We start from the raw sequence: 246,633 nt of genomic DNA, 5'->3' as shown, positions 1-246,633 counted from the left end.
CTGCAATGTGCTTTTTGGTATTCTTTCTTCCTTGTGTGTTAGTTTTTGACCCACACTAACCATACAGCTAGGTTGCTCTTTTTTGGCACCGAAGCGTTCAAGATACTCTTATTTGCTTCATTTCTATCTTTCTCAAAGCCCATACATGGTCTACGACTAAGAGATTGCCCTAATTTCCACAGGGAAGTTCTTTTTTTTTTCATTTTAAATATATTATTTTGGAATCATTCATTTGCAAATGTTGATGGAAAATGTATTTGAATTTATATGTAATTTTTTGAAAATTTAAATAGGAAAAAAATCAATTTTTCAATTTTTTTTTTTAAATTTTAGGCTTCTTGCTAATGTTTTTTGTTTTGGATCGATATTTTTGTGATACATGTGGCGCTATAGGGACAACATTTTATCAAAATCAAATTTCAATTCGGCCTAGTACACAGTGCTGGTTTACGTTTTCAGTTGCTAGTTGGCTCGGGTTACTGTAGTTCAAATTACATAAAACTTTTTTTTACAACTGTTTTAACAGAAAAAGGAAAATATAAGAGGGTGTGCGACTTGAAAAATTGACTTTCGGTTTCTTTGAAACACCCTAACATACATATTATTGCGCTAAGATTTGCAATGTAACTTGCCATTATGTGACTGATAATATTCACTAGTTAACGTGGACATTTACTGGAGTTCAGACTTTCACAGTAACACATATATATCATTAATATGCATTTCATATTTTTCCAGGTGGTCAGATAAGCTTTGATTGTTTCCCTACTGGATGGGACAAAACATTTTGTCTGAAATACATACAGAAGGATGGCTATACAAAAATCCATTTCTTTGGTGACAAAACATTTCCAGGTGGCAATGACTATGAACTCTTCATTCATAAGGATGTCATCGGTCACTCTGTGACTTCTCCGGATGATACTATTGAACAAGTTAAATCACTTCTAGCAGAAATGGAGAAATAACTTACTGAGAGGTTGATATACTCACCACATTTCTTAAAGATTCGAATTTATGAAGACCATCTTGCAAGAATGAAAGAATATGTACTAGAGCAATTCAGCAAGTTGTGATCAAATCTTGATAGTTATGCTACTTATGCAATTTTTCTTTCTTTTTTTTGGGGGGGGGGGGGGAGACTATGTAATGTTTATATATTAGTTGACAACATTTAAAAAAGCAATTATGTAAATAAAATCTGGAAATTTATTTCATAAGACCAAATATCTTATTTTTTCTTTTTAACACGATAATCATTCCCTTAAAAAGGCAGGAAGCTTATTTTGTATACCTTCATAATTTTGCACAGACTTCTTTTTTAATTTTGATCACCTATAAAAATTACCATGAGTACAGGATAAAAGTAATGAGCAAAATTAAACTTATCCCCAAAATAGAGCCCAACATGAATGTATTTACTGTTGACCCTTGGCAAAAAATATCAATTTAACAACGTAAAATTGAGGAAAAGGCGAGTTTTTGCAGCTTTGCTAGGATTTGAAATTAAGTGGTCGGGAACTGCAAAAGCAGCCATTGGACCCAGGGGTGCCCACTTGGGGGGAGGGGGGTGTTTTGATAGGTATTTTTCTCATACCTTTGGGGGAGGGGTCTTAGCGATATTTAGTGGGGTGCACCCTTGCTCGGAACCGCAGAATATAAATTTTAGTGGTTTATGGGATCTGTGATGTTTCATTGCTGTTTTTCTTTCAAAATAGCAAAGGGTCATATTTTTTCGAAACTGTCAAATATTTTCACTTTTTTTTATTATAGTGTTGAAGTATTGTTTACAAAAGAAACTTTTACTGCATTACAACATTGTTTTAGCCACCCTATTCCCCCCCCCCCCCCCCACCAAAATAACTGAAGATTTAAGATTATGTTGCTGAATTTAAGTCGTATGGTGTTACAGAAAGAGGATCCCGGTTCATTCTTTTCCACAGTCACGCAGAACTGTTTGTTGAAAACTAACAATTGGTTTAATTTGCAGGAACATTTTGTTCGTTTTATGATTTTATTTTTTTTTTAAATTTTATTATTTAACAAGGATACAAAAATTGGCTAGGCCAGGTGCCCCAAACGGTGGTTCGCAGTGCTCTCCAACTAAAACGTTAAATATAATTCAGATTGAAGGATGAGTAACAATTTTTTAATTCAAAACAAAAGCACATTTATGAGGAATAAAAAAGTTCTTTCTCAAGCATATGCAGGACACAGCAGCCTCCTCCTCCTCGGAACTCTTGGAAGTAAACCAACTACACTTTAATTCTGGGTACATGATTAGGTTCATATTGTTACAAAACTATATTAAGTATAATACTAACATTGAGGCATATTTTTTGCAGCTGGGATATTATACTTCGACTATAACATTTGCTCCAAAATTTTCAAGACTCATGTTGTAGAAATTTGGTGATAATTTTTATTCCTAATTGAATTCCAAATAGAATTTTACTTCCATAACGCAAAATAATAATGTAAGAAATAAAAACCAGAAAAGAGCTTTGAAAAATATACCAATAATGAGTTCATCAATTTATGGGAAAAATGTGTATATATTAGAAAAAAAAAAAAAAAAAAAATAACTGTGTCAAATTTTTTTTCCCTTTTTTGCGCGCACGGGGGGGGGGGGGGGGGGGGGGCACGGAAGTCTGAAGTTTGGGAACCTCTTTGCTATGCAACAAGGTACTACAGCCAAACAATGTACCAGTGAGATTTTGTAATCATTGGGTAGCTGCAGATTTTGAATAATAATGATTTACTCTTTTTCTCAAGTCCTTTCACAAACCTTTTTTTTAAATTAACAGTTAGAATTTTAGATATGTTGGCAAAAGATACAGGGAATATCTGTTTTCAAGTAAATCAGGAATGGTATAACCAGGGGTTGAAATTCAAAAAATAAATAAGTCACTGGTCCAATATACCAGTGAGATTTTGTAATCACTGGTCCGTTGGGCTAGTGAGTGACTCATTTATTTTTATTCCTTTTTTAAATTTCTACCCCTGGCTTTACTATTCCTATTTTACTTGAAAACAAATGAAAAATTCCATGTATCTTTTGCCAACATATCTAAAATTAATTCAAACTGTTAAATTTTAATATTTTTTCTGAAAGGACTGGGGGGGGGGGGTGGAGTCTAAATCGTTATTGTTCAAAATTTGCAGCTGCCCTCTCCCTATTGGAAAGAAAGTGCTATTTATTTTTACAGCCATAAAATGGTAAGACATTGTAATACTGTTCAATGAGGTTTTTTATTTGAAAATTGTATCACTTTTTACAAAATAGTTAATTTTTTACATATTTCAAGCTTTGTTAACTCTTGGATAAAAATAATCCTTAAAAGAAAGAGTTTTTTTATCCTACCTGAATGGGTAGAAGTTTAGTAGTAATCTTTTACATAATTAACACTTCTTATCATTGTAGACCTCGTGATAACTGGGATATTGGAACGTAAAACAAAATGCTAGAAAATAAGCATTTAAGTGATTGTTTTTTTTCCCCCCAGTTCGCTTTTCTGACAAAAAAATCTTTGAGTAATCATTCTTTACGTAATTGAAAATTTTCTGAAACTATGAAGAAGCTCGACCCTTCTAAAAGCCTTGCCAGCCGCTGCTGTATAATATAAAGATTTTTATGTTGAGATTGAAACATAAAATTAAATTCAAAAACTCAGTCTGCGGACACCCTTTTAATGGACAAAAAGGTTTGTCCCGTTAGTGTCCACTCTAGAGAGGTTTTATTGTATAAACACAGAACTTCAAAAAAAGATCCAAGATTTAAAATTATGAAAGCTTTTTTATTTACATATTTAGTTACATGATATGATTTATTAAAAATATCTTCACACTCTCTTTAATTAGAAATCTATACTCTAGGAAATACCTGTTAAGTGCTTTAAAATATTTACAACATAACAAACAGGTATCAATCGTTTAAAGAGGTTCCCTGCAAAATAATGTGATAACAAACAAAAGATCATTCAAACAATCTTCCAAATGATGAACAGATTTTTCTAGCAAATTTCCGTTTCTGAAACAAACCAAAATTTTACAAGGGAAAATTTGCTAAGCAAATGCAAATAGAATAATTTTGCAAGGAATTAACACAAAAAGTGAATAAATAACAATTATTTTTAAAAAATCCTAGATTAAAATATTGCACAAACAAGTTTAAATGCTAGAAAGCTTTCAAAGAAGAACACATTTAACATATTTGAAATCTTTGAAAGAAATAATAATGATTGTTATTTTTCTGAACACAGAGTTTAAATATTTACATAAATACATAGTAGATAAAAGTAGGGTTTAAAAAATAAGGGTCATAATTTTATTATTTCTTACAATTTCCGTACATGATTTATTTTTTTAAACAAAAATGTCAAACGTACTATAGGCAGAGTATATTTTAAAATCATTTATGTTGCCTGTTTAATGCCGCCCCCCACCCCCCCCTGCACAAGTTTTTTCAATGATGACTCAAAAACATGCAAGTAAAAATTACTCTGGTACCGGTTTTGCGCTTAAGTAGTATTAAAGATGAATTGTAGCCTCATCTAGAGCTGACTGTTAGTAAAAATCAGGATTGTGACATGAACTTTCTACTCCCACAAATAGTTTTTTTCTTTTATAAATACTATTACCAGATAGGGTTAAAGTAGCATTCCATACATGGGTGTAAGATATTCCACATTTGGATGCCTTTTTGTCATAAAATGTTTGAGATTAAAAACAAAATGAATAAATACATTGGCAACTTAGCAATCATAAGATAAAATTAATACCAGGAACTTTTTGCTTGTAAAAATGCACCAAAAGCATTTGAATATGCACTTTTAGATCTTTATCGAAATTAAGATTCTGAGGGTACTTAGCGGGAAAAGATTAAAAATGTTGGGGGAACAAGTTGACCCACGTTTTCTTTAAAGTCACACTGCAAGCCGTTAAACATGAGTACATTTTCACCTTATAATTTTCTAACATTCAAATTTCACAAATTTTCTAAAAGATATTGATTTATCTTATATTTATAAAGTGATTTTGATATGAGTTTGAAGTTTTAAAAAAATACAAGCATTCCGAAGTATTGAAGATTTATTAAGAGCTAGTAGACTAAAATAGGTATTTAGTTTAGCACATCAGACTATTTTGTGCTAATCCTTGCTTTTTGTAATCAATTCAAAACAAATGCAAATAAAAAAAATTCTACTAAAATTATTGCTAATATACAAATAATTTTATCATTTGTTACAAGTTCTGCTGCCATATAAAGAAAAACTAACTAGATAGTTTTATACAATAATAAATAAAAGATCTTTATGTGGCGGCAGGTCACTTTCACACATTAAGACTAGTAAAAAGCAGTATATTAGCACTGAAATATAAGCAATTAAGTAGGAAATCGGCAACAAACTTAACCACATAACAAACAAGATACTGAAATATACATTCTTTCTGAACATTATGATATACATTTGTATAATACAACACATATGGATTTATTGGATGGCAAAATGATTTTGATATGGAATAAGATGTCATGTGAAATGCTGGTTTAAAAAAGGTCTGGCTGACCTTTAAAAAAAATATTTTCAGCAATTAAGAATTTTATAAGTATAATTATATCTTACTATCATACTTTCCTCTCTTACATGCCTCATATAAACTATCAACATAAAATTTAAAATAAAATTATACAGAATAATCTCACATTATTTTGTTTTGTACTTATATATTTTTTCTTTCAAAAGTAAAACATTTTTTAAGGATACTGCAGTATCTTTTTACACAACAGTCAATGAATTATCTTGAAATGCAAACAGGTTTCAACAAGAACAGAATGACTCAAAATTCTGAATTATACATGTATAAGCTCGTGTTTTTCTTTCTCATGGTTATTTGGCAAACAGCAATCCTGTTTTGTTTCTAGACCCTGATGTGTAAATAAGGGTCCTAATCACAAGGAAGAAACAACATTAGTTTAGTCATAAACTATGATGAATTATCATCTATGGATTCTATGCAACAAAAAACTTTGCCTTCCCACAAAGGCAGAACTTCATAGTCGTCTGTAATTTCTTCAAATACAACTCCTGTACCAAAATCATTGCTTGCTTTCTTGAAAAAATACCTGGATGAGAGAAAAACAACATAAAAACCATATCATGAAACTATTCAATAAGCATATTTAGTTTTCCCCAAAAACGACTGAAAAAAAAAAGAAAAAGAAAACTTTTACAGATGCATTTGTAAGTACAGTGAGAGTCAAATATTTGAATCAGTGGTTCCTTGAAACAGCCACTTTAATGAATCAAATTCTCAAAAACAGAACAAAAGCAAGCTTTAACAATGGAAAACGGCCGGATATTTGAATAACACGCCGTTTAAATGAATCAAGAGTACATGACTATTTCCCAGAAAAATGTAGTGTATCAGCAGTCTTTTTGAGCAATCACGATTGCTTATTGTTCTCACTTGACTGTCCTTGGCATTACGCTGATTTTATTTTCCCCCGCCTCCCTCTGCAGCACCACCGTTGGCTGGCAGCCTCACGATGCTGCTCCTCTAGCGAAAATTGTCTCCAGGTTGCGTCCATATCCTACACACAAACACATAAACATATACACACAACTACCCACACACATACACATACCAACCCACGCACAAACATACCCCCCCACACACACGCCCTCATGATTGCAAAAAACAGAATTTGAATTCAAGACTTCAAAATTCAAATCAATTTTACTTTTTTTTCTTCTTTTTTTTTGTACACAGTGAAAGAGGGGAAGGGAGACTCTGTTTTCTCGGGAAAAGTAACAAACAATAGTCAGAAGGGGAGAGACATGGTGTCAATGTGACCTCTGTGCTCTAGGCTTTATCACCGATGGGGTGAACATAGGAGCAACGAGGTACGATTTCTGGTACCTATGGTTAGAAGAGCCTAAATTTACTGCATATGTTTAGCAATCAACAACAGGTACAGTTTTCGAAGCAGATAAATTAAAGTTTGAATTTGGTAATTGCTTTTTCACACTGTTTTATAAGTTCTTTAAATACAGTGAAGCACTGTTTATACGTTTTTGGTTTTTGAAGGGACTGTATGAAAAAATCGTACAAACGAAAAAACGTATAATAGGTATAGGTTAATGTGTATTAGACTTTACAAGGACCAATTTTAAAAATGTATAATTGATAAAAACGTATAAAAGAGAAATGTATAAACAATGCTTCACTGTAGGTGAAGAATCAAAATGTTGAGTGAACAACATACTTTTAATAATACTTTATCTTGTTTGACTGAGAATTGAATAATTTCCCTTAAATTATATGTAAATTCCATAAGGAAAAAAATTACCCATTTTTGCTTTATTGAAACAAAAGCATCTTCTTTCTGAAAAAATTACATTAAGTATAAAGGACATAAAACTTCTATTTGGCAAAATTTTGCTGAAAAAAACACAAATCCAAAGTTTTAAATTTTGAAGTATTTGAAAGAACAAACTGGGGGGGGGGGGGGGGGGAACTTTAGAAATGATGCAAAAAATGTTTACATTTTTTAATGCCTTAAAAGCAATTGTTGCTAATTTTTTTTTTTCAAATCGTAATACAGTTGGCTCTCTGTTTAACGACTTTCAAGGGACCACAAAAATTCGTCCTTAAGTAGAAAGCGTCCTTAAATAGAATGCTTCCAACGCTACAGTGGACCATCTAGGACCGTGAAAAGCCGTCGTTAAATAGAGAAAGTTGTTAAATAGAGTGTTGTTAAACTGATAGCCAACTGTATATGGTAAGTCAGCTAACTTAAGGATTTGTTTTGCTTATTACCCATATAAACCAAATTTTGGATTCTTCAGATAGTCTTTAGTTTTAGTTAAACCAGATAAAAAATGTTGTACAGTACTTTTCTTTGAATTATGCATAAGAAAGCAAAATGAAACATATGCTTAGAATAAAATTTTGTTTTTCTTGAAAATACCTAATAAAAATTTACAACAGGATATATTCATGAAAGTGTATTATATTGTGAAATCTCCTAACATTACATCTGTAAATCAAGAATGATTAACAATCCATCAAAGATCAGGGAATGTGGGCAGGGTGATGGCAGTATCTACAAAAATGAGTTCTGAGATATTAGAAGAAATGCATTTTTGATTTCCCACTAACATTAGTAATGCTTTATTTTCGATGGAAACAATTTAAGCAGGTGTGTACAATAAAACAAAGGTAAGACAGATGACAAAAATTTGTAGATGCTGTCGTTTAACTGCCTAGGGCAGAATAGTAGCTAACTAGTGAAAGAAAAAAAGTGATAGAACAAATCTTGTATTTTTATTTTGAACCCTAAGTTTCTTATAAATAACTCAATCAATGAAATATTGTTTTAAAACCATACTGACTAAAATCACATTAAGCACTGTAACGCTAAATATCGATTAAGTTACCATAATTTTTCTTTTATAGTGATGCACTGAATAGCTGGAGAACATTCAATGTATTGCCTATTCGACATGCAAACCCAATAAACGATTTGGCCGAATACTTTTCAGCAACCCAGTTGTAAACAAATATGAATATTTGATAAATGATAAAGAAACCTTTTCTTGTATCATAAGAGAAAGTCATAGTAATATACCATATTACAACTAATATTAATTTCAAAGTAATAGTCTAAAAAAATTTAAAATATGTATTAAGCGTACATGAATATGTAAAGTCTGCTAACCAGGAAACATCACGATCAAGGAAATTCAAAAAAATTCCAAATTGGTGGCATTCGAAAGATCATTGGAAAACATGTTTATGGCACTGAAACTACGTGCCCTCGTGACCACGTTATCGAAATATGATGTCTTAAAAATTGCCGAAATTTTTAGTAAAGTCGCCAAATTTAGCGAGTTTTGTTCAGAAATGGAACAGGGTGGCGACAGGAACTGTGAAAAAAAGTTCCCTGACTTTTCCCTGATTTCCCTGATTAAGTTCACAAAATTTCCCTGATTTACGTTACCAATGATAATGGTTTTCTTTCTTTACTCTACTTGAAATCCATTGCATGTTTGTATAAAATGCAGTATTTTAAATGTTTTAAGTTATGTAAAGTTGTTGAACTAAAGATATATATTTTAAAAAAATGCTACTTTTTTTAATAAAATGGTTAAAAAAAAAGAATTTTTTGGGGGGGGGGGGGAGGAACAACCTACAATACAGCATATTAAATTTTTATACATGGAAAGATTATAGAAAATTTAAAAAAAAAAAAAATACTTTACTTCCAGAAACCACTTAGCATAAGAATTTTAAGAAACTATTAAAATTACTTTTAAAAACATGTGCATTTATGATAGAACTAAAAAGTAATTGAAATTATTTTGAACTAAGTTTTCAAACAGTATAATAATTGTTGCAAGAATAACAAGTAATAATGAAAGAATAGATGTAGTTATTCTTATATAACTAATTGACATATTTATGCAAAACAGATGAAACCATTTGACAACCATTCATAGGGAGCTTTTCTCTAATCAAGAACATAGGTTTTAATGAATGAATACAGTATTTTAACAATAAAAAAATAAAGATATTTACTTAAGTACACAAGTTAACTCTATTTCAAATTATTTCAGTATGTAACGAGAAAAAATCTTAGATTGCTTTTGTAACAAACAACTTTGAAATGCAAGGGAAAGAAAAAAAAAAAAAAAAAGCAATTAGTTAATTTTAAAATACATAAAAGAAGAATACAACTTGGTTATAAAATTAAAGAATCACTAAAGTCTGAAGGAAAGAAAACCTTTATAATCTGCAGTGACAACAAATAGTATAACGGCAAAAAACAAAGTTTTTTTAATTGAAAGTTCCAGTTTAGCAATTAAATTAAAAATGCGAAGAAGTAATAACTTTTAAGCTTTTACAGTATTAATTCAAAAAACAAAGCTTTCTTCTTGAAATCGTGATTAGAGTACGCTAATTACTTCAAGACAATGGAATAAAGGCAAAAAAGTTAAGGCATAATTGAAGGCTTCCTCTTTGCCTCTATAGTTGTTTATTTTACGTAGCATCGAAAGCGTAAAAGGAAATTTCAAGCTAGGTAAAATAAACAACCTAACAGACACAAAAACAATCTTAGGAGTTCATCCTGTGGTTAATAAGTAAGATTCAATACTTTAACGTTGAGGAAAAAAGATGCACAAATATGCGGCAGTGTATAATCGCACCTCATTAATTTTACTTTTTTTTGAACAGATAATTGGTGGAAAATGCGTAGGGAATTAAGATTACTTAATTTTGTAAAGCAAAAAAAAAAATTTTTTTTTCGTCCAAAAATTAATTTTCCCTGATTTTTTGTTATTTTTCCAAAATTCCCTGATATTTCCCTGACTTTTCCCTGATTAATAAAGTTCCCTGACTTTTCCCTGATCTCCCTGATCTGTCGCCACCCTGTGGAAGGTACGGCGCGAATTCAACATCTGCATCTGACAAGACATTTCACTTCCATATTTGGTCACCACCAAAGCGCGTGAGAAATATCGCATTAATTCTTTATTCGGGGTGACTACCATGGCGCGGGGTGTCGTGGCACAGACTGCGGCATTGAAATTTTTAGGGGCTTGTGTTCCGGGATATTAACATGCAACTGTATAGGGGAAAACGCCACAGCCCGAAATATTTGTTTTATTTTATTGTAAAAACAATGGAATTTTTTGTTACTCTTAAGACTGTCTGTTAAAAAACTGATGTTTAAAACTTTTATGCTTCTGCGGGTGAAATATTTCCACTGAAAGAGTTTATTCGATGATGAAACTGTTTTGAAAAAAATATGATAACCGTAGAGAAACGGTAAACACACTTTAAAGTCTTTTTTTTTTTTTGAAAAGTCATAAATCTAAGTCTTCAACAGTATCTAAATACGAAGAAAACAACATTTTTAAAGATTTCAAACCATGTTCTCAAATTAAAAAAAAAAAAAAACGATTTCTGTCAGTTATTTCCAGTGTGTTTTTCGTTATGTGTATCGTTTTCAAGTTATGTGTAAACACTCTAACAAGTCAAATAAAAAAAAAAACTGTATTGATTTTTATTTTGCTCGTATTTGAATTCCCTTTTAACGTGAAACATAATTGGTAAAAGTGACTTCAGTATTTTTAAAAATGACTAAATAACATGCAATATGATGTGCATTTACGTTATAGCGACTTTCAGTTGCAGTGACAGACTTTTTCGAACTACAGGGGTTGTTGTAATGAACGTCGACTATAAAATTTTTGATAAGAATCTGTTATGAAGTAATTTCCGACATCGTTAGTTTTGCTGTGCAAATTTTTGACACTTACTATCCGTTGTTTTCTTTTTTTTAGTTATTATTTTTTTCGATTTTAAATTAAACATTTTCGCTAGCAGTGGTCAGACAATAAAACTTCATGAATGATAATAACTTTTGAAAAAATAAATAAGAGCTGGGATACTACAATGCATGATCATGTTCTTTCAACATCAAAAACTATCCATTTTATTTTCAATATATAAGCTTTAATAAGCATGTTTTTTTTTTCTTATTCATATTAATTCTCGTACATAATTATTAATTACTTACAACACATTTCATTACAAGAGTACAAACTTAAATTAGTTAAGTAAAATACACTTGAAATGCACTTAAATTCTGAAATGCATTATTATCACGATTACAAAGTTAAATCCTACGTTCAATTTCGTTATAAAGTTGTAGCTCCTCTGGATAAAGCTCTCTAGTTTCCATTTCACAGGCTTCATAGTTACTTTTTAATTTTACCCACACAAGTAAAGGGTTAATTCGAAACATCGTTTACGCGCTTTGCAGATGACCAGAAATGGGAATGAGAGTCTTGCTAGACGCAGGCGATGAAATCACCTTATATTTTCCATTTCTTGCCAAGTCTTTAAATTTGGCGAATTTTCGTAAGATTTCGACAGACTTTGACCCCCCATATCTCAAAAACAAAAGGACGAGGGCACGCAATATTTGGGTCAAATTTTTTTCTAAAGATACTCTTTCGAATGCGACCATTTTAAACTTTTTTCATGATTACTGAACTCGTGATGTTTCCTGGTAAGAACTACTACTAAAAAAAACAGCAATTATGATCATTTCACAAAATATAAAGCTAATTGGTAATAATATATAAAGGTGACACTTGTACATTACAGTTTGCAGCATTATAATTTCTGAAGTTTTACACTATTGGAAATATTAAATGCTGTTTAAAAATAATCTAATTAAATTACTCATTGCAATCAGTATTTAATAATAGTAAATGATGGAGCAGGAACATTAGACAACAGGATTCTACAAGATTCTTACTTTATAACAGGTAACCACGATTATCAGCTGTAATCATGTACGAACTTCAGCAAATACTATATTTGCTTTTGGAATGATATATTTTCAATTATGTTAAACTAATTATTTTACTTTTAATGAATAAAGTTAGGATTATAAATGGAAATGCATTTAATTTTAAATTGGCAACAATAAAAATGCAAATATTATAGCTAAAAATTTTAATCAGATACTCGGTATTCGAGCGAATCTTTGGTCAGACTTTTAACCAAATATTGTGTATTTATACAGTACTCAATGCATCCGTATTTTTTTGTATCACCTAACATGTTAAGTGCATGCTCATTTGAATTTTCAGCGAATTCTAAACGATATTTAAATAATTAGGCACTTAAATATACTTGAACAGAATAGTGTTGAATAGTTAATTGCATACAAGAATTTATTGTTACCTAAAATTTCCTTTTTTGGACAAGAGAGATTTAAATTGTCGCAACGTTATGTTCTTCCCAGGCATCTTTGACAAATAAGGCACTGCACATCGACCATAACTGTAACCAATAACTGTAACTGTGTCACTCCAACTCGCACTACCTCCATCCATCGTAGCAGGATAAGATTTTCTACTTTGTTTCCTATAATCACAAATGAAAAACCAATATTAGTTGCGATTCTGTGTACAATATAACAAAAGTAAGACAGATGACAAAAATTTGTAGATGCTGCCGTTTAACTGCCCAGGGCAGAATAGCAGCTAACTAGTGAAAAAAAAAAAAGAGATAGAAAAATCTTGTTATTTTATTTTGAACCCTAAGGTACCATGGAAACCTGGAAGTCAATTCCTGTAGCTATTAAAACTAAATAGTGGTGGTATTTCTCCCCAAATGTTTATAAGCTATAATCAATGCAAAAAGGAAACTACAGTAAGAGAAAATACCTGAGGAGACTTATTTAAAAACAAAGATATTTGGATACTTATGGTGATTACCTTGTTTTCATAAAATATTGTTTTTCACTATTTATATATAATTATTGCTTTGACTAGTTTTTTGAAGTTAAATAATTATCCATGAAACACATTAAAAATTACCTAAGTGTGTATCCTTCTTCTGGTAATTCGCATGGCTTAGAAAATTTTGTTTTCGATGCATCATAGTAATTTCTACTATTAGAAGCACACCTGAAAAATAAATAAACAAAATGTATCCAACATATCTTTACATTGAAACATTTATTGTGAGACAAATTTTACAAAGCATGATCTAGCTTTTATTACTAAAGCTAGACACAACCATAGTAAGCAAAATATAAGCATACAAGTATTTCATTCTAATAGAATAATTATCTTTAAAAAACAGCTCATCTGCAGCATTCAGAGACTGCAGTTTCATTCTTATCAGAGATCACCAGTCTGGAACAGACAAACTAAGCTGGTAGCAGTAAAACTGTCATAGAAACTGAGATCATCAGCACACAAATAGCTAAATTAAATTCAGCACACCAGAGAGGACTCCCCAAGCATGATTTCCATCTGCCTCAGAATGTGAAGGTCAACACAGGGTAATAAGATAGATAAGCTATCACCCCCCAGCTGGGCAAAAAGCAGAACTACACTACAAGCATATGTCAGACAGTTCATCAAGCCAAACAGTATCTAGCCAAAATGTGGTAACTATTAATTTTTTCCTCATCTTATAGGTGCAGCATCTTCGGTGTGCTAAATTTGGCTACATGTGTGAAGATAATCCCAGCTTCTGTGAGATGTTTACAGCCTCTAGCCTGTATATGACCATTTCAGGCAAATGATCAGGGAATAAGAATAAAATTGCAATTTCTGGATGCCATACATATACTTTTTGGTATGCGCTTGTAGTCCTGATTCAGCCCTGGTTACTTAAATGGGAACGCTACTAGGCAAATCTGCAAATGTTTTTGTTTCATTGAATATAAGTAAATCGATTATTTCAGAAAGGGCATAAGTCCAATAGATTCCAGTAGGACTGATACCCTTTCTGAGATAATCGATTCAAGTATTGCTTTAATTTTTGGTATGTCTTACTAAAAATTTCTATTTTGTAACTATACATAGTATCCACAGTATTAGTTCTTCAAATGAGATACATTATGGCAGGGTTGCCAACCTTGGAGGAAATATTTGAGGAGCATCTGTGGTGATTTTGAGGAGCAATTGAAATTATGCAGAGCAGTTCACTATTTTGTCTAAAAATCAATAAAACCCCTTTACTAAAATTGTTTTAGAATTTTAATAATCGTGTTAAGCGTTAGCATAAAAATAATTATTCTTAAACTAATAAAACAGCTTTAAACACCATTTCAATCTTTGAATATAAGCATCTTTAATTTTCCATATTAACATGTTTGACGTGAGCGATAACTAGAAGTCCGATAACTCGAATATTACTATAACTCAAAGTTTTTATCAAGTCCTGACCCCTTTGTCTTTAATTCCATGCTAATTATTCTCAATAACTCAAAGTTAACCTCCTTTAACTAGAAGTTTTTTCCAAGATTAATGGAAATTAAATTTATTTCGAAAGAACGAAAACAAAAAAAAAAGAAAGAAGCGACCATGAGAGAATAATCATTTTACCTTCACTTGCAATTCCTGCACAATAGAACTTTAAAGCAAGAAGAGCATATGTTGAGCTCAGTGGTTGGAAGTAGTGCGCTACAAGTAGCGATGCTACTGTAGTATCTACATTTTTTGGTAATTTGTTGTGTAGCGCACTACTTTAAAAAAAAAGGAATGTAGTTTGCAGCGATTTCTAGAAACTACTTTTAAATAAACTTTTTTTTCTGGCTGCCGAGAATGTCCCCATGGATTATAGTTTTAAATTTCAAAGAGATTATTGTTCCAATGCTGTAAAAGCACTTATGCTGACTTCCGTCTGAAAGTGTGAACTAGCACTTGCAATGCTAGGTGAAAAAAAATATAGAAAAACTTTTTTTAGAAACTCGAAATTTCTGTTGATAAAACGTTGCCCCCCCCCCCCCCTATACCACACATGCACCAGAAAAACATTTACTGGAATTAAAAATCATTTAGGTATTCTACACTTGGCCTAAAATTTATAATTTTCTTCAAAACAATTGATTTTTTTCGATACATATTTTTTAAAAATGCAAGGTAAATTTGACAAAATTATCAAGCTGAAAAATATAAACAGTGAAGTAGGTAATTAGCATTAAATAGAAATTTTGCTCTCCTGCAATCCCCAAAACAGAATGCTACTAAATTTGCGACGTACATCGCAGAACAGATGCCTGAGCCGCAGAACAATTCTGTTCAAATGTGAGAGGAAAACTGACAAATTTTCTGCAGAAATTCTACAAATTTCAGCGAAATTTCTGCAGAAACCCCGGTGCCAAAAATCTGCAATTTCTTAAAATTAGAAATTTTTTTTTAAATTCTCGCAAATTACGATAATTTGGCGGAAAGCTCGCAATGTTGAATTCGATAAGTCCTTTGTAGAAGACTTTCCCAATCGATCTTCATCCAGTGCAATTTCGGCCATACACGTATGTTTTGGAAAACTGTCAACATTGAAACACGTCCATAGCCGGAAATTGCGTGTCTTCTTTGAGATTTCAATTCCTTTGCATCCAGAAAATATTTAAATTATTTAGAAAGTTTTGAAGTGTTTTATTATATGCAACTCAAACTCGACTCATTTTATTTATTATTTCAGTAATTTCTTTATTTAGTAATATTATTTTAATTGCTCCTTCATACCAAGTAAAATTTACCAAAAAAATGCAATTTGACCCCTAGGTTCGAATTTTTATAAAATTTTGTATCTTTGCTCTTTTTATGCATTTTAGAAAGCATATTTTTTTTTGGAGAATTTCAATTGGTTTAGGTTTGACACCTTGTTGAAGTTTTTTTGATTTTATAGTTTTCATGATCAACCAATTTTCCAAATTCAGTGCTCTATAATTAGTCATTTGGTTGAAATCTGTGATGTTTCTGGAAATATCTCATTTCCACAGAAATGAATAGCAACAATCCAGTTTAAAAAAAAAAACCCTACATGAAACGATTTCGATTTTTGGTACCCAATTTGTAGAAAATGTCACGTTTTTTCGCGTACAATGCTTGAAGTACTTGCTTTTACGTTGCAGAACATCGTAAAGTATTCTACTTTGGGACCTGCAATATTTAAGTCGCCCACATAGTATACTCAAAAATATGGGCTGTTTCAAGGTAACTTTTTCATATTAAATATATTATTTTTTTATTATTCATTTACAAATGTTAATCTAAAAATGTATTTGCTAATAATTTTTGAACTTGATATTTTATTTAAATTAATTTACAATTTTTTTATATAAATAGAAAAAAAATTAATGTTTTGAAGACAATTATAAATTTTTTAACTTGAATAAATGTTTTGTAGAACATGTGGAGGTATAGGGGCAACGTTTTATCAACAACAATTTTGTGTTTCTAAAAAAAGTTTGTTTTTTTCTTTTTCGATCTGGGCTAGCATACAAGTGCTGATTTACACTTTCAGACACAAGTCGGTATGGGTTACCGTTGTTCAAATTATATGAAACTTTTTTTCACAATTGTTTTGACATAAGAGAAAAAATATAAGAGGGTATGTGACTTAAAAAATCAACTTTCATTTTTTGTGGGACACCCTAGTCTGTATGCTCTTTATTTACATACTTATTTTTTGAAAAGTAGCGACTACATTTCAAAAGTAGTTTGTAGTTGCTACATTAAAAAAAAGGAGTTGTAGTTTGCTATAAAAAAATGTAGTTTTTCCAACCACTGGTTGAGCCAATGTGCAATAAAGGAGTTAGCTTGTTTTCTTTTGTTCTACTATAATGTTTACACTTTGACATGTTGCTGGACTACAAATTTGCTTTAAAGTGATTGTACCTTTATTCAAAGGCTGACCTAACTTAAGATGTGTTCCCCTTCCTTCTTTAGTTCGCAAGTATACTCTGTCAATGATATTTAAAGAAAAAGAGAAACTTCTAAAGTGGTAGAATAAAGGAATCCGAATTTGAAACAAATGAAGATGTGCACTTTCCCTGAAGTAGAATCAGCTCTATTCAAGTGGCTCCAGCAGTATCAAAATCAAAACCATGCTTTTGATTTTTTTCTTACAATATATTTAATTAAACTGTGCATATTGTGCTTAAAAACTTTTTAATTCTGTAATTTTGCCTGTAATATGTACATTTTTAATAAAGTATACCATGATTTTTAATATCAAAATATCGAAAATCGAGACTAAAGTTAAGTCGAACTTCTGATAAGTCTAAGTTTTTCGTCGGTCCCTTTACATTTGAGCTATTGCGAATTGACTGTATAAGCTTGAAAACTTTTAGTCTGGGAAATTTGGAGCAAAACAACTTCTTTGTGGAGCCGCGGAGTTTCGCCCTTTTTGCGGAGCAGTTGGCAACCCTGATTATGGTGTTATTACATTAAGTGGTTCACACATTACGATTATGGTGGTCATATACATTACGGTGAAAATTATGTATATTGAAAAGCTCAGATCTGCTTCATTTACCCTTACACTCAAAACACAAATGTTTTTCTTTTTTTTTTTAATCGAAAAAAGTAATGAATAATCATAGTCCATGATTAGTTACACAATTTAAACAAAATCTGTTCACTTACTTTAATTTCATTTTGTTTCGATTTTCTTCCTCTAGCCTCCTCCTTGCTTCAATCAAGGTAGTTTCAGGAGGAGGAAATGCAGACATATACATTTCTTGGGAAGGTACCATTGGCCAAGGGGTGCTACCACATTCTAAAGTTCCAGGCCGGGAACTGTTGTAGACAACAGCTTTGCGGCTAAAATTGGAGAAAGAAAATAGCAATGAATATCTATATAAGACTGTAGAAATAATTAACTGGCACTGAAAATTCAAAAGAGTAACGTATAATTCAAAACAATTAATGGAAATACACAGGGGGGGGGGGGGGTAAGACATAAAAATCCTAAAATGTAAAGTGAAACAGTGTTAATTTTAAACAGGGCTAAAGACATAAATCAATATGTGCAACAAGGTGGCCAAGTTTAAAATTCACGAATATGGGACAGGTTACCAGTGGTATGGCAATGGTTGGGGGCTTGGATACCTTCGAGTCCTTAGTGACTAATGTAAATGATGACATGCAAAAAAAAAAAAGGAAGAAATTGCACAGATTTGTCTTAATATGTTATCAGGCTGATTTGATAAAATGTTTTAGTCTCTTTTGACAAGTTTTGTCTCTCATAAAACTCATAGCTGAGTAACTGTTTTAAACATATAGCAACAAGCAATTGAAAGTTAATTAACTGAACAAAACCTATTTTGTGCTAATATTTAAGAAAAAGTTTTGTTTTGGATTCAATAATTGATAATCATTAGCTTCAAAGCTGACACAGCTTAATAACTAACAAAAAATTTTAAATTAAGAAAAAATCTTGAACATCAATTCTGTGTCAGTTTCTATTAATTTGATAAGTGGCAATTGTAACCATGTTATTTTCAGTTCATGTTCAGCAAAGCAACAAGGGCAGCAGCCTGCATGTTGCAGCCTTTTAAATGCCTCTTCACAGTGAAAGACAGCACAATATAAGCACAAAGAACACTGCATTTGCACAGTAACAAAAACTCTCGGCAAGAATACGGGACTTTTGCCATTCCATATTGAAGTTACAATGTCTCAAAATGCAGCACTAAGACGTTTGGCTACCCAGATGTGCAGTTAATGCAGCCATTTCTGAACAGTTTCTTAAGAAAAACCTAAATGCTCTTTGAAGTGTCACCATCTGAAAGTTTTTCTTATTATTCCACTTTACTCAATTTCAATTAAGAGAGTAGTTAAATATTGCAAAATAAAAAAAGAATTTCATAATGCTTACCTAGATCTGCTTAACACTGGTGAGGTAGATGAATTTCTCCAACTTAGTTCTTTGTCTAAATCAGTCCCCTTATTAGTTTCTAACCATTGCGTCACTCTAAAAAAAAATAATAATTAGATACATTTATGTATCTACATTATTTCAAATTAAAAATTATGCAAATCCTAAAAATTTTACTGACTAATCACAAAACAATTAGATCAAAATACATAGTTTATTAGAATTAAAGCATAGCTGGAAATTTCATGTAAATGGATTTTAAAAATAAAATTATAAAGTTCTTTAAAAGTAGGGATTATTTTTAATTAAGAAGGCCACAAAAAAAAAGTAACATTTATATAAAAGAATAACAAAATTGATTCAATTTTGCAGAAAAAGAGTGTCTGGAAGTTGACTCAGAACAGGCGAAAAAAAAAACTTAGCACCTTTTACTTGTAATAACTTTTTCTACTACAGTCAAACCCCTCTATAATGAACCCTCAACGGACTGTCTTGACAGATCGCTATAACTGGGGTTTGCTACATCTGATTTAAAAAAAGAAAATTGGAATTTGGTAAGATACTACAATAATACACATCTTAATCACACGATATTTCATTAGCAGTTACAGCAATAAAATAAAATATTAGTCATAACTAATAATTATATTTTACACAATAATAAGCAAACTAAAATTTACCCCTTTTTAACCGACTTCAAAAAGGAGGTGGTTATCAGTTCATACCGTATGTATGTTTTTTTTTTGTTTGTCCACTCATAGCGTCTCACCTAGTGAACCGATTTTGATGATTATCTTTATAATGGATAGGGGATGGCTCAACTTAGGTCCCATTACTTTGTTCGACCATATTTGTTCTTTAGAAAAAAGTTATGGGCAAAAAACAGTACATTTTATGAGAATTTCCCTATTAAATGATTAAAATGATATTGTAGCGAAGTTCGCACTTTTCATATGTGGATAACGTTGGCTCAGTGGTAGAATTCTCGCCTCCAACACGAGCGACCCGGGTTCAAATCCCGACTGGGACACAGTGAATTTTACTAGAATTTCGTTTCTACTGTTTCCCGTATTTTCTCGAATGTTCTATTAATTTCTGTATCTTTCCAAGTCTGGAAAGTTCCAGCACTTTCTCAAGTTGTATATAAGGAGATGTAACGTTCATTCGTGGTTCTGAATAAAGATCTCGAGTTGAGACTAACGAGTATTCGCTTCATTTGGCTTTCACACTGTCTTCGCTATCTTCATCTACGCGACAATATGAAACTCATACTTATAAAAGTTTGGTGCCATATAACATTAATAGTTATTGTAATGATAATTTTGAATAAAGGCTTTTCTAAAGCAATACAGTGATATAGAGCCGCACTTCTTACTAGGTAACTTCTTACTTTTACTGAAATATCTACATTTACACTAAAAAGAATGAAATAAAAAAATTTTGAAAAAAAAATAGAACCGACTTCAAAATTGCTCTAAAAAGTGAAAAATAATTTTATTCTTTAAACACTATCGATAATACTTTGAAACATAATTTTTGAAGTTGGCGCAAAAAGGATAGATAAAATCATTCACAGTCATAACTCAACTACAACTATAAATTTAACCAGGCCCAGTTTCTTCACTATCACATAAATTATGCATTGATGAAAACATATTTGAATAACGATATAAATGTTTCGTTCGTAGCTTTGGATGCTTTTCTGAAAAAAATATGAACGAAGCACGGTTACACTGGATTTTACGTTTTGTTTTTGCTCCAACTTCAAAAATTATGTTTAAAAGCATTATCGATGGTGTTTAAAGAATAAAATTATTTTTCACTTTTTAGAGCAATTTTGAAGTCGGTTCTATTTTTTTTTCAAAATTTTTTTTTATTTATTCATAGCATGGAAGAAAGATGTAATTTTTGGTTGAAAGCATTTGGATTTTATATACATGTCTTCAATTGCTTTATCAACTATTGCAAAAGAATCCGTAATATGCTTATCAATGTTTCCGGTAGCAAAAAAACTGTTCAAAAGATTAACTGCCGCTTTTGCATCCGAAATTGAAGGTCCTGGACTTTCCTCTGTTTCTACTCCAACATCAGAAGATGAGTCCACAGTCGAGTTGATGTTTTCATTTACGATTGATATAATATATTTAGTCTAAACTAGTAAACTTCTCTCTACAGACTTACTTCCTCTACAGAAAACGCTTTTCGTTTACTTATGCTAGCCATGGTTACTGTGAGGTTCACAGGATTATCAGCAATGGAAAGGGAACAAAAAATCAGAGAGAAAACACTTGAATGACCACTAATCTCATTATTCGATCAAAACTAGTTGAAAATTGAGGGCGCTTGAAAAGGAATTAGATTTCCCCCCTGTGAGAAAAGATGCTTTATCAAAGAACAATAAGGGAGGAATGTGGTTTAGACTGAGGTACTTCCACGAAAAAAGGGTGAGCATTGCAGAAGATGGTTAAGAATGCCGCTTGGACAAGTGATAAGAAAAGATAAAAATGTCTTAAAATTGTAGACATTTTTGGATTGTTATATCCGATATTCTACCGTTTGTGGATTGTTACAAGCAATTTTAATTGCATTAATGACATAGGGTTTCAATTCGGACCAGTTAAAAGGTTCATTACAACCGGGGGATTGCTATATCCCGGGTTCGACTGTATAGCTATAAAACATCCTTATTTCATGCTCTTTTTGAATATTTTTTCCTTTTTCCCCAACTTCTGATCTTTTGAACTAGCTTTTTGTTTCCAATGAACTTATAGTGTCTAGCTTAGCTCACCCATGGTCTCGTTTGCCATTTTCAGGGCTGCGGAGTTGGACGGGAAATAACGGTAGACCTTTAGACTATGATTCCTCCGAAATCAGACACGGCAAAACATCCAAACTAATCACAAGGATTGTTATCTTATGAGAAAAAAACAAAATTAAAAGCTGATTACTACTTACTTAGAAGTACTAGGAACAACAGACTTGCAAGCCATGCTTATTCCACTGTCCACACAACTACTGCTGGAGTCTGTCATAGAGGAGATCTTTCTATTTACATTGCTACGCTTTATCTGTTCTTTAAACCTCCTACTTTGTGCACTGTCAATGGGGCCAGAACTTCCCAAAGATGAAGGACCTCTATGACATATGGAGAGACTGTCATCAGAATAGTAGTCATTTGTGATACAGCTATCTTTTGAATGCGTATCATGATCCTGGAAGACCAAAAAAAAAATTTTTTTAATGAAGCAAATTATTTTTAAAAGCACAGTTTGGGCATTAATATTGAACTTATTTTATCTGCAACTGCATTGTGGAAAAGAATATTTTATCTTTTAATACCTGATAAGATGTTATTTACACAACCAGTTAAGGCAATAAGTAGCCAGTAATTAGCACTATGGTGAATTACAAATCAAGTTCCACCTGCACTTTCGACCTTACCACAAATTCTGCTTCTTGAAGCAATGTCAAAGAATTTCCCTTTGATTTTATTATCAATCATTTTCTTTCATGAACTGATTTCGGAAATGCTTAAGCTTTCTGAAAAAGTCTTCACAAATGGTTTTGAATGCACCCTGCAGATTTAATTTTGAATTTTTTGCACAGAGCACTGTTCTTACAAAAAAAAAGGAAACTTAAGACAAAGAAACTCACAGTAGTGGTCATAAATTGTGACATTTTGGCACTAGTTACATAATTCTATTGCAGATTTTTATGTACTTGGAATCAAGTTTGCTACGCATACTACCATGAGCACAACCAGAGGGGGCAGGGACAACTGTCCCTCCTCCCTCCCTAGAGGAGAACCTCTGATCCCAACACTTCTCTTAATTCAGTTTCAAGAAATTTCAGAACTTCAAAACTGCTGAACTCCCTTTTTCCTTTATTTTCTTGACCAGAAATAGCATAAAAAGATGTTTTTTGGGAGTTCAATTTTCAACTATTTCCAGAATCTGAACCTGTTTATTCTCCCTGCTTCCCTTCTGCAATGTCGCCAATGATATTTCAAAAATAACAACATTTTAATGCCAGGAGAACTCTGAACTTTCGGCCTCTTCTTCTAACACCACACAAGATAGTTAAAATTGTAATTTTAGAGCCTTGATATCGAGAAAATTCTAGTGATTGATTTCCCGGGAAGACAGATGTTTCTTAATTGTGTGATTCAGCTTTTCTTGAGAGAACCCATTACTCTACTGTCAAAAGGACGCAATTCAAACTTTTGGTAGTCAGAGGTGCAGAAAGGGGATCCACTCTACAGAGCCCCCCTTTTTTTATTGCCATATTGCCCATCCAAAGGTTGTAATGCATATAAGGCCTTTTTTCTCAATGAATATATGCAAGACACGAAATACTACTTTCATGCTATATACTGCCGTTTGCAGGTAAAGGGCAGTAACTGCATTTTTGTCATCTATTGTAGGTTATCTTTATTGTACAAGCTCGCTTATTTGGTTTTCACTAAAAAAAAAGCGCGAAAGAAACGTCTAATTCCAACATTTTCCTATTGTTAGTATTGAATCCACCACACATTTCTTCAAATATCTCAAAACTCATTTCTGCAGATACTGCTGTTTACCTGCACATAGCAGTCTAGTATAAAGCAATACATAAACATTCAAAGAAAAGCAAACAATGTTATTTATACATAAATAGTTAACTATCTTCTACATACCAATACAAAATTTTTAAATGAAAGTCTGATATTTATAGTACATAAATAATTTTGAATTTAAAGTAAGTTCAAATTGTTTTCTGTAAAAACTAACCATTGAAATAAATGCAACTTAACTTAAACTAGGTTGTTACAATTAAAATTTCACAAATACACTTATAACAGTTTAAACTGACTGGCTACTAGAAAGCAGCATTGGTCAAGATTTGACTATGTTTCTTAAGTTTCTATCACTTAGGCTACTTTAATACGTGTGTTTGCAGTAGTTAAAAAAATCTACCTCAAGAGAAAAAAAAATCAGTATTGGTCATAGGTAGATAAGGTAGAGTGAACTTGTTTGATAATTCTGAAACACTATTTAACTTATGCTTTGCTTGTGCAAGTAAAATGATTGTAAAAGTCAATATTAGTAAGTTTTATATTAAAAAGAAATAAAAAAAAGAGATATGTGAGCAAAACAAAACAGAACTATCTTTGCTTCTGAAAACTATAGATTTAATCTTTTCAGTAAACTTAAATTGTTTACATCTCACCTTTCTAGGTCTTGAACTCTGTGGCACGGTGAATTGAGAGTTTTGATTAACTTTGTGGAAAGCTCCATAAGCTCCTATAAGGTCTTGAGTTGTTGGCTCGTAATAACTTGAACTACGCAGTGGGACTCGAGATCGATCCTTTGGCTCATTGGGGGGTCGAGCAGTTGGCGGGGATATGCAGCCAGGAGATGAACATGCTGGAGTGTGTTGACCAGAGTCATTCCATACCCTAGAGACATGCTGGTCAAGAATGTCTTGACCATTATCATCACTAGCGTTGCAAAAGAAAGCATCGTCAAACACAGGTGGTGCATTTGTTTTATGGCACATCCCCTGATTAGGCACAGAATTTTGTTCTTGCTTGGAGTAATCATTACTCTAGAAAAAAAAAAAAAATATATATATATATATATATACACACACACATATATATATACTTTTTTAGTACATAAATAAGCACGTTTGTAATTATTTTTGTAATCATTTTGATGTCTCATTATCAAACTATAAATGAAAAACTTAAAATATCCATCCATCCACACTGTACACAAAGTAAAAACTATTAATAGCATTCTTTTTACCTCGCTTAACAATAATGCATGAATGTGATGGTACAACATGCATCATAGTTTGAAACACTTTTATCTAATTTTATCTAATGCATCATAGTATTTTTAACTACAGTATTTGTATTTCGTCGAAACATTTAAGTAAGTAAATATCCAAAAATAAATAACTAAAGATACACTTTTTTTCTCACAGAAGTTCACGTGCCAAATCTAGGGAGGAGTAAGACAGGACCTTTGCCCCAGGTGGTAATTTTTTGGAGGTGGTAAATTCAACTTATTCTCCCCCCCCCTCACCCCCCCCCCCCCCAAAAAAAACTTAATATGAAAACATCAAAGATTTACCCTGCCTCAGAAAAGTCAAGGATCCAGAAGTACGGGAGCTAAAAATATCTGAGGAACAGCAAAGTTGTTCAAATTCAATCTTATTCGTCTGCAATACTTTTTGGTCTGACTCTGCATAGAAATTGATTAACGATATAAAGCTGACTTTTGATAAGTTGAATCATGATTTTATCTTGAAAACCGTTTAGTGCCAACACAAAACTACAAATTTCAAAAAAACATCTTAAAAATCCAGCAGAAAAGGTTAATGGACAAAGCAGTGTGGGATTGACAACCAAAAATTAAACACATTACCAGTTTTTTATATTACTTACCACAAATATTTTCAACCTTTCTTCAATTTTCTCACTAGCTCTTTGTTGTTCATAAACCTTCTCCAGTTTTTTCAATAATTCCATACGAGCTTCCTTTGAGGTTACATCATTAAACTTTGAATTTGGCAGACGTTGAGTTCTCTAATAAAATAAAAAAAGTTATTCATAAAGTTCTACATATTTACACAACTTCATTTTATAAAATGCATGAAAAAAACTTTGACATATTAATTAATAAGCATTCTAAGCTAAAGCAAACAAGAGGAAACAATACTTTATTGATCAGATTTAGCATTTCCCCCAATATTTCAAATATAGGTAAGTACATCTATCTTTGAAGCACTTATCTATTTTTGCTTCATTTTACCTATTTTTCTTTATTGCATTTACCTATTTTTCTTTATCAACAAACATATTTTATTAAGAGAAGAAAATAAGAAAATTGCATAAACATAAATTATGTGTAAGGGAGAGCAGAGTGAGTAAGAATTGTTCCATACATTATTTCAAACTGAAAGGCATTTCCCACAGCTTAAACTCTCATTCTTAATAAGAATTAAAGTTCAGACACAATGATGACATGTGTAGGTTAAGATTTCCCAGCATCAAGATGGAAAATCAGTGTGCTATTTATATTTAAAAAAAATTAAGAGGCTTTTCTATGATTTCGTGCGAATAAGTCAATTGCACAACAAACTGGATGAATTCAAGGGAAAAAAAAACGCTTGATGAGATTATAAGTGTCTTATTTGACACCTTGGATTTAGAAATTTGTCAATAAAAATAAAATAATTGGTCACAAAATGCATCTAACGATCTAACTGTTTCTAACACTAGTATTTTTCCCATAGATGCAATAGGTTAAGGTATTAAACCAAAAAGCTCAAAATGGCAATACAATTGTAAATATTAATTAATAGGGGAAAATGTACTCACTGGAATAAAAGTATTATGGGTGTCTTTATTTTCACGAGCATTCTGTTTTGCAGCTTTTAGTTGCCTTTTTTGTTCTCTTTTGTTCTTCATTGAATAATCTCTGTAGGGGAAAAAATTATTAAATTAAAAAAAAGGATAAATGTAAGGATGATAAATATGATTTTATCGACAAATACCAAGAAAATTTTTAACAGTAAGTGCTCAAAGGGACTTCAGGAATCAAACTACAGATTAAGAGACTATTAGAGACACATCATTTTAAATCCAAAGAACAACATTAGGTAACTTTTCAGACGTCAACCACACTTATTAGATAACATTTAATTTGACATCATAACAGGGTTTGTGATTTAAAAATAAATTTAAAAAAAAAGTCTGATTTTTTAAATTTAAATCAGATTTTTTTTAAATATTCAAAAATTTGTAGATATTAATTACTTTACATATATAAACACAATATATTTCATACAATAGATGAAGCCTTACTTTTAGAATTAAGTTAAGCTTACGTTTAAAATTAAGATTAGTTCTCAAACTATTCAAGAAAAATTTTAACATTTATAATTATGTTATAATGCTTAGATAGGATGTGATTTTGTTTTATGCTTTGCTTAAAGATAAGGTTTCCATCATTGTGTACGTTTTTAATGTAAAATAATATGTTGAACAATTATTTTTCTTAACTATATTAGTCATGGTGTATAACAAAAACTGCAAATATTAATTTTGTTCTAAACTGTAGTTTTGGAGTGAAAGCAATATTGCAAGAGTGAAAATCTGTTACACACACAGAAAGAGGGATCTATGTAATTTTGCCTCTTGAAGTTAAAATAGTATAATGCAGTGCAGTTAAATTAAGAGCAATACATTCTAAAAATGCAAAATTAATTTATAAAAATAAAATCAACTGATTTTAATTAATGATTAAAAAAACACTTGATTCAAATCAATTGATTTAAATCAAGCTGATTTAAATCAACGAACTCTGTAAGATAGTAGAAGGAAAATTTGTGATGGCCACAACATAGCTTATGTTAGGCAGAGTATATATAAAGGGCAATCAAATAAAAACAACTGTTTGAAAAAAAGGAAACTGTTTATCATTTCAAAAGTAATTATTGTGATCATTAACATTTATCCCACTGTGAGACATGATAATCAAAGTCTTCTTGAAAAAATGTTAATGGTTGCCCATTGACCCATCATTATACCCATGTGGTGTACTCTTTTTTTGTCAAATCAAAACCAATGTCCATAAACATTTCTCTTCAGGGCTTCTAAAACATAAAAATTGCATGGGCTTGGGCAGGCAGATGAGAACTGCATATATGGCAGCAATAACATGATGAGCCTTTCTTTGGCAGACTGCTGTCCTGCAAAGACACCCAACCTTTTGAACTTAATTTGATTTGAAGATGTACTGAATGTTTCATTAGCACTAAGTAAGCTGCCTATCTGGAACGCGAAAAAATACTGGCTGAATACTAAAATATTTGGCAAGAAACAGGAAAAAAATTTAACTATGCGAAAGTTGATGAGGAATCCCATATTTACTGTAGACAAATTAAGAATGTTGGAATGGAAATACATTTACACTTTACAAAAGACACAAAATAGATAAAACATTTTCTATTTTAAATTCCACAAAATAAAAACACAATTATTACAGTAATTTTTTTTTTAAACTAGATACAGCAAAACCTATGAAATTGACCACCTGTTTAAATTGACCACTAAAGTACAGCACCGCAAGCGGTCAACTTACACAAGTTTCACTGTATTCGGTATTTGTCTGAATGAAATAGAATTTTGGCCAAATACTCAGTATCCTCAGCATCCTTAGTTTGAATCATATGCATCGCTCGTTTAATCCATTTAAAATCATAAGCTGTGTTCAAAACACAGCCATTTTCAGGCATGCATATAATTTCCTGACAACTGTTTTACAGTCAAAAACTGTTGTTCCTCTTTCTTAGCTTCTACAGTTATGTCAGAAAATCACAGGATTTGTTGATCTCAATTCGAGTGCTTCTAACAGACAAAATAGCACAGCTGTAAAGCTAATTTTTCCTCACTCTTAGTAGAGGACACTACTACTAACACACCAACCTTCATTACTAGCTCCTGTGCCATGATTGTTATACAGTATGTCTCATTGCCATTCGACTGCCCCTTTATCAATTAGCAGTCAGTTAAAAATACAATTTACAAATTATTTAGCTGCATTAACAGACAAATTATAAATCATTACTAACATTAGAAAAGCATTAAGAAAATACATCATAAACCAAAGGTCAACAATGTAACTTGTATTCAGTATATTACCACTCATTAGCCAGGGCTAAAGCAGAAATATATGAAATACACTGCCAGCTCAGTCATTTCCAGCCGAGGACTGCAGTTTCGTGCTTATTAGGTACACTCATCAGCCCGGCATAAGAAAGTGACTGAGCTGGAGATGGAAAACCTCTTAAGGAAGCCAAAAGTGCCAAACAAACTGGTAGGTAATATAATTAGCACAGACCAGATATATTAGCTACCAGCTTGCTTGGCACTCTTGGCTTCCTCAAGAGGTTTTCCACCTCCAGCTCAGTCACTTTCCTATGGCGGGCTGATAAGTGCTAATAAGCACGAAACTGCAGTCCTCGGCTGGAAATGACTGAGCTGGCAATGTATTTCAAGTAATATAACTTGTGATTCAATTTGAAAAACTAAAGAGTTAATACAAAATATCAACTTACATACTACTGCTGTCTGTAAGTGACATAGTATCATCTGTTTGAGCATCAGATGACAAGCTTTGAAGTTCACTGTCTTGAGCAGATGCAGGAAGAAAAGATGAATATTTACAATGATAACTACTATAATTCCCATAAGGTGATTTCAAATAGAGGCTGAAAAAAGATGTTTAAAAAATACTTATCAGATAAACACATTAAAACATAGATTTAAAAAAATTGATTTTTTTTTTTAAATAATATATTTAATTGTCAATCTTGATAATAACAGCATTGTCATATGCCATAGGTTCCCAAAGCAGGGTTCTCAGTAGACTTTATCAAAATTTCAGGGGAATTTTAGGAACTCTTCGGCAAAATTTTAAGAAAATTTTAGGGGTAATTAAAAATTTTGTTTGATTACAAACAGGTAGCCTGTGTGACCATAGTTAATTACATAACTGACTATCCGAACTGAAAATACATTTTCTCAATTATTGTACTTCACAAAGAAGGAGTCGAAACAAAAGAGAAATAATTTTTTAAACTAATTATATTAAAGTAGCCAGAAACCACTTAAATTTGTAGTTGTCTTTTCAAAATTTGCTCTTTTCACTTTCAAAGATGTGCAATTCTAAGTTTTCCAACAGGATTGACATTTTTGAATTAACTTGAGAAACTGACGAGTTTACAAGTCCTCTACAGACCAAAGAAAACTAAGCAAGATTCAGACTAATGGTAAGAATAAAATAATTGATGTCCAAACATTGAAATTACAGAGTAATTAAAATGAGCGAGTTTTACAGAAGAGAATGCAAATGGCTTCTGAAATTCATAAATGATCGGGATAGGCTTGTAAGAAAGTTAAAACGCTAAAAATTTCAGGCATTGTGTGTTTCATTCAGGTAGAGTTGTTAAACATAAGTTTTAAACATTAAATGGTTCGGTTTTTCAGAGAAAGAATTTTCTGAACAGTCTATTATGAAAGGTAAAATATTGTGAAGGGGCTGATTTTCAACAAAATATTTTGTGAACTTTCTATTCATTAGATTAAATATCTAGGGAAAGTTTGTTTTGCGATAAAATATTTTGTGAAGGGTCTCCTCCTCCTAAAAGACCATTTAAATTCTCCCAAAGAGACCACTGTGAAATTTTCACATTTTTTTTAGGAACACCAACAAAATTTTAGTACAATTTTAGGAGCTGATTTTTTTTAAAGGAAATTTATACATTTAAGGGGGAATAAGAACCCTACCAAAGTTAGGGCACTCTAGTAGGAATGAAAATTTTATGTCACCTTAATCAGGAGTGGATACAAGGAGGGTCAATACCCCCCCCCCCCCCTTTAAACCGTCAACAATATTATCCGTCCACACTGTGTTCAAACACTTTATAAATATAATGTCAAGGATGTTGGTAGTATTTTCAATCCATTCTTTTTGAAAGTAAATATTTGAAATAGAATTTCTTTTATTGCTTATGCAATTAATTTATAACATTTATGCCCGTTTAGGTGAATTATTCTTGGCCGATTTGGAGCTTTTTATTGTCGCCCAAGTAGTTTCAATAAATGTTTGTAACCCCCCAGAACCGTTGGTGTGGGGTGGGGGGAGATGGATGTCTGTATCCACCCCCGACCTTAATCATATAATATCTATTGATGAGTGACACAACTTGCAGGACTACCAACAAATTTTTAGTGAGTCCCAAGGGAGAAAAAGGATTTAAATCCTAAAAAGAGGGATAAAAAAAAAGGCACCTATAACATTTAAAGGTTAGAATTTGGACATACTGATTCGGCAGCAATAGGTAATGGGCTACTTTGCCAATTATTTCATACTTGAGCCATTTTTAGATTTATGGGTAAAAAATTATTTTTTCATTAAAATTACTTTTTCCAAGAACAAGGGATGGCAACCTTTTTGAAATTAAGGAATCCAGAGTTGGGGTTTGTTTCCAAATGTGCTAAACTAGTTCTTTTTAAAGAGTCAAACATCAATAATATATGCATCACTAATACTAGAAAAATAATATAATGGTTATTTGCTGCATACCACGATGAAACAAGGGTTGCCAGCACATGTTGATCTGAGACCAGAAATGCTTATTACAGGAAGTAAGAACAGTGGAAGGTGGACAATGAGAATAAAAGACTTGGCTTCAAGGTTTCCAAGAAGGAAAGAAGTTCAGCAATGGTTTCAGCAATTTAGGGAAAAAGGATATTCAGATTTTTGCAGTTATAAATTGACATATACATAGAATTTCCACATATCTTTTTTATATTTTTACTCAAGAAATTACAATAAACGTCTAGCTTTGAACTTCGGCATATTTATTGTGGTGTATCAACTAGAGAAAACGAACTAGATGTAAAATATGTTTAAAATGACAAATAGCAAGGAAGCAGCCGCTGGATCAAGGATGATAATGGTTATTTGTGTAAATAATTGTTCACAGCATTAAGACAATCTGCAATAAATGCCAAAAGGGAAAATGTGGATTCATCCTTTACTGTCATACAAAGAAGTGTCTGGGTGTCTTGATTCATAGTTAAGTAATACATGCATGCAATCTGCAGTACATTTTGATCAGGTTTGTGATCTGGGTTGGGGTTTGAAAAATTAATGTTTTTATTACAAGTGGGTGTGGCTTTTAATGCTTTACGATAAAATTTGCATCAAGTACACATCCTTTGCCCCCTCCCTCCAAAAAAGACTGGTCTGATTTTAACGAGCCCTGTAACAACATTATTATTAATTAAAGTTTGTTTGGCAATGGAAATGCTGCAGCTAATTTTAAACATTACAGTAAACTCCCAATCATCCGCAAGTCAATTAACAATTGAGAACATGTATTTTTGCAGTAAAAAGCAAATACCAATCTTTTTTTTTTTTTAATTTGTTAATTTAAACTCTTTTTTTTTTTGTGCATTCTTTGTTTCAAATTAAACACTTTTTCAGGAATGGAATAAGTTCTTTTATATTTCTATTAACCATTATAAGTTGTGACCACCTGTCTAAGTTGACCACTAACATACTACACCGCAAGTGATCAACTTACACAGGTTTTACAGCACTGCCTATTGGGCAGATAAACCAAATTTTTGTTTCAGCTCAATGCTCCCACATTCAACAATGGAATAGTAAGCAAATTTAACTATTCGAGAATAGTAAACAAACCAACTTTTTCATACAATGAATGAAAGTTATTGTCTAACAAAACTATTACAGGACAACCTTGATATCTCCAATCTCTCGGGATGGGAAATTTTTTCGAGATATTGAGTTTTTTGAGTTATCAAGGTTTTTCCAAAATTACACAAGTAACTCTCACATTTACACACACGTACGCTATATGCATTTATATATGTACTATGGGACCACTTTGAATTACGATCAAAAAAGTAGTCTTCAATATTTCACTTGATTTGAAATTTTCTAATTGTCGAAAGTGCACAGGATGAGATTTTGAAACGAACATCATTTCAACTTGGTTTTTTCACCTAAAAATTTAAAAATTCTAATTTTATCTTTTACCAGTAACCTCACATTCAAAAAGTTCTCAGCAGCCATTTTGCAATAGTTAAAAAAGCTGAATGATGAAAATGAGGAACGCATTTTCCGTTTCGGCCTGAAAACTGACGGACGAAAAATCGAGCACCTTTCCTCAAAATGGACAATATGTTCGAGAGAAATGGGCAAAGATTCTAAACTCTGGGGAAAACACAGCACCTCCTTCATACCAACACTTCCCTATTATCTTGCCAAAATCCTCTATTCACAAAATTTTCCAAGAAAAGGGATGAAAAACGTTAAGCCATCGTCCCTGGAACTGGTTTACTACAAAAATTGCCAAAGCAAAACGACAATTGAAACTTGCTTCTGTGTAAAAATTTCGACATCAAGGATTTCGAAAAATAAATTTCGAGATAACTATGGAAAATACATAGGGGTTTTTATAGAAAATTCTGGGGAAAATTTTTGTCTCGAGACATCAAGGGTTTCGAGATATTCAAGGTTTGACTGTACTTACTAATAGTAATACTATCTAAGTAATAAATTCTAATGTACGAAAAACACTCAGATTTAAAAGTTAAATTGTGCTGTTCTACAATTTTTTAAAAAATGGTACATGAAATTTTAAAATTAAAACAGGGTTTCCACTCGTTTTTGAAAAAAAAAAAAATCTGTGTTTTTTCCCTAGGTATGCAACATTACAAACAAGCATACACTGATATTTTAAAAAGAACATTAATGTCTTGATATTTTCATCACACCACTATCAAATAAAATAAAAATAAGGGCATTTTTAATATTTTGAATTTCGTATACAAGACAAAAAAAAACCTTCTCCTAACCATTCATTACTCGGACTAAAAAGAAAAAGCACAAAAGTTTAACAGAACAATGAATATTGATGATTAATTTCATGTTCTCTAAATTAAATTAGCATAAAATTCAAGCTGCATGTCAAATAAAACAATAATTTTTGCTTTTATCACAGACATTTTAATATTTAATAGAAAAAAAAAACTTTAAGTAAAATTATAATTTTTTATTTCATTTTACTTATGAACTTAATACTATTGTAAGAGCTATTATTTATTTATATTTTGCTACTTTATACATTTGGGCATTGATTTCATGACTTAAAACTTTCCTGTATTTTCAAGGTTTATGAGGAATTTTTTAAAATTCCCAGTAGTTTTGTTGATTTTTTGAACTCCCTGTATTTTCCTGTTTTTTTTTTTCAGGTTTCCCTGTGGCGTGGCAGCCCAGTGCAATTAAAAAATCTTTATGAGAACATTCGGTTCGAATTTTAATTGAATGTTCGGTAATCTGCAAAGTATGGTATACAGTTGAGCCCAACTTACACGAGGCCGAGGGATGCATTCCAAGACCCCTCCCTAAGTCTAAATTTCATGTTGTGGAAAAGAGTATGTGTAAAAACTTTTATAAACATACCCAATTATTTTAGACACTTGTAAACATCATCTAAAACTGTTTTAAACCATTCCTTAAATATACATTACCATCTCTTACATCAAAAGCTCTGTGGAATGTATTTATTTTAAAAAGCTGTTTTATTCAACATAAAATACTGTTATGATACAAAATCAATGATCAATGGGAAAGAGGGACATTAAATTAGTACGGCACGTACAGTATACTAATAAAATAATGCATTATATTGTACTGTACAGTAGATCCAGTAATGATATTTGTATGATGACTTATGCTACGTAATCAAACCGTTATTCTAATATATTTTTAAATACAGTTTTGCTTTTTCACATGTTTTACACCATTCAACGAGCTTTTACGGATTTCCTTCTCTTGACTTTTAATTGTGCGTATGGATGACTCACCCATACCTAATTGTCCTGCTACCTTACTTTAGATGAAGCAGCACTTTCAGGTGAAGTTGTCATTATATTTCATTAACTTTCGCATTTAGAATGAAAAAAAATAAATGAAAAATGAGGAGTAGTTATTTGTATGCAATAATAAAGAGATGTTCAAATTCAGACTAGTACGCTGTGGGAACTTCCACGGTCAGTGATGCTAAAGGGATGAAGGTCCATTTGAGAAAAAAATATTTTTTTGTAGCCAATAACAAAGTCGATACTTAAGCACCGCAATTCCCCTCTGAATCTGGCAAGGATTTTGTGTTAGGTCTAAAATTCTACAATAGTGAAAAAATCATGCAATAGTCATTTCGCGTAAGTTGAATCGCATTGTAGCGGGAGTCGAATGTACTGGTATACAGTGCATCACAAATTTAATACATTAAAAATTCAAAAAAGAAAGAAATGTAAAAACTTACTGTGCGGGTCCTTCTAGCTTTCCTCTGGAATTTGAACAAATTTTGTGCCTTTGCAACAAATTTTCTCTTGTTAAAAGAACTTTATTGCTAGAAGATATTTGTAACTCACTATCCTCATGAACTGTAGGTAGCAAATCAATAGGTTCCAATGCAGAAACAGTATCTTTTTCTAAAGGTTCATTTTGCCAGCCACCAAGGTGTTGTATATAAATATCTGACCTTAAGAAATTAGGATAAGTAGTTTTCATCATGTAAGCTTCCACTTCTCCTTGAGCACTATCAAATATCGTGTCATCCACACCAACATTGGTAGAAAGTTTGTGTTTGATTTCCTCTTTTGTTGCAGAACTTATAGCAGAAATTTTAATAACTTTTTTTTCAAAAATAAGCTTTATTAACTTCCTCATTCCCTCTTTGTCGTTTGGGTCCGCTCTCTTCACGCCTCGACAGGCGAACCAAAATTTCAAGCTCTTGGTGTCCTGACCTTCCTGCTCCAAGAATTGTTGGAACAAGTTTACACCCTGTATATCTTCTAATAGGCATATTAAGCTCTGTGCCCATTTATACGGAGGTGGAGGGCTAGGGTTAGAAGAGTTTTCAACAGGATCATGCACATGAAAAACAGAATCCTCAGCAGGTGTCGTTGGCCTGTATTGCTGTTCCCTTTCACAGGCAGCTGACTCCTGCTTCTCATCCATATTCCAAGTACAATTTTTGTACAGTTCGGGGCATCGGTCAGAAGTGTCATGGAAAACTTTAACTTCTTCCCCTACCGTTCGTGGACGGGGTGAAATAGAACGTTTTGACTTGGGTGTAGAGCTTTCTAAAGTACCATTCATCATGATTTTCAAGAATTATATTCATTGGAAAAATTTAAGTCTTGACTTCTAAAGACATCTGAAAATAAATTAAAACTAAATATTAGGTTGAAAAAAGGAATAATTTAGCACGCAATTTGAACAAAAAAACTATTATAAAGAAATGATATACAGTTCAATAAGTCAACATTTTTTTTGTTTCACAATTCTCAATAACAAGTTAGTTAGTTGGTTACAGTTTAGTTATAGTTCCTCATTTTCATATACTATTTCATGCATTTAAGTTTATATACATATCCTGGGTTCCTGGGTACCAATGCGATATAATAATTAGCAGTAAGTTACTAATCTTAAGTGCTTCAAAAATCACTTTTACGAGTTAAACCGTACGATTGTTTGTGAAGGCTCGTTGGTGTGCCAAATTAATTTTAGCTACCCAGTTTGAAAGTTATCTCAGCTTAAACGAGATGACATCTGTCTCCAGCTCCTTGCTGACTATTGCATATGAATGAGTCTGATACACCGCAAGCCTCTTGATGCAACTGCAGTCTTTGGACGTCATAACTGGTCTGTCAGTATAATGTACAATAATAATGTTTTGATGTCTAATATGTATATTACTACAGCTTCATTCTTACTCATGATTCATTAACTAATCTGCTGAATTTAAAAAAAAAAAAAAAATACCAATTACATAGGATTTTTTTTAAACAGAAATTTGATTGTATTAATAGTTTATGCCTTCAAAAAAATGTTTCATTAATTTTTTTTTTTTTTTTTCATTTTGTAAACAAAATACAAAAGGAACTTTTTAAAATATTTCAGTGTGTGACTGAAGTTTTGAAGCCATTTACAAGTGTAAGGAAGAATAAAATCTTCAAGCTGCTGAAAATAAGGATGGTCCCAAAAAGGCAGTTGTATTTTTTTTTTTTTTTTTTTCAATTAGCCTAACTTGTCTACTTGGTTTCATCTATCATAGGGAAAAAATTAATGGTGGGAGGGCATAATGTGTCAACTAATTTATAAATTAAGCACCTCCGTTTGCTCTTTTAAAATCTCATTGAATAAATTTCAAACCGGCAGAAGACAAACTTAAATTATATATTAAAATTCATTGGAGATTCAGCCCTATTTTAAGGTATAAAAATTTTTAAATTCTGTCAAGAGCTTCAACACTTTAGAAATATTGCGTCTTCAAAACTGACATAGAAAATAACGCCATTTCAACATGCTATTAAGAAATTTAACCAAAATATCTCACTTTTGTTCTGAACAGATGTACTTTCAAAAAATAAAGGAATTCAGAGAATTTATTTATTACAAAACATCATCTTATAACTCCATAGCTAAATCAATTTTGAACTTCAATTATTATTCAAGACAGGTGTACCAATTATCTGCCAAACTGGGAAAAATGAACAACTGATTTGAATGAAGATTTGTTTGTATAACTTGGCCTAAATAAAATAAAGCAGGGGGGGGAGGGGAGGCATGCACCAGTGCATGATTTTCTTGTCTAATTGTGCAGCTTTGGTATGCTGTTTTCTTTCACATGAAACAGTTTGCAGGCAAAAGAATATTTTACATTCGAAGGATTTTTTTTTTTAATGAAGAAATAAAGATTGGTAGACTAAATGTTATAAATTAGGATCTTATTTTTGAATATTTTTCGGCAAATTATGAAAAAAATGAGTCTAACATTTAAAAGGATTAATTTGCTTATCTGTGTAAACATTGAAATACATAAATTAGTACTTTTCATTTTGTTGTCACGTAATAGAAAATAGAGCCCACAATGTCTTTGGAACTTTCTCTAATTTCAGCTTGCTATTGTACAAAATCAGTGACAGATCTCCAATTCTTCGAGACAAGCAAATATTTGACAATGCCACCCTTTCCCATCCTCCTTCAAGTTTCTATAAATTAATTTGAACTGAAACAAATGTATTATGGAAAAACTTCGGAATACATCAAAAACCTGTATCATTTGAAAAATTGCAAAAGCCCAAAATCCATTTATCTATACCTGATTTTAGTCTTGAAATTAATTTATGAGCTTTTTAATTATTACTATTATTCACTTATTGGATAAGTTACGAGTCCTACAAACAATTTTATGTAGTCTTTGGAGGTGTCAGAGGACAGACAACAGTAGGAGGATCACGGAAAATTTTCAAAATATAAGTCTTAGAAGATGGTGTTTAGTCAATTTGTAGCGATGTTAAGAAGCACATGGTAGGAGGTAGGAGCAGGGCTGCAGAGTCTGAAGGAAAATGACAAACTCTGGCTTTGACAATTTTAGTCTATTGACTCCGACTCCATTACCCCTAAAATCAGTCTGACTCTGCAAGTACTGGCAGAGAAGTGTGCTTCGTAGAAAAATAACCTAAAACCCCAAAATCAGTTCCACTCCTACTGCGCAGCCCAGGGTGAAAGGGAGTACGATGGGCCCTACCACAAAAAGTTTTTCAGAACTGACATAAAATCTTAGCATTATAATTCAATTTTAAGTTACCTTAGATGCCGTTACAGGGTCCCTGGCTAATTTCAAAAATTTTTCAAAATTAAAAATTAAAAAATAAAGATAGCTTCATGCAAAATACTGGCCAGCCGGGTTATCAAATCCAGATACTGCAGTTAGTGATAATCGGGCTGTCTGATGCCTTGCATGTAGTTCTGCCTTAGCCCTGGCTTAGGGATGGTAACTTACTGCCAAAGATAGCTTATTTTATAGGCTACCTTTGAGAAGGAAAAGGTTCAGGCTCTCACACTAAAATTTATAAACAGCTAAATACAAAGCTATTTTAAGGGAATGGGGTAGAAAACAAAATGCTCTCTCTGGAAAAATGTTGACATTTAACCTCTGAGATAAATACAATTGTAGGCTTTGGGGGATGGTAAGGGAAGTGTAAAATACAATTTCCCTAATGCCCTCCTACCCCTCCTGAAAAAAAGCAGAACGACAGGGAGGGGCAGGGGGGGGGGGGGGTTCTCTCACTATAACATATCAATGAAGTATTAAAATGTACTTTTTGGCTGTGTTTGGTGAAGCAAACGGATGGGAGAAGATTCATAGGTCCTACTTCTCAAACAATTTTTGGTATTGAGGACCTAAAAGTGTAGTTTTAAGCAACATATTTCATCCATTTCAACATAATAAAAACATTTGTATATGTATTTTGTTGTTTAATTTTTCAAGTGAATTGAGTAATCCCCCCCCCCCCCCCCGTTGTTACATAATCTTGCTAACCTGGATAAAATGGCACTGCGACGGTTACCCAACTTAGCATCAATAACTTTCCCTTTGTTATGGAAAGTTCAAAGACACCCTATATAAATCAGGTGCCAAGTCATTAAACCAAGTCTCAAATTTTCTGCACTTTTTTTTTTTTTTTTTGGTTTCATTTGAAGGGCATTTGCTTTCCCTTGAAGTCTGCTGGATATGCTCATGTTCTTTACTGGAAATTGCTGAAATATAAGACTCAAAAATAAGCTCTATTTATCTCAGTTAGGGTAGATGGGATGTGTAGGTTGCTCTGATTAGGAAAATCTTCAAAATTTTAAGACTAAAAATAAATTTTTTAACAATGTTCGGTGACATATAGGGACCAGGGGCTCCACCCACACTGAAAATTTCTTAAGTGAAGACCTAAAAGCACAATTTATCCAGGTATAGGGAAGGGGTGCGGGCTATATATTTTTTGGGCTTCATACTAAAACAAGCCAATTAAATTTGTAGCTTCTCAGAAATTGCTTTGAAAGGCACCGAACCTGGCTTGCTCCCCACCTAAAATCTGGCATTGCACAAAATCTAAAATTTCCGTGTGGAAACTTATTCTTAATGAAAAAAATCTCTTGGAGTTTTGCTGTGCAATTACTAAACTGATGCAGAAAATCAATTAGAAAATTGTTCAACTTAGAAGAAAGTTGAAATTGGAGGCTAAATACAAAAGGACAAGTATATATTATGAAGATTAATTTATATTCATAATATAATTATGTTGATAAAATAAAATAAAAATAATTGCATTCATCATTAAAAAGTTACATTATTTTGTAAGCAGCTTAAAAGATTTCTTTTCCTTCTTTATTTTATAGGAAAAAAAAATTCTACTTATGGAAAAGTTGTGGGGTAAGTGAATAGAAAAACGTGGAAGTCGAACTCTAAAAATTTTATCTTGGGTACAGATTTATTAAACTTTTCATACAGATAGAAAAGAATGTTTTACCATTCGATGTATTCCACGCTTGAAGGAACGTAAAAATCCACATAACATTTTGAACCCTTTTTGCCTAACTGGCAGTTTCTGAAGCTTGAAATCACAAATCACTACTGTTGGGCACACACCATTAAATCCCCACAGGTTCAAACAAATAATATTTAAATCCCTCCGATAATTCCTCTAGGGGTATATTTTCTAACGATCTTCGGGCGCACAAATGAAAGAAGTAATCCAAAGAAACGAGTGATAAATAATCTATGTTTCAGAATCTGTTCCTTTTATTCCGACAACAGGAAGAAGGGAGATCACAGAACAGAAAAATCCGAAAACCGCCACTCGGAAAAGCAGCAACACCAACCAACAAGCATACTAACAACGCGCACAACAGAAAAGAAGCCTTCTTCTGAGCATGAGTTCTGCTGCGAATGACGGCGGGGGGAATCTTGTACCTTTCACCAGCAGGCCGGGGGGAGCCACGAGGGGGGAGGGGAATGGAAATAGGCCTGGAGATTAGGGGGCGGCCGATTCTCTGAAAAGAGGAGACTGTGAGGGTCATGAATGAATCCCCCTTTTAGAAAACACGTCCCTCCCCCGGTTTTTTTTTTTTTCCTCTCCGAGAAAGGATAGCTGGGTTCTGAAAGAAGCGTCTTTCAGCGACAAAGCGACAAGTACTACTACTGATAGCGATATTATCTGGGAAAGAAATTGGAGCATATGAAGTAAAAAGTAACATTTTAAAGTTGGGCATTTAAATTCCTTCAAAAATTCAAACTGAATGTTGCTGAAAACAGAGACTACAGTGAGAAGGGTTTCTCAGGGATAAAGTTCGAAGTTGAGTGATTCCTGTGTGTATGAACTACTTAATAAAAAAAACAGAATATATTTTAATAAATATAATTAGTTCAAAAAACCAGACAAGTTTAGAAGAAATTCAATTGATATGTGTGCAGGCACCTTTTAATTTTTTCCAGCGATACAAGCCACTTCACAACCCGATTTCATTAGGTGCCTGGATTGATGCATTGCAAATTATCTTATACTGACCTTGTATATCCGACAAACATTGCTTCACGTGAAAAGCTTGTTCAATTTTAAAAAATAACAAACATATTCATTAGAAATAGCAATTTCCGACTAGAATTTTCCCCCTGGGAAAAAGTCATAGCAAGTCTGAATTATCTCCTGAAGAGAAATTATAGTTACAGTCCGTATATGTTGTACACATATTAACATGCTAGAATCGGCAATGTAGCTTAAAATCAAAGGTTCTGCAAAGCAGAGCAAGAACTACCTGATTCTCACTATCTCCTTTATTTAATTAGTATTATTAAATAATATATATATATGCGGGACAAAGTGAAATGGTGAAACATTTACTGTTTTTAGTGCTCCTTATCTGGTAATTATGTTGTCACACATGTAGTTTATTCCAATCAGGCAAAAGTTACTTCCAAAAATCAAAGCATATAATAATGAAAGCACTTTTCAAAAAATTGACCCTCACATTGTAATATTTTGTTTTATGTGAAATATTTCAGTATTTTTGGCGTTATAAAATGATTAGGTTTTTTTTTTCTTCTTTAAAAATTTATAAATATTGAATGATTCCTACTAATATTTGGTGTAGTATTTATTTGTTTGTTTCAAAAGTTTTGTACAATTAGTCAAACTGTTTGCGGTGCAAAGTGAAGTAGTTCATTTCGTTACTTATTCCATCATTTATATTAAATCACTAACGTTAACACATATTGATTCATATACATTCCTCCATTTAATATAATTCACTTATTTATTCATTCATTTACGTATTTTCTTATTCATTCCCTATTTTATTTACTCATTTATTTTTTTTCCTCATAAACTAATTAATTTATTTATTATTTTATCGTTTTAAAGGCTATTCATTTACTCTTCTTTTCAACTTCATTTGATCAAAAATATTTTTGATAATCAAACAAAAAATATTTCATTACAAAAATAATTTATTTTTCAATTTGCCCATTAAAAATATACTTAAAAAAAATAAATAAATAAATAAAATCCCCCCCTTTTTTTTAAAGTTATAAATTGATTGCAGAAATTAAAAATAACGTTTTGATGCAAGTTTTATTGAAAGTACATTGTTCTTTCATCATCTTAATATATGAAAATCTTCTGTGCGGACGTTTGTCACCATAAGGCTTTTAAACGGCTGGACCGATTTTGATCAAATTTTGCGTGTGTAATTAAGTTGTGGCAAGCATGGTTTCGAAGCGCGATGGATCAAGTCGGAAGCGTTTTTATTAATTAATTAATTAATTTAAACATTGGATGGTTATATCTCCCAAATGATTAATATTTATTTTATACCATTGTTGAGCGAGAGTTGAAATAAATATTTAAACCGTTGCCAAAGGACAATAAGAAAGCCAGCTCTGCTTTTTGTAATGAAATTTCCTACTGTGATAGTTGCTCAATTGAGTAAAGTACTGGAAGGTTCACGCAAAACGTGTGTAGTTGAACCATGTGACCGGATCGATGCTTTAGGTTGTCCTAACCAAATGATCAGAAAGTACCGTACCTAGCAACATTTATTTATCGGCTCAAATCCATCTGAGTTTTGGCACCAATGTCAAGAACATTTTAAGGATTATCAAACTAATCAGTGCATTATTAAAGGAAAAGATGATGGAATTTAAAGACGAAACAAATTTTATTTTCGTCCAGATAAATTACAACACAAAAGATCAGTGCAGTGGAAGATCTTTATCTTTGGTGGAAAGAACAAATTAGGCAATATATGAAGTTTTAAAAGTTTTCGTTCAAAAGATCGGACTGCTAATCGGTCGGAGTTGGCTTCGCTCACTGATCGGCTGGATTACAGTGATGTGGTGGCTTGGCGACTTTGGCTATAAACAATAGAACTGTGTGATCGTTTGTTTACATTTAAAAGCTACTGTTAATGTAATTTATTGTATTTTTTGTTTATTTGGCGAAATATTTCAAATTGCAAAGAATTGTTTTTCGTTTTTAAAGAATGTATAGTCATTTTAGTTGAAGAATGTGTTTATTTTACATCAGGAGGGGGGATGAGTGATTTTCGCTTATTCAGAGAACAGTTTTTACCTTTATCATTTTTTAAAACGATAGCCTTTCGATTGTTTTATTCTTTTTCATACGGGGAATGTTTCAGCGGGATTTCCCGTTCGTTCTAGATGGGTAGTTAGATTTTTACACTTCATATCTGAGAACGCTTTTTATCCGTTGAGTATGGCTGAAGGAACAAACCATCAAGTACGGGAGAAAAAATAGTTAATAAAGCAACTGCTCAGAAGGTATTAGGTAAATCAAGTTGTAATAAATATACGCATTCTGACACCAACATGGGTGCCACTCTAAAAATTGGTCAGGACTGAAAAGAGCGTGGCTCCATTTCGCGACACCAAAATGTCAGCGCTTAGTTTGTTTGATGTTTTAGACATATATAATGCTAATTTTTGATGAAGTAACTATATAGTAAAACCAAATTGTAAGATTAAGTAAAAATTAAAACCTAAATTAAAAAATAACATATCATTGTCCAAGATTTTTAGGAGGTAAAAGCAGAAAAAGAACTTAATAATAAAATACATTAAAAAATCTTACTATTTGCTACTGCAGAAAAAACTTCAGATTTTATAGTTCATGTTACACAAATAGTTCATATTTCATACAAAAAAATAGTAATTAAAAAAAAATTCAGGTATGAGATTCTTGGCTATAAGATGCATTGTGATAAAACTTTAATAAAATTTCCCAGATTAAGATAAGAATTGTTGAAATCAACAGATTGAGTGACTTTTTTAATTATTTTTTTGGGGAAAAAAACACCTTAACTTTAGCAGATGGGCCAGTTTTTTGTCCTCAGAAGAATAAGACCTTTTTTGAGAGTGAGGGGTTCAAAAGTAAAGATTTGTTTCATCTATAAAAATCATTTTGAACATGGAAAAAAAAAATCTGATTGGCGAAATTTTTGAAAAGACGGAATTCCGTCCCTTGGACGGAAGTGTGGCAACCATGGACACCAAGCAGCTTAAAACATTTTCTTTTTACTTATTTTTTTCAACAAAATGGTTCAAACACTTGATAGTTTATTGAAATTTTTTAACTTTTCAATTTACAAAGTTTGAACAGAATAACGTCTGTCGGATCCTCTAGTTTAGTATAATTTTAAAACAGAGCTCCAATTTGTTCATTTTCAAAAAGGGTAATCTTAACTAATTCACATTGCCCCACATTCCCCTACTCATCCTTTTTAGTAAGCTTCTCGGGATACCAACATGCAGCATTTGTTTCTCGACTGAAAGGAGAATTTTAAGCTTTTAAAAGACAGTTTGCCAAGGTGATTTTTAAACATTTTTGCACTTTATTTCAGGAGTTTCCTATTTTAACAATTAATTTTGATATATTTGAATATAAGGAAATACTGTGCATTATAATACAAAGCAAAAAACATTTTACACATAAAAATTAGTGGTTGGTACGTGTAGTGGGTATGACGGTGCGGTCGTTATATTCACCACTAAATTTCTGGGAATAAATAGGAAATATATACTGTAAAAATGTCACGCCCGTGCAAATATATCGAGCAAGCTAGAACGTGACAAAGAGATAACAGGAGTTGCAATTAAAGACAAAAAATCATAAACAATTTATGCTTAAGTCAGTGAATGGTATTTCTCTTCAACTCGTTGAAATCCCCCTAACTCTCGAATAAAGAATGAAGAAAAAATAAAATTCGCTATATCCATTAAAAAATCATTTATACAAATAATAATCTGGCAACAAAACCCAAAATACTGCGAGAAAAAAAAGTTCCGTTTCGGACCAAAGATGCGACTTTCAAGTACCGAAAATCCAAAGTCTTCACAGACCCGTCAAGAGCTTTTATCAACTCGACTTCCTTTTAATAAGATAAAAAGAGAAAATTGCGCTTTTATCGTGATGGGCCCATGGAGTGGGTGATGTTACACACCTGAGACAAGGTGAAATAACCTAAGGTAACTAATAAGTGCTTTACTTTTCTTCAGATGTAATCTCGTCTCTTGTGCTTTCTATCTCCCAAAAATATTGAATCTGGCAAATAAGTTTCGAAAGGAATTTTTTTTTTTTCCTTTTCTTGACTCGTATGAACGGGCGGGCGTGCACAGAAATTTTGGGACCCGTCACAAATTACTTTTCCGCCCCCCATACTGTTTACCCCTAAATTTCACCCCTAGCTAAAAACATATTGGGCCCTCTTCAGGCTTCGGCCAACAGGTGTCCCCCCCCCCCGGTGCACGCCTCTGCTCGTATGTACGCGCATCATGATGCATACTTGTGGCTACCTAGGAAGCACTTTTGCCAAACCTGTAAAGTTGACCACTATTTTCAAGCATAGAATTAGACCTATATCATATAATTCAACCTGTATATGTTGACCACGAAAGTAGTGCACCGCAAGTGGTCAGCTTACACAGGTTTCACTATACAGATGAATTTTTCCTATTTTAAGTACAACTGCTGACTTCAAGATATTTTAAGATCAACAATAAAACATAACTTTTTGATATACCAGACATAGTACGCATCTGGAACAAATGTTTCGTGCGAAACTAGTACAGTGAAACCTGTGTAAGTTGACCACTTGCGGTGCACTACTTTAGTGGTCAACTTTCAAAGGTTTATTTATATGATAAGGGCTGATTCCGTGCCTGAAAAAAAGAGGTCAACTTACAAGAGTGGTCAACTTTACAGGTTTTAGGTTTTACTGTACTAGTAAATAGAAATACTACGGCCTATTTCATCTACACATCGCTGACCACCTTCCCTTTCAAAACGGGCACAAAAAGTATTCCAAAACAATAAGCAACTCGCTTTTCCCACTGAAAAAAAGCGAGGAGGGGGGGGGGGCACTACCAAAATTTAGGAGCAGACACATTAAAAGATTTTATTAGCAAGGAAGGAACAACACGCGCACGTAGGCAGCTAAAGAAAAGGAAGAAAAAAAAAAATTCTCTTTTAGCTGATCTCTTCCCATCAGAATCCATCAGACAATGGGTCAAAGAGACTTGCCGCTTGCAGCTGCGTCAAAAAGCTGCGACCCCCCCCCCTCCAAAGCACGAAGGGGGAAGCAGGGTGGGTTGCCCGAAAGCCGACAAAGGGATACCGGTTGCGAATGATAAGACCCGTCCCACCAGTCAATGGGAGCCATTTGGGAAATGGGACCTCGGGGGAAGGGGGATGTTTTTCTTCCTCGCCAGAGACTTTGGACATGTCCTCAGTGCGTCCGTCAAAGCAAAAGAACTCTTGAAATGTTTAAATCCCAGAGGATGGCATTCGACATTCCAAGTATGCAGTTCCAAAAAGTTGAATGGTAAGAGTGGAATTTAAAACATCAACCCCTGGCAAAATCACAGAAGGGGAGAAACCTTATTAATGAAAGACTGGTAGTTAGTGGTATTTAAAAGGATTGGTCCAGGTAGTAAATGTCACAAACAAGGAGGTTAGGTTGAATTACATACTCCCTCCTTCAAAAACAAAAAGGGCTGTTGTACAACAGCTTGTTACAGATCATTATGATGTCATAAATATAAGGTCAAGTAGCTATCTTTTACTTTTTGGTATCTATGGCCTGATTACTGAATAGACCAACTAGGCCTTGGCTTAGGGCCCCCACTTTTTAGGAGCCCCCAAATGCCTAAAACTGTTTCAGCCAAAGGAAAAAACTACAAACCCCGAAAAAGCGTTTGACCTAGCCCCCCCCCCCCCAGCTAAATTAATCGGGCCCTGCTGCTATCTTCAATAAAATGCATAAGGCAGGGGTTCCCAAAGTTTTCGGATTCGCGGCATCCTTTGAAAACAGCAGCACCACAGTTTACCTATCTTTATTATACTCAGTGGCGTTACTGACGGGGGGGGGGGGGGTCACCCGTTTGGAGAATGACACCTTGAGCGGAATTGCAAGTTTGTAAAAAATATGAATCTAAAATGCATTTTTAAGACTTTCTTAGGAGGAAGGCACCACCGAGCTCCCGCCCCCCCGCCGCATTATGGAGTCGTGAGTATTATACTCAGGATTAGGTTCTGTTGCCAATACTTAAACCTTGTAGTGACTTCCTCTTGTACGAAAACACTGAACCCCATAAACTTTCTCTGTGTTTGAAATAGTTAAGGGACCATCACTTTCATACACCGACTTCGTTATAAAACAAATGTACTTGTTCTTAGAAAATTGTATGAATTTTATGTTTACATAGAATATTAAAACCCTTTTATTCTTGCGCTTGTGGGGGGAGGGGGGGGGTGACACCACAAATTACCACCCCGGGTGTTCCCCATGCTAGGTACGGCACTGACTCATACCATGGGTACTTCGCAGCACCCCTAGCCTGTCCCTGCGGTACCCCAGGTCGTTGCCGCACACACTTTGAGAACCCCTGCGATAGGGAGAGGAGTTTCTTCTGCTGTTTGAGTTGAGAAACTTCAACCCAGAAAGAAAGAAAATCAGATTAAATTTTAAACTGAACCGTTAATATGCAAGTACGAAATTGTCTGTTTGAGGCGCTCTGAGTTTTAAGAAGAGATTGGTTGTCCTGCGTTTGAAGCGGAAGCAACACGAGCCCGTACTATGTTTCAAGAATTGCGAATACCTGTCATATCAAAATACCTGAAAATTCTTCTGTTGAAAAAAAAAAAAAAAAAAAAAACTGAACTCACCTTGAAAGTAACACGCTACTTAACGATTTATTACTTAAATCTACAACTAAAAAAAGGGATAAAAAATAATAATGATGATTACACTAAAAAGGGAAATAAATATAGAACACTAAAACCTAAGAGTACAAAGAAAATACAAAAGGCTGAGCACCCCCCCCCCCCCCACTAGGTTTTAACCAAATCTAATCCTCCGTCTAAAAAAAGCTTCAAATTGAAAAACAACTCAAGTAATAAACATATCTCACGGGAAAAAAACCTGCTTCTTGTACTCAAGAGATTTCTACAGCTGAATTTGCTGCAATTTACAATGTAACTTGGATTTGTTTCAATGAAAGTCAATGAAAATGTTTTTAAATTCATTTTTAATCTCGTACAATCAATTAGTAAACTTATCTCCCCCCCCCTCGCTATTAATTATGAAACACTACATTTCTTGAACCCCCCAGCATAAACCGTGTACTAAGAAATGCGTTTTTTTTTTGTTTGTTTTTTTCCTCCCTCCTCCCTCCAAAGATATATTGTTCAAGAGTTCAAAAACTTTTCCAATTAATGCCGCCCTTTCAAGAACTTTTTCACGGATCCATAGTCTATTCCTATTATATATAAATATTGAAAATATGGACATTTCGCGGCACCATTCCATTTTATTTTTAAAAATAATAAAATATTGTGAGAAAAAGATTAGTTAAAATAAAACACTCAGCTTAAATTAAATCGAAAGATTTTTATTTTTCAAATATATTATATGTTGCGATACCAATCTTTATACATATACTAGCTGCGTGCCCGACGTTGCACGGGCTACCTAAAAAATGTAAGAGCAGTCCAGTTGATGCTTTTGTAGTACACTGACACTAGTTTCTAACGCGTTAAGGAATAAACAAATGCGCGTAAAGCAAGGTTTGCAAAACACCAGTAAAACATATTTTTGCCAAAACACCTCATCAACGTTAATAATCGTTATCAATGATACAAGTTATGAGTACATTTTCAGTCAGCACAAAAGGGGAAAATATATGCATTATCAACTATAATCTTTACTCACGTTAAACTGAATTACATCTGATAGACTATATCGGAAATATTTATGCACAATAACAATCCGCTTTTTACATAAAATAGTCTACTACCCGGCGTTGCCCGGGTGTTTATTAATGCAACATACCACTCAGATAAATATTTGGATGGATTCTATCCACATGGTCGTACAAGAATTACATCAATCCGTTTTCCAGGTACAAACCCTCAAAGAACTCAAATAACTTGTAAATCACTCATTTACTTTACGACGTGCACGGTCCTCCTCGAAAATGAAAGTTATGTCATGTGACGCGTATTTCACAATCAGGCTTGAACAAAAAAAAAAAAAAAAAAAAAAAAAAAAAAAAAAACAGCAAAATTTTGCTGCAGATTACGGGAAAATAATCGAAAAGTAAACAACTTAAACACACTGATTACAGGAAAAGCCTTAAAACAAAAGCCTAATTTTATTTCTTTATATTCGAGAAAAAAAAATTGCAACAGATGTTTCTTTTCAATGATTTTCTTCACGCTGTAAATTTTAATAAAAGCGTTCATCCGGAAAGTTGAGTTGAAGCACTGAATAATAATTTGAATGGAGGAAAGCCTTCGAAAAATAGTGATTTGATTTTGAAATCTAAGAGTCATAATTAAAAGTTTTTAATTGATATCTCCGCTAATTATTATCGGAGAATTATGTTAAATAGCCAAACATGAAGACGGGAGGATTACGAATCCATCGATACCTGGTTCGATGGTCAGTTCACTGTCGTTCGGGAGAAGAAGCTTGGACATAGATAGATAGATAGATAGATACTCAGATTTTATATGTATAAGATAAACTAGAGGACCTGACAGACGTTGTTCTGTTCAAACTTTGTAAATGGAAAAGTTAAAAAATTGCAATAAACTATCAGGTATTTGAACCGTTTTGTTGAAAAAATAAGTAAAAAGAAAATGATTTAAGCTGTGCTTGGTGTTAGAATGCGTATATTTATTACAACTTGATTTAACTAATGCCCACTGAGCAGTTGTTTTATTAACTATTTTTTTCCCCGTACTTAATGGTTTGTTCCTTCAGCCATACTCAAAGAATAAAGAGCTTCCTCAGATACTAAGTGTAAAAAAATTTAACTACCCATCTAGAACAAACGGGAAATCCCGCTGCAACATCCCCCATATGAAAAAGAATAAAACAATCAAAAGGATATCGTTTCAAAAAATGATAAAGGTAAAAACAGTTCTCTAAATAAGAAAAAATCACTCCTCCCACCCCTATCCCGATGTAAAATAAACACAATCTTGAATTAAAATGACTAAAAACTCTTTAAAAACAAAAAACAATTCTTGGCAATTTGAAATACTTCGGCAAATAAACAAAAAATACAATAAATTACATTAACAGTAGCTTTAAAATGTAAACAAATGATCGCGCAACTCTATTGTTTATAGCTAAAGTCGCCAAGCCACCACGTTACTGTAATCCAGCCGATCAGTGAGCAAAGCTAACTCCGACCGATTAGCGGTCCGATCTTTTGAACGAAAACTTTTAAAACTTCATATATTGCCTAATTTGTTCTTTCCACAAGAGATTAAGATCTTTCACTGCACTGATCTTTTGTGTACAGAACTACCCTGTTGTAATTTATCTGGACGAAAGTAAAAGTTGTTGTCTTTTGAATTCCATCATATTTTCCTTTAATAATGTACTGATTAGTTTGATAATCCTTAAAGTATTCTGGAAATTAGTGCCAAAACTCAGATGGATTTGAGCAAGTCGAGAAACAAATGTTGCTAGGTACGGTACTTTCTGGTCATTTGGTTAGGAAAACCTAGAGCTGTTATATAGAAAGGCCGACGCATCAGCTTAAGTTCGGCTCGTATATATAGGGGCCTTAGGTACCTTAGGAAAACCTAAAGCGCCGATCCGGTCACATGGTTCAACTACGACGACAGAACACACCGTGCGTGAACCTTCCTTTACTTTCAAAATATATCACTAGACCTAAAATCGTTGCTTTCAAGAATTGAAGGCTTCACTCTCTATACGTTTATCTATTCTCAATTGACATATCACAGTAGAAAATTTCATTACAAAAAGCAGAGCTGGCTCCTTTATTCGCAACTCCAGAGCTCGAATACGCTACCTTACGGTTATTAACAATACTGCCGAAAAAGGTAAAACATTCAATTCCACGTTTCTTTGGGGTAAATTACAGGCTTCGGACAGTTTGTTGTGTAATGTAATTTCAGAAGATTAGAAAAGAAATCTTCCTACAAACACGATGACAAATTACTGTCATTCACTTCGCGTCAAAGCAAGTTATAAGTTACGGCATATGTTTGTTTTACTTTTTTCATCCGCCATTAGACTGTGGCTGCAGCGCACCCTATAGTTTATTGGAGTTGCGAATTGTCCTTTGGCAACGGATTAAATATTTATTTCAGTTCTCGTTCAACAATAGGTTAAAATAGAGTCGCTATATAAGATAGGCCGGCGCATCAGCTTAAGTTTAGCTATTTTTGATGGGATTTTTCATTGTTGCACTGTTAGCGTTACTACAGCAAAGTTTCGAATTTTGCCAAATTTGCCGAAAATAATATTTTATTCAAAAAACAATTCACGTGTGTGCCGCTCACAGTGAACAATCAATCACCAAAAGCAATATCTCGCCAGAAAGACAACCAATCAAACACGCGCTCCGATCTAAAATGACTAATCTAAAGCTGATGCGTCGGCTTGTATATATAGGGGACTTAGGTTAAAATAAATATTAATCATTTGGAAGCTATAACCGTCCAATGTTTAAATAAATTTATTAATTAACAAAAAAATTTCCGATTCGATCCATCGCGCTCCGAAACCATGCTCGTCACAACTTAATTACACACAAAAAATTTAATCAAAATCGGTCCAGCCGTTTAAAAGCTTTATGGTGACAAATGTCCGCACAGAAGATTTTTATATATTAAGATGGCTACTTCTGTGTGTATGTCCGGGGTAAGCTTCATAACTACTAGACCGATATTAACAATTTTTTCACCGCATAGATAGTTACATTATCAGGAAGCAACATAAGCTATAATTTATTTTTAAAAAACTCAGTTTAAAAGAGTTATGAAGGAAAACAGTAAATTTCATGTAATTTCCCCATTAAATGAATAAATATTAAAACCCATTGTTATAAAAATTCGTTGCCTTACAACATCAATGTTAATAGAAATCATAATGAAAATTTTGAATCAAGGCAATCTGGAGCAAACATGACATTTATTGCTTTCTTAAGAATTGTTAAGGCCCCTTTATATACGAGCCGGAGCATCAGCTTAGGATCAGCCATTTTGGATCGGAGCGCGTGTTTGAGTTGGTTGTCTTTTCTGTCGAGTTATCGCGTTTGGTGATTGCTCACTGCGAGCGATTATTAGCTGCACGTGAATTGTTTATTAAATGAAATATTATTTATGGCAAATTTGGCGAAACACGATACACGAAACTTTGCTGTGGTAACCCTAACTCCGCAACAACGAAATTCCGATCCAAAATGGCTAAACTTAAGCTGATGCGTCGGCCTATCTATATAGCGGCTTTAGGAATAGTATCCTCATCTTTATACATAAATGGCAACTTCTGTTAGGTATGTATGTATGTCCGAGGTAAACTTGAAAACTACTGGACGGATTTCAACCATTTTTTTCACCACAGATAGCTACATTATCAGGGAGCAACATAGGCTATAATTTATTCCTAAAAAACTTAGATTAAAAAAAGTTATGATGGAAAACAGTAATTAATTTTGGCAACAGTTGGAAAATAGAAAGTGTTTATTGTCAAAAATTACACAGGCCTGCAAAATTCGGGTCATGAAACAGTGATTGAACGGTAGAGTCTTTTATTCTACTGGATGCGCTGATTTCAAGCATAACATCCATTTTTCTCAAGCATACAGATACTATGTGCAACGCCATCTATTGAAACATTTTTGAACTAAAATTTGGAACTCTGGAGGAAAAAATTTAGGACCCACCACATGAATTTTCTGCAAGAATTTGTTTTTTTTTATCATTAACCGTTCTCCTGCTATACATTTTTGAAAACAGTCAACCTTTTTCAGGATACCCTGTATATAGAATAATGAAGAATGACGATGTCTGTGATTTCGCGAATATTAATGAACGGGACAGGAAGTTTTTAGTGAAACAAAGTTGAAATATTTTACAAGGGCTACATTTTCGCGATTACGACGGACTTGCGAAAACCAGTGGCCGCGATTCGGGGAGCAGGGGGACTTCCTAAAACTGCACTTTTTTCATCATCACAGATTGCCTCAACGTTAAGATTTCAATTTCAAAACGTTCTGGATGAGATTACCCGAGCATTAACGTCACCAACTAGCTTAAAATTTCAGTTTTAAAACTTAAATTTTGAAAAATTTCCGGGAGAAATTCTCTCAGCGCACTCCCTCCTTCCTTTAAATTGAAAGATGGCCTAAATTTGCGTTATGACGACTCTAGTTTGAGGGAGGGGGGGGGGGGGGAATTCAGGAAGAGAATTCTCCTAATCTTTTTCTGAAGTCCCCAAAGGAAGTTCAAGATTGAGTTCTTAGGATTTCATCAATTCAAAAAAAAAAAAAAAAAAATACTGGGAGAACCTCAGAGACCTTTCGTTCTTCCTTAAGTCAACAAAAGAGAAGTCTGAAATAACGTTTTAAAAAAGAAGTTTAAAAAATGTTTTAAACTTTACAAAATTTCTAGGAGAGAAATTTCTATTGCTCTAAGTTTGCTAAAGATGGCTTTAATTTGGGTTTTAAATGCATCAGTTTAAGATTTTTTTTTCTGGGAAGAACCTTCCTTACCTTTACATTATCAGACAGTCCAAACTGTTTCGTTTTTATTATTATTATTATTAATTAGACTTTATTTAAAAAAAAAAGAAAAAAAAAAGAAGCATTACGGGGACAACTCGGGAAGCTTCTGTCTATTCCCCAAATGTTGACAAAACTCAACTGAAACGGAGTTTTTAAAACTACAATTCCAAAACATTTAGGCGAGAGAACATTAGAAGCTCCCCCCCCCCCCCCCCACGTCATTCAAGCTAGCCCAAAATAGTCTTCAACTTCCTAAAAAAAAATTTTTCCTCCACACTTATAAGCCCCACCCGCCGCCACTGGCGAAAATTAAAACCTCTTTCACATATTTTTTTCCCCCATCGGTGCAAGATTTTACAAACACATTGCACATCGGTATAGTGACATCGGTTAACATAGGAAAATTCTTCACTTAACACAAACCAAGGTCAATGTTGAAGAAAAAATAAAATTTCATTCATGTCAAAAAAAAATATACTCAACATCTCATCGAACATACTGGTACAAATGAGCCGTAAACGTTTCAGCCTGAGACCTGCTTTTAATTTTCCCAGCATCCTTGATCGCACGTTCTGCGCAAAACTTAATTACAGCATGCCTCGCAAGGTAGGGTTTCGTTGCACGGCGAAGATAAAAGCGAGAAGAAAAAAAAAAAAAAAAAAGCAGAGAGAAAATGGAATGAGAAGGGAAAAAAATATTGCAAGAAATATCGCGTCAAAGGGGCAGGAGACTTGACGCCTTGGTGAGCTTAATGAGCGCGGAACAAGTGGGGATTACATACAGGTGAAGATGCAGACCTGTTTGGGGGGGGGGGGGGGAGAGCGACAACACAATGGCGGTCCTCCCTTCACTTCAGTTCTCCTTCCACGAAGGAACACCCCCAGGACATGCATGCACCTGGTCGCTTCGCACCTTTTCTCCCTAATACACCAACGTGCTACGAAGCGACCATGAAACCTCAAAACTCGAGCTCAAGCGATTTAAATGATGGTCTCCTCCCTCCTTTTATTATTTTTTTTCTGGCCTCCAGAAATAATATCAGGATAAACGTTCTGGTTCTTAATAGCAAAGCAATTCTCCAGCAACATATTTCTCTCTGTCTAAATTCTGAGAAGAATACCGATTGCTGTAACCTAATAAACAGAGCTCAGACATAGATTCTTGTCTCCCACCCCGCTCTCAACACAAAAAATTACATAGTTTTAAGTTCGTTGACATTTAATATTTTTTACATTTAAAGTGTATCCAATATCCCATACAGTTTTTCGTTCAATACCTAAATTACCAGGGTTGAATTAGACAATAAAAACTTTTCATATTTGGAAAAACTTAAATTTTACGCACTGTGCAAGCTTCTGTTAAATTTCTAGAAATTAATTCATCCAAATCGATTGTTCAAAGCTTGAAAATATCAAAACATTGAACAGCAGAACATAATTATATTTAAATTATTGTATTTAATATAAATACGAAGCAGGTTGGGGTGTTTTTTCTTTCCTTCTTTCTTTTTTTTATGTGAGCCGACAAGAAGAAATCTCAGGCAGATTTTTCCTGGTATGGAGTTCTCCAGTAAATTACTCCAAAATCTCGGGATGAGAGGGTGGGGGGCACCTCAATTCTGCGGGAACCAATCTAAATGTTCCTTGCTTAAGAGACTGATTTCAAACAAATCACTTTCTACAATCTACCTATTTTACTCCAATTTTCTTGTTCAAGTATTTTAAATTTAGTAACTCAAACGGGAAACTTTGTTATCATTAACATTAATATCGGCAGCCAGAAAGAAACTGACCTCATTAAATAAAATGAGTGATGAATTGGCAGAAACCGGTGTTTTCGATTTCTGTATTATTCATTGACGAAGTTTATATCACTTTCTCTCTCTCTATCCTCTCTATTTTCCGAGCCCCACCCCCCACAAACACACATCATTTTTAAGATTGTAATGCAAGAATGCTTTTCTTAGTACGTCAATGCTATTTTTAAACAAAAATATTCTACTAAGGCATGAGTTTGTGTGGTTTCAGAACTTTTACTTCGAAATTTTCGAATATTTCCCTCTGATACTTCTCGGGAATGAAAGTATTGAATCGCATTTTGCAGAACAACCGGCGATCATCTGCCATCCTGAAGATCAATTCTAACCTGAAATTCAAAACATTCAAACTATTTATTGACAAAGACAACCCTGATTGGGACACTTGGTATTTCCGTCGGCACTGGCATGCTGATTGCTTTCAAACAAACGAATTCCAAGATGAACTCTTACCAAAGAATCCATTCCCACCACCTGTTTTTTTATTTATTTTTTCCCTTGAGCCATCACCGGCACTGAAATGCTGATGGACTTTCCAAAAAACTAATTCCCAGATGGAGTCAAGCCATCCAAACCAATCGCCAGCACCTGTTTCCCTGAACCCTCATAGGAGTAAATCTGGAAATACTAATCGGTTATTGAGATCATCAGCGTATCTTTACAGGAAATCCGACAAACGGGCCGCTTTGCAAGGACAGGAAATGTGGAGTGGTCAGAAATCAAACTCCCCCCTTGGAGCTGGCGGTAAGGTAACGCCCCCATCACAACGCTTTTGTGTGTGCAGATGGCGCGGGCTGGTTGACAGCCAGTTTGACTCCCCAAAAGTCTGCCGACACCATATATCCTATTAGCACGACTTCAGGAGGCCCAGCGTAAACGATATGCGCGAACATGAAAGAAAGGACAACAGTTAAATCCCTCCAAATATGTTATTCTCAAATAAGCTCAGTTCTTGAAAGGACTGTTAGGATGAAACATAAAATGCATTGTGCAAAGCATGTAGAAAATAGGTAATTTTAGTTAGTGGTTAAGATTAATGTTTTTTTTTTTTTTTTTTTTTTTTTTTTTTTAACTACCAACAGAAGGCAGCAGAGCAAAAGGTACAATTTGACAATGTCTTCATTGTATTTCAGATAAAAATGTAGAGAAACCGTGACAGAGTAAAACCTGTATTTTAATTCAAGTGCAGTGGCTAGCCAGGATTTCATTTCGGAGGGGTCCAATCAGTGGCATAGCCAGGAAGTTATTTCAGGGGGAGGGGAAAGGGGCTAAGGAAAATGGAGATCTTAAAAATAAGCAAAATAGATTTTAGAGAAGAAAATATTATTTAACTGTTATTAGTGACAAAGTAATAATATGCATTTGAATTTAAAACAAGCAGCAAAATGTACTGCAAAATAGATTCCCTACTTTCCTAGGAAACCTACGCAGGGACCAAAAAGAACTAGACTTTGGAGAGAACTAGACAAAGGAGAAGTGCCTTTTGTTAGATTGTAAACAGGTATATTCTCAGAATTTGCATCTACTTCAATGATACAATAAAAACCAATGCTTTGGAGATTGCAGAGAGGAATATTGTTGCATTTATGGGAAAAATTGAGAATTATTGCAATGAAGCTTTACGCCTTACAGCGCCTCTCATTTCGCCCCTCCCTTTCCACGCCTATTTTATTTCATCAGTTTTCCCCTTCAAAAAATTTTTTTTGTATGTTATATAGTGTACAAGAGAAATATATATGCATATTTTTTCTTGTTCCATTTCTTTTTACTCGAGTAAAATGCTTGTTTTCAACACAATGCATTTTTTTCTTCACTCATATGTTTATACAATTAGTTATTTCGGAGGGGTCCAGATCCCCTCCCCCCCCCCCTTTGGCTACGCTACTGTTCACGTGCTCCTTTCATACGCCTCTCCCCCCTTTTTTTTAAAGGAAATTAGAGTACGTTTCGAGGACCAAACCAAATTATCTGACTATCGTAGAACTATGTAAGTACGCCATTGACAGAAATACTGCAAATTGAAATTAATTTGTTACGATTCATTTACTTTTTGTTATTTTGTTTTGTCCTCCCACCCTTCTATTTTGTTCTTTTACAACTGAGAGTGAGATTCTTTTTAAATTGCAAATGGCTTGCAACAAATTGATACGTTGTGTTTTTACAACAATTTATACGAACAGAATTATTTCTTCATACATAATTGCCAACAAGCTTTTAGTATAAAAAGTTTGTAAGTAAGAGTGACATCAAAGCGAATAAACAGAAAAATTCATAAAGTATAAGAGAGCTGTCCATAAATGTCCAACTCCCCCCCCCCCCCCGGCAAAGTCACATTTCATGCTATTTCTTACAATCATTCTTATAAAAATGCATGATGTAACTCTTGACTTGATACCCCTTCCTCCCCCCATGTCACAAACTCACAATTTCACGAACCTAAAACTCCCTGAAAGCGTGGCATCATTTGTAGACAGCCCTTAGAAAGTAAAAATAAAACTAATTTAGATAATAAAATCAACCAAACATTACTCACTGTACGATATAATGGAAGAATACTTCCCGGTTCTATTAAATAACGAGATAAACCGAACAATACACTCACTCCCCATTTAATGCTAACATTCGAAACATTGCATTACATTCTAATTTGAAAAAAAAAAGGAACTTCGTTTCTTCGAACGCTTTCTGAAGTACCGAGCACCGGTATGTAATTATTTCTCAAAAAAGGAAAAGATCTCATCCTAATATTAAATAAAACCCAGAAAACAGAACGAGCCAAGCGGAAAACTTCCTCCCCGGCTGAAGAGAACTGCTCTTCAGTTGAATTTTAGGGGCCATCCTCAGACTTACAGAGACAAAAAGAACGATTCATTTCATGGAAAACAAATTTATCTTTCGGCTCTGATTTGTTACACTAAAGACAATTTTACAGTAACTACTACAGTCGAGCCCGCTTGTACGGAGCTTTAATTTAACGAGGTCCCGGATTTCACGAAGAAATCAGAAACGATTGGTCGGTGCAAGTCTATGGAAGCATTACTCGCTTTTAACGAGCGCAACCCCTGCTTAAAGCCTTGGTGATTCATAAAATTTATATCTACTTCCAACTCGGCTTATCCTTCTTGGAAAAAATCCTCTAAACACTCCGAAGTCAACCTAAAGTGAATGTTGAGTCATAAATCCTGAAAGCAAGTGATGACGGTTACCGCTTTTCAATTTTTTGGAATAGAGAATGGCCCCACTTAATTCTATTTCGTATTCAGTGGGGCCATGAAGAGAGATGCATTTGAAAAAACGCAGGAGAAAGCAAAATAAAAAAAGTGACCAAGATAATGACTCAAGTTAAGTATTTCAAGCTATAACATCCTAAATACACCCATACTTCATAGTTTTTGATGTGCGGAAAAACTTCGGAGTGCAAATGAATTTGCGGTGCAAATAAAACTGTTTTTCGGGCAATAGTGGCGGCTCCGATAAACTCCAAAGAAAACAAAGAAATAGGTTTTTAGTAAATAGAAATGAAAGATTTTAAAATTCACTACCTGATAGATATTGATTAATTTCGAATTCCTTCCCTCCCCTTTTTTTTCGATACGCTAATAATACGTAACGTAGCAAAATGACTAGGTTACTAAAAGCCCTTGAGCCTGTATTGTGCATGCGATACAGAACTCAGATAGGAAAGTTTTTATGGTTTCAAAAATGTAAGAGAAACCCTTTTGGGGATTCTTTTCTGGAATACTTCAAGTCTATCTTTCCCGTGAACATGGTATAGCTTACAATCAATTTGGTCGATACACAAGTTTTAACCCCACCCCCCGGAACTTAAAAATGTAAAAGTGTAGCTGTTTTGACGATAAGAAAAGACTTTAAGTAATCTTATAACTCAAAAATCTTTAACACTGAAACTAGCACTAGCAATAGCCCAATAAACAAATCCAGTCCATCCTTTGAATTATGACGCGCGGAGAAGAAATACCTTACAGAACCAAGAAAGAAAAAAAAAAAGGTTCCATGTACTATTTTTTCGGATCTAAAACATCTAAATTGAAATAAAATTCTTGTCACAGAGGGGTCAGCTGACCCTGTGACCCTCCCCTGAATCCGCCCTTGACACACTTTATAGATTGTTTTTCATTTTTAGCTACATAAAAACGAAGCCATAGTTTGGTATAATTTTTATATAGTCTAATTTTTAGGGGACCCTAAACGGGATTTCCTTAGCCTAATGGTATATTAGGACATGTGCCTGAATGACAGAACCATAGGTTAGCGTAGAGCTTTAGAATTTGAGATACTATATTGAAAGCTTTCGGTCCGATAAAGAGCATGAAGACATGTAGTGCAATCTTTCTTTTTTACTTTTTGAGAAGAGGAATACTACCAAAAATCGGCATTTACAAATATTATAATGGAAGAAGTAAGATACGATGACTTTAGAATTAGATAACGAAGACAAAACGTGTTAAAACTCATTTCAACACGCATTTTCTCATTTTCAATAGATTAAGCTCTCAGGAAATTTTTTAAAAGCAATTGAATTGATATTTTTGCGAGTAAAAGAAATGGCAATTTTTAGCAAGTGATAAAAAAATTCAAAATATGAAAATTTCCCATTCCCTTCCCGAAGATAGCCTAAAAATGCGTTTCAGAAAACTTCGAAGAGCTCTCGAAGAGTTCCCAAAAATAACAAAAAATTAAATTTCATTTTGAAAAAAAAAATCGAGAGCGAGCCCCAACTCCGTCTTTGTTATAACGAAACCAAACTCTGTTTAAAATAGTAATTTCCTGAAGTCAATTCAGATAATACCTATTGAAAAGGGCCAAGTGCTTCTATAATTTACTCTACCACCCTTGAAGATGGGACTTAGCGTCGATTTTAAGACTCGAATCTAAAAATGTCAGTGAGTTTGTTTGCCTCCCTTCTCCGTCCTTTCTCTGACATCACCAAAGCAGCCGAAAATCGCGTTTTTGATACTTGTAACTTTTGGGGTGTAAGTTTCTTGAAGGCAATAAATTGCACAGAAAAGAATGGTGATAGGCAGCGATCGGGTGGTTCGTTTTTTTTTTTTTAATATAATTTCAAACTAAACAATAATTATTTCAATCAATTGGATTGTTTACCATTTTTCGAAAACATATATTTTTTCTGAAATAGCACGGCTAAAAATATAGGGTGAGTTACTTTTTTTTCTTAATGGGGTTGTTTCCTTCAGCCAAAAGTAGTACTTTTAGTCACTGAAATTGATAGAATAAGCAAAAAAATAAATAAATAAATAACATGGACCCAGAAAATACTTTCATTTTCACCAACAGTTTTTTTAAATTAATTTTTTTAAATGTCCGATTTTTCAAACAACGCGTGGTCTTTATGACGTCACAAATGATGCACTTTGCCGCATCTTTCTACTGGCATTTCATCATTTGTGATGTCATCGGACAGAAGCATAAACATTAAAAGCGCGCCGATTAATTTTTTAAAAATACTAAACTTAAACAAATTATTTAAAAAATGGTCACATTTTATGTTTTTAGCATGCTCTTTCAGAAAAAAAATACTTTTAAAATTTTGGAAACGACCCTTATGATTTATTTTCTCTTTCAAGAAATAATCTTTAATTTTCGCTGCTGCCGTCACTAGTGATCACGCAAAGTCGTAGGGTTACAAGAATCAAGTTTCAGGCCATTGCCAAATGAATGTTTTATTTCCCTAACAATTTTCGTTCTGATAATAAATGCTTACAGTGAAAAATCATCAAAAGGCGATATCTTGTCGGAAAAGACAACCACGTGCTTCGATTCATGATGGAAGAACCGCTAGTAGAAAGGCTAAGTTTAACCATTTTGGATCGGATTTTTCATTGCTGCGGAGAGGGTAACTAGAGAAAAGTTTCGGGGTTTGCCAAATTAGCCAAAGATAATATTTTATTTAATAAACAATTCACGTGTCGATAAATGGCTGATCTTAAGCTGATGCGTCTTCTCTTATAAATAGTAAGGCCCCTATATATACAGCGGCTCTAATATATAGGGGCTTTAAAGATAGTTTTTCTCACTTGTGGACGTCAACGATGAAACATTATTTTGAAAATCTGACAATTTAAAAAATTAAATAACAATTAAATGTGGTGAAAATAAAAGTATTTTCTGGCTCCATTTTTTTTTTTTTTTTTTTTTTGCTTAGTCTACTAATTCCAGTGACTAAAAGTTACTTTGACTGAATGAAACAATTCCATTGCTATTTCTTTCTTTTGCTTGTTGGGGAAAACGATTTGACTGTTCATGGCCCACTTAATTCTTATATTTCGTGACAATCGCTGAAACTCATGGCAACGAAGAGGGCACTATAGGGAACCCCTGTTTCCATTACATAGCCATTGATTGGTGGATGCGGGGGTTCAGCTCAGCGTCTCTTGCGGTCAAAATAGGCGACGTCCAATCAAAAATAAACAAACTTTGAAACGTTGACATTGATTGCTGGATGCATGAGATGCATCGCTTTAACACAGAAAAGTCATAAACTGTCAAGGCCCGTTGAGCGTCAGCGCCATCTAGTGGGGCCATGGACTGTTATATGGAATCTTTTTAAGTGAAAAGGTTAGATTGAAATAATCACATGAAATTAGCCAAAAATATCCAACTTGTTTGAAGACAGCACTACATTCCTTAAATTGTAACCATATCTGAATACTTGTAAGATATTCCAGTATAATTATACGCAAAATTTATTATCTAATTTTAGTGCTCTTCAACTTTTTATTTTCAACTTCTATAGAGTAAATGAATTTTAAAATACTTGGTATTATTTACGCTTATAGTTCATGCTGCCATAGATTGCGACTGAGAACAAATTGCAAAAAATACATCACTACATAATGTATTTCGGGATTACAAGGAGCACTTTTTTTTAAAACGCTACTCACAGAATTTTCTTGAAAAGAAGCAAATATGTTATTAAACTGTTTTCAAAATCCCATATTTTCCTTTAATTTTGGAATTTTTTATACAATATGTTTGAGTAAAAATAGATACATGACTAAAAATTATATACAGCTCTGTGAAAAGGAGAAGTAGTAAAGCCGTAGTTTCGTACAATGTTTAAATAGAGATAAACCCGGCTTTTTTAAATCATAACTCCTTAAAACCACGGTATCTGATCAAACACGCCGGTAGGCGGGGCTGTTAAAAAACCAAGGGTTGTTTCAAATCATGCTTACATATGAGTGCCCCCCCCCTTATCTCTGAAAAACTCTGCGCTACGCCGTTCCTCTATTGTATGTTGTAAATAGTGAAAGCTATAAGCAGGGTTGTGCCAGCCAGTCTTGCATAATATAGACGAACGCGCGAACGGCGTTCGCAGAAATTTTATTTTAAACTACTAACGTTAATTTAATATATATATAAATATTTATTTATTTTATTTTTTTAAAGGGAATTTTGAAAAAAATCCCAGTTTATTTCTGTTGAAGACTTTTTTCGAAAGCCTTTTAAAGCACATGTGTGAAAAAAGTAATGGATTTGGCAGATTTCCTCAGTTGGTGAAAATTAAGCACAAACTATGTTATTGTAAAAAAAAAAAAAAGAAAAAAAAATTTGAATAATTTAAAGCACTTTTTTTGTATCTTTCATATTTGAAAATAAATTTAATTGTTTATTCAAAGGTGAATTAGGCAAAATAATTATTGGCAGAAAATTTTCCAGTTAGGATTTGTGTTCGCAGAAAACTTTTCATTTTTTCCAAGTCTGGTGCCAGCTGAAACCCACTTTTGGAGCAATCTCAGGCGCAGAAAAATAGTGAACTAGGAGCAGTTTGGCTCACCAAAAAGTTTGTTTTATAGAAAGTTGGAGAACGAAAATAGTGTAATCGGAGCGGCAAAAAGTATGTTTTGAAGTAAGCAGTGGTGTTCCCACAGGGTATACTGAGGGATGTGCCGACTAAAATTCACTTTTGGAGCAATCTTGGGAGTCGGAAATGGCGAGTTTGGAGCAGTAAAAAGGTGAATTTGGAGCAGTCTGGAGCAGTAAATTTGCAAATTTGGAGCAGCTTGCAGCAGCAAAAATTTAAATCTTTTAAATCAATTTGGAGCAACAATGTATATTTCACACACAGAAACATGTGTGACATGATAAAACAAAAAAGGAGATTTAAGATGTAAAACCACCATAATTCCAACTACTAATTGAAGCTCTCTTAATTACATTTATTATTATTGCTATATTATTTTTTCTTCTTTTTTTTGTCTAATATTTTTCTCAACAAACTAATCCTGTCCTGCTCTGCTTTTTTTTTTAACACTTCTGATTTAAATTTAGTTCACACATTTATTTTGCTTAATACATCACTGAGTCATTCCAATGTCAAGTGACCTAGGGGTCCCCACTCGACCATCTCCGATTTGGATGAAGTTTTATCGAGGCATGGAGATGCCTTTGAAACTAATCTATGCAAATTTTCAGCATCCTAGATCCAAATCCTGAGGATCTAGAATCTCCGAAAAATGTGATCCAAGATGGCGGATCCGCTTTTTGTGCCAAATTGCCAAGTTTACACCAATTTTACAGGACATTTTATAACACTGGAAGCATGAAATTTTAGGAGCTTAAAGTACTTTTGGTTGTCAACACGTTCTAGTATTTTTGTGAGTTTGAGTTCATTAACTTTTGTGTAGAAAGATACTATGCAAATGAAATATGATTAAAAAAAAACGAAAATTATCTTGTTCTTTCTAGTGTATCAGTCCGCTTCCTGAACAAAATACTTTTCTGGTTCTAACATATTTCATTTACAAAAGAACTTTTTGAATGATTAATAAAAAACGATTTCTGACTTATAACAGTTGCAAAATCCCTATAAGTCGGTTGTCACGGCATTCACCATTTTTTATTTATTTAAGAACGAGATTTTCTCGCTAACGACAAATAGTATGTCAGGCTCATTTTTTCCCGCTTATCTGAAAGAACACCATCGAAAAGAAAACCTATTTTTATAGGAAAAAATATGTTCTTTCTCATGGTACCAACGAAAGGAAGATGCAAGGTGACCAACTTGAGGTATGGCATCTTCATGTGAACTATTTTGATAGCCACTTTGGATGCCAATATCTCTTAGAAAAACAATATTTACGCTCTGCAACTATAACCCATTGAAAACATGCATATCGAGAATAGAATTACAAATTTCGAGCATTTGAATCATTTTTGTTCAGAATTTACGACATTCTAAAATCCAGAAACAAGTTTATCTGCTGCGTTTTTTCAAGACTTTGCATGGGTGCTACACAAAAGTTCTCTCATACTCACAAAAATACTAGAACGTGTTGACAACCAAAAGTACTTTAAGCTCCTAAAATTTCAGGCTTCCAGTGTTATAAAATATCCCGTAATCTGAGATTGAACATGGGAATTCGTTACGACTGACATAATTTCAAGCTCGTTTTTTGTATCCTTATTCGAAAGAACACCATGGAAGAAAAAACTTATTTTCAAAGGAAAAAGTGTGTTCCTTCTAATGGTATAAACGAAAAGAAGATGCGAGGTGACAAACTTGAGCTATAGCGCTTTGAAAATAGGCTATTTTTCACTTGAAGGGTTTTGATAGCCACTTTGAATCACAATATCTTGCAGAAAATACATATTTAAGCTCTGTAACTGTAACCCATTAAAAACAAGCATTTTTACAATGGAATCACGCAGTACGAGCTTTTGAAATATTTTTGTTTAAATTTTATGACAACTTAAAATCCAGGAAAAAAAATTCCCATCGCGCTTTTTCACAAGTTCACGCGCATGCTACACAAAATGTAAAGACCTCAAATTCACAAAAATACTTGAATATATTAACGGTTAAGCATACTTTAAGCACCTAAAATTTCATGCTTCCAGTGTAATAAAATGTCCTGTAAAATTGGTGTAAACTTGGCAATTTGGGACAAAAAGCTGATCCGCCATCTTGGATCACATTTTTCGGAGATTCTAGATCCTCAGGATTTGGATCTAGGAAGCTGAAAATTTGCATAGATTATTTTCAAAGGCATCTCTATGCCTCGATAAAACTTCATCCAAATAGGAGATGGTCGAGTGGGGACGATTTGAAAAATTAGGTCAGTTGAGCTGGAATGACTCCACTGTTAAGTGCACATTTAAGTTAGAGTGCTTTGATACTTATTTTTAAAATTTGTTTGCTTCATAAAACTAAAAAACATATTTAAAAAGGGAAAAAATAAAATAATAATAAAAAGAAAATAAAAAGAAAGCAAAAAGAATGGTTAAATTAAAAAACTTCCCCTAAGCAAGTTACAAGTCAATTTTAAAGAACTATTAAATGAGGCAGTGAGAAGCAAAGGGATGTATAAGTGGCAAAATTAAAAATTTGGAGATAACCAGTAGTACTGGTCAAAAAAACAGAAGAAAAAAAAAATCAATGAAAGACTACCTAGGATGTTACCTTTAAATTCGTTTTACTCAAGACTTGAAAATGTCCGCTTACATCCCTTTGCTTCTCATTGCCTCAAATAATATTTGTTTTTCTTTCCTTTTTTTTTGGTGTGTGTAAGTTATTGACTTATATTTGACCTTATATAACATACTAGCAAAAATACCCGGCGTTGCCTGGGTCAGTAATAATTATGAGAAACAATCGTTACTTGCTTTTGTTTTCTGTTTTAAGTGAAAGAATTTAAAACACATCTTTTTGACGTGATTAAAAATCGCGTTTCTTCCTTACCCATATAAAACTAAAATAACAATAAGTATAAAGAACAAAATAGTATTGATTTAGAAACGAAAGCGCTATATTTAAGCATATTCAGATTTTCAAAACATGAAATGAATCTTCTCATGTTTAAAAAGATTAATCTGTTGATACTTTTTTTAAAGCATGGAGTCTAAAACCTTCTCTGTATGGCTACTGAAGTACGAAGTGTTTAAAAAAAATGTAGCCGCGCTCGTAATCCCCTTTTACTTGCTTTAGTTATTTTGGGAAATTTCAATCATTGTAGGCTCTTGGTGCGATTTTATCGAATTTGTGGGAATCATTTTGGGATACCTCCGGTGATGCTTCCCCCCTTCTTTCTTTACTTTGTAAAACGATATGATATTAATTTTCGTTACAGAGATATTGTCGCCAGAGGCTGAGATACTTTTGGTCACCATAAAAAGGCGCTAAAGAGTTTCATCCGAAATGTTTCCAAAATAAGTAGTAAAATTTGGCGATTGTTTGAAATTGTGCAAAAAGGAAAATTAATGGAAGTTTTTGTGCTGTTTATGGATTTGCCTAATTTAGTTGCTGGATTATTTAACACAGTAAAAAAAGTTTTTTAAAGATTCTTTGATTGGCGATATTTTGTTTAAATGGTGAAAGCTGAGAAACATTATTGCATAGTCTTCGGCTTCAAAAACAGCGATGTTGAAAAAAACTGCCAAATGCATCAGCTATGGAAATCTTTCTGCAAAAATTTTGGCGATCTGCTGCTTGATTGGATAATGAGTAACTGTTCAGTCAGCATAAATAATAATAAAAACCATTAATTACATTAAAATTCCGTTTAAATGGAAAATGATCAGCCAAATCATGTATTATTTGCCAATCTTGTGCAAAATTCTTACTTCAAGATTTGACTTGAGAAAAGCCTTGAACAGTCACGAAAAGCAAAGATAGTCAACAATACAACAATTGTCGCTATCGACAGGGAGTTGAGATGATACACTAAATACTATATTGAGTTGAGGAAAGCCTTCGAACATGGAACTAAAATGCTCATAACTCGTTTTTTATTCTACTTAGAAATTTGGAACAGGTGCCATCTTCAGCAGAAAAATCAGAGCTTTCGATGGACATATAATGTTAATATGTGCAAGTATTTTTTCATCCTCCTATTAGAGAGTTTCATCAAAATCCGTTCAGTAGTTTTTGCGTGAAAGAGTAACAAACATCCATACATCCATCCATACATCCATACAGACAAACTTTCGCATATATAATAGTAGTAAGATATATATATAGGCATATGTGTTACATAGTGAACTTGATTAACAAATCTCAAGATCAAGGAAAGACAACATTAAAACCTTTTATTTTTAAGTGTCTGATATTTAATCACAAAATTAATACTGAAATTACAATGAACAAAAAAAATGATTTTGAGAAATGATATCATAAGAGAAGGAATTTTAAAATACATGTGAAAAAATAAATAAATAAATAAAATAAATAAGTAAAAATAAAAATTGAAAATAGGCTAAGAATATGGAAAAAAAAAAAAATTAAATAATAGTTACTAAAAAAAACACGCATTCGTAGCAAAATGAACTAAAAAGTGAAGAATAATCTTTAGATGATAATAGTTGACCAATCACTTAATTTTAATGTAATACAAAAGCGTGGGGTGCTGTCTATTTACATTTTTTCTGGGACAACAAATGGAAGAAATTCAAGACAACTGATAAAAAGCCCCCCCAAGCTTTTTTGTATTACATTAAATACTATCAACCAAAGATTATTTTTCACTTTTTAGTTCATTTTGCTACGAAAGCGTGTTTTTTTAGTTTTTTAAACTATTATTTTATTTTTCTGTTTTTTAGTCTTATGTTGGAGAATGATCAGGCGACGAAATTATTTGGGTACGAGTGGGAGGTAAAATCTTAAAAGTTAAGACAAGGGCACCCCGATGGGAAGCTACTGTGAGTCATCGATGTATGTTTACGGAAATCATATTTATATTTGAAAATTTGAGATGCATTTGAATAAAAGTTTTGTTCAACAATGGTCTGATCAGCAATGAATTTCCAATTGAAGGCTCACCTAAATTTTGGCATGAAATTAAATAAAAACAATTATATTTCATGTTCTAATTACATTGGAACATTGGAACAAATTTTGTCTGATGCAGAAAAATTAAAGATTTTTGTAGATATTTTCAAATAATTTTTGCGAGCATTTTTTAATGTATTTTTTTTTTTTTAATTTTTCCTCTTTCATAGTTGGATTTATGCCAAAATATTGATTAAAATGGGAGGAAACTAACAATTAAAAGAGTTAATTAATTAATTTGATTATGGAATATTGCATTGTCATCGGGTCTGAGGTCGCGTGCCAAATTTCAAAAGAATCCGATCGCAGGAAGTGGGCGAAATTTGAACTGCAAGATTTCGTTACAAGATACATACATACATACAGGTGAAGTTAATAAAAGCGTGTTAAAAATGCCTGAATCTGAGAAACTTGAAATATCTGCATATTTATTGCTACAGCATTAGAATTCCTCGATTATTGCTATCTTAAGTGTCTCTAACCAAAATTAGCGATCAATTTTCTGTCCTAAAATCTTAAGAAACCCAAGATTAAACACTTGTGAACAATATTATTTTTTTACAAATGGCATTCACTTAAATCAATTTGGATGCAACTAGATTGACATTTCGAGTGGGCGTGGCAAGAAGACGAACTCACAAGTCCTCTTCTTCTAAAAACAAAAGATAAGAATGGTTGAAAATAATGGTCAATACAAATTTTTTCAAGTCAAAGGAACAGAATCACATAATAAATTAAAGCGATCGAGTTTTTCAAAAGCGGATGCAATCGGATTTTGAAATGCGCAAAAAATCGGGACTAAGTCGAAAAAATCGTAAAAACACCCTCCCAATGCACAAACTTGATGATAATAAGCAAAAACTGTCAAATATGTTGAAGGAACTGCAACATTCCATGCAAAATCTCACTTTTGGCGCATGTTAGTCCGATTTTGGCGCAAAAAAAATCCATTTAGCGTTTTTTTGGAGAAGTTTCGGGCAGGATCGGCGATTGGCGCTCGGAGTTGGGCTCAGTTGGCGCAGCTGGCACATCCCTGTATAAGGCCATCTCATCCGAAATACTCGTAAATGTGCAGAAAGAAAGTTTTACACAGATTTACTTGTCCAAACACAGTAAAAATTATTAATTTTGACGCATCAGAATTGTATTAATTTTTTAGTTGCCGATAGGTTTAGACATAAAATGGATATGTTTCTATTATTGTGCTAAAATAATGCAGTCAAAAAATACGAATGGTTGATTTTACATTCAACTATGCATGTCCTAAAGCTTTAGCCGTTATCTGTAACAAGAATTTGTAATGACAATCATATTTGCGAGGTAGGGGGAAAAGAAGTTAAAAATTTAAATTGTCAGAAAGTCAATGTCATGTCCAAAATATACGCAGAACCTAGAAGGTTTTATCACGTGTAAAATTTTAATTTCAATGTTCGGTTTTTGAAATGGAGAATAGGGAGTTGAACAACGGCATTCCTAACAACTATCTTCAAAAACAGACCATTACCGAATGTTTTCCCAAGAGTCTTGTATATCTCTTACAACACCGCAGAATATAGTGTTAAAAAAACATCTTGATACTCTCATATAGTTTTTTTTTTTTTTTTTTAGATGTACTACAATTGTCGCGGTGTGCGCAATATGTAGCCGAGCAGTCTCAATTATTTCTTCTATTTTGAAAGGAAAATTCTTCGGCAAGGACCTACCTGCGCTCACAAAAGCGGGATCAGAAAAAGAAAAGGAAGCACACGTCGCCAGGTCTCCGCACAAACAACTTCCGCCCGGCTATCAGCGAACAACAGATGGTATGTCAACCACGGACAATCATCAGATTTCGCGACATGGGGTCCCTAGCCATCAGCATGATTTATAGACGTGGGCGAGGAATTTCCACACGCACAATCAGGGGTTTTGAGACGATCCCTCTGGGAGGCAGCTTCCACTTCAGGAACGTTCTCGAGCACGAACGGGAGATGAGAAGGGAGGATGGGGAGGGGGGGGGGGAGAGGGTTGCTCGGTGGTTAAGAGTCAGTCCTCAGGCACGAATGCCAGCCAATTTTCCGATATCCATCCGGTGAAAGCGATCAATTCGGGCGTGGACGCAATACGGAATTATTCCCGTATCCCAAGTAGAGCACCTTGAAATGCAGAGCAGGACGTCACTACAGCCATTTTGTTGAAGTAACACTTGAGATGCATGAAAACTTTTAAATTCGCGTCTTGGTACATACTACCACACTTGAAGCCAAGTATCGTGATTACCCACCCGATACAATCCACCAATCCACGAGCAAATTGTGTTAGAATTTATTTCTAAATGGAAAGGTGGGAGTTAACAGAATATTTTGCGAATAATTAAGTCACTTCCATAATACTAATTTATTTATTCTTTGATTTTTCATTAGTTTAATTATAAAAAAATTTTGAAAAAAAAAAAAAAAATAGAACCGACTTCAAAATTGCTCTAAAAAGTGAAAAATAATTTTATTCTTTAAACACCATCGATAATACTTTTAAACATAATTTTTGAAGTTGGCGCAAAAACAATCGATAAAATCATTCACAGCCATAACTCAACTACAAGTATAAATTTAACCACGTCCAGTTTCTTCACTACCACATGCATTACGCATTGATGACAGCATATTTGAGTAACGATATAAATGTTTCGTTCCTAAGTTTGGATGATTTTTTGATAAAAATATGAACGAAGCATGGTTACAATGGATTTTACTTTTTGTTTTTGCGCCAACTTCAAAAATTATGTTTAAAAGTATTATCGATGGTGTTTAAAGAATAAAATTATTTTTCACTTTTTAGAGCAATTTTGAAGTCGGTTCTATTTTTTTTTTCAAAATTTTTTTATTTCATTCTTTTCAGTGTAAATGTAGATATTTCAGTAAAAGTAAGAAGTTACCTAGTAAGAAGTGCGGCTCTATATCATTGTATTGCTTTAGAAAAGCCTTTATTCAAAATTATCATTACAATTACTATTAATGTTATATGGCACCAAACTTTTATAACAATGAGTTTCATATTGTCGCGTAGATGAAGATAGCGAAGACAATGTGAAAGCCAAATGAAGCGAATACTCGTTAGTCTCAACTCGAGATCTTTATTCAGAACCACGAATGAATGTTACATCTCCTTATATACAACTTGAAAAAATACAGAAATTAATAGAACATTCGAGAAAATACGGGAAACAGTAGAAACGAAATTTTAGTAAAATTCACTTTGTCCTAGTCGGGATTTGAACCCGGATTGCTCGTGTGGGAGACGAGAATTCTACCACTGAGCCACTGTTATCCACGATAAAAAGTGCGTACTTCGCTACAATATCATTTTAATCATTTAATAAGGAAATTTACTGTTTTTTACCCATAACTTTTTTTCTAAAGAACAAATATGGTCAAACAAAGTAATGGGACCTAAGTTGAGCCATTCCCTATCCATTAAAAAAAGAATCATCAAAATCGGTTCACTAGGTGAGACGCTATGAGTGGACAAACAAAAAAAAAAAAAAAAAAAAAAAAACATACATACGGTATGAACTAAAAACCGCCTCCTTTTTGAAGTCGGTTAAAAAGAGGCGACAATTGTCTACTACTTTACATGTTGACGTAGCTTATCAATTTACTTAAGGCATGCCACTGCTCGGAAAAGCCATTTGAATTAAAGTCCTTGATCGCATAAGTAGCGACACGTCCGCCATCATGGGGCAAAACTTCGTTTTCTTCATAGAGTAAAGAAATTACATAGAGAGGCAGGGGCGGCAAATAGGGGGAGCAAGAGGGGGCGGTTGCACACCCAAATATTTTGCGCAAAATATTAAGAAATCGGGAAATTCAATTCACATAACGCGCGAATCAGTGATCATATGCAATAATTAAAAAAAAAATCTGCAGACGATCTTTAGTAAAAGTTGATGAAATTCGAGACCTGTCCAGACACGAGCAACTGTTTTTCGCTATTTAGGGTAATAACTTAGAAATTCATGAATCATTTTCAGAACTTCCAGAATAAAAAACAGATGGAGAATAAGTTTGTTTCAACTGAAGAAGAAATTTCCTCATATGGGTTAAATGCCTCATACTTTAAGTTCAGAGTTAAGATGATGCTTCTGCTTCAAATGTGAAAGGGCAGTGCACAGGTGTGACTGGCCCGATTTTTACGAGAAGTCCTTGGTATTTTGAGTTCATTGTTGCGATTATATTTAAAATGTACGTTCAGTTAGTGAGTGAACATTGATTCCTTCTGTTAAGAGGCATATTTGAGCAATTCAATACATTGTATACTTTCATGGAAACTTCTTACAAAAGACACGGTATTTTTGAAAAAAATTCGTGCATCAACAAGTACTTTTGTTGGGTTTACTTTTGTATTTCTTTAACTGAGAGGAACAAAATGGTATTCTAAAGTTAAAGCTAGAACTCTTGATTGAGCTCCTATTATAAGAGTTTCTTGTTAATTTTGAATTATTAGACCCATTTAAAAAAATATTTAAAAAAGTGACAAAAATTCACATGATGATGCAAAGTCCTATGTTTGGCCTCAATATTTTGTATCAAATAATAGATTCATTCGGTTTCTAATGAAATTAACACAAGATTTAGTGATAAATCTAAGTTCAATATTATATGTGCAGGTTATTGAACAAGATAAATAAAATATTTCAGTTACATGTAAAAGTTGTTGAACGAAGCAAAAAGAATTGTTTTGTGAAGAGCCAGTGTACTTCAATGATGAAAAATGAAGACTAGAGCACAAATTTTAAACTTGCGTGGTTTTTTTTAAGAGAAAATTTTTAAAGATGCATTTTCTAACATAACTTTGTAGCTTCAATTATTTTTCACCAATTCCAATCAACTCAGCTAACTGTGAAAGATCATTTTCGTGTCTCAGAAGGTTAGAGATTTTTTTTTTTTTTTTTTTTTTGGTGCATGATGGGACAAGCAAGACTTTCATCTTCAGCTATACTGCCAAGAGCATGCCACTAGACATTGACGGAATATAGTACCAAGATTTCCTTTTTTTTTCTGGATTCCAAAAATCGAACATTAAAAATTTACTTTAGAAACGGCAGTATCAAGATCTTTTCCGTTACAGTTTACTATAAAATAAATTAAAAGCGTGGAAATTAAAATTTGAATTTCTTTAATGACCTTACTTAAAAAAATGTACTGGTATTTTATTCCATATTGAGAAAATTCATGTTTAAAAAACTCGACCCCCCAAATGAAATGTTGAAATGCCGCCCCTGTAGAGAGGCCCCGCTATACTTAGAAATTGAAGCCGGAAGTTGCACCGCTGTATCCCAAGGTCCTTACATATTGATTCAAAACATTCCATTACTGAATTCAATTGGTTGTAAATTCAAAGTGAGATATTCTTGAAAATTTATGAAGCACGTTTTTGAAATTGCATTAAAACACGAATTAAAATGCAAACCAATCCGCCAGCTACTTTATTGGGTCTCTTTGCGAGATTGGTGAAAAGTATTCTCGAGAAGCGATCACATTATCAAAACCCCGCTCATAATTGCACCGCTGTATCCCATAATTCCGGCTTCAATTTCATCTCATTTTTACCATAGACGGGGCCTCTCTATGTATATTTCTTTACTCTATAATCTTCTCCTTATGCCTGCTATGGTGAAAGTAGCGTCTTTTGCTCTTTTGTGTTTCTTTCTGAACTCCATGTTCCTCCACAATCAAGAACAATGATAATCAAGAAGCAAAACTTCATCATAGCAGATTGGCAGAAAGCGATGTTTAGCTCCAAGATGGCGGACGTCACGATACTTAAGATGCGATTATTTTTTCTCTTGATTATGGTGCCATTTCATGATATAAACCTATATAACCACCAATCTACTTTGAGAAAATGCTAATACTTTGTTCCTAAAAATTATGAAGCTATTATACTTTTCGTTAACTGTAGTTACAGAATGAATAATCTTAAAAATACGATTTTATGGTTCCTTTTGAGTGACAAATGGAACTAAAATTAGTTTTCTTCGGAAGTGTTGTGAATTTCTTTTCAAAACACAAATAAGGAAGTTTTTCTGAAATAGAGTTATTGGTAATTTTTTTAAAGAAAATTTTTTCAGAGAAAAATATTTTTTGATACTTGTTAGGTAATTAAAACTTATGAAAAATTTATATCTATGCATTACAAACACTGCAGTCGATATGAATTGATGACCACTTTGCTTTAAGCCCTGGTTTCTTAGAAGCGAAATCACCGAGCTTTAGCGTCGCTACTCGGCGTGACGGTGAAATCAAAATCAAGTGCTTCCGAAGTGGCCACTCACGACGTCGATTTAGCTCGGGCGCGCATGCGCAGAAGAATCGACTTTTCCTCTCGGCGATAAGCGACGCCGAAGGTCGGCGATTCGCTCCTAGGAAACCAATGCTTTAGCATACTCTTGGGCAGTTTAAGACACTTTTGGAAGGTAAAAACCACCAGTCCTGTCCAAAATTTCGAACGTCCAAAGCCCAACCTTGATTTGAATACGCTCAAAAATTTTCACTAAGGATCCCCCCCCCCTACACACACATACACACAATACTGGGGTCGGGAAATAGGCTTTATCTAGCTTTAAAAACAAGCGTTAAAGGAAAGGTTGGGAACCACTGCTTTAGACTGAGATGAAGGTTTTTGCTCATTTGAACAGGTTTGATTTCTTTTACTCAGTTTTCTGACCCGAGCAGACAGTGAATGCCGCTAAACGACGCACGAGTACGAAGTAAAAAAAAAAGCCTAATTTAGTGCACTGGAAAACTAATAGCACTGTGATTTCAGCATAATTTCTAACAACTTACGTCACCACTAAAATCAGATCAACGTTTTGCACATATTGAACGAACAATATTTACTTCCTCAACGTGTCTAAATAAATAAAAAACAACAACAACATCCGAAAAGGAAAATCGAATAAATACGCACCGAGTACTTTATGGAATCATCTTACCTTTCTATCATAAGGTATAAATAATAATACCCTGCAGAGGCAAAACGAACAAGAAAAAAAAAAGAAAAAGAACAACCGGGATCACAGCGTGTGAGCGTTATTTAAGTCGTGGGTCATAATAATGAGGATCCCTAGGGTAGGCGAGAGAGGGGCCCACCCGAAATCAATTGCAGAACCCGAACCCCGTTATTAAGGGATAATTTACACGGCTGCATTCCACGCGGCGAGTTGCACCGCCGGAGGAAACGACACCTTTTCATTTCTGGCACTTGCCGCTTCTCTTTTCCATTCCCACCTTTTCGCGCCACAATGAGGGCCGCCATTTTATTTATTTTTTTTTTTTTTCTTTTTCTTCTACGCTAGCGAAATGCTCCGAGCAATATTTTTTTTTGATATACCCAACGCTTTTGTTAGCAAGCAAGAGGGTTAATATTTAGGATTTCGTTCTCCTTGTCCGTTATTACCATGGGCTTATTTAATGAATAAGAGGCTGTAATTGAAAATTTAGCGGCGGAATTCCATGTTACACACAAAGAAGCTATGAAGGATTTCTGAAGTTATTGCAGTGTGCGGTGTCCAAAAAAAGAAGGAAAATCTTTCTTTTATTTATTTATTTATTTAATTTTTTAGGATTGGCTAAATAACGTGTTGCCACCCACGTCGGAGACATTTGCTGAAAAATCTTGGAAAAGAAAACGAGCGCATCAAACACAAGTGTCCATTAAGAATGATGAACTCTCACGAAAATAAATTTTCAGAATTTGCATAGGCACAAAAGCGCACGCTTATGGATTACATAAAAATACTTGATCCAAGTTTACATTGAGTTAAGAGGAAAAAAATTAACGATATTAGGAAATTAACAAAATGTTTCTTCGACTCTTTTTTTTTTTGTATACGAGGGGGGATCCAAAAATAACCGGATTTTTGTTCTAAAATATTTATATATTAGTTTATTCACAAAATTTCTTTAATCTCCTTCAAAGTGTTCACCTTTAGATACAATACACGTGTTAATTATTTTGCTCCACTGTTAAAAGCTTTCCTGGAACTCTAACTTTGACCATGTTCAATGCTCGTTGCGAAGCAGTTTTTACAGCCTCTACATCATCAAAACGCTGCACTTTCAGAATTTTTTCATCCTTGGGAAAAGAAAAAGATCACAGGGGACTAGGTCTGGCGAATACGGGGGTCGAGGAATGACTAGCCACTCCTGAGAGGCCAAATAGCGGTTAATAGTGAAGGCTGTGTGTACGGAAGTGTTATGGTGAAGGAATTATTCTTCCAATCACCCGCGCGAGCTCCAACTCACTCGTTCCTTCTAAAGTTTCGTCAATCGTAAAACGATTACTCTCGTTGATTTTTTGGCGGATTTTTTCAACGTTTTCATTATTTCGAGATGTTGAAGGGCGCTCAAAGCGTGCATGATCTTTAACATTCAGGATACCACGTGTAAAGCCCCCAAACCACTCGAAAACTTGTGTACGGCTCATAGCATCGTTCTTAAAAACGTGTTGATGTATATTTGGTAAGCAATTCTGTTGCCGACTTTTCCAAGTAGGAAGCAAAATTTCAAGCTCACAGTTTGTTCTTTTAAATCTACTATAATGAGTTCGCAAGCGGAAAGGTACAACACCTGAGAAAACCAACACTACAGGTGCCCAGCCAACACTGCGATCGGACGTTATCAACTGCACAGATGCCACTTACACAGCTGGTTTGTGAAGGTCTCTACTTGAGCCATCTAGCTGGAGCTCTACTACATCTTTGAATGGCATCGCACCATTAGTCCGGTTTCTTTTAGGTCCACCCGCGTATGATGCGATACTAATTAAACATGCATCAAACATGCCATACAAAGTGCGATTCTTTTATTATATTTTACGCTATTCATTCTTTGTAACACAAATAAAAAACTGCTCCTTCCTAATACGTTTTTTACATTCCTGACATAAATGAAATATGATCCCTGCCAAACTAATTGACTACGCGATTTCTGATGTAAAATATCGACTTGCAAAATATCACGTAAGAATGGGTCTAACCCCTCCCCCAAAGTAAGCTTATGTAGATTTCTTCAACCCCCTCCTTCTCGGGACCCCTTACTTAATGTATGGCCTCTTACGGATGTATCGTTTTAGTGAAAAAAAAGGGGGGAAAAGGTAAAGATGAAAAAAAGAGGAAAAGAAAAGGGGAAAAAAACAGGGGGAGGGGGAGAAAACTGCATATTCGAAAGTAATTAACTTTATTTTAAGTGCCACAACAGTATACCAAACGAATAAATTTTACATTATCTTTACGTTTTCTCTTATTCGGAGCTACACCCCCGTGCCCTTTTATTTCTTCCTTTCTTTTTTTTTTTTTTTTGCGTCAGCAGTATCGCAGGGCCCCTAGGTTGAGACTAGTCAGACATCATGGCCGCGCCGTCCCTATGAGCAAGGTCGTGCAGCACACGACGGCGACAAAGTCAAAAAGGCGCTGAGCTGTACCAATAAAAAATGCTCCAAATGGGAGAAAAATCTCAAAAAAAAAAAAAAAAAAAAAAAAAATTAAATTGAACTCTTCATCATATCTAATAATGGCGGTGAAATTATACCGTTCGTTGTTACAAGCAAATCCGCCTCGATGTCTTTATAAAAGGAAGAATAATTGTCTTGTGTCGATAAACATACTATTCAAAAGCGCAAAAATTTATTCCACTGAAATCATCTAATGCATGATTTCCGATCAGGGTTGCCAGAATTAAGAACAGTAATACGGGACAGGCTTGTAGGAGTGAAAAGGGGAGGAGGGTTGAGTCGTCTATTCATGATAAATCTGAAAAATTCAATCGCGACAAAGCATTAAACCTCACAAAAAGTCACCTATCAAAGTATAGAAATCGTTTTCATTGCGATTGACAACGCATGCGCAGAGATATATTTCCAACATGAGTCAATGAGTAAAGAAGCAACCATTCGGTTCCTCATGGTCTGCCGCCAAAACAAAAACATACAAAAAAAAAAAAAAAAAAAAAAAAAATCAAAAGGAAAATAATTTTTGCTTTTGTTGCCACACAATTTTCTTGTTGCTCATTATTTCATTTTTTGGTTTACTTTATTTTTTCCCTTAAAAGAATTTCTCGTTCTGAAAAATATTATTATCAGCTAGAATATGGGACTTTAGCCGTCCCGTATGGAAGTTCCCCGGGACGCGGGACAATTTATTAAAATACGGGACTGTCCCTTGAGGCAACCCGGTTTCCGATAGTACATAAGGTTGAGCATTCGAGGCGAATTTTCTGAACTTGTTGTTCAACCAATTTGATTCTTGTGGTGATTATGTTGTATTACATTTTGTGCAATTGTCTCTTAGTGATTCAAAACTATTGTTTGTGGTAATTCAACTGCTTCATGTTATCATATATGAAAAAATTCGGTAAGAACATTTGTATATTATTCCAGTAGTGGATTTTAGGGGGAGGGCACAGGGGGCACGTGCCCCCTCCCAAAAGGATTAATTATTTTCACTATTTTATTTATTACCTTTTAACTGACTTTTCCTTTGCACTTTTTTACGTAGTTAATTAAAAAGAACACAAAACACACACACAACAGCATATTTTGAATAAAAGCATTTTTGTTTGCTAAAGAAGTATTACTGGAGTCAGAGGACCAGAGTTGCAGAATACATTTAACTCATTGGCTTCAAATTCAAGAGATCGCATTATTGCGATTCGTCCATTAATTCTTCTTCGATGGAATCAATAATTAACATTATTTTTTAAATGTGCACCTAAAAGAGTCATTTTGATCTAGGAACTATTTGCGAAATAATAGATTTCTTTTTCAGCTAATAAAAGATGCAAAATGAAAGAAATCATGTGGTAGTTTCTTAGAAAAGCATGATTTTTAATAAAAACGGCATGTGGTATCAATATGTTATCTCAACTGTATCATGGCTTTAAGAACAAATCAGCAATTGCTTTGAAATTCACACAAAAATAGTTACTGAATTCTTCAGTGAAACTTATATATGTTATGAAGTTATGATTAAATTAATTTTAAAAAACTCAAGAGAGGTATGGGTTTAATAACCTTGTCCTCGTGTTATAATCATTGTGACAATGTTTCTAGGTAAAGCCGCTCATTGTCTAGCATCTTGGTGGCATTTGGGTTTAGTATTTAAATGGCTTGAAACGTTAAAGATGTATTCCGTCCACATTCAAATTATATTAGTGCATAATATTCATGTACTTAGAAGTAGATTCATTGACCTTAAAGAATCCTTAAAAAAATAATAATAATAAATAAATAAATAAAAAACACGCACATTTAAAAATAAAGTTGTCAAAACTTTGTTATGAAACATCGAAGCCGGGGGGGGGGGGGTATTCAATTTCTCGTGCCCCCTCCAAAAGATTTTTCTGTATCGGCCCCTGCTTATGAGTTCAAAACTTCCACAGGGTGACCCTGACTTTCACGCTGCCCTCCTCTCATTAAAAATCGTTTAAGATTTTGTTTTTAGGACTTAAAAACTTCAACTTAGATACATTTAGGGATGACACTTACCGAATCATATTCCTTCTCTTAATGTCATCAAAGATGGTTTCCAATTGCATATTTATATATTCAATTTGGGAAATATTCTGGGGAGGAATGATTAAACCCAACCATTTCCATAACGTGATAAAAGTTGTACTACAGTTTTTTAGTCTCCAATTCTGAAAAATTTCCGAGCAAGAGTCACCGATTCCCCCCCCCCCCCCTCAAATGATACTCTGAAGTTGCGTTTTTTGACTTCAAATTTCGAAAAATTTGCGGTAGAGGGCTCCCGACTTACGCTCTCCCCCAAAATCATTAAAGAGCGTCCAAATTTTCGTTTTTAAGACTTTACTTTTGGAGGGGGGAGGGGGAGAGAATCCCTGAAGTCATCCTTTCCTTTAACATCATCAAAAATGACCTACAAATGCATTTGTGGGACTTTAGTTTCGAAAACTTTCCAGCTGAGTACCAAATCCCATTACTTCCCGTAAAACCACCTTAGGTGGCCTAAAATTGCCTTTCTAAAGCTTCAATTTCGAAAAAAAAAAAAAAAAAATTCAGGGCGAGATTTCGATTAAGTTCAGAAATGTGAGGAGGGTCTTGATCTCGAAGTTTGGCCTAGGGCGTAAATCTGCGGTCATCCGGCACTGGACATGACCATAATTACTCAATCCCCCCCTATTTGTGCATTTTTTTTAAGCCCCATTTTAACGATTTTGTAAGAGGCGTTTAACTTTGATATTTAAAATATTTCCTTTTTCCAAACCGCATTAGCAAATCAGAGGAGCAATTGTACTTCGAGACATGAAGAAAAAAACGTTTACTGTATTCTAAAACTAAATATTTATGCATTGTTTTTAAATAAATTAAATGCCAAACCTATTTTTTCCCATTTTATACTTTTCTACAAAGCATCACTCCAGGTGTTAAATATATTCCTTTCCCGAACGCGATTGCATAAAGGCACTCAAAAGACATTTGCACGACGGCGCTGATCAGGTTTGGCGCAGGCCTGGCTGACATGGCCTCTCGTCGGGTCTGACTTCGTGCTGTAGTTGGAGAAAAATGTTTAGAGGAACTCCCCAAAAGCATAATTGGATTAAAACCATTCTTTTCAGAGAAACCGGGGGGGGGGGGGGGGACATGCGCATACTGCGCCATTAAAATTTTTAGGGGATGTTTTCGGAGAATTTTTTCTATTTTAGGGGGCTCTCGATCTGGGGAGTGGTCTTGGTAATACTTAGACGGGGTGCGCTCTTGCTCTGGGGGCACCACTATCCACCCACCATATGTTTCGGGGAACGCCCCCCCCCCCCCAACAACAGCAGTTACTACAGTACTGCTGAGCAAAAAGGAGACACATTAGTATGATAAACGGACAGTAAGAGAAACCATGCCTAATGTAGACACATATGCACCTTCAACTTTTAATTTAAGAAGTTTGGTGAAACGGAATCATTGAATTAACATGTTTCTACGCATGCGGCGGCATATTTTTTTAACTCCCCCCCCCCCGATAGAATTTGGATTAAGACCCCCCCCCCCCATTCCCCCCGAGGTTATTTGAAATAACGGGATGGTACATTACCGTTAGGTATTTGGCTTTTAGTCGCCAACCCAAAAAGAAAGGGAGAAGAAAAGTTAATCGCAAAAAATTACTTGCTTTAATTCCAGAGTAAGAAATGCCTAAAAAAGAACATTACCAGGAAAAAGGAGCAAATTTCTCTTTAAAATATCAAAATGTAAATGACTATCTTTTTTTTTTCAACAGCATGTTCGGCAGCCTGCTCGCTGCAGCCCACCAACCCCCGAAGATTTCTCTATAATCTTATTTGGTTCGCGAAGAGTAAAATCGTCTGCAAGAACTTGCTTGACATAACGCATCACGATTAGAAGATGAATATTTCGCTCTCCTAGCGTAGGAAACAAAATGTAACTAAAACTCGTAAAAATAAAACAATATCAAAACGCACATTAGAAATTAAGACAATGACCACATCAAATTTTCTTACTTGAACAGAAAAATAAATAAAATAAATTTTTAAGTTTATTAAACGCAGCGGTTTTTTTTTTTTTCTTTTTTTGACGAAGATAGGAGACTCAGTGCAGCAAAAAAGCGATACATAGTCAATGTTCCCACTCCATCTAAAAAAAAAGTTACACATGGATCAAAAACATTTTTCTCTTTTTACCCTTAAACTAAAAACTAATTTAAATGTCCCAGAGGTAACGTAACATTTTCGATATTATACCTGAACAACTATCACAACAAAAGAAAGCGGAAGAACCAACTGAACAGAACTACAGACAGTAGAATATGCTTGAGGGAGGAAACAAAAAATATTCATTAACAATGCGGTAAAATGGAAAAGAAACAATAATAACAAAGTAAATATACATGCTATGCATCACTGCGAGTTGCCGCGGAGGGGAAAAGAGGCACTTTCACTGTGACGGAAAAAGCTAGAAGAGACCGCCGCGTAGAGTTACTACTTACACATTAAAAAAATTCGCTTCAGTGTTGAGTATTAATTTTATTTGTAAAAACAAGAAACGCAAGGGTCGTAGGACTAATCTAGTTTTACTGTGTAGCTTAAATCGGTGTTGTTAGAAGTAGAGACGTACCGAGTAGCACTTTGGCCGAGTACCGAGTTCTCGGCCTTTCACTACTCGGCTGAGTTACCAAGTACCAATTATGTTTTGAGAAGAACCATCGACACACATGTGATGAATTTTGAACTTATTGGCATAGTAGCATAAGACCTCCTTGTCCATATACTAGTTTTTAAAACTAAATTCCTGCTGAAATTTAATTACGCATTATATAAACAATTTTGTTTGTGTCTAAAATGTAAAGACATTCGACAAAAAAATCCGAATTTTGCCTTTAAATCCACGAGCTCCCATTTTGTGCATTGAAAAAAGAATTCCTTGTAACGCCAAAACATGTGTCTGCAGTATTCCTGCACTGTACTTTTAACGTTGTTTTATTTCCTTCTATTTTTTAAGCAAAGATATTTTTATACTTTTTATAACTAATTTTTGGTTGAAGCAAAAATCCATTTTTAATATAAAAATTCTATATTTTCTATACTTACCTTTTTTGCATAATTTTTAATAAATAAGTTTTATTAACTTTGGAGACATTAAAATAAAGATTTATTCCATTGAAGCATTACAAACTTCATTAGTCTCAAAATTTAAATTTGACTTATAATTTTTAATTGTAACTGATTGCAGAATATAATGCTTGCTCTTTTTTTTAATAAATTTTAGTATCTGTCTTGGACAATATTCAATTTTTTGCAACTACTCGGTCTTGGCCGAGTATCTGATCAGAATTTGGCCGAGTACCGAGTAGTTACCGATTACTCGGCACGTCTCTAGTTAGTAGGTGAAGTTCAGAGTAAGCAAAATTCTGATGTCAGATGGTGCATAGAAAGCTAGGTAGCATTTAGAAAAACGGAGAAAATAAAATACCGCACAGAGAACTGACAAAGAAACTATTTTCCATAGAATGACAGGTAAAAAAAAAAAAAAAAGAGAGAGCAAAAGAAAGAAGAGTCATTTCCGAGCATCCCGCAGCACTTGCTATTAATTGAAAGAGGCACATGACACCCCCCCCCCCTCCCTTAATTTCACACATTTGATAGTGACGCCACTGGGGGTTTGGCACTTATGTAAAATATTTCTATCGATTGTATCTGTCAAACACCGGATAAAACCAACGTTAAACCTACACTGAATTATTCATGAAAAATCTTTTTCCATGTGAAATAATTGGTTCTGTACCACTTATTTCTGTACTTCAGGGCCAGACTGACGTAAGTCCAAAAACTGCGATTTTTCGTTTATTAGTACATTGTATGTAGAAGCCTATTCCGCATCGAGTCAAATTCTTTTTTAAAAAATCCTTTTTAATTTTTTAACAGGGTTAAAAGAGCGCACGTCCCCTGCTTTGCATGCGGCAGAAAAAAGTTTTTCCTCTCTCCTGTAAGCTTACCATAATGTGACTAACGACTTTCTGGCTCTGTCTGCGGTGCAGATTTGATCCTTGAAAAAACTTTGATTTTCAGCATTGATATTTTTTTCAAATGACATGGTTGATTTAATTTTATTCTTGCATTTCCAAAGAATTTTTTTTTTTTTTACATAAATTACTTATACTATGACCAATGCATCATTTATTTTATGTTCAGTTATAACACTTTTTTTTAGTTGTTTTCGGAATGGTTTTTACTGACGTTTGAAGTAATGAAATGTTGTTGAATGATTGATGTTATGAACTGTTTTATTAAAGTACTTGATTAAAATGAAAGCAGTGAGAAGCTTGTTTTTAATCATTCGACGCGTGCGAAATATATTGAACTCTGCTTATTATTTATTCAGAATTGCATTCCCCCCCCCCCCCCCAAAGCAGGAACAAGTCGCGAATCGATGCAAAAAAAAAAGTGTTTTACAGAGATTGTATTTGTTTCCCAAAATCGACAATTTTGAAGTGATTCAATGGATAACTCTAAATATCACCAAAATAAAACCGAGTTCGAAAAATAAATTTTTTCGTCAAATTTGTAACCAACTAAGTAAAAAACTTGGTGACTAAAAGATTGGCGAGAAATCGCCAGTGTTCGCCAAATTATTACATTACTTGAGTTAGCATTGCAATTTACACCTATTCCCCCCCCCCTAAATGGTGTAAAAGACCCCTTTTGGACCATCCGAATGCAATCAAAAGGGGTGGTGCACAACTAGATCTCGACCTCACTAGGATTCTAAGTACCCAATTTCTATCTTCTATGGCATACCGTTTTTGAGTTGTATGAGATACATATGTACATACAGATGTCACGAGAAAACTCGTGGTAATTAACTCGGGGAGCGTCAAAATCGATAGTTCGGGCATCCATCAGAGTTGGCAAAAACCCGGGGTTTTTTTTTAAAAGCCCGGGACCCTGGACCCAGGATTTTTTGGGTTTTTTTTAAATAAAACCCAACTAAAGCTGAGTTTTTTAAACGAAATGTGGGTTTTTGTCTTTTTTTATGGAAAATGTGGGGTACTTGTAACATTGTAGCGTAAGTATATGGACAAAGCGCAAAAATTGTCTTGGGGTAAAAAAAGCTAGAAAACTAGTTAAAATTCCGTTTTTTCTGAAGAAAAGTATAAAAGACGACAAAACCCAAGAATGGTGAAGTTTCAGACTTTTTAGTTTCTATGATTACCAACAGTTAAGGCAAAGTTACTTCTCGAGTGATAAAATCTATTGTTCGTTTTTAATTACTACGATTTTTTTTTTTTTTTTTTTTTGCATTTTACTTTATTGTATTTCATTTTGTTATGCAAAACTACTGTAGAACCTCAAGTAGTTTAAATCCTTATTTACTGAATTCCAGTTTAATCAAGACATTTCTTTGAACTTTATGTTGCCTGTATTTCTATTTCTGTGTACAGAGTAAGAAATATTAAACTGTTTCGTAAGATAATGTACATCCTATTCTGTTTTCTGTCTGACCGTTTGAGAAACCTGTTGATTTCTAAAAAATATACCTTGTTTATTCGAGATTTGTGACGTGTTGGTTTGCAGAAAATAATTCACATGAAAGCGTATTAGCTAGAGTAGTTTCCTCTGTACAATCTACAAATATTGAGAAAATCAGACGTGATAGTACTAAGTCAAGATAATTTGAGTTATTTATTGAGACCAGTTAAAGAAAAAAGTTTAATACATTTGTTTAAAATCTTTGAAGTATTTTTTTTAATGCCGTCAAGAGTTAAGAAATACTATTAAAGTTCAAAATTCATTTTTAATGTCCATTGTCTGTGGTAAAGAACAAATAAAAAATAAGTTTAAATTGTAAAAGTATTTAAAATAAACAATTTTTTAAAAAACTTCTCAGAAAATTTTAAAAAACCCAAAAGTGGGCTGAATAATGGGGTTTTTTAAATGGGTTTTTTCATTGGGTCCAATCCGGCCAACCCTGGCGTCCATACGTTCTTAGGTACATATGCACGTGCGGTCGGGTCGAAAAAACAATTCAACATTCGTTCGGGGTGAGCAAAATAGAAATTTAGGCCGATATTTGAGTTAAATTTTTTTTCGCGATTACAATTACTGTCGGCCCCGTTTAATCGAATATCGTCGGTTCCAAGAAATATTATTCGATAAGGCGGGGTATTTGTTTAAGCGGGGAAATTTTATTTATCTTTCTAAATTGACAAAATTTGCCTTAAAACGTAATAAATCAATCGCTCTATAAAGGAAATATTTAATGTTATTGCTAAAAGTTTTTGACAAAGTAAATAAACAAAATATTCTAACAATTAGTATACACCATATCATAAATATGTTAGAAAATTATAAAAAGTAACTTACAACTTATGAGTAATGAAATCTTTGTTTTGGCACCTTTCTTCAGTACGTTATTTTTTGAAAAACTCCGTAACAGGGGATTGCTTGCTTAAGGTCTTTGGGAACACACACACTTTTCTGACTCGTTTTCCCCTCTCGTCTATCGTATTTTATTTAATATCTATCAATTTATCATCGTCTAAAATGTGTACAATTATTTGTTATTTAATTTAATTATAAAGGCGCCACTTTTTCTTTTGTGATGATAAAGACAAAAGAAATTTGATAGAATAGTGGAAACGTTTTGATGGTTGTTGTTTTTCTTCCCCTTGTCAGCGATAAATATTACTTTGCATTTTAACGCCAAAAATTGTTCTTAATTAATTTCTAATTTATTCAAAATTTTTCTCAGCAAGATGTTTGCGAAAGTTGATCAATATTATTCGATTATCCGGGGAAATTATTCGATTAAGCGTGGATCTTTAACATTGCATCTATGGGGAAATATTCGGTTCCGGGAGGTTTTATTAGTATAAGCAAGGTATTCGTTTATACGTTACCCGATTAAGCAGGGCTGACAGTACTTCATTTACGATGTAAAAGGAAGTAAAAAGGTCAAATTTTGTAGCCTTACAAGGATTTACCAAGGGATCAGCGCTCCTATAGCCTACTGCAACATTCGAAAAATAGTGAACTGCTAATGGTCCGATCACCTCTGGTCGAGCTGATGTGTGCATCACATAACTTCCTTTTACTCCAGTTTAAAGATAATAGTGCCTCGGAGTGAGCAAAAAAACTCTAAATACTTTCATTCCAAGTCTGTTGCGAACCGAAGCATAAGAAAACGTTTTATACGGATAAATTTTTCCAATATTGGCAGTTTTAATGTGATTCAATGGCTAACTCTCTAAATATGGCCAAATTGAAACCAGATTTAAAAAAAAAAAAAAAAAAGAGCTGATGAGAGCTGTCTGATGAGCCTTTTACTCCAATTTAATGTCAGTTCCCTTTCTAGGACATACCGTTCTTGGGTTATGCGAGATACATACACACATACGCACATCACGAGAAAACTCGTTGAAATTAACTTGGGGATCGTCAAAATGGATTCTTCAGGTGTCTATACGTTCTTAGGCATGTATCCACGTGTGGTCGAGTTGAAAAAAAAAAAAATCAATATTCATTCGGGGGCGAGCAAAATTGAAATTAAGGCCGATTTTTGAGTGAAATTTTTTTTCGCGAATACAATACTTACTTTTTTGAAAAGGAAGTAAAAAGAAACGAACGCTATTTCCTTCGTAGTTGAGTATAGTGGCCTATGATGGTTAAATGAATGGCTTTCCATTATTAGTCTTCATGGGGGGGGGGACTTATTTATTTGTTTTTGTTTAATTTATTCACTTGTCAGTAAGGAATAAATTAGAAAAGAATTACTGCGTTCAGAGAAATATTTTTTGCTTAAAAAATTTTTGGTTGTACCTATTAAACAATTATTGCCAGCTGATCACTAGCTCAAGCAGTTTTTTTCCCCTAAGGAGGGCGGAGAAGCTTCATAAGCTTTTTCATGCATAAGTTATTGCAAAAGACAGAAATTAGAAAATATCAACATTCACCAGAAATATTCGTTCTTTAGTCAATGTCTTTGCTATGAGAATATTGAAAAGTTTCGGTCTTTAACCATAGCATATACATATTAGCACTGTCACTTGAAACCGGGCCACCAAGGGTCAAGACGTCACTATGGATGGTTGCTGCCCCCCCCCCCCTCCCCCACAAATCTTCTCGGCTCACATGGTCTCTGGTCGGCTCTGCTTGAAACAAATATTGAATTAACCCCCTCCCCCTGCGTCCTCGTAGCCCTGATGTATCCTGATGTTTTAGAAAGTTGATGAAAAATAAAAATTTATCTCAAGCGAGATCTACTAGATGGCTTCCTTTTTAACTGCAGTGATATAATCAAGACTTGTTTACAAAGCGAATAAATCACCATGGGAGAAAAATCTAACAAAAATAAGGAAGTAGTTCAAGTTAAAAAAAAAAAAAAAAACACACACACACATTATAGATTGCCACAGACAGCGCTCAACAAAGAAACAAATATCAATCCACCAGAAAAAGACACTAACCGATAAAAGAAAATAAACAGAAAGATGCGTCACATCGGAAGTTGGTGAAAAATAAAAATAATAAACTGGGTAATTCCAGGGAGCCATGAGAAATGGTTGGAGCGATACGGCCTCGTAGCAGGGGAGGGCAATTAAAATGGAAAAAAGCAGAACTCGCCCTTTGTGTCGGCAAAATGACTTATTTGACGCGGACGAAAAAGAAGGCTGCCAAACTCTCACGTGCTGCCCATCTCCGATCGGAGGCGTCACGCTCCAGCGGGTCGGGCGGCGGACTTCAAAGGCGGGATTACACTCCTCTAATCTCGCTTCCGAAACCCCGCGGCAGTTACCGAGCGCTGTTGGAATTATTAAAACCTGAGCTGTTTCTGGCAAACACGCAGAGGACACACACCTCACCAAGGCGTTTTGCAGGCGATTTTTCCCTTTTTTTTTTAACATGGAACACATTCGAAGGATGAAGCACATTGGTCACAGAAACTTCCTGAAGAAGTTGTCTATTGACTGTGTTCGAAATTTAACATTCAAAAAACAAAATAAAACGAAAGTTATTTTCTTTATTATTATTTTTTTTATTAATAAAATGAAGCCTAGTAAACGCTCCATCTTTTGAAAAGTGAATATTTTGCATGAATTTCAGTCTTATCTTTTCAGGTTTTTTTTATCCAGCCAGTAGAAGACAGATAACGCAAACCTTGGGACTAGAGGTTTTGCTTTGTGTATGGATTATAACTTTTTAAATCATTTCAGATTTAGAACATTATAATACGTAGAATCAAATACAGAACAAGTGCAACTGCAAAATGCAAAAAGCTCTAATTATGAAATTTAAAATATTAACATTCATTAATAAATATAATTCATAATCAAAAGATAATTCATTAACCTGTACTTTGCCCGTTTCATCATATGCATAGCAGCTCCATTTTCAAAGACTACTTTTTTAACTGTGAATCAGTAGTGTAACTTCAAATTTTAAGCACCCCCCCCCCCCCCCTTTGTACTTTTAGTGCAACTTTTTGAGTTTGTTGGTCCCTCAATATTTTCTAAACCTATGTATCAATAAAAACCAGGGTTGGTTTTAAAAAAAATTATAACTTTTTTTTTTTTGAACCAAGTTTTTTTTTGGTTTAAACACTGCAGTGTACTCGATCTGAACACTCCTTAATGTGAACACCCCAATAATCTGAGCATATTTTGATGATCTAGGAGAATATATGCATTATCCAGTCTCCCTCCTATAATGAACACCCTCATAATCTTCACACTTTTGTTTCTGTCCATGAGTGTTCAGAATAGAGAGAATTCACTGTAAATTATTTTTCCATTTTCTTTCTTTTGTTGACAAACGAATTTGAAAACGATTTGTGAGCATCCCACAGGATTTAACGTTTCTTTTCTCCAGGGCTGCGGAGTTGGAGGACAAATAACAGACTCGGACCCTGAGAATTTTAGAGCCTTCGACTCTGACTCCCAACTCCTTTACCTCAAAATCAGTCCAACTCCAATTCTGATTTCGCAAGCACTGGCAGAGTTGTGAACTTAAAGGGAAAATGACTGACTCCGACTCTTGAAATTCTACATCTTTAATTTAACCCCAAATAAGTCCGACTCTGACTCCACAGCCCTCTTTTCTCTGACGAGAGCCTTTCGCATATTATTTACGGATTTTTACTGTTTTTATTTTAGGTTGAATTTGTTTTACTATTGTTTTTTTTTAGGCAGTGTGTATGTTAATTGATTTTCTTTTTCGTTTTGCTGTATTTGCAATGCGGATATTAATTAAAAGGTGGCTTGGCAAATTTGGTGATAAACAGTGTAGTTGCGAGATTATTTTACAAATGAAAGCTACTGTTAAGTTAATTTAATATCTTTTTTGTTTATTTGGAAAAATATTTTAATTTGCAAAGAATTGTTTTTAGGTTCTTTAAGGGTATTTACGCATTTTGGTTGAAGAATATGAATATTGGTTATTTTACATGAGAGGCTGGGGGAAGGGGGGAGTTTTTACAGTTTTTTCTATTGTACATACAGTTATTGTGTATACAGTTTTTTATATTTGCTTTGGAATATGCATGGAACAGTTTATTATAAGTTTTTTTTTTTTTTTTTTAAACTATACAGAACACTAGACTTTTTTTTTCCTTTTCTCAAACAAAAGCTTTTCAAAAGCTAAATTATTTTTCATGCAGGGGTAGAGAGATCGAATCGCCAATCGATCTCAGTTCGCTTTGCTTGCTAATCGGCAGGGTTGCGGCAGCATGGTCACTTAGCGACAAACAATAGAGTTGAGATTATTTTACACTTGAAAGCTACTATTAATGTTTTTGTTTGCTTGGAAAAACATTTTACATTGAAAAGAGTTGTTTTTTACATTTTTAAAAGGTGTTAACACATTTTAGTTAAAAGAAAATTATTATTTTACATCAGAGGAGGGAGGGGCTTATTAATCAAGGGATTTTTTTCTCTTTTTTATTTTCTCAAACGATAGCTTTTCAATAGTTAAAATTCTTTTTCATGCGGGAAACGCGGGAGAGGGATTTCTCTAATGTCCTAGATGTACTATGTTTATTAATTCCGTTGTTTTCTGCTGGGGGAGGGGAGAGAGCAGGGTTTTCATTAAAACAGGTAGGTAATCCATCAGAATTGCTTCCCTCCCTAGTCCTCTGGGTACGATACGTGCGTTATAAGTAATATATCATGGAAAAAAACTAATATCATTATTTCAAAACTGCAAAAAAAAGCTCAAAATATCCCTATTGCAACCCAACTAAAAAGTTAATTGTTTGTTCACATTGAACTCAAGAGGTTTGGGTTCTTAGGATTTGCACATTTTCTTCCAAAAATTCAGTGATTCTTTTCAGAAAGTTTACAAAATTAAGCCCTAAAAACACATGTGTAGACCCGTTTCAATGATTTAGAGGAAGGGTTGAGGTGCAGAACTTTTCAACGGAAATTTTCGAAATTGAAGTTGCAAAAAAGCATTTCTGGACACATTAGGGAGAGGGAGTTTTGGAAACTCTCTCCCACAATTTTTCTGAAATAAATATTTAAAAATACAGTTTTATGCAACCTTTGGTTCCTTCCTTCTTTCTTGACTATGTTTACCTTCTTTTATTTATTTTGGGGAAAAAAGGTAATCAGATTTTTTTTCTTAATTAAAATCAGATTTTTTACAGTTTTTTCTATTGTACATACAGTTATTGTGTATACAGTTTTTTATATTTGCTTTGGAATATGCATGGAACAGTTTATTATAAGTTTTTTTTTTTTTTTTTAAACTATACAGAACATTAGACTCAAATAGAATAGTCACAAAATATTCCATTTAAATTTTATCAATTTCTATATTTTAACCAACAGGCATTCTTTTTTTTTTTTTTTTTGATTACATTACCAAAAAAAAAGGTAAATTTAACGAACAAATAAAATATTTAAGGTAAACTATTAAAAAGAAAAGAAATCACAATTCATACAATGTTTGTAAAGAAAATTAATTCTGTGGATTTAATTATTTTAATAAAAACACTAGTTTTGGTTCTTTTTCCACTCCTAAATTATATAACGAAGGCAACAACATTATATTGCAAATTTATATTGCATTGAAAATAAATTTAAAAGACTTACCAGTGTCATCTGCAGGATATAGGGAGTTGGGAAGTAATGCTTTTGTTCCAACTTTCAAAAATTAAGCCCAAATTAAAAAAAGATTTGAATCAATGATTTTTTTTTCAATTAACTAATTTAAATCATGCCATCCCTGGAAATAGTGTATATGTAATCTGTTGTTTTATCCTTATAAAGTGTTTACAATGCCTCCTCCCAGAAATGAGATCTGCTTCCCCCAGTTTTTTTTTTTTTTTAACTGCGGTTTTTATGATGAAATTTTGATGCTAGTATTTTTAATGTGTTTGAAATATACACTACTCCAGTGCTTCTAAACCTTTTTTACTTTGCGGCACACTTAAGAAATTTCTAGATCAACGGGGCACACTGAACTTAATTTCGCAATGGTAATATAGAAATGTTTTTATCATTCACTGGTAAAAAAGACGGGGGAGGGGAGGGAATTTTTTTCATATGAATTAAACAATTATAACAAACGTAGTATATTTAAATTTATTTAGAAAGTAGAAATATTTCGAATGTATTGAGGTTGATATGAAAAACAAAACTACAGCCATTTACAGAAAATTATGCTTCATATGTTTCAAAGCATTTCTGTCAAACATGTCATTAAAGTGCACACTGCAGTTAAACAATTTATCAAATAATGTTTCAAGAAAGAAGAAAGCAAGAAATTAAAACCATGCACCTAACTTCCGTTTGACACTAATTTTTGCAAAGACGTTTGATGTTCGACTCTATGCTGGAAAGAGCTACACAAAGTTCTTGATCCAGGCTCTTTAGAGATGATCTCTTGCTTTTTTTTATAAGTGAGAAAGCTGAGAGGCTGAGTTCGCAAAGATATGTAGTGAAAATGGTGGCAGCATATCAATAGCAAGACAAGAGATAGTGAGATCTTAATTTTTTAACCAGCAACCAAAATTTCGTCCTGAGGTACTTCGCTCAACTTAAATTTAAGAGTACGGTCGCTCTTGAGGTTCATAAATTCTTGCGCCTTCAAAGAAAGGTCTTTAACTGATGCATCCGCAGATGAAGAGAATGGATTGTGAATACTGTTCCATATTAATATTCTTGAAATAGTGCTTAAACTTGTCCTGAAATATGACTAAATATTCTGCCACCACATTCAGCAGCTTTTCTTTGATGCCATTTTCTTCACATACCATGTTGACGGTCCGTTTGAACATGTCCAAGGAGCCACGAACTACTTCTTCTCTCCACAGCTGAATTTTTTATTTGAACCCGTTTGGCTTGTCCATATGTGTAACCCAAATTATCTCCTTGTCCTTGCATTTTCCGATTCAATTTGTTAAGGTTTTCAAAAATGTCAGCCATATACGCTAGTTTTGCCAGCCAATATTTGTCTTGCAACAAACTGGCGTACTGCTTTTAGTTTTTTAAAATCAAAAACTGTCGTATCGTGTCCTTCAATTCAAAAATTCTTGATAGTACCTCAACACGCAAAAGCCAGAAAATCTCTATATGAAGAAGTAGGGACTAGTGATTTGCCCCCATTTCTTCACAAAGTACGGAGAAAAGGCGAGAATTACGCGGCCTTGATTTTATGAAATTCACGATTTTCACGACTTCAGCCAAAGCTGACTTCAGCTCATCTGGTAAGTTCTGCCATGAGAGTTTCACGTTGGAGGTAAAAGTGTATGGTTTTAATTTCTATTTTATTAAGTCTCAGAACCGAGCTTTGAGAAACTACGATAAAAGGAAATTAGTATCGAAACTGGAAAAGAGGAAAACAAAAGCTAAAGCTGGGGTTAAAATTCCTGGAGGAGAGGACGATACTCCCGTTCGCCAAAGATTTAGAAAAAATTCTGTATAATTAGTCGATTTCCTAGAAATTAAAATCTGTTTTCAAAAACTTAAAGTAATAGGATCACAAGAAGTTCAAAAGAGGTGGGGCAGCAAATCCCGCCTCTCCCCTTGTCGGGTATGTCTTATTGCACATCATCGATAGGGTAACTACGAAAATACCGCGGCACACCGGGTTCCTTGTCGCAGCACACCAGTACAGTTGCGAAGCCCTGCACTATTCGACGTTGAAAATGCAACACCAAGAAGGAGTGTTCAGGAATTTATGCAAATTTCAGAGTTAGATGTACATCACTGAGTTACGTAAATCAGGGTGGCGACAGGAACTGTGAAAAAAAGTTCCCTGACTTTTCCCTGATTAAGTTCACAAAATTTCCCTGATTTACGTTACCAATGATAATGGTTTTCTTTCTTTGCTCTACTTGAAATCCATTGTATATTTGTATAAAATGCAGTACTTTAAACGTTTTAAGTTGTTGAACTAAAGATATATTTTAAAAAAATGCTACTTTTTAAATAAAATGGTTAAAAAAAACCTACAAAACAGTATATTAAATTTTTCTACATGGAAAGATTATAGAGAATTAAAAAAAAAATACTTTACTTTCAGAAACCACTTAGCATAAGAATTTTAAGAAACTATTAAAATTACTCTTAAAAACAAATGTGTATTTATGATAGAACTAAAAAGTAATTGAAATTATTTTTGAACTAAGTTTTCAAACAGTGTAATTAATTGGTGCAGGAATAACAAGTAATAGTGAAAAAATTAGAGACGTACCGAGTAGCACTTTGGCCGAGTAGCCGAGTACCGAGTACTCGGCCTTTCACTACTCGGCCGAGTACCGAGTTACCGAGTACTCGGCCTTTTACTACTCTGCCGAGTTACCGAGTACCAATTATGTTTTAAGTAGAACCACTGACACACATGTGATGAATTTTGAACTTATTGGAATAGTATTATAGACCTCCTTGTCCATATAATAGTTTTTAAAACTAAATTCCAGCTGAAATTTAAGTACGCATTACATAAACAATTTTGTTTGCGTCAAAAATTTTACAAAAAAATTTTGTTTTTAAATAAATAAATAAAAGGTATGATAATCAAGTTGGAATTAAAACAAATTACAGTAAAACCCCTCTAATGCAGATACTAACAGGACAATTTTTTTTTTGTATACCTTTTTTGCATAATTTTTAATAAATAAGTTTTATTTACTTTGGGGACATTAAAATAAAGATTTATTCCATTGAAGCATTACAAACTTCATTATTCTCAAAATTTAAATTTGACTTATAAGTTTTAATTGTAAATGATTGCAGAATATAATGCTTGCTCTTTTTTTTTTTTTATAAATTTTAGTATCTGTCTTGGACAATATTCAATTTTTTAAAACTACTCGGTATTGGCCGAGTATCTGATCAGAATTTCGCCGAGTACCGAGTACTCGGCAAATTGGCCGAGTACCGAGTAGTTACCGAGTACTCGGTACGTCTCTAGAAAGAATAGAAGTAATGTAGTTATTCTTATATAACTAATTGGCATATTTATGCAAAACAGATGAAACCATTTGACATCCATTCATAGGGCGCTTTTCTCTAATCAAGAACATAGGTTTTAATGAATGAATACAGCATTTTAACAATTAAAAAAAAAAAAAAATTAAGATATTTACTTAAGCACACAAGTTAACTCTATTTCAAAAATGATTTCAGTATGTAACAAAAAACAAATCTTAGATTGCTTTTTTAACAAACAACTTTGAAATGCAAGGAAAAAAAAGCAATTAGTTAATTTTAAAATATATAAAAGAAGAATACAACTTGGTTATAAAATTAAAGAATCACTTAAGTCTGAAGAAACGAAAACCATTATAATCTGCGGTGACAGCAAATAGTATAACGGCAAAAAGCAAAGTTTTTTAAATTGAAAGTTCAATTTTAGCAATTAAATTAAAAACGCAAAGAAGTAATAACTTTTAAGCTTTTATAGCATTAATACAAAAACCAAAGATTTCTTCTTGAAATCGTGATTACAGTACGCTAATTACTTCGAGACAATGGAATAAAGGCAAAAGAGCTAAGGCATTAATGAAGGCTTCCTCTTTGCCCGTATGGTTGTTTATTTTACGTAACATTGAAAGCGTAAAAGGAAATTTCAAGCTAGGTAAAATAAAGAACCTAACAGATACAATCTTAGGAAGTTCATCCTGTGGTTAATAAGTAAGATTCAATACTTTGACGTTGAGGAAAAAAGATGCACAAACATACGGCAGTGTATAATCGCATCTCATTAATTTTTCTTTTTTTTTTTTAACAGATAACTGGCGGAAAATTACTAGGGAATTAGAGTACTTAATTTTGTAAAGCAAAAAATAAATTTTTTACTTCATAAAATCAATTTTCTCTGATTTTTAGTTATTTTTTCAAAATTCCCCGACTTTTCCCTGATTAATAAAGTTTCCTGACTTTTCCCTGATCTCCCAGATTTCCCTGATCTGAGGCCACCCTGTAAATTATGTGAAATGCGCACCTCTCCGACGCATGTGAAGTAAGATATAAGGAAAGGAACTTGAGGAATGGACAATATTTGTGTCGTTATTTCTGACTTGATAATTATCGAAGAAATTTTGTTTTTGTCTTGGAGGATACGTGTAACACAAGAGAATGCCAGGCCGATGTCAACGAAGGCACTTCCAGCAGATAGATGATTTTACAAGAGGCATGGTGATCCAACTAAGAAGGGGAGGTTGGCCCGTACGTCAAATCGCAGCTGATACCCACATAGATGCGAGCACGGTGCATTGGTCGTGCCGAAGAGGGTTGGAACAACGAAATGTGGCAAGATTGAGGGGTGCAGGGGAGCCAGAGTGACGTCAGAACGCGTCCATCGATGCATACACCAACAAGCTGTAGCAGACCCACAAGTCACTTGTTCCTCGATTCTGCTGCAGGTGCAAGATACCTTGAATGTTCCAGTGTTAACCAGAACCATTTCCTGTCGTTTGGTCGCACGTGGTCTGCAATCACGGCATCTGGTAAGAATACTGCCATTGACCCCACAACATAGACAGCAATGTTTAGTATGGTGCCGGACTAGAGCGAAGTGGATGACAGAATGGCGAAATGTCGTGTTCTCAGATGAATCTTGCTCCTGTCTATCCAGTGATAGTCGCCGCATACGTGTGTGGCATCAACAGAGACAGATCAGGCAGTAACTGTGGAAGGTGGAACGTCCACTGCATGACAACGTGGCATAATGGTTTGGGGCGCAATTGCGTACAATTCCATATCACCTCTAGTTCGTATTCAGGGCACTATGACGGTCCAACGATTACTTGGATAATGTGCTGCGGCCGATGGCAATCCCTTACCTTCAAGGGCTACTTAATGCAATTTTTCAGCAGGATAACGCCTGACCACACAGTGCTCGCATCTGCCAACATGTTCTCCAAGGCACACAGATGCTGCCATGGCCACCATACTCTCCTGACCTGTCACCAATCGAACATGTGTGGGATGTGATTAGACGCCGTTTGCAGACTCTGTTCCTGCCTCGTTCAGAAACTGTGGCAAATGGTTGAAAGGGAATGAAGAGCCATCCCTCTGGACACCATCCGCACAATTATTGACTCTATGCCTAGACGTGTTTCTTCCTGTATCCTTGTCTGCGGTATTCCTAAATCCTACTGAGTCAACGCCATTCTTGCTCTGTATTCTGCATATCATTTTGAAATTAAGATCATTTATTATTCCTCGCTGTCTCTGTCTTTTTTCCAAATTTCACCACTTTCTGACCATCTCTTCTTGGTATTGCATTTTCAATGTCGAGCAGTGTGTGTCCCCCCCCCCAAAAAAAAAACTCTCAAAAGTTGAAAGTTTCACCCTCTGAAAAGTTTCCTATGGCGGACATTAAACCACTGGTAAAATTTTATAACTATACGAAAATATTTAGAGGTCCCCCAAAAGCATTGAATTTTGCCAAAATGTCCCAAACTTAAAGTTTCACTAAAACAAGGGGGTTACGTCAACTAGCGCCCCCTACATAATTTTAAAACGTAACCATTTATGCATATTCTAATAGCTTAGTTGCAATAAACTTATTAAAGAAAAGGCACCTTCAATTTTAAGTAACTATATTACTGTAAACTAATAGTCATTTTGTTCCTCTTTGGATTCGATGCCGGTGAAATCAACTGCTGGTGATAAAAAAAAAGATACATAACTCTGATTCAAATTTCTGAATAACATCTATCAGAACTAGGGAAAAAGATTATGTATGGCCTTTTTAATATGGAAATTAGGAAAAAATTTCATTTTAGTAGAGTTGTGGAAAACGAGGAACACTTTAGCGGAAAAGGCTGTAATGAGTAAGGGGGTAGATAGCATTATGAGGACCATTGATCTTCACTGGGGACTAATTAGCTGACTAAGACCAGCCTAGCGGGGCCCAGAACCTGTTGCTGGTCATCATATTTGTATTTGAATATCCAAATAAGAAAAACACAGGTGCACCTCTACCATCAAGAAGAGATGTGATGCAAAAATTCATTTATTTTCATATTACTAAGAAGAGCAAAATCAAAGGCAGCACTGTTCTAGTATATGATCAAATTTTGGGGAAAATCCAGACTGCCAAGGAGGCAAAAACAACATGTATCAGGGAAGGTCAAGGATTTATACAAAAAACAAGCTAACTTAATTAAAGCAGTAAAGCAGAAACAATCCAAGAGGTCAGGTGAATCAAAAACCTGGATCAATTACTTGATATAAACCATGCCAACTCAAAGCAACTCAAAAAATTATGAGGATAGGCAGTTCCATAAATTGCAACTAAATTCAAGGAAAGGATGCATTGATGCTTTAGATAAATGATTAACTCTCAGTGAAAAAAGAACAGAACAATCAGTAAAACTTGCTAAACCATTGAGCCTTATCCACATCAGTTCATGTGCCAGCTCCTACATCAGAAGCGTCCTTTTGAAATATTACAGAGAACTTTTGAATCTTTGTCAAGATGGTTGGAATAAATGTTAAAACTTTCACTCAAAAACCAGGAGCTTGTCATAGGGCATGTTGGATGGGTAGAGTAACTTATTCCTTAAAAATAGAATTTTTTTAATTGGATATTCAAATGCAAATACAAATATGATGACAAGCAACAGGCTTTGGGCTCAGCTAGGCTGGTGCTAGTCAGTTTATTAGTTCCAAATGAAGATCAAAGGTCCTCTTAAAGCTATCAAACCCCTTACTCATAACAGCCTCTCTCGCTAAACTTTTCCTAATGTCCACAACCCTAACAGAGGGAAATTTTTTCCTAATTTCTAGATTAAATGAGCCACACATAATCATTTTTCCTGGTACTGATAGCTTTTATTCAGGAATTTCAATTAGAGCTATGTAACTTTTATTTTATCACCAGCAGTTGATGTCACCAGCAGACTCCAAAGAGGAAAAAACGGTTCTACTCGTTTACAGTGATATGGTTACAGTTAAAATAGTCGGTGCCTTTTCTTAAATAAATTCAGTGCAACTAAGGTATAAGTATATGTTTAAATGGTTACATTTTAAAATTATGTTGGCGCTATTGGACGTAAATCCTTGTTTTAGTGAAATTTTACTAAATTTGGAACATTTTGGCAAAATTCAACGCTCTTGTAGGGCATCTAAATATTTTCGTACATAAAATTTTACCAGTGGTTTAGTGTCCACCATAGGAAACTTTTTAGAGGGTGAGACTTTCAACTTTTGAAAGTTGTTTTTTTTGGGGGGGGGGGACACCCTAGCCTGTAGCCCCTGTAAAAAATGCACTTAATGTTCTAGGTTTTAACATACACTATGGGGATTGGACTTTTCTCATTTTTTAAATTTTTAAAGAGGCATACAATTAAAATTTCTTTCTATTTTTACTAAAATCATAACATTGAGAGAGAGAGAGAGAAAAGCTTTATACAAAATAAGTGCTCTTGAAGAGCGTAACATGTCAAAAAGTTAAACACTGAACTGCTACCTAAATTTTATTTCAAGGACGGATACAAAGGAGGGGCAATATGGGCGATTTCCCCTTCCTCAAGGTTCTCTGCACCGGCAGTGTTTCGAAATTGAAGTCCGGACAGGGTTCATACTCTATTTGGATAAAAAAATTCCATGACTTTTACAAGACTTTTTCATGACTTCAATGAAAATTTTCATGACCTCATTACACGAAGAGAATAGCACTATTTAATCTCAAACTTGGTAATATTTGGAAATGAGCATTAGCAAAATGTCTATATGAATGCCACAGCCTCATTGAAGCACTTACTTGTAATGGAAAAAAAAATATAAGTGCACACTTAAAAAACTAAACTATTCTTATTTGTCTTCATCATATAAATTTAAGTAAAGTAAAAATGCAGTGAAGCGAATATAATGATGCTTAAATGTCTGATTTTTTTAAAAAAACAGGCAGAATTATATTGAATGAGATAAAGATTGAATGAGTCATCACTAAGTTTCAATAAATTTGCTTCAAAAGTTACCTTTTAGTTACCTTTATGCCTGACTTAAGATCTTTATTTTCTAAAACCATTCAACAGATTAAGATAAACTGTGATAAATTTAATAATAAAGTCCTTACAAATGATGGAATTGAACTCACATGCAATTAAATTGCTTTTTTTTTTGAATGGGCGTGGCAAATCTAAGAACGTGAAATTTCGCCACTACAGAATATGAAACATAAGAAGTGTTGAAAATAACAGAAAATTCAAAATAAGTGATGTTCAGTAGGGTGGAACGAAAAAAAAAGTTTTTGATTTTCAATTTGCCGTAGTGCGGAAAAGTTGCCTTTTCAGGCAAACAAGATGCAAAAAAAAATATGAAAAATATTGAAGCACGTCTTAAGGTGCCGCAAAAAGCATGAAATTTTGCGAAATTGCAATTTTTGCTACATTTAAATTTTTTTTAAAAAAAATTTCAAATTTATCTTTGTTTCAAATGCTGTCGAAAAGCAATTTTTATGCTCAACAGGTCGCACAATAACTTTTTTTTGTTGTTGTTCGGATTTTATCTTGAGGTGCTGCAAGAGCAAAGTAAGTTTCGCAAAAACGCGCTTTTTGCCGAATTCACTGGCATCTGGGAGCTTGAGTCATTGCAGCAGCGGATGTTTAAATGGGGCGGGGCTGGTCAGCAGTGATTTGTGTGAGTGGGGCTAAGCTTAGATCAGGTGTCAATTTCTTTGTTAAGTTGAGTTAGTGAGTGACGTAAAATTTCGTTGGTTGGTAAGATACTTCATTGTTTTGAGTTGCAATGACTCAGTCTAAACAAGTGCAGACGAGACAAACATCAATGTCCTACTTTTGGAATCTTCAGCGATTTCAATGAAATTTTACTACCTATTTACGACGATGTAATGAAATGCTACTGTTTTATTAAACAGGGCCTAAAAAGTGCGACTGGAAAAGATCTTTCTGTAAGTGAAAAATATATGACTTTTTAGTTTTCAGAATAGATTACATTTGGTCAAGAGCTTCTTTGAGACAACAGGAATAGAAGCCTAATAGATTCTTAGATGGTAGAACAAAAGAATCAAACGAATTTAAAGATAAAATAGGTTAACAGCTGGAAACCTGTCCTAATCTTCCTGTGGTTACTTCCTTACCTATTGAAAATAACCTTCTTTTTGAGAACATACAGGACATAAGTACCGATCACAAATATGTATTGGATATGTGTGTCACTAAATTAAGTGGAACATGCTCACTAGATTTATCTTCAAGGTACCTGAGAAAACTTCCCCACTCCAGATGACTTACATTTGCAAACCGTATATTTCGATTGTACGTGGCAACTAAAAATCAGACTGAAAATCTCAAGACTCAGTACATTGTTAAAGTGTAGTAAAGTATAGTTTCCTTTGTATGGGCGTGGCATTTCGCTAAAATTGTTTGAAACAAATAATAATACTGAAATATATTAATAGTAATTATTATTCATTCATACATTTTCAAGAAAGGATCCATTTCTTGTACGGATCAAGTGAACAATGCGTATGCTCCTGTGTGGTTTAACATCAAGTTAAAACCTTCTCGTACTTACGGCTCTAAACATTTATTTGAACGTATCTTACATTCACGATATCTTTCTCATGATTTTAAGAACATTATAAACCGGGTTATATAAAAAAAATGGGTATTTTGATGCAACAGAAAATCTCCATTTGGCTATGTTATGCAGAGAGCGTAGAAATGTAAGAGAACTTGGATTACGACATGTGTTGAATGCAAGAACACAAAGTAGAGGCGGGGTTAAGAAGTTTAAAGTTCAACAAATAATTTTTGCTGCCAAAGATTACATCGATTTGATCTCATCATGGGGTGAAAATGAAATAACCGAACCCCCCTTGGTAAAACATTTGTCTAGTGAATCCCTCAAACTGAAACTTGTAAACCCTAAGCGGCTCTTAAAAAGTATGGTTCAGTCGTAGGAGACGAAAAATTCACTCAAGAGTTATTTGGTACAAGAAAAAAAAAACACTTTAATGTGTCAAAGAAGTAGACACAAACATCATACAGGTTTAACCATTTATTTACAATCATTAAGAATACTTTAAATGGTAAACATGGAATTGTTAATGTCTTTTATAGTATACTTGTGATACCTGCACGGCTTTGACCGTTGTAGAAAAATTAAAAGGTCATTTGGTTTGCTTGTATATTTACAAATAATGTAAGAAGAATTTTTCGCCAATTGGCTTGCCCATGTTACGGTTCCACGTTATGACAACTTGGCAAGTTACTCGTCCATCTTATAATTTTGCTCGGGTAAATGTGATTAAAATTGGAATAGAGAAGGAACAAAATCGAATTTTCGAAAAATCGCTTCGAGCTGCACACCCCCTATGCTACAAACTAACTTTGTTCCAAATTTCATGAAAATCGGCAGAACGGTCTAGGCGCTATGCGAGTCACAGATATCCTGACAGAGATCTAGATCTCCAGACAGACTTTCAGCTTTATTATTAGTAAAGATTATGATTTTTTTTTAAACTGTATTTTGTAATTAGTATTTTTTTCCTAATGTAATGCTTAAAAAAGGTATTTACTGTCATATTTTGTGTCGTTATATACAGTAGGAAAGCATAAAAAGGAATTTCATTGTTAAATGGAAATTTCGGTTATTATCAAACTTTAAGCTCGTTGCGGCACCTAAAGATGTTGTAGTAAAGCAATGAAATTTCTTCTGCTTCTTTTTAAGCTTAAATGACAACTTCCCCCTACGGCAAACCAAAAAAATTTGAAAAAAAAATTTAAGGTCATTTTCGTTCCACCCTAATGTTTAGGCAGCAAAATCACATCACATTGCAAAAAATGGCAAGCGGCTGCGACAGAAGTGGATGCGATGAGATTTCAAAATTCAGATTTGATTTTTGGATCTTTCAATTTTCCACTTTTAATAGCTTTTAATAAATCACTCAAGATTAATAGTCACTCAAGATTTCTAATGCTCTTTCAGTTACTGTTACTTTATCTCTGTCCAGGACATTTTTCCATGACTTGAAATAAATTTCCATGACTTTAAATGAAAATTTCAATTTTCCATGACTTTTCCAGGTCTGAAATTCTGTTATTTTTTTTCCATGACTTTCCAGGATTTCCATGACCCGTACGAACCCTGTCCGGAAAACGTAATTTAAGGCTACCTTTGATAATGAGAAAGGAAAGGGAGACAATCATCTGCCTCCTGACTACAATTATCTATATTTCAGTTGTTTTGAATTACAATGATGAAGTAGCCCCCCTTCACCTCAAGCATGTTCAAATATGTTGCGCAGTTAGAGGCAAATTAAAAAATCGATGCCCCCCCCCCTGAAAACATTCTGGATCCGCCCTTGTTTTATTTGCCGAATTTGTGTCATTACGACTTATTTGTGGTTTTTTATTTGTAAATTTGAAGAAAACGGGCCATAGATCAGCCTTGAGGGCCGTAGGTTGGGCACCATTGACTTAAAACAAACAAATGTGTACACGCTTAGTCAGGGTTGGCCAGATTGGACCCAATGGGTTTTTTGAAAAAACCCATTATTTAGCCCACTTTTGGATTTTTTTAAATTTTGAGTTGTTTTTTAAAAATTTAATTAATTTAAATACTTTTACAATTTAAGCTTCTTTTTTATTTGTTGTTCACCACAGACAATAAACATAAAAAATGCATTTTAAACTTTGATAGTATTTCTTAACTCTTAAAAGCATTAAAAAATACTTCTAAGATTTTAAATATATTTAACTTTTTTCTTTCACTGATCAATAAATAACTCAAATTATCTTGACTAAGTCCTGTCACGTCGGAATTTCTCAATATTTGTAGATTGTACAGAGGAAACTACTCTAGCTAAAAAGCTTTCATGTGAATTATTTTCTGCAAACCAACACGTCACAAATCTCGAATAAACAAGGTATATTTTTTTTTAGAAATTACAGAAAACAGAATAGGATGTACAGTAATTTCATTGTCTTACGAAAAGGTTTAATATTTCTTACTCCGTACACAGAAATAGAAAAAAAGGCAACATAAAATTCAAAGAAATGTCTTGATTAAGCTGGAATTCAGAAAAAAGGGATTTAAACTATTTGAGGTTCTACAGTAGTTTTGCATAACAAAATAAAATACAATAAAGTAAAATGCAAAAAAAAAGTAGGCAGTAATTAAAAACAAACAAAACAATAGATTTTATCACTCGAGAAGTAAATTTGCCTTAACTGTTGGTAATTATGAAAACTAAAAAACCTGAAACTTCACCATTCTTGGGTTTTGTCATCTTTTATAGGTACTTTTCTTCAGAAAATGCTGAATTTTCCAGCTTTTTTTCCCCAAGATAATTTTTCAGCTTTGTCCATATACTTATGCTACAGTATGCTACAAGTACCCCACATTTTCCTTAAAAAAAGACAAAAAAAACCCAGCTTCAGTTGGGTTTTTTTGTTTTATTTAAAAAAAACCCCAAAAAACTCTGGGTCTATGGGCTTTAAAAAAAAAAAAAAAAACGGTTTTTTGCCAACCCTGCGCTTAGCAGCATGAACTCGCAGGTTTGGGAGCCAGTCACAATGCATTTTTCAGGGCCCATTAGAGATGAATGCTATGGCTTATATAAACCAGGCATCTCCAAACTTTTTTACTCAAGGGCCACATTGCAAATTTTTGGTGGTGAGGCAAGCCAACAATATTTCCATTTAGATAGGGGTTCACTAGCTTGTTCTCCCCCCCCCCCCCCCCCCTCCAGTTCAATATCTTTGTTTTTATTTGAGGAAAGGAAAAGACCCGATGCTTGCCCGGAAAATTTTCCAAATTGAAGTCTAAAAATGCAGTTTTAGTCTATCTTTGGGGATGGTAAAGATGGTCGCGGAACGGGTTTCATAGTACATCTCCAGAAAAATTTTAAATTCACATTAAAATTTGCCTTTTTAGACAATCTAAGTAAAATTAAGAGAATTATTTATTAATTTATTTTTGGAAATGAAGTCAATTTTAAGTTGTCTTTGGTGACATCTAAGGTTTCTTCCCTTACGAATTAGTTTTAAAAATGCAATTTTAGTCCATTTTTAGTTATTTGTGATGTTAAAGAAATGAAGGAGGTTCCGATGCTTTCTTTGGAATTGTTTTTGGAGTTGAAAAACATTCTTTTTTTCATCTTTGATAATATTAGAAGAACGGTCAGAATTCAGAATCTGTTCCGCTTTTGTTTTGGTAGTCAAAAATGAATTTTAAACAATACATTGAAGATGTTCGGGAAAGGGATGTCATGGTTACAATGAACTTCAAAAAGAAAATCACAATTATTTAACTTTTATCATATCAAATTCATTTTCATTATAAAAAAAAGGGAGTATGCCTTCAAATCAGACGCAGTGATTGTGACTCACAAGTGGGGGGGGGGGGGGGGGGGGGGGGGGGGCAAAAAAAAATGAACAGAAAAAAAAAAGAAATAAGTACAAAAATGCTTTAGGGCTGGTTTTGAGAGCAGATAAGTGGAAATTGATGAACATCTAACAACTTAACTCACCTTTTTCTTAAGATTTTGATGAATTATGTACACAATATTTTCTCTAGAAGAAACTTAGACATGAATTACAGTCACATTATTTATCCCGAAGTATTTTGAGATGTCACAAACACTTGGAAATAACTTCATTAAACCAAGTATGACTTGTTTAAATAAAAGAATTTATTTACTAATATCTAAACAATGAAACATAAACTAAAAGTTGCTTTTTGTGCTGAATAATGTTTCGTAAACAGATGTACGAAGTAAAACAAATGATTATGTTCTGAAAATTTTGACAGCTCTGCTGATGAAAATGACACAAAACAATTTCTAAGACCATTTACATGCAATGTGATCTGAAAATTAAAGCGTACCAATTTTGAGAGAGGTCAAAATCTTTCAAATCAAGATTTTCAGCACTGATGAACGGATATAACGTATAAGAGTGTTAGAATCAGTAGAAATTCCTACTGGTCCCTTGGACCAGTCAACATGAATGTGTACTAATGTGTACTGGTCTGTTTTAAATTTAACAGTAATGTGTTTGCACCAAAAATTATTTGCACTTTATGATTACATTTATCAAGTTAAATATAACAGTTTCATTTCGAACTAATTTATTAAACATTAAATACGAGTAAAACCCTAAATTGTGGCTATTAATGCAGACATAAGTATGGATACTTGAAAGTGCAAAATTACTGTATTGCGAATTAAGCTCAAAATGGAAAAACTAACAATGCAAAACAAATAAGAAAAAAATAAAACATTCTTCTACTGATGAGGATTTTTTAATAAAATGTTTTGTTTGGCAATAAAGCATTTAAATCTTGTGTCTTAAACAGTGAAGTGTACAGTTTAAAAACCAATTTCATTAAGCAACCCGTAAAATTTACCCTCAAAAATTTGAGAATTTAATTTGACTATTTTTACTTAGCTTCAGGGCACAATAAATAGCCAAACATCGGCTAGACTAATTGCTTTTGAATTTTTTGTAGCCAATTGTGATCAGAAATAGCCAGCGGTAAATGGTTCTACGGACCACTGTTTTTTTTGAGCAATCAAGATTGCTTATTGTTTTCATCGAGAAGCTCCTCTTGATGCTGCTCCTCTAGCGAAAACCGTCTCCAGGTTGCATCCATATCCTACACACGCGCATACATACACAACTACACACACATGCACACAACTACCCACACACATATACAAAACACATACACACAACTACCCACACTCATGCCTGCACAGACACAAACACATATACACATACCCCCCTACACACAAACCCTCCACACACAAACACACTCGTGATTGCGAAAAACATAACTTGAATTCAAGATGACAAAATTCAAATTTATTTTTTTTAATGGTGGTCCGAGGCTAGTTTCACTGGACCAGCAGTAATTTCTAAGGCTAGTGTAAGAATACGAGACACTATAAGTACCACACAAAAAAAAATGTATCATTAACATTAAGATATAGTGGTCTGGATTAGAAACATTTTCTTGTCATAAGCTTCGATTCAGAAGTTATGAACGTATATACCATACTTTCTATATTCTAGTCAATTTTTCCAACCAAAACAAAAAAAATTGAGAACATGATACAGAAATAATGAAACCGTCAACAAATATGAGGGAACATGCATAGAATTATAGTTCAGAAACGTGATCTACATGCTTTTATTGGAAGATATAAAACTTTCAAAATGTTTAAAATCATCAACAACATAAAAAAATTTTTGGTCTTCCGAGGGTAGTCATGCTCCCCCGTTTAGGCCTAGTCGTCGGTCCCTTTTAAGAAGATCCAAAAGGGCCGCTTTCAGAAATAAGGTAGTTGAATAAACAAAAATAAGGCTTATCAAGCTTACCGTAAACATGACTTGTTACCTAGTTCGCTTACAGGTCTCACAACCGCTGTCATATTCCTTCTCGATGACACATCGGAACACTGTATCGTTACCAACTTCCACTAACCGATCAGAATTTAGCAAAACAAAATCATTTTTCTGTTTCATTACTTTGCACATGCCCCGACGCCGTTTCTTCTTCTTGGCGAATGACGTCACATAAGACTTTTTAGCCGCACCAATCAGGCTCAAGGACTGGAAGTTTTCGGTCACTTTGAACTTAAAAGCTAGAATTCTTACATACGGATTTTGTTGAAAAAGTTTGACGATTTTTTTGTCGTTTGTTCCTAAAAATCTATAAAGGAATACAAGTGTATGGTTTGAAAGTATAAGAACATTGTCAGATCTATCAGTTATTCAGATTCAGATAGCATTTTGCTTCAGGGGCAAAAGTAGGATTGAAAAGAGAAGGGATGTGTTTGTTGACGTTCATTTAGAAAAAAGTCTTCATAAATTCGTTTTATTAGATTAAAATAACAACTCGTCAATCAAAACAATACGCTATTCAGAAAACTTGAAAAAAAGTTGTAGTGGAAGTTAAAGTCATTTTGTAATGACAGATCATATTAAAAATTTAGAATATGAATGTTTACAGAATTTACGAGCATAAATAAAATTTAATCCATTCGATTATAAAACCCCTTCTTTCTAAATGTATATTCCGCATTAAATAAAAAATTCCATATGATTTCAATTTAAATATCCTTTTACAATCAACTCCAAAACTGGAGTACAACTTCGACTGAGTTGTTATGAATTTTCGTTTTGACGGGCGGAAAATTGCTTTCCCGCATGTGTATTCGGTCCTATGTTTTGACGTTTAATTGAGTATTTAATCCGAAATTCGAATGTACTGTACTCGTGTTCAAAGCTTGAATTGATGCTCATTCGTTTAGAACCTTTTCACAATGACAGTTTGTCGCTTCTTCCTTCAAGGAACCTGCCGTTTCGGTGACAGATGCCGTTTCGAACACCCAGATCCTTCAAATCAAAACAGGAATTCACAAGGCTATGGTTACGGACGTACAGGTCAAACATCGTATAGTGAAAATAGACCATCTCGCTATACTGACTATTCATATTCTTCTAATTATAACACTTATGATAAACCTGCTTCAAATTATCGGTATGATTCACCCAATCGCTTTAGTAACGATTCTGCTTACAGATCTGATAGAAATCAATACAAAGATCATCGCTACAGCAACGAGTCTACGAATAGACCTGATAGAAATCAGTATAACTACAATCGCTACGGTAATGATAATTACTACTACTCAGAAGTAGATTTTGAATCTGAGCCAAACAATGCTCATGAAAAATTTAACAGAGGTAATACGCATCAAAAAATCGCCAATGAACAGCGATACTCTTCAAATGACAGTTGTAAGTAATTTATTCTTCTTTGAAAATTCATTTTCATGCTAAGCTTATAAAGGAAATTGAAACAATTTTGAAGATCTTAACCCTCCATATGTTGCTATAGTTTTTCCATACTTTTTCGTGAAGGTTTGTCACATTTTTTACTTTTGAAGATTTTAATTTAAATTGATATTTATTGCAAACTGTATGTTTTGTTGATCACAAGATCAGGGGCATACACAGAAATTTCGAGGCCCATCACAAATAATTTTTAGGGACACCCCCCCCCCCCCATATTATTTATGAGTCCCTACATACATTTCAGCCCTCATTTAAAAAATCTCGGGACCCCCTGTTCAGGCTTGGGCCCGGACCAACAGGTGTCCCTTCTCCCTTTAATTTTTTATTTATAGGTTTGCCATATTCATGTAGAGATCGGCAATTGCTTTAAGCAATTTTCCTATTGTCGAGGTAGAAAGTAAACAAGTCGCCAAACCAAGTGATTGCCAGCTTTTGAATCAATACATTTTTAATTTCTGAATGTTGTTTCCATCATTTTTGTGAGAAGTGAATTTGGGGACATAAAGAACAGGGACCGATTTACACACCTGGGTGCCCCGGGGCACTGACAAATATGGCGTCCCCCCCCCCCCCACAAAAAAAACATAAAAGTAATTTTTGGATATTATTTTGATAGAAAGAAAACTTTAAAATATCGATTTCATACGAAAAAAGTTAACAATTAAGATGTTTTTCAAAGAAATCATTTAATATAAATCTAAAATAAATTCCTGATTTTCATGTAAGAATTTTTTTTACAGTCGCCGATGGAAAAACTATGATGTTAATGTGAATCATAATGTGCTTTCTGTGTTCCTTTGTTTTCTCCTTTGTTTTCTTGAAGTAAATTCATCAATAGTGTCCTTATAACCAAGTTTTGCGATCAAACTTCCTTCTATTGATAATAGAGCTGATGAAGATAATTTACTATCAGAAATGAGAGTACGCAACTCTTCAATAGCGAAAATGATCATTCTCCACTGCAATTGGAGATTGGCAAAGTAAAAAACAATTTCAGGGCTGCATCTACATTGGCAAAACTATCCATTTCCCAAGTTTATGGATTTTTTTTTTTTTTTTTTTAACTTTTCAGTGATTAAACTTTCTTTTCCGATGACTGAATTAATATGTAAATTCATCAGGAAAAGATTCCTACAAATCACAGGAGAAAGATTTTTAAAGATCTTTTGCACTTTCTTGAATATTTTGCTTGTCGCATTCAAACAAGCAAGAAAATTTCTTTAATGTGCCATCATAGGCTGACATCCTGAATTTTAGTTTTGTTATCAAATTTTCACAGATTACATAAAAGCAGGAAACCTTGAAACTTTGCTTAGAGTCTAATATGACTCCTTCACATTGTCCATCATAAAACTGTTTTAGAATTTTTTTTCTGTCTTTTTGCTCAAAAAAAAAAGTGATGACAGAAATTTGGTGCCCTGGTCCCGGGCCCCGAATGCCCCGCCGTAAATCAATCCCTGATAAGGAAGGGTGATTGGCAGTGAGTTGAATATGGTTTTTAAAGAACTTTTGCCAGTGGCGTATATATTAGGGTGGGCCGAAAAAAGCCGAAAATTTTTTATTTTCGAAATCAATTTTTGGATAGCGGGCAAAAGTTGCGTAGTGAGCTAGTTAGCACTCACAAAAAATGTCTTGGATATTAAAAAATATCTAGCCGGCGCTATTTGACACTGAAAAACCGAAAAAAGAAGAGAAAAATAAATTTTTGTCGAAATTTTTTTTAAAAACTAAATTCCAAATTTATTAATTTCACACAACGTTTCACAGCTTGCGTGTGGCAGGGAAATTTCTCGAAAGTGAACTCTGTAAGCTTTTCTTTGCGCATTTCTTTCAATTGTTGGTCTTTTAGATGCATTGTAAGAGGTGACTCTGTTACAACACAGTTTGCCCAATCTAACTAAATTGACATAATCAACGGCTTCAAAATTGAGTTTAGGATGCTTAAAAAATCGTACATCATCCGAACTCTTCGTCTTCTTATTTCTAGAGTTCAGAATGCGCCTAACAGCTAATTCCCGAATGTAATTTCTTGAGTCAAACAACGTTTTCAACAGTAGCTGTTCAGGATGAGCGAAATATGCATTATTTGAGAGAACTTTGAAAATTATCTCCTTAACATTGTCTGGAAACTGCCTGGTAAGAGAAATCATTTTCGAAAAATGTTGGGCACCATACTGGCACTTCGGTTTCATTTTTATTTCAAACCACATTGGAGCATAAACTAATATTACATACTTTACAAGCATTGTAAGATTTTCTGATGGAGTTGGAGTGCCTATATACAAGCGTAACAAACGGGTTGCAGTCGTCAGCCATCGCGTATGGCTGAGTTTACCTGGGCTACTGTCAGCCACGCTAGAAGGACAACTACCATCTTTTATGGCAAGACAGATTCTATACAAATATTGTTGTTCGGTACTTAAATTTTTTATATCTTCCATGTCCAAAACCAGAAGATTGCAGTCAATTTTATCAAATTTGACCATTGGATTTTTTTTACAATCTCTAAGAAGTCATCCGATAGCTCCATAATATGAATGTGGCCCCTTTGTGCAATCGTCCAATTCCAGAATAAGATGCCTCAGTGGCAACTCATTAGTATGCAGCAGACATATGTTCCACTGTAAAGGTCTTTTGAGATATGTCTCAAGTAAACGAAATACTCTACCTTTCCATCCCGTATTTACATTTGTTCCGTCGCATCCAAATAACTGATAAGTTAAGCAAGCTCATATTATACTTTTTTGTAAAGCCTATAATACCTTGCGAAATTTCTTTTGCATTTTTTTTTAAAATTGGCGCACAAATGTCGCATAAAATTGATTGAATTTTCACTGTTTCTTCTAAGTAACGTATTGCGTAACATTTCAGTATTTACTTATTTTGTAGTTACTTTTAAAAATTTTTTTCTTTTTTTTTTTTCATTTTTCCCATGTTTCAGTCTTAAAACAGTGTAGCTAAATATTTACGAAATGTATAAAAGTCTTTGAGGATTTCAACTAATTCACTGACAGATACTTCTAATGTTTGCTGAAACTAGCATCAAACTTTTATTTTTGCCCCCCCCCCCCCTTTTTTTGAAAAAAGCGCATTTTTGCCCTTTTTTTCAGTTTTTCAACGTCAAATAGCGCCTGCTAAATATTAAACAAATTTAGCGAAATTTTTTATGGGTAATAATGGGCCCATGTAGCAACTTTTCTGCACTATCCAAAAACAGATTTCCAAAATTGTTTTTTCGGCCCACCCTAGTATATATGTATTTTAGAGGGAGCACATATAACCAAGATTAGCTCCCCTCCCCGACTTTTTTTTTTTGTAATTGTAATTTTTTTTCTGAGAGAGGGAACAACGGTGCTGATCTCGTTTTTTTGAGGTAGGGCAAGGACTTCATTCCGTCTCCCAGTGGCGCAACCCAAAAATAGTTTCAGGAGGGCACTCTTCAAAATTTGTTTTCAACTGTAGTCCTAAAAACGCAGTTTTAAATGGTCTCTGGTGATGCTACAGGGAGGAAAAATTCGAGGGGACTTCAGCGGAAATTTTCATAATTTGAAAGCTTAAAAACGTCATTTTCTGCTACATTTGTCAACGTTAGGGTAATGAAAAGAATGAGACTTTTCAAAGTTGCCCCCAATCGATTTTTTTTTAAGAGCTAAATCGATTACCCCTCCATCCGCCTTGGAAATTGAAGTTCTAAAAACGCAGACTAACTTCGTGGTTGTTTTATCAAGTTTTAAAGAGATATTCCGTGATACTAGGTGAAGGGTACTAGACCTAGTATTCAGTGATACTTCACCTAGTATTCAGTGATACTAGGTGAAACACTCTCCACCTTAATTTTTTAGAAAGTGTAGATTTTCAGATTTCATATGGGAGCAATTGGGATCTCGTCCAAAATTTTTCGTAGTTGAAGTCTTTAAAATGAGACTGTGAACTACATTTGGTAACGCTAGGGGTTCAACCTTTTTTCAAAATTGAAGCACCAGAAAAGTAATCTTAATTGATTTTCAATGCTATTAAAAGACAATACGTTTGGTAATTGTCACCTGGAAATTTTTTGTCATTGAAGCCCTAAAAACGAGATTTCAGATGCTCTTTTATGGTTTGGGTGGGTAAAGGGAGCTTGCAAAGTGTATTATTTTGAATACTTTTTTTTATTTTCAGATTAACTAGAAACAAATGGGACGGGAGGGGAGGGGGTGATGATAGAAATAGGAGATGTCGGGCGCAATTACCTCATCAATAGTCAGCAACTTTTGAAGTTTTCTATTTTAAGGTTCTTTTCAAAAGCAATTCAGATTTTTTCTCAACATCAGGCAATCTTTGGAAAGGAAGAGTTCGAGAATCTTCCCCTGAACGGTAAAATGCTATTTCAGGTTATCTTTGGAGAATGGAGATGTTTAGAGGTAAGGAGCGATTAGGAATGTCCTTCCGAAATTTTTCAAAATTGAAATCTTAAAGGCACAATTTCAGACTTTTTACAAATACAAATACAAATGTGACAACCAGCAACAGGCTCTGGGCCCAGCTAGGCTGGTCCTAGTCAATTAATTAGTTCCCAATGAAGATCAATGGCCCTCTTAAAGCTATCAACCCCCTTGCTCATTACCGCCTCTTCCGGTAAACTATTCCAAGTGCCCACAACACTGCTAAAGTAGTAGTTTTTCCTAATTTCCATGTTAGCCTGAGATTTAAATAGCTTAAAACAATGACCCCTTGTCCTGCTTTCCCCGCAAAAATTTAATCCATTTACATCTTTCATTTTGATAAATTTAAATAACTGAATCATGTCCCCTCTGATTCTCCTTTGCTCCAGGCTATACATGTTAAGCCTATTAAGTCTGGTATCATAATCTAAATCTGAGAGTCCCCTTACTAATTTAGTTACCTTTCTTTGAACCCTTTCCAATACAAAAATATCTTTCTTCAGCTAAGGCAACCAAAACTGAACAGCGTACTCCAAATGAGGTCTTCCTAAACTGCTATATAAAGGCAGAAGAACCTTCTTAGATTTGTTTGAAATAGATCTATTGATAAAACCAAGCATTTTGTTGACTCTATTACTAGCAATACTGCACTGTTGACTAAACTTGAAGTTCTGATTTATTAAGATACCCAGATCCATAACATTTTCTGCCTGATTTATGACTGAACCCTGTAAAAAATATCTCATACGCTTATTTCCATGACCTAAGTATAGCACTTGACATTTCCCTACATTAACTGCCATACCCCATTTATCTGCCCACTTAGTAATATGATCTAAATCCTCTTGAAGCTGTTTTACTTGTTCTTCATTTTCGACAATTCCCATAACTTTTACATCATCAGCAAAACAATTCATGCTTCAGTGAGCCAATTTCTAACCCAAAGTAAAGTTTTTCCTCCTATTCCTATGTCAGCTAACCTGCTGAGAAGAGCAACATGCGATATCTTGTCAAAAGCTTTTTGAAAATCAATATAAACAACATCCACACATTTTTTGTTATCTAAAGCTGAGGTAACCTTGTCGTAGAAATGCAATAAATTAGTAGTACAAGATTTACCTTTCCTGAAACCATACTGCAAACTAGTCAACAGACTATTAGTCTCTAAGAACTTCATGATCTTAATTTTGATCAAAGTTTCGAAAATCTTACAAATCACTGAAGTCAAACTCACAGGTCTATAATTCCCAGCATTACCTTTTGACCCCTTCTTGAAGAGTGGCGTTATGTTAGCCAGCTTCCAGTCCTCTGGCACCATCCCCGAGTTATAAGAAGCATTGAAAATATTCAAAATAACATCCACTAATTCCTCTGCACATTCAACTAAAATTTTTGGATAAATATTGTCTTGTCCCGGAGCTTTAGTTGCTTTAATCTTTTTCAAATGAAATAAAACCTCCTCCCTGGAAAATACAAAATCTTCAAGCTGTATTTAGGACATCAATTTTCCAATATTACTCCAACCGAACAATTAGAACTTATTCTAAATTTCTTTCAGATGACGAGAGTTAAGGAGAGAAACATTTTGAAGATCCTTCTTTTCAGATTGACAAGAAAAAAAAAAGGGGGGGGGGGAGAGTGAAAGAAAGAGCAGGGAACTTAATTTGCTAAACAATAATCTGCATCTATTACAAAAATGTGTATAAAGATTTCATTTTGAAGGAATTGAGTTTTTTCCCCTGCGTTATTTGCTTTTCGTTTTGTTAAAATAACTTCGCTTCTCCAAGACACGTTTTTTCTTGAGTAAAGGGTACGGATCCCCTGACCCCTTCTGACCACTATTGACTGATACCCTGTAATGCAGGGTTCTCAAAATTATTCGATTCGCGGCACCGAATTTTGTCACGGCACCCTAGTCTAGTTAGTATACATATTGTTGCTATATAGACACTTTGCGGCACCCCTTGCCTCTTCCTGTGGCACCCAGTTTGGAAATCCCTGATCAAACGTATTATAATTATTGTTATCCATCCCTATCATTATTTATTCATTTATTTATTTTATTCCTAGCTAAAAGTTCGGAAAATATTTGTGAGCAGACTGAAACCAAATAACTACTTAATATAATTTAATTTTTTTACAGATTTTGGAGGGGGCCCGAGCTCCCTCAGGTCCGGGGGCTCAGCCTCTCCTTTATATGCGCCCTTGACTTTTGCAAAAGTATTTCTATTCAAAACCGTGCAGCAATAACGTGTCCCTTTTTCACTGAAGTTCACGAAAATGCCAGAGACAGTGCCAGAGGACTGGAAGCTGGCTAACATTACACCGCTCTTCAAGAAAGGGTCTAAAGGGAGTGCGGGAAATTATAGACCTGTGAGTCTAACTTCGGTGGTTTGCAAAATTTTTGAAACATTGATGAAAATTAAGATAGTAAATTTTCTAGAGACTATCTATCGATCGACTATCTATCGATCTAGACGATCTATTGACTAGTTTTCAGTACGGTTTTAGGAAAGGTAAATCTTGTGCAACTAATTTATTACATTTCTATGACAAAGTTACCATGGCTTTGGACAATAAGAAGCCTGTAGATGTTGTTTACATTGATTTTCAAAAAGCTTTCGATAAGGTACCGCATTTTGCTCTACTTAGCAAATTAGCTGATATAGGAATAGGAGGGAAAAATTTCATTTGGGTAAAAAATTGGCTGACCGGAAGGAAGCAAAGAGTAGTTGTAAGAGGAAATTATTCTAATTGGAGTGAGGTCTTAAGCGGGGTTCCTCAAGGATCAGTGTTAGGGCCTGTTTTGTTCATTGTCTTTATGAACGATATTCACAAAAATATTTCTGGGAACATGAATTGTTTTGCTGATGATGTCAAAGTTATGGGGACTGTAGAAAATGAAGAACAAGCAAATCAGCTGCAAGAGAATCTAGATCATATTATGGAGTGGGCTGATAAATGGGGTATGGCTGTTAATGTTGGGAAATGTCAAGTGCTACATTTAGGGCATGGAAATAAGTGTACAAGTTATTATTTGCAAGGTTCAGTCATTAGTCAGGCAGACAAAGTTACTGATCTGGGGGGTCCTAATAAGTCAGGATTTAAAGTTTAGCCAACAGTGCAGCATTGCTAGCAACAAAGCCAATAAGATGCTTGGGTTTATCAATAGATCTATTTCAAATAAATCTAAAGAAGTTCTTCTGCCCTTATATAGAAGTTTGGTAAGACCCCATTTGGAGTATGCTGTTCAGTTTTGGTCTCCTTATCTTAAGAAAGACATTAATGTATTGGAAAGGGTTCAAAGGCGGGCTACAAGGCTAATAAGTGGACTTTCCCACTTAGATTATGATTCCAGGCTTAGAAGGGTGAAAATGTACAGTCTTGAGCAAAGAAGAGACCGAGGGAGCATCATTCAGTTGTTTAAATTTATTAAAATGAAAGATATTACGGGGCTGAAGTTTAGCACTGAAAACAGGACAAGGGGTCATTGTTTTAAGCTATTTAAATCTCAGGCTAACATGGATATTAGGAAAAATTATTATTTTAGCAGGGTAGTGGAACCTTGGAACAGCTTACCGGAAGAGGTGGTAATGAGCAAAGGAGTAGACAGTTTTAAGAGGGCCATTGATCTTCACTGGGGATTGTAAATTGACTAGGACCAGTCTAGCTGGGCCCAGAGCCTGTTGCTGGTCGTCACTTTTGTATTTGTATAAAATCAATGTCAGTCAAGCTTCAACTTATTAGAGCATGGAGGGCTCATATGGAGAGGCAAGGGAGGCAACTGCTCCCTCATTTAAGTAAAAAGGACCTTGCCTCTTCACTTTTCACAGTGAAAAATTAACGATCAATTTAAAAAGGTTTTTTTTTTCACTGTGGATTGATTCATTTTATGAAAATAAAAGCTAAAAATTCCAAATAGATGGACTTCTCATGTTATTTCATGAAAATAAAAGTTTCAGTTTTGGAGAAAGGGGAGTCTACAGTGGCTATCCATCCTGAATTTAGGTGCTCCACATTCTTAAATTTTTTTATCTCATTAAATCAATAATAATTCAATATTGCCCAATTTGACAAAAAACGAATCAGCTTTAGGGGCACTTTCCCTTAAAACTTCACGCTAGCTAGAGTTGGGCAATGCATCGCAAAAAACTGGTGTACATCCTACATCAATAAACCCATTTAGTATTTTTCCTTAAACCAATGCATTGATACCGCACCGACTACAAATCCGAGCACTGATGAATAGAGCCCTGTCTATGATATTTGCCATTTTGATCTCTTAATTGTTTCAAAACACTGGTGTAAGCAGGGGCGCCCCAATGGGAGGTCAGTGTGACGTATCTGATATATATATGATCTGATCTCTTATTATCTCTGATATATATATATATAAAATAAATGATGATCTTTTTGACCAAGAATTTTGGCTTTTCAGAACTTGTATTTTTCTATTATAATTATACATTGCTTTTATTTTTCAGATTCTGATAACACATATGGACAAAATCGCTTCCGTTGGCTGTCTGCTGATTATAAACAAAAGTCACAATTCAATAAGAGTGCACAATCTGATTACCAAACAAGTACTCCAAAAGCCGCAAGCTCCTTCAGCTTCAAAGTTCCTGAGTCTGAGATCAAAACATATCAAAATGTTGCTCCTACATTCAGCAAGAAAATAGATGAAAATGACCAGATATTTGCTGAGTAAGAATTTTTTAATTTTAATTATTAAGCTTGCTGCATCGTTTTTTTTTTTTCGTGCCCGTAATTTTTACCACTTCCATAAAAGTGCTTCGTTATTTTTAATCATTTTAACTTCTTATTGCTTTCAGATTTTCAGAATTAGTTTCTTACATATTTTAAGAAAACACTGTGTTCAGTTTCGTCATGAAAATTAAAGCCTTGCGAAAATGAGTGCTTTTACAGCAGGGTTGGAGTTTTTGTCAGTTAGGTTTTATCCGGTTTTAAGCACGGTTTTTACCGTTAAGTAAAAAACCCTTTTTTGCCATGGTTTTTGACATAATTGTCAAATACCTGAAATTCTTGTCTAAAGTTGTTATTGAGATCAAAATTACCTTGACATGAGGTTCTTAGTTTTCTAAACTTTAATGTCATACCCTAAAGGAAACTTGTTGAGTGTTTTAGATAATTAAAATGATGTGCAAGAAAATATCCTAACAAAATGTATTCTGACAATAAGTTTTTATATACACACTAGTTATATGTAAATAAATCCTTTTTACTTCCTTTTATTTAAAAAGGAATTTTTGTATTCGTGAAAATTTTTTCACTCAACAGTCGACCTTAATTTCCATTTTACTCACCCCGAATGAGTGATGAGGCTTTTTTTTTTGACAGGGCCACACATGGATAAGTGCCTAAGAAGTTATAGACATGCGAAATATCCATTTTGATGGTTCCGAGTTAATTACAACGATTTTTCTCGTGACGTCTGTATGTTCATAGGTATGTATGTACGGATGTGCGTCGCGTAACTCAAGAACGGTATGTCCTAGAAAGTTGAAATTTGGTACGTAGACTCCTAGTGGAGTCTTGTTGTGCACCTCCCCTTTTGGTTGCATTCGAGTTTTACTAAAGGGTCTTTTGCCCCTTTTTGGGGGGAAATCATTGTTCATTTCGATGTAAACTCAAGTGGTGTTATAATTTGGCGGACATTTGGTGATATATCGCCAGTCTTTTGGTCGCCAACTGGGCGACAAATCTGGCAAATTTTTTTTTTTTAAATCTGATTTCAATTTGACCACTGTTGGTAATATTTTAGAGAGTAAACTATTGAATCACCTTAAAATTGCCAGTAATTGGGAAATGACATTAAATTGGGGTAGAAGCATAAACTAATAATAAGAGTAGACCGAGCTATGGCAACCCTTTTGCTGCTCATAAACCAAACCATGTGACTAGTGGATTTCCTAGCAACAGCGGGCGCTGATCGCAGCAGACGATCAACAATAAATAAAATAAATTGAATTGATGGAACACGGAAGAATGATCTTTAATGGAGTCCGATTTGTCAATTTGTTATTCTAAGTTGTAAAAATTTTGTCAATATAGTGAGTTTTTCGTTTAGATAGTACTGTGCATTTTCCTTATTCAATTTCAATAACTCTCTAAGTAATTAAAGATACAAGCGCCTAAAAAGAATCGGCAAACAGTAAGATTTTTACCTACAATTTCAATTTAAGATACTAATTAGTATATTTTTACCTTGACGCAAAACGTTTACGCCATTACGTTAACGCCAACGCTGACCTAGCAGTTCCGAATGAAATAAAAGTTACTGAAAACTGTGATCAAAAATTAATTACTAATGTCAAAATAATGCATAACTAAAAGAAAAACAGTTCAATTTCAGCACCTGGAAAAAAATTATAATGAAAACACATTACGTCTTAAAATACATGTCGAGTGCCAAACTATAGATAATGTTTCCATCTAGCAACCATGCTGCCAAAGTCTTCGCCAAGCCCTTCCACCAGTCACATGATACATCTATGAACCAATTTTCTTCATCAGCAAGAATGAGAAAGCTCGGTCTACTCTTATTATTAGTCTATGGGTAGAAGGAAGTCATGTGATGCACACATCAGCTCGTTTAGTTCTCTTTCAAGCAAATGCATCATTTCTCACTGAGATATCCTAAAGCATTATCATATTAATTTGTGTGTATGATGTGTTTTTCCTTCACTAAATTTATTATTTCAATTTCATTTAATTCAGTTCTTTATTTTATTTTTATAGATTGGTTAAAGAAGATGCTACAGCATGGGAATTAGGTGAACAATGGCCATTTACTTGTTATTACCCTGATCCAAGTAAAACTGCTTTCCCAGGCTTCAGTGATATTTCGGCCGAAGAGCTCAGATTTGAAGCTTACAAAGCAAAAGAAAATAATTCTTACAGTGCTTATGTGAGTAGTTCACTGTGTCAAAAAGAAAAATCAATGTTGAATGCAAAACCAACTCTAAAAACTACATGCACTTGAAATACACTGCCAGCTCAGTCATTTCCAGCCGAGGACTGCAGTTTCGTGCTTATTAGCACTCATCAGCCGGGCACAGGAAAGTGACTGAGCTGGAGGTAGAAAACCTCTTAAGGAAGCCAAGAGTGCCAAACAAACTGGTAGCTAATACAGAATTAGCAGTGATGAGACGAGTGACCGAAGCAGTGGTTCGGTTCAACTTGAATACTGAAGGCAAGGCAGGTATATTTTGTAAGTTACTGCCCTATAGCCAGAGCTAAGACAAAAATACATGAATTACACCGCCAGCTCAGTCAATTCTGTAGCTAATTCTATCTGCTAATTCTGTATTAGCTACCAGTTTGTTTGGCACTCTTGGCTTCCTTAAGAGTTTTTCCACCTCCAGCTCAGTCACTCCTATGCCGGGCTGATGAGTGCTAATAAGCATGAAACTGCAGTCCTCGATTGGAATTGACTGAGCTGGTGGTGTATTTCATGTATTTTTCCCTTATCTCTGGCTATAGGGCGGTAACTTACTAAATATACATGTACTTATTCAGTAAATTACCGCCCAATAGCCAGGGCTAAAGCAGAAATACATGAAATACACCGCCAGCTCAGTCATTTCCAGCCAAGGACTGCAGTTTCTGTTGAAATATCTATAATCGCACTTTAATTGGTAAAAGCAAACTTGGATAAATAACGTTTTGCTATTGGTCAGGGCTTACTTGAAGCTCTCTCCGAGGTCTTAAATTTTCTTAAGTTAATCCTTTTCTTTTGTCTATATTTTATTTATTTATTTCTCATTGGTTGTTTTACATTACGTGCATATTGATTGGTTAACTTATTAATCTTGGACTAAAACTATAAATAGTCTATGTGCTTACTCTGCTTTGGTTCTTTGGTTATTAAGTATTACATATTTTGTCACTGTTTATGCAGATAGTTTCTTCAACATAAATAAATGTTTTCGATCAACGGCATGATAATCATTTAATATTCTCAACAGCAGAGCGTTGTTCTTGAGATTTTTGACACGAGCGATTTCAGCCGTTGAGTTCTGGATTTTATCATTCACGAGATTATTTACACTAATGAAATATGGCTTCTTCAAATAACAGTAATGTTAAGAAAAAAGAAGTGTACGGTGTTATGCCATTCGATGGAACTAATTTTACTGTGTGGTGTCGCAGAGTTCAGGCTGTGTTTTCGGCCAAGGAACTGGATATATTTTTGGAAGAGGAAGCAGTGGCGGACAATGACACAGATGTTTTGAAGTCAAAAAAGGCTTATGCTGTAATACTTGCGCTTTTAAATGACAATATTCTTGCTTCTCTTCAAAGTGAAGACACTGCATGTAAAATATGGAAGAAACTGTAGTCTACATATAAGGATAAGGGAACCGTGAGTCAAATTTTGACACGTAAACGTTTAGCGATGGCAAGAAAACAGAATGACGTGTCAATGAGAAGTCACATTGACAATATGCTAAATTTAGTGATTTACGCATCTCTGGAATGGAAGTAAGTGACCTTGATGTTATTGTTTACATTCTCATGTCTTTGCCAAAAGAATATGAAACTGTTAGAATATCACTTGAGAATCAACCAAGTGAATCTTTGAATTTAGATTTTGTTACTAAAAGACTTATTGACGCTGAAGCACTTATACATGATTTCAAAGGTGAAAATAAGAGTGAATATGTGAAATCATTCTCTAACAGTGTTGCTTTTAAAACTACTAATAAGGATTACTTTTGCATTTTTGCAAAACAAATTACACACTGCTAAGTTTTGTAGGAAGAAAAATGTGTGCTACAAATGTGGAAAATCGGGACATTATAAACGTGACTGTAAAACTGTTAAATCACATGACAAACAACAACTATGTCCGGCGTTATCTTTTATATGGCTTGAATCAGGATCTAATACGTTTATTATTGATTCGGGTAGTACGTCTCATATGTCTTCTTGCAAGGAATGGTTTTCCTCTTTGAAGCCTGCTTCTGGAAATATTAAATGTGCTTCAAAATCAACACTGCTTGAAGTGAAAGGCATTGGAAATATACTAGGGAAAACTTCTAGTGGAGTTCAGATAACTCTGAAATATGTACTTTTTGTTCCTGATCTTAGTTCTCATCTGCTGTCTGCAAGAAAAATTGAAGCAGCCGGACTTACTGTGGTTTTTAAAAATGAACAAGTGTTAATAGAAAATGAAAATGACTGTATTGTGTTTGGTCATCGTGATGACAGTGGAATATATATTAGTGATTTTGTGCCTGAAAATGAAAGTGTGTTTTTCGCTACTGAAAATGATTTGTGGCATCGCAGATATGGACATTCTTCTAATAAAGTTTTACATGCCCTAGGATTACCTACGTCAACATCTTTCTTCGAGGTGTGCGTGCAAGCTAAACAAAGTGCTTCACCATTGGGAAAGGGTCCTAGAGAAAGAGAAGAAAAAGCAATGACCTTGATATATACTGATGTTTGTGGAGCCTTTGAGCCAGAAACATATTTGGGTGAAAAATATTTCATGACAATAGTCGATGATTATTCACGGTTTATGGAAGTGCGCTTAATCAAGAGACAAAGTGATGTGGCCGAGGAACCAATACAGTTTTTAAAAACTATCACTTCAGTCGAAAGAATCAGATGTGATAATGCTAAGGAATATATCACAGGAGAACTTGCTAAGTATGCTAATAGTCAAGGAATTATAATCGACCCTGCTCCACCATATACTCCATCTTTAAATGGAGTGGCCGAAAGAGCTAACAGAAGTCTTTTGGATAAAGCACAAGCAATGATTTACGAGTACAATTTGTCAAAGAAATTGTGGGGACCAGCAGTTCTTACTGCAGCCTACCTTTTAAACTGGTTACCTAACAGTTCAATTGAAAACCAAACGCCATTCTACTTGAAGTATGAAAGAGATCCAGATGTAAGTAATCTACATGTATTTGGATGCGACGCTTATATGCTTCTTCCTGCATCGCAAGGAAAGAAATTGGATAAAAAGAGTAAGAAAATGATTTTCGTTGGTTATTCTACAATGGGATTTCGTCTGATGGATCCAGTGACAAAACGCATAACTGTGTCTAGAAATGTGAAGTTTAATGAAGAAAAGAAAGTTGTGATTGAAAGAAGAAAATATATTTTTGAAAATGTAGACACAAGTGAATTTGACTTTGAGCATGATGATGTTCAAGAGAAGAAGAATTTTTCAGATGAAAATCATATAAGAGATGATGAAACTTGTGATGCTGAAAATATGCAAAGAAAATCTGTATGACATTCAAGGTCGCCTATTCGTTATCCTAATCCTGAAGTATACGAAGCAAATGTTTGCTCACCAAGAAATCACGTTTGAAGAAATTGTTAATCTTCCAATGGATGAGCAACAGCGATGGAAAGAAGCTATGACTGAAGAGATGCAATGCTTGAAAGAAAACGAAGTCTGGGATTTAGAAGATTTGCCTCCTGACAAACAGTCCATTTTCTCCAAATGGGTTCTCCGACGGAAAAGAGACGGGAAATACAGGGCCAGGCTTGTAGCTTGTGGATTCATGCAAAAGGAAGGCCGGGATTTTTCTTTTACGTATTCGCCAGTGATCAGCATTCCTGCGCTACGTGTTGTTTTAATAATTATACTGAATGAAGAACTAAATGTTTTTGTGCTTGATGTTAAAACTGCGTTTTTGAACGGTGATCTAAAAGAAATAATTTACATGGATCAACCAAAAGGTTTCGATGACAACTCAGGTAAGAAATGTAAACTTAAAAAGAGTTTGTATGGTTTGAAACAAGCTCCTCGACAGTGGTTTCAAAAATTTTCTAACTTTTAATTCAGTTAGGATTTTCACAACTGAATAGTGAGTCATGTATTTTTGTAAGAAATGTAAAGGGGAAGAAAATCATAATAGCTCTTTATGTAGATGACTTGCTAATTGCAGGTTCAGATAATCAGGAAGTTAGTGTTATTATTTCTCTTTTATCTCGTAAATTTCAAATGTCAAAAATAGAAAAAGCTAGTGAATTTCTAGGTATTAAAATGCAATTTACTTCAAATTCTCTATTTTTGGATCAGCAGTCTTACATTGAAAACCTGCTGCTTAAATATAATATGTCAGAATGTAAACCTAGTGTTGTTCCTATGGAGCCAAAATCTACTGCTGCTGACTTTCAAACAGGTAATGGTTTTTCATGGGCCATATCGTGAACTTGTGGATTCCTTGTTGTATTTAGCATATGTTTCTAGACCTGACATTCTATTTGCAGTAAATTGTTTGAGTCAGCTTAAAGAACACCCGACTGATTCCACTTGGTGTGCATTAAAGAAAATTTTGAGGTATTTAAAAGGGACATCAAATATGAAAATTGAGTACAAAAAGTCCGATTTAAGTTACAGTAAATTGTCTATGTACGTTGATGCTGACTGGGGTTCAAATTCAAGTGATAGAAAGTCAGTGTCTGGATACTTTACAATGTTTTGTAATTGTCCTGTATTGTGGTGCTGCAATAAGCAAAAATATATAGCTCTCTCATCAACAGAAGCTGAAGTTACTGCTTTGTGAAAAGGATTACAAAACTTTCTATGGTTAAAAGATATTGTTTGTGAGATTTCAAATGTTAAAACTCTTGTTATTTTTGAAGACAACCAGTCATGCATTAAATTTGTACCTAGCGAAAATAATTTTGGTAGAATGAAGCACATAGATATCAAATTAAAATTTGTTCGTAATGCTTTAAGTACAAATAATATTAAAATAGAATATATCTGTACAAGTAAGCAAGTGGCTGATATTTTAACTAAAACTTTGCCAAAACTCAAGTTTCAGGAACTGTTGTCAATTTGTAATTTTAAATGTGTTTAATTTCTTTTTGTATAATGTGCGATTGTGGGGGGAGTGTTGAAATATCTATAATCGCACTTTAATTGGTAAAAGCAAACTTGGATAAATAACGTTTTGCTATTGGTCAGGGCTTACTTGAAGCCCTCTCCGAGGTCCTAAATTTTCTTAAGTTAATCCTTTTCTTTTGTCTATATTTTATTTATTTATTTCTCATTGGTTTTTTACATTACGTGCATATGATTGGTTAACTTATTAATAATGGACTAAAACTATAAATAGTCTATGTGCTTACTCTGCTTTGGTTCTTTGGTTATTAAGTATTACATATTTTGTCACTGTTTATGTAGATAGTTTCTTCAACATTAATAAATGTGTTTTCGATCCACGGCATGATAATCATTTAATATTCTCAACAGTTTCGTGCTAATTAGCACTCATCAGCCCGGCATAGGAAAGTGACTGAGCTGGAGATGGAAAACCTCTTAAGGAAGTCAAGCGTGCCAAACAAACTGGTAGCTAATATACAATTAGCGCAGACCAGACGAGTGACCAAAGCAATGGTTCGGTTCAACTCGAGGATTGAAGGCAAGGCATGGTATATTCAGTTAATTACCGGCCCAATAGCCAGGGCTAAAGCAGAAATACATGAAATACACCGCCAGCTCAGTCATTTCCTTTAAAAAGCTATTTTTTATTATTATGTTTTAAGACAAATATTGTCAATTGAGAAAGGTAAAGAAAATTTCCCCGCTTTATCAAACACTCCGCTTAATCAAAAAATATTTCTTGGAATCGACGGTATTCCATTAAGCGAAGCCGACAGTTTATACAAATCAGGGTTGGCAAGGTTTTGGACGCTAGGGTAAAAATCCTGGTTTTTACCGTCCTGTCCAAAACCCTTGTCTCCAAAACTGTTCAAAAGTGGTCAAAACTATATTTTTAGAAAAAATGTATTTTGTGAGAAAACATCAAAAACAATAAAATGTATCAAAGAAATGTTTTATACTGAACATTTATTCAATGAGAACATTCAACAATGCAGCTGATTTTATCTAATTACATGGAAGTTGAATTATTGATTAAAATTTTAATTTGTATGCTTGAATTTTTTTTATTTTTATATTAGTAACCAAATTTCCCTATGTTTATGCCTGTGTGCAAATGAAAGCAGGGTTGACAAGGTTTTTACCATCCTGTTCAAAACCCTTGTGTCCAAAAGTGTCCAAAACTTTTTTTTGAGAAACTATATTTTGTGAGAAAATATCAAAAACAGAACAAAGTGTGTCAAAATTATTTTTTTTAAATTATTTAATATATTTATTCAAAGTGAACATTCAAGTATAAATATATATGTAACTTGTAACTTATCTATGCAGCTGATCTTAATCTAGTTACATAGAAATTAAATTTTTCCTTAAAAATTTCAATTTGTATGCAGGAGTTTTTTTTTCCATAAACCAAATTTTTTGACATTTATGCAAGTGTGCAAATGCTAATGTGCAAAATATAGTGCAATAATTGACTTAAATGCAATAAATTACAATTTTTTTATTGTTACAGAAAGTGTTATATTAAAAATATAAACTAAATAAAGAAGAGCACAAGTTTTGCACCTAAATATGGCACATTTTATTATTATTTTTATTTTTTATTTATTTTATTTATTTTTTTATATTTTTTTACTTATTTGTTTTTTACCTAAATACGGCACATTTTATAACATTTCTTTGAGTTATAAATGGAACTGAAATTAGTTGTCTTGGTAGTGTTGTGAATTTCCTTTCATAACTCTACCAACCGTTACATGAGGAAGTTTTTATGAAATAGTTATTGACATTTTTTTAAAGTAAATATTTTTAAAATGAACATTTTTGGGGAAAAATATCATCAAATACTCATTAATTAAACCTCATTAATAACAATATTTATACACTACGAATATTGCAGTAAATGTGAATTAATTATATTACACCGCTTTAGCTTTAGCATAGTTTTGGACACTTTCAGACAATTTTGGACAGTTTTAGACAGTTTGGGACGGTAAAAACCACCTGTCGTGTCCTAAACCAGTTTTGGACAGTCCAAAACCCAACCCTGATACATATCTATCTACTTTTTCTTTGCATTTTGTTTTACTTAATGTTTATCTTATTTTTGTGTTGTATTTTGTTTGGTTCTCTTGTATGCAAGTATACTTCAAGGCATATTTTAATTTTTTACTTATTACTATTATATATATATATATATATGTATAGGTTGAAATCGTGAATAGTGCTCTTCTTGATGTTAAACAGAAAAGAGATCAACTGAAAGTACTTACACCAGAATTGTTGTCCATTTTAGTAAGTTGTCATTAATTATGTTTGGTAAAGAATGTTGGATTAGGTGTATTTAATTTCAATCATATTCCTGTATTTTATGTGTGTGTATGTGTTGATTCAAAATCATTCCCAAAAACCTAAGTTGGTATAAAACAGTATATGTAATCAGGGCCACTTTGATGGGAGGGCATGAGAGGTCATTTTGACCTTCCGAGTATTTTCCTTATTTAGCAAATCTTTTTTGACAATATGGCAAATTTGAGGACATAATTGCAATATTTCAAATTTTTAAACCTTCCTTTTCATTGGATGTATTTTTGTGTGCTTGTCCATATTTTTTCATTTGGAAAAATGTGTACTTTTTTTCCACTAATTGAGAATTTTTCACACCCTCCCAAAATTTTGGGTGCACCTGTATCTAATGATTTGATTTATGCGCTGTTTCACTGTAAAGTCACTATAGAATTCGAATAGTCTCATTAAAAAAGGAATTCATGTTTTCAATAAAGAGTTGGTTATAGAGTATAGGATTCATTCAAAAAACGAATCTGAGTTTTGGAATCCTATTACATCCGCTTGTGTCACAGTCGTCTGCCTTCTTTTGTAATGTGGTTTTACTGCTGGGATATCACTTATTTAGAGTTCACAATTATTTTCAGCACATTTTATATTTTTTTAGAACTGGACCTACACGTTCTAGATTTTGCCGCACCCACTCAAAAAGTATAATTCAATTGCATATAAGTTTGTTTCAACCACTCATAAAAAATCGCAATTAAACTTGTCAGAGTTTATCTTAATTTGTTGAAGGCTTTAGAAAATAAAGGTTTAATCAGGCAATAGAACGAAGAAATAGGGAATTATAATACTTGAAAAAAAAAAGAATTTACTGAAAAATTATGCTTTACTTCAATGAACGAAAGTACTATCAAGTTACATAGATTATTAGATACACTGTTGACACCAAAGTGCTATATTTTTATGAAGTAAATTAATTTTTGAAAATTTTGTAATGACTCATTCAACCTTTGTCCCATTTATTAATATTCTGCCCCATTTATTACTACAGTAAAACCTGTCTAAGTTGACCACTTTTTTCAGGCACGAAATTTGCCCTTATCATATATATCAACCTCTGTAAGTTGGCCACCTGCTTAAGTTTACCCCTAAAGTCATGGGCGTCGCGGCCGGGGGGGTCCGAGGGGTCCGGACCCCCTCAATAATTGAGAGTCAACCCCCACAAATATTGAAATTAGTTAAGATGAAATCCATTATTTTGGGGGACTTGTTACTGTTTTAATTCCAAAATTGAACGATAATGCAGCAATTACACAACACATAATTTATTATGTGAAATGTTTAATTATTATGTAATCAAATAAAACTGAACTTCGTTGGTACAATAGGAAAGCAACTGTCTGCAATGAAAACGTAGAAGCAAAGAATTGCTGCTATTCGAAGCCTGATTTCGAATTTTTACGGAGGAGAGTGGGGGGGGGGGGGGGGGGCAAAGGGTACTTAATTTAAATTATACCAAAAAAAAAAAAACAAGAACCACACCCACTCACATGTAAATACATTATTTTCTAAAAACTAGGGAGGCTCTTAATGACGGGCCTGCTCACACGACAAGGACAAGGATTAGCTAGCCACAAAGATATAGCAATGGTGAAGAAAACCTCATGCAGCCATACTGAGGGTTTGCTGTGAAGGAATGAACATAAAACAATCATTATGAGAACATAAACTACTTTGAAGTTTCTGCATAAGAACAACCCTAAAGCAGAATTTTCAAAGAGAGAGAAAATGTACTCAACCGGATATTCAAAATAAGAGTGTATAAATGCTAAGGTTATATCTTATTGAAAGATCAATAGAAATCACTTTTTATTTTCTCCGTTATTTGCGATGGAAGAACAGAAAATTCAGGGTCATACATTAGTCGAGGTTAGAAGACACTCAAGATCTCTACGAACCTTTTCTAGGTTTCTACAAAATTCCTGCAACAGCAGTAGAAAGCCGCCTCTTATAGCTGATATATTGCCCCCTCCCCTTTTTTTTAGAAGTTGGGCCTCCAATTTCATTTTGATGATAAAAATAAAAGAAAAACCTGCAGTGAAATGAACAAGTAGATGTGATAAACGAGCAAATACAATAAAATTGAAACAAAAAAAGTATTTTTTTAATTTTTATAAATGCAATCTTAAAATATAATAGGAACATCGAGATTCTGTATTATTCAATTACCTTACCGGGTGACCGAAATGCGTTTTAAATAGAAAAAAAGTTGAATTACAGCGAACCGTTCGAATTTTAATCTAAGGAGCCGAAAACGGCGTTTTTCTAAAATATGAGTGCGTTAAAATGCTTGCAAAAAAGAACAAAAATAGAAACCCCCTGATTTTTCTCCATCAGATAAAATTTGTTCCAATGTTCCAAGAAAATTATAACGTGAATTATAACTCTTTCTAATTTCATGCTAAACTTTAAGATTAGAAATCCATTGTTGAACAATGCTTTTATTTAAATTTGTAGCATGAAGAAAACCATTGAAAAGAAAGATCTGTTGCCTTTTTTTCTCGCATATGAAAAAATAAAATTTTGGCTTTTGTTTTGAGGTTTTTCCTGTACTCGGGAGATTTAAAACTTTTCCTTTTTGGTTATTTTTTCGCAATATGTCAGGAAATTTTAGATTTTTTTGGTTCAAGCCAGATTGTAGAACATGCGTCACGGACTTAACTTTTATTTGCGAGGTATATCGTGTAAAACCCAGTAACGCAGCTGGTATTTCAAATAAATTGAAAAAATAGACCTAAAGTATCAGTGTAAAGTATTGCATTAGTCCAAAAAAATATTAAAAGTGTTTTTACTGAAGCCGCAGACGTATTTCAAACAAATAAACTATCCGGCTGAAAATTGAAAATTTCTATATAGAAAACCAAAGCAGTCAAATGGTTTTACAAAAAGAAAAAGACTCTCCTCAAGTCTTATCCCTCCAGTTTACTTCATCGGAGGTAGCCTAAAAATTGTGTTTCTGAATCTTAGATTTTGGAAGCAAGGGAGAGTGTCCAAATCCCATTCCTTCCCCTAACGTCAGCAACGATAGCCTACAATTATGTTTTAGAATTTCAATGTCGAAAAACTTCTAGGAAAGCGCCCTCACCGTAATCCAGGAGAAACCCTTACTCCCCATTATCAAAGATCGTCTCAACTTTCGTTTTCAAGGCTTCAACTGTGAAAATGTTCCAAAGATCCCCTGAACCTTCCCTCCCACCCACTAATAGCACCAAAGGGGGACTAAAACTTCGTGTTTAGACCTCGACTTGGGAAAAAAAAATTGGAAATGAAGCCTTTAAACTCTATTTCCCAACACCATCGACAGTCATCTATATATAAATTCAACTTTTCGGAGCTTCAATTTCAAAAAATTGTTTGTTCCCAAACGTGGCCTAGAATCGTATTTTTAAAACTTCGATTTTGAAAAAATTCCGGAGAGGGCTCTCGAATCTCTCCTCCCTAGCATCACCAAAAATTGTCTTAAGCTGCGTTTATTGAACAATAATTTCGAAAAATCTTTAGGGGAGAAAAGTTGTTCCCCCCAATAAATTTCATCTGACGACGCCAATGCCTAAAGTAATGCATCGTAGGTGGTCAACTTACACAGGTTTCACTGTATTATGCTCTGTTTATTAAATATTTATTAATTTTGAACATCTATATATTGCATTCACTATATTTTTACCTTAATTAAATTAAAAAGATAAATAAGAATAGTTATTAGTTTGTGTACTATGCACTGATGTTTTTTCTGTCACAAGTAAATATTTTGATAAGGAAGTGGCATTTATATAATAGTTTTGCCAATACCCATTGCAGAAAATTTGAAAATAGTACTATTCTCTTCATGTAACAAGGTCATGAAAATTTTTCTGAAGTCATGAAAAAGTCTTGGAAAAGTCATGGAATTTTTTCATCCAAATAGAGTATGAATCCTGTGCACCCTCTGATTGTAAGCAAGTGCAAAGAATCTAACCTCTTTTGAGAATCTCAGGAACCAGGGCCGGATTTAGGGGAGAGCAGGCGGGGCTACTGTCCCGGGGCCCTTAGGATATTTTTACAAAATATCCTAACTTTCTCGGGTCAGCAAATTTTACGTTTTTTTCTCCTTTTTAAATTATAATAATAATAATATAAAAAAATAAATAGCAGTAACATCAGGATGTATTTACTATTAAAGTGCTGATCGAAAATATTGGATATATACATATATATCAAAATATTCGGATATATATAAAGATGAAAACAGTCGGTAAAAAACCGTTTTTGTCCGCCTGAATGAGTAAATTTCCACTTCGGAAAAATTGAAAAAAAAAAATATATATATATATATATATATATATATATATATATTTATATATATATATATATATATATATATATATATATATATATATATATATATGTATATGTGTATGTATTTTTTCTACTTTTCAGGGTTTTAATTGAAATTTTCAGCAAAAAGTGATTAGAAATTTTTCCCACTTAAATTCTGATGTAATTTCTCCCCCCCCCCCCCTGTTTTATGTTAAAATACTGTCTAACCTTAATGCAAGTTTTTGTATGATAATATAATTTGCATATAGATCAAAAAATGTTTAATACAGTATCCCCTCGTTATATCGCACTTTTCGGGAGACAAAGAAAAAGAGCGATATATCCGAAAGCGCGATATAACGGAGGTCATTAAAAATAGTCATAAGTCCAATACACAATTAAATTAGCATTCGTTCTTTTTGAAATGATTTTCTAATGGTTTCGATGTAGTTCACGAATATCACACCGATTGATATTTAAACGTGATTGAAATTTAAGTAAATTTTCACCGTCTGAAAGTAAAAAAAACATCAAATGGGGAATACAGATAATCTTTCTGAGCTACCGCGAGATAAGAGTGAGCATTCCAATACCCTCTCATTCCCAATAGACTTTCCAATCCGTTTGACTTGCTGTCACATTGTTTACAAAAAACTATTTTGCCCGTCCAGAACATTCTTCCTTTCTTTGATGCAAACCCTGGTTAGTGCAAGCAAACACAAATCTTTTTTGTGCTAAAAGAAGGGCGTATTTTCTCTTCTGCATGGGCTAGTATGACACTTGCTTGATGTCTCTCACCCATTGTAAAGGCAATGTATCAATACAAAAGACGTTAATTAGTTTAAAAACTTGAAACTGAAATATACTGCGCTGGTATGTACACTCGGATGACAGGAATTACTGCTGCTTTTCCAGCGAATTCAGAAGAATAGTTTCCTTTTGTTCATTGACAAAATAAAGAAGAAAAATACCTTCTCTGAGCAATACCATATGTTTTCAGAAATAGTTTCAAACTTAAAGCAAAGCTTTTATTCCTTATTTTAAGCTTAAATATTTCGGGAGACAGAAGAAAAGGGCGATATATCCAAATGAGCGATATAACGAGGGGCTACTGTATTACTTTTTGCAGAAAAGCTTAAACCAATAACCTTAGTGAAGAATTTATTTTCCTTCTTCATGAAACAAACAAGCATAACATCAACCACAAAACTATGTTTCTGCTGACTATGCGAATCAAATGTACAGGGTACGGCAAAAAAAAACCCGGGGCAAGCAATTTTTCATGAAACTTTATTAAAAATGAATAAATTAACAAAACATAAAAAATAATAATATGAGTAGAACTTTAGCAGTCAATAAATTCAATTGGTTTTCAAACTAGCAGCCTTATGCAGTAATACAGAGATGTAGCTGCTTATTGAATTTTTCATTCAAGGGCCACAAGTCCTTTAATCAATCCTATTCTCTATAAACACATTGGTTTAGAGAGTTCAAACTTACAAGAAGTTTAGGGTAGAGCTTCGACTCCTAAATAGGCCATACAGTGTAATAAATGGGATTGAAGTCTAGCGAGTAGAGCGTCCACTGAAAAGATAATATCATGTCGAAAAAAATGCGCCTTGCACTCTTGTCTTTTTGCCCATATGAATTGGTGTGGAGTTCAAGAAAAATGTTCAGTTTACATTGCTGAAGTGCTTTTAGGCCCACAGAATTACAATAACTTCTAAAATGTCCTTCTGGTTCACTTTTTGATTCATTTTACTGCCCTCATCCACGAAAACTAGAGATTTTTTTCGCTTTGCTGATTACATCACAGACCAAGCCTGACTTCGGATTTTGGCGATATTTAACATTTTTTAAGGTGCTTGTCTACAGACCAATTCTTATTGTTCTGGGGGATATGAGCTGGTTGATCTCTTTCAGCGGGGCCTTGCGGCCCGTCTCAAACGTTTTTGGCATCTTTGGAGTCATACAAAAGCCTGAACTTTTTAGAACTCATAAAACTTCTGTTTCAGCTGTTTTTCCCTTAGTCGCACTTATCGGTCACAAATTCCCATCTTACAAACGACTGCTCTCGTGGAAACCCAAGGATTTCATTGAACTCACTTTTGGATGACCTAACGATTAACTCAAATGTTCATTGTTCATTTTGTCAACTTTCCGGACATCGACGATCATTTCCAAGCCACTCGAAACGACATACTGTTTCAAATACAAGCAAACGAACTGTCGTACTACTTGGTTAAACAACTTAAAATAGCAGGTATTTTATTTAAAATTGTAAGAAAACAGAAAAACAATACATAAACTAGGAAATATATTGTAAACTCTTTTCTAATAAAGTGAGAAACAAAAATAAATTAGGCACTTATTAAAATGAAATTACCTTTCTTCTATTCAATGATACAATTTTCGTCCGATATCTTTTTTTGCCCCACCCTGTGTATTGCCGTGCTAAGCAAAAAAGCGGAATTTGAAGTTGGGCTCAAGCTGAGAAAAAGAGTGTTTTAAAGTTTGGCTCTTCCATATATTTGATTCAGATTTCTTTTTTTTTCTTTTTTTAAGTTCTTGATCAAATGACCCTAAAACATTTTATTTATTATGTAAAATACAAAACAGAGAACAACTTGGTTCTAATAACTCAGTTTTGTTCAAAACATTACTCAATATTAACGGTTGAATGACGACTGAACTTATTTCTGGTGTTTGACAATGAAAGCTCTCAGTTATAAAACAAAAAGTTTTTTTTTCTAATTAATCTTACCTTTATGTGTATTTCTGTCAAGCAGAAAAAGATGTGTGGATAGCATATATTTTTTAATGCTTTACCCTTTATATGTTCCAAGAAACACAGAGCTATTAAGAAACCCTAATTTTATTCATAAAAAAAGTCAAAATTTCCATTTTTTCCAAATTTTTCCGAAAAAAACCAGTAAAAAAACTGTTTTTTCCACCACTTCAAAATTTTCGGAAATTTTACATCTCTAGATATATATCAAAGTATCGGATATTTTCGAAAATCTGATGATATTTTCGAACCTTGATTAGGGGCCTCCACTCCTTCGTTGCCCCGGGGCCTCCACATTTTCAAATCAAGCCCTGTCAAGAACTGAGAAAATTTTCATTGCAGCAGAACTTGAAAAGGGGAAGGAATCAGTTTGTTCAGTTTTTATTTCAGATATTAATTTATTTTCATTTATAATTTTAATTTATTGAACAGTTAAAATAGTTTAATGAAAATTTATCATATAAGCTTTGTGCTACAATATGATTAAAGTGAAAAACCAAGGTATATAAAGCACAAATTTTGAAGAAATATTTCTTTTTTTCTTCAAAATTTGATTTATTTACGTTGGTTTTTCATTTTAATTAGTTAAAATAGTCACAATAACACTTCAATGACGATACTAGGTATTAAACTAGATGATTATTGATGAATTCTCGATTATCCGAAAATTTTGATAATCCGAAGTAGGTTCGGTCCCAATTACTTCCTATGATCAAGGTTCTACTGTAGTCATATTTAAAAGCGGTCTCTTTTTTACAATCACGATTTTTTTGAGGGGGGGGGGGGGAGGGATAGGGTTTGTTTTTACGTTAAAAATTTTTTGCAATTCCAAATTCCCTGACAAATGATCATGTCGGAAGTTTTCTGACCATTAAATAAACCAAAGCTTGTGAATTCTCACATTTGCTTTCAGTTAGTTATAGTTGCCTAAATTTGTATTGTTTTAAAAATTTGTAAAATGGTTCCTTTAGTTGTATTCTTTTATATCCTTTATATCAAAAAATATATCCAATGAAATTTTGCTTGTTGATTTTATAAAGTATCATTATCATTTAATTTTTTATTATTATCACTAATAGCGAATAGGGAATTTACTTTTTTGCGCTGTGTTAAAAAAAATGGCTACCAAAAGTGCAGTTGTTACAATTTTATGTGACTTTGGCAGCCAGTGGCTACTATTCAGAATTCCTAGTCCAGAGCTTTATGGGAGAGACAATTTTATGGGTCAACATCACACACAACCTTTGGTTTTAACTAACATATATTTCAAATCCTAAATGATATTTTATGTAAATACAGTGAAGCACCGTTTATACATTTTTGAAGGGACTGTATGAAAAAAGCGTATAGATAAAGAAACGTTTAATAGGTATAAGTTGTTGTGCATTAGACTCTGCAAAGACCTACAGCCAATTCATAATAACGTGTAAAAGGGAAACAAAGAGTGCTTCAATGTTCATGTTCAGACTATTATGACACCCCTCCCTTTCTGGAAGGTAAATGATAGCTGCATTAGTGAGTGAGCTTGTCTTTATAATATATTTTAAACTATATTTATTTTTCAGGCAAGGATAAGGAAAGGAGAAGACTTGAGTAAGGAGTCTACTTTTGCTGGTAATTTATTTTATTTATCTTATTTCACTGATTTGCATTAAAACAGCTCGGATAAAAATGTTGCAAATGCTATTCATATGCTCAGCATTTATATTTGTGAGCATAATTTTTAGCATCACATAGGCATTCTTATTTATTTCTTAATAATGTGTTATTTTACAGTTAGAATGTTATAGCAAATTCTGTTCAACACTTTTTTTGTTTATATTTATTTAAATCAGTAGCCTTAGTAAGATACAAGGAAATGAGAAAACTAATTTCTTAATGCAATTGAGAAAAACTAAAATGAATACATGAAATACCGGCAGTAATTTACTGAAATGAATGTTATAAACATAATCTACAAGCAGACTAGAGCAAGGCAGGTCTTTATTTGAAAACACTTTTATTACTGGCAGCAAAATTCTATTCTTTTTAAAACTTACTAGTAGTGCATCTGATTTATTTATGGGTAATGGATTTTTTTAATTAAAAAAAAAAAGGAAATTATTGTTATAAAACATTGATATGAATAAAATTTGTATAGATTATTCATAGCATTAATTGTTTAAAATTTTCAAAAGTTGCCATTTTAGCTTACTAAAGCTGCATTTTGTAAATATCAATTTCAAGAAATTACAGGTGAACATCACCTGGACCAACGATTTGTGGCAAAATATTATGACCCTCCCTCACCCTTCAGATTTGTATGCTCTTATTTTAATAAAGACCCCCTCCTAAACCGGAAGCTGGATCCACATTTGATATTTACTAATCTTTATGCTCTCATATGAACATTGACAGGGACCAATTCACACACCGGGTTGCCCCGGGGCATTGACAAATGTGATGCCCCCCCCCCACAAAAGGAATGTGAAGTTAAGTGTTGGATATTATTTTGATAGAAAGAAAACTTTAAAATTTTTAGTCGCAGATCTAAAAACTGTGATACAAATGGTAAAGGTAAATCATAACGTACTGTAATATGCTTTCATTTAGTAAAAAAACTGTCAAATGACAAAACTTTTTTGTTCCCTTTAGTTGGAGGCCCCGAACACTGGTTCCTAAAAAAAGAAAAAAAAAAGGATGACAGAAAATTGGTGCCCCCTTTCTTTTGGTGCCCCGTGCTCGTGCCGTGAATGTCCCGCCGTAAATCAGTCCCTGATCGTTGTTTATATAGCAATTTTTTTTTGCTAGGGATACCATGATTTGCATAGGCTTTAGGTTCCCAACTGGTGGGGGATCCCTAAGGGTTTTCCAGAGGCATAAAGGGAGTTCACAAAAATAATATTGTAATGCTGGAATTTTAACATGCTTAAGCAATAAATAAATACCTTGGTGCCTAGGAATAACAGGAAATATCCAACATTGTTGAGCACAAATAAGCAGATTACAGAATACACGTGTTTTGGGGTTTCAGTAGATGTAAAGACATCCATGGACACCGCGGCCGGGGGGGGGGGGGGTTCGAGGGATCTGGACCCTCTCAATAATTGAGAGTCAGACCCCCACAAAAATTGAAATTTGTTTAGATAAAATCCATTTCTTTGGGGGAACTTAGACATCTGGCTTTTTCATAATTAGCAACATATATATTCTGGTAGTATATGGTGGCTTAATTGAACATCTGGAAGTCTTGGATTTTTTTCAGGCGCGTGAAATGTCGGACCTCTCAAATTTTAAAAAAGGCCATACTGCTAGAATGCTTCTAGCTGGAGCAAGTGTAACCGAAACAGCTCAACTTTTTGACGTTTCTAGAGGTACAGTGTCTAAGGTCATGACAGCGTTCACAGAGCGCGATGAGACAAGCTCGGCAAAGCAAAATAGTGGGAGGAAGGAGAAGCTCAGTGGGGGGGGGGGAAAGAGACCGACGGATATTGAAGCGGATTGTAAGGTCTAAAAAATGAACACCAGCAGCAAAAGTGACCGCAGAACTCAATCAATATCTGGATTCACCAGTGTGAATGAGGAACACGAGGATGCAGTTAAACATGTGCCTTGGGCAGCACTGTCACCTGACCTTAATATAATTGAACCGTTTTGGTCTATTTTAGAGCAATCAATATGGTATTGATATCCTCCACCAGCACCTCGCCCAGAGCTTTCACAATATCTCCATGAAGAATGGTATACAATTTCGCTGAAAACTATTCAACATTTGTATGAATCGATTTCTCAGAGAATCCAAGCTGAATTGCATGCCAAAGGCGATCCTACAACATACTAATAAAGAATTCCTTATAAATCTCAAATGTTTCCATTATTTTGATAACTACCTGTATATATATAATATTGTCGTCTCAGAGCAACAGTAGGATATCTTAGTGTTATTTCTGGGATTAAATGTCTTAGTGTTGCTCTGAGGTAACGATATATATAAACAATATACTATGATGCTTAAAATGTATTTAAACAGTTCTATCACTTTTTTATTATTTCATTAGTGTTGTGATTGATTTTTTTTTTTTTTGGGATTAATAGGATAGTGAATAGAAAATCTTTGATGTAAACGGAACTTTAATTCTTAACTCTAACCAAAAAGAGAAATAGTTTTATTAATTTCCCCATTCTACATTGTTTCTCTGATTTCTCTTCATCTGTACATTATTTGTTTATTATTATGGTTATTGTTATTTAATGTTTAAGAAAAGTGCTTACATTGTTCTTTTTTCCTAGAACCACTCTCTCTTTTCCAAAATGAGACGGAAACTATGATATCAGAATCAGTTTCAGACACAGCTTCCAACTTCAGTTTCAAGCTTCCTACAAACGATTCTGCTATTAAAACATCAGCTGCTTCATTCAGTTTCAGATTGCCCTCTCAAGCCGGCTCTAAACCAACTAGGACAACGTCTTCTTCGCTGCCAGTTACAGAGACAGAGAATTATACCCCTCTGGAGCAGTTAACTGAGTCGGAAAAAGAGCAATTCTTAGCCTCAACTTTCACATTGGGGAAAATTCCTACAAAGCCACCTCCAAGTGCTTTGTGTTTCTGAGTTTGTTTTTTTATGAGCAGTGTAGAATATATTATAAAGTCATAATATTTAAAATTGTAAATAAAGAAAATAGTTTATACAGAAATTCCTAAATAGTTCATAGTTTTCTCATGTCTTTCGAGTATACTGCGGTGCTAAGCGCAAAAGTCATATCTGTAGTTGAGTCCAAAATGAGAAATTGTGGTTTCAAGTTTTGCGCCTCCATGTATTTGATCCAGATGCAACTTTTTCAGATTTTTTTAAATTTCCCATTAACAAATGACTATAAATCATTGTATTTAGGTGAAGTATGTGACAAAGTATCAGCTGGTGACTGAAGACTTTTGTGCTTAGCACGGCAGTATACTGGTATTGTATCATTTGCCATATACTTTTTATTTTCCCAATATGTTAGAATGCATCATAAAAGATATCAGGTAGGGACGCACCAATTGTTTGATGGTAATTGACTGCAATAATCCGATTTGCCAGTTATTTATAATTGGTCACAATTTGCCAATTTATCTGCGGAAAAAATATTTTTAAAATACACTTTTTTGGAGTATTCTGTGGGCAAGAAACTGAATGAATTTATGAACATTAAACAACGAATGAATAATTTACAGCATTGATTCTCTAGTATAAAAATACACTGACCAAAAACAAAATAAATAATGCAAAAAGTAAATAAAACTAAATTAAATATTTTTACAAAAATCCTTGCAGCTGACAAAATTATATTTTCTAATTTGAATAAATTAGCACATATTTTCAATGTTGCAACATGTTTTAGGTGTTGATACTTTTTTTTAACCTCCTACCTTCAGCATGGTGCTTCAGATTATCTTAGAATTTTCATAACTGAACATTTGAATTCTCAGGTCTAGTTAACATAATGTAATTTCATTAATATTATTATTAATGTAATAATTTTGTAATTGGCTCAGAAATTGATGAAATATTATTTGGAAGAAGAAAATGGCGAACAATAAATCCTCATTCAGAAATAAACAATTATCTTTTTTTAAAGTCGAAATTGTAAAGAAAAAAAAAGTGTAGCGAGAAATAGTAGTCTTTTTAAAAATGAAGATCATCATCAAGATCATTAATCGACTCTACCGATTATTGACAGCTGATAAATCGGAAACTAATTAGCACCAAAAATACATCTAACTCAATAATAGCTATTTCCGAAGTATTTTGCCTTGCAAAACACAAAAATCACCATAAAAAAAGTTGGGATTAGCTATGGTTTTCAAGTACAGAGCCAACTAGGATAGTGAAATCTCACTAATGCTCTTTTTTTCCTGGCAGATAAAATGCTTGCCATGGGACTGACTTTTTCGAAACTTCGACCCCTGATTGAGATTGAAAATCTCACTACATAAAACCAAAATGGACTTCAAGTACAGTATACTCCCGATTATCTGTGTGCGGATTATCCGGTTTGTGGATTATTCGTGCATCATTTCGGAATCGCACTTTTCTAAAGCTTCGATGATGTTATCGATAATATCGATAACATCATTGAGGAAGTTAAAGAAATCGAAGGTTTCGAATCAGTTGACGCTGAAAATGTCGAAGAGTGGTTTGAAAGCGACGAATGTGAATCAGGATTTCAATGTCTAACTGTCGAAAATATCATTGAACTTGTTACTGAATGAAACGCAAGTGATGATACCGAAAAGGAAGATGAAGAACATAAAGAAAATACAATTTCACATTCTACTGCTCTACAATCTGTGTAACATTTATTGGATCACATGAGTAAAAGAAGTTACGATTATGGAGAAATAATTGCAGTAAGAAAAATTCGTATGGACATACGCAACAATTTAAACAAACAAAGAAAACAAAAATGTATCACCGATTTTTTTTTTTAAGCAATACATTTTGAAGAAAAGTTCCTGGTTTGTGCGAGTATATGCATAGTTTTTTGTAATTTCCCCTTAAATAGTTACCCTGCATATTCCTTAAATGATTTTTCGGATTATCTGTGTTTTTTGATTATCCGTGCTACGCTGCCCGGTGATTAGCACAGATAATCGGGAGTATACTGTAATTTAAATTCTGGGAAGAGAAATGCCCAAAATGAGCCTCTAATAGATCCACCCCTTTCTGTTTCCAGCCATGTTCACTCTGCTGGGAATAATGAAGAACTTCGTGAAAGCTGTGAACAAAGATGGTTTTCCAATACCTTAGAGGGAAATTTCCAAGATTAAGGCAATTAAAAATGAAGCGTTTACAGCACCAAACCAAAAGCAACCTCTGCTTTCGGAAAAATAAAAATTATTAAACAAAACAGAGACCTATTTAGCATTTATTTCACATGATGTTTTTCTTTTTAATCTTACCTTCAAATCAATGGGTGGTTGTTGTGTATCTTGGAAGCAAGACCTAATAAAAAAATCCACTACCATATTCGTTTTTCTCGTCCCAAAATTAGTAGGAATTGAGTATCTAAATCCAGAATGCAGGCAAAAAGTTATTTTTTGTTGCCTAGTGAATTGGCCAATTTGCTTATCAGCGAACTCCTAATATCAGGATTGTTGACTTAATATGTACTAGTTCATTTATTTTGAGGCTTTCTGGGAATAGCAAAAACATGTATCAGGGTTCGTACGGGTCATGGAAATCCTGGAAAGTCATGGAAAAAATATAACAGAATTTCAGACCTGGAAAAGTCATGGAAAATTGACATTTTCATTGAAAGTCATGGAAATTTATTTCAAGTCATGGAAAAATTTCTTGGACAAAGAGAAAGGAACAGTAGCTAAAGGAGCATTAGAAATCTTGAGTGATTTAACAGTATAGCACGTAAATCTATTAAAAGTGGAAAATTGAACGATCCAAAATTCAAATCTGAATTTTGAAATCTCATTGCACCCACTTCTGTCACAGCCGCTTGCCATTTTTTGCGATGTGATTTTACTGCCTGGACATCACTTATTTTGAATTTTCTGTTATTTTCAACACTTTTTATGTTTCAAATTCTGTAGTAGCAAAATTTCACGTTCTTAGTTTTGCCACGCCCACTCAAAAAAAAAGCAATTCAATTGCATGCGAATTCGATTCCATCACTCGTAAGGACTTTATTATTAAATTTATCAGAGTTTATCTTAATTTGTTGAATGTTTTAGAAAATAAAGATCCTAAGTCAGGCGATAGAATACAGAAAGGAGGAATTCTAATGCTCTAAAACAGTAGTGCCCAACATACGGCACGCAAAATTAATCCATGCGACCCACTGCTACATTCAATGTCGGGAATTAAACGTGTTCTGGAAATTCTGAACCTATTAATTTATATGCATTTGAAAATATGCAAATTTGTAAACAAAACAAATATACTTTTGAATCAGAAGATTGATTCATTACTGAATGGTTTTTTCAAAAAAGATCTGGTTTAGAAACATAAAGAACTAAACTATGTGGCTTTACTTCAAAGAACCAAAATACTGTCAAGTTACGTGGAAGATTAAAGACACTGTTGACACTAGAAGGTAACTTTTGAAGCAAATTTATTGAAACTTAGTGATGACACATTCAACCTTTGTCCCATTCAATATCATTCTGCCTGTTTAAAAAAAAAAATCAGACATTTAAGCATCATCCTATTCGCTTCACTGAATTTTTACTTTACTTAAATTTATATGATGAAGACGAATAAGAATAGTTTAGTTTTTTAAGTGTGCACTTATATTTTTTCCATTACGAGTAAGTGCTTCAATGAGGCTGTGGCATTCATATAGACATTTTGCTTAATGCTCATTTCCAAATATTACCAAGTTTGAGATTTAATAGTGCTATTCTCTTTGTGTAACGAGGTCATGAAAATTTTCATTGAAGTCATGAAAAAGTCATGGAATTTTTTCATCCAAATAGAGTATGAACCCTGATTGTATTATCAAATATGGACCCAGTAAACTAATTTAATTTTAAATGAAAAAGAAAAAAAAAAACACTTTCTATTTTATTTTGTGCCACAAAAAATTCTGGAACTCCACTGTTTGGTAGGAGAAAACGTTGCTCTGTCAATTTAAAGAGAGAAAATGCATCGCAAATCATGTTACTCAATTCTCAGAAATAAATTCTTTTGCTTAGAAAAAGAGGGGCCTTTGTATAGGGTTTTAAATCCCGAATCTCGCGGGATTATGCAAAATTAAATATTTAGCGAGATTAATCCTGCGGGATTAAGAGCAAGATTTCTAAACTAGTATGTTGCGGCCATCACGAAACTTTCTTATACATACAGTGAAGCACCGTTTATACTTGCATGTCCTCTTTTATGCGTTTTTATCAATTATACGTTTTTAAACTTGGTCCCTGCAAAGTCTAATGCACATTAAACTACACCTATTTTACGTTTTTTTGTTTGTACGCTTTTTTCATATAGTCCCATCAAAAACGTATAAACGGTGCTTCACTGTACTTCTTATGAATTCTGATCTCTCCCCGTGCTGGACGAGGAAGTAATATTCTCAGCAAAAATAAAATTACGCACACAAAAACTTGTCGACCGTCCCAATTTCCGAATCATCGCAAAAGCAAAGCAAAGACCGAAATATGAAAGTTATTTTCAAAGCCTTGCTTGGATTAAGTACGAATATTTTATTTGCTAGCAGACATAAGATAGTAACAATTAAAAATTTTGAATTACTGAGATAGTATTTCCGATCATTTCCCAATACAGTAAAACCTGTAAAGTTGACTACCCTTGTAAGTTGACCACCTGTCTATGTTGACCACATTTGTCAGGAACGGAATTAGTCCTATCTCATATAATGAAGGAAAACCTCCATAACTTGACCACCTGTCTATCTTGACCACTAATGTACGCCAAATTTGGTTTGGAGTATTGTAAAAAACCCTTTATAAGTTGATCACTTGGTTTATTTTTTAAAACTTTCTTCAGCAAATTATTTTGTTCTATTATTTATTTATTAATTATTACTATTATTATTATCATTTCTTTTTTCTTTTTTTTTGAGCAATCACGATTGCTTATTGCTTTCATTTGACTGTTTTTGATGTCCTATCATTTTATTTTCCCACCGCCACCCTCCGCACCATCACCGTGGACCGGCTGGCTCATCACGATGCTGCTCCTATAACGAAAGCCGTCTCCAGGTTGCATCCATGTCCTACACACACGCGTACATACACACACACACAAACACATACACCTATACACCTACACACACATACACCTACACACACGCATACATACACAAACATACACACAACTACCCACACATTCCTGCCTGCACACAGACACAAACACATATGCCTACACACACATACACATACCCCCCACACACACATACACATACCCCCCACACACACATACACATACCCTCCCCCCCACACACACATTCATACACACAACTACCAACACACTTATGCCAGCACACAGACACAAACACACATAACCCGTACACACAACCCCCCCCCCCACACACACATGCCCACATACACACACTCGTGATTGCGAAAAACATAATTTGAATTCAAGATGTCAAAATTCAAATTAATTTTATATATATATATATATTTTTTTTTATAGCTTTCTAAAAATGTTTTTAATGCTTTAATGACAGACTAGCATTTTACTAACTAAACAGCAGCATAAAGCTTATGCTGCTCTTTATTCTCCAAACTTGTTTTTCATTTGTTGTTCTATTTGAGATAGCTTTTTGTACTCTGTTCAATGAAAATAAGTGTCAGTAGAAAAGTTCAAAGTCTTTTCTTTCAGTTGCAATATGTTGTGGCACAACAGAAATTGTGCTAAAAAAGCAGGCCCGGATTTATACATTTTGGGTCCCTCTACAACAAAATATGTAGGGCCCCTCCTTAGTGGCCAGCAGTGTCTATTTGTAAAGTGAATAAGCTAGTTTTTTTTCTATTTTTTCTTAAATTTCTAGGGCTGTTAGCCCCTTTAAGCATGCGGGCCCTCGCCCTGCGGGTACGCAGATCTGGACCTGCTAATGAGTGTTTCTGGTGCAAGGGATTAAGAGATAGGACATTTTAATTTTGCCTTTATGAACTGGGAGAGTCGCGCTTATTGCTCTTTGTGCTATAAGTTGTACAAAAAAGGCTTGAAAAAGAAAGTTAGTTGAACTTGAGATTAAAAAAAAGTATGAAATATTGTATTAAAGTTAATTAAAAATGGAGAAACTCAGAGAAAATTAGTCGGCACATACGGAATTTCTAAAACTACAGTCAGGGTTCGTGCGGGTCATGGAAATCCTGGAAAGTCATGGAAAAAATATAACAGAATTTCAGACCTGGAAAAGTCATGGAAAATTGACATTTTCATTGAAAGTCATGGAAATTTATTTCAAGCATGCAGCTGTAAATGCAGCTGTTCCATTTTTGCCTCTGACTCATTCCTCCTGACTGTCCTATATTAAACTAGTATATCCACGAAAGAAATGTTATTTACCGAACAACTAATCTCAAGGAATTTTTTATTGTTAACCACATTTAACAAAATGAATAAGCACATGAATTAATTGCATAACTATGTTGCTTACTAATAGATAACTGGGCCATTTTCTAATGGTATAAATATTTTAAAATAAATGAATAAATTATAATAAAAAAAGATAAATAATACTGGCACATTTTTTGTGAAGCATATTACAATACTAGAAAACATTTGCATTACCATATTTTTAATGAATTAAACAATTGATTTTTTTTTTTGAACCAATGTATGTATATCCAAGTATTTCGAAATAACTTTTCTGTGATTGCTTTTCAAATATGAATCTTATTTCTTTTGCGTAATTAATCAGTTTCAATTGGTTACAACAAATAGTACACTGCGCACACAGGTATGTAGGATAACTTTAAATTAATTCGATAAACCCAAAAACAGTTACAATTGGAGCCTCATCAAATGCAAATCAACAAAAATATAAATGTATATAACAACATATTTTAAAATATTCATTAATACTTACAAGTGAACTTGAGCGGAAGAAAATCTAAGTACCTCCATTACAACTGGATAAGTAATCCAAAGGGTTTCGTTTCATTAAGTATAAAAACGGGTGTTGAAACTATTCACGCTTGAACACACAATATATATGTAATCATGGTCGCACCGGAAATTGTAAAGAAGCAAATCGTTACTAAATAACTTAATAGCTGCGTACATCGTCTAAAAAATCAAGGGCAGCCCAAAATGCAAAGGCGTAAAATTAGTTTCGACACAATTTACTGCTCTCTAGACATGAAATAACAAGCAATCCAATGCTAAACAGTTGCTGACTGCAGCAACCATAGATAAAGGAAAAAATAAGCTCTCGTTATTTTCGACTCACTGGCGCCAGTGTTGGAAGGATAAAATACGTTTCGAAGCATTGCTCCTCACTTCCGCTTCTAGATTTCTTGAAATAACAAAAAGCTTTCTGAATAATGAGGAGTTCGCTATTGGACGAAGGATTCTTACTATTTCGGAGACGTTTCCGATATATCGAGAAACGTTTCCGAAATTTGTTACAGTGTAGATAAATGAGCAATCTTCTTACAGCGTTGGAAAATTAAAGGAATTAATAGTCATTTAAGTTTACTTTAGCTATTTATAATTTACTTTCTATTCTATAATTATAATAACTCTTTCATTTATTTCTCTTTTTTTTCTACAGACGAGCAGCCCGTTGAATTAAAATTATGCTTGCGATTGTTTACAGCACATCATTTTAGATTTCTAAAACTCTAAAAATGTATTCTCGAGTCTGAAATCAAAAACTATAAAACTTTATGACTAAACTATATGAATTTTTTAATGTATTTTTGTAATCAAAATCAAATTTAGGCAGGTTTTGGTCAGAAATTTAGGTTTTTGACAGTTTTGTCAAAAACCATGTCAAAAAGAAGTTTTTGACTTGACGGTAAAAACCGTGTTTAAAACCGGATAAAACCTCCGATTGTCAAAAACTTGCCAACCCTGGTTCGGTGCAACTTCAAACTTTCTTTAAATGATGACACAGTTCTTGAGAAAACACAGGAGATTTATTTACAGCTACAACTATGTACAAGAAATATCGTTAGCAACTGCTAAATTAACCACAGTAATTAGGCAAAAATCAATTAACACCGTAAACTCAGCGATAACACACGTATTTACATTAGAAAACGCAAAAACATAGCGCAAAGTCTAATATACACTTTCCAAGCACAACGGTTGAAAACACGTGACTTCACAATTAGAAGGCAAACTGACTGACTCACTCTTTCCTATGCCACCCGGCTATTTATAATTCTCGAAAGAGAGCTCTGAAGCATTCCACATGATTCCCAAAGTTTCCTTTCATTTTCTTTTTATTCATTCACAAATCTTATTCCTCAGAAATGGAGGGACCATGTACTTCATTCGAATGTAAGGGGGCTGTATATTCATTACAAGAAACTATTTTCAGGTTACATTACTAAGATAATTTTAGGTGAAAGTTAATTCACAAACACCAAATTTAGCCAGATTACAACAAATTAATCATAAAAATAATTACTATTTACAGAACTCCTACTGCACGTCCCCGGGCAGTACAAACCCCAGAAAGGATGCCAAACTTATATCACAAGTTTATTTGGGGGAAAGACCTTTCCGTCGGATTGGATTTTATAACCAAACAAAGCGCCAGTGCCGTATTTACGTATGGGCTTACTGGGCTATAGCCCAGGGCGGCATGATTTAGGGGGCGGCACTTTTCCCCATATATTTACTTAAACTTTACCATAAATTTACCTAAAATTCTTGATTTTTTAAAAATAAATTATTCAGGCACATTTTCAATGAACAAGAGCCAAAATGTAATTAGTATACTATATTTTTATTAACTGAAATAAAATAATATAGCTTCTATGTTTGCGTGTTTTATTTTCATGTAAGATGTATTTCTCCCGAATTTGTAGCTTTAAAAATGTAATTCTAGACAATCTTTGTGGTGTTAGTTGGAGGGGAGGTTCGTTTTCCCTGTCCTCAGAAATGCTTCAATTTTTGAAGTCTAAAACGCAATAGTTGGACATTTTTGGCAAGGTTAGGGCTGGCGTCCAGCAATTTTTTGAAATAAAAGTTCCAAAAACGGCATTTTTCGAAGATTTTCAACAATGTCAGGGGAAATCCCCAACATTTTTTTTTTTCTGAAACTGTAGCTCTACTGACGCAATTAATTCTAGACGAACTTGGTGATGTTAGGGGGAGGTAAGTTTCGAGGACTCTCTCACCGGAAATTTTTCGTAATTAAAATCTCCAAAGCGCGATTGTAGACTCTTTGGTACCGTTATAGAAAAAAATTGTGTTTAGGGACTCCCCAGCAGTTCTTTGTTAACAACTACGTGTTTATCAACTTTGTGTACAAGTTTCAAGAATTCAATTTCAAACGATCTTAGATGATGAAATGGGGAAAAAGATGCGTAGGTACCGGAATGTTCAAAATTAGCTCTATAAACACAATTCTAGACGATTTGATGATGTTAGAGGGAGGGGAATTTCAAGGGCTTGTCCTTGGAAACTTTTCTAAATTGAAGTCTTTAAAACGCGATTGTCGGCCATTTTTGGTTACATTAGGGAATAAGATGGCCCTTAGGGACTTTTTGAAAAAAATTTTTTTTGACATTCTTGTCCTAAAACAATATTTTAAGGTTTAGACGATCTTATTCGCTGTCGCGCTTCAGGCGTGCAACCTTCTTCGCTATTTCCCTAGGCTAGTGTTTATCGCGTATGTTTGTTCAGCTGTCTGCGATCTATAGACACATGGGATGTTTTGAAATTAGGAATAAAACATCTGAATTGCAAAAAAAATATTCAAAAATCAAAAGCAACTTCGGAATGAAGAATTTCAAAGAGAAAAAATAGAACAAGTCGCGTGAATGAAAAAGAATGAATTCCCCCTTCCTCCCGAAATGCGGGCATCTTCACAAGTTATTAGCTATCAATCCTTGTAGTTGTATTGCCATTGGGAATTGTACATCACTGTCACTTGTCCCATCAGTTGAAAATACAAAGAAAGGATCTTTGAGGTGATCTCACAGCGTGACTTTCCATTAGTTCCTAACCATATTGCTAATAAGTTCGGTTTTTTTTTTGGATATCATGTTCAGCCTACAGCGCAAAATGCCTAACCTTTCTAGCAGCTTTAGTTTTTGGAAACATTTCTCCCGATTTCGATTGATTAAAAAAGTTTGAGCACAGCCAATAACTTTTATTCTTATGCAGAATAATAAATTATAAAACATATAGTTCTTTTTAATACATGTTTTCCTTTTTTATAAAGTTATTGAAAAAGGCTATAATAAAATTATAAAACATTCTTTTTTCAGAAATATAAATATTTTTTAGATTTTTAAGAGACATATTTTAGAATTACAGAAAATCAGAAAAAATATATGTAACAGAGGCATGGCGAGAGAAGGTTTGCCGGGTTGATTCCCAAATCCCTTAACTTTCGCATATTGATTGTAAATCTTAATATATCTTATACACATATATTAGCCGCCTTCAACGCGTAGATGATATTAATCATAAATAAGAACATTACAGTTCAAGCACAAGCTTAAGATTTATTATGCAATAATTTAAATTTTCCAATTTCAATCAATTCCATTTGCACAAACTGATGAGAATAATTACTGAAAGAATGTTTTTGAACCTATTTTCAAACATTTGGAAGAAATTGCACCCCTATCTCTTTTCCATTTCTGAGTATACTACGGACAAGTAATAAAAGCTATCCCAGTCAGGAGAAAAAAAAAGGAAAGTTAAAAGAAAATAATAGAAAGATAATTTTTCAAGAGTAATAATGAAAAAAAAAAAAATCTTTTCCTCAAAAAACGGGGGTTAAGAGAATGCTTAGTGGGGAAGCCACGAAATCTTATTTATTTCCCCCCTTTTTTTTTCTTTTTTAAAATAAAACTAGTCTATGTAATTGGATTTTGACATTACTTATTAAATGACAGATAAAAATGGAGTTTGGTGTCAAAATTTGGGATGAATAGCCACCGTAGACTAACTCTTCCAGAGCCGGATTTAGTGGCAGGCGGGGCTACTGCCCCGGGGCCTCCACAATAAAATTTTTACAAAATTTCCTAGCTTTCACCGGTCGAAAATATCGGATATGTACATATATATCAAAATATTCGGATATACAGTAGAAGACCATTATAACGTACAACCTTGGGACCAGAGCTTTTGCGTTATACAGGTTTTTGCGTTATATAGGTCATTTCACAAATTTTGAAACTAAAGTTCAGAATATGTCTCTATATTAGCACTTCAGAATGAGTTTTATCTGCAATGAGTATTAAAGCACCAACATTACAATTAGTTATTCACAAATAAATATGTTTCACAATCAAACGAAAGTGCATTATCCTGCACTTCTTCTAGCTTCTTGGTTTGCATAACAGCTGCATTTGCAAGAGCCATCTGGTATTTTCTGTTTACTGTAAGGGGGGTACTAATTTCCATTTAAAAGCTTTGGATTAAGATGGAAAGATGAAAAACTGTTTCAAAATAACAATTTTTATGTTTGCATAACAAAACAGAGGTATTTTTTTTAACTTCAAAACCTATTGTTTACTTCTGGAAAGTTGTACGGTTTATAGAGAATTGCGTTATATAGGTCGGCGTTATAATGGTCTTCTACTGTATATCAACGTATCGGATATTTTCGAAAATATGATGATCTTTTCGAACCCTGATTAGGGGCCTCCACTCCTTCGTTTGCCCCGGGGCCTCCACACTTCCAAATCAGGCCATGAACTCTTCCAATTATAATCTTCATTCCAATGAAATAACATAAGAAAAATTCAGTTTTTTTTTTTTTTTTTGGAGTTTTTTGGTTTTATTCCCGCAAAATAAATTAATACGTAAAATCAATCCGAGTAGAAATAATTTTTCAGTCGATTGTTAATTTTTAACTCTGAAAAGTGAGAGGGCAAGGCCCCTTTACTTTTGAAAGTAAGGTAAAATTGCCCCCCCCCCCCCGCCCCTCCAACCCACAAACACACAAGTTGCCATGGTTATCGTATATAACTAGCTAATCGAATATGATAAAGATGAGAGCATACAACTTTTTAACATAGAAATGCAAGATAGATAAATCTGTACTGAACGAAAGTTTTCTTGTTTTGATGCAACTCTGAAATCGCTTAATTATTATTGACAACAATTTCATATTGGGGGAAGGAGGTGACATTTGTTTTCTCTTAAAAAATCAATTAATTCTAAATTAGTGCTAAAAGTGTAAATGCAACAGATGTAGAAGCACAGATTTAGATTTTCTTTATATTTATCAGTAAGTAAACTGCTGTATGACATGACTTTAAAAAAATATTCCCTAAAATTTATTCTGATGATGTTTTCCTGAATAATGCCATTTATACAGAAGTAAATATGTACTTTAATTTGTTTGAAGAATTTAACAATTAATTTATATTTTCAAGGAAACAAAGTTGTGGGATGTGCTACAGAAAGCAAGAGATAATGTCTTTTTAAATTGATTAAATGAATTTAGGAAATAATTAAATCGGATTTTTTGGTGTTTGTTACACTACAATCGTTAAAGGAATATTACAATGGGACTTAGCGCCATTAGAAATTTCTGTTTATCCCACTTCAGAGACAACTGTTTTTGAAGATTTAAGCAGATTGTCATTTTTCACCTTTTTTTTTTTTTTTTTGTAAATCATGGTTCTGAATTCACATGTTGACAAACTGACTGAATTTCCCAAATTAATGAATAATATGTTGTTCAGAAGAAAACTAGAAAATGCTATTTTGTGATTAAATTTTTATAAGTGCAAATATATATTATATTGCTAGCAAGTATCACTTTACTCAAAATTTTGAACTCTAAAGGTAAAGTGGATAATACGGTAGTTTGTAAATTGTATAATATCGTAACAAAATTCTTTTCTTTTGACCATTCTGAGAAAACTAGTATCTAAGGCATCTTCTTTAGTCACCCGTGCGACCTGAATACTGGAGTTGGTTGACCCATGCATACATTTTTACATGTTATGTATGTTATGTGTGTTTTAAGTCCTTATGGAATATGACCTCCTATCTCACTTTTTGTGGGGCGCTACTGTTTGGGTAACAGTTGTGTGGTGGGGTGCAGTATATTTTCACGAGCAAGTTAAAGCTCTGGGCAGATTTGTTTTGTTTAGATGCCTTCCAAGCTCTGATTTGCTGAGTAATACTTTTAAGTTTCTAAAACTGGAAAGAAATAATTACATTTGGGTTGAAAATAAAAATAATGAAAATAGAAAAGGTTAATAGATGGCGAAATATTGCAAGTAGTAATTGCACACCCGTGTTTCGAGGTTCCTTGTAAACCTGAAGCATGTATATGCAGTTATTTGCAAAGTTTGTGCTTTAATGTTGTACGAATTATCATAAAAATTATACAAAACATTAATTTATAAATCCTAGAATAGAATTTATTTTTAAAAAAGTGGTACAAAAAAGTGAGGATTAGAAGTGGAGGAAATTGAAACGAAATCGTACAACGCATTCATCTTTTCTCATTTTTTGAGGAAGCCAAGCGACATCAAGTCATTAGCAGCTCCCCATTCATGCAGTTGTCGCTATCACTTGCTAAATAGCTATCGGCTTGAAGAAAGGGTCTTCTTCGGGGAGGTCTCGCAGTAGGGTGTCTTCTTCTACCCACCACCCCTGAATTCGCAGAACTCGGCCGGGTACGGGCGGACTCGGATCTAAGTTACAAAGCCGTATACGGCCGGCCTCGGTCTTAAGGAGTTAAGGTGACAGCTTACCACGCCTCCTGTAATTTGTGCACACAAGAACTGACGAGATGCTGCCGAAGGGGGTCTCAGAGTGGACGATTCCATTTCCAAAATAGCTTGATCGAAAAAGTCAGGACCTAACAGTAGTAAAAAATTCCCCCCTTCCCGGTCTTAAAGAGTTAATGGTGCTGTTGGAGGGCGACTAGTTTCAAAAGCCCAGGGCGGCTTCACATCCAAATACGCCCATAGGCGGATTTAGGACTGAGTTAATGGGGGGGGGGGGGGCAGGATTTTTTTTCTTTTTTTTGAGCAACATTTTAAACTGTCCCCCCTTCCCACCCCCCATGTTTTGGTCTGTTTTCCTGTGATGCATAAGGCCATGCTTTACTTTTTTTTGTGTCGTTTTCATTAATGTGTGTTTTCATGCTGTCCTTTTTGAATTGGCCTTAAGAGAGGTGACTGGTATCTAGAGAGTGATGCAGGGCTCCCTTTTAAGTGGGATATAGAATATCTCCAATTTTAGGGGGTTCGGAGGTTTCTCCCCAGTTTTCAGTCCAAAATAGTGGCATATATTCAGCACCCCAGAGAAAGCTGTACTATTTGTATTTAATGTTCGTTTTTTTTTTCTCCTTTTCTCCCATCAGAAAAGGACATTCGCTATTCTCTTCATTTTCATTTAACTATTCAAAAAAGAAAATAACAATAATTTTTTTGTTTCAAGATTTTTGAAGATGTGTTGTTACTATTTTAAGTCCTCCCAATATTGGGGGGCATTGCCCCCTTTGCCCCCTCTCCTATAAATCCACCCATGCCCTTCTGAACTAGTCAAAAAAGAAAAAAAAAAGATTTTTAAAACATTTTTGGAGGATGTGTTGTTACTACATAAAGTCCTCCCAAAACTGGGGGTCATTGCCCCCTTCTGCCCCCCCATAAATCCGCTCATGAATACGCCTCTGCAAAGCGCCCATATGGGTGGGGGGCAAGTGGTGGCTCAAGCTCCCTCCCCCTTTGAAATTAGAACTTCCTTACTTTTAGTACTTGTTTCTTTGCAAAAATGTAGAAACATTTCTACTCCAGCAATTATTGAATAAGTTATAAAAAATGTCAAATTTTAACTATTGCTTCGGTTAGGATATTCGATGAGGCCAAATCGAAAACTATTACTTTCTTCAATGGATCCAGTTATTAATGATTCTGTTCTAGAGGGTACGGTGAAGTCCTTTTGTGCAATTATTTGATGAGCGGATTTTACGTCATTTTCTGCGTGGAAAACTGATATGTCTTCCCTCATCAAGTGCAGCTAATTAGTCTTGAAGCCAGTGGTAAAGTCAATTTTTCGTAGGAAGTCCAATCCGAGAATGAAGGGGTCCGTGATGTCAGCAGCGAATGCCGTATGATGGTACGTGGCATTTCCGAATATTATTTGCAAGTCTACTTTACTGTCAATCTGGATTTTGTCACCTGTCACAGTCTGGAGACTTACGTGTGGCGATGTCCACAAAAGTTTCAAAGCAAATTCGCGAGCTGCATCTGTCCTAATGATGGTCATATTGGCTCCTGTGTCGACAATCAGCTTGCAGGGCGATCCATTTATATACCCGCAAATGAAAAGTCCATTATTTCCACTAACAGTAGAGGAAACCTGCAGAGCACTGGAGGGTGGTGATTTCCTTCCCTCGTGTAGCTTGGCGAGCAGGACAACTCCTTCGCAGGTGCTCTTCACTACCGCATTTCCAGCACTTATGCTCTTGTTTCTTTTGGGCTGTTATGCTGTTCAGATGTCTTGCCAAGTCACCGAGTTGTCTCTCAATTTCAGCGAGACGGGACGACCTGGAATCAGACTCATCAGCTTCCAGAGTCGGGATTGGATGGCGATCCACATGGATTGCTTCTTGGGCGGCCTCGTATTTCATCGCATACACAACATCATCATCATCATAGTTGACTCGACAGCCCAGGGTGGGCCAAGGCCTTCCTTTGGAGAATCTTCCAAGACGTCCTACTTTTTGCCTGGGTTTTCCAATTTTTAACTTTGAGAATATCGAAGTCAGATTCAACAGAATCCAACCATCTCATTTTTGGTCGTCCCCTTCCTCGAATTGTCACAGGTTTTGCAGCAAAAACTTTTTTTACTGGGTTTTCTTCGTTCATTCGAGAGACATGGGCCGCCCAGTTCATTCTCCTAATTTTTATGCTTTTTATTATGTCAGGTTCTCTAAACAATCTGTAAATTTCAAAATTGAATCGTCGTCTCCAGACACCGTTCTCATTGATGCCTCCAAAAATGCTTCTTAAAACCTTTCTCTCAAAAATTAATATCTTGTGCTCTCCGGTTTTAGTCAAAGGCCATGTTTCAGAAGCATAACTTAGAACTGGCCTAATAAGAGTCTTATAAACCAAGATCTTTGTTTTTCTGGAAATCAAAGACGATCTGAAGATGGGGCGTAGTCCAAAAAAGGCCTTGTTTGCCAACGTTATTCGGTTCTGTATTTCTGAGATTGTGTCATTTTTGTTGTTAACACAGGACCCAAGGTACGTAAAACTGCTAACGATTTCAAATGAATGAGTACCAATTTCTAAACATGTGTTCCTGTCATTTGGCGGAATTTTTTGTACAGGCATATACTTGGTCTTGGAGTCGTTTATTTTTAGTCCTATTCGACCAGCAGCTATCTCCAAAGATGAAAAAGCCTCTTTCAAGGCTGGTACAGTCCTAGCAACTATATCAATATCATCAGCATAGGCTAAGATCTGAACTGATTTGTAAAAGATGGTGCCCCTAGTGTTGATATTTGAGTCACGAATAGCTTTTTCCGAAGCAATATTAAAAAGAAGGCAAGACAATGAGTCGCCCTGTCGAACACCATTATTAACATTTAAATCCTCAGAGAGGACACCCTTGAATTTTACCTTGCATTTAGTGTTGTTCATAGTGCACATTACAAGTCTAATTAATTTGCTTGGGATCTTGAATTCATACATTGCATCCATTAAATGTTTTCTATCCACACTGTCAAATGCAGACTTAAAGTCTATAAACAAGTGATGAGTGTCAATATTAAACTCAATTGATTTTTCAATAATTTGACGTAGACAGAAAATTTGGTCTACTGTAGATTTTCCACTTCTAAACCCACATTGATAACTACCAATTTCTGAATCCACAAATGGTTTTAGTCTCACAAACAGAATATTGGATAGGATTTTATAGCATGTGGTTAGCAGGCTGATGCCTCTATAGTTGGAGCAGACCATTGGGTCTCCTTTCTTGTGAATAGGGCACAAAATACTAATGTTCCAGTCTGATGGTATATATTCAGAGCTCCAAATATCAATTATTAGTTTATGCAGGTGCTCATATAGCTGAGGACATCCATTTTTTAGCAACTCTGCAGAAATAAGATCATGTCCTGGCGGTTTATTATTTTTTAGTTTATTTAAAGCAAATTGAATTTCATCTCTATCTGGGAGGGGGATGACTTCGTTATGATTTAAATCTATAGAGTCGCGCCGATGGTCTTCCACTGGTTCCTCCGAGTTTAAAAGGTCACCCAAATGTTCTATCCATCTACAAAGTATATCCTGTTTGTTAGCCAGGATTTCACCCTGCTTGTCTCGACACAGAGCAGAACTTGGTTTAAAGTCAGAACGACTACGATTAACCTTTCTATAGAATGCTCTGCATTCATTGATGGTTTTGAGATTATCAATGTCTTTGAGGTTCTCCTCTTCAAAAGTTCTTTTCTTCAACTTGTGAAGCCTTTTTTCCTCTTTTCTAGCTCTTTTATATTCATCTGAGTTATGTCTGGTATTTCTCTGCAACATTATTTTATATGCTTGATTCTTCTTATTTGTGAGTTCAGCACATTCATCGTCATACCAGTCTTTATCCTTCTTGCGTTCAATGTTTCCAACTACAGCTTTAGCTGTATGACAAACACTTTCTTTTATTTTTCTCCAGTATTCATCTATGGAGTCGCTATCACTGATTTCCGTTAGATGCTTTTCTAAACATTCAGCATATTCCTTTTTTACTTCAGTGTTCTTAAGTTTCTCACAATCAAACGTTTTTAGGGGCTCAATCCGTTCTTTCTTGGCATTGGAAAGCCTTGCTCTAATCCTGGAAATAATTAAATAGTGATCAGAGTCTATATTTGCACCTCTGTATGTTCTAACGTCAATTAGGTCAGAGCTATGTCTAGCATCAATCAAAACATGGTCTATTTGATTTGAACATGTATCACCTGGTGCTTTCCATGCTTCTTTATGGATTAGTTTATGACAAAATAAGGTACTTCCAACAATCATCCCATGCTCCACCGCAAAATCAACCAGTCTACATCCATTGTCGTTTGTCAAATCATGAAGGCTATATCTACCAAGAACAGAGCTGTATTCTAATTCCTTTCCAAGTTTAGCATTCATGTCCCCAATAACTATTTTAACATCATGTCTTGGACATCCACTGTAGGCTCTAGACAGATTTTCATAAAATGTTTCCTTTTCTTCATCAGATTTATCTTCTGTAGGGGCATGGCAACACAAAAGGCTGTAGTTAAAAAACTTTCCCCTAATTCTCAACTTACATAGTCTTGGTGAAAATGCTTGAAAATCCATTACGAGGTGTGAAATTCTTTTATTTACAACAAATCCAGTTCCTTCAACATGTTTCCTATCATTGCAACTATAGAAAACTAAGTAGTTTTTACTGTTGAAAGTTCCATTACCTGTCCACCTCATTTCCTGTAAAGCACATATATCAACATTGTACTGATCTAGTTGCTGCAGTAACTTTAAAAGTGCTTTACTTTTGTATAAAGACAAAACATTCCAGCTTCCAATTCTCAAGTCCATTGTCCGTTTTTCCAGGTCGTTTTCGTAAAACAGTCCGGTTATTTTCTCCATTGGATTTCGAAACACGAGTTTTTTTACGAGGTGGGGTTGTCAGCACCACGCCCAACCCCCAACCTGGAGGACCAGTCCCCTGTACAATCCCCAGGGGCAGGGTGCCCGGCTATCCTCCCAGACACTGAGCACCTATTTTAGTCGCCTTTTTACGACACACATAGGCTACGTTGGGACTATTCTTACCCCCCGGTCACCACACGGGGCCGCATACACAACAGCAGAATTCAATTCTTTGACATCCGCCATCCGTAGAGCCTTCTGGATTTCTGGATCTCGAACCCCGTCGATGTAGTAGTTAAGTGCCAGCTTGTGTCGAACATCTGCAGGACAGTCGCAAAAAGCCAGATGAGACAATCTCTCGACGTCCGTCGCTAGCTCTTGCAAGGTTTCCCCGGTTTTCTGGAAATGGGACTTCAATTAGAGTCGACTGAAATCTTTCTGGCACTTCTCACCGAAACGAAGCTCAAACGCAGATGTGAGAGCGGCGAAATCTAGGCACTGGCTGTCCGGAAAGAGTCTGTAGAATGTCCGCTGCGTCACCTCTCAGGGATGCTGCAAGATGGCAGGCCTTTACAACCGAGTCCCATCCATTTGCTTCGGAAACTATTAGGAACTTGGTCTTGTACACTTGCCACGAGGATTTGCCGTCAAACGTGTCGAGCTTAATTGAAGCTCGTGTAGCTGAAGGTACAGAATCACCAGCACCGCTTCCAGACGTCGCCAATTTCCTTTCTAGGTTTTTAATTTTCTCATCCACATGATTTTCAACTGTTGCGAAACGGTTTTCTACTGTTTTAAATTTTTCATCAAATTTTCCTTCAATGGAATTAACGCGGTTCTCCATGGCTGCAAATGGATTCTCCACAAGCGTCTTCATTGAAGTGTCACTTTTTAATTGTTCTTGATTTGCATTCAAATCATTTTTTGCAGAGTTTATTGCTTCCAATAATTTGTTCATCTGTTTCTCCATTGCGCGAGTAATCACCATAAAATGTCCAATTCGAGGTAGTCTTCAAGATGAAATGTCCAAGTTCCCACTGATTATTTCAAAAAAGTCCTGAAGATGCCACACGTTGGGCGCCAAATTGTTACGTGTTCGGTGCAACTTCAATCTTTCTTTAAATGACGATACAGTTCTTGAGAAAACATAGGAGAAAAATCGTTAGCAACTGCTAAATTAACCATACAATTAGGCAAATATCAACTAACACAGTAAACTCAACGATAACACACGTATTTACATCAAAATACGCAAAAACATAGCGCAAATGCTTATACACACTTTCCAAGCGCAACGGTTAAAAACGTGACTTTACAGTTAGAAAGCAAACTGACTGACTCACTCTTTCCAATGCCACCCGGCTATTTATAACTCTCGAAAGAGAGCTCTCAAACAATTCCACGTGATTCCCGAACTTTCTTTTCATTTTCTTTTTATTTATTCACAAATCTTATCCTTCAGAAATAGAAGGACCATATACTCAGGGCCGCCGCTGCTAGTAATGGGTCCGGTACCAATTTCAATTCCGGGCCCTTCCCCTTAACCCCCCACCCCTGCCATTGCATATTTTCATACCGTCACTTCATTTCCTCTCACTCATACACTTACTAACTTCAAAAAATGAATTGTTTAAAATTATATTCATATGTGATGTTGTATTTTTTCGTTGCTTATAACTGAATTTTTAAATTTTAATGTAAATTAAAAAACTAATTTGATGTTTGCACAAAAATATGTTTCCAAAAACTGTATCTTTATACAACAAAAAATGTAAAATTTATCATGTTTGAGATAAGTGAGATATGGATGCTTCACTTGCTAGAAGATAGTGTTAGTTATGGATAGGAGTGAATGGGCCCTCGTGTTACATTCTCTGCCATCGTAGGATCAGAAATGTACTGAACCAAAAAAGTTTAATATAAATTCATATTGCATTAAGCATTGATTAAGCACTATTAAAGCAGGATTTTTTTTTTTTTTTTAAATGGAGTTAATCGATTTGGCAACTGAGGCATCCATACATTAACTCCAGTGCGTTTCTGGTAATGCCATAAGAGAAAATGCTTTGCAGCATTTAGTCCAATTAAATTCAATGAATGGGACCCATAAGGTAAAAATAGATCAAGTGAATTTTCGTTTATTCGTTTCTGACTCTTTTCACAACACCCTTCATGTTCGACCCATTGCCAAACACTTGTCCTCTGCAATCTTCTAAATCTTCTAATGGAATACTGTGTATTTTAAGGGAATACATCAATTCTTGAGTAATATCAAATCCCGCTTTTTCTCAGAAATTCAGATACTCAATAAATCTCTCCTGAAATAGCAAAAATTTTTTCGAAGAAATTATTACCATTTTTTTTTTTTTTTTTTTTTGGAAAAACGGTTTTATGACCGTACGGGCCCCTCAAAGCTCCGGGCCCCGGTACTATAACCCCCCTCCCAAACAGCGACCCTGCATATACTTCATTTGAATATAGGGGGGTTAGATATTCATTACATGAAACTATTTACAGGTTACATTGCTAAGATAATTTTTGGTGAAAGACGCCAGGAACAAACGCCAAATTTAGCCAGATTACAACAAGTTAATCATAAAAATAATTAATATTTATAGAATTTTGTAACAATACCTTGTTTCTCTTACTTTGACGACCTGTCATTATTCTGAAAGGGCGATAAGTTCCAATCTCATCTTCTGTATGGTCCCTTAAAACTTTGAACTGGAATATCTCCTTGAGTTTTTGTCTCCACAAATGTCAACTTTTTGTGTCAGTAATAGTTTTCAGTAGAGATTATTTCTCTAAATATTTTAGTTAGGGGACCTAGGACACGTATAAAAAGTTAAAATTTGTATTATTTGACTCATTTTTATTTTTACTTCAAACTTTCAATATCTTAACTCTGCATCTGATTTTGAACATTTTTGCAATTGGAAGTATGCATCTAGGACTAACGGTTGCGAAACTGAAGGTTTTGCAGGTTATATATAAGATAAGTATATACGTTCTTGCTATCATAGAAGAAAGTCAAAAGAAAAAAAAACGCATTTGAAAAAAAAAAATGGATTCCTAAGTTCTGCAGCTACACGATTCGATTTTCCTGGAGGGTGAAGGAGTGGGGGAGTCCTCCAGAGCCACATTGCTAATCCTCTCTCGTATGAAAATATTGCGTGTGTATATACGTATTTTTACTTTCTTCTATATCTAATATATAGAAGAAAGTATTGGATTCGTGCAAATTTTCGAATTTTGAATTTTGACGGATTTGAACGTTTTGAGGTGTGCTGAGTCCATTTCGACTATTTTTGGAAAATGTCTGTCTGTCTGTGTGTGTGTCACGTCTGTGTGTGACCAGTTTTTTGTGGCCGCTCTACAGCAAAAACTACCGCATGAAATCGAACGAAATTTGGTACACATATGTGCCCCTATGTGAACTTGTGCCCATTGGTTTTTGGCGCGAATTCCTCCAAGGGGGGTGGAGCAATGGGACGTTTTTTGAGTTACGCATGATTGCTATTCCTCAGGAAGTAAATGGCGGAATCAAACAAAATTTGGTCCATATGTTGCCCCTAACAGGAGCAGGTGCTGATTCAATTTTGGTGTCAATAACTCAAACGGGGGTTGAGCTACAGAACGTTTTTTGTCGTCAATTGTGACTGCTGTATGTCAAGAAAAAATGAACGGAATGAAAAAAAAAAAAAAAATTATCGGCAAGTAGCCCTTAGTGGGTATAAAAGCTGATTTTATTTTGGTGTCAACAGCTAAAAAGGGGGTAGCGCAATCGCCCGTTCTTTTTTTCCATTGTGAGTGCCCTATCTCAAGAAGTAATGCTACGTTCTGGTTGAAATTTGGAATATATGTGAATCCATATGTAAACAGGCTTTGATTCAATTTTGACACCAATCGCTCCAAGGTGTTGGTTTTTACTTTCTTCTATATCTAATATATAGAAGAAAGTATTGGATTCGTGCAAATTTTCGAATTTCGAATTTTGACGGATTCGAACGTTTTGAGGTGTGCTGAGTTCATTTCGACTATTTTTGGAAAATGTCTGTCTGTCTGTGTGTGTGTGTGTATGTATGTATGTGTGTGTGTATGTATGTGTGTGTGTATGTATGTGTGTGTGTATGTATGTGTGTCACGTCTGTGTGTGACCAGTTTTTTGTGGCCGCTCTACAGCAAAAACTACCGCATGAAATCGAACGAAATTTGGTACACATATGTGCCCCTATGTGAACTTGTGCCCATTAGTTTTTGGCGCGAATTCCTCCAAGGGGGGTGGAGCAATGGGACGTTTTTTGAGTTACGCGTGCTTGCTATTCCTCAGGAAGTAACTGGCGGAATCAAACAAAATTTGGTCCATATGTTGCCATTAACAGGAGCAGGTGCTGATTCAATTTTGGTGTCAATAACTCAAAGGGGTGTTGAGCTATAGAACGTTTTTTGTCGTCAATTGTGACTGCTGTATCTCAAGAAATAACGAACGGAATCAAACAAAATTTTTTTGACAAGTAGCCCTTAGTGGGTATAAGAGCTGATTTTATTTTGGTGTCAACAGCTAAAAAGGGGGTAGCGCAATCGCCCGTTCTTTTTTTCCATTGTGAGTGCCCTATCTCAAGAAGTAATGCTACGTTCTGGTTGAAATTTGGAATATATGTGAATCCATATAGACCGGGATCTGAAGGGGGTTGAGCATGCATGGAAAGGCTGACGCAATATTATTTCAGATTATTGTTACAGGCACGATGGTGATTATGAAACCACATGTCGTCGCCCCCCTGGGTGGTCGACAACCCCGGGGGAGGGGGGAAAGCAGTGGGGGAGCCGTTTACTAAAACACTCATAACTCGCGAACTATTTGAGATAAAACACCGAAAAAAGTGGCAATCGACGCAACAAAACAAGGGCTTTATAAAAGCTAAATATGGTTATGGACCTATCTTTGTTGGTTTTCGAGTAAAATTCCATTTCTCGCAAACAAGCAAATTTTTGAATAAAATGCGCAAAACAAACTTTTCTTCACCAAAATAAAGTTCAAATCAAAATTGTTTGATTTTTTTTTTCAAATAAAGTCCTAAATATCATTATTCAGTTTGTTAAAACTATTTAAGTACTGTTAACGCGTTGAAAAACAAAATGACAGTAGCAAGCTCGAACACGATTTGCAGTATAGTTCAGGATCTGAAGGGGGGTTTTGAGTATGCATGGAGACCTGACGCAAAATTATTTCTGATTAATGTCCCAGGCACTATAGTGATTATGAAACCACATGTTGCCGCCCCCACCCCTGGGTGGTCGACAACCCCGGGGGAGGGGGGAAAGAAGTGGGGGAGCCGTTTGCTAAAACAGTCATAACTCGCGAACTATTTGAAATAAAACACTGAAAATAGTGGCAATCGACGCAACAGAACAAGGGCTTCATAAAAGCTAAATATGACTGTGATCATATCTTTGTTAGTTTCTGAGTAAAATTCTATTCTTCACAAACAAGCAAAAATTTTGAATAAAATGCGCATTTTTTTTTCAAATTATCAAAATTATTTAACTGTTTAGAGAACCAATAAAATCTGAAATATCTTTATCCAGTTTGTTTAAAATTACTTAATTATTATCAAAGCGTTGAAAAGTGAAATAAAAGCAAGCTCAAAAAGCATTTGAGGTAATTCACAAAAAAAACAAAAAGTTTGCGGAATGTACCTTGAAGACTCGACATAAACCAAAGAAAATTTTGTGGCTCTCTTGTTTTGGCGGTTTTATTTCGTAATACTATCAAAACAATGTCCCAGTTAAGTAATTACTTAATTATTTAACCTTTGCCGCATTATAGCTGCTTATTATGGGTCACAATGGCACTTTTTAAAAAATTAAAACATGCAAGTTTGCAAGTACGAAGTAATTACGGAAAGGATAAACTATCAGGATAACCCTTTTGCTGATTTTACACCTGAGTTATGAAACATAGTGAGCGAGGCTATTGCCACATAAGCAGCATCAAAGTTTCAGTGGAACGTTAAAGAAAATGTGAATGGTCTCTTATCCAGAGAAGTCTTGCAATGGCAATGTCTTCAATAGCAACTGCAAAACAGCAAAAGAAAACCAAAAAAACATTTAACCTGGGAAATGTTAGCTCAAAAATGATATTAGTACATCTAAAAATCATTCCAATACAATAAGCCCAATGCTAGGTTAGGTTCATCAGAATGGTTCACTGAAGCAAAGGGAGAGGTCCGATTTCGTGAATGTAATTGAAAATGATACTTCTTGCAGCAAAACTCTAGAAGAAGCACAGTATTTTAAGAACAAAGTTCACGCTATCGATGGAATGACTCTGGTCCATAATGTCCCAAACACTACTTTCGAATGCAGCAAAGATTTTGCAGGTCTCCAAATAAAAATAATAAAATTTTCTCTCCAATAGTCGAACTACACGAGTGGACCTTAAACACGATCGGTACATCTCACTGTCGTTTTCATAACTTGAAAACCAGAAGTTCATGAAAGTCCCCTTCGCTTATAAAAAAAAATCACTAGGTACCAAACCAGTGGTTTCGTGTCATAGCCATTCCTGAAAATAAAAAGAACCTTTAAAAGTACATTTCAGAGTATGTAATATGTAACATATCCGTTCCTGCATCCAATCAGCTTCTGGTGTCTGGTAACTCTGAAAACGAAAATGAATATTATTTAAAATCTGAGAGCCAAGTAAGAAATTTCTTTGAAATGCCCGAGTCCAACCAGGACGAAGCGCGCAACAGAATCTATCTTCCTGCATATGATTCAGTGCAGAATAGGGGAAAAAGTAACTAATAGTTTATAGATCAGAAACTAATGAATTCTTATTGGCAATCTTTGTTAAAGGACAGAGGTTGCTATTTCATGTGCTAGTGTTGTGGATAGGAAAAGAGCTTTAGGATGGCATCTATCTTCAGGAGCACTTACGGAGAAAAACATCTAAAATTTAACAAGCTTTTAATGCATTTTCCAACTGCTATTCAACAAGTAAAATAGGAACAAAAAAGTACGCTTTCTCTTTACCAAAAAAGTCGGAAACTGTTTTTTGTACGCTAGAGTTATCATTAAAACAATATCTGAGAGCTTCAGAATTTCAACTGGTAGAAGCTGTAATGTAAAAAAATTGTCAAGAAAATAGGTATATCTTTGCGAATGCAACCACTACACACAATAATTTCTTGTCATTTCCATCAGAAATAAATATGATATCAGCTCTCTACCATGCTCCTGCAATTCTTTCCAACATGTGCTAAGAAGTATTGCTCAACTGTACTATTTAATCAAATCCCCTTTACCTTAGCAGTGCCTTTAGATGTAACCAAGTTTGGGTTTCACTTGAATGAAAATAAAACAATAAAGTCCCACTCCTTATGATGCAGCCAGTGTTACCAGAGAGTTTAATTCCACCCTGAGCAGGCAAGAACTGTAAATAATCTTGTAAATATATTTTATTAATAATTCATCTTGCTGTAAATACTGTGCTATTAAGGCTAAAGCAAAAACCCATGAACAACAAAATACTCGGAAGAGAACGATTCAACAGAACAATTACAAGTCAACAAAAAGGAGTATGATCTAGCTTTCAGAATTTCTGATATATTAATGCTTTATGTATGCATATTGATATTCTGCAATTATTTTTTAATACACATTATTTTACTAATTTTATTTAATTAGTTTTTTTAGAACTCTGTATTATAATTTTATATTTATATTCGTTTCCATAAAAGCTCAAAGATGCTTCTCATTTTTTATATTTATTTAGAACATATTATTTCTTGTATCATTGTTCTTTGTTGGGTAAATTATAAAAAAACAATATCCGCAAAACAATACCCGCAATATTCTTTTGTGCAAATTGAAGATATAAATTAATAGAAATAAATAAAAATTACATTTGAACTGAAACTACTGTGGGCCTGGTTCCCTAGTTCCTCTCAAATTTAAAGCAGTATGTAACAAAATTAAAGCCATAATTGAATACTTTGCAATTAGGATAAGTTTGTAAACTGAAGAATGAATAGTTCGTCATAAGGATAATAAGGCTATTTTTTTCTCCTTAGCATACTGCCGTTTTATTCAATGCGCTAACTTAGGCATGCTTGCATTTTCTATTTCGCTTTTTAACGCTCACGTTGGTAATAATTAAGTAGTTTTAAACAAACTGAATGATGAAGTTTCAGATTTTCTTGATTCCCTAAACGGTTAAATAATTTAAAAAAAAAACTTATCTTTGGAAAAAAAGCTTTTTGTATTTTATTCCAAGATTTTTTCATAGCTGCTAAAAAAGGAATTTTACTTATAAACCAACAAAGATAGAACTATATAAACATGTTTAGGTTTTTCAAGCCCTTGTTCTGTTGCAACTGTTGCCGCATTTTTAGTGCTTTACCTCCTACGGTTCGCGAGTTATGAGTGTTTTAGTAAACGGCGTCCCCCTGCTGCTTTCCCCCTCCCCCGGGGATGTCGACCGCCGAGGGGAGGGCGGACGACATGTGTTTTTACAATCACTATAGTGCCTGTAACAATAATCAAAAATAATTTTGCGTCAGATCTTCCATGCATGCTCAAAACCCCCTTCAGATCTTGAACTCTACTACGGATAGTGTTCGAGCTTGCTACTGTCATTTCGTTTTTCAACGCGTTAAAAGTACTTAAATAGTTTTAACAAACTGATTAATGATATTTAGGACTTTATTTGAAAAAAAAATCAAACAATTTTGATTTGAACTTCATTTTGGTGAAGAAAAGTTTGTTTTGCGCATTTTATTCAAAAATTTGCTTGTTTGCGAGAAATGGAATTTTACTCGAAAACCAACAAAGATAGGTCCATAACCATATTTAGCTTTTATGAAGCCCTTGTTTTGTTGCGTCGATTGGCACTTTTTTCGGTGTTTTATCTCAAATAGTTCGCGAGTTATGAGTGTTTTAGTAAACGGCTCCCCCACTGCTTTCCCCCCTCCCCCGGGGTTGTCGACCACCCAGGGGGGCGACGACATGTGGTTTCATAATCACCATCGTGCCTGTAACAATAATCAGTAATAATATTGCGTCAGCCTTTCCATGTATGCTCAACCCCCTTCAGATCCTGGACTAATACGTAAACAGGCTTTGGTTCAATTTTGACTCCAATCGCTCCAAGAGGTGTTGATTTTTTTTTTTTTTTTTTTGCGAATAAAAATAGTTTTATTAATGCAACAATAAGAAAGATAAATCGTAATAGATTGTCGTCTGCGTATTTCTCGTGATTTTAATTGTATGGAAATGATCGGAAATATTATCTCAATGATTTAAAATTTTTAACTGTTGCCATCTTATGTTTGTTAATAAATAAAATATTTGTAATTAATTCAAGTAAGGCTTTTAAAGTAACTTTCAATTTTCGCTCTTTGTTTTGTTTTTACAATAATTCAGACATTGGGATGGTCGTCAAGTTTTTGCATGTGTAATTTTGTTTCTGTTAGGAATATTGCTTCCTCGTCAAGCATGGGGAGGGATCAGAAAAAGGAAAAATATAGAAGAAAGTTTCGTGATGGCCACAACATACTAGTTTTTTTTCGAATAAAAATAGTTTTATTAATACAACAATAAGAAAGATAAATTGTAATAGATTGTCGTCTGCGTATTTCTCGTGATTTTAATTGTATGGAAATGATCGGAAATATTATCTCAATGATTTAAAATTTTTAACTGTTGCCATCTTATGTTTGTTAGCAAATAAAATATTTGTAATTAATTCAAGCAAGGCTTTTAAAATAACTTTCAATTTTCGCTCTTGGCTTTGCTTTTGCAATAATTCAGACATTGGGATGGTCGTCAAGTTTTTGCATGTGTAATTTTATTTTTGTTGGGAATATTGCTTCCTCGTCAAGCACGGGGAGGGATCAGGAAAAAAAAGAAAAATATAGAAGAAAGTTTCGTGATGGCGACAACATGCTAGTTTTTTGAGCAATCACGATTGCTTATTATTCTCACTTGACAGTTTTGAATTCCTATCATTTTATTTTTCCGCCAGCACCACCGCCGCTTCGATCGGCGACCTCACAATGTTGCTCCTCTTGCGAAAACCGTCTCCAGGTTGCGTCCATATCCTACACACACACGCCTACACACACACGATTACACACACATACACACACTCATACCTGCGCACACACACGCACACCTGCGCACACACACGCACACATACACACACTCAAGCCTGCACACAGACACAAACACATATGTCTACATACACACACACATGAACGCCTACACACACAGCACTGCATACACAACACGCAAACACATGCATACATACACACATACACTTGCACCCACACACATGCGCCTACACAAACACACACACGCATTCATACACACACACACGCTCGTGATTGCGAAAAACATAATTTGAATTCAAGATGCCAAAAATTCACATTAATGTAATATATATATATATATATATATATATATATATATATATATATATATATATATATATATATATATATATATATATATATATATATATATATATATATATATATATATATATATATATATATATTTTTTTTTTTTTTTTTTTTTTTTTTTTTTTTTGAGGTTGAAGAAATGTTCTTATGTAGCACAAAGAGTTTTCTCTTATAAGTAGAATACATTGACAGTTTCACAGTCCCACAAATGATTTTTCAACTGTTTGTATACTTTTGCTATTATTTAGGGTAGTAGTGCATGACCTTTTTCTACCCGAACTTTATATTAAAATGATTCTCGCGGGCCAGAACACACATAAAATTTCAAAATACTTAATTTCTTTCTAAATAACACGGGAAAATATGGAAAAGATAAGAAAATATAAAACCAATAATTGTTGTAATCAATTACTATGCTTCTTGTCTTAATATATATAAAAATCTTCTGTGCGGACGTTTGTCACCATAAGGCTTTTAAACGACTGGACCGATTTTGATCAAATTTTTTGTGTGTAATTAAGTTGTGGCAAGCATGGTTTCGAAGCGCGATGGATCGAATCGAAAACATTTTTGTTAATTAATTAATTAATTAAAACATTGGATGGTTATATCTCCCAAATGATTAATATTTATTTTAACCTATTGTTGAGCGAGAACTGAAATTAATGTTTAACCCGTTGCCAAAGGACAATAAGAAAGCCAGCTCTGCTTTTTGTAATGAAATTTCCTACTGTGATACGTCAATTGAGAGTAGATAAAACGTAGAGAGAGTGAAGCTTTCATTTCTTGAAAGCAACGATCCCCTAATAGATTTTAAAGTAAAGTACCGGAAGGTTCACGCAAAACGTGTGTTCTGTCGTCGTAGTTGAACCATATGACCGGATCGGTGCTTTAGGTTTTCCTAACCAAATGATCAGCTTTTCGTTTTTAAAGAGTTTTTAGTCATTTTAGTTGAAGACTGTTTATTTTACATCGGTTGAGGGGGGTTGAGAGTGATTTTTGCTTATTCAGAGAACTGTTTTTACCTTTATCATTTTTTAAAACGATATCCTTTCGTTTTATTCTTTTTCATATGGGGGATCTTGCAGCGAGATTTCCCGTTTGTTCAGATGGGTAGTTAGTTTTTTACACTTAATATCTGAGGACGCTTTTTATCCTTTGAGTATGGCTGCAGCAACAAACCATCAAGTACGGTAGAAAAATAGTTAATAAAGCAACTACTCAATGGGCATTAGAAAAATCAAGTTGTAATAAATATACGCATTCTGACACCAAGCACAGCTTAAAACATTTTCTTTTTACTTATTTTTTTCAACAAAACGATTCAATTACTTGCTGGTTTATTGAAATTTTTTAACTTTTGAATTTACAAAGTTTAAACAGAACAACGTCTGTCGGGTCCTCTAGTAGAAAATAAAAATCTATTTCTGACTATGATCCAAATTTGTGACACTGTCATTTATCGTGCTTTTCGATTTGTAAGATTGAACAGAAAAACGGGCCACGCGGATCAGCTTGGTGGGCTGGATGTGGATGGACCGCAGGCTGTGGGTTGAGCACTTCTAATTTAGGTAAGTTATTTTCAATCATTACATGTCACCACTTGAATAGATGAAATTGTGCAACTCCTTGTGGAGTTGAGTTATAGCATCACTTTCTTTCCTTGCACCTCACATAATTTTCGTCCCTGTTTGAGAAAGCGCTATTCTGGTGCAACGAGTTTCACGGACAAAATTATTATTAGCATTATTCATTTATTTATTTTCGCTTCTATATCTTCAGCTACCTGTATGCCCAATGACTTGTGGTGTGACACAGCAAGAGCAATATTTTTCAAGTTGATAATTTCCATCTGTACTACATGCGAGGTGGCACAGATGGACAGAAACAAAAAAGCGAAAAAACGAGTTTCCGCCTTTTTTTTTGGGCAACCCGATGCTAAAGTGCAATGAAGCAGTAATAAATACGTCAAGTTTACTACTTTATGACTGAGCAAATACTATCTGAAATGGTTGTACCTGTCGTCGTTGTAAATTGTAAGTATGGAAATGCTTTCAAGCCTTGAACTCTAGTTGTGAAAAAAAAAAGCAATGTTTAGTAGATAGTAGTAGTAAGTCATAGAGTAAAGAAATTTACATAGGGTCTGTCGGGGGTAATTTGGGTATAAAAATGGCCTACTTTGAACTTTCAAGTCCTGTAATAAATTTATATATACATATTTTTTTTCTTTTCCTTGTTTCAGCTTATCATTATGACTTTCCAGAATAGTTTTCTACAAATTACATGTTAATAGACCCATTTGCATATAAATGGTAAACATAAGTTTCACTAAACCCAAATTACCCCGTGGATGGGGGAATTTGGGTATAGTGATGGTTAAAGAGCAAAGCATGGTTTTAACAACAATCTTACTCAGTGTTTTCAAACTTAGGGTTGAATGTAGGTACAGTGAAACCTGTGTAAGTTGACCGCTTGCGGTGCAGTACTTTGGTGGTCAACTTAGACAGGTGGTCAATTTATAAAGGGGGTAATGATTTTTTTTTTTTTTTTTTGTCATTTCTTGCACCATGTATTTGTTTTTTGACTAATTGACACTTACTCTTTCCGTTCAACTCATTTTCATTGTTTAACAATACTTTGAAACAATAATTTAAAATGTTATTCAAATTATTTTTAGAGGTTATTTTCTCAGAATGATGTATAATGTGTCATGCAAATTTAAAATTTCAGTAAATTGATCAAAAAAAAAAAAAACATTGTTTATAAAAAGTTGTTTGATATTAATAGTTTCTAAAAATTCATAGCTAATCAAAAATAACATATTTTTCGCTTATTTTTTTTTCTCCTATACATTTAATACATTTATAACCCTGATGATCTACTTTTCAACAAAATAACTCCTTATTAATGTTTGGCGCACTTATTACACACCAGTTTATGAAATTCCATATGAGTCAGCTAATTTTCTCTGGATTTCTCTTTTTTCAATTAATTTTAATATTTCATACTTTTTATCAATCCCAAGTTCAACTAACTTTCTTTTTGAAGCCATTTTATATAAAACTATAACCCAAAGAGCAACAAGCTGAACTCTCATAGTTCTAAAAGGCAGTTGAAAATGAAAATGTCCTATTTCTTAATCCCTTGCACCAGAAATACTGCAATGCAAGTAACTTTTACTCTAGCACAATTCCAGTGCTGCCTCAAAATATTGCAACTGGAAAAAAATACTTTGTACTTTTCTACATGTTTTCATTGAACAGAGAGTACAAAAGGTAATCTCAAATAGAACAACAAAATAAAAGCAAGTTTGGGGAATTTGGTTCTTAGTAGTTTTCCAAAATGGTTAAACTTACAAAGAGGTTTAGTTATGCTGCTGTTTTATTTAGTTGATAAAATGCTGGTTTGGCAGCAAAAATATTCTTGGAAAGCTATAAAAAATAATAATAATAAAATAAAATAATTTGCTAAATTAAGTTTTAAAAAATAAACCAAGTGGTCAACTTACAAAGGGTTTTTTACAATACTCCAAACCAAATTTGGGGTGCATTAGCGGTCAAGATAGACAGGTGGTCAAGATAGAAAGGTGGTCAAGTTACAGAGGTTTTCCTTCATTATACAAGATAGGACTAATTCCGTTCCTGACAAAAGCGGTCAACATAGACAGGTGGTCAACTTACAAAGGTGGTCAACTTTACAGGTTCTACTGTACAATAGAAATAATGGGATAGTATGAATACTAATTTTTTTTAGTATTAAGATGGATTTTAGACTGAAAATAGCACAATATGACAAACCGTTAACGGATGGGAAGTAGTTTCTTGTTACAGAACATTTAAGCGAAGCACTATTTGGAAGTAGTTGGTTTGCATTGCATCGACATCCCAAAAAGTTTAATTTATTTTTTTATCAATTTCAAAAAGAGTGTAGGCAACATTTTTTCAGCATATATTCATAGGTAAGGATGATGTTTATAACTGAATTTTTGTAGGTGTATCAAACCAATAGTTTTCATTTTATTCAATAAAATATAACTCATACCCAAATTACCCCGCCTACCAAAATTACTCCAACGGACCCTAGAGAGAGATGTTTATGATAAAAAGGAGATGAAATTGAAACCGGAATTATGGGACACATCGGTGCGATCATGAACATGTTATGATAGGATAACATTGTGCCTACTGACATGGAGTGCCACTGAGAGGTCTCATTCTATGCTAGATGTCATTCCAGATAGTTTTCTCACTACATCGGAGAAAGTTAGTTTTCCGCTGAACTCATAAACCTTGTTGAAACAGAGCCAGCAATAACAATTTAATTTTCAAACTTACACTAGAACAAAAAATGTCTAGAAAACATTTATAATGCGAAAGAAATAAAAACCTTCATTATAAAAAAACTTTTTTGAAATTTTTTGGGGACCCAAAGCCTGTGCCTCTCGGGCTTACACTTAAATCAGGCCCTGTACCTAATTTCATAACAAAGATTTCGTACTCTGTTCTCTGGTTCAAGCACATGTGTGTTATTTGAATAAAGCACGATCATCCAAATGCTTTATCATTACAGTTCATCTGCAGTGGTGTTTGTTAGATTACCATAATTTTTTGTACAATCTTTGCAGGAGTTGTAGATTTAATTATAGCAAATAGTGATTCTTCGGCGTACTTATAGCTGTTCTTACTATCATAATTTAAAATCATCTACAGTGGCTCCCAAAAATATTCGTACACTTTGAAATTTTTTAGTAAAACCAAAATAACGCAAAACTGAATTCGAATATGAAGTCCAATATTTTTGCAGATCATTCTTATGTCATTATAAATACAATCCAGTAGTTTTCTCAAAATATTGACGGATCTTTTTGAAATGGGTAAAAAAAATGAAGAGACATAGAAATTACACGCCACAAAAGTCATCGTACACTAAATATTTTGGAATAAATTCATGATTAAAATTATCATATGCCGTTTTTTAAATATTTTTGCATTGTGATTACCTTTAAAAGTCATTACGCTTTAATTTTTTGTTTATTTATTCCTTAATATCCTTATATATTATTTCTGTAGCCTGTTTTTCGTTTCTACGCGAGATTTTCATCAATTCTTGATCGATTTCTTTGATTTACACCTTATTTTAAAGCTTATCGTGTAGGCTACTGACGAAAAATAGATCCACGGTCTAAAAATTGTTTTTTCTGTTAAAAAAACCTGTTGTAAAGAACCAGAATGAGGTTTTCGGTTAAATTTATAACTTTAACTTGCACTACAACCGACAGACTGAATAGCTTGATTGGCAGAGCGTGCGACTGGTAACCAGGAGAATGCGTGTTCGGACCCACGTCCGGACAATCTGCATCAAAAAATTACGAAACTATCGCGCATTACATGAACAATGAATAACAAATATGAGGGAATACATGAGGTAGAAACGCTCCTAGCTGTTATGAAAACTTGATGCAACACGGAATTAAATTGAAACTCAATTGTAAGGTTTTTTTTTTAAGCTTTGGTTCCGGGAAGAAAATTAAAGCATAATGTAAGCGAAAATATAAGTATCAGGTTTAAGATTTCAGACTACTTTGGAATTGTTTTTTGTTCAGAAAAATATAATAAATCGGATGTTGAAATATAGATTCTTCTTATGAGTTTTTGACTCTTTGTACAAATAAAAAAAATACTGCCTAAATTTAAAAGGTAATGTATATATTTTTCTTCTTTTTGCAAAAAAACAAATAGCGTATCAAATTTTTACTACATTTTAAAAGCTACGCTTAAAAAAGAACTTAGTTCAAATTATTTTGTATTTTAACCGTGCTGTTAAATGATGAACACGTGCTGCCATCTAAGTCGTAACGGTTCAAACAGCCTGCGATAACACAAATTGTAAAAAAAATTTTAAATAAAAACACTTCTCGGCAAAAAAAAAAAAAACTTAAAATTACCTGTGTTTTTTTTTTTTTTTCCGGTAGAGCGTTCGGCTATAAACTGTCTGAACTTCGGGCCAGTTCGGGCTGTCCGAAATAATAGCAAATTTACAGTAATATTACGCATTTCATGTACTCATAACATACAACAGATAACACACGTAATAAAATAAATGCAGTGGGAATGCTATTTGGTGTTTCGACTCCTTTATGCAGGCTGCAGTTATCATTCAGATAAGTTGACTGCTAATCGAAGGGTGTTCTTCCCTTTTTTTAAGCTTTGACTCCGTCCAGATCACTGAGCATAATGTAAGCATAAAAAAAAGTATTAGATATAACCTCAAGGGAATCCTTTTTGTGCAGAAAAACATTTTCATTGTATGCTGAAATGTAGATTTTTCTAATAGCAGTGTTTGAACTTTTGTGCAAATGAAAAAATACTACGCCGAATTAAAACTACGAGTTTCAACCAGTAAATCTTTAATTATTTATTCGAATACAATATAAAACATTGAAATTATTATCAACTTCATTAGTAAGAAATCATTTTCTGCTCCTTTGTTTTCGGCTGAAAAAAAAAAAAACATTTTGTCTACGTTCGAAAAATTACACTTAAAAAACGGACTCAGTTCAATTGGTTTTGGTTTTGAATTTTAAGTGTTCGATTAAAAGAAAAACAAGTGCGGGCATTTAAGCCGTACAGGTTAAAGAAGCCTGCTATGGGAAATTGTTGAATATTCAAAAATAAAAACACTTATTTTTCCAACCGAATTTATTACTTCTCTATGTTTGTTTCAATCGCTACGTGAGATCTTCCTCATTCTTTAATCAAATTCCATGTTTTACGAATAATTTTAAATCGTATCATGCTGGCTAATGACAAAACATAGACGCATGATCTTATTATATTTCTTTTTGGCGAAAAACTTTTTTACTGTGTTTTATTACGCATTCCTTCAATGAATAGCATTCGAAAAGGAAGGCACAGTTGTTAGGTTTGTTGGAGCGTCGTACTGTTAATCAGAATGGCGCCAGTTCGAATCCGTGCCACTAAATATCTCTTTAATGTTTCTTTTTTTCCGTCAGATGCTCACATGGGCAGGACTGTATTTGCACCTGTTTTTTCACATGCAAAATTACTGATTTTTCACGTGTCACTCAGCCACACTTTTAATGATATTTATATTTGCATTGAAAATACGTACAACCAAAAGGGGAGCGATGATAAAATTATCACAACGTTGTATTTAACGAGGTTTTGTTACTGATGTCTTCAAATTACATGCCTTCTCTTGTGCGCTTACTTTTTTCCGTTTACTTCGGTTTTTCTTCATATTATTCTTTCTTTGAAATTTTTAAAGAGCGAAATGCCTTATGAAACGATTCGAAGTACAGTGCGGAGTTTCGCACGGGTCGACTAGTTGTGCTTATTACTTTAAAATGGCTGGTATTCGTAAAAAGCAACAAACACCATTTGTAAGTTGAATTTTTTTCCTCACAGTAGCGTAAAATTGGTTTGAAATGTCTCTAAATTAGTTAATTTATTTTATTCTATGGTAAAGTGGTTGATAAAATGCTTTTAAGAAAAGATTCGGACCGAAAACAAGATAAGAAAAGGTTAACCGGTAAAGTTGACAAAGAGTGATCGGAGATTTAAGGTTAAAAAAATTATGAAAAATACACATTTGAGTGCTGTAAAAGTTTCTTCAGAGTTAAATGGAAAATTTTACATTCAATTTTTACCTAAAATTGTTCTTCAAGTTCTCTGATTAGCTGGATTAAATGGAACCTCTTCCCGCAGAAATTTTCTCGGTCGTGCGAAAAACAGAAAGCTTACACTTTTCGTCGCAAAATCAATGATAAATACGCTCAAAACGTTTTGGAATTTCGTCTTACTTAATGTCTTACAGATAAAAATGAATTTAACATTTTTGATTAAATTGTTGCATAATTGTAAGTAGAAGAAAAAAATTAGGAGCTCAATCTTAAGAACTTAGTTGGATCAGTTAATAAGGACGGTGGAGGTGTTCTAGTGTGAGGGTGCATATCAGCATCAGGACTTGGTAGTTTGGAATTTTTAAAAGGAATAATGAATCATGCTGTTCGTTTAAATATTTTATAAACCAATTTTAAACTCTTAGCTAGAAATTTGGTTATTGGAAACAACTTTGTTTTTTATCAAGATAACGATAAGAAGCACACGGTTTTCAACGTTTGCGTCTAGTGCCTCGAAAATTGTCCTAAACTTTAGAAAATACTCCCTCAATCTCCGGATTTGAACTTTATGTAACATATTCAGAGATATATGGAGGCTAGATTACAAAAATAGGGCTTTAAAACGAAAATAGAGCTAGAAACAGTAAGACTGGAAGTGTGGTCACTTATTCAGAAATTACGCAAAAAAAAGAAAGAAAAAAGAATGAAATTTATTCTCAGACGCTTAAAAGGTGTTGTTGATACTGCATGATATTCTACTAAATAATAACTTAATAAAAAGTTAAATTATTCAATAATATATAGACATTTTTTAAAGTGTATAAAGACTTTTGTGAGATAAATTTTCCGGAAATTTTTGGTTTTTGATTTTTAAAAAATTAAGTTTTAATATATTTTAAAAACTTTTCATATAGTTTTGTTGAAAATTGATCATAGATCTTATAATTAATTACCTATTTCGAAATATTAATTCTAACCAATGGATAGGGGCCTATTTTGTTGAAAGTCGTAGGTGCACGAACACTTTTGGGAGCCACTGTACGTGGACATACATTTTTTAAAGGCTACGAATTTTATCCGGATAATCTAGTCTAGAGATTTTCCGGGTAACAAAGGTTCTACTGTGGTTTGGGATTGCTCCAAAAGTTATTATAATCATCACGCGTTATTTCGGTCATTTCATTTAAGAACTTTGCGGTATTCATCCTTTACAGATTTTTTTTTTTTTTTTTTTTTTTTTTTTTTAAGCATTACGATTTGCTTATTATCCACACTTGACCAAAGTTGATGTTGCCCTAGTTTTTCAGATAGCCGTGACAATGGTTGTTTTTAATATTTATTTAGAAAGCGAAATTTTTATTGTCGTAGTTACAAAACGGCTGTCATTTGATTTTATTCATATTTTTTTCAGGTTTTCACTCAAGCAGATTTTACATTCAATTTTTTTTTTTTTTGGGGGGGGGGGTATAAAATTCCTCTTTTTTCATTAAAAACACCCGTGCATATGAACGTAAGCAACAAAAACTTCATCTAAAAGTCAAATTAAAATGCATAACGTTTTTCGCTGTAAATAATCTTTATGATAAGTGTTCAGGTGAATATCGGCCATAGAATCTTTATCTATATTACCGCATCCTTATCACCATTTCTTTTTTTTTTATGGATATGCCTCATATTACCTATTCTAGAAAATCACCAGTCTTAATATGACGGGTGTAAATTTCTTGGCCATTTCCATTCCATTCCATTTGTAGAAACAAGAAATCCAACGAGTAAGGTCTGTTGATATTCGTGATTGCGAACAACACAATTTTTATTCAACGCGTCCAAATTCAAATGATTTTATCTAATATATATATATATATATATATATATATATATATATATATATATATATATATATATATATATATATATATATATATATATATATATATATATATATATATATATATTTATATATAAAACAAGAGATACAATGATACAATTTAAGACAAATTTAAAATAGAAATGCAAAGAAATTGAAAAATCAACACATTAAAAAAACTGAAAGAATAAATACATAAGTGTACCGTAATGCCAGCGCAAAGCTGCTTGAAACAAAACAGTACAAACATATTCACACAAACAGTCAAAATACAAATAAAAAAAAGCAAATGAAAAAAGCGAGAACATCAAAATGGAAAATGAAAAAGGGGAACCCAGGACCAACACTTTATCAAGGGGGGGATTGATCCTAAAGTTCACAAGGCCCTTTCTGTCTAGCAAGAGGGAAGGTCCCAATAGCTTGCTAACCTCCCCGAGAGCCTTAGAAGAGAAAGGAATCAGAGAACATACCTTAAGATAAAAGAGCACAAGAAAGTTCCTGATAACAAACAAACTGTTCCTGAAAATTTGTTCCTGATAACAAATAATGAAGTCGATGACTTCATTATTTTCAATTATCACAACTTTTTTAATGATTCCAAAAGTATTTATCCTCCCGAATTAGAACTTATCCACACCAATAATAATATCAATCAATCTGATTTCCTGGATCTTAACATTTCTCTTTCGGATAATTCTGTGCATATTGATATTTTTAACCGACTTCAAAAAGGAGACGGTTATCAGTTCATACCGTATGTATGTTTTTTTTTTTTTGTTTGTCCCCTCATAGCGTCTCACCTAGTGATCCGATTTTGATGATTCTTTTTTTAATGGATAGGGGATGGCTCAACTTAGGTCCCATTACTTTGTTTGACCATATTTGTTCTTTAGAAAAAAAGTTATGGGCAAAAAACAACAAATTTCATGCAATTTCCCTATTAAATGATTAAAATGATATTGTAGCGAAGTTCGCACTATTCATCCGTGGAAAACGGTGGCTCAGTGGTAGAATTCTCGCCTCCCACAGGAGCGACCCGGGTTCAAATCCCGACTAGGACAAAGTGAATTTTACTAAATTTTCGTTTCTACTGTTTCCCGTATTTTCTCGAATGTTCTATTAATTTCTGTATCTTTCCAAGTCGGGAAAGTTCCAGCACTTTCTCAAGTTGTACATAAGGAGATGTAACGTTCATTCGTGGTTCTGAATAAAGATCTCGAGTTGAGACTGACGAGTATTCGCTTCATTTGGCTTTCACATTGTCTTCGCTATCTTCATCTACGCGACAATATGAAACTCATTGTTATAAAAGTTTGGTGCTATATAACAGTAATATTAATAGTAATTGTAATGATAATTTTGAATGAAGGCTTCTCTGAAGCAAGCATTAAATTTCTTCAAGGGATACTTCGATAATGAGGAATCTGGCGCTGTCGCCTCATTTTTGGCGTAAATAATTTTATTTTAGTAACCCTGCTGATTTATAGTAACCCTATGTGAATTATCAAAATCTTCCTTTCTTCAGTGCTTTTGCTCCATAGTAGGGGTAAACCTAACCTGGAAGCGAGGTGATGCAGTAATTAGGATCTGCTTAGCCTTCACAATGCTACCATTAGGTTCGCCTCAACTACTCTGTAGTATTTTTATCGTTATCGTCTATGCCGATAACAGATGATCGGGGCTAAGTAAGAAAATACAGGATTGCATCATGAGCAACTTAGATGCTGTGGAACGTAAATTAGTTAGGAAAACAGCAATACTTAAATGGTTATAATTAAATTAACTACGCATGATTTCCAGAGATTAACAAAGATAAGTTTTTAGTGCTAACCGCTTAAAGTTTAACGCGTGTCAAGAGTTTTTTTTTTTAGTATGGAACATTTTTAAGAAAAAAATGTGAAGTTTCGTGATGGTAACTTCTTACTATTTCTGAAATACCTACATTTACACTAAAAAGAATGAAATAAAAAAATTTTGAAAAAAAATAGAACCGACTTCAAAATTGCTCTAAAAAGTGAAAAATAATTTTATTCTTTAAACACCATCGATAATGCTTTTAAACATAATTTTTGAAGTTGGTGCAAAAACGATGGATAAAATCATTCACAGCCATAACTCAAATACAACTATAAATTTAACCAGGCCCAGTTTCTTCACTATCACATACATTATGCATTGATGACAGCAAATTTGAATAACGATATAAATGTTTCGTTCGTAACTTTGGATGCTTTTCTGAAAAAAAAGTATGAACGAAGCATGGTTACCCTGGATTTTACGTTTTGTTTTTGCGCCAACTTCAAAAATTATGTTTAAAAGCATTATCGATGGTGTTTAAAGAATAAAATTATTTTTCACTTTTTAGAGCAATTTTGAAGTCGGTTCTATTTTTTTTCAAAAATTTTTTTTAATAAACGAATGTCCTTTCAATTCCATGTTAATCGTTTGATTTCATGGGATTCAAATATTTATATTAAAGTTTTTCGTAATACCTTGATTAATGAAATTAACAGAATTAAAACTATATGCAACAGAAATGATTTTGTTTCTAAAAATCTTAATTTAATGAACAGCACTTTAGACTGTAATAAAGTCCCTCAATCTTTTTTATTTAAGCTACATTAGAAAAGTAGGGAATTGCCTAGCAGAGTGAAGTATAGCGCAATTGTATTATTGCAGTAAGGCCACCTAAGCAATGAAGGTCTGCCAGGAGCTATCCTGAATATTTCTGATGTAACTTCCGATCCAATTTCTACTCCAGGTTTTTTCAACTCCACGGTTTTCAATTCCATGTCCCGCTACTGCCGTGTCCTAACTGCATCTTTGCCTGGCACGTGCAGGTCAATTTTAATTTCAATGTGCTCATTCCGTTTGGATGCACTCCGGAACTTTCTTGTGCTCTTTTATCTTAAGGTATGTTCTCTGATTCCTTTCTCTTCTAAGGCTCTCGGGGGAGGTTAGCAAAGCTATTGGGACCTTCCGTCTTGCTAGACAGAAAGGACCTTGTGAACTTTAGGACCAATCCCCCCCCTTGATAAAGTGTTGGTCCTGGGTTCACCTTTTTCATTTTCCATTTTGATGTTCTCGCTTTTTTCATTTGTATTTTGACTGTTTGTGTGAATATATATATATATATATATATATATATATATATATATATATATATATATATATATATATATATATATATATATATATTATATATATATATATATATATATATATATATATATAATATATATATATATATATATATATATATATATATATACGGCAGGTTGGCGTGTTATGTTCATGAAGAAAAACGAAGTTACACAAAAGTGACTCATTTATTCAAACATTTTTGGACAATACAAGAAGGGAAAAGAAAATGGTAAAGAAATTCCAAGGATTATCTACACGTGATTCGTACGAGTGCGAGGCGCGAGTAACATGACGCAATGACAACATGTAGCGCTTCACTTCACTTCAATAGCAAAAAGTTAAGTTGTCAATATTTGTTGCCGCATACTCCCCTCCCAGTGTCAACGATATCTTGCGGGAAAATGCACATGACGTCCAGAACGTGTAATCCTTGGTTGAACAGTTGCTTCATCCTCTGATGAAGGAGTTGTAGGTTTCAATGAAGAACCACTCGGTGAGGTAATTGGTTTATGTAGCTGATGTTGCTTTGGATTATCTTGCAAAACTGGAGGTGATGCTAGTGGTGGAACATTTTGTTTATGGGGGGGGGGGCTATCTAAAATGTACGCAGGTTTTAACCTATCAATTGATACAGGTACCGTTTTGCCTTTTACATTCATATGAAATACCTTCTCTGTTCTGCGAACCACTAAAAAGGGTCCATCGTAAGGAGGTTGGAGTGGACGTCTCACCATGTCCTGACGAAGGAAAACATGAGTAGTAGTTGCTAAATTAGGATGTACAAAAAGTTTTGCTGTGGCCATAACGTTTAGGTGGTATGGGACATAAGTTTTGCATATGCCCTCGTAATTTGCTTACAAACTCTACAGGATCAACTGATTGTTGGGTAGGATTTAGAAACTCTCCAGGAAGGCCGAATTGTCGTTCCAAAGACTAAGTCAGCTGGTGTGCAACCCAGGTCTTCTTTCAAAGCGGCCCGAAAGCCAAGAAGAGTCAAAGGAAGCACTTCCGTCCATTTCTCGGTGGCATGGCATTTAATTCCAGTCTTGAGAGGCCTATGCAGGCCTAAGTTACATCAGCTATCACAAATGTCCAGGGGAAAAGTTTCCGGAGACCTAAATCGAGTTGTCTGTGCACAAATCCGTAAGCAGGAATTTTAGTGTTATTTGCAGTGAACAGGGAGAATGTTTCACAAGAGCTCCTTTTTTTTATCTTTGAAAGACGGTGGCAAAACCGAAATTTCGCTACCCGAATCAATTAGAAATTTTGTCCTGTCTTTCTGTCATGGAGAAACAACCGACTGGGTTTTTTAGATGCCTCCGTCATCCCAGCTATGACGGGGGTGAAGCGTTTTTTTGTTGTTGATAGTAGCAAGGCTGAGCACATTTCCGCGCCTTATCACCAAAGCGATTGTGGTAAAAAACACATATTAGAAGATCCGTTATCCTTCCTTGAACGGGACCCTTGATCTTGAAGCATTCCGGAACCTTGTACGTTCGCGAGACAGTTCAGAGACTTGTCGTGTAAGCTCTTCAATTTGTTTGGCGAGAAATTCAACTGTGATTCCAGTTGTGTTGTGGGACATACTGCTACTCGAAGTGGCACAAATTGCACTAGGCTGGACAACTTCAGCGACTTTGTCAGCTATGATAGCTAGTTGATCCAATTTTTCGGAAGAGGCTGATAAAACTGTTTGGATATGGTCTGGCATCCGTTGCAACCATAAATTTTGTAAAAAATCGTCATGAGCTGTTTTCCAGAAAGTTCTTTCATTTTTCGTAGGAGATGACTTGGCTTCTCATCACCCAACTGCAATTCAGTGAGGAGTTTCTTAATTTTCTGACGTTCAGAATCTTCAAACTCACTAATTAACCGCTCAGTTAGTTTTAGATATTTTTCTTCAGCTGGCGGATTTAGTACGATGTCAGATACATGAGATAAAGTTTCAGCATCAATGTTGGCGATAAGGGCCGAAAATTTGGTCTCATCACTCGTAATCCCCGCTGTAATTGAAGGCGTTATCGCATTGCGCAATCCATAAACGTACGTTAGCTCTCCAAAATGGTGGGATGCGAAGTGCAACTTTCGCAACCTGATTTTGTTGATCGGGAGTAGTCATCGCTATTCACAGCAGTAGTTCCAAATGCAAAAACTTACTAATCAAAGTCCTCAGGAAAACAATGACGCAAAATGCTTCATTAACACGCATTCTTAAGGCTGCATCTAGATAACATTAACTGCATACATTTTGTTTAATAAGTCCTCAGGTCACCAATTTACGGCAGGTTGGCGTGTTATGTTCATGAAGAAAACGAAGTTACACAAAAGTGACACATTTATTCAAACATTTTTGGACAATACAAGAAGGGAAAAGAAAATGGTAAAGAAATTCCAAGGATTATCTACACGTGATTCGTACGAGTGCGAGGCGCGAGTAACATGACGCAATGACAACATGTAGCGCTTCACTTCACTTCAATAGCAAAAAGTTAAGTTGTCAATATTTGTTGCCGCATATATATATATATATATATATATATATATATATATATATATATATATATATATATATATATATATATATATATATATATTTATATATTGTACCAATGACCATTTTATGTTCTTTCAGTTGAGTTGGATATTAATATCTTTAAAGCATAGCAAGGTGGTGCCCTGAATAAAAATAGAAAACTTTGATGCCTTTTAAATGTAAGCAAATGCAGTCAGAATTTATATTTAGTTATACGTATTTGGTCATACGTGAAATTGATTCTTAGGCAACGAAAACCATCTATTAAACAAAAGAATAACTTCTATTTTATTTATAGGAATACACCTTCAGCTTTAAGAGAGCTGTTAAAAGCTGAAGCCCATTCATTTCTGATTCAAGGAACCCCGTAAAATTTGAATGGGCACCCGACTGTTGATCCTTCTATTCTGATTTTGAATTTATGATTTGTCTTATCTGTGTACGATTATAAACTATTTTCAACTTATGTAGCTATTCAATAGTACTTATTACATTCTAAACTACTGGGCTTATACATTTTTCTTTTTAGTTTTTTTGGTTTTTACGCAGTCGGGTTTTTTGTTTTTATTTAATAATTTTTTACTTTACACTTTTTAGTTAATTTTCATTGATTTAGTTATTATGATTATGAGGCGGTATATTTCTCAATCTTGTCATTTCATCTAGAGAGTTTATTTGTATCGTGAGGTTTATTAAGTAACTTGCGGTGGTCTGAACTACTGATAATTAGTCCCTCTAGGGACCTAACTAGGCTTAAAGCTACATGTGCTTGACCTTCAGCAAAAATGCGTGAACTTAAATAACGCACAGCACATCTATAAAAAAAAGCCTGTATAACTCATGATGACGAGAAATGGAAAGCGTCGTCAATCAAATCATTCTCGCAAAACTAAAAAAGCCTGTCAAGAAAGTACGCGTCGCGAAACTCAATCCCTTGAATCAAGGCAAAAACAAATGCAACATGTTAGAGATGAAAATCAAATTAGTATAGACTTTCTTTCTTTTACACGGGTTACTTATTACACGGGTTTATTTTGATGAGGACTACAATCTGAGTGTCTTGCCTTCGTTACGCATGATATATTTTTTTATTACAATACAAAATTCACATAAAGAACACATGAAAGAATTTACATCAGAAAGAGGGAAAGTACATCCGGAGCGAGGGTATCTTGATTCACCGCCTCAAAAAGGAGAAGCAATCGCTTAGACCACTCGGCCACTGAGACCCCAATTAGTGAGACTTAGTAAACAAAAAAATTCAGGCAGCGAAAACTACTTGCATTTGTCGCACGCCAGGTAGCGTGCGACACCCAGCGTGCGCCGATCCCGAACTGACAAAATAGCAACTGGTTGTTGATATGGTGAATTTTGAGTACTGTTCTGTGTTTAGTGACACTCCCAAGGTTAAGACAAATCGATTGACGTAAGAATTATCAAAATTGGCCAAGGCATGTAGCCTCTAGAACGCCACATAGGAACGAACATACATACACAGACTGATAAACACATTACCCTCCTTTGCGTCGTGCACACGCAGTCGGGTAATAAAGAACACATGAAAGATTGAATATTAGAAAGAGGGGAAAGTACATCTGGAGCAAAGGTGTCTTGAACCACCGCCTCAAGTGGGAGAAGCAATCACTTGACCACTCGGCCACTGAGACCCCAATTAGTAGACTTAGTAAACAAAAAATTCAGGCAGCGAAAACTACCTGCATTTGTCGCACGCAGGTAGCGTGCGACACCCAGCGTGTGCCGATCCCAAACTGACAAAATGGCAACTGGTTTTCGAAATGGTACTTTTGATTACTGTCATGTGTTTAGTGACACTGTCAAGGTTAAGACAAATCGATTGACGTGAGAATTAAAAAAATTGCCAAGGCGTTTAGCCTGTAGAACGCTACATAAAAACAGACATACATAAATAGACTGATAAACACATTACCCTCCTTTGCGTCGCGCAAGCGCAGTCGGGTAAAAAAAAAGAAGGATTCGATTCGATGCAAAACGACATCTACAAAAGAATAGTGCAATAAATTTTACTTTCAGAATAAAAAAAAAACTTTTCTTTTTTACAAAGTGGAAATGTAACCATTTTTTCTTAGTTACAAATTTAAAATTAAATTTGAAATTTAAAGTATTAAATTAAATTGTTGCATTTTAAATTTATTTTAGATATTTTGTTCGACAATCTTTTTGCACATGACGAGTGAACCCGATTGTTATAATTTTCTGAGTCAGAGATGCAAGTACATAAAAAAAATTTAAAAAAAAAAAAAAAAAAACAGTTTCAAGAATTTCTAAATTTATTCATTCAATTTTCTTCATAGAATATTTATCTGCACCATCCCAATAGTAGCTTCTTTTCACCTGGAATCATCAACTTTCTATGTGGTTCTCACAACAGTGAAACGTTAATTCTTAGCCAATTAATAGATCTTTTTGACTTACCGAAAAAGCAACAACGAAAATAAAATTAATTACATGAAATACGTAATTATGAGGGACATTTTTGCCCTCAAACAGCACTCTCAAAAAGCAGAAAATTTCACTTTAATGCCGCAAAATAAGTTGTTATAAAATTACTTCCTTAACCAAATGATACTAAGTGCATACATTAATCGCTAGTTCTTGGCTCGCTCACGCTACTGGTAATGATTTTGTGACATAAAACATCAACAATGATCTGCCCGTTTGGCCACAAAAAAGCCATAAAAATGCCTGAGGAGCGATCGTGACGTCATAAAAATGACAACCCTTTCTTGACCTTCAATGCATCAGCTGCATCTTGTTCTGTCATTTTATCAAAAGAAATTCGTCTGCTTGTGTATGAATTATTTCATTAGATCTTATAGATCAAAGGTGCCCAACCTACGGCCCGTGGGCCATTTGCGGCCCACGAAGCGGATCTTTGTGATCCATTTTGTTCAATGTTACGAATCGAAAATCACATTATGAAATACATGCAATATACCAAACAACCCGGTTATCCAGAGACTGCAGTTTCGTTCTTTAGACCTCATCAGAATGGAATAGTGAATAACGGAGCTGGAGACAGACGGTGATAACCGAGCTGACTGGTATATTGCATGTAGTTCTGACTTAGCCCTGGGTTAGGGGCGGTAACTTCACATTTCGTAATTTCCCAAAACGGCGAACACGTCTTGACCATTCGGCAGCATCCCTGCCAAGACGCAGCCAATCAAACAGGCAATTCGTCAGAAGGTTACAGATTTGCAGACAAATATTCAAAAAATGGTTTTCGAAAACAGATACAAAATCCTCATTAATAAAAAGCTATCAAAGTAATGATGACAGCAATTCTTGGTTTGTAATTTTTTCCCATTTTCTATGCTATTCAAAAAAATTTAAATATATTTTTTATATGTTATGGCTCTACGAGATTCCCCTGAATGTGATGTGCGGCCCGCAGGTTTAGAACGATAAATAAAGTAGAATTATTGGTGGGTTAGAAGAGCTTGTTGGAGTAATTGGCATCTAAATTTCTTTTCTAACGCTCTGAGTGGATTATGTCCGAAAAAAATTCTGTTATAAACTGTTGGCTTTCCAGTTAAATTCGTTTTGAAAAAAGGGACTGCGTAAACGTGCCCCAGTCTACACTACTATTTTTTAACACAAATTAGAACTAAAAGGATAACTAAAATTTTTCCCGTATAATTCAATAAATAAAGAGAGTTTAATATTAGATTTACATCACTAATCATTGAGATAGCTCATTGTTTGCACTTGCACAATTAACTACTTTGATATTGGCCTCTATTTTCAAACACTAAAACTTGGTTTTATAATTATTATTTTTTTATTTCTGTGAACAAGTTTTTTTTTTCTTTTTCATTTTTTTAAAAGAACTATGAGTAAAGTAATGGGAATCTAGCTGGGCCTTGTTTATGGTTACTTCTAGTAGGTAACACTTTCCTATAAGAATTTAAAAAAAGGTTTTGAAATTGAAAAATAATGTCGTTCAAAAATTACACATTCTGGATGACCCTTAAATATTCTAAATCAAGTGTCAAATTTCTAAAAAAAGAAAATTGTGAAGCGTAAAATAACTGGCACACTTTTTATGTGCCTTGAACGAAGGATATTAATGGTTGTAAGTCTGAAAAGGCACATCTTTCGACTTCTTTACTGACAACATAGGAAGAACATGAGGAAAAGGAGGAATCAGGCAAATGCCCCCGGAATTTTTTGGAAATTAGTTGATCTATAAAAGCTTAAGGGGAAAAGAATCAGCAGATAGGGTTCTAGTTCCCTTCCAAGCGATATTTTCAAAGTTGATGTCAAAAACTGCAATTTTACAACTTTCGGTAACGTTAGATTAGAGGGAAAAGAACCACGGCTTTGTTTTCTTAACTTTTTTCTTATTCAAAATTAAAGTCCATTTTAGTCTATCATTGTATAATATAGAATGTAGGGGGGAGAATGGGTTTCTTCCCAGAAATTCTCCGAAATGGGAAGTTTTAGAAATGCAATTTTAGGCTACCCTTGGTAAAATTAATGGAACGGGGAAGCATTGGGGGCTCTCTACGAAAACATTTCGACTTTGAACTAGCAAAAAACGCAAAACTCTCTCCTACTTTCTCACGTTTGAGAGAGTAGGAAGCTCAGTGATCTCATTTGGAAGTATTTAAAAATTGAAGTATACTCGATTCAATTTTAAACTACATTTATTTACTACAGGGATCAATCATCGGCTATTACAGGTATACATGTGCGGATGACTTTTTCAAGGAAATGGGACGGGTGACATGTAGTCAGTCAACCTATAGAGGAGGGTTATGTGCCAACAAAGTTTGGGAACCACTGCAGGAATACAATGTGGAAATTTTCTACTAGCTATTAAAAAAAGTGTTTCTGATCTGATGGTAAATCCGTAAATTGTTTATCTAGTTTTCGTAACTTTCTGTTCGTTAAAAATTGAACTTTTCCTAATTTATGATAGCGAAAGATGCAAAGTTGGCAAATAAGTAAGTAATATGTTTCACAATTTACCAGATGAGCCTTCGAGATAGGCGATAGCCTAGCAGTTTCCCCATAGCACAAAATTGCTGTTTAGTGAATAAAAAATTCTTTTTTTCCCCCCAACTTTGCTGCATAAAGATACGGCTATATTTTATGCAATACTTCCCAAATGAGTTGGAAAATAAAAAAAGTTTCAAACTTTTTTTAGAAAGGATTTGAAGTTAACGATGGAAAATGATGTACATTATGCAATTTCGTTTAAAGAGTTATAAAAATTCTTGTGTGCAGTTTCCTTATAAAATTAGCCTTAGAATTATTTCTAAGAGATACCTACTGGTTCAATAAATTTTTGCTGGGAAAAAACCAAACGAAGCATAAATTGAGTATCGTTTGAAATGAATGATTTTCCTTAATGGTGTAAATGTCCTTGACATTGCTTTTACTTTGAAGCTTCAAGAAAATTTAACTACATTCATTGCATTAAAAACTAGTTTTCAAATTTTTATCCAAATACGAAAAAGCTATTCAAGAAAATTAATAACGTGTTCCAGCTTTAGCAATTTTATACAAACCCTTTGTTTTAAGAGTAGCGATTTTTCAAGGGTGCTGGGAAATACATCCATTCATAAAGATTCTATGACTTTTTATTTTCTTTCTTTTTTCCAAAAATAACTTATGAATTGATTGGTAAGAAAGCAATAAAATACAACTTTTATTTAACAACATTTTGTTCTGCATAATTTTCAAAATTATACTTTACTTTTTTTTTTTTTTTTTTTTTTTCAAGAAACGAAAAATACACTGCTCTTTCGCTTTCCTGGCGTCTAACTTTGCATGAAAATTAATAAATTTTTAGGCTATAAATTTATAGTTCGATATAAAAATTATTTCTGTGAATAAAATTAATATTTCTGGCAAAACCTAACATTAATTCCATTTTCTTTTCCATAACGTAATCAAATTAGGGAGAGTCAAGAGGAATGGGGCAGTTCTGCATTTATGCCGACTTAAAATGTAAAAAATATATTTCGAGTTTGTCCAGTAGACAGTCAGAGGTTAAAACTGCTTTGTCTGCTGGTCAAGCAGCTAGAAATAATTTTTCACATTTTAAGTCGGCATAAATGCAGTGTCATCTCATTCCTCTCTGCTGTCCCATTTCCCCGACTCTCCCCTATAATTATTTGGGGAAGGGGGAGGGGGAAGGATTTCTATTAGCTGTCTTTTTAATATTAGTAAAAACATAGGTTTGTTAATGTTTTGGTTCTTTTTTTTTTCATACCGTTCTACCGTTCTTTAATAAAACTCTTGGTCAATTAGTTGGTCAATTTTTAGGGTATTAAAAATGTAGTGAAAAAGAATGAATTTATTTTTGAAATTGCATATATATATATATATATATATATATATATATATATATATATATATATATATATATATATATATATATATATATATATATATATATATATATATATATATATCTTTGCTCCATATGAGGTTTTTGTTATCAAAACCACTTCAATTCATGAATTTTTCGATTTTTTTTTCTTCCGTAGTTAGATTCTTCTTTTCTATTGGTCGGTACCACCACGTCGCACATTGATTTGTGACGAATCCCCCTCAATCGGGTTGAAAACCGCTGCCAAAAAACCGGTTATATTTCAAAAGCTGCTCAATTCATGCTTCTGTCAAAATATGCGGGTAACATTAACAACATTATAATAGCAAACTGCTTAGGTCACAATTTTGATTTTCTATGCTCATACACGGAATAAAATTCTGATTAATTTTTTTTAAAAATGGCAGTTTATTTCAAAAGCAAATCAATACAAATTATTTTTAATCTGTCAACCATCCTCATATATATAACAGCGAATTCACTGATCGAGTAACGCTGATGTCACCAACAATGAAACTCACGCCACAGCATGATAATTTGATAATATGTTTTGGTAATGTTTGACATCCAGGGAAATGATTCATTTTGACAAGGCTGAACTGGATCCGGTAACATAACTGTTTTACAGTTAAGACTGTCATTTTAGGAGAAGCGAAAAAGTGGTCAACAGCTTAACGCTATGTCCTACAATTTAGGGTTCATCCACTGGAATTAGGGTTAAAATTTCAACAATCGAAACATTACCAAACAGGCAATTGCTTCGTTCAAATGTAGAAACAGCGTTCACCCGTCATACCCTGTCATACCACGACGGGCGATTTTCTAGTTATGCTGTTAATTTAAAAAAAACTCAAGTAAACAAAGCTACCATCTAAGGCTTACTTTTGAAGCAATAAGCTTCAATTAGGGTACTGCTTTAACACTTAACTTAAGTTTCGTGTTTGAAAAAACACATAACTTTAAAAAGTTAGCTTTTCTAATCCTTTTTCGAGAGCAACATGATGAATCACATTTTGCTTTCTTTTCGATTGTTTCAAGCATAAGTCGTCTTCACTTTCACAGCTTTCAAGTCTCATTCCGCATTTTTTCTCTCCTTGTTTCAGAAAGCGTTTACGTGTAGTGAAATGACTGATCGTCTGTCGTATTTCAATTAATCTTGCCTTGTTCTAGGAAAGCAGCAGATCCACTGACATAGCCCTGCTGTTGACTCGCAAATCTGTTTAAAAGTTTCATTCATAAAGTAATTTTGTAATAATGTATTCGAAGCTTTTCATTTTCTTAACATGTATTTTGCTGTCTGAGTAAAATACTCCCGTCTAAACTTGCATGTCTAGTTTCGTAAAAACTTAGCTGCAGTCCTTATAAGGATAAGGACTAGAACGTTTTTTTTTAGAATTCTCGGAAGTATGAGAGAGTTTTTTTTTTTTTTTTTCCCCCTCCAACATCGACATAAAGACCTATTTAGGTCAATGAGAAAGACTCATTTTAAACTTCTTTTGTATTCTATATACGTAGAATTTAGATTGAAGTTGAATTCGGAAACATTTTCGAATTTCTCTAGTTTTCGATGCAATAGTTCCGAAGGGTAAACCCTCCAAAACTCGGGCATAAAGCAAAATAAACTAAGAATGAAAAGAAAATGTCGTTTTGTTTTTTTGCATGAAATAATTTATTTGTTTCAGCAAGTATTACGATTTCGTACACCATGTGGTGTTTGGAATGAATAGTAAATGAAATATTTTATACTGAAAAACCTTTTAAACATTTTTCGAGAGAAGTAGGTGGAACGAGAAAAATTTTGACGCGGCAAATTCGTAGGTAACTCATTTTAAAGTTTCTGAGATGCTAAGAGAGAAACTTCAAATTCTATTCCGTGGAATAAATCGTTTCAAAAAAGATGAGTTCATAAAACACAATTTCTAATGGATTTTGATACAAACCGCTCATTTTAGGTTACTTTACAAATTTAAAACCAAATCATTACTTTAAAACTCAAAGGATACATGATGAGATTTTGGAGCAATTAATCCTGACACACAGTTAACGATTATAAATTCAGGTCGAACATCCTCCGACTGGGTATTCCAATAAGACTTCTTCCGGTTATAACTACGCATCAACTAATGTTCTCGTTTCGTTAGTCTGAATGAGTTAAGGTAAGAGATGATAGATGGCCGGCCAGAAGGTCTTAAATTCCACTCCGATGGCTTGACATTTTAAAATTTATCACTGTCGCCTACACGCTCATCTTAATGTTTTTTAAATGCATGTTTACATCGGATTATCGTCGGTCGATTTATTCAACTTAGCCAAAACGTGTATATAAATGTGATTGTTAAGGTCGAGGATTAGTTTTGTCGAAAGTAAAAACTAATTGATATGTGCGGGAAATCCATACGAAGCACAGAATGGTTATAAAAATGAGCGTCAATCAATACAAGTACACTGTAAAAAAAACTCGGAGACGTTTCTGAGTATACCGGGCAGCTGTGGTTCATGAAATTTTCAAAACCGTTTCTGAGTACTTTGGAATCCTCTTTCTGTAATTTCCAGAAATGTTTTTGAGTATTTCGGAATCTTCCTTCTGTAGTTTTTAGAAACGTTTCTGAATATTTCGAAATCCTCCTTCCTTAATTTTCAGAAACTTTTCTGGGTATTTCAGAATCCTCTTACTGTAATTTCCGGAAATGTTTCCGAGTATTTCGAAATCCTCTTTCTGTAATTTTCAAAAACATTTCTGAATATATTGTGCAACTGCGGATCATGAAATTTTCAAAAACGTTTCCGAGTATTATGGAATCCTTTTCGTAATTTTGAAAACATTTTTGAATATATTTCGGAATCTTTTTTCTGTCATTTTATTTTACATCTGGATTATTATTTTTTGTACTATAACAATTTTAATTGATTCTTTTACATCAAACAGCAACAGCTATAAAACTTACAATTATAAAATAATTTGTGTGCGTGTGTGTGGGGGGGGGGGGGGGGGTTGTATTTTGTAACATTTTGTACGATTTTAATTTGCAAATGTCAAATCAGGGGGGGGGGGGGTTCATGGTGAATGCTAAAAGAATAAATTGAAGTTAATACAGTTAACATTACCGGTTAAGCTTTATTCAATATTAAACTCAATATTTCACTATTGAAATTCTAATGACAGCGTGATTAACAGTAAAACAAATGCCAATTTTCAATTCATTGAAATTAAATTTGAAAACAAGGGTTGCAAGTAGGGATTGCAATATCAGACCAAAAACTCAATACCTGTATTCGGTATTTTTTAAACATGATACCGAAACACCGGTATTAGTACCGGTATTTGAAATTTCTCAAAAAATACTTCAAAGCATATTGTTTCGTTGCAATATTTCATCATTTTTTACAAAAATTGTATTGTTTATGAAAACGTAGGGTAGGTGCACCAATTGTGGCCACTTTAAGGCCAAGTCAAAGTTCAAAGGGACCTAGTTTCTCTTGTATTCGCACTATAACAATAGAATATATGTCAGTTTTCTCAAAATTTAAGCTTCTTTAACATACATATAAATTCATAAGCAATTAAATCAGCAAAAAGAACTTAAGTCAATTCAACTGAAAAAGTGTAGATTTACTAATTGTGGCCACCTATGAGCTAATTGTGGCCAATACAAAATTTTTGCCTCAGAATTTAAATCAAAGTCCAATATTCGACTAACAATTAATAGAAATCATGTATTAAAGAATAGCAATGTTTTTGAATGTTTATTCTTTTTAACAATTATGAATCAGGTACAATAATAGAATAGTAAACGGTAAATAAACATTTGGCAATAATAAGAAAAAAAAAAACTTTGTACAACGTGTCTTTGTAGCTTCAGGTTGTCTGATGGTTTGCAACTGAATGATATCATTTGCAGTAATACCACAATAAATCACCTTTTCTTTACCATTGTCGCCCTAAGGGGTCACTTTTCATCATAGCACTCACATCATGATTAGAACCGTTTATTTCAGCAACTATTACACCAAAAAAAAAAAAAAAAAAAAAATCAACTGCTTTCATAATACTATATAGTCCAGTCAATGAGTGCTCAAAACAGGGGTGTAGCGTGCATATAATATGCGATAGTTTTTGACTTCAGAATATCGTTAGGAGTAGTTAGTAAGTAAACATACTAAAACTCCCCGACCCTAGGGGTGAGCTAAAGGTGGGAGGAGGGGGATGAAAATTTTGGGCTTTTCGAGAAAATGTCGGAAACGGTAAAAAAATGAGTTTTAAATAAAAATTCAAGCTAATTAAATTTACCATGAAACTGTTTCGACACATATGTGTCAAATTTTCAATAATTTTCCGGGTATACGTTATGAAAAATCGATGATTTTCGGAAAAATTCTCTCTTTTTGTCAAACATTTGCTCCTAGTTCTTCCCAGGATCGGTATGTCAATGAAAAAGTTGTAGAGCTATAAATTTCCTTCAATTTGATATACGGCTTTGTTACATTTCATTCAACCAATGGAAAGTTACAGAATTTCAAACACGCACTTTCATGACAAAAAATGGAACACTTGCCATTTACAAATTTCAAACTGACTGGAAAGGATCGCGCACTTCCTCTTTCTTCAATGAATTCGACAATCCTGATGGACAATAAAGATGTATTTGTGGATTACTACAGCACAAATGATGTTTAAGGGTTGAGGGGGGGGGGGGTCGTAAAATTGTGACTTTGTGGCAAGGGGGGGGGTAAGAATTGTGATATCAAGCATTTTTTAATACGAATATGTTTATAAAAAATAGTTTATGAAAAGTACTTTGTGACAAATGGGGAGGAGGAAAAAATGTTGAGAAAAAGTGTAACATCATTTATGAACAGCCTCTTACCAAGAAATCGGACGAAGATCTGCAGATCTACGTTTATGCAGTATGAATTAGCTCCATGCCCATTGCATTATTTAACGAAAGTGAACTGAGGAAGTGCAGAGAGCCAGTATTTCCTCAGTAAGAAATTTGTTACAAGTAATTAATAAGTAAATATACTGAAAGTCCCCGACGCTGGGGGAGGGGGGGAGTTAAAGGTAGGAAGAGCGAGCCAGATTTTGTAGTTTTCGATTATATCTCGGAAACGGCAGGAAAAATGTGTTCCGAACAAAAGTAAAAGTTAACTAAATTTATTGTGAAATTGTTTTTATACATATATGTCACATTTTCAGTGTTATTTTAGGTACGCGTTCTTGAAAACCAATACATTAAAAAAAAGAAAAAAAAATCTCGTTCTTTTTGTCTCAGAATGTCTGTGCCAAGCAGTCGCTCAACGGATCTCGTGCAGCAATCATGTGACAAGGACCCTGACGGTTTTTTGTGTCTTACAAATCTACCCGCTGAACACTTGAACTGCAGATTAAACCTGATACCAAAGAAATACGAAGCCTATGCCCAATCACAACGACACCCAGCTGACAAGCAAACAAAAACAATGAAGTTCTAAGCATGTACTCAATTTCGTTACTCTTAGTGAAATGAATATGTGACGCCATAGCAGGATAATGAAAATTTTAATAATAGAAATAAGGTAACTGTAGCTGACCGGCAGCACCTTTTGGTAATTATAATTTTTATTACATTATTATTAATCATATTTTGAAAGTGTTTATATGGAATATGTACTGACAGTAATTAGAAAATGAAAATATCATCTTTAAGCTGACATCTTGGTTCTATTCTGAGGCGAAAGGGTCATGTCACTAGCAGTGGGAAAAGTTTGTTCTTAGAAATTGGTAATGTATTAATGTCATCGTCGTTCCTTTCGTCGTGGATAAATATTTTTATTCCGTTTGTTGCAACTGTCTTTGCAATGCAAGCTTGCGACAGATTAGTTTTAACGATGATTTTCTACAAGTAACCGGAAGGTCACTTGTAGAAAAGTAATCTCTCAAAATCATCTTCCAGATTCCGTCAGGAGCAACATCCGATTCCGAGAGTTTCAGCACGAGTTAGCCATTCCTCCTTTCTCAAACCCCCAATCCGGTACTTCACCATTAAGTTCTTAGCTACAGGTTAACTTAGTGGTACGGCAGAGTTAGAGATCAGTCTTGATGTTTGCAGCTACTTCGATAAATGATCTGTAACGGAACTCATTGAGGGACTTTTCTGTGGCTAGAGCACCATACCATGAGCGATAGATCTGACCCCAGCAGCTTCAATGGATTCAGGGGAAGAAGAACTGTTGATATATACCTTAGATACATGTTGTATGATTTTAGATTTCTGTCAGAATGTTGTGATTAGTTAAGGCTTTGGCTATCAAGAAGACAACCAAGAGGACTTCCTCTCAAATGATAGCTACCGAAGAATTTTGCTATCTGATGATAGCCGTCTTCGCAATATCAACGTCAACATCACCTAAAGCTCGGAGCGTATTTGTCTCGTTTTTCAGCAGCTTCATCATTACCGGATTTGTCAGCTGACTGTTATTATGAAAGTTTGACAGAAACCTTCTTGTTCAGGGGTGCCCCCAGGGGGGGGGGGATTATGGCGCTAGTTGCGCCATCAAAAATTTTTTTTTGGGGGGGGGGGGATTTTTTTTTTTCCATAACTTTTTTTTTCTTGAAAACATGAAATTTTTGAATTTTGGAAAGAAAATATATTTAAACTTATTCAACAAGAAATAGATGCATTAATAATACTTTTTTCACGTACTCTTCAGGGCCGTCGCCAAGAGGGGGGGGGGCTACACCCCCCAGTTTTTCAGAAGTGGGGCCACCAATTTCGTTTTAGCGATGAAAACGAACGAAGTGAAACGGAAACTCGTCGTTGCTTAAAAAAATTAAAATAGTAATTATAAATGAACAATTGAAATAATAGTGACAAAAAGTATTTGTTCTCTAAAATTTGAATCAAAAATGTAATCTTAAAATACAATTTGGGAACATCCATGATTCTCTTTTATTAAGATTATCTAAGTAAGGGCAGCGGAAAAGGAAAAGAACACTTCAAACATTTTTATTAACCAAAAAAAAAAAAAACTATTTAATACAATACACTCTTCACTAGGCCGCAGAATGGGTATGTCTGCCTAGTCGGAAACTATGAGCTCGGCTCAAGTTAAAGTATTGTGCATAGAGTAAAATTAGCATAATGGGAAGGAGGAAAGGCGACAAAACTAACATGGTGCACGCCTTGTCTCTCGGTGGCCCTGGTTATAACAAAACTATGCTTCATGATTCTTCAGTTAAAAAACATAAATAATTGGGACAGCTTCATTAGAACAGCCTATAGGATAGGGTTCGCCGAAACACTCCTGTATGTTTTTTTTTTTTTTTTGATGAAAAATATTGTCCTGAAAATCATTGCTAAGTGGAGAAAAATGTATGGGTCGCCGAAATAAATTTGAAATAAAGAGGAAAAAAAATAATAACTGTTAAATGCAAAGAGAGATTCAATGTATTGTAATGAATACTCACACCAAAAGTTCTAAATTTTTGAATGTAAAAATCATAAGTAAATCACAGCTTAATCAAGAGATGCAGGTGGCATATTTAAAATAAAATGAAGTGGAATAGAGACCTAAGGTATCGCAGAAAATTACCACATCTTTTCAAAATGTTAAAAGTCCTTTTTCAAAGGCTGAAAACGCTTGTATTGCAAGAAAGCGAAAATATTAGGGGGGAAATTGAATGTTTTATTATGGAAAATCCAAGCAAATAATCGTGTTTGGCAAAGGAAAATTGGAAGAAAATATTACCACAATATGTTTATCACTTATCAGTAATTAAAATTGAAAATGAAGATAGGAGGGACGTAGCCAAACTGAAAGGAAGAGTGGGGAACTCCAAACCCTTCTTTTCACGTCCCCAAAGCTGGCGTGGAAGTGAGTTTTTAAAATTTAGGTTTTGAAAAAATCCCGGAAAAATGTTCTCAAGCCCCATCCTTTAGCTTAACGTCATTACAGATGGCCTACAGCTGAGTATTTAGGATTGCAATTTCAAAAAACCATGAGATGCTCCCTCCGAGAAACGCCCTCTCAACTAATCACTCATCCTCATTCAAGGTTGAATAAATTTTGTCTTTTGGACTTCAATTAAAAAAAACTCCCTGAGTTGTCCCAAAACTGTCGTCCTCCAAATATTACCGAAGATCCTCAAAAATTTCATTGTTAAGGCTTCGGGGGAAAATTTTTCGGGGGAGATATCTCCGAAACCTTCTACCCCTCTAACAGTATTAATAAATCGTCTACGATTGCTTTAATTGAATTTCAATTTTGAAAATTTGCCAGGGGAGGACTCCGAATCTCTCCACCCATTAACATTAACAAAAATCTTCTAAAACTGCAGCTTCTACGGATCGAAATTTTTTTCGAGAGAATGCCTCTCTCTCTCGCCAACATCATCGAAAAATGTCTTAAATCTCGCTTTTAGTGCTTCAATTACGAAACATTTCTGGTCCCGAGCCCCCCTTCAAAACTCCCCCCCCCCCCCTCTTTCATCGAATGTTGGCTTAAATTACGTTTTCGGAGCTTTGATTTCAAGAAACTGGCGGTGAACTAAATTTTAACAAAAAAGTCTACAATCGTGTTTTTAAAACTTCAAAATTTCAAAAAATTTCGCTAGGGGGGGGGGGTGCGGGGGGCGCATCTCTCATCCCTTTAATATAACCATAGATCGTCTAAAACTGCATTTTTCGATCTACAATTTTCAAATTTTTCCCAGGGGAGAGCCCTCAGACCCCCCTTTACGTGTCACAATCAGAAATAGTTCACAATTGGGAATGCGTGCTTGAAGTTTGCATTTTGAAAAATTATAGAACGATGACCCCGAGTCTCTTCCTCCCTTAACATCACCATAGATAGTCTAAAACTGTGTTTTTCAAATAACAGTCTTGAAAATTCCCGAGGGAGAGCTCCTGGACCCCATCTTCTGAACATAATTAAATATAACGTTGCGATTGTGTTGGGAACTTAAATTTGGAAAAATTATCGGGAGAAGCTGTCCTGGAACTCCTCTCCCCTTCCTCCCAAACTTAAAATATAGTTTAAAACTGTTTTTATGTCTTCAAATTGCGAAATAATGCAAGAAGGTAGCCCTCTGACAACCCCTAATGTCTGACTGAATATTATCCTTACGATTATTTATATTGCTAGTACTAAGGTCTAGTAATATGACTATCCCTGCTAAACCTAGAAGCCAAATCTTCTCTCTCTCTGCACATTCGAACAAGCGTTTGACAAAGTTAAGGGGCCGCCAAAAGCGTACCCCTCCCCCCCCCCCGTTTTTTTGAAATAGCGACGGCCCTGGTACTCTTTTCAAAATTTAATGACAGTGTCTCTTTTTCAATGAAAGGAGCATCACAGACGGCATGGAGTTGGTGTCCATTTCAAAGCTGGATCAGAAGATAATAATTCTGACCAGTATGCACTAGTCTTTCATTGATTCATTTGCACCTTGACAATCGTTAAGAACTAGTTTTGAAGTCTCTCCAATCGACAATTAATATATTTTCTTCATTAACTAGCTTAAACTTATGAAGAATTTTTTATTTCGCTTTACTCCCACCTTCTATACCATTTTTAAACTGATTGTTTCAATTTATCTTTAGATGATTTTTATTAAAACTTTCAGTGATGTTGGTTTTCGCTGATGGAGGTAGAACAGTCTGTTCTTAAGGTGTTTAAATTATTTTTCGTAAATCATATTTACTTTCTTCCATATCTGATATGTATAGAAGGATATTTGATTCGTTAAAATTCTCGAGTTCTGATTTTTGATGCGTGCAGAATAGCTGAATCCATTTTTGAGGATTTCCGAAAAATATCTGTCATGGTGTGTGTGATCCATCTTTTTTTGGCTATGCGACTTCAATTTTGGAAAGCTTCCAGGAGAGCGCCCTTACTGTAACGCCAGAATGACACTCTTTTTATCATCAAGAGTCATCTGAAACTACGTTTCTAGTAATGCAATTTTGAAAAAATTATAGGAGAGAGCCCCTGATTCCCCCCTATTTCCTTAACACGATCAAAGACAAGCCTAGAATTGTGTTTTGGGAGTATCAATTTCAAAAAATTGCCGGGAAATGGACCGAAATTCACCTTCCACTAACATTATCAAGATATATCAAAATTGCGTTTCTGAAGCTACAAGTTCGGAAATTTAAGTGGAGCGCCCCTCTCCCTCCTCCCCACTCTCATCAACATTATTAAAAAGTCGTCTTAAATTTGGTTTTTAGGGCTTTAATATCGAGAACATTCTGAGAGAGCTTCCAAAACTCTTTTTCTTAACGTCACATAGGTCGGCTACAATTGCGATTTTAGAACTTCAATTTCAGAAAACTGCTTGTCCCCTAACCATAGATAGCGTTTTTAAGACTTTTCTGAAAATGTTCCAGGGGCGAGCCCTGGGATCTCTTCTTTCCTTAACATTACCACAGATAGTCTAAAACTGCGTTTTTAGAACTACAATTTTGAAAAAAAAGGAAACGATTGACTATTTACAATTGCGCTTTTCAAGTTTCAATATTGGAAAATTACCGGGAAGGGGCCACCAAACCTTTTATTTCCCTAACATCACCAGAAATCGTGTAAAACTGTGGTTTTAAAATTACAATTTCGAAAATTTTCTGGGGGTTGAAACTCCCCGAACCCCCTATCTAATTGACAATAAATTTCCGTTTCTCGGTTCATGTTGTATACATCTAGTAGTGACTCCATCCCAAGCCAGAAAGTTGTCCCTGTAATTATTCATACGTTTGGGAAAAAAAAAAAGGTGTTGCAAAATTCAGGGGTACCCCAAACTTGTTTACTCAAGGTCCACGTTTTAAAATTAGAGAAGGCAAGGCGCAACAATCCAACAACATTTCAGCTCAAATGGTATTTGTTAGCGCTACCCCCCCACCCCCCACGCGAGTTTGAATGGAAATTAAACACTCTAAAACTGTTATGTTTTACCCAATTCGAAAGCGAGAAAAAAAAAAACATTTTTTTGGGGGGGGGGGGGGAATTTGCGCCACTGAGCTTGGGGGGGGGGCACCCCTGTTCTTGTTTGACCGTCGTTTCAATTTTCTAACTAACGTTAATGTCCAGAAGGTTTATACTTTCGTCCAGTGGCGCAGCCAGAAAAGTTTTCTGGGAGGGGTTTTCAAAATCGAAAATTGTTGCTTTCTTTCCCATTCATTTACAATGCGTGATTATTCAATATCAAAAAATTTCAACCGATTAGTAATTATTCATTCAAAGTAACTGCTTAAAAACAATTAATAATTCGGATTGATGTCACTCTGAAACGAAGAAAGTGGAAAAAAATCACAGAATATTTATTATTAGTTTTACTTTAATCTTATATTCATTTTTTGTGTTTTTCGCGAGATCATTTAAGCATCCTCTTCAAATACATTCATGTCTTAATGAATGTCAAATGCTAGCTAATAACTGTTTCGATCTTTCGATGAGAATTGGTTAAGAGCCTCTGAAAATCCGGTGCGGTAATCTTCCTCTCTCTAGGTATACCTAAAAAAGATTTGTGCAGTGATGGAAATGCTGAGAGACCATGATACCCTGTAGAGCTTTATTGACACCATTTTAGCTATCTTATACTAGTGGTGACGTGGGTTGCTCATCATGAAATACAACTTTTATATTTAAGAATTGAAAAGTAATTTCTGACTGCTTCCAGATCATTAAAAGCAGTGAGATATTTTGTTGAAACCTATTAAGCTTGGAAAAGCTCAAATACTCTGCATTTTTCCCTTGATTTTAAAGGAGGAAATGAATGTGCTTGTGTTCTGGGAAGGGTTTTAACCCCCAAAACCCTTCCCGTGGCTGCGCCACTGCTTTCGTCTCTTTTTGCCTAACAGTTTTGTAAACTAGGTATCCTCAATAACAACAAATTCAAATTTAATTAAATCAATGTCGTTATCAATGTCCTTAAACAGTATGTATAGTGCTGACTTTCTGCACGTACTCAGTCCACCAATTCATACTGCATATACGTGATTTTGCAAATCTTCGTCCGATTCCTTGGTAAAGGGCTGTGTGTCCATAAATAATGTCACACTTTTTAGCAACATTTTTAACCCTCTACCCCCCTTCCCTTTGTCACAAAGTTTGTTTTACAAGCTATTTTTCACAAACATATTCGTATTAAAAAATGCTTGATGTCACACTTCTTAGTCTTTCCTTCCCCTTGTCACAAAATCGCAATTTCACTCCCCCCCCCCCACAACTTAAACATCATTTGTGATATAGTAATCCACAAATATTTCTTTATTGTCCATCAGGATTGTCGAATTCATTGAAGAAAGAGAAAATGAGCGATCCTTTCGAGTCGGTTTGAAATTTGTGAATGGCAAGTGTTCCATTTTTTGCCATGAAAGTGCGTGTTTGAAATTCTGTAACTTTTGATTGGTTGAATAAAATATAGCAAAACAGCATATCAAATTGAAGGAAATTTATAGCTCTGCAATTTTGTCACTGACAATTTTCATAAATACTGATCCTGGGAGACACTAGGAGCAAAAGTTTGACAAAAAAAAAAAATTTCCGAAAATCATCGATTTTTCATAACATATACCCAGAAAAAATTATTGGAAATTTGACAAATATGTGTAGAAACAGTTTCATGGTAAGTCTATTTGGCTTGAATTTTTATTTTAAACGCATTTACCCCACCGTTTCCGACCTTTTCTCGAAAAACCCCGAAATTTTCTTCCCCCCTCCCTCCCACCTTTAGCTCACCCCCCAGGGTCGGGTACTTTTAGTATATTTACTTACTAAATACCCCTAACAATATTCTGAAGTCAAAAATTATCGCATATTCCATGCACGCTACAATGTGTTCATTGACTGGACTAATAACATATTCACCGATTGAAGTACGTTCACCCATACTGTCGCAGCTGATTCAATTAAGTCACTAGTCAGAGGGACATTTCACGGTATTTTTGACATTTATGTAGAGTTCATAACGTGACTTTTTTTGCCATAACTGTTTAATTTACTGTTAGATTTGCTAACTATTTTAAAATGAGTTGGTGTGTTGGTAGGAAAAGCTCAAAATAAAATAATATACTAATAAAACAGTAAATTAAAAAGTTATAGCAAAAAAAAAAAAAAAAGGTCACGTTACGGACTCTACATAAATGTCTAAATTATCGTGAAATGACCCTAAACCATGAGTGTATTCTGTGTCCTTTGCTGGCATCCTTTTTATTATTATTGCTTTTGATTTTAAATTTTTCGTAAAATATGAACTGTACCTCTATTCCTTATCTCCTTTTTTTTTAAGTTCCGGTACTGGGCTTGTCTTTCAAATTAAGATTGTCTGATAGTTTCCTTGTAAGACTTGTCCTGGGTACTTTAAAGGTAATACTAGCGTGTAATAAAAATTGGCATTTTCAACTTTGAAAAAAATCTTGCCTTTTTGGGAGCCATTATTTGCAACAAATATTTTCCAAAATGCTTTTTAAATTGTTCAATCTCGCTAGAGTTGATTTTTTTTTCTTTCTTTTTTTTTCTTCATTTTTTCTTAAGTTTAAACAGTTGAGAAATCCGACTATGTTCGAAGCTTTTTTATAGAAACACTATGATTATAAAATTGTAATTACATTTTTTCATATAATTTGTGCAAAAATAAATAATTAAGTAGCATTTTTTAAAATGCTCCCTAAAACATTTATAAATTAATGCAATTATGTGTAGAATATGCACTAAAATTTCCAAAAACTACAAAAAGGTTGTAAAATAATTTGTTTACCTTCTCAGAAAAAGGACCCAGTAAAATAATCGTATTGATTTGAAAATATGTTGGACAAAAAATTCAAAGCTCATTGAAGTAACTTTTTTAATGTTTAGGAAAATTTACTACTAACATTGTAAGAGTAGACCTTAAACCAATGAAACATTGCCATTATAATTAACATTTTGGTATAGCTCTTAGCAACCGGTATAAAGTCAAAGTCTGAAAAGTTATACATAAATAGGAGATTTTGAATTCGTCAATCCCCGTAGAAACTTATTTATTTCGAAAAAATGCATCTCTGATAAACCTTCACATTCTTACGATATATTATGCACATACAAAGGTGCATAAAAGTAAAGCGGGAATATTTTGAGTTTTCACTTTTGAAAGTGCTCATATGTCCATAAAAATCATTTAAAAAATGCATTTTTATTTTAAACTTTCATATTGCAACATACTATGCTCATACAAAAACAATTATCACTGTTACTAATAGAACGTAGACAAAAATTAATCGGTTCAGTAAAGCTAAAAAATCGATTAATTTAATAAATTTATCAAAACAAAAATTTGTTAGTCGTAAAAGATATCCATTTTAAAATGATCAGACATTTAAACCAAAAAGAAAATGAAAATCATAGATGTGGATGCACTATGAATTTCACTATTTCAATACAGTTTATTTTGGTTTAAGTGACAACTGTGCTACAACATCAAAAAAATTCCGTCCATTCTTTTACCCATAAGCTGAAACAATGATCATTTATAATGTCATTTGGCTATATTTTAAACTTTTTACATTTGACATAGGTATTGTGGATTCTTGGATAACGTTGTAATAAATTTTCGCAGTATACTTAAAATCTTCTGCATGGCACAACTGGAACAGTATGTAATCTAGTTATGGCCACAACAAGCAAAATATACGGATTTATGATCCAATTTTGGCCAAACTATTTTATGCAGGTAAGTTACAAAGTTAAGAAAAGTAAGGGACTCACATTAAAACTTGATCTTAGCTTGATGAGAAAAACTTTACAATATTTAAAAATATGCAAAACAGTTGCTGCTGTTTTCTGTAAGAAGATTAAGAAGAAACACTCTCTTAACAATAAGCAGTAACAAATGCACTAATTCTCCCACAAGTGCATCCTGCATCTAGACAGAGGAAAAGTTCTGGTCCTGTCACACCGAAAGTTTTGAGAAATGCTACTCAGATTATAAAACTAGCTTTAGGATTAGTTGAAGTGTTCTATATTCTTAGTATTTCTGGTTTGAATGTGAAAATAGCTACAACTGGTACAGTGGCCACAACCGGTGCACCTACCTTATTGTGACAAATGTAAAATGAAGGAACAAATGTCATAATAAACAAGCTGATGTGTGCATCCTATGACTTCCTTTTATTCCAATTTAATGATAATAGTACCTCGGAGTAAGCAAAAGAAACACTTTAAACATTTTCACTCCAAGTTTGTTGGGAACCGAAGCAAAGAGAAATACTTTTACACGGATAAATATTCTCAATATTGGCAATTTTAATGTGATTCAATGGTTAACTCTCTAAATATGGCCAAGTTGAAACCAAATTAAAAAAAAATAATTAAAAAAATTAATTTGAATTTTGACATCTTGAATTCAAATTATGTTTTTCGCAATCACGAGTGTGTGTATGCAGGCGTGTGTGTTTGTGTGTGGGGGGTATGTGTGTTTGTGTGTAGGGGGTTTGTGTCTGTGTGCTGGCATAAGTGTGTGGGTAGTTGTGTGTATGAAGTGTGTGTGGAGGGGTATGTGTATGTGTGTGTAGGCATATGTGTCTGTGTGCAGGCATGAATGTGTGGGTAGTTGTGCATGTGTGTAGGTGTCCGTATGTATGCGTGTGTGTATGTGTGTAGGTGTATGTGTGTGAGTGTGTGTGTATGTGTGTGTAGTTGTGTATGTATGCGCGTGTGTGTAGGACATGGATGCAACCTGGAGACGGCTTTCGCTATAGGAGCAGCATCGTGAGGAGCCGGTCGACGGTGATGGTGCGGAGGAGGGCGGTGGGAAAATAAAATGATAGGACGCCAAAAACAGTCAAATGAAAGCAATAAGCAATCGTGATTGCTCAATAAAAACACCAAATTTGTCGACAAGTTGGCGACAAATTTGCGGCATGATTTTATGATTTAAGTGTTTTCAACTTGCTGTTTATGCACTTTACAGATATTTTTACCCCATCAAATATGCGAATTAAACCACGTAAGGCGAAAATAGGAACATTTTCCGACGATTCCATGACAAACTCATTTGCAAATTTGCAACTAACTTTCTGATTCCATGTGGCATTTCAGATAAAGTAGATCATAATAATCTGTATATATATATATATATATATATATATATATATATATATATATATATATATATATATATATATATATATATATATATATATATATATATATATATATATATATATATATATATATATATATATATATATATATATATAATATAAATGGATGTCGGTAAATGGTGTGGCTGTGTGGGTGTGTTCCCTAAGATCTCAGAAACTACCAAGCAGATTTTACTGAAACTTTCACCGTTTGTTCTTTTTGGTACTGGGAAGGTTTATAGGCCAGTTCGAAAACAATCCGATTGATAGTTCCTTTTTTTTCCAGTTTACGTCCCAGTTTTTGCCTAAATGCCCCAATAAGGGGGTGAAAAAATAACTGCACTTGTTAACATTATGTGTTCATCGAATGCGCTGATTTTTCTGCTGAAGATGGCATTTGTTAGAAAGTTCTAAGTTGTATAAAAAACGAGTTATAAACTTTTTAGCTCCATGTTCGAACGCTTTCATCAACCCAATTCATTATTTAGTGTATCATCTCAACTCTCAGTCGATATCTAGAATTGTTGTATTGTTGAATATTTTTGCGTTTCGTCTGACTGTTCGAGGCTTTTCTGAAGTGAAATCTTAAAGCATGGCCCCACTCAATGGCGCTGGCGCTTACAAATACAACACTTAAGTTAAAGCTCAACACTTAAGTATTGAGTGGGGCATGCTTCAAGAAACGTTTTTCCACAAGATTGGCAAATGGATTTGGCTGATTATTTTCCATTTGAATGAAAATTTAATGTAATTAATGTTTTTTTTAAATTATTTGTGCTGATTGGACACTTTCTCATTATCCAATCTACCAGCAGAAATCTCGCCAAACTTTTTTGCAGAAAGATTTCAGTAGCTGATGCATTTGGCAGTTTCTTCAGCTGTCGCTGTTTTTGAAGTCAAAGACTTCGTAATAGTGTTTCTCAGCTTTCTCCATGTCAACAAAATATCGCCATTAAAAGAATCTTTAAAAAAAATTATTATGTAAAATAATCTATCGATTAAATTAGGCAAATCCATAAACAGCACAAAACTTCAATTATTTTTTCTTTTTGCACAATTTTGAACAATCGCCAAATTTTACTACTTATTTTGGAAACATTTCGGATGAAACTGTTTAGCGACATTTTATGGTGACCAAAAGAATCTCAGCATCTGGCAACAATATCTCTTTAACGATAATTAGTAACATACCGTTTTTCAAAGTAAGGAGGGGGAGCATTATCCAAGGTATCCTCAAACAATCCTTGCAAATTCGGTAACATTTTAAATCGCCCAAGAACCCACAATAATTGAAATTTCCCAAAATAACTAAAGCAAAAGGGGATTAAGAGTAGCTACATTTTTTAAAACAGTTCGTACTTCAATAGCTATACAGAGAAGGTTTTAGGCTCCATGTTTAAAAAAAAAAAAAAAAAAACAGATAAATCTTTTTAAACATGTGAAGTTTAATTTCATATTTAGGAAGATCTTCACATTTGTGTATTCTTAAATGTCGTGCTTTCGTTTCTAAATGAATACTATTTTGCTCTTCATACTTATTGCTATTTTAGTTTTATGAGTAGGGAAGAAGCTCGATTTTTAATCACGTCAAAACGGTGTGTTTTAAATTCTTTCACTTAAAACAGAAAACAAGTGCAGCAAGTAACCATTGTTTCTCATAATTATTACTGACGCAGGCAACGCCGAGAAATTTTGCTAGTTATAGATAAAGCTGATACAAAAGAGCCCTCTTGCTCTAGTGTAACAATGAGTGTTTTCTTAGGTTCTTAGAGTTTCAGAGGATATCCAAAAATCGAAGAGAGAAAAGGTTAAGTAATGAAGAAAAATCATAAAAAGGGTAAACTTGATTGCACTTGATACGCATGGAAAATAAATTTTAGAAGAAGAAAACACAAAAACTAGAGACATGAAAAAAATCTTAAAACTATGGGGAAAATGTAGATTTATTTGACACAACGATGAAGTAGAAAAAATTAAATGGGGGATATTTTATCAGACTATGTTAAAATGTGCGAAAATCTATCTTCGGGGTTTGAAGAGTTGGATCATGAGACGCTTGAAAGACACTTGAAGAGAGTTTGCCATCAAGCAGAAATACTTTCATGTCGGAAATGTTCTAATGGTAGCATATAACGATGGAAGTCTGTGAATTAGTTTTTGGCTCAAAAGTAAAACCATTTTTACTATTTTTATTTGATCATCTGTACCAGAGGTTTCTTCCGTTCCGAATAAAAATATTAATTTATTGATAACAGCTCCGGCGAAAAGAAATAATACAAAGCGAAATCAATATATATATATATATATATATATATATATATATATATATTGTGGTTTGAAAATTAAACTTTTATTTAAATGCACAATGAAATTTTAATTTTTTTTTTCATTATGATTTACTTTTGATTTTAAACATTGAACACATTATATTTCACTCAAGCTTATATACTGTTTCTCTGTGCCTTGGATACTGTCTCGCTGTGCCCTGTATGCTGTCTGTATTCTGTTTCGTGTTCTGTTGCTGTGTTGTGTATTTTGTTTTACGTATTGTTTTAAAAATAAGTAAAAAAGCTTCAACTTCCCGGGGGTCCCTAATCTGGGTAAGTCACAACTGTGATGGGAACAGGGTACCCTCGGGTGTGAAGTGAAGTGTACCCTGTACCCCTTGCGTGGGGCACAATGAGACGAAACTTTACACGTTTCCTTTTTTTTATATATAATCTCAAAGACATTAAATAATGATGACGTTTTTTTGTGTCCCAAAAGTGTGTACACTTAAGCTGCATTACAAATCCACCTTAATATTTTTTTTTTTTTTGTAGAATCCAAAGTTTCCAAATTTATTGAATTTTATATTTTTTGTCTCACTGCGCCCCATCCTCCCCTAAATAGCCCATTTGTATTCTTCATTAAATAACCATAAATTATTTTTTTCTTTGAATTCAATAGAGGAGGTTTTCGAATTTTAAACTACTATATTTAGAACAATCTTCTCTGCATGGAAATTGCCTTCGTCAACTGAGAAGTTACCACATTCTCAGCTTTCCAAATCAACATTCAAGAGGAGAAAATTTGCAACAGTCATCTCTGCAACTTTTCATTTCTTTTATTCAGTTTAGTTCCAGTCTGAAAATATGGATCTCATAAATCACTAGAATCATTCAATCGTGGAAATCATTTGACGTATGTCATTTGGTTAAAGTAAACAGCTTGTACTAAACAGGAAATTGTTTCACGTCAGGTATGAAAAAAATCTAACAGTACCGGTTTTGCTTTGATTTTCATGAAAAGAATAATGATATGACACACACGTCAAAAACTCGATCAATAATCGCTCGGAAAATGTTAACCCGACTGCTCTCTTTAAGCCCCCAAATTAACCTTTTAGGGTTTAGCTCTTTGTTGCTGCACATTTTTATTTTGATGGTTACTCTGCTTATTTGTGATTCTGAGTCAGCAGCATGCAAATACTACAACATCCCTACAGGGCCTCTACAGGCAGATATCGCATACAAGTGGTTAATTAAATGAATACTAGAATGAGATCAAGAATTTGACTACTTCATTAAATCTTTCACCCATCCTTCTATTTGATATTTAACTCGTTTGTATTACTAGCAGTGCCGGATCTTCGATTTTTCCCGAGTAGAGGCAAAAACGTGTAACTGCCACCCTTATCCATCTTCCTTCAAGTGTTTATATTGAATTTCAACGAAAAGACCAGAAAAACGTGAATTTGCCGTCCTTCAAAAGTTGTCACCCAGGGCAAAGGCTCCGGCTTGTGAAACGAATCGTCATGTTCAGGCAGATCCCCATTGGAAGCAGTTTTGGAGCCCACTTTTTTCTTTCTGTTTGAGGCATCTTAGACCCTCATGATTTGTATCTTGAAAGCTGAAAATTTTAGGTTAGTTTCCAATGTATGTCTGCACCTCTCTAAAAAATCCTCCAAATCGGAGATGGTTGGATGGGGACAACCAGGTCACGTGGCATGGAATGAATCTATGATGTATAGTTTTTGCAACAATTTTACGCATCTTTGTTACCTGTTTCCGACCAAATTCAGCTCGACTCAGCTTACATAATAGCGAACCTTTCTTACCTGCTGTGATCTGCTTACGCAAAAAAAAAAGGGGGGAGAGTTTATATTATGGACCAAAGAGTTCTGTAATAGGGTAGAGGAACGACTCGTATACTGCTTCCATTGGCCGCCATGACCAAGCACGGAGACCGGTTTGAGAGAGATTAGAGTGGCAAGAACGGCAGTTTCGTTATGAAACGTAATGAAATTCAAGCGGCGAGAGAGATAAATGTTTTTTACTGCATGCTGATATTTTTCCTCAAATACAATTTCAAATGGAAATAACGATGGAATCTACTGGGAATTTTTGTCGAATAATTTGAGGTTAAACTGTATAAAAAGTTTTAATGAATGATGTATAAAAACATAATGCACTGACAGAATACAGTGATTTTCAACAGATAAATCGGAAAATTTTTAATCAGTGCTCAAGAACAACAAAAAACTCTACATATTTTATTAAACAGATTATAAAATAGTGTTTAAATTGTTGGATCTTACTTCATAACCGGGTTGATAAAAATCAGGATTTTAATATATATATATATAAACTCGGCTTTTTTTTAAAATTCAAATCGGATTTTTTGATTTAAATCGGATTTTTTTGATTTAAAAAGAATTTTTGAAATTTAAATTTATTTAAATATAGTATTTGATATTAACAAGTTAAAATGTCCAAGTTAGGTGTTAAACTAGATAATTCTTTTCCTATATATAGTTAAAAATTCATAAAATCTAAGTTTGAGTTATTCAGAAATCAGTAAAAAATAATTACACATATCAGAGCTTGATAAAATCTTGCTACAATATAAAGTCCCATATCCATATGGGTGTATTTCTCAGACATTTTTTAACAATGAAAATAACTAACACCGTTCTTTTTTCTAAGGAAAAAAAAAGGAAATAATATGGAATACTGAGAAAGAATAAAAATAGCGTAGAACATTGAACTATTTTCCCTTTTTTTTTGGAAAAATAACACCTGAAATAAAATGCACAAAGAAAAAAAGGAAAACCATATGCTTCTTGTATTTTAAATCTTTATTATTATCTTTATCTTTATCTTTACTAATAATAAAGCTGAAAGTCCCTCTGTCTTTCAGGATCTCTGTGACGCGCATAGCGCCTAGACCGTTTGGCCGATATTCATGAAATTTAGCACAAAGTTAGTTTGTAGCATGGGGGTGTGCACCTCAAAGCGATTTTTCGAAAATTCGATGTGGTTCTTTTTCTATTCCAATTTTATCATTACTAATAATAAAGCTGAAAGTCCCTCTGTCTGCCGTTCGGCCTATTTTCATGAAATTTGGCACAAAGTTGGTTTGTAGCATGGGGGTGTGCACCTCGAAGCGATTTTTCAAAAATTCGAAGTGGTTCTTTTTCTATTTCAATTTTAAGAACAAAATTCTCATAAGATGGACGAGTAAATTACGAAATTATCATAACGTGGAACCGTAACATGGGCGCAAGCCAATTGGCGAGAAAATTCACCATACATTATTTGTAAATATACAGGCGAACCAAAAGACCTTTTAATTTTCTATTACGGGCAAAGCCGTGAGGGTACCACTAGTAGTTTAATAAAATTCATCAAGGACTGAAAAGAAGACTTTTTTAGAATTCTCATCTTATAAAACGCATGCATATATATATATATATATATATATATATATATATATATATATATATATATATATATATATATATATATATATATATATATATATATATATATATATATATATATATATATATATTCACTGTTTCGACTTACTGCTGTAAGTTGAGGAGGATTGTATGTTTATTTTATAGTGAATAAGAAATAGTTTAACTAGGGTGGTTCAAAAATACATGTAAAAAAAACTTTCTCCTAGATAACAGGACACCCCTCAATATTTTTAGACTTGTGGATAGTAATATGATGAAAGAATTTTAACTTCCTATTTCAACTGAAAGAGGGTGGTCAACTCCCTCCCCCAAACATCGTAAACATGTGGAGAGGCGTTAAAAATTACATTGAACTGAAAAAACAATGCTACATATTATAATATACGAAAGTAATATGCATATACATTGCAAAAAAAAATTATTTACAAAAACACAGCTGGGGAAATTAAATGTTTCCAAATTTGTGACATTTCCCATGCTACAACTAATGTTAAATTGAGCACTCTCTTAAAATTTGAGTAAGAAACTAAAACTTTTACAGCATAATACTATTAGTAAGTCTATTAAAAAAGGGGGGGGGGGGGAGTGTCCTGGACTCTAGCTTAAAAAAGGTTTTTTTTTGAACCACTCTAAGTTTAACTCTTGATAGGTACATATCCAATTTAATTTATTATTTTTAATTTCATTGAAAGGTAATCTCGTTTCATATATATATATATATACATTTATATATATATATATATATATATATATATATATATATATATATATATATATATATATATATATATACTTTGCAAGTTCTTTCTCTTTTAATGTTAATTGCTACTATGATTTTTTTTCCCTTCGGTTTCAATTAAATTTATTTAATAACAATATGATTTTTTTTTCTTTTAGTAAGATTACTTATAATTAATACTTGTTTGTTTGTTTTTCTAATAAAAATACTCTGAACTTCATGTCCATTAAACTCAGCCTTTTGAACTTTTAAAAATTTTATCTTTAAAAATAATGATTTTTGTGAATCAATGAATTATTTTTAAATCAACTGATTTAAATCACTCAACCCTGCTTCAAAAGAAAAAATAAATAAAACTTTTATGCATCATTTTTTTATTTACAATGTTACATTTATTTTTAACAAAACAAACAGTCTGTAAGATGATTCTCTAATTTCAATAACATGAAACAAATTTATTTGCACTATTTATTACTTCTGTATGTTGTATCCAACAAGAATACTGTGTTGCCTTTGAGTAAACTTCGGAGAAATTTACTAAATACCACCAATAAAAAGTTAATTATACACATTTCACGAGCCATCTGTTATCATAAAGTTCGATAATAGTTTGAAATAAATTTTTATCAAAAGCAAAATTATTCATTTTTGTGAACACTAACACAAACATGAATAAAGTTTTTTTTTTAATTACTCATCTAAAAATTTTTAAACTTTGATTGAGTGCGACTGCTCTGTGGGTGCAACCATATGATGAACAAGATTTCACCATTTTAAAAACATAAACAAAGGCGAAAAGCAAAATTAAAATCTTTTAGTCGACTCGAACTCAATACAATGTTCTATATTCTGCCACTCTAATTTTTCCCCTTACTGGAACATGGAACTGTTGCCAGATTCAGTCTCTACCCTATTATAGAACTCTTTGATTATGACGTAGCAACGCCTCCTAAATACTAAATGGCTATCACATTTGCTTCTAAAAATGATTCTCCGCCGGTACTCTAACAACACTACCTGGCGGCAATATATGGATGGCGTTGCTATGGCGAGGGATCCAAACAATTCAAATGAAATCGTTAATTAGACAATTTCAAAATTTAAATTTAGAAGTTAACCAATTGTGTTTTCCACTATCAATTTCTTATACATTTTGACCTTCGATAGATGGCGTCGCGAAGGTACCGAAATTCTTCTAACTGGGATCATTTTGCTCTATGCTAAAAGCGAGAAAGCGACAGACATTTAGTATTTAGGAGGCGTTGGACGTAGGGTTTGGCACTCACAGGCTCTTGGACTATTCGCAACACTTTGCGAAAAGAAAACAGGCAGTCAGGCCCGGGTCCTGGGGCAGCCGACCTGTGCCACCACTTAGGACGGCAAATTTCATGATTACAAAACGTAAAGAGGCAAAAAAAAAAAAAAAAAAAAAAAAAAGGAAATGAAACTCAAATTCGTTTCTTAGTTTTTCTTCCTCTTGCAGTTCAAATTGCAGTATAATAGTGAGAGTATGCTCGATGATTTAAAATGTATTATATTATTAAGACGAGGGGGCGGCACTTGTCAACAGCGCCTGGGGTGGAAGACTACTAGAGCCAGCACTGCAGACAGTGATAACTACGAAAAAAAAAAAGAGAATCGGGGCCAGGTCTCAGAGGCGTGGTTGGTCACTTTCGAAGCATATCTTCGAATACTAAGTTTCTTTCGAAATTTCAATTCCGTGAAACTCGGATTTTCAAGGATAGTAAAGAACACGAAGCAATTTTTTATCACAAGTAACACAGTCCTTTGAAGAAAAAAAAAAGAAAATGTAAACTAGCGTAATAAATAAAGTTTATTTTTAAAAGAAGATCCAAGGTTTACAAGGCGTGTCTCGCGGTGACTTATCATATCCAGAACGCAAATCATTAAACTTGTGAAAATGTGTTCTCTTTGTTAGAAAAAAGGAAGAATGATGTGATTCATATGGCTTTTGCATACTGGGTTAAACTATAGCTTTGCCGATTTTTTACTTTTGTTTTCCACTTTTGATTTTGACAAAGTTCCATTCGAATACGTTGTGCTTAAGAATTCTAAGTTAGATGGAGGGGAGGGGGTTGGCTAGAGTAATAGAAGCAACGATAGAGAGAAGGAAGATCAAAATTAGTAGAATTATTTTCCAATCTTTTTTTTCCCTCTCATTATACTTTTACTTACTATATAAAAAAAGTATACTTACATATACCTTTTTTTTTTAAATATTTGAAAAGACATTTTATCCTCTTCTTATTGTTCCTGTTAAGCAAAGAAACGTTTCAAACTCATTACTTCATGTTTTTGAAAGAGGAAAAGCTTCTTAAAAGTTAGTTTCCGAAAGGATATTTATGTCTGTTCGGCTGGTGTGTGTGTGGAGGGGGGGGGGGGGGAGATGAATCATAGTTTAGCAATAGTTTGGATAGTTGAATCATAATGTTGTGAGACTCCGGGCTGTTGTGCCGTGTTCTGAGTGTTGTTTCCTTAAACGTTTCGACCGGATCTGCGGCGGTCTCATTTTCTGTGTTTACGTGGTCGAAGCTTCCAGAGAAGTGACTTCCTAACAACTGATGCTGGTGTCGAAGTGTTGTCACTATTTATGTGGAAAGAGCCTGCTCTCCCTCCATTTTAGGCCAGGATTGGCTGATGAATTGGCTGATGAACGTTCGTTCTTGTTTCTGGTTGGCTGAAATTTGAGCTCTCTTCATTCTGGTTCGGGATTGGCTGCTGGACGTCCGTCACTGTTTTTGGTTGGCTAAAAGTATCTCTCGGGGATAATCCGTCTAAGTGCAGCATACAGGGCCGTAATCAGACTTCTGTTTCGTTGAATGTTTTTATTAAACATATTTTTCGTAAAATCTATATAATCAATTAAATTTGATTTGATTGCATATTCTGTTGATTTTTGTTGCAATTTTAAGCAAATGAGAAATATAATGTATTTATCTAATAATGAAAAAAATCCTCCATAACTCCTTTTTACCCCTATTAATCGATGTATTTTTGATAACTCAAAGAAATAGATGCGCATACTCACGTATAAGCACATTCGAATTAACGCTTCTTAAAGTAATATGTTTTCACAATAATTTCATAGGTGAAATACAGATCTTGGAAGCTTCAAAAAAAAATTGATGATTTTAAATTTTTTGGAATTTTTTTTTTTTTTTTTTACTGATTGAGTGTTGATATATTAACATAATAAAAGTCAATTATTAAATGTTGTGAGTTTTTGAGATTATTCGGTAAAATTGAAAAACGCTTTTGTTTCATTTTATTGTCCAGGTCCGGACCCTTAGCTTGAAGCTCAATAGCAATTGATTAATTCCTACGAAATATACGTTCCTTTAAAATTAACTTCAAAAATGAAAAGTAGAGTTTTTCTCTTTTGTTTAAAAGATGCTTTTCATCATCCAAATCAATTTTATGTATATGTATTTTATAAAATTTAAATTAAATTATGACTGGATCTATCTCAATTACGAGTTACACTTCCTGAATGAAAGATTTACTGTCAGGAAAGGATTAAAAATTTTAAAGTTGAAGGTTGGGAATATTCGTAAAAATCGTAAAAAATGTTTGGATTTACGAATCGGTTCAATAAAGGAAAGAAAGTATAAATAATTTATAGTAATATTCCATGTTCAAATGAGTCAATATATCAATCTAAAAAATTTTTTGAATTTTTATCATTCACTCCTCAAACGGTGTGTATGGTTATGTTTTTAATTAATTTATTTTTTTAAAAGTAGCGAAGTAAGGACTACATTTCAAAAGTAGTTTGTAGTTGCTACTTTTTAAAAAAAGTAGTTGTGGTTAACTACATTTGTAGTAAAGTAGTTGTAGTTCGCTACAAAAAAAAATGTAGTTTTTCCAACCAATGGGGTAATGTGAGTTGATGACTATGGCGCAATAAATAGCTAATAAGATGACTGAGCTTTTTGAAAATAAAAAAATTGGAAATTTGTTTGGAAAATTATAGTACATAAAGAAAGAATGTTGTATTTTATAATAAAACTTGCATTGAAACAGTATTTTTTCTTATAATTGGCAAAAAAATTTTGCCTTAAAAAAGGTAGAAAATATTTATTATTTTTTTCATGGGGCAAAGTGAAAAATAAAATGTCTTTCTAATGAAAAATTTTCCATTCGATCATAAAAAATATTTTTGATCGAATGAAATAGTAAATAAAAGGTTCAACGAATAAATGAAAAGATACTGAGACAATAACGAAAAATTAAATCAATTAATTATTTAATACATATGAAGAAAAATAAATGGGTGAGTAAAAGTGATTGGATAAGAAAATAAGTGAATGAATGAATAAATATATAAATGAATTTTAAACTGAAGGAAAGTAAATGAATTAATTAATAAATGAATACGTAAGTGAGTTAGTAAATGGTTGAGTGAATAAGCAAAATCCACTATTTCACTTTGCCCCATCCACTTTGCCCAACATGTACAATAGAACCCCGCAGACTCGGACCCCGTTAGTTGGATTCCCGGGTAATCCGGATCGATCGATTTATTCGATTTTTTTTTTTTTTAAATTTGAGGAGCGATCGTCAAATTTCCATAACATTAATTTATTTAACCCTGAACATTTTATGTCGTTGATTGAGTTCTCTTTTTCTGGGAATGCAACTTTTGAATCATTTTTTTTCCTCGATAGGAAAAAAAATTGAACTGTCACAGCAGAAGATTACAGACTTTATAATAACAAAGTAAACTTGTTTACTGTTTATGTGCAATTCCATGTGTTTCCTTTTAAGGTGATTTTCAATAAGTATGTTTTATTTTATTTATTTTTTCATTCTCCGGATAATCCGAATTTTCAATACTCCGAATTGGGAATCCAAATTATTGGGGCGCTCAACTGTACTTGACTAATTGTATAAAATATTTGAAGTACAAATTAGCTTAAAGCTAACTGAATAAATACTTCACCGAATATTAGAAGGTCTCAATTAATATTTAAAATGATAATGACACGAACTTTCATTTTATAACAACAAAAATAATTTTTGACTTTCAACAAAATATTACAAAATGAGTATCAATTTTTTAAAATTATTCTTCTGTGCTATTCTTTTCCTGACAGGAATGGACTACATGTGTTACTACATACAGTGTTTCTAAACTCTCGGAAAAAACTCTAAGGGGTGATAGAGAGGACAATAAGTAGCTAAAATAATGTAGGAACACTAATCGCAAACGCAATACTGACGTACTACATGCTCACAAAACCAAAATTTGATGGATGCAAACAGGTAAAGAATGTATTTCACGAAGATGATCTCATACAACTTTTTTGTTTTTGACAAAGCTTTAAAGTGGCTGTTGAATTTTGTGGTCTGCAGCTGTAATACATGCGTCGCAACAGAGACGCAACGATCGCTGAAAGTTTTAGAAAATGGCTCGTCGTTGCGACAGTGAGTTTTTTTTTTTTTTTTTTACTCATTGTGATGCATGTATTACAGCTGCAGACCGCAAAATTCAACAACCGTTTTAACCTTTCTTAAAAACTAAAAATGTTGTACGAAATCATCTTTGCAAAATAAATTTTTTACCTGTTTTACATCCATCAACTTCTGGCTTTGTGTGCATGTAGTACGTCAGCATTGCGTTTGCGACCAATGTTCCTTTTTTGATTTTTGCTTTTTATCGCCCTCTCTATCACCCCTTTAAGTTTTGCCCAAGAGTTCAGAAACACCCTGTATAGTTAAAATATTATCAGATAGGTGGCGCTAAAAGCAGAGTAAATATTTCACCATTTCAATCTCTCCTACTATGCTCAGCATATATCTAGCGCATAAATTTTGATTTATGTACTTTTATAAACGTCCTAAATTTATTCGACATTTTCAACAAAATTATCAAACAGTTTTCAGTTCTTCTCTCTACATCTCCAGGGATTTTATGAGTACTCTCTACAGATGATGAGTTTACCGCAGGTAGCATTTTTGCTTATTATATAACCGCAAATAGTAAATAAAATATAGGGAACTGAAGACGAAAAGTGCAATCGAAGAAACAGCTGATTTGAGACTACAGACGAAAACAATCACACAATGTAGAAATTTGAGGTTAAGAAATTCCTTGTCTTCAGTTTCACACAAATTCTCTTTGTTAATTCTATATTCGCTAAATGATATAATTGTACTAAGACAAGAGAGATAGACGATATAATAGATTTGATTGAAGAATGATCGTATATTTAGATCGTATCTTCAGTAGGAGGAAAGAATGGATAAAACCGTCGAACACTTTGAAAAGATCTATTGCTTTTTACGTAAAAGATAATGTGATCAGAAAAAGAAAAAGATGGAGGTTTTTCGGGTTTACATATAATTATATTTCTGAAGTCATTTGCGTAAAGTACCTGGAATTTTTCGCCGCCTGCCTTGTCTAGTGGTCAGAGAAGTCTGACTGCGACAGGTAAGTCCGGGTTCGAATCCCGCCTCCGCATGGAGGTATTTTCTCTCTCTTGTCCTTTCTTTGTGCGTATGTGTTGTTATGGTGGGAATGGTTGCCTACCCTAAAACGGGTCCTTATGGCATGTGTGTACTGTAGAAGACGGACTTCACACCATACAGTTGAAAAAGTGAAGCAGCGCACCCCAACTTGTTTCTATCAGGCGCACGACAACAACCTGGACTTTTTTGTTTGCTTATAGATACAATAAAAAAGTTGATACATTTTGTGTGTAACCTTTTGTGCAAAACATGTGGGACAAAAAAAAAGCGTCTAAACTTCAAATCTTCTTCTTGGAACAAAAACATCTAAAATTCAGCCTATTTCAAGGGCGCCCATATAGGGGGGCAGGGGGCTCGAGTCCTCCCCCCCCCCATTGAAATTAGAACTTCCTTGCTTTTAATACTTTTTCTTTGCAAAAATGTAAAAACATTTCTTCTCCAGCCATTAATGAATAAGTTATTAGAAATGTCAACTTTTAATGACTCTAATCTCTCCTGACATCAGTTTCCATGGGAAAAATATCCAGCTAAACCACGGGGAAAATATTTAAGCCCCCCTCTTCTTGCAACTTTGCATATGGGCACCCATGGTCTATTTTCATCAGGACAAACGAAAACCTAAAAACAAATCAAGCAGCTTAAAACCCTCTTTGGAATTATGTGTATGAAAAAAGCTGCAGAATATTCAAAACGTTATTTTGATCCATCACCATCATCTTGCATTATAAATTACTGGCGCAGGTCGGGGGATACCTCCCCATCTAATTTCATTTAATAACAAATAATTATATTAATTTACAACAAATTACTTATACCGCCAACCACACAACATCAAAAAAACTAAAAACATCAAGAAAAATATATGTAATTTAACCTGGAAATTAGGAACAATTACTGCTTTATTAGGGCTATGGGCACTTGTTACAGCTTAATGGAAGAGGCTGTAATGAGTTGGGGGTATATAGATACCTTCAAGAGGGTTATTTATCGTCATTGGAGACTCATTAATTGACAAGGATCAGCACAGCTGGACCCAGAGCCTGCTGTTGGTAGTCACATTTGTATTTGTATTAATAAGTACAATCTGCAGTTTTATAGTTTTTTGCCATGTAGCACCTCAACTATAAGGAATACGGCACAGTGTCTCCCGTTCCAACAGTAATTTGAAACAAATAGAAATTCAACTCGTATGTTCCAAGAAGAAATAGAAGAACCGCATACTACTTTACACTCACAGAAGAAAATTTTTTTGCTAAGATAATCAGCAGTGTCTATATTTAGGATAATGTAAAAACCCTCACTCCATAGCATTGAAAATTAAATTTACGTTTTCCCTTTTAAAAGCCTGTTTAGTATTCATTTATGTGTTTTTTGCTTTCTACTTTCAGGAAAATGTTTTATTCAAGGGCTATTTCTCTGCAAGCATTTTGATGAATACAAGTTCCGAAGTCATTTGTCTATCTTATCGCATTCGGAATCAAATGAAGTTTTATGGTAACAAGTTGGAAGAATTGCGTATTTGATTGTTATCAGTGCTGCTCCTAACTATTAGGGTCAACCAATTCCAATTGGAAAAGCTGGAAATCTGCATAAAGTGAATACAAGATTATTTTGTAACAAATGGTGTTTCCAGAATTACTTTTGTACTACACGTGTCGAAAGCATGCAGAAATGAAACGTAAGGAAGGTCGAAATAGGTCGTGATGGAAGAAATGAAAACTAAAGTTTTCTTTTCTTTGAATGCAAATTATTCTCGGTTACTCCTACAACAAAATTGTCTTCGTTCACTTCATACTTAAAGATTATCTATTAAATCTTTACAGCAAACACTTAGTTTCTGGAAAATTGGTACGTCAATATGATGATTTACAAAAAGTAAATTCAAAGCAATGTCGATGCATGCTTAAAATGTATGGTGATGGGGAATGAAAAAACCAGTGGTACCCGACCTTTATCAGCCCGTAGGCCGCACCTCATTTAAAATTATTTCCGCGAGCCAGTATACTAAAAAATTTCAAAATATTTTATTCTTTTCTAAATAACATGGGAAAATATGGAAAGGGAAGAAATTTAAAACCAATGATTGTTGTCATCATTACTTGATGCTTAATTTATCAAATGCATCTGTTTTTCAGAAACCAATTTCTGAATGTTTGGCTTTAAATTTGTGTCATTGTCACCAATCGTGCTTTTCGATTTGTAACACTTAACAAAAATTCAGACCACACGGCTCAGCTTCACGTGCCTTATGTGACCAGTGGGCTGTAGGTTGGAACCACTTTATAAAACCATGGTAGATGCATCCAGGACCTGATTTACCTACAGGCCCGTGAAGCCTTGCTTAAAAGGGCCCCTAGTTTGAATGCCTCCAAAGGTTAAATGCCTATGTTTTCCCACTCACTTTTGAAAATATGTTTGAATTGTTAAATCATTTTTGTGTTAAAAAATTTAGAAATATTTTTATTTAGGTTAGTTTATATCAGCAACATTCAAACTGTGACTCACGAACTTCCCTGAATGCCCTGATAGGCCCGGAGATTGGGATTTTCCCCGAGAGGAGGGGGGAGGAAGTATACTAAATGTAAATAAAATGAAAAACTACCTACAAAAACCACACCCGCTCACTTGTAATTACATTAATTTCCAAAGCCAGGGGGGAAGTAATTGACTCCTCTGACCACCCTAAATGACGGGACTGCAGAAAAGTCAAATCCTCCAAAAAGCTTGACACAAAGTGATAAACCTATTTTTGAGGAAATACATGATTCACTCTAAAAAAACCCTTTTTGTGAGCAATTGTAGACTGGTTTGAGGAAGGAAAAGATTGTGTCACGCAAATGCAGGGGTGTCCACAAGGGGGAGGGGGGAGGGTGGCCCTTGCTGTTGACGGTGATAGTGAAATTTTCGCAGGAGCTCTTGAGGGGACTGACGGCATCTATGCCATGACAAAAAGATGTGCAATTGAGCCTCTTTCGGCTCTTTCTTCGATTGTACAATTCAAGGGGGCCCTATAGATGAGCCGGGCGTACTGGCCCAAAATTTCTAAATTGGGCCCCGGATGCGTCTGTCATTTTGCGAGAAAAATAACAAATGAAATTCTCGAGTTGACGGGACATTATTACACGAAATGATTTTTACACACATCGCATCTCAGCAAGTAAAGTGGCACAACTCAAAATTTGGGGGGGGGGGGGGGGAAGCACTAGCTATTGATTTCAAGTCCAAATCTAAGGTCTAAATGTAATGCTCTTTCTTGCCACAAAATTCGCACAAAGTTAGCATATGTAGCTGGTGCATGGTGGCGTAAAAGCGACAATATCAGTAGTGAAAAATTATCATATAAGCTTTGTGCTACAATATGATTAAGGTGAAAAAACAACGTTAAAAAAGCACAAATATTTTTCTCGAATATTTGTGCTTTATTTACGTTGTTTTTTCACCTTAATCAATATCAGTAGTGACACATCATTAAACTTTCATAATTAATAAGAAATATTTTCGAACTTTTAGTATATACATTATTAATTTAGACAGCAAAACTAACAAGTAACCATCACATTTTTTTGCTCGTATTGTAGTATTTGATATTATATAACTTTCAATTACCCTTGCGTAAAACCTTGATTTTCGCCAATGCTGTGTTTTTTTTTAACTGTGTCACTTCTCTTGTCGGGGTGTGATATAATTAATGTGCATTGACGCCATTTTTCACAGAGAATAATAACTAATTGGTCCAAATGGTTTCCGGAATCAATCTATAAAATTTTATTCGCAAAAGGTACAGTATTTTTACTTGAGTCAAAGATTTCTTTCAAATCCCCCGTCACATTCATTTCATCCACCTAGTACCTCTCCATGTCTTCATCCTCGTATATATAATAACGAATGATCAAGTAACGCTCCTGACATCATCAGCAATGAAACTCCCTTCACGGCATGATAATTTGATAATATTTTTTGGTAATGTTTGACAGGCAGGAAAATACTTTATTTTGACAAGGCTGATCTAGATCCCGTATCTTAACTGTTGTGCTGGTAAAACTGCCACTTTAGGAGAATGAAGAAACAAAAAAGTGGTTAACTATGAACGCTATTTACTGAAGTTTAGGGTTATTCCACTGGAGTTAGGGTTAAAATTTCAACTATCAAAATATCCTCAAACAGGCAATTGCTTCGTTCAAGTGTTGAAGCAATTTTCACCCGTCATACCTTGACGGGCGATTTTCTAGTGTAAGAGAATTGTTAATCCGAGTTCAGTTAACCGATGTTTTTCTGTGTACATAAGCGAGAGATTTCCATAATTGTGAACAGTCAAAGTCAATACTCTACAATCAAATGATCAACTATCGAGTGATTCTTTCAAAAGATTACATAATCGAATAATCGGTTTTCAATTGATTATTTCGGATGAATTCATAATTGAAGGGCTCGGGGCAAGAATTAGGGTTTCCAATCCCATGCCGAATTTAGTCTCGCGGGGTTTCGGGATTGTCAAGTGCCAATCCCGGGGGGACTTTATTCCTCAAAAAAAAAATTCTGATAGAGAAAAAGTTGTGCTTTTTAGGTGGACTACTTTTATTACTTGAATTAGTAGTCCTCTCTTGAATTCCCTACAACAATTGTAAAGCACTAAAGTCAGATATCCTAATTAGCAAATATCGTTTGGTAAACAAAAGTGTGCCGCTCGTATGGGATAGTAAAGGATTTTTACTCTAAAAATAATGCGCTGGATGAAAGCACGTGCTGTGGCTCCACTGCAATTGGTTTTGCTAAAATTAAGAAATTGTGGACACTTAGAAAAAGATCCGCATTAACTTCATCACCTTCTGAAATAGATCTTTTCTTTTTTTGTGCTGGGTTTTTGCTCAAGAACTGCAAATTTCGGACAAAAACGATGTCTGTTGGATATGTTTTTTGCTGTACCCAATTTAACTCGCATAGATAATACCTTTGTTGCTTCATTAACGTTGTTCACTGTATTAGTGAATTTGATTCATTACAGCAAGGGGTGAATACTGCTTGATTTCACCATTTCACCATGTCGCAGCCTCAGTAAAAGTGTTTGGGTAACTTTGCTAATTTTATTCCTCACTTTAAAGAGGAATTCAAAACATGAGCAGCTTCAGGGGCGTGCACAGGGGGGGGGGGGATTGACACCTGTTGATAGGAAGGGGGTCCCGTAAAAGTTATTTGTGACGGGCCCCAAAATTTCTGTGCACGTTCCTGAGCAGCTTTACTTACTGCACTGTCATGAGAGTCATCCTGTGTTTCATAAAAGTTTCTGTCACCCCTTTAAAAGTCTTCCCGAATACATTAATAATGTCAGATTTTTCATAGCTTTCTTCTTTGGAGTGCACTTATTGTAACTTTTAGGTTTTGAGTGCATTACTAAAGCTTATAGAAGTGCTTGCTCCAGCATTGCATTTCAGCTACTCAGCGGGTTTTAGAATATGTAATATACTTTCTCTATTTTTTGAGCGTAATTTACTGTATTTTAAATTTTAGTGATGCTTTTTAAAATGCTTATAAGTTTTACGTATTTTCTCAATTGATGAACGCAAGAAAATTGAAACTTCGAATGAGAATACAAGTTCATTCTCAGAAAAATATACTCTATTTTTATTGTGTTCTGAAATGGTAAATCCATTGTTGGTCATAGGAGACACACAGTTTTACTTGCTCTTCTTGCAGATATACGATGAAGAAGATTCAAACTTTAGAAGATGCTTGTGAAAATAATCACTTGAATGGAAAAAAAAAATGAGGGATTGGGAATCCCGCGGGATTGCGAGCGAAATCCCAAGCGCGGGTTTCGGGATCGGCATTTCGGGATTGGAAACTCTAGCAAGAATGTGATATGCCACATGACGTGAATTTTTCAGTAGTCCAATTTCCAACTTATAAAAAATATTTTATAGATTTTTTTCAAAGTTATACATATTATATTCTGCAATACTAAAACCAAATATGCTTTTCTCCAAATGACATAGTCCATTGTCATGTTTATTTCAATTTTAGTTATGAGAAACAAACATTTTAATCAAAAAGTCACTGCTTGAGGCTTGTTACATTTCTGCCTCGAGTCCTTCAATTGAATTATTCTTTCGCCGATTTAGTAATCGAATAATCGGTCTTCGAGTGATTCTTTCGACTAGTTTCATGATGGACAATTGAGGCAACGAGAAGCAAAGGGATGTCGGATGTAAGTGGCTATTTTCAAGTTTTGAGTAAAACGCGTTGAAAGATGACGTCCTAGGTAGACTTTCATTGAATTTTTTTCTAAATCATGCTGTATAGCAGCAACTACCAGGGCTACTAGTACCATTTTTTGCCCCAAGATAGAGAAGAGGTTCACCTACCATGTGTACTGGTTATCTTCAAATTTTTAATTTTACCACTTACATCCCTTTGCTTCTCACTGCCTCAATTATTCAAGTTTCAGAATCACACGATGACTAAACATCCAAAAAGTCAAATGAAATACTATAGGGGAAACTAGAGAGACTTGACACTATTTTCGGCTTTTTATTTTCCTTTTTTTTTTTTTTTTTTTTTTTGGTAGAATATTTACAACGAAATAAAAAATATACATAAATAGGTTGTCATTTTGCGCATTATTGTGGCTAAAAATAATAGCATAATTCTAAGTAGAAATGGTACAAAAAAGTTACATTCATCAAGTCTGCAAATTGGTCAAGTGTCCCTAGAGCTAGTTAGACTTGACACAACACCTAGGGAGACATGACCCCCCGCATGAATGAAAGAAGACTCATTGGTATTGAAATCAAAAACGCAGGTTTGATGGTGTTTTTTGCTTTAATAAGTGATACTTGAAGTGAATGAACTCTTTTGGTGAAGTGTTACAGATTTTTTAAAAATTAATCTTCTTGCACATCAGCAGAAAAGCAGAAGTCTAATTCAAAACTTTATCAGTAAAGACGTTAACACTATTTCAGTTATTTTATTAAGAAAGAAATCATTGGGCTATTTTAGTTATTTGTCAAATAAAAACAATTTGTCATACCAAAATATTTTAGCTATTCTTTACGTAAAAAAATTCCCCCTTCATTTTCCCAATATTAAAATTATTGCTTAAAAAAAGCAAATCATTAAGATCTAAATCACAATATTTTAGCTCTTCATGGACAGAAATTCGTTGAAAAAAACATCAAATTATTCTTTGGGTCAAGTCTTCCTAGTCAGTTTGGGTCAAAGCTCCCTAAGTAGCTTTCTAATGTTTACCTTAAATTTTTAGCAACTTAGATCAATAAAATAAAATTATTAGACCTAACTCACAATATGTTATGTATTCAAAGATAAAAATTCAATGAAGAAAACTCAAATTAAACAAAAACATCAAATTATTCTTTGGGTCAAGTCTCCCTATTGTCTGTTTTTCAGGAGAAGGCACTTGACTCCGCTCTCGTCACGTGGTATCAGATGATTCTACTTCGCTGTTTTCGGCAGAAGGTTTTTTTCGAGTCACAGCATTTTGTTGTAAAAACAGCAATTTTTTAAATCTAAGAATAACTAAAATGACATCAGACAAGTAAAGCAAGTGATGTAAAGGACACTAAGACGTTTTTGCACATTAAAAAGCACGCCCAAGTTAAGGACGTCTGCTTTTGTCTCCTTTAAAAGTGCCTAGATTGCTTACCGTTCACCCCCTGAAGAAATGGAACTCTGCATTCGAGGAGGCGTGGCGAAGTGCCTTCTCGTAAAAAACGGACAATAGTTAGCCTGGGGTCAAAACACCCTAGTTGGCTTTTTTTTGTTCACCTTAAATTTTTAGCAACTTAGATTAAAGTTATATAAAACTTCTGTATGCCAATTGATAGCTAGAAAAGTGACTACAACATGTATAATTTTAAATTTCATTTCCCTCAAAACTAGAGGGTAAAATCTAAAAAATTCCAAAACCATCAAAATTTATTTTTTTAAGTGCAGTATCATTTAACACTGAATTTCTTGAAAACCAATGACAATTCTGAAATGGCTTATCCCTGCACAATACTGTTGCGTGACTGGTCAACCAATAATATGACTAAAATTTTCCCTAAATATCCTTTTCATGGAAAAAGACCTCATGGGTCAAGTCTTCCTATGGGTCAATCCTCCCTAGTTTCCCCTACTCATTCATAATAGGCCCTCCAGGGGTAGGCAATCTGTGCCACCGCATAGAGCGGCAGATTTTATGGGCTGCATATTTCATGATGGCAAAATGTAAGGAGGGAAAAAACAGAAAAAATGGAAAAATTCAGATTTGTTTCTTAGTTCTTTTTCTTTGCAGCTCATACTGCTGCACTACGTGAGAGTATGCTCGATGATTTAAAAAATATAAATATATTACTGAGACGAGGGGGTGGCATTTTAACTTTCCAACATCACCTGGGGCGGCAAAACTACTAGAGCCGGGGAAGATCAATAAAAGAACCTATATCTTGGTTATAAAAATGTTTCAATTACTCATTTATGAAATCGTTCCTCAAAATAACTCGATAACCGATTCTTCGAAAGAACGACTCGAAATCGGAAGAGTAAAATTAATCGAGTTCTCGAGTAATCCTAAATAATCTAAGCTCACGATTATGACTATTATTATATTCATGACTAAGTTTCTAATTTCACGAATCGGGGTACTTTTAGAGACAGAGTAAAAAAAAAAAAAAAAAAAACTTACAAGAAAAGCAGAAGGAAATAATGTACAACAGAAGCCCATGGACCGTAATCATAAAAGCACATCCTCCGCACTTGATTTTTCATTATTATTTTAAGTCTTCTCTAGTAAGAATTCAAAGAAAGAGATTAATTGCAGTCCTTGTGACTTGAATTGCTTGCACAGCACGTACGCAGAGAAAATAAGTTTTTTAAATCCTTTCTACTTAAAACTAAATGCACTTACTGCCACTACAACACCTTGGTGACATTTGCATTGTTTCCTCTAACCTTATGACACTTTTTTTCTCGCCTGTCTGCTAAAATTAATGCTTGTTACTTTGAATTTTTCTATACTTGATGTCCTTGAAGAAAAAATATTCTCATATACGTATTTGACGCAGATTTTGAAATTTAAAACCAATATGCAATTTCTTGCTAATGCAACTTTTGAAATAATGTCTTTTAAATTCCGGATCTTTGTTTCAGATAACTGGAAATACCAAACTGTAAATGAGTTTGCTGAGTTTTTTTTCCTTTAGATATTTGATTAAAATTTAGAGAACCTTTTGTGCCGTAGTAAGTTAGTTTCAGGTAAGAAAGCAACGAAATATTGGAGAACATTTTTATATATATTATTATTGCACAATAGTTCATGAAAAGAATATAAAACATAACTGCCAAACATCCTGGTGAAAACATTGATTACAAACAAAAATAATGGCTACAATTAAATAGGTACAAAATTACTTCAACAGACTGATACTTCAGAAACCACAAGTTAGCTCTGAAAAAACTCCTAATGGAACAGTTGTGAAACACAAAAGTTCTAAGCCTGGCCTAGTATCTGATAGTTTAAGTTTTATATTAGTACTTCAATTAAGATACTTCTGTATTTATATTTCAGGTAAGTATATGCTTAAAATCATTTTTTGAAAGAAAACGAAATGCTGAAGGGTAATAAAATTGAAAATGGCTGTCTTTAAGAGACACAGAGAAATTAGTTTGAAACACTGAACCATTAAAGAGTGATCTTTCTCAATTACTGTTAAAGGAGTCTCTATATTTACATCTTTTTGCAAGGGGCTCTTATACTACGAGAAACTGATCATCGAAAGTTAACGATTGACGTTTCAGACGTTTGCATATGCTTCTTGTACTGATATCAGCAAGCTTATTTGATGAATTTTTCTATGAAAACTCCTCGGAAGATCAAACCAATCTTACTCATTCATCTGCAGAGATTGGATGTAAAAGTTGAACTTTCTTCGCGTGACTTTAATTCTACTATTTTGTACAACGAAAGTTGTAACAACCTGCACCCTCAGTAAGGGCCCCGATGGGAGGTCACTGTAATCTTCCAAATTGTGGGTCCCTTACTTGGCAAATTGTGTCTAACGCTTAGGAAAAATTATCATTATTCGGCAAATTTGGAGTTCTATTCGGCAAATTGAGAATTTATGCTCTAAGTTCGGGACGCACCTGCTTGCACTGACAGCTTTCTTTAATTCATTTAATTTACGAAACGTGCCAGATGAGTACGCTGCGATTTGCATACAAAACTATCGAATCAACTTTTGCAAATAAAATAAATGCTCATTCAAAAAAAAAAAAAAAATGCTTGTTAAGCATTTTTCCAGACTTGACCTTTCTAAACGATAAACGTCGATACATAATAAAATTATGATACAATACCTATTAAAAATTGTTTACATTTGAAGAACTTCGCTAAGCTATTGTAGAAAACTAGGGGAAAGTGGCGCAACCGTACAGGATGATCAAACTGACACATCTCATTTTTGCTTAATACGTGCTATCTGATGAAACAAACATCAATTTATTGAAGTAATTGTAATCAAAAGCAACTGAAGTTGTATCGGCCATTTAGTTTAGGCGTGAACAGTTTTTGAAAATTTCTGTAACTTTTTGTCTGGTTTTAAGATGATAAAGATCCTATTTTACATCAGTAAGACTAATACTTTTGTGTAAAGGAAGTAAATAAATTCACTGCATTTAGTGTTATATTTCAGCTTAGTAATGATTGCAAACTATGCATTATTGTCCTAAATGGCAAAATGATTGTTAGTTGTTTTGCAAAAATGTTGAAAAAAAAAAAAAAAATCTATACGTCGACCATTCAAACTCAGAATATTGCTTCAAATGTATAAGGAAGAATGCTTGCCAACTTTTATCATAAAAATGTCTCTAAGTGTCTTCTGCTTCAAAGCTTAAGGTGCGGTTTTGTTCCACTTTCCCCTACTAAGAGCAAAATAAATCACCCAAGGTTTACTAGAATGTTTACGAACATCTGTTAATGCGACTCGAAGTTCATGCTACTTTTTTCCTTTAACAGACTTTTACGCTATGCCTTTTTAATTAATAATAAATGAAATAATAGGAAACTTTTATGCATTTTTTACTCATCTGTGTGGATTAAAACTAAGTAAATGTGTAATTACAGTACAATTAATGTATTCGTGTCTAACCTGGTTTCATTTTCAGTTTTCGCCAACTGGCTTGTTCCCATGTTACGGTTAAACGTTATGATAATTTCTTATCTCGCCAATTGGCTTGTGCCCATGTTACGGTTCCACGTTATGATAATTTCGTGATTTACTCGTCCATCTTATGATGGTTTTGTTCTTAAAATTGGAATAGAAAAAGAACCACATCGAATTTTCGAAAAATCGCTTCGAGGTGCACATTCCCATGCTACAAACTAACTTTGTGCCAAATTTCATGAAAAAGGGCCGAACGGTTTAGGCGCTATGCGCGTCACAGAGATCCAGACAGCCAGACAACCTCCGGATATCCAGACATTTAGATAGAGAGACTTTTAGCTTTATTATTAGTAAAGATACCAATTTATTTTATTTTTGCTCTTATTTCCAAGTTAATAGCCGAGCAGTAAACTTTTTATTACGTTTGCAATTTAAATCTATTTTTTTACTTCGCGATTTAAAACTCTGCTATTTAAAGTTATTTTTGCGAGCCCTTTCACGCGCTTTAAATTTACCCAACACTGCTTTAAGTGTAAATTCTTTTTTTTTTTTTTTTTTTCAAATATTAAAAATTATTTATGTATTCTTCTTCTTCTTATAATTATTATTGTATTATTACTATTATCGCTGTTGTTGTTTTTTAATTGTTTTTGTTATTATTATTATTATTATTATTATTATTATTATTATTATTATTATTATTATTATTATTATTATTATTGTTATTATTATGGTTCTTGTAGTAGTAGTTGTTATTGTTATTTAGTTGTTATTATAACGAAAACTATTATTATTATTATTATTACTATTATTAATACTATTATTATTATAATTTTTTTTTTTGTTTTCGTTTTGATATCACAACTGCACAGATTTCTTACTGCATAGATCACTTATTTATTCAACTATTTTTTGATGATTGTTTCACGTACTATGGTATGCCTTTAAAATATTCAATTTAATAGTGTACTTTTTGTATGATATTTAATATTAGTTTTAAAAAACCTGAAAAAATAAACTGAAATAGGTATAGAAAGTCATAGCTTTTAGAAACACGGATTAATCAACTGCAGAGCACAGAAATAAGGGGGAAAAAACAGGTTCCAAAATAAATAAATATGTAAATACACAATGTTTCGAAACCTGCTGCAATCAGTGGTTGCGAAAATGTTAATTTGTTAATGACAAATTCAATTGATTTTTTTTAATGATAATAGAAATAAAATTTAAAAAATCCTAAAAATTGTGAAACAATATGATATACAACAATTATTTAATGCAATAATACACAACTAATTTAACTCGGAGTTTCTTTCAATTTCTATCGAAACCAAAAAAAAAAAGACGTTTTGACGTTTGATTGACGTTTAAAAGATACTTTCATTTTCCACCTGCCGATCTGCTTTTTGTTTCGTTTTTCTTGTTCCAAATAGTCTGTAATTTCTTTCGTCTTTTGTTTTAGTCCAATTCGCGCTACTGTGCGTAATAAGTCGAGGTCATTAGACGAAAGGGAACGATGCTATTGCAGGTTATTATTTATGGAGTCCATAGTTCAAGCGATAAATTTCGACGCGTAAAGTATATTGTCTTTGAGAAAATGAATTTCTTGCGTTTTTAGCAGCGGTTGGCTACTGAAGGGTCAGAGTCTCGCAATTAATCACTTTACACATTTATATTTTCGCCAGTATTTGGTGGCACATAAAGACGTAATCCCTGAGCAGCAAAAAAAAAAAAAAAAAAATTCTGGTTGTGTTTTTTTTTTTTTTTTTTGAAGTTCTATCTTTTCCACAGGATCTACTTGGATTATTATCTGTTGCAGAAGCTGACATGTTAATTTTCAGCTTTGATCTTGAAAATCATGATTCCTGTGTGAGACTAGTGAACAATCACAAGCACAAGTAAAAAAAAAATTGTCTTAATTGCGTATGATTTGTCTTGGAACCGGGAATAGTCTTAACGAGTATCCCAAGGGCGCCCATATAGGGGGGCAAGGGGGGGGGGGGGCTTGAGCCCCCCTTTGAAATTAGAACTTCCTTGCTTTTAGTACTTTTTTCTTTGCAAAAATGTAAAAACATTTCTTCTCCAGCCATTAATGAACAAGTTATTAAAAATGTCAAACTTTAATGACTCTAATCTGTCCTTAAATCAGTTTCCACGGGGAAAATATCCAGCTAAACTACGGGGAAAATATTTGAGCCCCCCCCCCCTTTGCAACTTTGCATATGGGCGCCCATGGAGTATCCTATTACCAATAAAAGTAATTAGTTTTTGCTGTGTCTCATTTGAGTGATTTTGCTGTCTCCATACTCCATACCAATCTAAGGAGTTAAGATAAATAATTTTAACGATCCAAAATAAGGTTTAGTAGATTAAGGATAAAATCCGTTAATGAATCTTTTAATCGTCCATTGTAGTTAATTCAAATTTTAATTTACTATTGTTCCATAACTGTTTTAATTTTTTTAGCAGCCCAAAAATTGTTATTTTCTATGCCTCAAAAATGTAATTTTGGGCGAAGAGACTTTTTTTTTAATCACCTATCCCGGACTGGCTCCTTCTGAGTTGGTCAGCTAGGTACTGGAAAGGGGCCCTCTGGTATGGGGGTTCCGGGAGCCCTTTCGCGCGAAAATGTGAGAAAGGTATTGTTTAAAAAAATTGCTTTTTCTTTTTGAACATGTTAAATATCAAAACTAAAGTTAAATTTATGTAATAAATATTATGTATTTATTACATGTAATAAAAAACATGTGTTTGAAGTTTTACTTGACTTTCCTTTTAGCAGAACGAAATTTCGTACCATTTTACAAAATCTATTAAAGGTGCGTTATTTTATTTTTCATTATTTCTGAATAGAACTTTTTTTTTTTTTAATTTTATTTACCTTGTAAGCGGAGACTGTGTGGAGAAGGATTGTGATGCAGGGCCAGGGTTGGAAAGGTTTTCCCCACCACCGGTATTTACCGTCCTGGGTAATACTATGTTTTTCCCGCAGGGGAAAAACTGATTATTAAAAACAATCTTTTAAAATATCAAAATTGAGTTCTAAGTAAATAATAGCTTGAAAGACAATACACAAATTACAAATCATAATCGTGTTTATATTCTTCGTCTTCTACTTCCACATTGGATCTTAGCATCATATAACAAAACACTAATTTAGAGACTTTTTGCGAATTTTATTTAAGTTTAACACGAATTATTTGTTGCTTCTCTTGATAACCCTGGTATTTTTAAGTTTAAAAATTTTATTTTATTGTGATCAAAAATATTTATTTAGGACATTAATTATTGATAAAAAAAATTGTGATGAATAAAAAAAATGTTATATGCAGGGCCGTCCCAAGAGAGGACGGCGCCCGGGGCGAATATTTTCTTACGTCTCCGTCCCACACACAGAATGGTGTACGTTTTTTGGAAAAGTATCGAATATTTTTATATCAATTATTACAGTTAAGTTCCCATACTTGGGACAGGTTTGAACTTTAATCTTTAGTAGCATATAAATCATATGTTATCCATTCAAACGAAGTATTATATTCTTAGGATGTGCTTTAGTACTTCACCTCAGAACAAGGTATAGATGTTTAGATATCTGTCTTTAAAAATAAAACAAATTTTTTTTTTCACTGTTCCAAGTTAGAGATCTCCCTCCCTAACTTGGGACACTTAACATTTTGATCTTTCTTTCATGCATGCGGCAATAGATAATAGTTTGCGACACCAAATATCATTTTAACGAAGTTTATTTTAAAAATCAACAAAGAAAAATCATCATTACATAGAAATAATATAATCTTGTAAACGTTCAAAGATTTCAGAATGTATACTTGCACTTGAAAATATTTGAATGTCTCCCTAGTCTTCTTAATTCTTTTGAATGTAATATTTCCACGTTAATTTTCCTTCTATATTTGGAATCAGAAAACAATTGGTGAAACCAAATACAGTTGAACTCGGTTAATACGAAATGTCAAACATCCGCGAAATTGTTCGTATTAACCGTTATTCGTTACAACCGTGAATGATTGTTACGGTAAAGAAAGGAAGAAATGCTTACGTATATTAAAAATTTTACTACAAACACACACATTGTAATCTCCTACATTTAAAAAATCACTTATTTCTTAAATTTGAATGTGTTTGGAAATTATTGAAAAGGAAACTGACAATCGACAATCGCGGAATAATCCACAATAAAAGATGAAGTTTTATCTCCGAGTAAATTAAAATTTCCACAGGTTAACAAATGTACGGGCTATATTTTCTATGCAAAATATTTAATGTTTTCATTTCGATACACGATGGGATTTCTACTACTTAACAAAATGCTAAATATTTTCTAAAAAAGAAAATTACAGTATTCAACAACGAACATTTTAAGTAAAGAGGTCAGAAATTTTTGTTCGTTTTAACCGATATTTTCAATTTAATGTACGTATTATATGTGAAATTTTTAATGTAATTAGATAGCGAACCGAACTTTACGAACAAAGTGTTCCTTTTAGCCATGGTTTCGTATTAAACGTGATCGTATTAAGAGAGTTCAACTGTAATTCTTAATGCAGCTGATTTTTAGCTTTCACGATGTTCCTCGTTTCACATATTTTCATTCTTTTTCATTCTTTCATAATATACGAAATTTACAACAAATAAATTTATCTCACCTATACTATGAGACTCTATTTCATTAGTAAGAACTAACATAAGTAATGTCTTGACGAATTCATTCAACTAACCCATAAAGCTGATACTTAAACTTTAACTCAGATAGCATTAAAAGATAACGATTCCTTTATTCTGTAGAAACACCATTTATTTTATACTGATGTACCAGCCCTCAAAACTAAATTTGGCAATGTCCCAAGTTAGGGTAGTGTCCCAAGTGTGGGCACTAGGCTGTACATAATTAAACGTGTAATCTGAAACCAGTGTTAGATTTAAAAAAATATTCTTTAAAAAACAATAAATCTGAAAAGGAATTTGAAATGCAATAAAAGCTTAGTTTATGGCGCCCCTTTATATCATGGCGCACAGGACGATTGCCCCACTCGCCCCCTCTTCGGACGGTCCTGGTTATATGCAATAATTCTTATTTATTTATAATCCTTTCCTACACAATAATTTAAAACCCAATGGGAATTTGTAATAACTATTTATTTCTAACCTTCATTCTACACATCAGATCCAGATAGCCAAAATATTTCTTACATATTGTTATTTAGAAGTTTCCCCAGAATTTACCAATTTCCCGGTATTTACCATTTCTTCCCAGTATTTCCCAGCGGGATGAAAAAAAACAAGTTATGAACGGGAAAAAGCCAACCCTGTGTAGGGCCTGGGACCCCCTCTTTCAGTGGAGTAGGGTTGATCGAGGCACGTTTACGCAGTGCCCTTTTTTCAAACGAATTATAACTGGAGGACCAACAGTCATAACAGATTGATGCTGCTCTCTAGCAAATATCCTCACTCACAAGGTTTTAGGATCAGTCGAGCTTCGGTCTAGCATGCAGAAAGAATTATCGGTTTTCTACCAAGTCGAGAAAATTTTAGTTGAACGGTTTGAAGCTTATTGCGAATAAATAATACTTAGTTATGAAAGAACAAATGTATAAAAAATTAGCAGAATTTTATCCTTTTTGAGAATTGTATTTGTATGAACTGAAATGTTATTAACTTTTTTTTGGACGTTAAAAATAAATCCAAGCTTGCCGACGGGGCAAGTTTATGCGTTGACGTCTGAGCACCTTTACGCTCGTTGTTATACTGTGGCTTACTTCTAAACTGTCTCGAAAATTTTTAACATCATCAGACTATTTACGTTTTGAAAATCACTATTTTAATTTTTAATTGAGTTACAAGTTCGTATCTTATAGCTTACAATCATGTAGTGCTGTCTTCATGCCCGTTCACAGATTTTACTTTATACATTATTCAGTCTGTAATAAATTTGCTTTATTTTAACGATGGTAAGACATTATGTTCAAAACGCTCTAACAGAACAACGTTAGGTGTCAAAATAAATATGCGTAAACGTGCCCCGTGTCCGGGGTAAGTTTACGCAACCGACTTGGACTTAAAAATAATTTTTTTAACAGTTAAAAACAAACTGAGCAACAACTGAATATACTAATCTTGACTCCATTAAATGCTTCATAAAATCGCAATGTCTGAAATTTCCTAAGTTAAAACATAGAATTTAGAAAATTCATTGGAAAAATTCCGCGTAAAAGTGCTTTGGAAAAGCCTTCGGTAAGTGCCTATAGAATATCCTCAATTTTAGGGGGTCCGGGGGTCTCCCCCGGGAAAATTTTTGAAAATCAGATATAAATTCGACATTTTTAGGCCTAATAGGGGGGGGGGGGAGCTTAGTCTCTAAGATGGAGCCCCTTATCCTCTCCGTGGGTGAGCCACTGTTGGAAGGGGCTGAAATTTTTTATCACACGCTATTTTAAGCTTAAAGCAATGCCTAAATAGTAGAAAAATTATCATACCTTTTTTGCTTCATCTTATCATTATTTTGTCCCAATGTATCTATCTTTTAATTTCCATAATAAAAATTACAGTTGGCTTTCACACAAGTAAAATACGAACCTTCAACTATCTTACTATAATGCAGATTGCAGAAGAAAGAACCCCACGTGGAATAGTTTTATGGCCAATATCCGGTCGGACCCTATCGGAAAGATTTCCATGTGCATTCAATTTTCCCATTTATTTAGTGGTTTAAAAGCAAAAGGAGAAGGGGCACTAAAGCAATCAAAATGAACCCATTGAGTCTTGGACAAGTCATGAAGTTTTTATTACTCCTATTTTTATTACACCTGCATTTCTCTTTTGTTCGAATTTTTTTTTCACGCGGCCATCATCCATACCCAAATTCCACAGTTCTTGTCTTATCTCATCTTTTTAATTCTATAAGAACTTGCAGAAACGTGGAGAAATGCACTTTTAGCGGCTGGATCACAAAAGCTGACATCACTTTCTGAAGGGTCCTAATTTACTCCTATCACCGGAGTAACTTAACCATGCGTGGAACCCAATTGACAAAGACAGACCTGTGTAGTACCGCCGACACTCCCGGAGGCGCCGGTGGTACACTTGGAGAAAGAGGGATAGAACGAAAAATTGTTGGTTAAAAAATTTTGGCCCACGACCCCTCGATATCTTAATTGGGCCCCCAATACCTTTGCTGAAATTTTAAAAGTTGAAAATATATTTTAGCAAATATTTGAAGAAAAAACGAAACTCAACACATATTAACTCAGGAGCAGCTAAACTGTGCAACTCTGAAGTTTAAACACATTTTTAAATGGACAAAAAAATATATGTACGGAAAGCATGAAAAATCCGCAAAGTTTTAAAATCTCTCTTCAGGCGTACCCATCCATCTAGGGTGGTCATGGTGCGGACTGCGCTATTGAAAGTTTTAGGGGGGTTATTTTGAGGGGTATTTCTGCGGGGGGCTCTTGCTTTGGTGGGATTCTTCGTGATATTTAGGGAGGTGCTCCCCTTGCTCTTAGGGGAGTTGGGCACCTCTGAATCTCTTAATGATAGTCTTATCAGTTCTAAAAGGATGATGTTAATGTTTTGTATCTCAACTTTTATATAAAAGGCACACAACACCTCTAAACATCTCGGTTAATAGAGGAATAAAATGAAATTCAAAAAACGGATTCAAAGCATTCAAAAATTAACCGAAAATGCCGTGAAAACTGGTAGAAGTATTTTCACGAAAAAATGTTTTGACCAGTTCAGGTAAACAAAAATTCTGTAAATTTCGGTTCATCACAGAACAGAACCTTAAATACCATCAACATCAACATAAATGAAGTAAAATTAATTAATGAGACAAAAACGAATTCAAAGAAAGTTTCAAGCTGACTACAGAAAATGAAATATTTGAAAGAAAACCCTTAAATCCAAAAAAGAAAAAACATGCCTCAAACTTATAAGAAATACAGAACAAAAGCTAAATCATTTACCAAATCAATATGAATTCCATACAATGTGAATACTTTTTTCAAAACCAAGATTTACAAAGGAGGACAATTAGTATTAGAATACTGTTAAGTCTTGAGAAACTCTTGTTTACTTGCTTATAACTTATATTGCTTTGTATATAACATAAAAATAAAATGGGCATCCAAAAAAATGAGGATTTAAAATGAATTCAAAATTTACGTAGAAATAGTGAAGCATACAAAAACAAACAACAACCACTCTTTTAATTTTTATGAGCAGGGGGGGGGGAGAGAATTCAGTGGGCGGTTAGGAGCCCTGATGATTTTTTGCAGAGAGGCCGAACATTTCTGTTGGGCACCCGTTGGCGATTCCTAAGTTGCCTATTTGGTAATCCGGCCCTGTTTACGGGACAAATTCAGAGAATTCAAAGCCCTAGGACCCTAGGAACCCCTAACCTAGAATTAATGTTTGCCCCGGGGCCCTACCTGGCTTTAATTATGCCCAGTGTGCTATTTGTATAAAACTAGAAAGAGTGATTAAAAGCATCCCGGACGATGCCCGATTAAGATATAAGAAGATTCTAAGCAAAGATTTTTTGGAGCCACTATGCAGTGAAATCTTACTTTTAGTCATTAGCTAAAACAACTTTAGCCATTGGGGGGGGGGGGGGCTAAAAAGCAAGGGCCCTAGACCACAGCCTAGTTGGTCCATTCAGTAATCAGGCCCTGATCCTGGTGAAACGTATAAGGAAACAGATTGAAATAGTTACAAGGAAATCAAAGAATTGTAAAATCATTTTTTGCTACAACTTTTTTTTCGCTTCATTTGGGGGCCCTCGGCGATCGGCGACTAACCAACCTGGCCAGTCCGGGCCTGGCTGGATCTCTGTGACGCGCATAGCGCATAGACCGTTCGGCCGATTGTCATGAAATTTGGCATAAAATTAGTTTGTAGCAAGGAGGTGTGCACATGGAAGCGATTTTTCGAAAATTCGTTTTAGTTAGTTTTCTATGATTTTATTTTGGATTTAATTCCTCTGCACTGAAGCGAATTACCATAACATGGACGAGCAAATTATCATAATATGGACGTGCAAATTGCCATAACATGGACGAGAAAATTACTATAACGTGGACGAGCAAATTAATATAGCATGTAGGCGATTAATTCATCATCCATTATTTGTAAATATACAGGCGAACCAAATGACCTTTTCATTTTCCACTACGGGTAAAGCCGTGAAGGTACCGCTAGTAGAAACATAAAAGAGTTTGCAACGACTGAAAAATCGAAAATTCAACTTTTAGTGCTCACAATAGCTCAAAGCAACACAGAAGTAGAAATTAGACAAGCTCAACATGTAAGGCCTGCATTTCGGACAAGGAAAGAAAGCAAGTTATTAAAAGAAATTTAAAATGTGTCCTCGTATAAATACAGTGAAAATGAAATGACTAAGGCCTCCTTCCCACACTAGACAACTTAGTTGAATCAACTTTCGAACGGGCGGTTACCAGGATATGTAACCCGGAAGAAAAGTAGTGGAATTGCCCGGCATTCTTCACGCGACAGTCAAGTCGTGTCTCGATGAGTTGAGCCAACTAAACTTTTTAGTTGATTCAACCCGTCATGACACTGCAAGCGTTTGCTCTACGCGTGAGTAAATAAGTTGTGTCAACTCGGTTCAGTTTTAACTGCGTTAATGGAGCAATTGTTCGAATAAATTCGGCTTCTTTGAAGAAAAAATGATTCAACTAAGTTGTCTCGTGTGAAGACAACGAAAAATTCCAATCAACTAGTTCACAGGCAAACTTTTTCGAAAAGTTGATTCAACTAACAGCCTCGTGTGTAGGAAGCCATAAGAAAGAAAAGGGTTTAGAAACGAGCTGATGTGTGTGCATCACATGACTTCCTTTTACTCCAATTTAATGTCATTTTCTCATTATTGGCAGTTTTAATATGATTCAATAATTCACCCTCTAAATATCACCAACAGTGGCAAAATTGAAACCAGATTTAAAAAAAAAAAAAAAAAAAACGCCAAATTTTTCTCCAAGTTGGCGACAAAAAGACTGGCGATCTATCGCCAAGTGTCCGCCAAATTGTAACACCATTTGAGATTACATCGAAATTAACAATGATTTCCCCCAAATAGGAGCAAAAAACCCCCTTTGGAGCATCCGAATGCAACCAAAAAGGAAGGTGCACAACTAGGCCCCACTAAGAGTCTACCTGTCAAATTTCAACTTTCTAGGACATTCCGTTCTTGAGTTATGCGAGATACATGCACACATACGCACATACATACGAACATACAGACGTCACGAAAAAACTCGTTGTAATTTACTCGGGGATCGTCAAAATGGATATTTCGTGTGTATGTACGTTTCTAGGCACATAACCACATGTGGCCGGGTTGGAAAAAAAAAAAAAAAAAAAAAAAAAAAACTCAACATTCATTTGGGGGTGAGCAAAATGGAAATTAAGGCCGATTTTTGGGTGAACATTTTTTCGCGAATACAATACTTCCTTTTTTTGTAAAAGGAAGTAAAAATAAAAGATTCAAAAGTTGAAAAATGTATCAATAAACATTTAAAAAAAATCAATGTAGTTAACATCCAGTAAGATTCTCGCCAAGATGTTACAACCCGTGAAATGATTGCCTTCAGTAGTAGCTGTATAAGATAATGCCTCAACAAGACATGAACAAGTCATTTAGCAGAGGTACTCTATCTGATTCTATCAGTTCCAGTTACGCAACTGATAACTCGCAGGGCCATTCGTTGAAACAAGCAATTAACATCAAAGCTAGTGAAAGGCTGCGATCAATCATGGATCGGGAATAGAATGACGGGAAAATAAAAGAAGGAGAGGCTTTAAAAGTAACAAACACGAAAGACGTCTGGAATGGAATTCCGTAAACGTAGTGCTGACGTTTCAATCCGGCATTTTAGTCTGAAATAAGTGAAAATGTTTAGAAATTGGGTGGGCTTCATGTCTCCCAATTCGCTGGGAAAATTAATGAAACTGCCTTTGACCTTTTGACTTTGAAAGTAACTTTTCTAATCTTAATGGAAGTGAATGTGGATATAGTGGAACACTCCTTGTAAAATCTTGTTTTAAAATTGCACCTACCTTGAATGGGCTTTGCTAAGTCAATGATTAAGACTGTTCATGAGGAAAAAAAGTAACTTCGAATGGGGAAACAACAGGAAAGAAAGAAATGTATTGAAACAATAAAGAGTATTATCGAAAAAGTAATGGTGGAAAAGCAACGAAATACCAATTCGTATTACTGTTCCTATTTTACTTACACTGGCATATAGCCGGGAGAAGAAATCGGAAGGGGATATTGTCAGTTAAGTGTCAAAAAAAGAAAATTTCTGAGTTTTTGGTGGGAGATATATCCTTAAATCTTTCCACACGTCCCTGATGTGTATGTTAAAGTATGAAATCTGTTATTTTACAGAATACCTAGTTATTCCATGGAGTAACTCATCGTGTCCGTTAAAGTGTAAAACTTTCTTGCATTTCATGGTTTAACTAGTTATTTCAAGAGAATAACGATCTGCAGTCCGTTAAAGTGTAAAATAATCTATCAGGGATTGAAAAAAAATGTTCGTATAAACCCAGAGTGTCAGTAAAAAATGTTTTTGTTTTAAAAATAATGTTATTTGTAATTCCAAGTGTCATTTTAGTTTGTCATTTGTTGTAACAAATGATTTTATGGTACGTTTCCATAAATACCATTTATACGCTGCATAAATTATATAAATTGCTTCTTTTTCATTTTAAATGTCTATCGTTAGTTTATTTATAGAATACCTAGTTATTTCATTTTAGATAAATTTTTTATTTTACAATTTAACCGTCTCTCATTAGTTAATTTATGGAATACCTAGTTATTTCATATAATAACTAGTTAAAGTGCCAAATTAATAACATATTACGTACTTTAACGGACACGATCAGTTATTTCATGGAATAACTAGGTATTCTATAAAATAACAGCATTATATACTTTAACGGTAACATATATACAGGGTGACAAGAAATAACTTAGACACACATGATACATTATAATTTTAATGCTAATGAAAATTATAATGTATCATGTGTGTTACTAAACTTCAACGTGTGTGTAAACTACATATTACGACTAAACTTCAAAATAAATACGAATACATTATTTTGTCTATCGTTGGTGCAATCTTCCTTCACAACCAGAGCGCTCCGATGGGAGGTCCCGGGCGGTCACTGAGACTGAGACCTCCCAAAAATTTCCTAATTCAGCAAATTTTGTCTGACGATTTGACCAAAAATATCAACATTCGACAAAAGTTGTAGTTCTGTTCTGCAAAATTATCAGCAATCGGGGAAATTTGAAGTTCCATTTCGCAAAATTTGGTATTTCATTTGACAAAATTACCATCATTCGGCAAAATTGAGAGTCCCATTCGAAAAATTGAGAATTTCTGCTCTCCCGAAAATTGCAAGTTGGGGCACCCCTGTACCACAGAATTTGATTAGCAGAGCTATTCAGGATCTTCTTGAAAATGTTCCAGAAGTCGATGATACAAAATGCATGTATCATCTCATCAATTTACGAATTTCTTCGATATTGGATTCAATACGTACAATCGAGTCTCGACTTACGCGAGGGATGCGTTCCAAGACCCCTCGCGGAAGTCGACATTTCGCGTTGTGGAAAAGGGTGTGTTTTCGATTTTTTTTGTAAACATACCTATTTATTTTAGGCGTTTGTAAACACCTTTTAAACTGTTTTGAACTGGTTCTTAACTATATATTTCCATTTATTACATAACTAGTGGTACCCACGCGGCTTTGCCCGTAGTTGAAAATTAAAAGGTCATTCGGTTCACCTGTATATTTACAAATAATGGATGACGAATTTCTCGATAATCGGCTATGTTCATTCGCTCTTCCATTCCACGTCATGCTAATTTCGTAATTTACTCGTCCATCTTATGATAATTTTGCTCCGGAAAACATTCTGAAAATTGAAATAGAAGAAGAACAAAATCGAATTTTCGAAAAATTGCTTCGAGGTGCACACTTCCATGCTACAAACTAACTTTGTGCCAAATTTCAAGAAAACCGGCCGAACGGTCAAGGCGCTATGCGCGTCACAGACATTCTACAGACATCCAGACATCCAGACAGAGAGACTCTGAGCTTTATTATTAGTAAAAGAAGAAGTGACTTTTAATGTAGTTTAAATCAATCTGTATTATACAACACAAAATATTGTTACAATGCACAAAATTATGAAAGAGAGAGAAAAAATAAAACAAGTTCGGTACGCATAGCATGAAGTAATAATAAAATGCAGCACTATAATAGTAGTGTACAGTAAGTACGGTAATTATATTTAAAACTTAAAATATGAAGATGGTGATGATTTACGCTTATGCAATCAGATTGTTATCAGTCTTCCCCTGACATTGCATGCGCATCAGGAAACTCGTCAGAAGAAGAGGAAGAACAAGAAGGAGGGATGAATTAATCTTCTGCTTTCCGCCGAAAATTTTCGTGTTGTGGGCGAGGGTTTCTCGTTAACTATAAAATTCTTCACTCGAGAAAACCTCGTGTTATAGCCATTTCGCGTAGGTCGAATCGCGTTGTAGCGGGAGTCGACTGTACTTCCGATGGTAGTGATGAAGACGAAGAAATAATGGAAGATGTCCCAGCAACTGATCAAGTGACTCAAAGCATAGAAACTCGAAAAGTGTTTTTATTTGCAAATGAAACAAATGTTTAATCAAAATGTGAAGCAAATTTACAAAAACTTGTCAGTATAGAGAGTTATGAAATAAATGAGATTGTATCGAAAAAAAAGAAGTAAATATTGCACACATCCCCCCTCCCCCCTAGTTCTTTGGGTTAATGAAAATCTTCAAACAATACTTGGACTTTCGATCCAGGCATACTCTTCAAATTAAAGATAAGAGCTGGAGGGAGTTCGTTCTATATAGACCAACTGCACCTAGAAGATACGCTGTTGCAACGTTTCGTATAGAGACAGGACATGATTGCCTTGCGAGACATCTTTTTATAGGTTCAATATCTTTTCTTCCCCAAACTGTACATTGTGCGGTAGAGACACTGTTATGAATACGGTGCAACTCAGGGCATACCCGGAAGTGTCCGGAAACATATATGAGAGTTACTGGAAGGTCACAGAAAAGCTACAGGGGACTTATAGACTGATTGACCTTATTAACTTCTTATTTGTTTTACATTTTATTCTTTTGAACTTCGTATTTTTACGATTTTTCAGTTTTACATGTTACAATTTATGTTACAGTAGAATACCTTTATAACGCCAACCTATATAACGGAATTCTCTGTAAACCACACAACTTTTCAAAAGTAAACAATAGGTTTTGAAGTTTAAAAAATCTCTCTGTTTTGCTTTGCGAACATAAAAATTGTTCGGTAAATTTAGTTTTGAAACAGTTTTTCATCTTTCCATCTGAAATCAAAGCTTTTAAATGAAAATTAGTTTCACAGTAAAAAGAAAATACCAGATGGCTCTTGAAAATGCAGCTGTTATGCAAACCATGAAGCTGGCAGAAGTGCAGGATAATTCACTTACTTTTGATTGTGAAACATATTTATATGTGATTGACTAATTGTGTATAATTAGTGCTTTAGTACTCATTGCAGATAGAACTCATTCTGAAGTGCTAGTATATAGATATATTCTAAACATTAGTTTCAAAATTTGAAATGACCTATAAAATGCTAAAACCTGTATAACGCAAAAGCTCTGGTCCCAAAGTGTGCGTTATAACGGTCTTCTACTGCAGTACATTTTATCCTTTTGAATTAAATTTTAACAATTTTTCAATTTTACATTTGCACATTTTACCTTTTCATGTTTTACTTCTTATATTTTTATGGTTTACCTTTTATATTTTACCCTCTTGCATTTTTATATTTTACTCTCTCTCCATGTGTGTTGAGTGCACTATGTGCACTCTAGTCAATGAATCCTATGCTCAAGTACTATTGCTAAAAATCAAATAAAAAAATCTTTAAACAATATGATTAGATTTTCAATCGAAACCCCCGTATTACGTTAACCCACTAAGTGCTTTTTTTATCACTTGTCCGACAGAATACGTAAAGTACGAGCTCCAGTTTTCAAAAAATATCTAAGTTAAACTTGCTTGTGATGTATTTTGATCTCAACTGATTTGCAATGATTTTTAATTTATGAATATGGAAGTGGATCATATTCTCGTAGTCTGCTACACAGATTCATCCATTCAATAACACAAAATCAAACTTTCCAGTGTAAGAAAATGTAAGAGTTTACCCTTCAGTGTGGTTATAGTGTTAAATCTGAAATAAAAGGGCCGCATAGCGAGAACTATTTTAAACAGAGGAGGGGGGGGGGGGAGGGAATAATTTTCATCCAAAATTTCTTGAAGAAAAGGGAAAACAACCAAATTCAGTTGTTTCATCTAAAGTTTTGATTTTGGTTGCAAATTCAACATATAGAGAAAAAATAATACCACGAAGAAGACATTAGAAACACGTAGTTATTCGAGAATTAACTTTAGAAAATTTTGATGCGGAAAAAATTATTACTGTATATCGGTAGTAATGTCGGTAGCAAGTTTGTGCTGAAATTTTCTCATTCTCTATTGCATGGAGAAATTTAAATTTGTCTAAACAAAGGGTTTTTTCTTTTTTGAAAGAACGTTTGACATTTTGAATAGAACCACAGAGTAGGTAAGAATCACCTACAAAGTAGAGAATTGATATTGGAATCGCAATTGAAAGTTCATATGAGGCAAAAATTATCAGTTCTATGATCACAAAAAGGAAGCGAAAATGAAAGGAAAGGAATTTAGTTCTTGAAGCTGTAACTCAGTTTTACTTCTATAGGTGAGTATTAAGTAAAAGTGTTTTGCGTTGAACTGTTGCATGCAAAAAAGGGAAAAATTTCTTTCTTTTGTGTTCAAAGCTAAGGAACATTTTAAAGGAAATTTTTAAAAATCTGATTATTTTGACTGTAATTCCATGTATCAATTCACACTTCTTGTATTAAGTTTGTTCAACTTCTTGCATTAAGTTTGGAAAAAAGTTACTAGTTGAATGCAAAAAAAAAAGTAAAGTGAAATAAAAGAAATGTAGCCAATTCCGTCATTGTTTCTATTTTATTGAGTGTGCAATAAGTAAAATAGTTGTCAATCAAACACAAAAGAAAGGTTTTTTTTGTGGAGATG

At 34.0% G+C, this 246,633-nt stretch overlaps 2 protein-coding genes across 2 annotated transcripts; one reads left to right on the top strand and one right to left on the bottom strand.

The window, feature by feature from the left end:
* Positions 1-3,798: 3,798 nt before the first annotated feature.
* LOC129228441 (axin-1-like) lies at positions 3,799-107,854 on the bottom strand. The gene is made up of 12 exons (XM_054863122.1): positions 107,697-107,854; positions 35,122-36,018; positions 29,320-29,472; positions 26,579-26,678; positions 25,643-25,783; positions 24,418-24,795; positions 22,165-22,421; positions 19,210-19,305; positions 17,976-18,152; positions 13,407-13,496; positions 12,769-12,951; positions 3,799-6,127 (listed from the first exon to the last, which is right to left on the bottom strand). Exons 2-12 carry the CDS (start codon positions 35,961-35,963, stop codon positions 5,989-5,991), a joined length of 2,556 nt encoding a protein of 851 aa, XP_054719097.1. The 5' UTR covers positions 35,964-36,018; positions 107,697-107,854; the 3' UTR covers positions 3,799-5,988.
* Positions 107,855-108,064: 210 nt separating this feature from the next.
* LOC129227836 (nucleoporin NUP42-like) lies at positions 108,065-139,584 on the top strand. Its single transcript, XM_054862450.1, has 6 exons — positions 108,065-109,121; positions 118,087-118,309; positions 120,365-120,533; positions 127,695-127,781; positions 136,488-136,536; positions 139,192-139,584. The coding sequence occupies exons 1-6, from the start codon at positions 108,644-108,646 to the stop codon at positions 139,509-139,511; spliced, it is 1,326 nt and encodes a 441-aa protein (XP_054718425.1). The 5' UTR covers positions 108,065-108,643; the 3' UTR covers positions 139,512-139,584.
* The last annotated feature ends 107,049 nt before the right edge of the window (positions 139,585-246,633 follow it).

This window comes from Uloborus diversus, chromosome 8 (genome assembly GCF_026930045.1).
Source record: "Uloborus diversus isolate 005 chromosome 8, Udiv.v.3.1, whole genome shotgun sequence".
NCBI classification, from domain to species: Eukaryota; Metazoa; Arthropoda; class Arachnida; order Araneae; family Uloboridae; genus Uloborus; species Uloborus diversus.
This window is presented reverse-complemented; position numbering and strand designations above follow the sequence as displayed.

Excerpts from the sequence above, each read along its gene's own strand:
- LOC129228441 (XM_054863122.1), bottom strand. The coding sequence starts at position 35,963 with ATGATGAATGGTACTTTAGAAAGCTCTACACCCAAGTCAAAACGTTCT. Across the intron at positions 25,784-26,578 it reads CCCATAATACTTTTATTCCA|AGAACTCAACGTCTGCCAAA; the intron begins GTGAGTACATTT and ends TTATTTTATTAG. Across the intron at positions 6,128-12,768 it reads TCCAAAAAAGGAAATTTTAG|GTATTTTTTCAAGAAAGCAA; the intron begins GTAACAATAAAT and ends TCTCTCATCCAG.
- LOC129227836 (XM_054862450.1), top strand. The coding sequence starts at position 108,644 with ATGACAGTTTGTCGCTTCTTCCTTCAAGGAACCTGCCGTTTCGGTGAC. Across the intron at positions 118,310-120,364 it reads AATGACCAGATATTTGCTGA|ATTGGTTAAAGAAGATGCTA; the intron begins GTAAGAATTTTT and ends TTATTTTTATAG. Across the intron at positions 120,534-127,694 it reads ATAATTCTTACAGTGCTTAT|GTTGAAATCGTGAATAGTGC; the intron begins GTGAGTAGTTCA and ends ATATATGTATAG.